The following is a 288,358-nucleotide window of genomic DNA, read 5'->3' as shown; positions in this document are numbered from 1 at the left end:
TAAGCTATCATTTAATATTCACTATCATCATCATCATCATCAGCCTGACTATACCCACTGCATGGCGAAGGCCTCTCCCATATTTCTCCACTTAACCCGGTTCTGTGCTAGCTGCATCCACTTGACCCCTGCGAACTTCTTAACCTCACCCGCCCACCTAACTTTCTGCCGTCCCCTGCTACGCTTTCCTTCCCTTGGAATCCAGTTTGTTACCCTAAGCGACCATCGGTTATCCTCTCTTCGCACTACATGTCCTGCCCATGCCCATTTCTTCTTCTTAATTTCCACTAGAATGTCGGTAACCTGAGTTATTTCTCTGACCCACTCTGCACGCTTTGTATCTCTTAATGTTACCCCTACCATTTTTCGTTCCATAGCCCTCTGGGTTGTCCTCAACTTAAGTAGAACTCTCTTGGTTAGCCTCCACGTTTCAGCCCCATAGGTGAGTACAGGTAAGATGCAAAATATTCACTATAGTTGCGCACTATATTCACTATAGTGCGCAACTAAAATTTCATGCCGTGAGCAGCGAAGAAAAAGTTGGACCGCCGCAGTGTACGAGCGCCAATTCTCTCCTGCATGCGGAGCGCCCGGTCGCGCCGGTTCAGTTTGGTGACCAAAATGGCGCCGTTAGCTCAACTGGTAACACTGGTTTTTAGCGGGTGGCGGCCCGTTCAAAGGCTGGCACGCTGGCACCATGGCACCACCCTACGCCGGTAGCCGCGTCGCAACGTGTAGGTTCCCTTACCAACTTCCAGCATGTGGCGCCATATATCGGCGTCAAAGGGATCTGGGCATGCGCAGTGGAACCACGGCTTAAGAAAATATTTAGTGTAATGCGCTGTGACCGATCTCGGTAAAGGATATTGATTTACCTATTGTAATGTCAAATGGCTTGTGTATAGCAACACTTTCGATACATATGGGATTGGCAGGCGATGAAGAAGGGCGTCCGGCGGCGTATCGGTGAAGCGTCGACGGGGTGTGGGAGGCCGACATGTGGTGTGGAGCGAGATGTTAGGGACGAAGACAGGCGGTGATGAGTCAGATGTCCATGGGAATGAGGAGCACTGTGGCGTGGCGCGTAGGAGACTGCTCGCGGAGGGGCACCAGACAGGAACGTGCGGCGTCGGCCGTGGGGAGCGATATGGCCAGAAATTCCGCAGGTGTAGCACACAGGGCGGCTGTCTGAAGTACTCCGGCCGGAGACGGCTGGGGATGATGGCGTGGCAGGAGTTACGGTAGAGGCGTCCTGCAGGCTGGTGAGTAGGAGGGAAAAAAATTTAGAGGAGATCAACGCTGCTGAACCGAATGTGGAAAAAAAAAAAAGCTTTGGCTGCAGCGACCGAGCATTGCATCGAACACAACCGCGTTCCGTTGAACGCATCAGTTCACCGGCTTTCTAGGCAAAATCCACTTTCATGTCCCGCTGAACGGAAGGAAGAAACAGTTCCGTTCAACATGAACCAACCAGCCCGACAAAACCCTCTTCTTGACTTCATGCCCCGCGCGGGCGTGCCGTCAGACGTTTCCTGCTCCACTCGGTCAGTTCCCCGCGGCGCGCGCATGCGCAGTGCGGAAGCTACCCTAGCTTATCCTCCTCTCTGCGCCGGCGCGTGAATCTGCTGGATTTCATTAACTTTATGACTGGGATGCCACTACCCTTCTCCTCCTCTCTGTAGCGAGCGCTGCGGCGGAACGCCTGTGAAACGGCTCAGATTGTTGCCATGATTACGGCGCGTGCGCAGTAGCGGTTTCGGCTCCGCACGGCGCTTAGAGTTTCTTAGAAGGAAAGCTGAAGGCGCTGCGCTTCAGCCACCATGGGCGCGCTACGAATCATGGGCCGGTGCCCTACTTGTTGCGGGGCAGTCGGTTTTTCTCGAGTGCACGGGGTGGCATTACTATGATATTGTCACGACTCAAGCCACAGGGAGCCGTCAAGGTACACGGTACCGTGAAGGTAAGACCCGAGAGTCAGGTTTGCGTCTAGCTCCGATGACAGTGTCCAGCACCAACGCGCCGCTCGTGCCAACAACCGCTTCGTCGTCGTCGGCATCAAGCACGGCTGTCGCGTGGCACTAGGCACGTGGCATTACCCCCTCCCCGTGAAAGAAAAACGTAACGCTGTTTAAGCGGCGCAGGACTTTATAGGGTCCGAAATAGCGGTGGAGCAGTTTCTCGCTCAAGCCTTTGTGGCGCACGGGGGTGCACACCCACACTTGGTCCCCTGGTTCGTAGTGGACTTCCCTGTGCCGAAGGTTATAGTGTCGAGCGTCGATGGCATGCTGCTCCTTGATGTGCAAGCGGGTCAGCTGACGGGCTTGCTCGGCCTGTTCTGCGAAATGGGCGGCATCGGGTTCGACCGCTTCGTCCCCACACGGGAGCATCGCGTCCAACATCGTGCGGGCCTCCCTGCAATATACGAGACGGAACGGCGTAAACTTCGTGGTTTCCTGCGGAGCCGTATTGTAGGCGAAGGTGACATACGGCAAGATCTCGTCCCACATTTTATGTTCAACGTCGATGTACATTGAGATCATGTCCGCCAAAGTTTTGTTTAGTCGTTCCGTTAATCCATTTGTCTGAGGGTGATACGCTGTTATTGTGCGATGCTCGGTATGGCTCGGCGCGTCCTGACTAGAACACAAAAAACCGCTTTTCGAAATTCCAATTAGAAGTATTTTTAAAAAGAAAAAGCAGAAAATCGAAACCAAAACTGCTTTCACGGCCAGAAACGACGTCCTGGGTGACGAAATGGTGACGTCACACTCAGTATTAGAAAAACACTCGTACGTGCGTTGGATGGTGAAAATAAAGTATGGAAATCATGAAGCATTGCATAAAATGTCTGAGGTAGTTCAATATAAGCCTCACAATTTCATAATCATGCGGGAAGTGGACAGTAACGCCGGTATACTGTTTGTGACGTCAGAAACTCAGTGTTGCCGGCAGAAATAGTCTCAACTTAAGCCATGAAAACAGCATATTTTAAAGCCGTGTTGCGCACGAACGGATTATCGTACGGCGCCCAAATTTTGTAAAATGCATCAGGACGGAGAGGAGAATCTACAGTAAAATTTTTATTAGAATATTCGAATGTCAAAAAACCCCGGAGTTGCCCTTTAAAGTGTCCCGCAGTAGCCGAGCTGTAAACGCCTTTCCTCGGCCAGTAATGATGGTCGACGGTGCACCGTGTCTGACCACAATGTCGTTCATAAAGAATCGAGCAACTTCGCCGGCAGTACCTCAGGCAAGGGCCTCCGTTTCAGCGTAGCGTGTTAAGTAGTCTGTGGCGACTACGATCCACTTTTGTCCGTTCGAGGATAAAGGAAATGGGCCTAAAAGGTCCATGCCCACTTGCTCGAAGGGTGTAAGGGGTGGTTCGATAGATTGTAACATGCCGGATGGCTTGAGCGCGGGTTTTTTTCGCCGCTGGCATTGTCGACAAGTCTGTATACGTAACGTCTAACGCTCGGAGAAAGATGTGGCCAGTAATAGTTCTGCCGGACTCGGTTTAGGATGCGTGTAAAGCCAAGATGCCCTGAAGTTGGTTCGTCGTGGCAGGCCAGGAGGATTTCGTGCCTTAGATCAGCCGGTATGACTAGCAGGTATGTTTTTGCACTCGACGTAGAATTCTTCTTATAAAGCACCCCACTGCGGAGGCAATACGACGACAACCCCCGAGCATACCGGGGTATTGTAGGATGCCCACCTTCAAGATGGTCAACAATCAGTCGCAGCTCGTCGTCGGCACGCTGTTTGGAAACGAGATTGGACGTAGTGACTGCTCCGAGGAAGCTATCGTCGTCGGTGGCATCTGACGAAGGAGGGCCGACGGGCGCACGGGACAGGCTATCAGCATCGGTGTGGTTCCGGCCAGACATAAATAACATCGAAATCGAACTCCTGCAGGCGCAATGCCTAACGTGCTAAGCGGCCACAAGGATCCTTTAAAGGGAAGCTGCACCGGTTTTAGAATTTGATGCGCTTCAGAGGGTCGAATCTGCAGGCTTTGTATGTTAAGTATACGAAATATTTTGGCTTTAGCTTTTGAAATAATGACGTAATCATCCATTAAAGTTGCTAGCGCGTTCAGGCTTCTCCGCAGTGCACAGCGCTGGAGGGGGGATGTCAGTAGCAGACGACAGGAGTACGACAGGCGGTAGTGACGTCAAGAACGGCGTCTACCTCTCTTCCGCTTCTATTGCCCGAGCAGGCCGTGCATCACCTGTCGCTTGCAGGCTACGCAGTGCAACCGTTTTCTTGTCTCGCGCTTGTTTTCTGCTTGCGAACGTTACCGCAAGCTTTTTCAGTGCATCTTGCACTGTTCTTCACGAAAAGAACGACCATGCCGTGGTTCTGCGCAGCCTATGGCTGCACGAACACTGGCGGCCGAGAGGATCCCGCGTTTCATAAATTCCCAAAGGAGCGCAAGCTATCGGCGCAGTGGGTTGCCGCGGTCAAGAGGAAGGATTTCAAGCCTACAAAATCGTCGGTGATCTGCTCAGATCATTTTCGCGACAGTGACTATCACCAAAGCTTGTCGTTGATGCGATCTTTTGGGATACCGATCAAATCTGCGCGATTGAAAACCGGTGCTGTGCCTTCTGTCTTCGCACACAGGCACCTCTCCGCCGCCAAGAACTGCTTTCGCAAAAAGAAGAAAACTCGAAGTAAGAGGCCCAATACATCATATTGCTCTTCTGTTCTGTTTAAGTTTTTGTTCTGTGGGGCAGATGGGTGGCCGGGCAGATGAAGGCACAGGTGAAAGTAAAACTATTCAGCATTGGCGCCCGCTGACGCGGCTGGAAAACTGTGAGAAGTAATGTCAGAGAGTAGGACTTTTTTTTTTTAAGAGGAGGGAGTGGGTAATTAGTGGAATGTGATGAGTGCCATACCCCACACAACCAGCAATATCCATAGGATCTTCACAAAAGGTCTCAATATCAAACGTCATTTTTGTACACCCATGCGATGTCCATGCGTCCATTATTAAAAGATCATCTTTTAGTGGATATCCTCATGACCTTACCTTTGTGTGGTCGTGAAGATATCAAACAGTGTACATAACTTCGATGTTATAATGTGACTTTCAGTGGACATGCATAGTTCAGCAGATTTCTGCTTTAAATTTTGATTCGGACTAAGTGGAAAGGCAAACAGTGTCTTCAAGTAAAGCCTCTCAATTTGATCTTCAAGACCCTGTTTTCCCTTCTCTGCCCCCCCCCCCCCCCCCCCCCCCCGCGAGCGAGAAGACGCGGTCCGCAGATGACTGCCCCGCCGGGGTGGTGCAGTGGTAAGACGCCCGACTACTGTGCCGGAGTTCCCGGGATCGAATCCCGGCCTCGGCGGCTGCGTTTCGATGGAGGCGAAACGAAGTGGCGTCCGTGTGCTGTGCGATGTCAGCGCACGTTAAAGATCCCCAGGTGGTCGAAATTACTCCGTAGCCCTCCACTACGGCCCCCCTTTCTCTCCTTTCACTTTCACTCCCACCTTCATCCCTTCCCTTACGGCGCGGTTCAGGTGTCCACAGAACAAGTGTGACAGATACTGCGCCTTTCCTTTCCTATGAACCAACCAACCAACCAACCAACCGCAGATGACTCATGCCGTAGTGCATGATAAAAACGTGGGCAACTCGTGTGCCGGAGAGGTTGAGGAGAACGTTGGAGAGACTCGCTGCCTACATTCGCGATCAAGAAATAGTGCATTCCTTGTGGCGAGCGAAAAATATTAAATGCTTTGCCTGCAGGCTTGTTGTAATAAACATTTGTTATGAACATCAATAATGCGTTTATTGGGCGACGCGCTGTCACTTTCATGATATCTTCGGCAACTCTACCACAAAATTAGCGCGGAGTAGCACGCCTTTTTTTTTTTTTTCTTTGATGGCGTCCGCGGCGTTCGTCTCGTTCCCTTCCCTGCCTCCGCTGCACAGCCACCACAACACAATAACACAATGCACGTGTTGTCCCTGTGAGCGAAAAGACGCGGTCAATTGACGTGTGTCCACAGATGACTCATGCCGTAGTACATGCCTATTTCAGTACACTCAGCGGTCGAGTGGCGTCGTCGTATTTTGGGAACGTCTGCTAATCTTGGCGCTTCCGAGTATTGCAGCTTGCGCTTGGTGTAATAGTTCTGCACCCTACCAGTACATTCCTGTGCAACCGGAAGCGATCCCCGGAAGCCGGAAGTGTCATTGTGCCTGGCATGCATATGTTGCATAGCTGACACAAGCTCACATCGCCTCAACCGCTCTCCGAGTTGCTGGCAGCCACATATCGTCGCACGCGCGTCACATGGATACATCTTCGCTGACGAAGTTGACAGCAGCAGTCATTTCAAGTTGTTAATCGCCCTGTGCATTGCCTTGTTCGTGGAGTACGTTTCTTCAAAGGTACGTACGTTTCAGCATCACCTAAGAGCACGACTTTTTCTGCTATGCCTAAGTTAAGCAAAAGCGAAGACATGAGCAGCACGCGCAGCTGCGAGGAATACTCGTGCCACGTTTTCTGCTCTTGGTGAACCCGACGAGTGTGCAGAAGTGCACAAACCAGAAATAGTAGTTGGAGAGCTAGCCCGCAATGACAGCCCGCAGCCCACCTCTGTCATGTTTGACCCAGAGTTTACTCCCGCCCAGCCCGGAGCCCACCTCTGTCATGTTTGACCCAGAGTTAATTCCCGCCGCGCAAGGATCACCTGCGTCATCGGAACCTCTAGCTTTTTCTTTAGGCGGCGAGCCATTTCGCGCGCGTCGCCTAGCAAATGTGCGAGCGAAATTGCTGATATTGACATAAAGTGCATTTTGCGGGAGTGGGTATAGAAGAGAACATGATGCAGAAGGCCGCGACCTCCCTGCTATATAATTTTTTTTAACATCACTTTTTGCATGCCTTCATCGCAGAATAGGTTGCTGCTTTGCCATTTTTTGTACAAGTTTTTTTTTTTTTTTGTGAAAAGCTAGGCTGGCTCTTATTAGATCACTTCAGAGAATAAGATTGTTGTCTTGCTATGCGTGCGGTGCCAGCTTGTTCCCACTGGATATTATGAAGAGTGTATGAAACTCTTTTCCATTCTTGCTGTCATTACGCTCTACTTGTCCTTGTTTTCCTCTCCCTGTTCCTTTAATTCCACTGGCTGCAGCTCAGTACTCAGGTGCTTAAGTTATTAAATAGCAACTGCAGCGGCTGGCAACAATTTTTCCTTCTTTTTGGTATTTTAATAATGAACCACAGCTACTATACTGCTGTATTTGTTTCAGTGCCTGCAAGGTCAAACATGCGGTATGTTGCAACAGTGGATGATGTGCAAGCAGTTATAAAGAAATGGCTCCAACATGCTCCATGCAGTCTTAAACAGCAACAGGAAAGGCTTGCAAAACAAGGTATGAAAATTTAGCCACTATTTTGTACAAAACTGTGTGTGTACATACCAGTTAGATGCCTGTTTAAGCATGGCTTGAACAAATTTAAATGAGCGAAAGCTCAAGCATGATTTTGCATGGTTTACCAAGGCTGTACACAGTTTGAATTAGGGGGGTGCTCAAGCTTCTCATTAAAAGTAGATGCGAGAGTGCCTTAACACCACCTTTTCATTCCGCTATTTTTTTTTTTAATTTTTAGTTGGTTTTTGGGGAAAGGAAGGCACAGTATGTCTCACTTTTTAGTGGACACCTATGCTTAATTAGGTTGAAGTCATTCAGTCCCAGCGAGGTGAAATCTGAAGTTGCAGCCTAAATAGTGCAGCTTACACTCTAAAACAATTTCCAACCTTAACTGAAAAAGAAGTGAACACAAATTATTAACTATCCTTGTTACAGAGACAACAGGTCGTGAAATTTTTACATTCCTTTACTACGGGCACGGTGGAACTACGGGCATGTTAATAGGTTTATTTTCTTCGCACGTAAAGGTTTTACATTCATTTTTTTTTTTTTTCACTGTTATATAGCTGTAAGTTCTGTTGCCAGCTTTCAGATAAGTTTGTTTTGTGCATGCGGCCTTTTTTTGTGACTATTTTCTGTTACCTGTCAATTTCTTAATGCCCCACTTTATTGTTCACTTCATCTTTCATATTTTCCAGGAGGCGCAAGCACGGACGCAAACTGAAACCCATGAAGAGGGGAAGGTGTTTGAAAGCTTGCAGTCTTCTTGTGAATAAAACTATAATTCACGCTATGTGTTTTGCTCAACAGCTATCCCTAGCTCTGCTAAAAGTGCATGCTTGTACATCTTGGCAATGTTCATGCAATGTCCAGAGACTGATTTGGCAACGTCCTCTAGACATCATAATGAATGTCCATGTGGACGTCCACTGTGAGGCAATAGGGACATCTCTGGAATATCCACTGGACCAATTGTGGGTATTTATGGAGATCCTCTGAATATTAAATATTTTGAGGGGTACATTTTATGGACATCTCCTGGATCTGATATGGTTGTCTGGGACCTTCTCCACGCGCTCATGCATAGCCAGGAACCCCAACGCCGCACCCAGTGCACGAAGTGCGCGCCGTGCTTCGTAACTTGAACCGGGAGAACGCGAACGACCGCGCTAGCCGTGCGCGTCGGACTGGGGCGCGTTATATATCTCTGTCAGTGGAACAAGGAAACACGCAAGACTTGCAACTGAATTTTACTCCGAAGAGGATGCGTTTAAGCATTTTTTTATCTTCCTTGGTTGCACCTGGATAAAGATAAAAAAAAATGCGTATAAACTCGTTCTTTCCGGAGTAAAATTCAGTCGCAAGTCTAGTGTGTGTCTTGTCCCCCTGCCTTCTGTGTTCATCTTTCTTTTGAGCTACCCACTGTCAGACTCATTTCAACAACTATCCCAATTAAGAAAAGAAATCGGGGCAGCTTGATGTCTGTGGTCGAAGTCGCGATGTTAAGCGCAGCTAAATGAAGTGCGCTAAACTCGCGACATGGCAGCGCGTGACTGCCGATAGCTGTCCTAGCATTTCGGTATTTTTACCGGTGTTCTAAATGGGATTACGCGCGCGCAGCAAGGCAGTGGCATGGCCTCTCGTCGATACCGCGCTCCCGCGTTAATTTGCTAAATCCCGCCAGAATAAAATGTATGCGTACTCGAGGTTACGGGAGCTGAGAGCATGACTTTTGCTGCTCTTGCTGACATATAAATGACTAAATTCACGCAACAAAACTGGGGCGACGGCTCGTCTGGATGAGTTCATTTGTTTACAATCGGATCATCAAGCCCATTGATGTGACACTGCTTCGTTCGAGTCAGGCAGGAGATTTAGGGCACGAGTAACGCTATGTTCAATTGAGAGCGGATCACAGGCGCATACAGCAGTGCAGCGCAGCGGTACGTATCAGTGTGAATTTCCCATGCGGGAAAAGGTTAGCGCTGTCTCCTCGCTCGTCATGTCGCTGCTGCCGCCAGTGTCACCTTGTTCCGAAGCCGCCGCTGGTTCGAACAAGTACGGCTCAATATCATATTCCCCTGAGCAGCGTGATCGTTGTATGTTCAGTGGCATACATCCGCAGAAAAGCACGTGCGTGCATGTACAATCGCTTGGACCGCCGCTACCACTCAATGGCACGCCGTCATTGACGTCACGGCGCGCTTGACCAATCAGAGGCAAGAGCGCCACTTTCAAAACGGTCCACGGCGTTGGTGCACGTTTTTCTGATTAAAAAGTAGTTTGCGGTCACTTATGACTAAATGACCTGATGCCAGTGAACACCTCCGGCAACGCACTCCCTCACCAGAACAGGAGTTGGCCACCCTGGTGCAGTAATTGGCCACAACCTCCTATGATAAGCTCCATAAAACCCCGGCCCTCAGTCACCAGCGGCTGCGGAACAACTGACCACGGCGGCGGTCAGACCTGTGACGCAGCAGGGGGTGCTAAGAAAGTCTGGCTCCGCTGGACAGGCCGCCATTGGAAACTGACCCTGGCAACGTTTAATGCTAGAACCCTAGCTAGTGAAGCTAGTTTAGCAGTGCTGTTAGAGGAACTAGAGGGCATGAAATGGGATGTCATAGGTCTTAGTGAGGTTAGGAGGCCGAATGAGGCATATACTGTACTGAAGGATGGGCATGTACTGTGTTATCGAGGTTTACCGGAGAGGCGACAACTAGGAGTAGGTTTCCTTGTCAATAAGTATATAGCGGGTAATATAGATGAATTCTATAGTATTAATGAGAGGGTTGCAGGCATCGTAATTAGGCTGAATAAGCGGTATAAATTGAAGGTTGTACAGGCCTATGCACCTACATGTAGTTATGATGACCAGGCAGTTGAAAGCTTCTATGAAGATGTAGAATCGGCAATGCGAAAAGTAAAAACGCAGTATACTGTTCTAATGGGCGACTTCAATGCCAAGGTAGGGAAAAAACAGGCAGGAGACAAGGCAGTAGGTGACTATGGCATTGGTTCTAGGAATAGCAGGGGGGAGTTACTAGTTGAGTTTGCAGAGCGCAATAACTTACGAATCATGAATACCTTCTTCAGCAAACGGAAGAACCGGAAATGGACATGGAAAAGTCCTAACAGAGAGACTAAAAATGAAATCGACTTCATAATGTGTTCAACCCCCGCCATTGTGCAGGATGTAGAGGTAATCGGGAAAGTGCGATGCAGTGACCACAGGATGGTGAGGTCCCGAATTAGCCTAAATCTGAAGAAGGAACGCAATAGATTAGTAAGAAAGAAACCCATCAACGAATTAGCGGTGAGGGGGAGGGCAGAAGAGTTCAGGATCTCGCTACAGAATAGGTATTCAGCTCTAACTGAGGATGGCGACATTACCCTAGAGGCAAGGAACAATAATTTCAGAAATATCATTACTGAGTGCGCGGTAGAAGTAGGCGGTAGGATAGTTAGAGAGGATACCGGTAAGCTGTCTAAGGAGACGAAAGATTTGATTAAGAAACGCCAGAGTATAAAAGCTTCCAATCCAACAGACCAGATCGAATTGGCCGAGATATCAAAGCTAATCAATAAGCGCAAGGTGGCCGATATAAGTAAGTATAACATGGACAAAATTGAGCATGCTGTAAAAAACGGGGGAAGCCTTAAAGCGGTAAAGAAGAAATTGGGCATAGGCAAAAACCAGATGTATGCGATAAGGGACAAGGCGGGCAACGTCATCACTAATATGGACAAGATAGTCAAAGTAGCCGAGGAGTTCTATACAGATCTCTACAGTAGCCAAAGTAGTCACGACCGGAATGAGATTGGCGGTAGGGAAAAACAGTCAGACGTTCCACCAGTGACGAAGGACGAGGTCAAGAAAGCACTAGAAACTATGAAAAGGGGGAAATCAGCTGGAGAGGATCAGATAACTGATGATTTGCTGAAGGACGGGGGGGATATCGTGCTAGAAAAACTGGCCACCCTGTATACGCAGTGCCTGGTGTCATCGACGGTACCGGAACCATGGAAGAATGCAAACATTATCCTCATTCACAAGAAAGGGGACTCTAAGGACCTTAAAAATTACAGACCAATCAGCTTACTGTCTGTTACGTATAAGGTATTTACTAAGGTAATCACTAATAGAATCAGGACAACCTTAGACAGCAATCAAGCAAAGGATCAAGCAGGGTTTCGGAAACGGTACTCTACTATCGATCATATCCATACCATCAATCAGGTGATAGAAAAATGCTCGGAATATAACCAGCCCTTATACATAGCATTCATTGATTACGAAAAAGCATTTGACTCAGTTGAAACCTCGGCGGTGATGCAGGCATTACGAAATCAGGGGGTAGATGAGCCGTACGTGAAAGTGCTGGAAGATATATATAGTGGCTGCACAGCAACCATAGTTCTGCATAAAGAAAGTAACAAAATTCCCATAAAGAAAGGTGTTAGGCAAGGAGACACAATCTCCCCAGTACTATTCACAGCTTGTTTAGAGGAAGTATTCAGAGACTTGGAATGGGAGCAGTTAGGGATAAGGGTAGATGGAGAATACCTCAGTAATCTGCGATTTGCTGATGACATTGCCTTGCTAAGCAACTCGGGGGATGAACTGCAAATAATGATTGATGACCTAGACAGAAAAAGTAGAAAGGTAGGCTTGAAAATCAATATGCAGAAGACTAAGGTAATGTTCAACAGCCTCGGGAAGGAACAGCAGTTTATATTAGGTAGCGAAATACTGGAAGTAGTAGGCGAATATGTCTACTTAGGACAGGTAGTAACGGCAGATCCGGACCATGAAAAGGAAATAACAAGAATAAGATTGGGATGGAGCGCATTTGGCAGGCACTCGCAGATTATGACTAGCAACTTACCGGTATCGCTCAAGAGGAAAGTATACAACAGTTGCATGTTGCCTGTACTCACCTATGGGGCTGAAACGTGGAGGCTAAACAAGAGAGTTCTACTTAAGTTGAGGACAACCCAGAGGGCTATGGAACGAAAAATGGTAGGGGTAACATTAAGAGATAGAAAGCGTGCAGAGTGGGTCAGAGAAATAACTCAAGTTACCGACATTCTAGTGGAAATTAAGAAGAAGAAATGGACATGGGCAGGACATGTAGTGCGTAGAGAGGATAACCGATGGTCGCTGAGGGTAACAAACTGGATTCCAAGGGAAGGAAAGCGTAGCAGGGGGCGGCAGAAAGTTAGGTGGGCGGATGAGATTAAGAAGTTCGCAGGGGTCAAGTGGATGCAGCTAGCACAGAACCGGGTTATGTGGAGAAATATGGGAGAGGCCTTCGCCCTGCAGTGGGTATAATCAGGCTGATGATGATGATGATGATGATGACTAAATTTAACGTCGTATTCGTGTTCAGGGGGTCGTAAACTATATATCTGTATTCCGAACTCTTTTTTTTTTAAGTGATGCAGCTGCCCTTTAAGTTTTTCAGCCAACACAACGAAAGATGGTCAGTGATGACACGAAACGGTCGGCCATAAAGGTACGGACAGAACTTGACAGCGGCCCATACCACCGCCAAACATTCTTTTTCAGTGGTGGAATAGTTGCACTCAACACGGGAAAGTGCGCGGCTGGCGTAGGCAATTACTTTCTCGACCCCGTCTTGGTGCTGAACTAGAACGGCACCAAGGCCGACGTTGCTCACATCCTTGTGTAACTGTGTCGGCATCATCGTCGAAATGTGCCAGGATCGGGGGTGACTGGAGCCGGCGTCGTAACTCGTCGAAAGCCATCTGCTTCTCGGCGCCCCAGGAAAATGATGCGTCATCTCGAGTCAGGAGAGTCAGAGGGCTGGCCATCTGTGCAAAGTTTTTGATAAAGCGACGATAATAGGAGCACAGCCCCCAAAACCGTCGAACTGCTTTTTTGTGGGCGGGGACGGGAAAGGCAGCAACGGCAGCAAGTTTCTCAGGGTCAGCTCGGATGCCATCAGCACTCACGCTGTGCCCAAGAAACTTCAATATCGGTGAACCCGAAGTGGCACTTTTGAGGCTTGAGAGAAAGGTTGGCAGACCGGACGGCTTCGAGAACAGTTCTCAGGCGGCGCAGGTGTTCCGTGAACGCCGGTGAAAAAATTATCACGTCGTAGAGATAAACAAGGCATGTCTGCCACTTAAGACCTGTGAGCACAGTGCCCATCATCCGCTGGAAGGTGGCAGGAGCACAGCAGAGCCCGAATGGGAGGACGCGGAATTCATACAGCCCATCTGGTGTTACGAAGGCAGTTTTCTCACGGTCCCTCTCATCAACTTCAATTTGCCAATAACCACTCCTGAAGTCAATGGAGGAGAAGTACTTGGCTCGGCGAAGTCGGTCGAGAGAGTCGTCAATCCGTGGCAGCGGATAGACGTCCTTCTTTGTCATACTGTTAAGTTTCCGATCGTCAACGCAGAAACGAAGTGTTCCGTCTTTCTTTTTAACGAGGTATACAGGCGACGACCATGGACTGCTTGAAGGTTGAATGACGCCATCGGCGAGCATCTCCGTGGCTTGCTGTTGGATAGCGTCTCTCTCCCGAGGAGACACACGATAGGGCTGCTGATGGATGGGTCGAGTGCCTTCATGCGTGATAATCCGGTGTTTAATGACCGACGTTTGCTGCACTTTAGACGAAGACGTGAAGCACACACGAAACTCCAGCAATAGATCCTGGAGTTGCCTCTTTTCAGCGGAGGAAAGGCCAGAATTGATGTCGACAGCGCGTACGGCATCATCCGGTTCAGTGCTAGGCGTAGCTTCCTCGGAAGCAAAACATTCGGCGACTTCCTGCAGATGGTCGACGTAAGCAATGACAGTGCCACGGAACAGATGTCTATGTTCATTGGAGAAATTGGTGACAAGCACCTCCGTCTCTCTGCCGCGAAGGAAACAAGACCTCTTGCCACAGAAACTCCCAAGGCGAGTGAGAGGGAGACATCAGGCTCAACAACCCGGAGGCCGTGATGTGGCTCGTCACAGATAACTCTGGCAAGGATGCTGGCGCGTGGTGGCACTGTGAGGCTATCATCGGCGACTCGCAGCGTGGAGTGGGACCCACGGTACTCATGCTTTTCAGTGGCCAGTTTGGCGGAAAACGTCACCAAGCGGTTCGGTAGATCTATAGTGGCACCGTGCTCACGAAGGACGTCGATGCTAAGAATATCATCACGAGAGCATTCGCGTAGAACAAGAAAAGTCGCAACAAATGTGCAGCCTCACACCGTAATCCGGGCTGTACACATACCCAGTGGTGCAACCACATGTCCGCCTGCCGTACGTATGTGTGGTCCGTTCCATGGCGTCATCACTTTTTTCAGTGTCCTTGTAAGCCGCCCGCTAAGGATAGAATAATCGGCTCCCGTTTCAACTAAAGCGCTGACCTCCTTTGTGTCGACGATAACAGGGATGTCCAGGGAGACCCGGCCAGGACCAGGGCCTGTCGACGTCGGTTCGGTGTGAAGTGAGCGGTGTGGCGGCGGAAGCGGCGGAAGTTGGGTGGTCGGCCTCGAGACAATTCAATGTCGACGGCAGGTCAGAGTGAAGCGAGCGGTGCGGCGGCGGAAGCTGGGCGGCAGTTGTGTGGTCTGCGTCGGGGCGATTTAAGCGACACGGCGGTGATAACTGGTCGGCGATGCGGACGACGTCGGGACGATCTGGTTTGTGCGGCGAAAACTGGACAGGAATTCGGCGTTCGACGTCAGGGCGAATCGAGCGGTGCGGCGGTGGAAGCTTTGCGGCGAATCGGTGTGCGGCGGCCTCGCCCCCAAAGGTCGCCGGAGCTAGTTTCCCGATGAGGGCTCGAGAAACCATGACGTCCAGCGGTATACCATGGTCCAGAGGGCGAAGAGCGACGAGGCGAAGGCGAGCGCGACTCGCGACGAGGAAAATGCGGCAAACTACGCTGGTGGTGGAGCGACTGTACTTATCGGTGGCGTGAGTGCGTTCTGGACCTCCTCACGGATGACACTGGCCAGGGAAGCCGCGCCAGGAGTAAATGACCCATGAAGTTGCTGGAGCTCCTCGCGAACCACGGTGCGAATGAGGTCGCGAAGGGAGCTCAGATCTGCCCCGGGATTGTAGTCGGTTCGGTCAGACGGCGGTAGTGTGGAGATGGAATTCAGTGGCTGAGCGTACTGGCTGCATCGCTGCTGTAGCAGTTTCTCCATGATCACAGCTTCAGAGAAACGTCGCGACGGTGGTGGGCGGGTTCCGCACGAGGCCGGAAAAAAGCTGATCTTTGACGCCGTGCATCAGGTGCCGCACCTTCTTCTCTTCACTCATGGACGGGTCGGCGCGATGGCAAAAGCGCATGACGTCTTCAACGTACATTGCGACCCCTTCGTTCTGACGCTGAACTTGAGAGGTCAGGGCACGCTCCGCGTTCTCCCTGCGGTCACTCTTGACGTACGTACCGAGGAGTTGGCTTTGGAAGGCCGGCCACGTAGAGAATGTGGTCTCACGGTTCTCGACCCACGTCCGAGCAGAGTCTTCAAGGCTGAAGTAGACGTTTCGCATTTTTGCAGCGTCGTCCCAGCCGTTAAATGTCGCGACCCTTTCGTAGTGAGCTAGCCAGTCCTCGGCATCTTCAAACTGCTCACCGTGAAATGGCTTAGGGGTACGTGGGGTCTGAAGGATGAGACAGGACGAAGGGGTGGAAGGGACAGTCGTGGTATGGACGGCCGGTGTCGTTGCCATAGCTAGGTTAGAAGCTAGGGGCTCTTCGTCAAGAGGGAAGGTTTCGGGGGGTAAGCCTCGGAGCCGCCGGCTTACACGATGAACTGGAGTGGTCACGAGAGGCGGCCACGTCGAGTCGTCCGCAGGAGAAGGGATCACCAATGGCACCTCCACCAGTGTCACAACTCAAGCCACAGGGAGCCGTCAAGGTACACGGTACCGTGAAGGTAAGACCCGAGAGTCAGATTTGCGTCTAGCTCCGATGACAGTGTCCAGCACCAGCGCGCCGTTCGTGCCAACAACCGCTTCGTCGTCGTCGGCACCAAGCACGGCTGTCGCGCGGCACTAGGCACGTGGCAATATCTCTTTTTTATCATCATCATCATCTCGAGGTGCGTACATTACATAGACCTCAAAAGCCATAGCAGCGAAGGCACAAAAGCAGACGTCGCCAATAAAAGGTTTCTGTTTCCCGAAATGCCACTATAAACTTCCTTAAGTGATTGCGCAACCACAAATATTTCCAAAATGTTTTTTTTTTCTTTCAAAGTGTGCCTATTAAGTGCGAAATATTAGTATTTGTGCTGCTCAAAACTAAGCCATTAGGAGAAAGAGCCATCGCTAATATTGAATAAATTTTACACTGACCATGCTGTTTCTATCTCTTTTTGCAATTCATAGTCTCAAAATTGAATGCTGGAGCATTGTTTACGGTAGAACAACATTTATATTTGCATTAGTTTTGGCCAAAAGTTGTCATTCTGCACTCGGTAATTCTCCGGCCCATGATGCTTTGGGCGCCCATAGGGGCTGATTCATTCATTCATGCATTCATTCATTCATAAACCTTTATTCATGAGGATGACCTGAGGTCTAGAGGGGAAGGGGTAGGGTTAGGAGAATTTGAGGGCGCCAGACTCCAACATGAAGTGTAGCAGGGCACTAAGCTTGCGCTTGGCGTTGGTATTTATATTGGGGGGCTCTCCAGTCTTCGTAACTCTGAATGTGGTGAGCAGATGTGTAGCGTGCGCGGAGGCCAGCCGTGCAAGGACAAGTCCAGATCAAGTGCTGCAGGTCAACGGAGTCAGCAGGGCAGTTGGGGCAGCTGATCTTGGTTCGGCGCCATTGACTCAGGATGTCCGGTGTGTGCGCTGCACCGGCTCGCACCTTGTAAGTTAAAACTTGGGCAGGACGAGAGAGGCTGGAAGGGATCGGAGGAGTAATATCGGGGACAAGGTCCCGCAACAAACCCCTCCGCTCATGTTTATTTAAACCGCGTGATGACAGAGTCCGGTATGATGAAGGAGAACTGTTCGTCTGCAAACTCCATGTAAACTCCCATAGATGGCAGCACAGCTTTCCCTCTAGGTAAGAGTAAGAAACTCTATGGCACGGCGACCTTGGCTTCACTGGCGTAGTGAAGCCGTGAATCTTTCGCTTCAAAGCTGCGAGCTTCGGCAACTTCATCCCGGATGACATGGCATATTGCAGGAACCAGCGTATCCAGAGAGCACGGCCGGGTCCAATGAAAGCTTTCGTGAAACCTCCTCACGCCCAAATTCTTCAATCTGGTGGAGTAGCTAAAATAAAAGTCGGTAGTCAGACTTGACAGGGGTTCACCTGTTCGCCACATCAGTGACAGGGCGAGGATCTTAAGCCAAAAGCATTTGAAATGCGCACTCATTAATTGCTTTGAGGATATGCCTAATTTTCTGTTTCAGCTGGCATCGATCGCATTGACATTGGTGACAAAGGTCAAATGTGTCCTCGATATAACTTGTAAATGTCTCTCCCGTGCTGCTCACATTCGCGCAAGCGGTGCTCGGTACGAAGCTTGAGTAGCTTGGCGACCGAACACAGCGTATTTTGGAGGTAGTATAGTTAGGTGCGCTTCGTGGTTTGTGAACCACAGCTTGGCAATTTGACTTAAATAAAATAACCTCCATCAAGTGTTAAGCGGGGATCCAGGCACTGGTAGCGGGCACTGGTAGCGAGCAGGACCGGAGCAGGGGTGGCTTAACTTGCAGTCAGCTAGTCCGCAAAATCACTTTCTCTTCCTCCTTCTCTGCCCAATTAATGGGAACCTCTTCTTTACAGTTCGTTTGTGTACGTCGCCTCATTTGTTAATTTGTTATATACTCACGCGCTCGTAGTATATGCAATCCAGTTTTCCACGGGATCTGTCAGGATATTGGTGGGTGGTTGGTCGGTCGGAACGCCGAAATTAGAATTATTCTAGCCAACCTGTCCACCGCTGCACTCTCGGCACGTTGGAGGAGGTGGAGCGACCAACTTCTCCCCCGCGTTCGAAAGAATAGATTCGGACTGCTGACCGGAGATAGCGGCCGTGCCAGATTGGCCGTTGGCCCGGGGTATGAAACGTACTCAAATTCACTGGCACCGCAATTTACATGCATGCACTCACAAAACGGGAAAGTTACAAAACACAACAGCAATAAAACAAAGGCGCGATGTAAGTGTATCAGACATAAAGATGACGCAGGCGAACTATCAACATGAAGCGGGAAATAACAGTGAGATGACTACGACTTTACATGCGGAGAGGATTACAACGCCGAAGAGCAAGACGAGAAACAGGAGAGAGCGTCGAGATAAAGAAAAGAGTTCTCGAGAGGGGCGGGAAACGGTGGCTTACCTGTGGCGGTCTGGTAAAGTCCGGTCGCAGGGAGCGTCGGGCTGCGAATGCTCGTTGCGGGAACGGGTGATGTCGTGGACACAGATGGTCTGGGGCCACGCGTCTTCGGGGCCGCCGTCACCGTGTTCACCGCGACAGACTCTCGCGGCTCGTTCGCCGACCCTGGCTTTCCCTCACACGCTCTGGCTGACCTCACACATCCGTCCGCACGTGTCAATTTCCCCAAGCCGACTGGCGCACGTTTCCGTCGCCGCCGCTTCCTCGAGGTAAAACCCGTATACCTGAGGCCGGATCGCGCAAACGCAAACACGTGCCCGACTCGAATGCTTTCAAGAAGCCAACTTTATGAAACAAAAATACAGAAATCACCCGGCGCCTAGCCTCTGCCGAAGTCGTCAAATTCGTCCTACCCCTGGCCCCTGGACAGCCCGAGAGGAGGAGGTCGTATACGGTATATTACCCCACCATGTAACCGGCAGTCGCAGTGGCAAGCATTTGAGACCGGACGGCCGAGTCCGAGTTTCTCTCCCTCAAGGCCGAACCATGTCGTCACTACAAAAATAAAGTGCCCAAGGCAAAAACAGGAAGGAACGGAGAAGAAACAATGCGAAAGCCCCATTCGCCGCAGGTGTCGAACTCGGCGCCGCAGCGCCTGGGTTCCCGCTGCCGCAGAAGAGAGGAAAGGGACGGGGCAAAAAAAGAGGAGTTCAATGCTGCTGAACTAAATATTGAGTGAAAGCATTAGCTGCGGGTGACCGAGCGATCTTCTTTTCTTCCTCAGCCCACATAAGCCAAGCTTTAACCAAGCTGTATGAACGTGCCTTAGTGGCCTATAGGGGTAATTAACATCCCAGACAACATGCCAACTCCCAGGGACGTCCCGTTTAAGTCCCTACATCCCACATCCTAACAGGGTAATCCGCAGGACGTCCCTCCGAGCTCCCTTCTGGGCTATGTTCGAACCTCCAAAGAAGGATCCCCGTGGGACGTTCCATTTACTTGTCCTTTAATACGACCATGCTAAATAGATTCCAGGGCAGTTGTAAGGAATTATGCACCCTGTTACACGGAAGCGAGTGAACAAGAACCACACAAATTCGCTTGAAATGTCAAAAACAAGACATACTGGTCATCACTATAACTAGAAATTGGCGCCGTCCCTGCTACGATACTCAACTAGCTGCTAACTAAATTTCACTTCCGCTTTTCCAAGAGTCTGTATTGGGGGTTGCAACTGATTGTTCATTGTGGTTTTTCAGAGCATACATAGCAGCGAATGTAAGCTCATAACTGCATTAGCTGATGCATGGGAATTTCATTTCATTTATTGAAGCCTTAAAGGCCCGAGGGCATTACATAAGGCGGGGGATGTTTAACAGCATACGAACACCAGTTCAAGAAACAAAACAAAGAAAATGAAACCAACAAAGAATCATTAACAAATTATACAAGAGTCAACTAGTGTGCATTATCAAGTAGAACACTGAATGTGACTCGTTAGTTTTACTCGGAAAATTTCATGATCTTTGCATGAAACAATAACGTCCGGGGTGAATGTCAGGGTCCTAGCAGGCTGATTCTGACATAACCGTCCCATCCCAGACAACACACATACGTCCCAGGGACATCCCAGGGATTCCGATTATGGGAGATTCGGATGTCCTAGGGAAGTCTGGAAAGTCCCACAAAAATCTCGAAAACATCCCAAATGAAACAAGAAGCGACTTCCTCAGGACGTCCCAAACAATACCGAGGTGGAACAGGTTTGGGGTACTTTAGGAGCTTTTTGTGACATTGTTTAAGAGATATTCCTCTGCTTGTTATTCTAGGCCCTGTCTTGCAGAGGCCTCGTAAGAAGCATGCAATTATATGAATCTCAGCTCATGGTGTTATGAGCAGACTCAAGTTGTCATCTTTAATTTGTATTGGGACAGTTAGGGCAGGAATGATTTGGGAAGAATTGGAGGCAGAGTTGAATTTCAACGGGAAAGACCACTATGCTAGAGGTGACCATTCCCAAATTTGTTATAATTATTTTGTGTTGAACTAACAATTCAAAACATATACAATATTTGGCTACAAAACATTTCACTTACTCGATGAACGCCCACGTGCAAAGCAATATTCGGGGGCATTGAACACTGCATGCTCCAACCTGTACTATACACATTTTCTGCATCTGCCTATATACTGGGTGTCGCATACTATGCATAACACAGCAGAAACTTTGCGGTGCTTGAGAAATTACACAGACAGAACTACGCGCATACTCACATTTTGCAAATAACAGAGGAATCACAATTTTGAGATTACCACATATCTCAAGCACTTCTATATATACTCGACATAAAGGTGTCCTGATATGTGCAAGCAATACACTGCACATGTGTAAAGCTATATAAAATAATCCCTTGGATAGTTATATATTTTGTTAGCAGTACAGTTAACCAAGGTCCCATGCCACATTCTGTTAATTGAGCCACTTCATTTCTTTGTCGACAATAAAAATAAAGATATTAGTTAGAGCTGGTTTATGTTCTTCGGAGAAGGTGGGCGCCACGTGCTAGTTGGGCGCCACGTCTAACTGTTGCAATTGGCATATGCCCTTTTTTGCGAACACGATTCATATTGAACATTACCTCTCATATCATGGTAGGCTGCATGTAATGCAGCCTATTTCTTCACCGCCTTGTATATATTTTCCAAAGGAACCAATTCCCATGCATCAGCTAATGTAGTTATGAGCTTACATTCACTGTTTATATGCTCTGAAAAACCACAATGTACAATCAGTGGCAACCACCCAACATAGACTCTTGGAAAAGCGCAACTGAAATTTAGTTAGCAACTGTTGAGTATCGTAGCACGGACGGCGCCAATTTCTAGTTATAGTGATGCCTTTTGTTTTTGACATTTCAAGCGAATTTGTGTGGTTGTTCACTCGCTTTCATGCGACAGGGTGCATGATCCCTTACAACTGCCCTGGAATGTATTAGCATGGTCTTATAAAAGGACAAGTAAACGGGACGTCCCACGGAGATTCTTCTTCGGAGGTTCGAACATAGCCCAGAAGGGAGCTCGCAGGGACGTCCTGCGGATTACCCTGTTAGGATGTGGGAGGTAATGATTTAAACGGGATGTCCCTGGGAGTTGATGTGTTGTCTGGGATGTGAAACCCAAGTTGATAGCTCCTGCCAACTGAGCCGCGGCTCCGCCGTGCCATGCCGACCGCTTGAGTTGAGAGCCCATCTCTCGCTTTTGTGTCACATGGGGCGTGACGTCACAGCGTCACGTGGGTAAGAAGTTGCTACCGCCGCGCTACGCTGAAGGCTTGAAACCTAAAGTAGTATTGCGGAGGGGTTTGTTGCCGGACCTTGCCCCCGATGTTACTCCTCCGATCCCTTCCGGCCTCTCTCGTCCTGCCCAAGTTCTAACTCACAAGGCGCGAGCCGGTGTAGCGTACACACCGGACATCCTGAGTCAATGGCGCCGAACCAAGATCAGCTACCCCAACTACTCTGCTGACTCCGTTGACCTGCAGCACTTGATCTGGACCTGTCCTGACACGGCTGGCTTCCGCGCACGCTACACATCTGCTCACCACATTCAGACGTACGAAGACTAGACGGCCCCCAATACCAACGCCAAGCGCAAGCTTAGTGCCCTCTAGACTTCATGTCGGAGTCTGGCGCCCTCAACCTCACCTAACCCACCCCTTCCCCTCTAGGCCACAGGTCATCCTCATGAATAAAGGTTTATGAATGAATGAATTCGCAATAAAACTTGACAAAATCACGTTGGCGTACGGCCCGGCACAGATGATGGAAGGCACCGGGGCCGCTGGCTGGCTTCTCGTGGTCATTGCCGAGGTCCCTGTCGCTGGCAACCTGCGGGTGCGAAGTTCCAGGTTGCTCTCGCGGGTTAGGTACCTCGCAACTCCCAAGCCCAACCTAGGCCCATGGCACTAAGCCCGGGCCCGCGCTATAAAGACTTGGCCCGGCCTAGGCCCGGCACTCAGTCTGCGCGGACTCCTTAAAAAAATGTACAGTTAAGTGAAAAAAAAACGCTTGCCGCTTTTATTCCATCACAAATGACCTTGTCCTGATTGACATGCCAACGGTACATAACAGAGGAGTTCACATCCAGAATAACGCGGAACGAAAATTCCAAGCTGATAGAATGGAAATATTTTCAAAAGACTGCATAAAGTATTCTTTTTTATCGAAAGAGCGCGAGACTGCTCTACCAATTGCTCTTATTTGGGCTTGTTCGTTGCTAGGATTGGATGTAGTGACTATCGCACAAGGAACTGTCCACCTACTTTCTGTATGTGTCTTCCACGTGTGTTAGCCGCTATGTCCGAAGCGAGACTGTAATAAACTTACCAATAATATTGTATATGCTAAGAGCCATGAGTAATTCTCTCTGTTGTCTCAATTGCTGGATTATAGCGATGGTAGGTATTCTGTTCACATCTGTTTTCCTTTGGTCATGATTGTATTTCATTTGTAATGCTTTCTTCTAATCTACTACTATGAGTGTGCTTTTGATCTCAGCAAAACACTCCTATCTTAGCCCATCCTGCATAGGACTGATAGTACTGTTAAACTAAATAATGCTGCTTAAGTGGTATATAATAACAGATCAAGATGGGAGAAAAATGTGACAAAATATTCTCCTGAGCTGAGGAGGGCACTGTTAAAGTACTGGCAGAAGCAAATGCTTGGTCAAGGAATTTCTGGCGTGCCATTTTAGCTAAAGCTATTGTGCTCATGCACGCTCAAGAGCTATGGATTACAGGGATTTTAGATATGGCTCCGTATTGTCAATTTAACCTATAGGCTGAGTGCATTATGAAGAAGGCCGGTCTGGACGAGTCTTCAGCTGGAGTGAAGATTGCTGGAAAACGGATCAACAACCTTAGATATGCGGATGATACCACTTTAATGACAGAAAGTGAAGGGGAACTCAAGAGACTTCTGTCGCGCGTGAAAGAAGAGAATGAGAAGTTTGGGCTTAAACTGAACATTAAAAAGGCAAAGATCATGGCATCTTGCCCTATCAAGTCCTGGATCATACAGGGACAAGAAGTGAAAGCCGTGACAGATTTTTTCTTCTCGGGCTCCAAGATTACCCTGGAAGGGGACTGCAGCCTTGAAATTAGGAGCCGCCTGCTTCTGGGATAGAGCGCCATGGCTAGCCTTGATCACCTAGTAAAGAGCAGAGACTGACCGTATAACTCGTGCTATGGTCTTTCCAGTTGTGATGTATGGATGCGAGAGTTGGACTGTGAAGAAGGCTGACCGCCAAAGAATTGACGCTTGTGAATTGTGGTGCTGGCGGAGACTCTTGAGAGTTCCTTTTACTGCCAGATCAAATCAGTCGATATTGTTGACCATAAACCCTGACTGCTCATTGGAGGATCAAATTCTAAAGTTAAAACTATACTTTGGTCATCTGATGAGAAGAGAGGAGTCGCTGGAGAAAACTTTGATGCTGGGAAAGATTGAGGGTCACAGGAGAAGGGGTAGGCAGCGAACGCGATGGTTAGATATGGCATCCTCGAGGCGCTGCAGATGAAGCTATGTGATATTAGGAAGACAGTGGGAGACCGGAAAGCTTGGCGTGATATGGTCCATAGCGTCACGAAGAGTCGGACAATACTGAACGACTGAACCGAACTGATTATCAATTAGCTCTTGAGGCAAGTGATTTGCTTAATCACACACAAAGAAACTGTCTCCAGCAACTATGTCACAGAAACCTGTGTCATCAAGGGTAGGAAGAAAAACAATCAACAGGATCTTGTGACAGCAGACAGACAGACAGACAGACAGACAGACAGACAGACAGACACAGACAGACAGACAGACAGACAGACACAGACAGACAGACACAGACAGACAGACACAGACAGACAGACAGACAGACAGTCAGACACACACACACACACACACACACACACACACACACACACACACACACACACACACACACACACACACACACACACACACACACACACACACACACACACACACACACACACACACACACACACACACACACACACACACACACACACACACACATCAGTTGGGTGATGACCTCTGAAATAGGGTGCCTCGATGCGCGCCCGCTCTCCGGGCGCACATCGAGACACCCTACACTGAAGAACATTGGTGTAACATAGGTTAGAGGGATATGGAGGAAGGGGCGCAATCTGCTCATGCGCAAAATAATATAGTGAACGGAAGAAGGGCGTGGCTAGCCATAGAGGAGGCTATGGGTATACTATGGGCTAGCCAAAGCTGGGCTAGCTCATGTTGACTCCCTTGTTACCCTTGTTGACTGTGAAGAATGGCTGTTGCTTTCTTTCTTTTTTTTTTTTTTTGTTGGCGGTGCATGGTTTAGGAGGATACTAAACGTCCGAAGGTTCTTATTTCAAAGTTCTTCTATGCCGAATCTGCGAAATGATTTGAGGCAAGAAAGCACGGCTGACGCGTAAGGCGTAAGTACTATGCGCTTTGAAGTAGGCCAACTGCTTTGTCGGCTTCCACAGAAGACGTTTTAGCGCTGTTTTTGGACTTTTTGTCTGCGTTGTCTTTAACTCTTTTAAATTTTGGCGGGAAGACTCCTGGACCGGGCGACTCGCGTGCGCGCGTTCACGCGTGTACTTTGGCCCTTTGGCTGCTTTGGCGGCCTTTCGTCCGTACTTTTCTCCTTTGGCTGTAGTCCAGCCAGTCCAGCCACTCCGCCCTTGCATCTGGCCACCATGGGTAGACCTCTCCGGGACAACGAAGGTAGTCATGGCATGCTGCAGGTTTGTCTCCAGGGCGTCTGCAAGTATGTTATTATGCGTATTTCTCTTTTCTTCCTTAGTGCTTCGCGAGGCAAGCCGTCTTTTGTTCACACCGGGTATTGCAGATGTGTTGGCTGCCTGGAGTTCAAGCGCTAGTTTTTCAAGGCATAGGACATTACGGGTACCCAACTCGTGGTGCGTAAAGCTGTGCACGCCGATTTCCGTAATTACGTAGCTGCTAGCTGCTTGCGCGTCAGTAATTTTGCCTTCAAGCATATTAACAGTGCAGAAAAGCACGTGCTTAGGAACACAAAATATGGGCGAAGACAAGCCGAAGTAAGACGACCGGACGTTCAGGGCAAATGTTGCTCTTTGGAGTGTCTGATGTTTCAAGTTACTTGCTGCTTTTATCGGCTTTTCACTCTCGGGTAGTTTTACTCGTTGCGTCATTATTGTAGGAGTGGTTGAGGTGGCCCAATGTGGTCATTAGATGTTCCCATCGATCGCACTCGTCAAGTAATGATACATTTGACCTCTTAGTGAAGTGGGTGCTACTGGGTTGTAAAACGAAAGAGAGCGCCAGGTTTATCGCTTCAAGATAAATTGTGACCTTTCACATGTATTCACCTTCAGTTGCATGAACTCTAGTGTTTAATGCACATATCTTGCGGTTTTAACCGGGTGTTAGCGTTTCTTTCCGTGCATCAAAACCTACTTGCTATGAGTGATTTCAAAAAGATAATCGCACTGTTTGAACTTGCGCTGCTCGACGTATTTACGAATGTTTTCTGTATTAGTTTTGGTAAACTTGGCATATTATGAGCTCAAGTATATATGGGGGGGAGGTAAATAATGGGTCATAGTGTCATAAAGGCAGGGCCTTCCTTTATATAATACATGACATTTCTTCTGTGGTGTTCACATTGCGGCCTTGTATAAAAATTTAAGCTCAGTTTGAAGCAGATTGTAGATTGCCATGCCTTTCTTCATATCATTAGCTCGTTAGGCCGCTTTGCGACATGTTTTCTATTAAATCCTGTTGTTATACTGAACAATTAAACAATAAAAAGTAGGTTCAAAATTTGTCCATGAGTCCTTTTACCACTTAAGATCAGTATTTGCACTGTGAAATTTCTGCAGTATTGATTGTACTGTGTGTTATTTTTATGCAGCTTTCCCCTTAGGTGTTCGAACTTGTTACACGAATACACGGAATGCCTTGAAAATTAATAAAGATACCAAGGTCATATGTCAGGGCTTCACTGGAAAACAGGTAAGTTTGGTCGGACTGGCATTCATTTTTAGTGTTAGTGTAGTAATTCATGACGTAACAGCAGGAACATGCTTGTGTATATATATATATAATATACAAAAGTGCCTGGAAGTGTTCCTGTAGCTTTGGCATCTGTTCTCTTCTGGGCATGCTCATGCATTTACACACACATCTTTGTTTGTAAAAAGCATGCATGTCTAGTTCCTCAGCTTCAGTCAGGCAGTTTTGATAACTTGGGAGAGGCAGCAAGTGCCCTGAGTATGTGTATTGTGAGTACACTACCAATAGCATCACTTATGCTGAAATTGCTATCACCAGTCAGGTAACATGCACAGATTGCCTAGTGTGACTGGCTTTTCCTTTATGAATTAAGTTAACATTGGATTATTGCAGCTGCTGCATAGTTATGCACCCAAGGTTCACTCCTCTGTAGTTTTATTGTTCGTTCTCGCAATGTTTTGTTCGGAAAGACTATTTAGCATGCGAGGTCAACTTATGTTGCAGTTTTGTGCTGTATTTATTACTAGAAAAACACTCTGGATACAGCCACATTTTGTCTGGTGATGAGCTTTCAAAAGTGTGCAAAAGGCTCTTCTCTACTGTGGCTGTGCTGTCACAGTTTAAATAAATAGCATGTGTCAGTAGTGTTTCTGTAGAGAGTTGTGGGTTGAATGCTGCAAAACACAACTTAGACCACAAAACTAAAAACCAAACAGCACAATAAACGATAAAGACAGCAGAAAGGCAAATGCACGCGCTGACTTCGACGTGCCTTTCTTCTGCCATCCTTGTTTCGTTAGCACTGCTTTGATTTTTCGTAAAAAACCAATGAGCCCAAATTGCTACTTTTATCAATTAAGCATCAAAACTATTTTTGAGACTTGCCTCTACCCATAAGCCGGAGAAGTGATTTGCATTCAAGTTTAAATTGTTCACCAGTATGTCCATTGAGGCATGCATTTTCTTTCTTCTTTTTTACAAATATGGCAAATAAGTGGACTCCAGGTTGTGCCCAAGCTGTTTCTAGCAGTGCATACTGTAGTTCGCATTGTAGTGTTCATATGCTGCCCCGAGAGTGAGATCATTGCAGGCTTGCTCTGCATTGCAGCACACTGCTTTAGATTGGTTGTCCAGTCCATGAATCAAAGATATTAGGAAGGCATGCTAAATAATAACATAATTTGATGTTTGTGTTTATTGTTGACTTGTCTCTGTATGAGATATTTGCATTCAAAAGTGCTTGAGGCGAGGTAGGCAACAGTAGACATCTAATAATTTTCACGAAGCACATGATTTCAAATCAAAGCAAGGTGAGAGTGCAGGAGTGTGTCTTGTGCTCCTTCAGTAGCCTCATTGTGTAGTTACATGAGCTTTGTCTGCACCTGAAATGATCCACCTAGCTTAACTGCAGTCGCTTGTTAATTATGCTGTTGGTAATATAGCAGGATAGTGAGTTCGGCATTATTTACTTGGTGATGAGTGCTCGTGCGTCGTCAATATTTGGAGCAACTTGTGGTTACTGGCGAGAGGACAGCACTTCTGAGCACAAGAATGCGAATTCGATCTTAGCTGTGGTAGTCATGTTTCAATGCAGGCTAAACGCAAGGCGCTTGTGTTATGTGCAATGTCAATGCACAGTCAAAGATCCTTGGCTGTCAGAATTACTGGAGCCCTTCACTACAGTCTCTCATAGCCATTTTTTCTTGGGGAAGCTAAACCCCCCAAGTACCATACCATATTGTATGTTGAGAAGAAGAAAAAATGCATAGTGAGATGCAGGTCCCAGCGCATGCGCTTCTAAAGCTTCTCCAGTGTGACTCTTGTCCTCACTATTGCAGGGTACATTCCATAGCAAGCAGGCGCTAGAATATGGCACTCGGCTTGTCGCTGGTGTGTCCCCTGGCAAAGGCGGCCAAACTCATTTGGGTCTCCCAGTCTTCAACAGTGTCAAAGAGGTAAATGTTGAGGCTCTTCTGTTCCAGTTTCAGAGGAACGCAGAACTTGTATTTGTGATACTGCTTGTGTAGCTTATTTCATGTGTGAGGGACATTCTGCAAAAGTGTGCACTGAATAGCAAGGACTCTTTAAATTAAAGAGAAGAAATCTTTCAATAGGGATGCTTTGGTAATTACGATGCATGTTTATTGTGTTCATAACAGTTATGTTTCCTTTTTGTTTTGTTTTTTAATATAACTCGAAAGAAAAAGCTTTTAAAAAGTTAGAGTGCATTTTACTTATCCCTCTAGCACACCTCTTTTATATTTTGCTTCATTTATGCACAGGGCATGCTTTGTAACAAATTCTGTTTTCTGTTGAGCACATATTTGGCAGTTGCAGCTGGAGAGAACTGTTGTGTAATTTGCATTATAAGTATGTTAACACTCAAGTTTAGCTTGACCACTCACGTTTTTTGACTTAACCGGCTTCACAGTCATTCTGTCAAAGTGCCAACATCAATCTTAGTCCTGTCTACTTAACTGATTATTTGCTGTAGCATGGGCATCATAAATAAATTTCATGCATGAACCTTCAACACTGCAGTTGATGTTGAAATAAATTTGTACCATGAAACAAAGGTTTACTGGTAAATCTGGTGGTGCAAATTGATGTCGCTGTTTCATGCATTATGACTAGAAGTTGTAAGTTTTGATTTTGATGTTTTAATTTGACTTTTCAGTGTTTTCTAAACTTAGCTTTCTTTTATGGCAAATATACACCTAGAAATTTTGATCAAATTCTGGGAAAGATTTCTGGGCTTAATTTTTTCATACAGCGTATAAGTACACCATAACATTCAATATATCTTCAGAGTCTCCCTCGGCGGGCTTGTTTTTTGCTGGTTATTATTAGGAATGCACCATACTATTTTTCTGTGGCAGTCTTAACTTCTTATTGTGAGAACAAGGCAAACTAGAAGCAACTTTTGCTATGCATTGAAAGCTTAGGCCATTTCTATGACTATATTCATAAAAGTATATTACAGTATTCAATATTCCACAGCTGCCTCAAAATTATTTTCAAAAATGCAGCCCATTGGTTTTCTCTAGCACATCTAACTATTTGATGCAAGTTCAGGAAAAACATTAAAAGCAAATTTGTGATTATGATCATCATTTTTATGGCAACAAGAGCAGCTTCAGCCAGAGCAATTGCTTTGCTGTTGAAACTGAAATCAGAACTGGTGAGAAGAGAAATTTGATTATATAGATATATATCAGTTATTTAGCATTCCTAGACAAATAGCATGTGGTAATCCATGTATAATAATCTCTTATGCATCATTGCAAAAAATCAAATATGCAACTTGAAATTTTCTGTGCTCCTTTAAAGGACTATAGACACCAAATTTTTGGACATTACTGTACATGGATCACCACGTGATATCTAGCTACGATCACTGAATAATTTATAAACGAGTTCCTTTCCTCACGTGTTTCAGTTTCAACAGCCGAGTGATGGCTGTGACGTCAAAGTCTAAGCCACATGAGGGACGGGAAAAAAAACAGCGGTGTAATCACTCCTCTGTCATTTGAATTCGCTACAGCGCTAAAGCCAGCCTGCCTAATGAAGAGGAATCGCAACAAGTGAAAAGTCGGCGATTATATTGCAGTCTTTTTATGCCACACGTGACCTAGACTGTCATACTACTTTTGGTCATTATTTAAGTGCTTTAGCTAGCAGATACTAGCGGTTCTAATTCATACTGTCATACTACTTTTGGTCGTTATTTAAGTGCTTTAGTTGCCAGACAAAAACCGGCATGTGGACAAAACTATGATATGTAAATAAACATAATTTTCTCTGTGCCATCATGCTTAGCTGTTTGGTGTTTTGCTACTTGGCTAGCATTTGCGGTGAAAGAGTCGCATACAGTAACTAGCCATTTATGTGATCTCGGTTGGGGATTGGTTGTGGTCTGCATGATGCAGGCTAGGGCACAGACTGGTGCAGATGCAAGTGTCATCTATGTGCCTGCTCCTGGGGCTGCCAAGGCCATCTTGGAAGCCATGGAAGCCGAGATCCCCTTGGTGGTCTGCATCACAGAGGGCATTCCACAACAAGACATGGTGCGCGTTAAGAATCAGCTCGTTAAGCAGAACAAGACGCGCCTTGTTGGCCCAAACTGTCCTGGCATCATAAAGGTGAGTGCGGCTACAAATTTTTTGCAAGCGCTGACATTATGTGACTAAAGACTTGTATGGAGGAGCTGCTACCAGAACCTAGTACACTGGGCGTTTAGTTTGGGGTGTGCTGTCATAAAATCGTTTCAGCTCAGTGTTGTGCTGTTAAATTGTGGGGTGTCATAAGGTTTTTGTGGTAGTGTTGTTTGCATTTGTCATTTGGTCTGAGATGTTACAGAATGCAAAACTTGTGAATGATATTTTTCTTGCAACTGTCTGCTTAACTTTTTTGTTACTATGGGAAAAATGTTATAGGTCTCAGACGTTTTTGTTGCAAAATATACGGCAGGTAAAAATGTGTAAAATGCACTGAAATGGTGGTAACAGATTGCACTTTCTAAAAGCATTTATATCAGTACAAATATTCAGTGTGGCGCCTCATAGCCTGAGTCACATCAGGGCGTTAAACCCCACAAACCAAACCAACCACAAATACTCTGTGTGAATACCAGGGCAGACATCGCCAAAAAAAGGTTAGACAGAAATAAAAGCTTTGGATTTGCAAGACAATAACTTGAAGAAAAGTTAACTTAATATCTGGAGCTTTCAAATTATTTGAAATCTTCTAAAACTTTGCCACTAAAGGTTTTGAAAGTCACTGCTCAAATGCTTTCTGAGCTGGAAATTTTTTCTTTTGTTGTCCAATTAAAAGGTTGATTTTATATAAAATATACACTCAGGGCAACAAATTTGACAAGAACCATTTTTTGACCTAACTAAAGCTTTGTAGCAGTATTTTCAGTCAATCAGTTTTGGCAAATAGGTTTTGTTAATGCTGGGAAAAATCGCTGCCCTAACGCTTGTGATAATCTCTTTATATGATTATGAAAGAGTCACTGCTGCTGGATGCATCAATAAAGATGCTCTCCAAAATGAGCACAATCGCATGCAACAGGTTTTCTGCAAGTGAGCGTAGTTTTGGTGGTTGTCGCTAGGTGCATTCCACACCACAACTTCAACGTCAAAGGCATATCAGAAATTGCCAACAGAAAAAATACTGACTGTGCGGAAAATAAGACTATAAATCCTGAACTACAAACTAGATGACACAGCAAAACCATAACAGTTCTGGTGGTGCTAAATATGAACTTTGAATCCATCGACCTCCGGCGATCACTGCCTAGTGGCATAGTAAGGGAGGAATTAACTGCTTGCATAATGCTCCTCTTATTCTGTTGAAGTCGCCTGGTTTTGAATTGTTGGCCCAGGGTTGTAAGCAAGACATGCCCTGTGTGTGGTGTGGTTAATGTTTGGCATGTTTCAGCCTGAGGAGTGCAAAATCGGCATCATGCCTGGACACATTCACCAAAAGGGCAAGATCGGCATCGTTTCACGGTCGGGCACCCTGACCTATGAGGCTGTGCACCAGACGACACAAGTGGGCCTGGGCCAGTCGCTGTGCGTGGGAATCGGCGGAGACCCTTTTAACGGGACCAATTTTATTGACTGCATCGACATCTTCTTGAATGACCCGGACACAAAGGGTCAGTGACAGTGTAGCAATACCTTCAGACAGAGTTTTCTGTGATGTTTTATTGATAAAATACTCACTTGAAAAAATATGCTATAATATATCGGACCTCAGGGTATATCACTGAGGTATATACCATGCCTTTGTATAAGTTGACCCGCAGTGCGCATCACTCGCTGACCAGGAGAAAAGTTCTGTCCATATAAAAGTTGGCACATACATCTGCCCTTGCCATGAAATAGCATCGCAGCATGCACAGCTCAAAGCAAGAAACGTAATGATGCAGTCATAAGGTCAGTTGAAAGCGATGGAGGTAAGGATTTGGTGTCCAGTCCTGCCTTCCATATTTCCATATATTCCATATATTCCAGAAAAATGCGGGCTTCGAAAGTTATTCGAAATTTGCTCTTGCGCTGTCTACCACTTGTCATGTGACTGCTATAATGAGTGAGCAGAGCAAATATGTAGAATTTGAATTGTCATAAAAGCACTGAGTTACACGTGAATTAATCTTCTTATATATATATATACACACATACACGAGGGTCATCCCAAAATTAAGGTCTCCCATTCTGTTAGAAATCCAAACAAATATTTATTTTAGGCAATTTACAAATCACTTAAAAGGCAGACCATTCTTCTACTTTTCCACATAATCGCCCTTGTATTCTGTGCATTTTTGCAGACGCTGGGGCAGTTTTTGTATGGTTATGTCATACCAGCTCGCCGCCATGCCGCTGAGGAAGCGTTTAACAGCACTTTCACTTCGTCATCAACGCTGGAGCGCCTTACAGCGAGATGTTCTTTTCCACTCACGTGATTCTTGATTGGTCTCAGGTGTAAAGTGGAATGCTCAGGTTTCGTCGCCTGTACCAATGGAATCCATAAAGGTCTCCTTTTCATCTCCATAACGCCGATGAAATTCGCGGGAGGAGTCAACGCGTTGTCGTCGATACTCGTTTGTCAGCATTCGCTGTACCCATCTTGCGCACACCTTCAAACATTTCAACTTTGCTGTCAAAATCATATGAGTAGTGCTTCTAGAAACGCCAGGAACCAAAATGCATAGTCGAGTGTGATTCTCCGATCTTGCGGCACCATTTCTTCGACCTTTGCTACCGTCTCATAAGTAATTGACGGTCTTCCGCCTCTTCGTCATGAATTTCAGTGCGACCAGCTGCGAACTTCCTACACCACTTGCGGATGTTTTTAACATCTATGCACGACTCTCCGTACACTTCTGTCAACTGGGGATGAATTTCGATTGGTTGAACGAGTTTTGCGTTCCAAAATCAAGCATCTGCGCGAACTTCGCACATGGCGGTAGCGACAAACAGGAACTCATTGCATATGGCTGCCATAACAAGACTGACAGTCCCTTTCGTGTTGAATCATGGCTTGTTTGGAAGACGGGGAACAATGAACACAGCAGTATAGCGTGCAGCCACGCAAATAATTTCCCTGTGGCCTCAGCCCATTGGAGACCTTACTTTTGGGATTACCCTCGTATATATAATATATATCCAGAGTTATTGCCCACCCCCACGTCACCTGAAGTTCATCGAAATAGTTGTGTGGGCAGTGTCTCGGGCATCAAAAAAAAACAATTTTTAATGAAAGCTTGGAATTGTGATTATTTTTTTCTGCATCTGTCGTGGCATGACAAAAGACGCACTCAGCTTTAACCACAGGGTGTGACCTTGCTCTTAGGACTCATAAAACAATCTTTTCCTGTCTGCAAACAAAATCCACTGCTTGCAGCCGCATGTTGAAATGGCATGCGCTTGCACTCGTGCAAACAATAAAATATTTCTGTTACCATGATCGTTCTTCTTCTGCATGACTGTCATTTGCCATTAGGGTCACAAAACTTCAGGAGGATGAGTGAACAAAACAGTTCTTCTTCTTCTCTCCCCCCCCCCCCCCCCCCCCTTTTTTTTTTTTTTGTCACTGCATTTGGGAGGGTATTTATTGTAAATGGGAGGCTCACGGTTTATGTTTTCTAAGAGTGGGGGTATTGACATAATTGATGTTTTGTTTACAGTGCAGGGTTTGCAATGACTCTATATTGCTATACGCATGCACTCATGCACGCATACACACGTAGAATGGACAGAGCTTTACTGACCTTGCAGATAGATCAGCTCTGCATATAGGTCAACCCCCTTACTTTCAGAGAGTTGTTTTTGTGAAAAACAGATTACACGCAGCAATATTGGTAACAAGGAAGTTGTTCAAATCAGACTTGTTAACATTTAAATTTTTCATGCTTTATTTTCAGTTCTTCCTGTCAGTGCCGTTGGATGCACCAGCATAAATGTTTGGCATTTTCCTGCCTCCTTTTCTCAGATCTGACTGTAAAGCTTTGTTCATGTTAAACAGTTCTGGGGCTACAACAGTTGGTATTGCATGTTGCCTTTCGTGAAAAACAATTGTCATCACTAAAACTTTAATGTGAGCTCATGGTCAACAGGAGTACATGGCTTGCAAATTTTTGCTATGCACTTAGTTCCATTTGGAGGACCGTGGGGCTTGATAACGCCTTATACTATCAAACACCTTGCCATTACTTTGCTTTTTGTGGTGCGTGATTGTTTGCATAGCTGCTATGCCATTGAAATAACGTTCACCATTGAAGAGTCATTTGTTTCTTTTGTCCTTCAACTTGTAGGTATTATACTTATTGGAGAAATTGGTGGGAATGCAGAGGAAAGTGCCGCTGAATTCCTTGAAAAGCACAACTTGGTGAGTAGAGATTTCTGCCAGATGCTGGGAACTTGTTTCTGGCTGTTTTTTTGCTGTTTTCATTTGGAAGTTTTAAGCATCCTATCGAGAACTACTTTGAATGGTCTGCTTTTCGCATGCAGTGAAATAGCTAGGGTGAATTTCATACGAGATGCTGACGCTTTTCTTACCAGTAGTTGGATTCTTGCATCCCACCCCGTAACAGTTTGGTTAAAGGTGCTCGCTAGTTCATTCTTCCTCTTCCTGGCCTGGAGCTTCGGCGCAGCACCTCTTCTTCCGCTGTCGACAGTGGATACCTGGGACGCATAGCTTGGCTCTTCCCCAGCCTGCCGGACCTGATGCGACCTCGCCGTTCCACCGTCCTGTACCCCGCACCTCCACCAAATTGTTACAGGGCGTCCCTGAGTAGCAGGAGTCTCACTTCAAAGTTAAGAACACCTTCGGAACACCAGTGCACACCAACACATCAGCTTTGCCATTCGACACAGCGCCCAAAAACATTCTTGTCGTCTTCTGGCATCTTGGCACATCGCAACAACATTATAGCTCATAAACTTCCTTCATGTTTGCATATGAATGAGATGTCACTGCAGTCGCTAGCGGACTTGCAGTAGGGAAGTGGCTCTGGATTGGCATTGTGTTGGGGGCTTCGGAGTGTTTTAAAAAGAATGAAGGGTGCATGCGGAGCATATGTGATATTGTTGGTTTGGTGCTCGCTAGTAAGATAGCCATGGTGCATAGCAATTTATGGTAGCTGTTCTTATAATTCAATGTCAGTCTCAGTAACCGCACTCTCTGGTAGCCTAATGCAGCAGGATTCTGTATGCAGGTTTTTGCTGATGAACCTCAAGGAACCTGTACGATTCCTCAAGCATATCTTGTACTGCTTCACTTAGCTGTGTCTGTTGGATCTTGTGAATCGGGCTCAGCCATTCAAGCAGTAGTTTAAACTGGGTGCAATGGGATTGCCACTTGGCAATTTGTTATGGATGCAAATGCCTCTTTCGTGTGGCAACCCGTTACTTAAAGCTTTACTGCAGAAATCTATTGCTTACAGTGGCCTTTGTCTGCAAGAAACCTACGGAAGCTTGCTGCTTTCTCTTGTGCCTTTTGACATATCTCGCAAAAACACAATTTGTCAGTGGTGCCTCTGCGTACAGACACTATTTTGTGGCAAGAGTTGTGAAGTTCTGACAAGAGCTGTGGTAGGCATAGGCAGGCCACAGGGAAGTCACTGCTCATAGCAGCATCACTGCACATTTATTTATTTATTTATTTATTTATTTATTTATTTATTTATTTATTTATTTATTTATTTATTTATTTATTTGTTTGTTTGTTTGTTTGTTTGTTTGTTTGTTTGTTTGTTTGTTTGTAACCTCAGGGCTTACAGGAAGCATTATAGAGGGTAGGGGCTTCTATATATGATTATATATATATAAAGTGCAGACAAGATGAAAATCATAACTGCATAGGAACAAATAGACAAATGAGTACAGTGGCAACGGAACAAAATAGATAAAATTACAGTAGCAAAAAACACCTTTTATATAAGGATAAAGTTGCTTTGTAATGTATTTGTTAGTGCTTTGCGAAAATAATCTGCGTTTGTGATTAGCAACTAATGATGCAGGCAGGTTGTTCCACTCGTGACAGCCTTGGTAGGAATAAATACGAGTAGGTGACTGTGCCTGGAACGTGCATGAACTTTGAAGCTTTGATGTCATGGGTTGCAGGAGTAGTTCACATGGCACTTCGACCAAAGACTGTCAGAAAACTTAAATGCATTAATCAGGACGAAACCTCTGCAGTATCTTGGCAGTATCAGGGGTTCCTGAATTGGTTCTGCAGTGTTCTTTGGGGGTTATGCTTACATTGAGGTCTTGACTGTCAGGAATTCATTATCATATCTGATACATGCAGACTTGATAACGCAGGCATGTATCAGATCTGTCTTGTGGTGTAGCCTTGATGCACTACTTCCTGCTGCCTGTGTGTTCACATTGGTTCACATAGCATTCTCATGTGGCACTTGCCAGCTGGCTCCTTTTTAGGTGTGGGCAGCTGTGAAGTTGTAACTGTGCTTTTTACAGGTAGCATTGTTATGTGGTGTTGTTTTTTCATGCACCGAACCCTTGTTTGCAGGGCACGAATGCCAAGCCTGTGGTGTCCTTCATTGCGGGTCTAACAGCACCGCCAGGCCGGCGAATGGGTCATGCTGGTGCCATCATAGCTGGTGGCAAAGGAGGTGCGAAGGAGAAGATAGAGGCCCTGAAGGCAGCTGGTGTCACTGTCACAAAGTCACCTGCCCAGATGGGGGCCGCTATGCTGCAGGTGTGCATGCTCTTTTGCCTTGTTCAGTACATCACCTACTGGTAGGTGCACACATTGAGGCAAACTATTGGTCTGTAAGCCACAGTGAGCTCCCCAATAAGAGTGAGTGTGATCTGGAGTGAATGTTTCATTGAAGAAAAGAAAAATTGTCTTCTATCTTTCCAGTTTGCTAAAGTTTGTACCTCAGGACAATCTGGATCTGACCTAGTTGGTTCATGTCAAAGGTGAAGCTAAAGCCTAACGGAAAAACACACACAAGGAAGAGAACAGGACATGAGGCCGAAGAATTATAGCTTTCCAAAGAGTATCTTTTGGGCTTGCATGGAATTGCCCAGGCCGAGATCCTTCCCAGGAGCTAAGTCCCACACAAAGGGCAGACTCCTATGCCGGGGACCGCTCTTGTAACCATTTACGTTGGGTCCTCGTCGAAGCTACGGCAGGGCCAATAACTCTCCCAGCGCACGTGGCAGGCTAGTCCACTACTTCCTCGTGTCCTGTTCTCTTCCTGGTGTGTGTGCATTTTTCGGTTAAGCTGTAGTTTCATGTTTTCATCTCTGTCCATTGGCTTGCAACCACTAGTGTGTTTCTGTACCTCAAGTGACTGCTGAAAGCATGTAGTCTCAGTGTTGCTGGTGATGCAGCCATTCTTTTGGGAAACTTTACTAAGGTTTTGCTTTTCATGTAGTATAAGGTATCACTACCGTATTTACTCGCATAATGCTCGCACTCGCATAATGCTCGCACCCCCCACATTGCCTATCGAAAATTGGAATTTTTTTTTTCCTCGCATAATCATCGCACCCCCAACATCACTGCCGCGAGAGTCGACATGTTGCACCGCGGCAGTCGACTACGCGTAGCGAGCGCCATCTTTCTAGTGCTACTGAAACTAGCTGGCCCCGTTAGGTGCGTGCGCTACCAGGAGGCGCTACCCGACCCAACCGACGATCATCATCACCAGCTCCGACCACTCCGAGCGCCTCGAGAAGGAAACGTCAAGGTGTTTCGTCAGTTTTGTTCCGCTGGTACCGCCGCACGTTCTCTCGAGTTCCGCGCATAGTTCTGCCATTTTGCGAAGACTTTCGTAGGCCTCGCTCAGTGCGTGCTACTTTTGTCACCGTGCTCTCTGTGCCACTTCGCCATGGGGCGATACGCAAGCTACACCGCTGCCTTTAAGCTAAAAGCTGTCGAGTACGCTTTGGAGCACGGCAACCGCACTGCCAGCAGACACTTCGGAGTCAACGAGTTTTGTGTCCGCTACTGGAAACGGCAGCACGACAAGCTCAAGGCAACCAGCAAGACTCGGCGTGCCTTCCGTGGTCCGAAGACGGGAAAGTTTCCTGGGGTTGAAACTGCACTCCTGGACTACATTAAGGCTCTACGGGCGGATGGTTGCGCCGTGTCAATAGAGCTGATGCGGAACCAGGCGCGCGTAATTGCAAGGAAAGAAGGCATCTCGGCGCAAGATTTCCAGGCAAGTAACGGGTGGGCCACGCGGTTCATGCGGCGCAATGGACTTTCGCTCAGGAGGCGGACGACGCTTTGCCAGCGGCTACCTGCAGCCTATGAAGACAAGATTGTGGACTTCCATCGCTTCGTGATACGAATTCGGCAGGAAAGAAACTTCTTGCTCTCCCAGATCGGAAACGCGGACCAAACGCCCCTCAATTTTGATATGCCGAGCAGCACTACAGTGGAGCAGACAGGTGCGCGGTCTGTGCACATAAGGACGACTGGTGCCGAAAAACAACGATGCACGGTCATGCTAGGCGTGACTGCGGACGGGCGGAAGCTGCCACCATATGTGATTTTTAAGCGGAAAACCCTGCCAAAAGGAAAGCTGCCCTCCGGAATACACGTGCGGGTGCAAGAGAAAGGTTGGATGACGGCAGAATTGATGATCGACTGGTTGAAGACGGTGTGGGCACGGCGACCGGGAGCACTTCTTTGTCCGTCGCTTCTCGTTCTTGATAGCTTCCGCGGTCACCTCATGGACTCTGTTCGCGCGAAGTTGACGGAATTACGTACGGACATCGCAGTAATACCAGGTGGCCTCACATCGATGCTGCAGCCTCTGGACGTGTCTTTGAACAAGCCGTTCAAAGATAACGTTCGGAGGCTGTATGCAGAATGGATGGCCGAAGGCCAACACGCTCTTACGCCGGGTGGCAAGATAAAGAGGCCATCTGTGGAGCTGCTGTGCAACTGGGTAGCAGATGCATGGAGCATGATTGGCGCTGACGTGGTCGTGAAGAGTTTCAAGAAAACTGGCATTTCCAACGCCCTGGACGCGACAGAAGACCACTTGGTGTGGGACGAAGATGAAGAGGGTGAAGCTGAGGAAGCCGACGAAGCAGCGACCAGCGATAGCGATGGCAATGTCGACGTGGACTCTGAGTGATGGTGATGTTGCGGGCGGCCAGCCTTCGCAAATAAAGTGTTTCTGCAGCTAGTGTTTGTCGTCTCTGTGGTTTTATTACAAACGTAAGTCCTGCTTGCAATTGAAGTTTTGGTTAAATTTACAATAGCTGGCTTGAGAACCCCGGTTCACAGCCTATTTACATTTGCTTTCAACACTCCAAAGCATTGTTCAAAAATTTTCCCCGCGTAATTATCGCACCCCCTAACTTCGCACCGATTTTCTGCGAAAAAAAGTGCGAGGATTATGCGAGTAAATCCGGTATTTGAGCAAATGTGGCACTGGCACCGTAATGCAAGGTAACTATACTTACCGTATCTACTCATGTATAACCTGCACCAACATTTGAAAAAATGCATTTAAAAAGTAGGGATGCAGGCTATCTGCGAATTTCTTATGTATCTGAGGGGGGGGGGGGGGGGGGGGTCGGCTTGCTTTACGGCAATGCGCGGGCTTCCCGTATAGTCCACTATCCCCATCGTCATTGACACTTGTCAAGCCAATAAGGAGCCAACAAAAGGCATAGCCAAATCCACATCCATAGCATAGTCTATTTTTTTCTCCACGCCATTAGTCACGCTTTGATTAGCCAGCCTTTTTCGGGCCTTTCGTCAGGTGCTGTTTCAACACCCAGACAACCCAATTTGCACTGTGTGTTTTGGCACCGTGAATGCGACTCGGCGGCAGTCTTTCACAGCAAAAGAGAAGCTAAAGATTATAGCCACTGCCAAAGAAATCGGCAACAGAGCTGCAGCAAAATAACATGACGTCGACGAGTGGTGAATTCGCGACTGGAGGAAAAAAAAAGTGTCTTGAAACAGCGAACTGGGACAGGCGAGCGTTTCGTGGTCTGAAGACTGGCTTGTGCCCCCATCTCAAGACGCAGACTGCCAAAGAAATCGGCAACAGAGCTGCAGCAAAATAACATGACGTCGACGAGTGGTGAATTCGCGACTGGAGGAAAAAAAAGTGCCTTGAAACGATGAACTGGGACAGGCGAGCATTTCGTGGTCTGAAGACTGGCTTGTGCCCCCACCTCAAGACGCAGCTTGCCAATTTCATTGAGGAGCAGGGGAGTCGTGGCCATGCTGTTTCGACAGAGATGGCTGAAATGGAAGCCATGAAGCTGGCTTGGGAAATGAACATTCCACGCAAGTTTTGTGCAAGCCGTGGATGAATTGCGCTTTATGACACAACATGGATTTTCAATGCGATGGCAGACAACAATGTGTCAGCAGTTTCCTGATGCGTATGAGCAAAAATTGTTGAGCTTTCAACGATATGTCATCGGACTTCGGAAGGAGCACAGCTATTTGATGGACAGTAATATATGTGCGCAAAAAGACGATACAAAAAGGAGAAGTGGACAACGACGGCGTAGATTGTGACGGCACCGTCGTTGTCCACTTCTCCTCTTTGTCTCGTCTTTTTGCGCACGTATATTACTGTCCATCATGGTTCACCAACTCGCCCAATCAGCCGTTCTTCTACAGCTATTTGCTGTCTCAGATGGGAAATGCCGATCAGACCCCAGTGTACTTTGAGATGCCGGTGGTCATTACTATGGAAAAAGAGGGTTCCAAATCAGTCAGCGTGCTGACCAGCGGAAATGCCAAGCTGTGCTGCACAGCGATGTTATGTGCTTTAGCTGACGGAACAAAACTGCACCTGTATGTAATATTCAAACGCTAGATACCTAGCACACCACTGCCCCCAGGAATTGTTGTGTGTGCGGAAGAAAATTTCTGGATGAACAGTGGCCTAGTCGGTGACTGGATCCGAGGTGCCTTGTTGGCATGCCGGTTGCTGCTCGTGCTGGAATTCTTGCGAGGCCACTGCACTGATGTGGTGAAGGCTTGCCTCGCTGAGACCAGCACTGACCTCGTTGTGAAACCTGGCGGCATGACGTCTATGCTACAGCTACCCGGTGTGTGCCTGAACAAGCCATTCAAGGCACACACATGAAGCTGCTATATGCCCAGTGGATGGCCGACGGCCTTTACGCCCTCACGCCAACGGGACGCGTGCGAAGCCCGATATTCCGCTGCTCTGCCAGTGGATCGTGGACGCATGGAAAGTGGTACTGGCCGAATTGGTGCGTAAGAGCCTCAAAAAAATGTGCCATCAGTAACAGCTTAGATGGTTCCGAGGACGACTACGTTTTTGAGAGTAGCAATGAAGCCTTGGATGGTGGCAGTGAGAGTGGCGACGGTTGAGAATCTGATAACTAGTGACGTGGAAGTCGTTTGAATAAATGTTCTGAAAATGAAATGATCGCCGAATGTGCAGTTGTATCTTTGTAGTGCTCTTTTTTTTTTTTTTTTTTTTTTTTTTCTTCTTTTCTGATAAACGTGCAGGTTATACGCGGGGACAATTTTTTTTTTTTCATGGAGTTCAAAGTTAGCGGTGCGAGTTTTATGCAGGGGCGGGTTATATGAGAGTAAATACGGTATTTCACGAGCTGTTCACAGCACTATGAAAGGTAAGGATGACCTGGGTGAATCGAGATGAAACAGCACAGTTGTGTTGCCTACCATACCGTTACAGCATGGTCTACATACATATAGGAGCACAACCATGTAGTGTGCCATCCTGATTCACCCAGGTCGCCCTTACCTTTTCGTAGTGCTGCAGATGGCTTGCAAAATGTAGCATAAAAGCTTGTCATGCTACCACTCTTAAAAATGTGTTTTATCTCGCTGTCTGTGGTGGCACTCAGCTATGAAGGAAGGCATTTTTCGTGAGTCCTCGTCAATGGTTTGTGCTAGTGATGGTGAAGCTGGGGTTGCAGTTCTCGGAACACTGCATATTGCCTTGAGTGCACAACCTCTTAGCCAGAGATTGAATGTGCAACATTTTTTTTTTTTCTTTTAGTGCTGATAATTCTGTTTCAGTGGATTCCCTTTGCATTCCAGGCACTAGTGCAAGAACATTTATTGAAAGCATGCAAATTAACGTTATTCATTTTACAACATCAAAATATCGAATTTCTTTTTCCAATCAAGATGATTTCGTCTACTATAAGGTTAGATGTCTCTAAGCGACTCGGGCTATGACAGACGCTGTAGTGGAGAGCTCCGGTAATTTCAGCCACCTGGAATTCCTTAACATGCACTTACTTCGCACATTACATGGGCGCCTTGCTTTTCGCCTCCATCAAAAAGCGTTCAAAATCTAATCCGACATCCTTGGGTTCAGCATTAAAGCACCTAGAAGATTGGGTGCTACTAGTTACAGTCGGTGACCGTTTTTCGGACTCTCTAGGGTCTGCGATGACGTGCAAAAATTCGGGCAGTCCGAAACATCAAATTTTGTAGAAAAACATCTTTTTACATAAACTTATGATTTCCATTATGGTGGAGAAAGGGGCCATTAGACCAGTCTGATGCTTGACGGTCTCACCATGCAGTATTTACACAGACAGCGGGCAGCAACCGGCATTCAGTGGCTATACTGCCGTTAGCTCTGGCTTAGATTAAGTCTAGACGCGAAAACGAACCTGCCATTGCGAGTTCGCTGAACCACCATGTTATAAAAATGCTTCTCCCCATAGTCTGCTTCTGCCATGCAGTGAAGCATCCTCGAAATGCGGCGGGGCCATATGCGCAGCTACTGCGTCCCACTGTGTACGGGGCCACATGTTTCTAGCTTAAAATTTGCTTTATGTAATCTCCTATATATAATTACCTTTTATTCTAGGACGATGATGTTTCAGAGCAATCCCCTTACCCTCTATTGTTCTCACGTTCTCCTGCGTATGTCAGATTCTTTTTAAGCTGTGTTATTTGCTTCGGTTATGAGGTGCTGGTCATTATGTCCTTGGTTGTCCTTATATATGTCCTCTCTGCTTGGCCCTCGGGCTGCTGTATATTCTAAATAAATAAAATAACATTTTTGACCCCTTTAAAGCTTAACATTCCAGAATACATGTTATTGGCAGTGGTGCCATGGCGAATGCAAATGAAGTCTGAAAAATGAAACTGTCAGTTGCGATGGGTCCGAAATTTTAGGAGGTCATATACATTAGTTCTATGGAGCATGTCGCAGTGTCTTGAAAAAGCACAAATAATCAAGCATGTCCGAAAATCACGTGTCTGAGTTTTCAGTCGTCAACTGTATCATGTTGTTATGTTTGTGGTTTATTGTACTAGACCTACGTGCAGTGTATGTGGGTACTTGTAATCGGCCTTATGATGCAGCCTCGTCTGCATTTGAGCCTGCTGTGGTAATAATAATTCCCGAGTTTTAAATATGTTATGGTGTTATGGGGTTTGAAAGCAGTATTAAGAAGCTGTGCTTACCTTAACTCTGGTATTTATTAGGGAAATGTGATCATTTATTGTGGAAAGACTATGGTTGTCATCAACAAAGTTTAACCCACAGTAGGACAAATGCCTTTCCCTATTATCTCTGATTATGCTAGTTTTGCGAAAGGCTATCAGCTCTAAATGAGGAGGAATGTGCGGAAAAAATGCTTATATATTGTTGTGGTAAAAAAGAAATGCAAACAGCGCTGTTCTATGTGCTCTACTGTTCGAATTTCTTGTCGTTATGCTTGTGCCTGAGTGATAACAAAAGCATTTTAGTTGTCTCTGATTGTGTCATGGATGGCTAGCATCGTTTTGCTGCCACCATGATTCAAGCGTGACAACAAGAAATATTTGAACAGCAGCACTTGTATGCGCCACACTATTCACAATTGTTCTGTACAGATTATGCCATAGTATGCTAAAGGCATCTTTCTATGCTTCAGCTGATTTGTACGCAGTAATGTTTAGTGCTTACCACAGCTCATTTTGGTAAGTTTGTTTACTAATACCATTGTATGATTTTGCTCTTTTGCAGGAGATGCAGAAGCGTGGTCTGGCGTAGTAAGCAATGAAAAGTACATAGATGTAGCTAGCACTGGTGTTAACATTTTACTGTACAGGTGGGCTGTGCCATTGTTTCTGCTGTGCGAAATAATAAAGGCTTGTTCCATGGATACTTAAGGGTGCACAGCTGTCTTTCACATTTAACTTTAACTCTTTGTTACTCAGATCATAATGCAGTGATGCCACCCTTGCAGCAAACTGGTTAGTTAGTCTGCGCCATCCCGATAAAAATTTAAAAATTATGCCAAACTGCTCCAATATTGCTGCTTTCTAATTGGCAGCACCATGAGCCAGCCTTCTAGGCAGACATAACCTTTGGTGGTTTTAATACCGAAGTTTGCCACAATTGGACTTGTAAACAAGATGTCCCAATGCGGATTCGTCCAACCGCAGTGGCTCAGTGGTTGTGGCACTCGACTGCTGATCCTGAGGACTTGTACAGTGTGCTCTTAAGCCATAACCGTAAGCCACCTTAACCCTGGTAATGTTGTGGCACATGTTTTTGAGCTGCTGCCAGTTTGTTTCTCACTGGCTAAACACTAGCATCACACATTTTGAGGTGGAGGCCGATTAATGTTTTAAGGCCTGTGCATCTTAGGTTACACCTTCATGATACTGACTGGCCAGCCAATTAGGCCTAGTGTGACTATCAAGGGCTCCGTTTAATTATGGCGCAACCATCACTTGATGGTACAGTTCACACTCGCAAACTTGCTGACTGCTGATGGGCGACAACTTGTGGAAAAAAGCTGGCACCCCTTGCCGACTGCGTGATATCTGCCCGTCCATTTCAGGTTAAGAGCCATACAGTTGCATAGGCTGGGCAGAAGCTCTTAGGTACGCAAAATTTTGTATGAATTAGGAGAAATTTTTGACCGGTGTATGCAGCACAAGTAATATCTATAGGTACTGACAAATGCACTCCAGTGCAGACTGATATCATGTCACTTTCCTTGGCTCGGTTGAGGTGCGAAGTCTTTTTTTACTCGCTGTGAAAACTGATAAGCGAAACACGACGATCCACAGAGAAGAGAATGCACAACGACAGTAGCGCCTGTGCTTGTGCTTTCTCTTCTCTGTGTATCATCTAGTGTTTGCACTTATCAGTTACATTAGAAATATGCACCAACTTGTCCCAACCGAAATTTTAATGAGGCATACGGAACCCAAGCTAAAGTTTGCAACGCAACAATAGGGCTTCCCTACGGGGAGACGTGACCTTACCTCGGAGCATTGTCGCAGCGTGTGTCCTCAGGGAAGAGGGATGTGCAGCCACATGTAAATGCAGGAATACAGTGGCTAGTTCATTTAGCCACTTTAACGGCGCTTTTCTTGTCAAACATGGGGTTTTCATGTCTGTATTCACCGATTGCTGGGTTTACAAACAGTCTAGTGGTGAACTTGCTTTATCAGTGCCCTAGAAGGTGAGAAAATTTTATAATTTACACTCCGTGACCTGTGTGTACAGCCACGGCCGGTCTCGAGGGAGGGCACGTTTCTCTTCTCTTACGGCCTCTCCAAAGGGGTCTGTTTCCACCTCCCGCCGCGCATCGGTGGGGTCGCCACTGCCCACTGCTGCTCCTTTGCTACCGCCGTTCACGCGCAAAGGAAACTCGCATTCGCTCTGCGCTCAGCCCGCGTCAGTTGCAACCGGCAGGTCCTGACATTTTACCCCTTATGGTTTATACAAAGATGCCATAATCGGCGTGTAAGATTTATCGTGTATGAGGAATAAAATACAGTCCACAATCCGCTCATGCGCGTGCGCGCCTTCGTCAGTGCGGTCGAGCACGGTCGAATGAAGCTGGTACACTTGCCTAACATTTTCTGCTGCTAAATTTTGTGCGGAAATAAATTTACCAGGCTATGCAATGTGCCTTTTGAAAGCTGTAAACAGGTGTAGCGCAACCTGACATGAGTGCATGGCAAACTGTTGGGTGGAGATTCTGTCAACCGCTGCCGCTTTCGTTTAGAGCAAAAGAGGCACCAGTGAAAATTCATGGCACGTCTCAGATTCAGAGTAAAGAACAAAATTTACGCATATAGTTATAATTTCAGTTGTCTAGGGGAGTGGACTGTTCTAGCTTCGTTCAAAACAAATCAGTCGGTTGAAAGACAAAATATGTATATGTAGTCTCGCGACTGACACTCATGTATAAAAGACGTAGTCTGTTTAATACATAGATAAACAACTTTTAATCAAGAAAACGGGCATGAACAGTTATGTATTGAAAAGAGCAGCAAACAATAAAAAAATGTCCTTCAAAATTATACACTACTACATATTCATTAATTCATCAAAATGTGACCTGCGGCTAGAAAATTCACAGTATCAATATCTTCCTGGACGGTTCGTGCATATAGGGAGCTGGTCTGTAATTCCTGTCTGTCACTCTCTTGGCATTATTCAAAAGAAGGATTCCGAGAAATTTTCCAGATATCAAAGAAGCGGACCTTATAGCATGGTTGTCAATTCCTTTCGGGCAACTCAGTGGTGAATTCTCAAGTGCTGGTTAAATCAGGATCTTAAGTACTTCGAGAGCATTTGTGTGTAGTAGGTGCACTTTTTTTTTTTTGAAAACCTTGTTAAATAGGGCAACAAATTCTGGTTTCGGATAATGCAGTCGATTAGAATTCCTGTCCTCGTAAAAGAGTGTACACGGGGCTGCTGCTTTCGCTAGTTTCGAGAAGGATTGTGCAAGCGTCACACCCGAAGTCACGCTGATTAACTTACCAATGCATTCAGCGATGTAAGCTAAACCGGAATATGTGACAGTGGGTGATGGGATGACAGGAGATGCCACCACAATTCCTACTTTCCTTGGTTACTGATTGCGGCAGAGCAGAAATATTTTCTTCAGCGACAACTGCCTTGATTTTGCTCCGAGATGAAACGTCCGTCTTGACAATGTGGTCAAGTGCCGCTGTTACTGCCCTCGCATCTAGCATGTCGTTCTCTCCGCACATTAGCCTTACTTTCCCAAAGAGAGCCTCAATGGAGTCTTTATTGTGTTTCCTGGTGAGGAGAGCCGACGCCTTTCCCCAGGAGGTATTCTACTACTTGTACAGTAGACTCGTGATGAACGTTTCCTGAAATGTTTCTTCAGTGAAAGTTTCCTTCTTTAATGCTTTAGAAGTTTCTTGGATGCTTTCAGTATAGCAAATGAACTCATTTGTCAGCCACTGCAATCAAGTATCGCCAGCTGCATCATTTATTGGCCTCTTTCTACCTCTTCCAACCCAATAGTGGTGTCATGAATATCAAACCATTTATTTATTGTTTTCATAATAGGCATAATATCGTGTAAAATTTCATTAAAACAACGTTTATTTGGAAAATTAAAATATAGTTTCTAATATAGCACATTTGCTAATGTATAATTTATAATAACATTGAAAACTCAACCTTACAGCATTTACTTTGTTATACTAATACTTTATATCATGCAAGCATTATGCAGCTTACATTAAATTTTATTTTAATCTTCGGTGCTACATATGGATAGTTTCACATCTAGCGCTGAAAGACTGCTTTGCTGTTGCAGACTAGTTGCTGTAATGTTGGCCTGGAAGAATCTTCGGTGTGATCACTGCTCACTCAGTCTTTTTTTTTTTTTTTTAATTCCTATTCTTGTACAGGCTTGGGGAAAATTCTGATTAAAGTGGACAAAAGTAGCTACCATGCCGCAATGTATGTCATATGCTTGTCGAACATTTACTGAGCGACAGTGTTTTTTATATAAAGACTCGGTTCACGTGTGTAGTACTCTGACGACATGCTGCTGCGGCATCTTCCTTCCATGTTCTTTCATTTCGGGGCTGCACTCACCACGAAACCCGCAAGCGACAACGTGAAATCAGGCAAAAGCCACCCGCCGCTGCTGAAGCAGACGCGGAGCGAACAGTGAGAAGGTCGCGCCACTCGCGGCGGCGGAGAGCGTAACTGAAGGAGAAAAGCTCCCATTGCTCTCGCGGCAATTGAGAAAGCTGTAAGAAAGAGTGCGCGCTCTCCCTCGAGACTGGCCGTGGTACAGCAATATAAGTGCGCAACAAAGAGGAGAAGTGAACAACGACGGCGCAGAACTGACAACTGATTTAATGGAAGAGCGGAAGAGCATATATACACACACTTGGTGTACCCACATGCGCATAGTCAAAATTTATAAAAATATATCAGCACATGTAAAACGCCCCCTGTTACACGCACGGGGTGAAACCTGCCGACGCACTATCGATTGTGCAGCATGGTCATCTCTTTTTCTGTCAATGCGACGGACGTTTTACTGACACAAACATTTTGCTTCCGGTTAATATGGAAAGCCTCGGCGATTTCTAGAGTAGTTTGGTCTTTATGAAGAAATAGCATATTAGTATCAACAAAGAAAGGTACACACTCACACACGTTACAATGTTTTGCTAAGTTTGTTCTTTTTTATAGACTGTGCATGGGGTTCGATCAGCCTAATGTTGATGCAATGGCCTGTCTGCCCAATTCCTAATCTGCCCAATACCCATTTTGCTTCATATTGCTTTATTCGCTGCACTTTTCCAACACAACAGGTGCAACCTAGAATCCTCTACAAGGCAGGCCGTCTTTCCAAAAACATATCGTACGTGCTATATGCCCACCAAGGGAGGGGAAGGAAAGGTGCAGCCTTTACTTGCAAACAATCCATTGACACCTGTGTATGCAACGATGATGAGTGGTCCGGTATTGCATGGGAGCGAACAAAAACTGAGAAGGCTGTGATGTCCTGTTGTCATGTGCATAGAGGGGGCCCACTTTATCATTTTTTGTCAAAAGTTTGGAGCTCAATAGGTCTACTATGTCATGCAGCTCATACTGCATCCCCTGTGTAGTAAATCTGAAGATAAGATTTTTGGTCCTTCCCCCGGCTTAGGGGCAGAGCTTCCACAATTGCTGCAGCTGCAACCACTAACTACATTGCTTTATTCAGTGTGTGTGGCACACTGAATAACTGTTGCATGTGCAGTGGGCCTTGACAAGCATGTTATCGCCGGCTACTATACCTGTTCAGTGCCAAAAACATAATGGTGAAGAAAATCGCACAGCATTCTCATTTTTATATTTCAATTCTTGGGCTGCGAAAAATTTTTATAAGCTTTTTTTTTTTTTTTTCTGTGCTTGAAAGCAAGAAATAATAGTCTGAAAAGTGCTCGCAGCGTCAGGCCCCGAAACCAAGCCGCGAACATGCTTTCAAACCATGGGTGCGTGGCCCTCAGGACCGGAATTGGAAAAAAATTTCCGGGGTACACTTTATTTTTATTTCATCATACTGTTAACCCTCTGATGAGGGTCATTGCTGGGAGGGAAGCACAAGTGCGATTCTCATGGCTAAAATATACCCAGTAAAACAAAATTGCATATTGGCACAGCAGTCATGCAAGAACATGTTTGCACCCATTTCAAATTTTTTTACATCTGTTTGGTTCACAACATTGCTTGACAATTGATTCCATATTTCTACTGTATCGGAAAGGAGTAGTACACGTCAGTACTTGGAATTATAGGTTGCAATACTTTACGGTGTTTTTTTCTCGGGCAATGTGTTAAAGGAGGTGTAACGTAGCACTGTTTATTAACTTTCATTTATCATTCATTCCCTATTTCTAATAATTCTAATTAACACTGTTTTAGCATTTCTGTGACCGAATTAGTGCGTCCATATTTAGCATATATAGAATGCGCTGAAAACCTTTGTAGTCTTTCCAGTTTCCGTTTCAAACCCTTCTGATGTGGACTCCACACTGCACTTGCATATTCTATAATTGACCGCACAAATGTCTTGTAGGCAATCAGTTTAATTTCTCTAGTTGCATTAGGCAACTTTCTTTGCAGAAAACAAAGTTTCTGATAGGCTATTAAATAGATATTTTCAATATGGTTGCACCAGTCAAGATTATGTGTTAGTGTCACTTCCAAGTATCTGAAACACTTCAGTTAGTATAAGAAATTCTCACTGATATTAAAACTGCATGACATTCTGCTTTCTTGATACATGCATGTAAGCGGATTTTTGGTAGTTTATTTCCGTGCCCCATTTCAGGCACCGTTTAGCAACTAAAGACACCTACTTTTAATCTAATCTGCCAGGCAAGCTACAGAAGAGTAAATTAAACAATCCGAAACGAATCCAAAGTCAACAGCTGTTAAAAAATGCCCTCCTTATTGATGGCAATATCATGCATCGAGTATGGCGAGGTGGAAACTGTATAATCACTCTCCATGTCATTCTTATATTCCCTGCTAAAGACCAACTGGAAGAAATTTAATATTAAACAGATTTGCGATATCATTTTTATTTGTCATCACTTCCTTGCCATCCTTTATTTGTTGATTGCATTGTTGCTATCGAAAAAATATTGCCAGGACGTTTGTGGCAAGCTCTTGAGATTAGCCAGTGTTCCATTGAACATTTCTTTTAATCCAGTAACACCATTTTGAGCCTCTTCTTGGTGTTTGAAGGTTCCGCCAGTTCTGCTGCCCTATTTTTTTCCTTTCGAAGCCTTTTTACCTTGTGTTTTAACTGAATGACGTCTCTAGTGATCCAAGGATTGAGCTGCTCTGAATTGTTTGAGCAAGTAGGAACAAATTTATCTATGCAATATTTTAATGTGCCCTTGAAACATGTCACAATATTTCGACGCTAATACATTTTCCAATTGATAGAAATTTGTTTCTAAAAAGTCAAGATGGATGTGCCATCTGCACGACTATAACCACGGTGTAAGAATGACTATAACCTTTGACCACGGTGTAAGAACAATGCCTTTGACACATATTAAAATGTGCTATTTTTTACGGACTTGTGTGTTCAACAGCACATTCAGGCAGATCATCTTGTGGTCAGAAAAACCCATCTCGACAGATACAGTGCAGTCTGCTACTTTGCTAGATAAGACAGCAATTAAAGTCCAAAAATGACTGCGACCTTGGTGTAAGACATTCTTCCAGCGCAAAAAAAACACACGGAAGAATGTCTCATAATTGTAGTAGAAACCAACTAGCCCAGCTTTTTATGCTTGATGTAATCCTTGTAAAATCATTTACTATAATTTACTTAAGGTTATGTGTCATAATCTCCAGCAGTTTATTCACACTGCTTATTTGTACATTACCTTTTGGCAAGGTTTCTCAATATGTGGAAAATTGAAGTCGCCAGCCATTATTAATCTGGTGTTCTTATTTATATGACAGTAAGGAACAAGGGCAATTCTATCAAAAATTCAGGAGATGTAGAAAGTGGCCTATACACAACACCTAAATGCACAGCACATTCCCATAGGAAATCTTTCACCACACCATTTCAGAAAGACTGCTATCAAGAGTGACTGCCGGTACAGCTCTTTTACGACAATACCCACACCCCCTCTTTTAGAATTTCTATCACACCTAAAGGCCTGTAGCCTGAGGAGAAAATGCTATCATTTATTCCCTCATGTAACCAAATCTCGGTTATTAACAATAAGTCAGAATTCTCGGTAATTAGCAAACACTCCAAATCAGTTATTTTGTTTGCTACACTGCAGGCGTTGAACAGAATAATTCTGAGCTATGTTTGCAACGATTAGCTACGAGTATCAGAATCTATCTGGCTGTGTCTGGTACAGGCAACGCTTGTTTTGTTTGTGATCCAACACGTAGACGGTAGTCTTAAAGGGACAGAACACTGGAATTTAGGTATCGACTTTTTTTCGCCGCAGTGGAAAGATTGATGCCTAAAATGTTCGATTCCATAACGGTTTTATTAGAAATGCTGTAGAAAATTTTTATTGAGAATTTTTCTATAAATGCGTGCGCCCGTTTTTATGTAGTCCGATGCTGGAAACCATGAGCAGCGACCGCGATGACGATGACGACTGGTGGTCGATAAAAAAGACGTACCGAAAACAGATATAACTTTCACTCGCCAGACAGTAATCGGACATTTTTTGCGTAGAGTAACGTCCTTTTCAGTTTCACACTCAATGCTGTTACGGCACAATAACGCATGCCCTCGTCGATGAACGTTTTAGTGGGCACTGTCATTGCTTCATTTGCGAAATTGCAAACACTTTGGTGCCATCTAGTGGCAAAACCTGAAAGCATACCTCTCGCGGTGCGAAAGCAGGGGTGGTTTTTATTTAAGGACGCACTGGAGAGAGCGAAAAATACAAAATTATGGCAAGCACCCCTAGAAGAAAAAAAGAACAATGTGCAGTTACGAAAATCAGCTATATTTTGCTGACATGTAGTTACGTGGGGGGGTACACTGAAAGTACTAGGGTTTCTCCGCTAGATAGCGCCTCGGTTGTTTTTGAGATTTTCAATGGGAAATTAAAATTGTAAAACCTCTTTTCTTTGATATTGTAGTGCTCGATCTGTACTATATGAGGCAAGATCTTTTCATCTTCACTGTAATCTCATGACATATTTTGGCCAGTGTTCGGTCCCTTTAAAGGAGTATAGACACCTAAGTTTTCGGTTCATGTTTTATCATTTTTAATTGACATTACTTACTGTACATGGATCACTACACGATATTCACCGACGAGCACTGAATAATTTATAATCAAATTTCCTTTTCCCCTGTTTCGGTTTCAACACCTCAGCGATGGCTGTGATGTCAAAGTCAAGTCTAGGCCATGTGATGGATGAAAAAGCAGCAATATAATCATTTCTCTCATTTGAATTTGCTACAACTCTAAAGCCAGCCTCCCTCAAGAACAGGAATCACAACAAGTGAAGAGTCAGTGATTATATCACTGTTTTTTTATGTCGCGCTCGACCTAGACTTATATCACAGTGATCTCTTGGCTGCTGAAACCGAAACAGAAGCTAGTAAGAAAAGAAAATTCAATAGAACTTTTATAGTACTCGTAGGTAAATACCACATGGTGATTCATATACAGGAATGTCTTACGCATCATTAGCAAAAAGAAAATGGCCACTAAAACATGGTGTCTATCTCCTTTAACTTTTTCGTGTAGCAGTTTTACCTTAGCTCCATTGTCTCTTTCCATTTTACTGCTTTGCCATATTATTTTTCGAACAGTTACTGTTCCCTTTGCATAGCCTTGGCTCACGCTTATCGGGCCACCTCTGCACTTTTACGCAGTTCTTAAACATCAGGTCTTTTTCTCTGGAGTTGAAAAGGTGCATAATGACAGGTCTATGGCTACCAGCATTTTTTCTTACCAATACACTGAATTCTAGCTGCAGTGTCACCTGAACGCCCGATTTTCCATTAAGTATCTTCTGAATCACGGCTTTTCTCGGATCAGAATCAGACTTGTTCTTTGCCTTCTTGACACCGAGAACCAAAAAATTATTGCCCTGCCTCTGTTCACACAGTCAACCTATATCTGCCTGTTCACGAACAATTAAGGGTCTCTAGAGTTTGTATTCATTTATTAATTTCTTCAATAACCTCAAGAAATCCAGTCATCCTATTCTATTCACTTCAGTCAGTTCCGTTCTCAGCGCATCTACTTTAGCATATGATGAAGTCTGGTTGTCTAGAATTAAATGCAACATTTCAGCAGTCTGCCTAGGTGCAGTAATGTGAAATCATTTCTGTTACTGCTGCCGACTATGTTTCTGCATGTTCATTTCTTTATGCCTTTGCCAATTCTGAGTGGTGTTCTCACTCTAAATTCGGTTCTACCACATTAACTAGAAGTGGGTGCCGTTGCTAGAGCATTAAGTACACCAAAGTTTCCTTTCTGAAACTTCTTTAATGATGCATCCAAAGTTCTTAGAATTCCACATTTTCAGCTTTTTCTGTGTATTCGTACACTGTCTTTTCAAATTCGCTGCAGTCTGTTGGCCGTATTTTCATTCGTCGTCTGATGGAACGGTCTTTTTCTGGAATGTGTTTGAGAAGAAGAGGTGGCTTTTCTGGGCCTATCTTGAGGATTGCTTAACGTGAAAAGTTGGGCGAGTTGGTAGGTATTCATGCTAAACAAGTGCGAAGAACAAACACGGAAGAAAAGACAGCACAACACAAGTGCTGCCTTGTGATCAGTGAAGTGAGAGGAAATGTACTTTAGTTTTTTGAGTCGTGTGTGTGTGGTGTCCAAGGAGGACGTATAATGTATAGAAGTTCTATGTATCCTCCTAGGTAGCACCCATGCTTGATGGGCGGCGTCAGGTGGAGATACAGCTGAACTGTCAACATTGGTCTTGTTCCGCGATATGTCTGGAAGTACAGTATACAAACTTTTTAGGAGGAAAAGGATGTCATGCAGTTGAATGTAATTAATTGAGCAATGAGCAGTTAATTTACCAAACTGATGAAATTGCCTATCAATTGCTAAAGTAATTTGCCTGACTGATTAACCAATTAGTATTCTGAATTATTCCCACCAATTACATAATTAATCAACTGTTAATTAGCTATGCAATGGGCAGTCCATATGGATGCGCTCTGATGACAGGCTCTCTTCACAGGTCCTGTCCACACCACTCGTGAGACACAGGAATGCTTTTGCATTAAAGTGCTACTCCAAGGCAAGAGTTAGGCAACATTAGAAATTCGAGGCCGCATTTCTTGCATTCTCAAGGGGGGCCAGTATTAATGCTAAAACCCAATGCTGTCTCTCCTTTGGCAGATACAACTCGCCACACCCGCACGGTTATATCTAATTCCGCCCCGCAATCCTTCACATCCTAAATGTCCTGCCCCTTCTGGCAACTTTTCCCACTGCCCATTTTCCCGCAGGACTGCATATATTGCATTTGGGTGTTTCCCGCCCCTTCCATAGTATCGGAACCTGGCTTCCTTTTTGAAAAATCGACCATGATCCTATGTTGGCCCAATGTTGACATACAGCGTAGCCGACTGTGGTCCAAGCTCTGTCAACAAAGTTGGGTCGAGGTCCTTTTAGTTGGCCCTAGACAGGCCATTCTAGTAGACCCACAATAATCACATGTAGGCTCGGTGGCAACAAGTGGCCTGGCCGATTTAGCCCAAGCATGGTTACCAAGGTTGGGCCAAAGTCGCAGGCCAGCCTTGCAGGTAATATCTCCAGCCTAGCAATGCGAAACATTGCCTAAATAGTTTCAAAGGGCAGTCCGTAACACCAACAAAACATGCACGTTCTCTGTGAAAAACATGGTAACCCTCAGAAAGCCGAAAGAAATCTTTTTCAGACAATAGATTACTAGGAGCAGATGTGCACATAGTTAACAAGCATTTCCATGTCAATTGTACAAGAGACACTGTGCCAAGGAAACACTACTAAACAGGACACCACAATGTGTGCACATACCTGAAAAACTTTCAGGGAGCTTATATACCCCCAACGTGAGGCGCTCAAAGCCAAAGACCCTCGCAAGTTGAGAGAAGTTATTTCAATTATTTTTAAGCTTGCAACAGCAAAAATAGGAAATAAAAGAGCATGTTCATGTTGCCGGTACTTTTTTATTTAAAACATTGCTCTGTCACCTTTGTGCGACCATTATGCAAATGAATTCGCTAAAACATGCATGCTAGTTGGCCAACCTCATTGGCAACCAACCACAGACCTACCTTCAGCCATGTTTAGTTGCCGAGCATTAAGTGTCGACCAATTCCCTACCATTTGCCGATTTGTGGTTGGCTCCAAGTACTTGGCCAATCTCGTGAGCAGTCGACCACGGCCCTATGTTGGGCCATGTTTGGCTATAGCATTGGGTGACAACTAATTCCCTACCATTTGCCGATAGTTGGTTGCCCCAGGGCCCACCTTAGGCTTGCCAAGAACCGGCTGCTGAGCTCTGCCGAGTTGTTTACCGAAGGTCGGCCAATTTCAGTTGGGGCCCACTGGCAAATCAACTGTGGCCCTATATCAACATACCGACGCCACCTGAAATTGGTCGACAGCCGATGGTAGGTCAACGACTGGGCAGAGCTCAGCAGCCGGTATTCTCGACCCTGGTTGGTTGTCAGTTACGCAGGTTAATAGTTGGCTAGATTCAGTCACCAATCAGCCAATGGAAGGGGATCCGTCTGCATCCAATGCTCGTGCAGCCAAACATGGCCCAAGGTAAAGCCGCGGTTGGCTTCCCACAAGACTGGCCAAGTTGAGCTAGTCACAAGTCGTGTGCAATAGGTGGACTGAGATTAGTAACAAAGTTGACGAGGCTAATATATTGCACCGGCAAAGTACAGTCTTGCAGTGCATGCAGTATAACTGGAGGATACTAAAGCAACACATGAATAGGCCTTGCGAAGGTGCATTCTTGAGAACTAGGATGTGTTTTTAGCGAATGCATAATATCTGCACAAAGACGCACAGCGGACTTTGTAAAATAAAAATAATTAGCAACAGAATCATGCTTTCTTTTACCTCTTATTTTTGCCGTCACAAGCTTAAAATTGACTGAAGTAACCTATCCCGACTAACAGTTGTCACTGGCTCTAAAATAAGGGCCTCATATGTGGGGGATAAGTTAGCTGAATGTTGCTGTTATGCGTGTGCTCAGCATGATGGTGCTTCCTGTTTGGTAGTGTTCCTTTAGTGCGGTGTATCTTGTACGATTGAGATGTTAAAGGGACACTAAAGACACCCAAATATGCTATCAAAATCTAATAAACGGCATTTGGTGACACTGTTGCCACATATCCGGCAGCAAAAAATCGAATAATTGCCGAGATATTGCGATAAGAAGTTGGGGCTTTTTTTTTGTTCCCGCTCGTCGAACTTAAACTGTTGTTGCCTACTACGTAGTAGGGTAGGATGACACACACTGTGACACATGAGCAGTCTCGATTGCTGGCGTGCGGGGGAGTGGAGAATACTTCGCAGGTGCGTGCAGAGTCATGATCTTCATTCGATACGCACTTAGGGTAGGCGCATCTGCTGCTCCGAGCTCGTATTTCAGGTGCCGCAGGCCCAAACCAAACTATCCAAGCATGCACGAAGTGCCTGAGCCGGAACATAACCAAAACTGAAGTGGACGCCTGTAGTGCCGTGTTAGCTGAGAGACTAGCGGCATCTACCGACAAGCGGACGAAATGAGTATATTTTTATATTTGCCTTGCAACATTTATGTTGTCTGTTCGCCGTCATTTACGTGTGATAAGAGCATGTCATTATATTCGAGACAAAACAGACTACCGCATTCAAACGGTCAACGTAATTCACATTTGTCAGCTTCCGGGATCCCTTGTGCGTCACGCGATTTGTAGTTGCGAACCTCGGCCGTTTCGGCTGTGGCGGCGTTACCTGTATTCCTGTTCTTCCTCTTTACTACCTTATAACAGCTCAGTTTTCAGTAAGATTGGCTTTTTTTGTAACCAGGAACTGGCATTCTATCGATGCAAGCCCACTTCATTTTTCTCTTTAGTGTCCCTTTAAGGGCTCTGTCACCATGGAAAAGTGTTATGTGGGCTGTCACACCTGCTTCTTGCAATCCGAGGACATTTCTTCACGTAAGAAGTCAGTGTGCCTTGCCGAATACTGCCAGAAATTAAGCAGTATTGTTGTTTTGTTCAATTTTCTCAATTAAATGACAGGATAATGTCATATCAGCACTACCCATCATCCCATCATACTAATGCTGTCACATGATAAAAGTGACAGCAACATTAGGTGGCGTTACGTACTGCCATCTAAAACTATTCAGGCAACATTTTGTGTTGCTTGGGTAGACAGTGTTTGCAAGGTCGGCCAGTGTAAGGACAATACCTAATGCCAACCTCAGCACAGCCTTTCCAATATAGCTTGGGCCAAGGTTGTCTATCAACGTTGAACCAACATAGGGCCAAAGTCAGTTTTGTGCATGCGTGGTCCTTGCCTAAAGGAGGACCTTTTTTTTCCCTATGCTTACAGGCTTGCCACTGTGCTCCCATATGCTTAGCTGCTTGATGCGTTTGCAAGAGAGACTGGTATGACTTTCTTGCACCGTAACTTGTGTATGTCATGACCTAAATTATGCTATGAAACGGCGGTGACATGGTTAACGCTCATGCTGAGACATAACTTCACGAAGCAAATTGGCCACATCCCTCATGGCATGTTTGCTACGACTGTGATGGCTTTCATTCATTCTGCTTTGGAGCGCTAAGGTCATGAGAGCAGTATTGACAAATATCAATGTTAAAATGTCGTAAGCTTTTTCATTTCAGTTGTAAAAATGCTACCTTTGCACAGAAAAGTTCACTCTAAAGTTATCAAAACATAATTTTGCTTATTTTAATCATACTAAAGAAATCTTGGCATATATTCTTTAACATAAGCAGAGCTGGCCAATTCTGCTGCCTATAAACCAGCACCACTCGAATCTCAATGTAGCACATTGTCATTTTTTAAACAGTGGCATTCTTTATTATATGGCTCCTACTACAAAACTTCATGAAAATGCTCTAAATTAAATTTTTGCCTGCTACAAAGCTTGTTCCAGAATGCACTTGGACACTCCCATTACTGTATTAGATAATGCAATATGTCTGCAAGAATGAAGGCTGGTGCTGTCTAGTAACTGCTCAGGAAAAAATATGGCTCACCCTTGAATGCTATAAGCAAATCAGTATGCACACCAAGCTAGATAAACTATTTGATCACTATACCCCTAACTCTCCACATCATCCATTCGTCTTCTATGCAAAATTTAACTTAACATCCTTTATATATATACTTTATATATATATGTACTCACCTATGGGGCTGAAACGTGGAGGCTAACCAAGAGAGTTCTACTTAAGTTGAGGACAACCCAGAGGGCTATGGAATGAAAAATGGTAGGGGTAACATTAAGAGATAGAAAGTGTGCAGAGTGGGTCAGAGAAATAACTCAAGTTACCGACATTCTAGTGGAAATTAAGAAGAAGAAATGGACATGGGCAGGACATGTAGTGCGAAGAGAGGATAACCGATGGTCGCTGAGGGTAACAAACTGGATTCCAAGGGAAGGAAAGCGTAGCAGGGGGCGGCAGAAAGTTAGGTGGGCGGATGAGATTAAGAAGCTAGCAGGGGTCAAGTGGATGCAGCTAGCACAGAACCGGGTTAAGTGGAGAAATATGGGAGAGGCCTTCGCCCTGCAGTGGGTATAATCAGGCTGATGATGATGATGATATATATACTGGCTAGGGCGTATCTATACTGCCATTGGGCCACACGTTTATATCCCAACTGCCCAGAGCACTACGCCAACCTCTCACTCCCTGTGTGAATGTCTATCAGCCATACAATCACCACATTTCTTTTCCCCATCCTCTATCATGAAGTGCTCGGCTCGTCTCAAACCACCTGGGAGACTAGCTGGTCCTTGTGCGGCAAGCCTGCTGCCAACTCAGTGGCTGAAAAACTGCAAAATAAAGTGTGTTCTCTCTCTCTACTACCTCTTTTTCAGGTATTATTCTCCACCTGGGACCAAAAAGTTTGGTGATGTTAGAGATTTCTTACATACCTCAAACAATTTCAAAATATCACTGAACAGGTACTTCTGTCCCCAACTCACTGCAACCAAAGTCAGGGCGTAGTTGTGCCGAATTGAAACACTTTGCTCCAGAAACAATTCGTCTCAAGTATTCTAGGCCTGTCAAGACGTAGGCACTGTAGAGGTTTTCTAGACAACCAGAAAATATGGACATGTCGTATCTTGCGATCAATGTTGTCCATTCATGCCCACTTCGTACTCTACCCAACTCATAACATGGAAGAGCTGGCACACTGCTGAACTGCACATAAAAGCCAGAGTCATAAAACGAGTAGGAAAGTGCCATTATGGTTTTCACTACCCTAGAAAAACTGGGTACTGAACATAATTCATTCCCTTGCCTAAACACCTTGTCAGATATGCATCTTAGTGAGGCAGCACTACCCAGTTTACTGCGATGGTGCATACATGATGTGAAAACAGCATTTTCATACAGCTAGGAGCATTGTTAAGAAAACTTGGCACTAGTGTGTCATTACATATACACCATGCCAAGAATATGTCATTTTTCCAATGAATAGAATAAGCAAATTGCTGCTCGTGTTTGATTCCGTTGCCTCTGAGCTTCGATTGTTATTTTTTGTCATTGATAAGGGCTAGAAATCATTCAACTTCGCTGACTCTCTTAGCCATGCTGGAAGCTTTTTGATCCCAGAGTTCCCCCTAACTCAACAGCGTCTACATGAGTTTAGACAAGCGGGTCAAGTGAGTTAACCTAGCCCCTGCAATTCATGACTGAAAAAAATGCAAACTGGAAACAAGGACGGAGAACGCCACGGACAACGCCACAGTAGTGCCTGTCCGTGTCGTTCTTTCTCCGTCCTTGTTTCCAGTTTGCACTTTTTTCAGTCATGAAGGTCAACCAAATTGCCCAACTTTCCGTTCTTCTAGCCCCTGGAAGCAAGTTAACTCGACCCGACTGCGTATACATGAACCCGACAACTGGTTTTTTACTCGACAGGCTTACTTGACCTGACTCTGTCGAGCGCTGTGGTACCCATGTTTAAGCAACAGCACTAGAAGACGAAGACAGGAGCAAGAAGGGACACACGACGGCGCTGAACTTACAACAGTTACAACTGAACTTCCGAGTTAGTTGAGTTGTAAGTTCAGCGCCGTCGTGTGTCCCTTCTTGCTCCCGTCTTCGTCCTCTAGCGCTGTCGCTTCAACATAAATGATCACCAACTAGCCTAAACCTCCGTTCTTCTGTGGTACACATACGCGAGAAATGCAAAGCTGACCTTCAGTTATGTGCAACCTCCGCATGACAGTAGTAATGAATATATTGATTCGTTCTGCAGGCTTCGTTCCACGGCGCTGCGGCACTTCTAAACGTAAATCGATGTCAAGGAAACCATGATCCTTATCCATGCCGCAGCCACAATACACAGCAGTACGATGCATTCCCCAAAGCTTAGCCGCTGTTCGAGGGCAGGCAGGCGATATCAAACACGCTAAGTCTAAAAATATAAAATACAACACAACTAAGGTTACAAATAAGCATGGCGCGCTAGCAGTCGTGAATTAGCGATTATACTGACAATTATAAGACCAAAAGCCGAGACAACGAAAGGAAGTTCCGTGCAAACACTACGCGGGTAACCCAAACCAATCAAAGGCTTCACATCCTGAATGGTATAATTCAGCTCGTAGACAAACGCCTTGCAAGACAGGCAAACGTAACTGCCACATTTCCCCCTTTTTCTTTATGAACTGCCTGGGCGACAGTGCTACGGTGCTACGCTGGCAAAGCTGTGACCAACTCAAACTAACCAAAGCGCCAATCGGACTGCCGCCACCACCGCCATGCCACTGTACCCGCGGGCAGCGCAGGACCCGACAGCCAAGCGGCGCCCACTGTTCAACCACCTGGTTACAGTGAACTCTGTAACCTGGTTCAACTTCCACTGGCTCGACCATCCTCAATGGGTTACACCATGGGTTGCACCGTCTGCTCCACAGTCTACGCACTTTCCACTTTCCACTCACCTCTCTCTCCGTCTTTCCCCTAGTCTTTCCGTTCTCGCCAAATCTCGCCGTAAGCGACATTCCAGCGCCACTGCGCGGGGAGCTGAAATCCAGTCTTTCACATCTTGTAATTTATAAAGTTATCGATTGAGAAGATTTTTGTTGGTGAGTGAATACAGTGTTGTTCGCTGTTTACAAGTAGACCACGCGCGCACCAAGAGCTCTTCGTGCAAGCGGCCACTGTTCTGCATTTTCTCGGCCCAAGACGGTCTAGTGGGAGCTGTCACCCTTCCCTCTTCGGTGTTGTGATGAATGAGAACATGCTTTCGGACTGCGATGTTCCGCAGCAAAACGGTGGTCTGCCCAGCAAGCGCGGACGTATTGGTCGCAGAGACTGGCTGTGGGGTCACGTTGCTTGAGATGCTAGCAAGCGGAGTACGCGAAGCGTTGCAGTTGGCGACGGACATGAGCCGCGAGGACTGTGCTCCATTGTAGCGACCGCATCGTAGTGGCCGCGCGCGCGCGCGCTTCCGCGCCCGCCTGTGCTGGTCGGCGTCATGATGGCTTGTCCGAAAGTGATCCTGGCCAAAAGCACGGCGGCTGTCGGCGGCCTGCCTGCTGGCGGACCGCTGGGACAGCCGGCGGCTATGGCATTGCACACATCTGCCTTCTGCCCCATCAACAACATCGACTTGAACAGAGTGGTCGCGCCGCCGCTGTCCAACTACACTATGTCTTATGTGCAGCCCACTTTATTCAGCAGTACACCTAGCTACCCAAGCAAGTACGACGTTTTCCAAGTCCCTGGGGGCACACTTGTGGTCCCAAGAAGCGCAGACCTCACGAGCTACTTGGCACCACCACCTCCGCCGCAGCAACTCTTCTACTCGCCGCTGTCGCTGCAACCGCAACCTTCGCACTATGCATTTTTAAGCAACACCGCTGTCCAGGCGCCGCCGTTGGTGCCGTTCAGCTTGCAGCCTCCTGAACAACCAACATTCCCCTCGTTCGTGAACAACGCTTTTGTGTCTACTGCGAGCTACGCAAGTCCACCAGAACCACTTCCATCATCATATGGTTCAGCGCCTTCGAACGATCTCTTTCTGACCAGTGGTACACACTTGTTACAGCAGTCGGATCCATTCCCCAAAACCTACCCGCTGCTCGAGGGCAAGCAGGAGCCGCTCGAGCAGACCATCTATGCAGCATCAGCAGGAGCGCCTTTTGAGAGCTTCCACAGGGACACCAGCACAAGCCCAGCGCCGTTCTCGACAAGCGGACCTTACACGAGCCCCAAGTCACTGCCGTTCCCCAAGACTGGCCTTCCTGCCCCCCGGCCTATCTTGGCCTGCCCGCGCGCCACAGAGGCCGCTACCCCCGTTGCCCCCGTGCCGTCGCTGCCGGCGACGGGGCTGCTGTCACCGCCTTGTCCGAGACCCTTGCAGAGGCCGTTCGAACCTGATGCCAGGTATTCACTAGGAACTCTTAGGGCAGAACCCGAGCTGCCGCTCTGTCACGGCGAGGAGACGCGACTGTGTTTCGGTTCCCCGCCGCTGTCAGCTTCCTCTTTGTCCAGCTTAGACAACGCCAGTAATGCGGACACTGTCAGAGTTACGCTTACAGATTCGTCAAGCACACTCGAGTTTCCCCCTGTGGAGTTGAAGGTATCTGAAGAGCCCATCGCACCCATCCTTCCAACACCACCTCCAGTGCCAGTTCTCGTGCCCACACCACCACCTTCAACACAGCTGCTAGAACATGTTGACAAAGTGCATGATATCTATGCCTTTGAAACTAACTCAGACGAAGAGAGTGGAGTGCCCAAATTCAAGTTTCAGAAGAGGCATGAGGTGGCAAAATACTGCTATGCAGGCAGTGCTCGCACACAGCCTTTTCGGCGCAGGGGGAGTTATGACATGTTTGACTTCTTGGCATCAGTGCATCGGAAAGCGCCAACATCAGAGCCCCCTTGCAAGGATGAAGAGACAGATGAGTGTGTTCAACGAAGGCGTAGCATCCAGGACAAAGAATTAGCCACAATAATCAGCTTCCACTGCCTCAAAGACAGTGCCAAGGCCACAGTGGGTGTTTATCGTTCATTAATCCATGGACGAGGGCTTTACTCCAAACGGGACATAGATGCCGGAGAAATGGTGATCGAATATGCAGGACAGGTAATTAGGTCAGTGTTGACAGACAAGCGGGAACGGCTGTATGAGAGCAGAGGCATTGGCTGTTATATGTTTCGCATTGATGAGGACCAAGTAGTGGATGCCACAACACATGGCAATGCTGCCCGTTTCATCAATCACTCTTGTGATCCCAACTGTTACTCCAAAGTGATAGCAGTGTTCGGACAGAAACACATCATCATATATGCACTCCGCAAAATCCACAAGGGTGAAGAACTGACTTATGACTACAAGTTTCCAAAGGAAGATGTCAAGATTCCCTGTTCATGTGGTGCCCGCCGTTGCCGCAAGTTCCTCAACTGACCAAGGTGCCTTCTCCCCTGTGACCATTCCTCTTGTATATATAGCTTCCATATGTCAGTAAAATGTTCTACAAACAAACCTAGTAGATGCTTTGTCTGGCTGTGGTGCCATGCGTAAGTATGGTCATGTGCTTAGACCAGAGAACAAGCTTTCTTTTTGGTTTCAGTTAATTTATATGCAGATGCAGCCCCCGACTTTTAGTGTGTGAAAATATGAATTGGGAAAATATTTTGAGAGCTTGCTGGTCCCACAATTTTGATCTAGGACGTTGGAACAAAGCAAGGCAATTATTTTTTGCTTTGTATGTTACACTTTTATTCGGACATTTTATTTTGTATCGTTACTTTCTTTTCGCGCAGAAATGAAGTTGCCACAGGCCGCGATCACATCCTCCAAATGTTTAAGCGGAGCAATGTCTGTTCTTGGTGAAGGAATATACTGTGGTTATGAGCTTGGCGTTAATGCTCTCCAGTTGGCCTAAGCACTGACTGGTGGTGACACGTTTTTCAGGCACTCTGCAGTCCGAAGTTGAGTTGCTCGGATCCTTGCTAACATTTTGACGGCCGCAAGTAACTCTTTCTCTCTCCCGCAGGGAGGAAGAAAAACATTTATTTAAACCCAATAACTGGGCACTGGTGAGTATGAGTAAGTGGTCGCAGCTCTAGCATAGCGCTCTAGCGCTTTAGCATAGAGTAACACACACACACACACATATATATATATATATATATATATATATATATATATATATATATATATATATATATATATATATGTGTGTTACTCTACGGCTCTAGTGGCTCTAGCAGCTCTAGTCCGAAGAACACCGGATCCGGAGCTACCGGAGCGCAACTAGGGACACTAGCGCAACCTACCGCGCGCGCACACGTTATATCCTACCCCGCATCACGCTCCGGTTTAGCGGTGTGTTGTGTAGCACGCCCATCATGTGCCATGGCTGCTGTTGACGATTTGAAAGCAGTCGGTGTTATTGGTAAGTCGTTTCTCAGACAACGTTGTTTCACTTGCGAAGGTGTTCACGGCCCTCTGGAAGTGTCAACTTATGGTCAACTTGCTCTAGCTGTGTCCGATGTAAGGATGGTGCCGTGCTCTCGATGTTTTTCAACTCATACAAGGAGGTTGGCGCGTAATCCGCCGTAGTTTTTTTGTGTGCAATCGTGTTGTTTCCCTTCATTATTTCTTTCACATTTATATTTTTCAGAGAAAGACACTAACAACGATGTACTGTGGACGTGGTCGTATCCGTCGTTCACTTCTCAAGATCGTTCTCTGCTCCTGGCAAAATGCGATCTGGAGAACGATAGCATGTCGAGCGAACGGCCAGTGTGGTTTCGCTACTGTCACCATCACAGGGACTGGTTTTATATGTACCAAACAGAAGTTTTTGACAGCGATAACCTAAGCCGAGTAAGTTGCGAACAGTTGCATTACTCGATGGATATATACGCTGTCTAAACGGGTTTTGCTTTTTTCGTAGGTTAAACTCTTCGTCCTCGTGCTGCACACTAAAGACTTCAGCCCCGACAAATATGAGACGTTATCGAGAATACTTAGCAAAGTGTATTGTAAGACTGCAGACCCCACGGCACTGCTGCGGCTTTTTCTGTCGGTGTCTGTCAAAGGATCATGCACAACTGAAGAGAACGGAACTTTCCTCTTGAGCAACTTTGATCGAAGACGCAGCATGATGCACGTGCCCATCAAAGGTGAGTTCTCTGTGTAGCGCATTCAAGAACAAACACGATTAGTTTTTCTGCCGCAGATATCATAAAGATGTTTGGTCTGGAGACGATTATTATCTACACTGCACTCATTCTGAAAAAGAGAGTGATTGTCTACCATCATAAACTGAACGTTTTGCTCAACTGTGTCAGGTAAGTAGAGCATTCCTGCCCGACTCCGTCAAAAAAGCATGCGCATGTTATGACCTAAAACTTCCACGAGTTGCGCTAAGGCTTGCCGCTTTCTGCGAACCCAAATTTCGGTATGAAACAGGATCTTACGCTTTACGAGCGCGGAAGCAGCTGACAACTATTTTATGGGGCTGATATGTCAGATTTTTTCGTTTTGCTTTGCATATGGTCAAAGTCCATCTTGTCCATATATGTGCTGTATTGCTTGTCTGCATATTGCAAGTTGTTGGAAAGTAAGGTTGGCCTAGCAGTTGTGCAGGTGATATATTTTAATTTTTGTTTTCAAAAGCTATTTGGTGAATATCATCCCTTTTTGTGAAATGGCGGCTTATAAAAGTGGGCGCCAGTATGTTTTTTTTCATACCCTTGTTAAGGATCTGTTAAGTTGTGGTTGGAAAGTTAGATCTTAATGCCTGGATATCTGTAGCAGCCACAAGTCATGTACAGTACACAAGTTCAAAGGCTGACCAAGACAGAATAATTCTGTTTCAATTTTCAGGGCCTTGACTGCTTTGAGCCAGCACAAACCAGAGTGGGAGCACTTTTACCCCTTTATGGAGCTGAGCCCCATTGAAGTGGCAGAGCTTTCCGAGATGACCCATTATTTGGCAGGATTCCGCGATGCCAGCATTGAAGGCCGCTTAGAACTGTATGATGTCTTCGTCAATTTGGCCGCCATTGAAATTACAGTGGCCCCCCACTCAAAAGGTATGCAAAGGCGGTAAGATGGCTCCTTGCTGCACCTAATTTGTCAGATTTTCGTTGCTGTAGTCGTCACATCTGTGAGGTGTTCTATATATTGGTTGTTATTGCTATTCCCATAGATGCCTTCCAGATGAGCAAGATGCACAAGGAAATTGCCATGTTCATGGTGCGGCAGGCAGATAACGATAACTTATCAGACCAAGATGTTGTGCAGGTATGTTTTGTTTGTATGCAGGCACATCATGCACTTGCTCAGGTGTGCCCTGTCGCGATGACGCAGTGGTTAGGGTGCTGAATTGCTGTATCCAAAGATGCAGGATTGAATCCCGGCCGCGGTGGCTGCTCTTCAATGAAGGCGAAAAGCAAAGTGCCCGTGTGCTGTGCACTGTCAGTATACGTTAAAAGGCCCCAGGTGGTCGAAATTATGCGCAGGCATTCGCTATAGCATCCCTCATAGTCAGAGTAGCTTTGGAACTTAAACCCTATAAACCAAACCAGTTTTGTATAATCAGTCTCTAAGCAGGGAAATTGGCGCATGCATTAAAAAAGGATTATTTGATATTGCTGGACCATGAGACATTGTGTAAGAATATGGGCAGGACAGGCACTACTAACACAAAAGAGCCACGGAGCTATCACTGCATGGTCACAATGAAGTTTGAAGGACATGGATATTGTCTGTGGTATTTCTTTATGTGCTTGTTTGCACTCTGTTGTGGCTGTGCACAACATCCAACACTTCTTTCTTAATCTGGCATTTTAGTTCATCATTTTGTCATTTTACATCAAGGCAACACTTGTGCAGGGTAAAATTTTAGCTACTAATATAGCTCAGCTCTGGTTGTTCTGTCTGAAAACATTCTCACCTGCCCAAGTTTGCAAGGTCATGAGCTAAAGTGACAATGTGCTGTTTTATATCTGCACCATGTTATATGCTGGTTTCTACTGCATGGCAGACATAGCACCATGCTTATACTGGTTTTGTTTAGATATTCACTCCGGTAACAAATAGTTGCAGCTTGGTTTGTGAATGCATGCAGCTGCCTGCTAATAATAGACATGTCATCCTTGCAGGACATTGCAGCAAAGACCGAAGAACTGCTGCACAACATGAAGAGCGCTATGGCTCCTGGTGTGAGTGGCAAGCCAGTGGTCAGCTTTGTAAAGCTTCAGGGACTAAAGCTAGCACCTGCCCTGGAAAACTTTTACTGGAATTTGGCAGTGGCTGAAGGACTAGTTGATGCCTAGATAGTACCGAGCAAAAATATAGTGCACAGAATGAAGTACATTTGTTCAGTGTTAAACGTTGAGCAGTGCAAGCTTCTCATATAATGAACATTACAGCAAATTGTTGCTATATGTGCCATAGCAGCAGTTGTACATATGAAAGGTACTGTTTTTACTAGTGTTATTTATTTTTGATCAGCTAGTTAGTAAACAATGTGCTTTCTTTTTGTTGGAGTTGTGCACATATTCTTGTGTAGCACTTCCTGGAACAAAACCTGGGGTGTGCTTATTCTCTTGTAGTTCTTGATAGTGTGAAGCCATGAATTGACCTCATGCTGTACAAAAGCAGTCATGTAAATTCCAAGAGGGAGAGAGAGAAGATGGGGGTAGGAAAAGTGGACACAACTAAAATGTTTTAACCTTTGAGCGACACTGAGACACTAACGCAAAAAACAAAAAACAAAGCAGCATTGAATACTGGGCAAGTTGGTGGTCGTTAGGCATTTTTGCACTGCACAAAGAATGAAAACCAGGGAAGGAACACTAAAACAAATGAAGTGCTGACTATCAACAATTTTTTAGTGAGAACTCGTGCTTAAAAAGGCTTGAAGTGTTGCCTTGCGCAGGTGCTGAAGGCATAAAAAAAAAATCTGAACAAGCCAAACCACACGTGTACATAAACTCATTGCATTGGTAGATTTCCATGAAGATAATCCACCTCTATGTGGTGTAATGGCACCGAAGGTTTAGCAACACGCGAGATGTTCGATGTGGCGATCAAATATGCCTCCACAATTTCCCGGCACACTTCATGTCCGTGTCTAAATACGACACAGTCACGCCCCAAATCCGCTGTGCATACAAATATATTCCTTTCTACAGTCACGACAATGAACTACGAGATTTTAAGAGGCAGCCGAGGTTTCCAACAACCTCTCTCGTGTTCCTTCAGGCGGACATTGAGGCTCCTTCCACTCTGCCCAATAAGCTTTCCCACACGAGACTGGTACTTTATACATGACCCAATGTTGCATGGCACGTACCTGTTGGCACACCTGCCTGGAATGTGCCTCGACTGATACAAATTTCTTCCCGACTGTGGCACACATCTTGCCGACCCTGTTCTTGGCAGTAAAGGCCACCGCTATGCCAAATTGGCCAGCAACTTTTTGAGGCAATGCGAGGTTAGGTGCAATCCTTTTCCTTAGTGCATCGGCATTTTTTGAGGCTTTCCGTCCAACCCCCTTTATTTTCACCAAGAGCCTCTCCAATACGCGGGCCAGGCTCTGTTCGAGAAACCCAGCCTCTATAAGGTTTTCCACCTGTGTGTAGAAGCTGTGTTATGAGACCAAATGTGGGCATGACGTGTTCTGTGACGACCCAAGGCATGAAATGGCTGTGCTATCTTTTACAAGCCTCGAGTGGCCAGAATTGTAGTTCAAAAGGCGCCTCTGCGATCTCTGTGCATATTTCCACCACCTTCTTATTTCACCCTATATTTTTCTTAAAAGAAGATCACATGTGTTGGAAATATGCAATGCGATCGCGAAGCCCCTTTTGAACCATAATTCCAGCCCCACTCTAGGCTTGTAAAAGATAGCATAACCATGTCATGCCTTAGGTCGTCACTGAACAAGTCATGCCCACACTTGGTCTTCGAATGCAGCTTCTATGCACATGTTAAAAAACTTATAGCCTGTGTTTCTTGAATGAAGCCTGGCCTGCCTATTGGAGAGGCTCTTGGTGAAAATAAAGAGGGTTGGATGGAAAGCCCCTAAAAATGCCGAAGCACTAACGAAAAGGATTGCACCTACCCTTAATATACATGGCCTCCCACATCGCCTCAAAAAAGTTGCTGGCAGATTTGGCAAGAGTTGTGCCGCGGTCGGGAAGAAATTTAGATCAGTTGAGGCCCATTCCAGGCAGGTGTGCCAACAGATAGTGCCATGCAACATAGGGTCATGTATGAAGTACCAGTCTCATGTGGGAAAGCTTATTGGGCAGACTGGAAGGTGCCTCAATGTCCGCCTGAAGGAACACGAGAGAGGTTGTTGGAAACCTCGGCTGCCTCTTAAAATCTCGTAGTTCATTGTCGTGACTGTAGAAAGGAATATATTTGTATGCACAGCGGATTTGGGGCGTGACTGTGTCGTATTTAGACACGGACATGAAGTGTGCCGGGAAATTGTGGAGGCATATTTGATCGCCACATCGAACATCTCGCGTGTTGCTAAACCTTCGGTGCCATTACACCACATAGAGGTGGATTATCTTCATGGAAATCTACCAATGCAATGAGTTTATGTACACGTGTGGGTTGGCTTGTTCAGATTTTTTTTTTATGCCTTCAGCACCTGCGCAAGGCAACACTTCAAGCCTTTTTAAGCACGAGTTCTCACTAAAAAATTAACGATAGTCAGAGCTTCATTTGTTTGTGTTTCTTCCCTGGTTTTCTTTGTGCAGTGCAAAAATGCTTTTAAAACAAAAAAACGGCTGCTCCCTATTTTTCACACTTAGCCTGGAATCAATGTATGCACTTCACAAGACTTAATCATGGGATCCATGATTTGCCCTACAGTGTATGCTAAGACAGTTCTAGCAAACAGATTTAAGGCTTAAACTACTCATTTTCTCTACAACTTCCTTAGGAATGCTTGATTTATGTAATGTTCTCTTGATACAGTTTCCTGAAAGGGATAAAAGTGTGCTTACGAAGACCAAATACTCGAGCTGCATTCCCGATATATCTATGTACAAGCAGGGGACTAATATTTTGCATAGGGCATGGCAGTCAGTTCTGCAGTTTGCCAGATGGTGCAGCCTGTCAAATTGGCTCATCTGCTCGCTGCGATGAAAAGTCGCGCCTGCCGCAGAAGACTGCAGTTTTTTGTCTATTACAGAAAATGTAGTCAAGTTCAAGCATGAAATTACATTATCAAGAAACTTCAACTATTGCAAGTTACTTTGTGGTTAGGATTTGAGCCCGATTAGTCTAGTATTTTGCCCAAGAGAATTTTTCAGAACACTGACAAATATGCATCACCCTGTATAAAACCAATCTCATGGTTTTGGTAATCTGCCAGAAAAAAAAAATCTCTCCCTTGTAACAATGAAGCTCTGTGTAATGCAGCCAGATGAGTTTTATTCAGAAGACAACGAAAACAATGCTGCTGAGGTGCTTGTCATCAAAGCATGCGAGTGGATGGTCATCAGCTCTCCTCTCAAACTGTCTCCCCACCCTGCAACAAATCGCATGTGGACGGGGCAATCTGTAATGAAGGACACACCACACTAGCTGCGGGTTCACTTCTAGAGGCTGTCCTTCAAAAATAGTCGACTAGAACACTTCACTGGTGGCTTGAGGGAGTCCATGAAGAACCCGTGAAGGACAGCATGTTGAGAGACCGATCAAGGGCCACATACATGTAACAAGGGTCGAATGCCAATGAGTAGGCCGGGCTGTTGCCTCTGCCAACGTAGTACATCTGCAAAAGACAAAGAACTGTGCTTCAGCAGCAGCAGCAGCACAAGACGGCCTAACAAGTAAATGCTAATCATGCCCGCACAATAAAGTGAATACATTATAAATGGCACACTTTCTTGCACAAAGCAACACACAAAAACTTTTACCACATGGCAGTGTTTCAGGTGAATGTGCCCTTTTCTGCAGTAGATTGCAATGTCCACTTGGTAACAATACACATTAATTTGTGAAGTCAAAATGCATCAAGCACATGCTATGCATGCAAGCATTCTTTATACAAAAAGTGCATTTCAAAGTAAAAAAAAATGAGGGCGGTCACTTAGATTAAAAAAATCTACAATACCCCCCCCCCCCCCTCCCCCCATATATTTTGACGAGACAAGAGCAAGAAAGAGATTTTATTTGGCAAATGCGTTTACAGTGCACTTGAAGTTCAAACTGGCGAAGTCATTCCGACATCCATTACTGCTGCCAAACAGCTGACACACACAAAAAAGGCAAAGTGGCCCACGATGCCCGTAAAACCTGTCGAGAAATAGCCCCAAATTCTACGTCCACGCAACACTACACGTTATCACAGCCACTTTCAGCCGGCATTTGGTGTTCTGTGCCGCCTGCTGTCGTAACATAGAAACATAAGGAGCTGGAGGTCGTGCCGTGGATGTGCACCACCTTGGGACTCCCGGTAGCTCTGGCTTGAGCAAAGCGCGTTGGTAGCCCTGTCTACGCACTCTTCCTAGCAAGGAATAGGGTGCTTAGTTTTGCATGCCAACATTTTCTTTCTTCTTTTTTTTTGTTTTTGCAAATTTAAGGGGGGGGGGGGGGTTGCTTAGAGATGAAAATACGAAGTTTAGAGCAAGGGAAGGAAGAGAGAAAGCAGTTCTCCTTGATGAAAATTTTGTGCAAGGAAACTGGGCCAACCTTTACTTTTTTTTCAAATAAAAAAATTCCCCTCTTCCCCAAACATATGCACACACACCCAGTATCTGCAAGAGCAAGGTGAAATTTAGAATTGTTCCTCCTTAGACAAGAAATTTTTTCTAAACAGTTAATTGGAATGAAACATATTAATCTGAGAGTGAGCGATGAGGGGCTAGTTGGTATGACATGATTACCAAACGAGCAGGGGACAAGACACCGGAGAGAAGCAAACAGGAAGAGCTCGCCCCGTTTGCTTCTCTCCTGTGTCTTGTCTCCTGCTCAGTTTTATGTTTGGTGATCTCGTTAATCTGTCTCTGCCTCTGCAGTTAGAGCGCTCTACTGCCGATTTCAGGGGCGTGGGCTCAATCCCTGCCACGGCAGCCACTTTTTGGTGAAGGCAGCAAATCAACTGTGCACCATGCAATGTCAGTGCACGCTAAAGGAAGAGGGCCCACTATGGTGACGCACACTCGGCTACTGAACTGGACTGCCCTGGTCTGAACCAGACTGTGGTAGCCGTGCTTTGATGGAGGAAAAACGCAAAAGGCCTCCATGTGCTGTGCTATGTCAGCGTACGTTAAAGATCCCTAGGTCGTTGAAATTATTCCGTAGCCTTCCACTATTTATGGTGTACCTCTTCCTTCTTTCACTCCCACCTTCCTTCTCTTACAGTGCGGTTCAGGTGTCCACTGAGATGTGTGAAGGATACTGTGCCTTTCCTATAAACAAACGTTTTTACACTAAAGGACTCCAGGTGGTTAAAATTTGCCAAGCCCTCCACTATGGCATCCCTCATAGCCTGAGTCACTCTGAGATGTTAAATGCATAAACGAAGCTAAACAAGCTAATCTGTGGCAACTTTTAGAAGTGACTTCACCACACACCTGCAGTGCACTACTAAGAGCAAACCATTGCTTTGAATGTTTTGTCACGTGAAAAGATAATATAAAAAAAAAAAATGCCTATATACACTTCATTTCCGCTTGCTTGTTCTTTAAACTGGCACAACAGATATTGGCATAACTGCATAGTGCTTGCCTACGTCTGCTTAACAATTTATAATTGAATTTCTTCCTCAATGTCATTTTTGATGTGTAGTTGATGTTTAGGTCACGTGAGGTATGAGAAAAAATTGAAGCATAACTGCTGATACACTGTTATCATTCCACCATCTGAAGGAGGGCAAGGCATATAGGATAAGGCAAGCACTCTACAAAGAATAGACACTGTTCCAGTAAGATGTGTTGTCGGCCTAGTTGGTGCAGAACTTCAGACATCTGTCTTGTGTGTTTTTTCGCGCTACTATAAGGTGTCTGAAATAGACACTGTGCACTTACAAAAACTAGTGTTAAGTGTAAATGAAACTATGTATCAGAGACTATATTGCAGTTTTTTTTTTTTCCTTGTCTCGCATGACCTATACAGCAGCTAAACATTACAGCAATAATTCAGTTGAAACACAAACCAAAACTGCATAGAGGAAAAAATCGCACCGCAGTAGCCAGTCTTTTGGTGCACAGCTACAATGTTAGCAGAAAGTTTTCACGATATCAAAATGCAGTAAATACCTGTGGTTAGATTATTAAGCACAATCAATCTCAGGTAGTAAACAGTCATCAGCTCCATAACATAATGCAGTGCTTTGCTTAATGGGGTCCGCCAGTTTACCACTTTAAAACGACAGAACACCGCACTTTAAGTGTCCAACTTTTTTCTTCGGCGCAATAGAGACCTTCCTATCTCCAGTGGCAGATTCTGTAGTGGTTTTGTCAGGAATGCTGAAACATTTTACCGAGAATTTTTCGATCTGTCCATGCACACAATTTTATTTAATCTGATGCTGGAAACCTCGAGTAGCAACTGAGATGACGACTGCACATTGACAAAAGTGATGTACCAAAAACTATTATAAATTTAGACATTTTTAGTACAAAGTAGCATCCGTTATAGGCAGAGGAATGTATGCCTCATTGACCTAGTGGGCCATGGTCACCACTTCATCAGAGGAATTCAAAGCACTGACACTATCTAGTGACAAATGGTAAAAGCAAATCATAAGCGATGCTAAAGGAGGCTGGTTTTTGCTGATGGGTACCCTGGAGGAAGTGCAATATATAGAACAAGGCAAGCACTCTACAAAGAACAGACATTGTGCACTTACGAAAACTAGTGACATTTTCCAGAGATGTACCAATACTGGTAATTAGTACAACATTTTGCCGCAAGAGCCCACTTCAGTCGTTTGCTTGCAAATTTCAGTGCTAAATTAAAATTATAAATCTTTGTTTCTTGAATATTGTAGTGCTCATTCTATACAATACGAGACAATAATTTTCACTTGCACCATAATCCCATTATATATTTTGGTTGGTGTTCTGCTGACAAGCAAGAGGATGCAAACTACATGCTGTGAAGTGGCTAGACATGCTCATAAATGCTCATTTCTGCTTGCTTTAAGGCAGAAAGCCAGTCTTGGCAAACAAAAGTAATGATGAAATCTTGAAAGTGCATGTACTGTTGTGGTTCCAAATATATCATTTAATTATACGCAAAAAAAGTCGCGCTGCACTTCCGTAATATGTAACTTTCTGCCGTAGGAAACTTCTTAAATTGCATGCCATTGGTTGTTCGTGAGGTCAAGGAATACAATAAGGGTACAATTATCATCCTGCATATCATAGGAGTTGAGCTATGCAGTTTGAAGTTGCCACTTTAGAATTGAGTCCTCCCCAGTACTATGGGAGCAGTTAGGGATAAGGGTGGATGGAGAATACCTCAGTAATCTGCGATTCGCTGATAACATTGCCTTGCTATTTAACTCAGGGGATGAACTGCAAAGTATGATTACCTAGACAGGGAAAGTAGAAAGGTAGGCTTGAAAATCAATACGAAGAAGACTAAGGTAATGTTCAACAGCCTAGGGAAAGAACAGCAGTTTGCAATAAGTAGCGAAACCCTGGAAGTGGTAGCCAAATATGCATAGTTAGGACAGTAATAACCGCAGATCCGGACCATGAAAGGGAAGTAAAGCAGCGCATGGAGCGCATTTGGCAAGTACTCACAGATTATGACTAGCAGCTTACTAGTATCACTCAAGAGGACGGTATAGACCAGCACCGTGTTTACAAACAAAGGGGGCACTCACGGCGTTGCAGCCGACGGGGCTTGAAAAATAGGGTTAGCGCCCATAGGAATACATGGAAGCAAAATATTTCTAAGCAGTTTTTTAATTTCACAAGACACCTATGATGTCCTTATTCGGTGCAGAATAACCGTGAACATCCTAGAACAGATCGTGAAAGTATGAAATCTCATTACGGAGGCGAAGTATTTTTTAAACACGGCGAAACGTAAGGCGGTGCAAGTTAGGAGGGCGACCCATAAAAACACAAGTAAACGCAACTTACCGCAACATTTTTCTCATTTCGCAGAGCACCAGAAGTGGCGGCCGGTTGTTAAACATTGGCCATCACTTTGAAGAAGTATGCTGCATCATTGCGGAGGCGGTCTACTTTTAAAACTCCGCAAATAATCTATGTTGTGAATCCGGACAACCCCAAAATGTTCATGTAGTGAAACACGCAGTTTTGTTTACAGTCTAATATGCTGCCGCATGGAGTAAGTTAGCTTGATAATACTGTCCCTCAAGTGATACATCCTAGACAGAGTTACATTTAAAAGGCAGTTGTGAAACGCCATACGACAATACGGACCGAACGAGAGTCGCGCATTGCAGCAAACGACAGCGCAGCTGGCGATATCCACCGCGGCCGCCTCCAGCTCCGGAGCATCTGCTAGCGACAGCACCGGTGGTGCATTTTCGTCTGCAACTGTGCGCGGTCAGTTTATCATGCTGTGAACGGTCCCACAAGTCGTCAGACTTGCAGTACTTGCAAGGGAATGTAGTGTGCTATGCAACATGACGTCGGGGCGTGATGCAAGGCGTTCACCAAAAAATGAGAAGGGTTCAACGCTGCTGAACAGAGTAAAATGTAGCGGTAAGTTGTGTTTACATGTGCTTCTATGACCGCCCTCCCAACTCGCACCCGCACACGTTTCGTGGTATTTTAAAAATACTTCGCCTCGTTAATGAGATTTCATACTTTCGTGATCTGTTCTAGGATGTTCATGGTTGCTCTGTACCGAATAACGAGATCATAGGTGCGCCGTGAAATTGGAAAATTGCTTCAAAATTTTTCAGGTCCATGTATTCCTATGGGCGCTAAGCCTAGTTTTCACCCCCAACCGGCTCAACCTGGCAACAGAAGCGCCACCGCATCGCGCTTACGTCACAGATCGGTGTTGGTCTATATAACAGTTGCATCTTACCTGTACTCACTTATGGAGCTGAAATGTGGACTAATGAAACGGGTACTACTTCAGCTGAGGACAACGCAGAGAGCTACTGAACGAAAAATGGTAGGTGTAATATTGAGAAATAGGAAGTGTGCAGAAAGGGTCAGAGAAAATGACATTCTAGTGGAAATCGAGAAGAAATGGACATTGGCAGGGCATGTAAGGCGAAGAAAGGACAATTGATGGCCGCAAAGGGTAACAAATTGTATTCCAAGGGAAGAAAAGCATAGCAGCGGGAGGCAGAAAGTCAGGTGTGCAGAAAAGGTTAAGGAGTTCACAGGGGTCAGATGGATGCAACTAGCGCAGGACAGGGTTAGTTGGAGTATAATATGGGAGAGGCCTTTGCCCGGCAGCGGGTATAATCTGTCCGAGATTATTATGGCTTTAGAAATGGGGGGGAAAGCTCGTATTGCTGTCTTAGTGACAACTTCAAAATGCTATAAATCAACAGCTATGATAGGCAGAATGATCATTTCACCCTTGTTGCATTCTTAATTTTGGAGATACCAATGGCATGCAAATTCTATGCAGCAAAAGGTTTGCGAAAAGGTACACAACCTAATAAAGTGCAGAATGACTTGCTTTACATAATATTAGATTACATACTTGGAACCAGCATGCAAAAATATGTGCTCCCTAAACATTCCATTAATGTGACTTCATTACTCAAAAAGTTTTAAGACCATTTTCCCCGTTAAGGATTCTATGCATACGACAGTTATGCAATGGCAAAAAAAAAAATGTATATACATATATAGTGTGTATTAGCAACTATCGGCACATGCCATTCACATGCCATACCACCTCATGAAGCAGTACCAGATGTTATCTCGCAATGAAACGAGCTAATGTGCTTTTGCTGCTTTTTGCACATGCTAAAATAGGATACAATTTAGCAGACATGGTTCCACTCTCTACTAAACCTACTACCAGGATAAATAATGCAAAGGAAACACAGTAAAATCTCGTTAATTTTACCCTCTGTCAATTTGGAAATCTGGATAATTCAAACTAGGAGCATGGTCCTGGATGACGCCTATATAAGTGGAGTCAGATGCTCGTTCCAAACATGGATGGGCTTACACTGGTTAATTCGGATGGGGGTTCACATTAAAGCATGGCCCTGGAAGCCAGTGATCATCTAAAAAAGACATGCCGAACCTGAATTTCACAGAACAGTGGTGCCCGTGGATCTAATGCGGCATTCACACAGTGGGGGGGAGGATATGGGGCACTGTCGGCCGGCAGGACCCCTTTCGACACTCTAGCATTCATTCACACGGACAGTGGAGTACGAGGGATGTCACTGTTGCCAAAACACAGGTGTTCAGTGTGCGTCACGGACAACGCATCTAAGCCCCCTGCCTTGTTCCTTCTTTGCAGCCGGGTTCAGTGTGCCTTGTTGCAACTTGGTATTCAGGTAATGTGGATGGGGCAGAGAAGGGACGAGGAAGCCGGAGACGGGTTTACGGTGCAGCAGTGAGGAAATATTTTATAAAATATCACATCACTTCCACGTCAAAATAAGGGCATAGAGACAAGGTAGGCGTTAAAGCCACGACAGTAACTTACTACAGAACTCACACCCTCGCTCTTTCTTCCCTTATCCATAGGACCCTAGACGTGGAGTGCGGTTACTTCACAAATGAAATCAAATCAAAGTATTTTATCTCGCTCAATATTAAAACGAACGAGAAAGAACAAAAGGCTGGTAGTCGCAGCTTGAAAAACTCCTTGTGCCCATGTTTCACATGGCGACTGGGTTTGGGCATTTGCGGGGTAGTACAAATTTAGTTGTTTGTATACAAAAAGCAATAGTATATTAGAACAGAATAATTACATACCGCACATTTCAAGTACATTTTACGAATCATGCACGCACTGAATTTGGCAGGAAAGAAAATGATACATGAAAATTGCTGCAAAAACAAAAGTTGAGTGCGAAACAACAGACATAAAAATGCCAAGAAAAATGTTATGTCAGAGAGGTAAGGTATCACAGCTAATTATTTTGCATGTTTTTCTAAGCTCTTGCTATGTTCCGCCAGAATGTTTATTTTATTTCTTTATTTATAGGTACTGCGATCTGGTACAGATCATAGCAGGGTGGGAAAAACAAAGAAATACAAGCATATAAACGCACTCAAATTCATAAAATTTGCAGGCACTTTTCAAACATTAGTAAAGAACTTTGAGTTACAGTCTCACTATTAAGTTTATTCCATTCCGTAATTGTCCTCGGAAAGAAAGAATATTTAAAACAGTTATTTCGCGCGTTCACAGGGGTTATTGTTAGTGCATGCCTTTGTCTCGTATTATAACCTGAAGAGTAAGTAATATAATTGGAAGTGTTAATATTATATTGACCTTTTACGAGCTGGAAAAGAAACTTTAATCGGCAGATACGATTGCGCTCAGTCACAGAAGGTAATCCACTACGCTTCACAAGCTCGCTGACAGACGCACGGCCATATGAATTAAATACAAACCTAACGACCTTATGCTGTATGCGCTCAAGTTTATGAATGTTAGTTAAGGTGAAAGGGTCCCATATAATTACGGCATATTCTAACAGTGGACGGATGAGGGAGTTGTAAGCTAATAGGCGGACACTGGACGGAGATGACTTCAGTGAGCGCCTCAAGAAAAAAAGTTTGCGCAGTGAATTAGCTACAACCGCATCTATGTGTTTTGTCCATGAAAGGTTGTTAGTAATCCATAAGCCCAAATATTTATATTCTGTTACCTCCAATAATGATGTGTTGTTAGTACCGTACACAAAATGAAGAGGACTTTTCTTGTGTGTAATTCTCATTGTAATGTTCAGTCATTTCGGAAAATTGCACCACAACAATTGCATATAATTAGTGGTGTCGCAGAGTGGAAAGGATCAAACGTGGTTTTTTCACTGCATAAGCAGGCGTGTATCAAAGTAAACGGAACATTTTTAAGCATACAGTCAATGTTATCTAAAAGAGCAGTTTTGTACATGCGTAAAAGTCTCAAGATGTGTAAAGTCGCTGACATGGCGAAGGCAAGTTTATCAAAGTATGCATCAGTGTGCACGTGTGATAGAGTGTTAGCAATCATTTGCACAATGCTTTTTGTCACAAATATTCCGACTACAGTCGAACCCGGATAATGAAAATTTTGGTTATATCAAAGTCGGGGAATATCCCCTTGAAAGGGAAGTAAAGCAGATGAAAGCAGATGATATATGAAAGCTGTGTCATATATCGAACTCCAATTTCACCGGTCGTTCAATATATCGAACTCCGCACCACGCATTGGAAGGTGCGCCTTCCCCAAACACGACTGCATCACCCTCGGCCTTTTGCCACATAGTTTTCAAGCCACTTGCGGAATGAGAGAGAACTGTGCGGTGGCGGGTCTAGAGCAGTGCCGCACCCTTCCCCCAAAGGAGCGCGCATCTGCGGTGATCATTTGCCGCGCACCAGCACATGACGTTTGCAAGCCACGTGCGTGAAGTAACGAGAGGGAACCAATTTGGCAATGGCTGGTACGAAGCAGACGCAGCCAATGCAGCCGTTGTGTTCGGGAGAGGGGAAACAACGCGATAGAGCGAAGTGCGAGGGTGTGCCCATTCTTCTGCTGAGCTTTCTCTGTCTGCCCTTCCTCTCTCTTTCCCGGTCTTTGTTCGCAACAGCATGCACTACGTATACACCGAAAAGCCAGCTCAGCCCGTGGCAGACAGAACGTCGGATGCTTTCTGCAGTGTGTGTTGTGAACCCTCTGTGCGGGGCGGGTGACGTGCGATGCGCGCGTCTTGCGTTGTCGTGCGGCACAGCTTAAGCTATGGCATCTGTGGCCGTTAAACAACATTTTTTTGTGTGTGAGAGTCGTCCATCTTTTTTGCCATGCCGAACGTGCGGCGTAGCGTAAGCTATGGTGGCTGCGGACGTTAAAAAGCTGCATTTGTTTTTGTAAGAGTCGTACATCCTCGCATCCATGAATCAGTGAAAGCACGCAGCTATCACACTTTTCAATGATTTTGTGGCAGTGGGCTCTGCCCGCCCCAAACGCGGCGTGATAAATCAAACCACCGCAGGAGCTAACATGAAAAATATAGTCAGGAGATAAACACGCCATGACGTTATCGCTGCGCAGCATCTTAGCACGCTGCCAATAACCCCTTTAGGCAGCAATTAAATTTTCTGAAAGGAAAACAAATTTTTTTTTGTACCATGCATGATCAGTAGGCCAGACAGAATTCATCATCATCATCAGCCTGACTACACCCACTGCAGGGCGAAGGTCTCTCCCATATTTCTCCACTTAGCCCGGTTCTGTGCCAGCTGCATCCACTTGACCCCTGCGAACTTCTTAACCTCATCCGCCCACCTAACTTTCTGCCGTCCCCTGCTACGCTTTCCTTCCCTTTGGAATCCAGTTTGTTACCCTAAGCGGCCATCGGTTATCCTGTCTTCGCACTACATGTCCTGCCCATGCCCATTTCTTCTTCTTAATTTCCACCAGAACGTCGGTAACGAGTTATTTCTCTGACCCACTCTGCACGCTTCCTATCTCTTAATGTTACCCCTACCAAGATACTTTGTTGGGCGAGTTGGTACTTATTCATTATTGATATAAACAGCGCGAACACGAAAACAAGGGACAAGAAACAAGAAAGCCACAGTACATGCGCTGTACTGTGGCATTCTTGTTTCTTGTCCCTTGTTTTCGTGTTCGCGCTGTTTATATCAATAATGAATAAGTACCCCTACCATTTTTCGTTCCATAGCCCTCTGGGTTGTCCTCAACTTAAGTAGAACTCTCTTGGTTAGCCTCCACGTTTCAGCACCATAGGTGAGTACAGGTAAGATGAAACTGTTGTATACTTTCCTCTTGAGCGATACCGGTAAGCTGCTAGTCATAATCTGAGAGTGCTTGACAAATGCGCTCCATCCCAATCTTATTCTTCGTTATTTCCTTTTCATGGTCTGGATCTGCGGTTACTACCTGTCCTAAGTAGACATATTCGCCTACTACTTCCAGTACTTCGCTACCTATTGTAAAATGCTGTTCCTTCCCGAGGCTGTTGAACATTACCTTAGCCTTCTGCATATTGATTTTCAAGCCTACTTTTCTACTTTTCCTGTCTAGGTCATCAATCATTATTTGCAGTTCATCCCCTGAGTTGCTAAGCAAGGCAATGTCATCAGCAAATCGCAAATTACCGAGGTATTCTCCATCTACCCTTATCCCTAACTGCTCCCATTCCAAGTCTCTGAATACTTCCTCTAAGCAAGCTGTGAATAGTACTGGGGAGATTGTGTCTCCTTGCCTAACACCTCTCTTTATGGGAATTTTGTTACAATCTTTATGCAGAACTATGGTTGCTGTGCAGCCAGTATATATATCTTCCAGGACTTTTACGTACGGCTCGTCTACCCCCCGATTTCGCAATGCCTGCATCACCGCCGAGGTTTCAATTGAGTCAAATGCTTTTTCGTAATCAATGAATGCTATGTATAAGGGCTGGTTATATTCCGAGCATTTTTCTATCACCTGATTGATGGTATGGATATGATCGATAGTAGAGTACCGTTTCCGAAAACCTGCTTGATCCTTTGCTTGATTGCAGTCTAAGGTTGTCCTGATTCTATTAACGATTACCTTAGTAAATACCTTGTACGTAACGGACAGTAAGCTGATTGGTCTGTAATTTTTAAGGTCCTTAGAGTCTCCTTTCTTATGAATGAGGATAATGTTTGCATTCTTCCATGGTTCCGGTACCGTCGATGACACCAGGCACTGCGTATAAAGGGTGGCCAGTTTTTCTAGCTAGATATCCCCCCCCCCCCCGTCCTTTAACAAATCTGTAGTTATCTGATCCTCTCCAGCTGATTTCCCCCTTTTCATAGTTTCTAATGCTTTCTTGACCTTGTCCTTCGTCACTGGTGGAGCATCTGACTGTTTTTCCCTACCGCCAATCTCGTTACGGTCCTGACTACTTTGGCTACTGTAGAGATTTGTATAGAACTCCTCGGCTACTTAGACTATCTTGTCCATATTCATGATGACATTGCCCGCCTTGTCCCTTATCGCATACATCTGATTTTTGCCTATGCCCAGTTTCTTCTTTACCGTTTTTCCCCATTCTTTACAGCATGCTCAATTGTCTCCATGTTATACTTCCTTATATCGGCCACCTTGCGCTTATTGATTAGCTTTAATATTTCGGCCAATTCGATCTGGTCTGTTGGCTTGGAAGCTTTCATACTCTGGCGTTTCTTAATCAAATCTTTCGTCTCCTTAGACAGCTTACCGGTATCCTCTCTAACTATCCTACCGCCTACTTCTACTGCACCCTCAGCAATGATATCCCTGAAATTATTGTCAATTGCTTGTAGGGTAATGTCGCCATCCTCGGTTAGAGCTGAATACCTATTCTGTAGAGAGATCCTGAACTCTTCTGCCCTCCCCCTCACCGCTAATTCGTTGATGGGTTTCTTTCTTACTAATCTGTTACGTTCCTTCTTCAGATTTAGGCTAATTCGGCATCTCACCATTCTGTGGTCACTGCATCGCACTTTCCAGATTACCTCTACATCTTGCACAATGGCGGGGGTTGAACACATTATGAAGTCAATTTCATTTTTAGTCTCCCCGTTAGGACTTTTCCATGTCCATTTCCGGTTCTTCCATTTGCTGAAGAAGGCATTCATGATTCTTAAGTTATTGCGCTCTGCAAACTCAACTAGTAGCTCTCCCCTGCTATTCCTAGAACCAATGCCATAGTCACCTACTGCCTGGTCTCCTGCCTGCTTTTTCCCTACCTTGGCATTGAAGTCGCCCATTAGTACAGTATACTGCGTCTTTACCTTCGCGTTGCCGACTCTACATCTTCGTAGAAGCTTTCAACTGCTTTGTCATCATAACTACATGGAGGTGCATAGGCCTGTACAACCTTCAGTTTATACCGCTTATTAAGCCTAATTACGATGCCTGTCACCCTCTCATTAATACTATAGAATTCATCTATATTGCCCGCTATATACTTATTGACAAGGAAACCTACTCCTAGTTCTCGCCTCTCCGGCAAACCTCGATAACACAGTACATGCCCATCCTTAAGTACAGTATATGCCTCATTCGGCCACCTAACCTCACTAAGCCCTATGACATCCCATTTCATACCCTCTAGTTCCTCTAACAGCACTGCTAAACTAGCTTCACTAGCTAGGGTTCTAGCGTTAAACGTTGCCAGGGTCAGTTTCCAATGGCGGCCTGTCCAGCGGAGCCAGGAATTCTTAGCACCCCCTGCTGCGTCACAGGTCTGACCGCCGCCGGGGTTTTATGGAGCTTATCATGAGAGGTTGCGGCCAATTACTGCACCAGGGTGGCCAACTCCTGTTCTGGTGAGGGAGTGCGTTGCCGAAGGTGTTCACCCGGCATCAGGTCGCACCTCAAAGCTTGTGCCGCTATTTCCTCCCATTGGGGCACGTCATTGGTTCCTCTCTGGAACCAGTGTCAAGTTGCCGCCAGCACCAGTCTTCTCTTGGCATCGCCACTCGAACCAGTGTTCGCGGGAGCCCAGATGTTGAAACGAAGACAGTCTTCGTTTCCCACCACTCCTGTGCCTGGGACCCACTGGGCGCACGGAGGGCTTGGCTTCATGGCATCGACAACCACGCATTCGTCGGACACGTTGAGAGGCACAGGATTAGAGAAGCGTCACTCGCCCATTGTGCTTAGGGCGTATGGCATGCCCAGCCACCGCGAGAGATTTACTCCGCCCACAGAGGTGTTGACAACGACAGCGTCGAGACCGAGGTTAGGAATAGCTTGACAATGAGGCTCTGGCCCTTTCGGCTTCGTCCTTCTCGATGTAGCAGTTTCTGCCGATGTAGCACGTCCTTCCGAGGTACCCCTTTCTGTCGAGGCCCCATAATGCCTGCCGACGTGGCCATTCCTGCCGAGGTAGCACTTCCTGCCGAGGTACAAATTGCTACAGATGTAGCCGTTCCTGCCGAGGTATCACTTCCGGTCGAGGTACCAATTACAGCTGAGGTAGCCGTTCCTGCCGAGGTAGCGCTCCCTGCCGAAGCAGAAGGCGGCGAGGTGGTCGTGCTTGCGGGTCCCTTCCAGAGCATGGAGCCGACCATGAGAGACACAATGAGGAGGACCACTCCAGCGACTATCAGGGCTGGTACGAGGACATTGGTTGGGCTTCTTTCTTCGGTAGCGGGAAGAGTGGAGTCTTCGTCAGGCACCGCTCGCCCTGGGTCTCGCTGTTTAGCGTCAGTAGGGGGAGGTGACTCCGAGCTTTCAGAAGATTCGACTTCCTCTCTGCCAGCCTGCGCTTTCTGGGAATCTGCCAAGCCGACGCCCTCTGTGCTGCCCGTAGGATTCGGTGTTTCGGCAGTGGTGTCTGGTTCCGGGGCGGGGTCCATGGCGGCGGGTGCTTCGTTCGTCGCTAGGGCAAGCTTGCTCACTGCGATCTCTTGATCGGAACACGTGCCGATAGGGTGCGATAGAATTCAAGATTATACAAAAATGTTTATATGTTATTCGTGTCCACTAATGTGGACATGGTGCCTCAAAGCTGATACATGAATGAAAACATTGCAACATTTTCTGCATTTTCTAACTAATCGTTAAGCATGAATAAATTTTTTCCTCTGAGGCACCTTGATGCCTTCAAGATTGAGACACCTGCACGCAATCAACGTATTACGTACTGCTCTTGCACAAAATAACGAAGTGCCGTGGACAGAATGTGCCACTTTAGCAATTTCGACATTAAGACGCCATGTCCACATTTGTGGACGCGAAACTCGGAAAGTCCGCTGAAACACTTTTTCTATGTATAAGATGATGAAATCTGGCATGCAACATCTACATTCCTTTATTGACATATTCATTACAGTAAATAGTATTATTAGGCATTGGTTTAGTAAGAGGCATGCAAAAATAAGAGCTACTGATTCATCCCGCCGTAATACGCTGCGACGTTCATCTTTACTTGCTGTTTGCAAACACATTTCGCTTTAGAAACAAGAGATGACGCCATGTACTCGACAGGGCGGGTCTAAATGTTACGGGTGCCCAATTCAAAGGCAAAAATTAGGACTCCATGCAAAGATATAACGAAATAGCGCCTGAAGGGGATAAATCAGCTGTGGATGCGGCCACTGACTAATGCTTTTTTTTTTTAATTCTCGGTGGCAAAAATGGAGGGTGGGTTCATTATGCAAGTGGGTCGATTACGCGACAAATACAATATCATTTTTCATGATTGCAAACGGTGTCTCAAGCCAATTTCTATACATCAAATTATCGATATATCAAACTATTTCGTGATCCCCTTCGAGTTCGATATATCCGGTTTTGACTGTATTCTATTTAGCTATCGCATCCCAGATGTGAAGGCAGTACTTGTTTTTTGATGAGGGTAGCAGAGTGGGCAAGTTTGTTGTTCATGATTAGGGTCGTTCGTTTTCGGGTAAAACTCTATTTTTCCTGGTTTCTGGAACAACTGTGCCCACGGAACTTGTTGAACGCTCGTATGAAAGCACCAAAGCAGAAGCTATTTGAGCGACACTTTCTGATAAAGAGGTTCTTTATGCGAAGGAAGTCTTAACCACAGCCCGATTTGTTGTTGTTGTGGCTGTAGGAAGAAGGAAAAGAAAATGCACGGGCCTGGTACTAGCTCTGTAGCTGGGCCACCTCCGCTGCCTCGTACAGACAGAAGAAAAAATAGAGAAGAAAAGGAAGAGGGAAAGAAAGATGAGCGCCGCAACAACAGCCGTTGTCCACCACCTTAAATGAGAGATGCACTCGAACCACAAGACGCTTGAAAGCAGAAAACGTCTGATGGCAAGCTTCGATCACCTAGTAAACGTCAAGCTACAGCAGGCTGTCAATGAGTTTTCCACGATGATCGGTAAAAGCCATCGATCAAAAGGTGTTTTGTCTATGTTGCCTAAGAGCAGTGCAACATTTGTAAAAACTTGAAGAGTTTTGCGTAAAAACCTCCACAAAATGGGGCTGCACTCTGCCACCGAACGTCTCAGACAAAGAAGAAAACCAGTTGACAATGTGAAATGGGTGCCTTACTCGATCCATTCCAGAATAATGGCAGCGTTTGGGCGAGTTGGTTAGACATGGTAAACCTGGAAAGCGCATAAAAAACACACACGGAGACAGACACACACGTGTGTCTGACGGACAACAGCAAGAGACAGACACACGTGTGTGTCTGTCTCCGTGTGTGTTTTTTATGCGCTTTCCAGGTTTACCATTCCAGAAGCGGCTGCTGAGTCAGTCTGATGACTACCGACCTCTATTTCCATGACGAGCAATGTGGCTCACTTCGCGGGGAGTTTAACCAGTACTTACTGGAAGCAAGCCCCACAAATGAAATTGTTGACCTGATGGACTATTGAAAAGACGCAACTGTGCGCTACCTCAGGCTAGCAAGTGCAGCGTGGGCATTGTTGTGTCTAGCTAATGGCAGCTGTGATGTTGAGTGAACATTCTCTCAGCTAAGATACCTCTAGAGGCCAGGCAGGTCTCGGATGGAATGTTGCGTATGTAGATGATTGTCTGTTAATAAGGGCGTGTAAAACGTCGATGACCAGCTCACGTGAATAAAGTATTTCTTGTCCAGAAACTGACCGTTGTACATCACTGAGAGTATTAATTACGACATAAAACCCCGAATTATGAAATACTTTCTTGAAAGCAACCCAAAACATAACCCTAATCTTTACCCAAGGTTAGGAAAAATTGAAGATATTATTAATTTGTAAATTTAACCCGATAAAACCCAAATTTCGGAGTGTTTCCATGAAAAACCCTATTTCTCTCCTATTATCAAGTCGAAAAATAACGCCCAATTTTTACCCCCCGCATTTGAAAAAAAAAAAACAAAAAAAAAAACGAATAATCCTCTTTATGATGAAGAGTGTAGCGCTCGAAAGACAAGGACAAGAATTGTGTTGTCCTTGCCTTTTGAGGGCTAATGTCTTAAACATTCCTTTTAAACTCTGTTTCTTTTTCTGTTCATAGCAAAGCTTGCAGTTCCTACATTTATGCTCTTTTTTGCAGCTTCTGGAGCATGCATTCTGTAGAGGTCAGTGGAGGAAGTGCAAGTTTGCATGGCATTATTAAGACTGAGAAGCTATTGAACGAATTCCTTAAAAGCTAGGTGGTCAAATCCAGCCTTTCTTCTCAGCTTAAGGATTGCTCGGTGCAACCAATGTAGTGAAAGAACAGGGGCTTCTGCCACCGAATGATTCTGACCAGAATGTTGTAATAGCTAATCATTTATCAGATTTATTAACTGCTAGCATTATTTTTAACTCCCAGCATTATGATCAAGAATCGAGAAACGCTTCGGCACAGATATCTTTAGCTCGGCGACTCATACAAAGGCATGGATCATGGCACAATACCAGACAAACTAACCTTGTATTAGGGTTAAGGTCTAGTCAATTTTCACAATATGAATTTGATAAACTGATACTAATTATATGCTGTGAATGCAAAAGCATTCACCTTAAAAACTTTTGACCTAAAGACTTTATTACTGAAGGCCTTTATCATTAATTAATGACCCACACTATTACTTAACAAGGTTCTATATCATTCTAACAGATTTCACCCTGAAAGCCTTTATGATCGTCACTAATTACCCTTATCATTATTTAATGTCTTTATTATTCCATTAATGCCCATTATAATTAACTCTTGTGTATGATTACCCACTGCGTACCTAACGACTACTGGCGGCGTCGCCAGATTCCTGCATGGCGCCTGGCTTCACTGCCGATGATTATTATAATGCTTCCACATTAAAAATTGCTAACTCTAGGCAGGACACATTCCAGCAAGTTCAGCACTTCAACCTGCTAGTAAAAAGCTGTGGAGGCCTCATGCAAACCACACCAACCTTCACTGGTGTGGTCATGCGCTTGTCCCAAAGCCGGACCACACCATAACGATTGGTGCCGCTCAGCACAGTCACATTGTGATCCGTGGCAAGGCAGTAAACAGCGGAGTCGTGGGGGTCTTCCCAAGCCGAAACACTGCAACATTACAGAGGTGTTTGTATTAGCAAACATATGCAGCCAGGAAAATTTGTGTTGCTGCTTCAGAAAAAAAAAAAAAAAAACCCACAATGAAGTGCTTTAAAACCCTGGCACCTTGAGTGCAGCAAAGTGCTCTAAACATCATCAGTACTTTCAGTATATCTCTGTCATTATGGAATAGCACCGAAGCAACAACACACCTTTCGATATTATGCAACTGTAAAATTGGATGTCATGCATGAGTGCTCATGACCGCCAGCCTTTCACAATGTTAGATACAAAGTTGACAAAGATTCTATTCTAGCCTGCAACTACAAGGTTAGTGAACTAGTCCATTTAAGTACCTTGGTGAACCTGACATGTAGTTCACATGCAGCTATGCTGGTGCCCAAATTTCAGCCTGAACAGAGTAAAATGTAAAATCACCATCTGGTTGGGCACCGCAAGTCCCAAAGACGGACGAATGTGTCGTATCCACAGGACAGCAGCTCTACTGGTGTCTCAGGGTAGACATGCAGCACACCAGCACCGTTGCGATAACTTGTCCCCAGGCTGGTAATTAGAGCTCCCCTATACAACACACAGAAAACATAAATAGAAGTGAGCTTGTATTCACAAACAGCTGCGCTACTTTCAGCAACAACTCTGAACTGTGGTCCTCCCAGAGAGCCGTAAGTGAGTTGATGAAAGTAAAAGGGCACCTGAAAGGGGTGAGAAGTGGCCGTTCTTAATCAAAAAATACCATACAACATAAAATTACCTGCACAAAGTTTACCATATGTCACCACCGGCAGCAATTAATATGTTCAGTGTACTTCATGAAAGATGCATGAGAGAGAGAGAGAGAGCGTAAGCATAGCAAGTGTCATGCTTATGCATTATACCTTCCATTTATCAAGGTTGTAAATATGCATTTGATTCAGTGCATTCAGGTCCTTCTAATCACAATGTTTTAGCAAAAGCAAGCCACCATGGAATGAAAATTGTTTTGTAAATACAATAAGGTCCATTCTAGGCTTATTCAGACTGCCTAAATTTTTTAACTCTGGAGCATTTTGAAACAGGTGGGTATAAGTTAAAGGAGAAGAGGGGGGAGGGGGGGGGGGGGGGGGGGGGAGGCTGGTATAAAGAGTGGTCACCCCACTTTCAAAAAGCAATTGCACATATAGCAAAATCTTGCTGAACCCCATTATTTTTAAATGAATAACGGCCCAAGAAATACCTTGTTAGCAAATGTCAGTGGGATGCGAGCAACACTTATGTACTGAAACTGCCGTCTTTTATACATTTATCTCCCTTTGTGAGCCAAGATGAGTTTTTCAAGTGAGCTCGACATAAGGAAAGACATTAGAGCGCATGCAGCGTCAATTTCTGACAAAGCTCGTACACAGAATTTTCCATACTACACTGAATGGTTCTGTCTCTTGACCAGACAATACTGAAACAGACCAATAAGAAAGATAAAAAAACTTGCGTGCTCAAGTCAAAAGCCTGTAGCGGTGCGACCCCATTACAGCCTGCTGAACCAGTGAGCAGAATCCCATTCGACTCCAGCAATGCCACTGACCACACACGATCGTCGATGGGGATAGTGTAACGCAGAGTTGATGATGAATCTGCATTCAGCCTCCACACCTGCACATGGGCAGCATAAACAAACTGTGTCAAGAGCTGAGCCTCTGTGAAATGCATTTGCATGCCACTCAACATAACTTCCAGATCCGAACCATCCAATTAAGACAGTGGTAACAAACGGCTTCATAAGAAATGCTAATCACTATAATGTACTAATTACGCATCTGCAGAAGTATTTAAATGTGCAGGTAAAATGGAGAACTACAATTCAAATCGACGGTTGCTGACTTTTGTGACCAGTGGTCACAGCCACAAAAAGTTAGTTTCAATTGTACGTGCCTTTTGTTCAAATGAAGCAGGTTTCTCAACATGGCAGTGCAGCAACATAGTGGCGGCACAGTCAACTCCAAAAGTAGTAGACAAACGAGCCATTCATAAAATTTAAAGTGCAAATATGATGACACCACATGCAATGGTCAAGTTTGAACACACAAGTTTAGCATTCCTCTTGCAATTATCATGGGAACCAAGCAACGTGTAGAAGCAGAGACTAACTAGAAGAAAGGTCTGTGACAACAGCAAATATTCTTGGCAATGTAAGCTGGCTGCAAAGCCCTCAAACTTTTACCTCAGGCAAAACTAAAAAATTGACTCATAATTCAACTACTATTAGCAAACCATAAGTAATTAGGCATGTCAAGTCATAATCACAGCTTCTCATCAAATATACACAGGCCATTGATTCTGTTTCTGATGTATGCAGTGAGATTCATTCTGTTCTGCCAATGTTCGAATTTTTCGGGGCCAGATGAATCATTATAACCCATTTGAAGGGGCACTGAAAAAGGACCTGGAAAGGTAAGAAAAGTTGTCGATACTGATAGACCTTTAAAGGGCCACTGACCACCCTCTGGTCAAAAATATTTTGTTCCCAGTGACTGTGAGGCTTCGCCCTCATAACGTAAGGTCAAAAAAATGTTTTTGAAAAGATCAACTAATAATGGAGTTACAGCCACCGCAATCACCCGATTCTGTCGTGTTTCTCTCCTCCCGTTTCCTCGAAGAGGTTTTTCACTCTTCTGCCCGGTCGTCTAGCCTCCGCAAGCCAAATTCCCCTTCCTCCTCTGCGTTTGGTGGAAGGTGGGGTGTGGCACTCTGCGTGCGCGAGAATGAAACGGGTGAGGGAGCGCGCGCCGCTACATTCATTGCATCATTCAGTCTAGCCGTGGCAAAGAAAAGCGCGCAGCGAGCAGCGCACACAATTAGTCGTGTACGCCCACCCTTCACCTGTCAGTGAGACAGACCAATGGATGTCATTGTGTTCTGACGTCAGCCGAGCGGCTCGTAGAGAATGGGGAAGCTGGTTTCTTGAAGGGGAGGATGAGAGAGCTTTGATTTGTATTTTTGCTGTTTTGCGGTACGCGTATCGCTGTAGCATTTTCCACCTGGTACCTGATCGAAGCATTGGGCTCCTTTGCTTAAAAAGTCATACCCTGGACAGTGAGTGGCCCTTTAAGCATAACATACTACGACCGATTCATCTAGATAGTTTTTGTTCTTTACATTGTTACGCTTGTGCTCTCAAAAGCAATCATTTAAACATCAATTGGTTTGCCCTACATACTGTTACCACAAGACAGGAATCTGGTACACCAAACCTCTATTGCATTCAAAAATAAAGTTGCTGGAAGTTAGCACTGTGCGTGTCCCCTCTTTCTCTGCCGTTGCTGTGTGTAGTGCTACAATGTTTACAGGTCAAAACAAAAAATTGTAAGTTTACACATTATCAAATACTGATAGATATTGAACTTCCTATCACCTCCCAGCAAACATTTTCGATCTAGCAGCAGAACTAAAAGCGACAGAAAATTGCTTCCACATTTTCCCTCTCAACTTACACACAAGGCCAAGTGAGAAAAACAAAGATTACGGACATTTACTGGGCTCTGCCCACATAAGCATCACCAATCAACCCGGCTTGGTTTACATTTGTTTTTTTTTTCACTGCTTTAAATGCAGACAGCAGAGTAGAGAGCGGAAATGGTCAGGCACCAAGTATCCAGCCAGACCAGGTGGGCACCCGCCTTCTTCGCTGAGGCGCTGGCAAACCAATGAAAGCACCCTGCTGCAGCTCACACCGCCTACGCACAACTATGCAATGCACAGGAATTCGAGTGAATGCCTGGCACTATGGGTTGCCGTAAGTCGCAGAAGTGAGAAATTTTAAAATATAACAAATCATCAGCTCGCTTTTGAGGACTTGTACGTGGCATGCATACTCAGTAGTATTTCCTCTATATAATGCATATATTTGACGGCCACTTTCTGAACCTCACTTTCAAAATGCTTTCAAGACTCATTACATGGCCCAAAGCACGAAGTAAGATAAGAGAGGAGCGCAGACTCTGGCACGCTGCAATGCATTCGACATAGGCCGATTTTGCTTACAACACTGACCCTGCGTCTGGCGCTCAGCTTTGCCGTGCACTCGCCCTCCACTCCCCTTTCCTCGCTGCCGCGGCTTTGGTCACGCTTTCTTCTTCTCCCTATCCTCCTTGCAGAAAGAGACAAATTGGTGCGCCATCTCTCGACAGTGCCGCGAAACGAAATGCCCTTGCGCTCGATCCAGGCGACCGTGCGAGCGCCGCAAACAATGGGTGGAGAGCAGATGGAGTGGTAGCTTTGTGCATCGTCTGCTAGCCGCAAAATGCACAAGTGGAGTCGTGGTCGTTGTGTGTACGCCAAACAATTTTTTTTATGACAAAAGTTTCAGATCCCCGCCGGGGTGGCGCAGTGGTTACGGCGCTCGACTACTGTTCCCAAGGATGCGGGATCGAATCCCGGCCTCGGCGGCCGCTTTTCGATGAAGGCGAAAAGCAAGGCGCCCGTGTGCTGTGCGATGTCAGTGCACGTTAAAGAACCCCAGGTGGTCGAAATTTCCGGAGTCCTCCACTACGGCGTCTCTCATAGCCTGAGTCGCTTTGGGACGTTAAACCCCACAAACCAAACCAAAAGTTTCAGATTAAGCTCCGCCCGTGACATTTTTTGTACCGGTTGCATGCGTCCATAAGAATGAATCGATAGGGACATGCAGACGACGAACCACGCAACGAGTTATATGTTTTTTGTCGTTGGCTGTGAATTATGGTATCGCAAAGGAAAAGAAAAACCAGGCAGTTTTTTGTAATCATAATACCGTACATAACACTCACAGATGGCTCTACATAGAGTGCAAGAGAAAAGACAAGAGCCGTGAAACGTATTGTCTGCTGGGAACCTGCGCATATATGAAGGAGCCAGGTGCGGCAAGTAAGCTGTATGAAGCTAACAAAAAATGCGATTGTGAGGGTTATATACTAGCAGTGACGCAGGCAAGGGACGACACGCCAGTGCAGTTCGACTATGCAAATGATGAACACATTTGCCAGAGATATATGCAAGCGACATGAAGCAGATGACAGACGCAGCGGCACCACTGAATCACCAGAGCAGAGGAGGAACACTTCACTAGCACCAGTGGTAAATCCGAGTGCTATCTATCGGAATCGCCACAAAGCTTTCTTCGGTGTAAAAAAATGTCACTCTTCCTAACAGCGGAGTCGGCGCTCCTGTATCTTGCTCAATGGCCCAAAGGCAAAATTGGTGGTCTGTACATTTTTGGCAAAGGCCTGTAGATTAACACCCAACATTACTCTAGGCTCTTCTTGGTATCGCCAGAGTCCTTTGTTCAGATGTACATCATAATGAGCCCCATATTTAAAAATAATAAACGGCATAAACTGTTTATTTTTTGTCCTTTTCCATCCTGGCCAGACGGGTTTCTGTCACTTTTGACTTTGAGCCCCTTATGTCCTTACCCAGTCTGCCCAATAATTTACCAAGAACCACACTTCTGGCAGTGTTGATGCCATAGGTAAAAAAAAAGGCAGAGCTGATGAACTATGGTTAGGCTACACACAAGATGAACACACTCAAAAGTAGAAGGTTGGACAACTGCCATAACTTCTTTCGCAGAGCATCACACAAAACATGAGGTGTTTGCTCAGATCCCAATGGTGGCAAGTGCTTTTCTTTCTAATCAATTACATTTCAGGTACAAAATAACTACTAATTTTTCATTTATCAACACAAAAAAAAAAAAAAAAAAAAACAAGATAAAGAAAGAATGTTGCTATTCTTTGCCGAGTTTTGGTTCAACTGTGAGAAGACAAAGTACATTTTGGCACACCTTCCCTACCAAAACAAAAAAAATTAAAAGTGGATGACCAGCTCAACATTCCCAAACTCTGAAACCAGATTAAACTTCTGTATTTTGAGAAGCAAAAAACCTAATGTACCTTTACAGTAGTATCTTGGGATCCAGTCACTACAATCGTATTGCTATAGTCCACACTATTGATAGCCTTGTCGGCGCAGTCCAAACGATTATGTACAAGCGATCCTTGAGCTGCATTCCAGATGAACAAAGATCCATCACTGAAAGAAATGCAAAAATGAAAAAAGACACCTTCCTTCAGTCATGGAAGCACACATTGCTAATGAAATCAGAGACTTAGCAACATGGTACAAGGTCTGCAAATGAGAGAAGCTGCTGGACCAGCACGGCACAGACTTTACTTACTTCCCTCCGCTGACTACCAGCCCATCTTTGCAAACAAAATGGCCAATGTCATCTGCGTGACCCTGAAGCTTCACCAATGCACTCTGTCCAAAGCCTCCGTCTTCCGTTCGTCTATATTTGAGAATAACAGCTCCTTTGCTGTACCACAGCACATCACGTTCCAGTTGGAGCCACGGAATGTAACTACAAGAAAAGCAAGGACACCAACGACTACAATTTATTTCACAAGACATGACAGCCTAGTAACAGTGATGTGACAAAGAACAATTAAATAAATTGACCTGATCTGTGGCATGCCAGATATATAATGTTCCGAAGCAGTGCGGTAGATTAACATTTCGACCACATAGGAATTTCTAACATGTTTTCTATCACATAGCATACAAACTTTTTCATTTTGCCCCAACTGAAATCACCACCACTGCCTGGGCTCGATCCAATGGGCTCATGATCGGGAGAACAATGGTTACACTGCAGCAAATGACTGGAATCTTATCATCAATGTGCTGAAATACATACGCAAACAGATTTGAATGATGTTTGTAGAATTTTACTGCAGTTTCCATCAAATTTTACCATTCACAGGCGTATCTTTTCCAAGTGGGTCAGGGGAACCATTCAAAACATCTTTCCATAAGACATGGTCACATATGCTGACAGCGAACTTTTCCCATTCTTCTCTACAATTATTCCCGAAAATAGAAAAGCGGAAAGTATTATTCTCACCACATTTTGCCGAAGTCCTTATGAAAGAACATGAATTGATAGTATAGAAATGAATTTAAATTAAAATAAAGCTTAGTTTAGTTTAGTTTAGTGGGGTTTAATGGCACATAGGCTACTAAGGCCATTATGTGCCAAGCGTGAGGTTTAGTCTGTTATGCGTGCGATGGGTCTAAAAGTTGGTTAAAAAATCTATAACTCATTTAAAAACTTGGCTTCTTTAAGGAATGAAACAATACATGATGTATTTACAAGTGAGTCATCTCCTAGAAGTAGGCAAGGATGAAAAGGAATGTGTTCATTGAAAAATTGTGGGAAGTGTTTCTTTCTCATCTTGTCCAGTTTTTTGTATGAGCATAAAATGTGTATTATTGTCATCTCTTTTCCACATAGTCCACATGTCGGTCTTTTCTATTTTGCGAGAATAAAGCTGTGTGTAAGGTATGTGTGTCCGATGTGCAGGCGACATACGATGACTCTGACTGCCAGTTTTCTTTCAATTTGTAGTGCAGCGAACTTTAAGCTGTCCTTGTAGAGAATGCATACTTTCTTAAGAAGAACGGAAATCTGAGCTAGTTGGTGCATTGCAAGATCAAAAAAACAGCGCGGCTACATGGGACAAACAGAAAGGAGAATAACGGACAAGCGCTTGTCCGTTATTCTCCTTTCTGTTTGTCCCATGTAGCCGCGCTGTTTTTTTGATCTTGCAATACTTTCTTAATTGTTTCGTGTTGTGCTTGTGCAGCGCACTCATCTGCTTTAGCCTTTAGATTGCTTACGACATAGTTGAAAAGATCTGCTGGTCTGTTCGATGCCACAAATGAAGGAAAACATCTACTGGCCAGGTTGATATTAGCCAATCAAAGCATGGGAAAAAATGGAACTGTAAATCAATTCTTTCTCATGAGAGGGCCAGCTGCATTTTTTTCTGCCAAGTTTCACAGAGATGACTTGAGATACCGATATGCTCCTGGTGAAGGAAAAATGTTTATCGCGAGCTGCTACCAACACGCAGAAGGTATGAAACATGCATCCCGCTGCCTATCAAGAAGAGGAGAAAGCATTTGGGTCTCTATATTGCTTTTTTTTTTTTTGCACGAGGTGATGCAACTCAGGTTTGTTTTTTTAGGTTTACAGAAATGGCAGGACATGTAGACACACCTGTGGCTGTAGAATGCTTATCATGAGCTTGCAACCAACCATAGCACCAACATACAAAATCTGGGTTCCCACTGCCTGGGAAGGAGCCATAACATTTGGCTCTGTAAATCATTTTTGTTTTTTTTACAAGGAACAACACGACTACAACTTTTTTTTGTTGAAGTTACGCAGGAATGAGACTAGTGGAAACACGCTTTTGTGAGTAAAAAACTGCTTACCACGAGTATACGACCAATATGTAAAAGGTGAGAAGAATAGCTCCCACTGCCCGTGAGAGGGTTAAGATAGTTATAGATCCAGCCTTGTATGCTTCAGATCAGGAAACACACAAAATCAAGAATATTTGCTAAATCTACACTGATCACTGCTCTAGAACAATACATATAATGTGTATGATGCCCTCAGAATGCGTAAACAAAATAAGTGTGAAATTCTGCTATAAAATATGGTCACTATTCTGTTCAGCCTGTGCTAAGAGCACTGCTCTGCAAGAGACAATTAAAAATTATTAATTTCCTGAAGTCGGCAAATTTGCAGACAGGTTTATAAGCAGCATTAAGAGGTCTTTTTGTAACTACCTTTCCTGTTTCTGTCATCCTGCGATCAACATGTAGCGATGACCTCACTTTGCTGCCGAAGAATACAACTTCATACACTCAGCTTAGCCTATTAGTGAAGTTTCACTGTAATATCAGTTGTCAACTGCTCGCCAAAATTTCAACCTTGCTCGGTTTAAAGCTAAGTGAAACAATGGTAATAGCGCAAAATTTGAGGGACCAGAAGAAGGGAGGGTCAAACGAGTGCCTAATGTTTTTCTTTTTCGTCCTTGGTTCTTATTCACTGTTAACTGTTGTTTCAATATGCACTACCAACCTACCCACTACGTTATGTTGATGCGGTTCAAAGCTACTGATGGAGCTGCACACCCCAAGATTTGGAGCCAGTTCAATGAACGATTCCAGCACTGCCCGAAAAAAAAGCTCACATTTCTCTGAAATTGACAGCAGAGTGCTAAACCGCAAAATGCAATCTAGGTACAGGTGCATCAAGAGAACCTGTAGCTAAGGCAGCTTTCAGCATGGTCCAGGGTGAGCTCTATGCTAACCAGCATCCAGCAGCTGCATCGGCGTAAATAGCTTACATTGTGTAGTGCTGGAGGAGTACCCTCTCCCTGTAACGGCCAGTTTGCCACAGGATCGACTGCCAACATTTCTCTGCTGGCTGAAGCACATGCCGAGACCTGGAAGTAATTTGAATAATTTATTATTATTTTGGCGACAAATAAGCGTGAAAAAAACAAAAAAAAAAAAAAAAGAAACAGACGGTTTAACTCCGTTAATCATGAAATATCGTGCAGCAGCAGGGTGTTTTGACAGGGTTGCGTTTGCTGTGTCTTAATTATTAAACGTTATTTTGCTGTATTAATCAGGCGGCCATGCTTCCAGACCACACATTGCATATGTGCTGCAGCACTAAAAGTTCCGAAACTGCAGAATGTGCAGCGGAGAAATGAGAAAGCCTTAGCGTTGCTGCTGCACATAGTACATCGCGCACCCCTAGTTGAACACAACCAGCGTTCCGGCGTCCTATAATTGGTTTAAAGGAAAGGTGCAGTATCTGTCACACTTGTTTCTGTAGGCACCTGAAGTGGCTCGGAAAGGTCAAATCGGCTTCAGACATAGGGGTTTTGCGAGAATGCGGGTAGCAGTGCTGCAGCACTAAAAGCATAAATTACGTAGCCAGACGCACTGACCGCAGCACACGATCACGAGCCCATTGCCCGATTTTAACAAATTATACAGCATTGCTTTATACGTGCGAGTTTACACAGCCACACGAAGCAAGAATATGAGGAGCTTATTACGCACACGGTAGAGGGTCCTCGCAGTTTCCGACTTACCGCTCGAGCATTCGGCTGTCGCTTTGGTTCGTAGCGACAATGTTCTTGCACCTTCGGCTCCAGATATAGTCTTGCTTCAGAAAAGCGTTAAATCGCTTACACACGCAGCTAAGCCGGCCCAACGTCTCTATATCGCAATAGGAGCATACAACGTAGAGTACATCAGGTGGTAGCTGTACGAACATCGCGTCCGAGCGAGACATTTCTGAGCGGCGTTCGAACTGTTCGAACGCAGAAGCACTCCAATGGAGCTAGTGTGCGAGACGTTGATTCGAAGTATGTTCCCGTAATTTTCATTTTCCTGATAACTTCAGTAAAAAAATACGTTGCACAAAAATGTTACATTTTCAAAACTCCGAATTTTCCGCATGCGTTCGCTCCGTAAGGAGCCTTCGGGAACTGGTCGGGACGACCACGACCTCTCGTGCACAGAAGTCCAAGTGCGCCAAGTTTCAAAAAATCATAAACGCCAACTTAATATAGTAAACCTCAATTACCCCATAATTTTAATTACACTAGGTCTATTTCTTGCAACATTTTAAAGCAATGCAAATTATTATCTTTTTTTTTTCTCAAACTCGTTGATGTTGATGATGGCGCGCTACATGACGCTACCATGCGACCAAGGCAAGAAAAAAAAAAAACTGCCTGTGGTACCTGCGGCCTGCGGCGTTGCTTATTTTAAAACAAATAACTTTGATTATTATTTTGATGCGATAGAGTGCCACCAAAGTTCCAGGCGGTGTTTAATTTTTAAAGTTTTAGTTTTGCGATGATGATGATGATCAAGAAAAGCTGTCCACGACCCATTCAAGATTGAAGTAATCGAAGCGATTGAAGGCCCTTGGCTACAGTGCCCTACCTTGGCCGCCTTGGCTCAGCCGGTGCCCGGTGCAGCCTTGGTGCCTTGGTACAGCCAGCTGTTTCCGCAAGCAGGCTCTAGCGGACCAGTCAAGATCGCAGCATGGCAAGCTTATGGAGAAGTAACGTTAGAAATCCTAGTAATAGCGCGAATACCGAAACTTCCTTGCTTCAGGAGCTCCTCAAGCTAGATCTTCGTGTGAAGTCCTGCGTACAGGTGTTGCATTTGTGTTCTCCAAAAGTCGCGCAATATTTGACGGCGACAGATAAGCGTTAAAGCGCATACTTGGACAGCCATACGCTTTACTGCACCAATGTTACTTTGTCTCTGTGATCTAGTTTTACTGAGCACCTTAACAGAAGAAACACGCTCAATTTAGCTGCTCTTGCATCAAGCGGTCCTTTGATTTCTTTGCCGTACAGTTTCCTCGTTTTATGTGCTGTCTGTATTTTGCATCACTATAAACATTTCTTTGCCATTGTTTAGGATATCCAAAATGACTGCGATAGCCGAGAACAGTTCAACGCCATTAATTTGGAAGCTGGGGAGAGCATGCGAAAATTCAAGAAGACGTTGGAGGTGAGCATAAATAATTACTTTCCAAACCTTACTGGTTTTTGTGCCAGCAGGTAACGGCCCCATGCTTATATTCTTGTTTCTTCCGATGTCATGTGACGAAATAGTAGTTGCAGTGCTGTCGTATTGGAATCGAAGCCAGCTGCATATAGAAAGAGAGGCTGCACTGTTACATATATGACATATCTGCATCGAGCTGAAGCAGTAGGATGAGCGAACGTCAGTGGAGAAATGGTATGGGAAGAGTGATGTACTGGTGCGGCCAAAATATTACGGAACATGCCTCTGTTCGAGATTTTCTCTCGCGTTCTGTAGAGAAGATATGGTGGTGATTTGGGCCCATACACAAGCAGCGGCATATGCTAACATTTGTAGAGTGTTCGTCAAAAGTTTAAAGCTTAGGGGTTTTGCTTCTGAGGCAGATCATTTGGCTCGTAATGCATTCTTAGTGTTTCAAATCTGCTGAAGATAAGAATATTTTTCGTCCTACCCTCTCCAAAGGGGAAAAGGAGCACCACCACACGGCTTAAAAGCAGACCCCTGGGCTCTAAACTTTTGACAAAGATGGCACAAAGAAGGTACTTCCTAATATTTGCTAGGTAATGCGTGACAAAAGTTTTTTTTATTGCCGAGGCATGCTCTGTATTATTGTGACCAAGAATGTACGAGGATGAGAATCAGAAAATGTACACATTTGTAATACACTATAGCGCAGCAAAAGACGAGGACATGAGACGAGAGACGAACACCACGAGCGCTAACTTCCAACAAGCGCTCGTGGTGTTCGTGTTTCGTCTCTTGTGTCCTCGTCTTTTGCTGCGCTATAGTGTATTGGAATCATGTACCAACAAGCCCAAAAGACCACGCTACACATTTGTAGACGCTTCATAGTTCAGTCTCTGGGCTCACTGCATGCTAAACTGTCTGCAGACATATTTCCAGCTATAGACAAGCGTCAAGTTTGTAAACAAAGGTGGCGATCAGCAGCAACATAAAGTCCCTTGATCCTCTTCAGATTTCGCTCCCCCTCGGCCGCTGAGCCTGCCTGCTCGCGAGTGGCTCCTTGCGTGAATCAATGACGGGGACATGTTGGGCTGGCTTTTTAAAGCATTATTTTAAAAACTACTATGCACAAGTATTACAATGAACTTGTAAATGTCACGTTGGGTTGTAGCGGCATGCATCCCTCACAACAAAAATGAAGCGAAAAAGAAGACACGTTCAAAAGGGCAAAAAAGTTTGGACTTCAGCATCGTGCTCGGGTACTTTGAAGCATCCGGAATGGAAAATAAAACAGAGCAGGAAATTATGCTGACATCGGCCCTGGGTATCAGATAGATGGCAATGAATGAGGACCGACGGCTATTTAAAAAATGTTTGAATCTATGTGTGAATGGTAAACACGCCGATTCTGACATACTATTTGGCTAATCTACGAAGCAAAAGCGTCTAGTATCGCGTGGTTTCATTCCCAACTCACGATCTGTAAGAAAAGGATGGACCACGGTAGAAGAATGGGATGGACCAAAGCTCCTACGGTGGCTAATCAGAAGTAGTGTATGACCAAAAAAGTCACTTTTGTTTCATCAAATAATTCATCAAGCAAAGTGACTCGGGTGAAACAGCGTCTTATTTCACTGGCACAATAGTGGTTTTCCTTGAAGGCCGTAAGGTATGGATCATGCGAAAATAAATACAAAACACCCAATTTCAAATAGAAAAGAAAGTGCCGATAAACACTGTTGCACATTTAGAGGACAATGCCGAGAACCCATAAAGGAATAAAAAGGTGTGAAAACGAAGAGTAAGAGAATACTTATTGCACGAACATTTTCAACACGTTTTAGTCAAATTTTAATTTCAGTCATAAAAAGCATCGGGGGTGCACTGGAACATTTAACTATGTATGTGGATATGGGCATATGTAATGGATTTTATAGAGGTATATTGATACCAGTACAGATATCTACAAATGTGTAGGTAGTTACAAGAAACTTGCAGGTATTTACAAGTGATGCATACGAGAGGCAAAATAATAACTCCACACAGATTTACAAACCACAGCTTTCACAAATATGTTTACAAATTCAGCATGAAATAATACATACATGCTCTCATCCAATTCAGGCTGCAGTCCAGTTATTATTTTTTGCATGGATCCTCTCCGAGCTTGCGTCAAATGTGTGCGAGCTTCGCATGCTTTCGCAGCAGGCTGTCGTTGCTTCGGCGGCAGCCCATATGAGAACAAGATTAGGATCGCGTTCGGTTACAGCTTCTTTCTTCCACATTTTTTTGTTTTGGAGTATTATCGGTTAACATTGCTTAGCAGTAAAATGGAGCGTTAAGTGTACCACCGGAAGAAATAATTATGCGTGACATGATTTTTACTTCATTCCCAATTTCCAAGCAATGAAAGTAACAAATTTTATAATTATGCTTGCGTTTGAGGCTGCAAGTACTCCGCACTGGAAAATTATCAGTGAAGAAAATGTAGGCGGCATCAAAGTCCAAAGAGCCAAAAAAAAGAAACAATATCTGACGCACCTGTCTGTATATTTGTATGGCGATTGTCTAAACATGAAGTAACTGGCCAAATACTCAAATTTATGTGCGTCGCTCAAGACAGCTTTCAAATGTAACTATGAGAGTTTTTGGTACCCAACTTAACATTAAACATTAGCAGACATTAATAACAGTACTGCATGCCATGTACTAAGATATTCCGCAAAAGGGTCACTTCCACAAAAAATAGTACAGAAGTCGGAAAGAAAGATGCATCCTATGTTTGAAATTAATTAAGATTGGCATTAGAGTTGCGAACGACAAAAATGTATAGCTTTGCTAGCACTGATTGCGAGCTAGTTCACCTGAGTTTGTTCTCAACCCACTTCCTGATGCACCGTGGAGATCATATTTTCTGAAAATGGTCGCGCAGTTATTTTCGTCATAAAAGAAACAAAAGCAAGCGCGACAAGACATAAATAACTTGGTTCCTTAAATTTGGCGAACGCTCCGTGCAGCTGCAGAAAACTTCGAAACAGACAGTGCCTCTCACAAAATAGTCTTTTTTGTCGTGAAAGAGCCATTGTTTTGTATGCAGCTCATCGCTCTTCCCTCGAGGAATGCAAAATAAAGTGATAAATTTTTCTGGCCTCCATGAATATTGAAAGGCGCTGCCACACGGTATCACGTACACGGAACTGTATGGGTGCGAGCCTAAGGAAACTCTGTGAGGCAGTCTAATGGCTACCGCGCAAAGATAAAAAACAAGGAAAACTAGTTTTTACCCCTGGTGGTGACGTATTGTGACATGGCGGCCACATTGAGGGGAATTCTGGTGCTCGGCAGCCAACGAGAGAGCACAAAAACCGGCTCCCCTTTCTGTTCGAGGGGGGAAGCGTAGGAGAGTGAGGAGGAAGACGCTGGGCAAGGGAGAAGGCAGCAAAGATCTCACATTTTCGCTACTTTTCAAGATAGAGGGGCTTTATAGCGACATGGGGTGTAGGCAAAAATGTAGTGTGCATACACTGCGCCAAGCGATGCTGCCTTCGAAGCCAGTTTGTGCGTGTGAATATTCTGAAGCGTAAGCTTTGCTTGTGCATAGAAATAGTTTGGCTTATGCCTGGAGAGTAGTTCAGCACTTTTGCAGCCAATTACTGCTGGAATTACCCGCCTAAAAGCTGCATTGGCTTCCCGCAAGGGCACCTTGTGTAAACTAGGTGTTGGTGCTTGGTGCCACCACGGACCCTGAGCCCCCATACCGAAGCTGTAATCCGTACCGTGGCGATAGGTTGAGAGGTGAAGGGAAGAAACCTTGAACGGTGGCGGTCGAGGCCATGGTCAAGCCTCGGCCGATGGGCTCCTCGCCTGTCCACCAGGCGAGGGGCTCCGGGACCTTCCTCTGCGTTAAAGGGTGAACCAGAGGCGACATATATTAGGACCCCTTAAAACAATCCATACCGCATGGAAAAACTACCTTTAAAAAAACCTGATCGACCCCCGAAAAGGAGTCGCACTGAAGTGACGCAAAAAATCAGTACACCAACTGAGAACTTTCCAAAATTTCTTGTCTTGCGCTCTGTAACCGAATCTCAACCAGTAAATGAACTGTCAGTCTTTCTGATTGCCAACTCTCTGAAGGCCATCATTGGGGCAAACTACAAAGCGAAAAAACTAGGATCTGGTGACCTGCTAATAGAGGTATCAGACAAAAGTCAATCTGACAACCTTCTCATAACAAAAACGTTTGCTCACCTTGACGTTTAGGTATCACCCCACCGCAGTCTTAACAGCTGCCAGGGAGTTGTCTCTGAGCGAGACCTCCTAAACGAAACAGAATCAGATCTCCTTGAGGGCCTACAGAATCAAGGTGTAACAGCAGTACGAAGAATAACAATCAGGCAAAAGAACAAAGAAATAAAAACGAAACATATTGTTCTCACCTTCAACCGGAGCACACTTCCTGAATTTGTCAATGTGGAATTTATCCGATGCAAAGTTAGCCCGTACATACCAAGCCCCCGCAGGTGCTTCAAGTGTCAGCGGTACGGACATGGTAGCCAGACATGTCGAGGACGCCTGACCTGTGCAAAATGCAGCGCACATGACCATGCAACCGATAAATGCAGTGCAACTGACTACAAATGTGTGAACTGTGAGGGCACCCACCCTGCATACTCACGGTCCTGTGCAGCCTTTCAGGCCGAAAAAGAAGTAATCAATATAGAGATAACTGAGAAGATAACATACGGAGAGGCCCGAAAAAAGCACAGAATGCTTTCCTCCGCTCCCTATGCTAACGCAGCCCGCAGAGGGGCCAGGCCGCGTCTAGCAACGGTGGGCACGCAGTGCAATGCTGCTGACGTGCTCCCACCACGGCTCCTCACTAAGCAGCCACCGGCTGCACCAATCTTTGCAATCTCGGAGGTCACTTTCTCCCAGACGTCCGGGACACCAAAGACATCTGAGAGGGACTTTGTTCCTCTTGAAAAACCTCCTGCCTCCATGCCTTCACCAGAGGCGATGGAGGTGAGCACGGACTCCGCAGCGTCAGCGGCGCCTAGGGAGTCCGCCAATGAGAGGCGGGGCCTGCTGGACCGCCTCAAATCAAAAAAACATACACCAGTTAAGCCTCCTGATAAGGGCGGCGAGTCCTAACCCTACTCTATATTCTTTCCACACCTACCAAAATGGCTACCGAGAGCATCATTTATTGGAACTGTCGAGGACTCCTAAAAAATCTGGATGACGTATATGAAATCCTCGCCGAACACCAACCAAACATAGTTTGTCTGCTAGAAACGCATCTGAAACCAACAGACACAAGTTTTCTCAAGCAGTATCATATATTCAGGAAAGATAGGCAAGGCAGTACTCACCCCTCTGGTGGCGTTGCCATTATAACACAAAAGTCAATCGCTTGTCGAAACATCCCGATTAACACAGACTTAGAGGCAGTGGCAATACAAGCATTAATATTCGGTAAAATAACAACGGTATGTTCACTGTATATTCCGCCAGATCATAGACTATGCAACAAAAATTTTGAAAAGCTGATTGACCAACTCCCAGAACCATGGCTGCTGGTCGGAGACTTTAATGCCCACCACCCATTATGGGGATGTACAAGAACGGACTTCCGAGGTGCACTAATTGAAAAGTTCTTGTTGTCCTCAGGATCATGTTTACTCAACTCAAAACAGCCAACATACTACAGCTCAGCTCATAATACGTACACAGCCATTGACTTAGCCATTGGCTCTCCGATGCTCTTGGCAGCCACAGAGTGGGTTGTTATTGACAATCTATATGGAAGCGACCATTTTCCCATCTCTGTGAAGTACACAGGTAATAAAAATGTAAATGCATCTAGTCCCAGGAAATTTAAAGAATATGTGGCCAACTGGGAGATGTTCAGGGAACACTCAGCTCTGCCCTGTTCATCAGTTACTGGCTTAGGCGTTGACGAATCTCAACTCTTGATCACGCTGCACATTATAGATGCCGCAGAAAAACACATTCCACAAACATCAAGTAAGCCACGAAACAAACGAAGGTCGTGGTGGAATGCAGAATGTAAAACTGCCCGTGAAACACAAAACAAGGCATGGTCGAAGTTACGCCGATACCCCACGGCTGAAAACCTAATAGAATTTAAGCGTGCAAAGGCAAATGGCAAATGTGTTCGATGCATCTCCAAGCGAGAAAGCTGGTCATCATTCCTTTCTTCTGTGAACTCTTATTCTGATGCTCACAAAGTATACAACAGAATAAGAGCACTCAAAGGAAATAACACTCTCCCAACACCCCTTGTCAGCACTAGTGGCGACTCTCTTGAACACCAAGCAGACACACTAGGGCAACACTTCGAATATGTATTCAGCTCAGCGCACTATACTGATTCTTTTCTGCGGCACAAGGTAACTGAGGAGAGGAAGCCTATATGTGATAAAAGACCATGCACAGGAGGGTACAATAGCCCTTTCACCATGCAGGAGCTGAAGATTGCACTTGGCACATGTGGGAACAGCACCAGGTCCTGACAGGGTCACATATGGAATGCTCAAACACCTGCATACGGCACGCTTGAAACCCTACTTTGCCTGTATAATAAAATATGGGCCACAGGACGCTTTCCTAAAGCATGGAAGGAAGCGATCATTATCCCAATATTAAAACCCGGAAAAGAACCCACTCTAGCTGCCAGTTATCGGCCTATTGCTCTAACCAGCTGCTTATGCAAGCTTTTTGAAAAAATGGTAAAACGCCGCCTCCTACATTTCCTTGAATACAATGATCTTCTTCATCCAAACCAAGCTGGTTTTAGAGCTGGGCGGTCAACTGCTGATCAGCTCATTGCATACGAGTCTTATGCAAGGGATGCTTTTGTACATAAACAGCATTGTTTATCTGTCTTTTTCGATCTTGAAAAAGCATATGATACCACTTGGCGCTATGGTATCATCCGCGACCTCTTCTCTCTTGGCATCACAGGGAACATGTTGAATACAATTCGAAGTTACTTGTCTGAGCGGGCCTTCAAAGTTCGTGTTGGCAATGCATACTCAAAGCAGTACATACAGGAAAATGGTGTCCCTCAAGGTGGTGTTCTCAGTTGCACACTTTTCATAGTCAAAATGAACTCTTTAAAAAGTGTGTTGCCAAAAACCATTTCTTACTCTGTATATGTTGATGATATCCAGATAAGCTTCAAATCTTGCAACTTGGCCATCTGTGAAAGAAAGATTCAGCTAGGTGTTAACAAACTGTCCAGGTGGGCTGATGACAATGGGTTTAAATTTAACTCTGAAAAAAGTGTTTGTGTACTTTTCTCTAAGCAGCGTGGCGTCAGACCTGACCCCAACATTACACTGAATGGTCAGAGCCTTGCCTTTAAAAAGGAACATAAATTTCTTGGCGTAGTTGTTGACGAAAAACTTTCCTTCATTGCCCACATAAAACAGTTGCGACTGAAGTGTCTCAAAGCAATAAATCTGCTAAAAATTCTCTCTCACCGGTCATGGGGTACAGATCGCGACTGCCTTCTGAGCCTTCTGAATAGTGTAGTTCTATCATGCATAGACTATGGCTCGATGGTCTATGGGTCAGCATCATCCTCTGCTCTAAAATTACTCGATCCCGTGCACCACCTCGGCCTTCGCCTCGCTACGGGCGCTTTTCGAACTAGCCCAATTGCTAGCCTTTATGTCGAGGCGAACCGATGGTCACTGCAACGAAGGAGAGAATTTACTTGTGTAACTTATGTCATGAAGGTACTATGCCAACTGAACCATCCATGTCGCCGGCTCCTGCTTGACAAAACTAGCACAGCACTCTTCTCAAGAAAATCATCTCTAACACCGCCATATCCAGTCAGAGTTGCCACGCATATTGAAGAACTGGACGTTCCGATTACCAGCCTTCATACAACTTCACCAAAAGACTTAATTGCCCCTTGGGAAATGCATGCTGTTAATTGTGACCTGTCGTTTCTTGCAGTGGGGAAGCACGCATCCTCTATTGCCATACAGCGGCACTTCATGTTACTTCAGGCGAAGTACACTTGTGATGAATATTACACCGATGCTTCGAAGTCTGCTCAAGTGTCCTGTGCAGCACATGGACCACACTTTTCACTTTCAAAAACACTGAACAGACATACAAGTATATTTACCGCTGAATGCCATGGAATCCTGCTAGCCGTGAGACACATCATAGAAAAGAAAATACAGACATCGATCATCTACACAGACTCCCTCAGTGTTTTAATGTCCCTATCCTTTCATCATCATCATCATCATCAGCCTGATTATACCCACTGCAGGGCGAAGGCCTCTCCCATATTTCTCCACTTAACCCGGTTCTGTGCTAGCTGCATCCACTTGACCCCTGCGAACTTCTTAATCTCATCCGCCCACCTAACTTTCTGCTGCCCCCTGCTACGCTTTCCTTCCCTTGGAATCCAGTTTGTTACCCTCAGCGACCATCGGTTATCCTCTCTTCGCACTACATCTCCTGCCCATGTCCATTTCTTCTTCTTAATTTCTACTAGAATGTCGGTAACTTGAGTTATTTCTCTGACCCACTCTGCACGCTTTCTATCTCTTAATGTTACCCCTAACATTTTTCGTTCCATAGCCCTCTGGGTTGTCCTCAACTTAAGTAGAACTCTCTTGGTTAGCCTCCACGTTTCAGCCCCATAGGTGAGTACAGGCAAGATGCAACTGTTGTATACTTTCCTCTTGAGCGATACCGGTAAGCTGCTGGTCATAATCTGCGAGTGCTTGCCAAATGCGCTCCATCCCAATCGTATTCTTCTTGTTATTTCCTTTTCGTGGTCCGGATCTGCGGTTACTACCTGTCCTAAGTAGACATATTCGCCTACTACTTCCAGTATTTCGCTACTTAATGTAAACTGCTGTTCCTTCCCGAGGCTGTTGAACATTACCTTAGTCTTCTGCATATTGATTTTCAAGAACATTACCTTAGTCTTCTGCATATTGATTTTCAAGCCTACCTTTCTACTTTTCCTGTCTAGGTCATCAATCATTATTTGCAGTTCATCCCCCGAGTTGCTTAGCAAGGCAATGTCATCCTTTCGAAAGTGGCATAATAAGAACCCAGTCCTGAATTCCCTTTATAACTCCCTTATGTCTGCCCATAAACTAGAACTTAATATTACACTGTGTTGGGTGCCAGGCCACCGCTGTATACCAGGAAATGAGGCAGCTGATAGGCTTGCTGCATCAGCTGCCCTTCGAAACACTACAGACACTGACAACGTATCATATCAGGATCTCAAGCCACACATCAAAAACACGATCAGACAACAATGGCAAGAGGAGTGGGACATGGCAACGGAGAATAAACTACACACAATAAAACCAAGGATAGGCAGATACACTACAGAAAAACAAAACAGATTCAAAGAAGTAGCTCTGTGCAGGATGAGAATAGGTGACACATACACAACACATTCATACCTTTTAACGAACTCTCCTGCACCACGTTGTTCGAGATGCGGTTGCCGGCTCACAGTACTTCATATTTTAATTGAATGTCAAAGACTTGAACAGCATAGGAGACGTCACTTTCCTGAATTATACACGAAACAAATACCGCCTCATCCATCCATCTTTCTTGGCGATCATCCAATGTTTCCTTTAGAAAGACTTTTTAAATATTTATTAAAAGTAGGCTTTTTATACGGAATGATTTATCAACATGGGCGTCAGACCATTTCTTTTAATTAAATGGCTTTCTTTTAAAGAAATTGTTGCTGAGGCAACTTATTCTTTTAACACGTACATCTCACCCTTTCATTTTTACTCAGACCACTAAACACCTTAACTCAATGTTTTTAGGCCCTATACACCACTGCTTTTAGTCTACACACTCCGGAAAAACTTTTAGGCCCTATACACCATCATATTTAAGTACTTCATTAAACACCTCACCTCGGACATTTTATTAAATTCAGTTGTCACTTCACCTTGTGTTTTGGCGCTCTTTGGCCAAAGATGCCCTTGCGCCATAAAAAATCAGTCCATCATCATCATCAAGCTGCATTGGCTTCCTTCTCCGTGGCCTCAACAGCACACAGCACTACGGTGAGCGGTATAGTGACTGATTAAGTTAAATGAAAACGAGCGTGCGCGATGTATAGAAAAACTAGTCAACATTGTTCAACTCCTGGGCCTATTGCTAGTGCATGAAAGGAGGACAACGATATGAATGCCTGGAAGTGTTTTCATGTGACGACTTTTTTGATGGGCTTTCTGCAGCTCCAAGCACCTTCACTCTAAGAACAGTATTACAGGCAACTATAGGGAACTAGAAATCATATTTCTAACTCACTGTACCTGCAACTTAAGAGACAGAATTTCATCGAATATGAAGAACTCAATCTTTTAGTTCTTTGTAACATTCGCCTATATAGTATGCTGCCAAATTGTTCTATCCTGCTCGATAAAAAAAGACATTTCACATCTGTTTCATCGTGCTGACATGTAAAGGTCATTCATAGGTTAATATATACATGAAAGCTTTTAAGAATGCTCTCATTTTGTTCTCTTTGGTGTACAGGAGAGGTGCATGAGCTCAAATGCAACATTCTCCATGATCGCTTGCAGCGAAATTTGAGCATCTGCTCACCTTTTTTAACATACTTGGAACATTTTTATTAAAATGCGCGTCATCTTATTCTGCTTATTTTGCACCCCTCATAGCCGAATCCACTTTGGGACATTAAACTCCATATGCCATATATACCATACTTAAATATCCTGCTCGATCAGAGCTAGGTTGTACATGGATATTTAATTTGTTTGTCAGGTTCTTAATAAGCTTCAAAAGAAAATTTAATAATCGGAGAAATAATGCTGCATGATTTTGCCAGGAATCTAACTATGTTTACTCGCTTCCTAGGCCCGGTGATGAAGAGTCACTCGTTAAAACTTGCGAAAGTGAAAACAGAGAAAAGCTACTTCATAAGTTCCAGCCGTTTCTGCAATATCGCGCTGGAGTGACCGCTCAAGGTAACTGCAGTTACGCGAAAGTGAAAACAGAGAAAAGCTACTTCACAAGTTCCGGCCGTTTCTGCAATATCGCTTTGGAGTGACCGCTCAAGGTGACTGCAGTTACCTTCTCAGCAGCTTTTATGTCCTTTTCTGTACGAACATATACATAGGCAGTTCTGCAGGTGAATGGGATGTGACAGTGTCACAGTGCGGCATTCCTGCCTTCAATTAAGATCATAGGCACATGGAATATCCGTCAAAATTTCTTATGATTATACAACAAAACATGCATGAGCTGCAGGCATTTGCTATTGCGCTTTTCGTCGTGTGGTGAAAAAGCAACCATGAAAATTAAAGTTGCAAACAATTTGGTCAAGTTTCAATGCACAAGTGCAACGCACGTTAGCCTCGAAGGCAATTCATCGCCGAAGGGTCTACTTGTCGCGCTTAACGCTGCTTCCTTTGGCTTTTATCATTATCTGACCACGAGTAACATCTGGAAACAAGTGCCAATTTCTTTTTTTGTGCCTCATGGTGCAACCAACCGCACCATAGCTTGCAGGAATATTAGGAATTATGCTCGAAGACACAGCAAGCGCCGCGCATCCAATGCAGATGGCGCGGGGTTTTGCCTACACCCCGAAAGTCACTGCTGTTGCCAGAGCCGCCGCATCTCCACTTACGTCACGGGCTGACGCTTGTCTATACCAGTCTTGCATGGTCCACATACTTATAGTGCTTGATATACAGCATTTTGTCATTTTCTGCTGCTGAGACCCACGCATATGAGCCTACAGTAATACTGAAGAAAAGTTAATAGCTGTAACTACATTAACCCATTAATGTTTTTCGGCCTCTTTATGGTCACTGACGTAAAAAAAAGAAATTGCTTAGTTATTTTCAAATGCAAAGAAAAGTGCATTCACTCTTTGTGTTTTGTGTTTTATATTCAAGGCATTGAAGGCATTTGCAATAGAACAGGACAAAACTGAGGACAAGGAGCGGTTGTTGCGCAAAGTTGATGACTGTGTGGTGGGAATGAAACTGTGAGCCCTTTTTTATTCCTTGCCTACATTTCTCATTGCCTTACAAGGGTAGCAGTTGGATCACACGATGCATTGTCTTTTCAGCAACATCAATGCACTGCGCAAGGCAAACCTTGTGGTTGAAAAGAGCATTGATGAGCAGTACAGGGAGCGCCTCCTTTCTGGAGGACATGTCAAGCAGAGGTAACGCGTCTCCACATTGTGTGCTAAAGAGCATTATTTGTGAGTCTACCTAGCTGATTGTAGTCATATTGTGTTGAACTCCTGATCCAAGAGTGACCAGTATAGGAGAAGATAGGTGTTATGCGTTATGGCGCATTTGCTACTCCTGCAGTGTGCTTGCACCAGTAAGTGTCAATGTAGAGATGAAGAGTGTTGATAAATTTAGTCTCTCCTCTAAGTACAGTGCGATAAAAGGAGGCGTGGCTACCATTGACCAGACGTAGTAATTTTAATCTACATTTCACTAACTTCAAATGTAGTGCACGTCTTTTTCGTCTTCGAATTCTTGGGGAATCTGACAGCTCGAAAGTTTTTGCATTAGGTGTCTCAAAATAGCTCTTTGCCATCTGCTGCATATCTTTTGTCCACTATCCCGACAGCCATCTTGGCTACGCTGAAAAACTCTGAATCAGCGTGTATGCAGGTCAGGTAATTTTCCTGTTTGTGTTCTTGTTTTATGCTGGTGCCTCTTCTTTTCTTGCCTCAGTTCTTTCTTTTATCATCATCATCATCATCATCATCATCATCAGCCTGATTATACCCACTGCAGGGCGAAGGCCTCTCCCATATTTCTCCACTTAACCCGGTTCTGTGCTAGCTGCATCCACTTGACCCCTGCGAACTTCTTAATCTTATCCGCCCACCTAACTTTCTGCCGCCCCCTGCTACGCTTTCCTTCCCTTGGAATCCAGTTTGTTACTCTCAGCAACCATCGGTTATCCTCTCTTCGCACTACATGTCCTGCCCATGTCCATTTCTTCTTCTTAATTTCTACTAGAATGTCGGTAACTTGAGTTATTTTTCTGACCCACTCTGCACGCTTTCTATCTCTTAATGTCACCCCTACCATTTTTCGTTCCATAGCCCTCTGGGTTGTCCTCAACTTAAGTAGAACTCTCTTGGTTAGCCTCCACGTTTCAGCCCCATAGGTGAGTACAGGCAAGATGCAACTGTTGTATACTTTCCTCTTGAGCGATACCGGTAAGCTGCTAGTCATAATCTGCGAGTGCTTGCCAAATGCGCTCCATCCCAATCGTATTCTTCTTGTTATTTCCTTTTCGTGGTTCGGATCTGCGGTTACTACCTGTCCTAAGTAGACATATTCGCTTACTACTTCCAGTATTTCGCTACCTAATGTAAACTGCTGTTCCTTCCTGAGGCTGTTGAACATTACCTTAGTCTTCTGCATATTGATTTTCAAGCCTATCTTTCTACTTTTCCTGTCTAGGTCATCAATCATTATTTGCAGTTCATCCCCCGAGTTGCTTAGCAAGGCAATGTCATCAGCAAATCGCAGATTACTGAGGTGTTTTCCATCTACCCTTATCCCTAACTGCTCCCATTCCAAGTCTCTGAATACTTCCTCTAAACAAGCTGTGAATAGTACTGGGGAGATTGTGTCTCCTTGCCTAACACCTTTCTTTATGGGAATTTTGTTACTTTCTTTATGCAGAACTATGGTTGCTGTGCAGCCACTATATATATCTTCCAGCACTTTCACGTACGGCTCGTCTACCCCCTGATTTCGCAATGCCTGCATCACCGCCGAGGTTTCAACTGAGTCGAATGCTTTTTCGTAATCAATGAATGCTATGTATAAGGGCTGGTTATATTCCGAGCATTTTTCTATCACCTGATTGATGGTATGGATATGATCGATAGTAGAGTACCGTTTCCGAAACCCTGCTTGATCCTTTGCTTGATTGCAGTCTAAGGTTGTCCTGATTCTATTAGCGATTACCTTAGTAAATACCTTATACGTAACAGACAGTAAGCTGATTGGTCTGTAATTTTTAAGGTCCTTAGAGTCCCCTTTCTTGTGAATGAGGATAATGTTTGCATTCTTCCATGGTTCCGGTACCGTCGATGACACCAGGCACTGCGTATACAGGGTGGCCAGTTTTTCTAGCACGATATCCCCCCCATCCTTCAGCAAATCTGTAGTTATCTGATCCTCTCCAGCTGATTTCCCCCTTTTCATAGTTTCTAGTGCTTTCTTGACCTCGTCCTTCGTCACTGGTGGAACGTCTGACTGTTTTTCCCTACCGGCAATCTCATTACGGTCCTGACTACTTTGGCTACTGTAGAGATCTGTATAGAACTCCTCGGCTACTTTGACTATCTTTTCCATATTAGTGATGACGTTGCCCGCCTTGTCCCTTATCGCATACATCTGGTTTTTGCCTATGCCCAATTTCTTCTTTACCGCTTTAAGGCTTCCCCCGTTCTTTACAGCATGCTCAATTTTCTCCATGTTATACTTCCTTATATCGGCCACCTTGCGCTTATTGATTAGCTTTGATATCTCGGCCAATTAGATCTGGTCTGTTGGATTGGAAGCTTTCATACTCTGGCGTTTCTTAATCAAATCTTTCGTCGCCTTAGACAGCTTGCCGGTATCCTCTCTAACTATCCTACCGCCTACTTCTACCGCGCACTCAGTAATGATAGCTCTGAAATTATTGTTCCTTGCCTCTAGGGTAATGTCGCCATCCTCAGTTAGAGCTGAAAACCTATTCTGTAGCGAGATCCTGAACTCTTCTGCCCTCCCCCTCACCGCTAATTTGTTGATGGGTTTCTTTCTTACTAATCTGCTGCGTTCCTTCTCCAGATTTAGGCTAATTCGGGACCTCACCATCCTTTCTTTTATTTGCTGCTCTAAAATATATCTTAAAGGTGCACTGAGGAGAATTTCAAGAGCATCTTTTAATTGCAGAAACTCGATCTGCATGCTCTGAGCATTCTTATAAACTTCAAATTATTACCCTGTGTGGTGGGCTTTTCTGTTGAAATCAGATAAAATCTCCTGACTACCACCTTTCTTTCTTTTTAATTCGCCACAGAAAGCAGGAGGAGTCACCCAACGCACAGCATTTGTTTCCGGCAATTGCATGGCAGCTTGCCGCTGTGTCATCGGCGGAGTAATACAATCTTGTAAACATAGTGCATAGTGCTCTTGCATTGGGCTTGTTTCGGTGACATGCTTTCTTAACCACGAGTATGTAGAGATTCTATCAAACTATTATATACGTCAGATCCAAAAACACCAATAAAGGTTACTTTGGATGTCTTCACAGATTAGAAGATTTTCATTGGCCCAGAGTGACCAGTAAGGGGAGGATTGGTATTATGGGTTATGGCATGTTTGCTATTCTCGCAGTGCACTTGCACTATTAAGGGGACAGGGTAACCCCTATGCTTCCCATGTGGTTTTTGGCATAACTAATACAGATATCGCCGAGGTCAGTAGTTTGTCGTCTGTTTGCTGAACCAAAAATATATTATTATGCAAAAAAGTGAATTATTATCGTTTCTTTTTTCGAAGACCTAATTTTTGATGACGTTTCAGACATTTTCTTATCATTAAACAAAAACTATTCACCCTGTCACTTTAATTTGGTTCAGTATATTGCCATATAGTCATTTAGTATGCACCAAAAAAACCAGCGCGGTATCTTTTGTAATATTGAAAATTATAGTACCGACGTAACGAAAACTCTTGTTTTGAGAAAAGTTAGTTTAAAGTAAACTAGCTTGAATCCCTAGTGTTTCACTCAGCCAACAATTTTTGACCCTTTATGCAGTAGGAGACAGCTGCATAGTCATCATCTTGCTCAGCTTTGCGCTTCTTTTCCTGTCGTTTAGCTTTCCAGGCCTGCTTTGAATATTTGGACCGCATCGGTTATGGCAATCTTCAATGTCTTCAGGCCCACAAAGACATTTTCTGGAGCACGCTTCCACACTACGCTATTGAACGACTCATTTGGGTTCTGGGTTCGTCCGTGCAGTTATTTCGACGGAAACTCTTGTTGTGAACCAAGATACTTTGTTGAGCGAGTTGGTACTTATTCATTATTAATTTAAACAGTGTGAAAGCTGCCGATAACACTGTTGCCAGATGGCGTTGTCTTTTAGCTAAAATCAGGGAATTTTATGTTTTGTGTACATTTAGGCTGTAAGAAAGTTAAGGGGAAAAAAACAGCATGCATAAAGAAGGGCATGTCACTGGTCACTTTGCTTTCAGGTCGCTTATTAATATTGGTAAAATTTGTGCAGGATGAAGTTTCATATTGGAAAAGATGCAGAAAAGAATGTAATTTCATATTTAGAAAAAAAAAAATATATATATATATATATATATATATATATATATATATATATATATATATATATATATATATATATATATTTTTTAGAATTTTCACTTACCCTGTCCACTTAAGTGCAACGTGGAGATTGAGGTGTGTGCCTCTTATGCTGATTCACAGTGGTTTCAGCATTACCAAGGTGGCTGTGTGGACAAAAGACATGCAGCAGATACTTAAGAGCTATTTAAGACATCTACTGGAAATCTTGAGCTGTCAGATCCCCCAGGTATTAGAAGACAAAAGACATGCACAATGTTTGCATTTAGTGAAATGTGAAGAATTTATGCATAAAATCACTGGCTATGAAAGCAAAGAGTACAAGTATATCTTTAATGTTATGATCTTGATTTATGACTGAAACTATTCATGGAAACCACAAAACAAAATTTTGCAGACCACTCTTTGTGCACCTTTAATGTGCTTTAGACTGCATAATCTAATCAGCTTTGTACAGCTGCATGGTGCCTTTATTCATCCCCTGATAAATGTGAAGATCTAAAAGCTAATAAAGCATCTTCATTGGGCTCACTTGTGCCTTCAGTTATCAAAGTTAATGTTATGTTTGAGATGTCAAGTAAACATCTTATCAGCTATGGAAGTAACCATAATCCGTCAACCGTGTAGCGAATACTGAATGCCATGTTTCGGCACTGCTGGATAGATAGCATAGCATCCATACAGTGACACGCCGTTACGCAAACACAAAGTTGCTTGGTGGAGGGCAGGTTCAAGACTGGAAATGGCAGCAGGATCTGTCCCTCCTGCTCTTAAAAGGCCATTGTTCAGTGTATGGCATCTTATACAAACAAGCCCAATGCTTCGATAAAGTATTGGAGATATTTTCACGAAATACTACAGTGATGCGTGCGCTGGAAGACAGTAAAAGTACAAATCAAAGCTCTCTCATGCTTCCATTCGAAAGCCAGGTTCCTTGCATTCTACTCTGGCCGCCGATCTTGGATGGTGACGTCAACAGCCAAGGCGGCATCTATGGTCTGTCTCTCTGACTGAGGGGTGACGGGTGCGCAGAGATCACTAATTGTGTTAGCTGCTCGCCGCGTGCTTCTCTCTTGCTCGTTTCGTTGTCATGCATGTGGAATCCCTACTCCGAGACCGTTCTTTGGGCTGTGTAGTTCCTACAGCCTTTCCTTTGCTTGCACAGCTGATCAGTACATACACTGCACTGTACGTCTCCTGCCAAACATCGGGTAGGAAGGGGAATTTGGCTTGCCAGACAGGAGAGTGAAAAATCTGAGAGGGAATGTGAGGTGCGAAATACTAAAGAATTTGTTGATTGCAGTGGCCGTAACTGCGGTACTAATAATTACTCTTTAAAAAAAAAAATTTTATGGCCTTGTGTTCTGGGGCGAAGCCTCACAGTCACAGTGGATGAAAATATTTTCAACCGGAGGTTGGACTGTGGCCCTTTAAAGGAAATAAAAAATTCGTCTGTGACTTTTCTAATGTTTCCCCTAATGGATATTTGTTGATACTAGCTGTTACTAATGCTTTAATTTTCTTACTGATCCTAACAGTATTGAATATCAACATTAGACGGCAACAACTTCATTATTGGGCAATTGATTTGTGCAAAAAACAAGGCCTTGTGAGTTTGAATTGGAAATAGTGGATTTTAGTGTTTATGGTAGGCTTAAAATAATGAGCGATTCTTTTTGATTGTTATTATTGAATAAAAATGGAGAATTGCTTTTCTTATTGGTAGATTTGTAGTCTATGTATCATACATGCTATTTTACCTTCGCAAGCTCATATTAATGTTTTTGCCAGTGCTGACAATCCTTGTTTTTGTTTTGCTTTGGAGAACAAAATTGTGTCAGAATACCTTGCCTGTTTATAATATTTAAGAAGTAAGGCAGGTGGGAGTACTGGCTGTGTTGGGGGAGGGAATTGTTGGTGTTACTGTGGTGTACTGATTCACAAGGAGCTCAAGAAATAGTGGCACAGAAGTAAAAAAAGAAAACACAGAAGTAAAAAAAAAAATACCAGAGTGCAGGGAAAAACTAAGCAGCTATGACCGATATGCAGTGTTTAAAAACTCATGTGGTCCCTCCGTTACTTGAGAACTTTAAACTGCTCTGAATTAAGGGGGGATGCAGGGCTAAACGGTCAAGTTTTGAACTGTTAAACCAATATCGATAAAATTTTTGGAATTGCTCATCTTCTTCTTATTAGAATATATTCTAAGTTTCATCAACTTAGCACAATATCAACTTAGCACAAATAGAAAAAAGTTGTAGCTGTCATAATGAGTAAGTGTGTCAGCTTAGGAAAACTGTAATTTCAAAAATTATGAAGGTGTACTAACCCTTTGTGCTTAGGTAACCTCTAGATAGCTTATTGTGCAGGATAGGGCTAACTGCGGGTTTTTTGTGGCACTTTTGTAATAATCTGAGCACTTTAAGAATGAACTTCATTTTTTTTTTTCTCCTTATATGTCACATATTCTATACTTTTTTCTTTGAGAATAATTAGGAATCTAAAAAGTACCTTGTCTTGTTGGCAACAAAATTTTAGTCCAGAAGCCACCTTGAAAGCAGCTTTTGGCGAAAGAGTTTGGAAATGGTAGTTTTCTTAACGGTTGTGCTCTTGCATAAAGTGCAAACTGAGAAAAACGAGTTCTGGGATTTCAGAACATGCTATTCACATTTAGGGCCTAAGTTAATAAATCAGTGGCTTAATGCATACCTTGGGCCATTCTTTTCAACATGACACTGCTGTGTGGCGATTGCTTCGAGTTGCCTCTTTTTCTTTTTTTTTTCCAGCACTCTTGTCTGCGCTCGTGAAATGCTTTCTGGGCGTGCCTCCTCGTCTCAGCCCCATAATCTATCTCCAGCTTGTTGAGTACATTGGTTAGCCAGGCTCCCAGGGGTGCGAAAACAGTGTTCAAAGTTACGTGCTGGGTTTTAGTGAATCCAAGCTTCATTTCGGTTTACCAGCTAATCTGCTTTTGCCACAGCCCAAAATTTGCCTCTCCTTTCGTTCTTTTTTTAGCTGTCTGGAGTTCCCTCGATAACAGGTCTTTTTAGGCTAGAGAACACAAAAAACAAGCATTCTAACTTGGGGATACACTCCGCTTTCAATTTCTTGCCTGTTGTGCGGTTGCATTTTCAAATCATAGGCACTTTCGGTGGTGAGTGCACTCCATCTCGCAAAAAAATTAATTTTAATTTTTTATTGTGCAGAGAACAACCAAACTTGGTGAGAAGTTTCTTTAATACATGTGCAATTCAAAACAACAATAATAATAATAAAAAAAAACACTTTTTTGTTTCTGCTGGAAAGTGTGATTTTAGTCCCACATACACATACCCCTTTAAAGGTCAACTCCGGAGGTTCTTTGACATTTGAATATTCTAGTAAAAATTTTACTGTAGGGTCTCCTCTCCGTCCTGATGCGTTCTACAAAATTTGGGCGCCATACGATAATCCTTTCGCGCGCAACACGACTTTAAAATATGCCGTTTTGATGGCTTAAATTGAGACTATTTCATCAGGCAACACTGAGTTTCTGACGTCACAAACAGTATACCGGCGTTACTGTCCACTTCCCGTGTGATTATGAAATTGTGAGGCTTATATTGAACTACCTCAGACATTTTATGCATTGCGTCATGATTTCCATGCTTTATGTTCCCCATCCAACGCACGTACGAGTGTTTTTCTCATACTGAGCGTGACGTCACCATTTCGTCAACTGGGACGTCGTTTCTGGCCGTGAAAGCAGTTTCAGTTTCGATTTGCTGTTTTTCCTTTTTAAAAATACTTCTAATTGGAATTTCAAAAAACGTTTTTTTATGTTAGAGTCAGGACGTGCCGAGGAATGTAATTCAACCAAAAACAAAAAATGATGAAAAACCCACCAGAGTTGCCCTTTAATGGGGCAGGAGTCATCTAAGAGAGTTCAGTGGCAAAAAAAGGGAAGTGAGTGTCGCACAACTTATGAAGGGCATTTTTTGCAAGTTGGAGCCCATTGGGTAATGGTCATTTGAAATGTATAATAAAAAAGAGCCTTTAACTAATTTTCTGCAGCTTTCATATGCGCAGAATACACATTAAAGAAGAATGCGTTATTGAAAATGTGTTTGCTAAATAAAAAGCCATTGTGTTGTAGAGGTCTAATGTAATATGCGGCGCGTTCATTGTGCTTGTTTGTCAAGTCGAAGGAAGTTGGGACGTCCAAGGTCACACTGCATTTGGCAGCAGTTGATTTAGTGGGACCCTTTCATTTTTTCCTGTGTTGGCACAATTTTGTCAAGCAGCTTTTTGTGGGCTCTTCTGTGGCATCGTGCCACAGTCTTGGTGCTACCCTATGAACCCCTGTCTGCTCCGTGCCATCTTACGTTGTTAACATAGTTGTAGGTTGGTGAGGTGTTTATTTATTTCTTATTGTTGTAGGATGGGTCTAGCAGAGACGGAACATAGCTGCGTACAGATTTTTACAGACATGACACGTGCCCAAATTTGTGAAAAACAGTTTACAAGCAGTAGAACAGGACAAAAGGTAGCTAAGGCAAAATAAAACACATACAATACACAAGAAACCAGCAAATTTGTGTGCACTGCATACGGCACTTGACCTTGTTACGAAAGTTGCAGTCTCATATGGTCTCAGTTATAATTCATTCCCCGTCATACATGGAAATACTAGGTTTAAAAGTGTGCTCTAAATGTTCATTGCAGTTGCAAACATTTCTTTAAGTTGCATTTAATCATTACGTTCAGTGCTTGCTTAAAATGCAAACTAGGGAGGCTATCTATTCCAAGCTTCAAGGCTTCCTTTACTGCGAGCTTTCTTAAATTCTCTTTGTTCTAGGACTGCTTTGTGATACCACGCATGTCTCTTTAAACATAAGGACCACCTTTTTTTTTAGTTTAAGGCAGTTCAATGTGGCCATGTGACAATTTGCCTGCTTGTTAGTGCTTTTACTTGCATGTCTCATTCAATTTCTTTGAGATACCCGCCTGTGGCAGTTTCATCACTGAGAATTTTTTTCTTATGCAGCACTTTTGTGAGAGAAGAAAGCTGCTTAAAACTGACCAATCTAAACTGGAAAGGCAAAAACACATTCCTCAATGCACATCCGCAGGGTTAGACAAAATTTAAATCAAGCTGATTAAAGAACTTGGTCCAAGAAGCAAATAAATGTTAAAAGCATTTGAAACAGTCATAAAGGATAAGCAAATTCTAGGCAGATGACCGCACAGTAAAATGAATTTGATTTATAGAGGGGAAGGAGAGAGGATGCATATAAAATCTGTCCAACCAATTACGATAACAATTGTTGCATACAGGCTGGCAATGCAGGTGGTGAAATTAAAAATGCAGTCAATGCAGTCATGGGTAGAAAATGATAAAATACTTTGAGAACTTCAGAACGGGTTTGAAAATGGTAGGTGCTTAGATGATAGCCTGTTCGTGCTTACCGAACGCATAGAAATAGCAAGGGTGGAATACTGGGGTGTGTGACAATGTAAGTAGGGAATTCTTATGAAACACACATTAAGGCGTCGGTCATAAATGATTTCCTGCACAAAACGTACAGAGATAATAAAGTTGAAATACTGCAGTTTTTGTATGCCTCACATAACCACAGCACATCTGTGATGTCACAGCTGTCTTTTGGCAGTTGAACCCAAAGCTACATGGGGGGAATATTTCATTTAAAAGTTATGTACTGCTTTTTTGTACAATCTACATGTGCGATGTATCATTCCATAGACAGAACGCACAGCGAAAATTTGGTGTCTCTTGTCCTTTTAGATATTCGTGTTACACACTTGTAACCATTCTGTGAATTTTAAAGCAACGGCATTAAAGGTGCCATTCTCCGGAAGATTTGTCAGCCTATTTTGAGAAAAGTCATTGGTTGAGAGAGGTCACATAATCTCGTGACATCACACATTTGCTGGCCACTCAGCGCTCGGCCAGGTCAAGCAGCCTTGTGATGTCATTTAACCTGGCCAATCAGGGAATGTCCTGGTTGAGGTGACGTGGCTGAGTGTTGATGGGGTCTGTGACAGTGTAGTCGAGTAGTTAGGTAGTCTGTCAGGGGGTTCTGCATGGTTGTGATGTCCTCCACAGGGTTGCAATTTCAGCTAAACAGCATTACGAAGTATGTGTGAAGTAATAAAAGCACTTTCATTGAAAGGAAAAAGAAAATTGATCAAAAAGAATTTAACCGCTGCCCTTTGAGTTGCAAGCCAGGTGCGCTCCCTTTGTATATTGAGAGGCATTTATTCAGTGCAATAGACTATATGCCTTATGTAAATTCCTCATTCTGTAGAGTTGGCAACCACCACACAATATATTTCAGTAATGCTTCATTAAAATTAAGGTGACTATTAGTATTCCTACTCAGTACTACTAATCAGCACTATTAATTGCCACTAATAATCAAGGCCATTACTTAGGAACAGGACATAATATTTATACGGTAATGTTGTTGCATCAGCATTTAAGGCTATTTAAAGGCTGGTTCACACGCTGGAGCGTCGGTCTAGGGGCTACACATTACACGCTCATGTGTCATTGCTATGTGAGGCATGCTGTTGGCCCGCAAACCAGTCAAGCGAGATATGTCAAATGCCTTTTCTCCAGCGGGGCTTAGCACCGGGCCTTGAAGCTACGCGCTAGGTGTAGCAACCAGGCCAGTGTTCTCATTGTCATTGCATCAATATTTTGGCTCTTGGAAATGGACTCCCTCACCACAGGCATGTAGCTTGCGACTTCCACAGTTATGGGACAATAGAAGGAGATGGGCCTTTGCACTCGCGCCCTGTGGTTCATTGGTTGTTCTAGATAGGGGTGTGGAGGGGTGAGTGGGGGAAGTTGGATAGGACGTGGTCAGTAGGCCAGAGCTCCTCGCGGACAAAATGTCATTTCTTCCCAATTTCTGCTTCCTGGCATTGCCAATCGCTTTAAAGTAGTCTGGCCACTTCAGTTCGTCCAGTGCGTCACCTGCTTTTTTGGTCCGCCGAGTCTGCTTGATGGCATTGGAGTGCAGATCAGTTTGCAGTGACGTGAACACATGATGCACGGTTCGTGGACTGACGGTCCTTCGTGTGAATCAGCCTTAAGCATCCCCGAAATTATTATTATTATTTTTCTTGTGCTGTATGAGTATCCTCTATTTCTTTATCTCTTTTTTTTTTTTTTTTCTGTTGTTGGGATATCACTATTGCAATTGATAAAATACATTTTCAGGGGCCGTGCAGACAAAGAGACACTACTGAGGAGTACGTCTGGAATGACAGAGAACTTGTTCTCCATCAGCAGGATGATGGCTGACCAAGTAAAGCACAGTGAGAATGCATTAGATTTGCTAGGTGAGTCACCTTTTTTATTGTGCTGTTTTATTATACTATAAAATAGGTTCAAATATTGATAAGTGACTATGCTTTTAAACCAACTCTTTGCCCCTGCTTGGAGATTGTTTTTTTATGTTATGCCGTTAGTGACTAAGGCTTTTTTTTTTCCCCGCCATTTTGTGTTTTCTGACCTGAAGCTGAACACAACTATATTGTCTTACTAATATATGCAGAAATAGAAGAAATGCGTTTGTATCAAAATCTATTGTTTCTCAGTTAAGCATGTTGTCTGGACTAAGCCTGAGCTTTACACTGAGAAGTGTATCACAGCCTGTGGTTAGTTCCGAACATTTCAGATTATCATGTTTTTCATGATGCCCAATGATTGAGTCTTACTAATGGTGTGCTGTCAAAATGTATGTTTTTGTGGTGTTAAGTGAACTGCTAGATGACAACTCTTTACATTACACATAATTTATGCTTTTCTATAATTTTAGGTATAAAAAAGAGCATATAGGTTCTAAACAATCAGGACAGCTCACTGTAACAGACTGTCCATGTCAAAATCTTATTATTAGGCTGTGTGAATAACAAATTTTGCAAGTGATTTTTGTGTAAATCTTTGATCAATAAAGTTGTAGTGAGCACAAGATACAGCATACATTAGAGGAAGTGTTTTGGACTGTACTAAGCTGTGCTTTGTTGATACAAATCTGGTATGTACCCACACATTGTTGGTGATGCCTATGGGCTGTAACTTCTGCAAATTATATATTGTACCAAAATAATTTTTGCCTTTGTTGTAGGGCATGAAGTTGTAATTGTAAAATTAAAGCACACAAGAAAAACGAGGACAAGTGAAGACACAGACAAGCACTAACTTCAGACTGTGGCTTTAGGGGAGGTTGTCCACTAGGCTCAATATTTCAAGAGATCTGTACTTATTGACAGCCGCTTTATATAAGTCACTCAGGATATAGTATTGGAGGCATTTAAAAGTAGATAGGACAGGCAGCTAATTTAAAAGTGCCATCAGTTGCACCTTCACAAGAGGAAATGTGTATCTGTGCCTTAACTCTGTGGCATGGCTTTGGTTTCGTGTTGTTGGGCATTTTTTGTTTGTATTCTTCATCCCCCATAACCCCCACCTAACTTTCTTTATTTGCACGTATATTTTGATTGTTCGTTTGAATAAAGCTTAGTTGGAAGTTAGCATTTGTATTTGTTTTCACTTGTCCTTAATTTCTCTGTGTGCTTCATGTTTACAGTGCATTATGAACCGCCCCAGACCCATACTTTTCAAAGCATGAAGTGGGTTGATCGTGGTGCCCATGTCGTGCAGAATAGTGCCTTGAGGTTAAGCACAGATATCTTTTTTTTTTATTTCACTGTGCAGAATACATGTTATGCTTCATTTTTGGTTGCATTTCATCTCTCTGTGTATTTGTATGGGGTAATTGCATAATGACCAAAAAGTGCTCTAATTCTGCACTTTTCTTGGGAACAGGATTTGGTTGGATGAGCTACTTTCTAAAATCAAGTTTTTGAAATTGACAGTTTAACAAATTCTAGGCATACAAGTGCTTTATACTGTAGTGTATGTCAAAAATAGAACTTTTTGCATGAACAGAGTGATTATTGTGAAGAAGCAAAGGGTGCTATAAATAGTCTTTGGCCATTGGTAGCACAAAGTTCTTGCCTAGAAGGAGACTGCACGGCATGGTGCTTTTTCAATAAAGTATGCATAAAGATTTGTTATATTAGCCCTAAAGAACAATTGTTCTTAGCAGAGGATGTATTATATGAATATACATGAAATCTAAAGCAGTGCATGGCTCCATGCATTTTCCAAAGTTCTCGGCTTCTAATGTGTTACTATCCTAGTTAATAGAAAATTGCTCTGCACTTTATTTGCTGCTGTAATAATGAAACTGTGTTGTTAGTTCTTTCGTGACCATGAAAAAACTGGTGATTCTGAGAGGTTTTGCGAAAAAAATGTTTTTATAAATGCAGCATTTAAACAACCCTGGTGTTAGCACATTCCAAAGTTTAGCTGTTAAAGAGCTCTTTCATACACGTGAATAATATATGCTTAGCACTACGCATAAAATGAAAAATCGCTCGCGGCTAATTCCCGGGTAAAAATATGACGAAGTGTTGAAACTCAATGAGTATAAAAATAAGAAACCGTCATAAAAATTTCAGAGTACGTATACAGAAGGTGATACAATGCCTCTTTCTTTACTTTTGAGAATCTTGGCCAATGTCTATGTTGTTGGGCACTCGTTAATTTAGACATGGTTGGACTCACACCAGTTAATTCAGACAGGGGCGGTGTCGCATCATGGTACAACCATAGAAGCCAGCGGTTGCCCAAGTAGACCTCCTCAATCTTTACTTGCATGGAACAGTGATGCCTATACGCCTCAAACGTCTCATTGCCAAGATGTAGTCCAGCAGCATAGTTTTTGTTTCCCTCATCTTAAATTCACGCCATCCTTTCGCTGCCATTGGGCATGCACGCTGGCCAGTCGTACCATTTTGAACACTGCTTTTCATGTCACTGGTTCGTTGGTTTGCATGTTCAAGCACCTGTGCATATTTGTCTCTCTTGCGACCTCTGCTCTTCAAGTACATACACTAAACCATCGCATTATGAGAATGCTTCACCGCACGGGTGGTGAAGCATCCTGGAAACATGGCGGGGCAATTTTTTAAAGGCACCACTGCTACTGGGTCACAAGGTGAAAAGGGCTGCGGAGGAACTTGATATTTAGAAGCAATTCTTAGACATTCCCGGCAGCTTACGCAAAGCAAAGCGCTTGATGAAACCGCAAAAAAATTGTTGTAGCTTTGGTTACATGCCATATGTGTAAACAACCATATTTCAGGCGTTCATTAGAGAAAATTACTGCGGTGCAAATGGTTTTCTAAAATCTTACTTGACTGCTGACACCGTGGCGAATGGAAATAAAATAGTGGGAACGCAGAGTGAACAGAGATTGAAAGTATGCTTTCCTTGGGCCACTAATTGAAGTTCCCGGCTGATATTGGACTGCTTAATCATTGAACTAAAGTTAGAGTTCGCGAGATCATCTTCGTTCTTTGCTACTGCTGTCATAAAAAAAATTCTCAGTAGAAGCAGCAGAGTCATGTGAAGGGTGTCGAATATTATTCTTACGCGAGCTCAACACCATTTTTGTTGACGTTTGAGACTACCCCACTCCGAATAATTATTTCTTGTATGTTGCCGCCTGCCGCAAGAGAAGTGAATCTCCATGAAACCAATGCTAAAGCTATCATACGATCTGCCTAAATGGAGGTACTTGTTACAAACACTGAAATTTGCATTTGGCAGCGCATTGAAAACTCTCATTCATATATGAACAATGTTCTGTGAGGAGGTCAGCTAAACTGGTTAAATTGTGCAAGCAACATCATTTGTTTGGCAAGGCATGTTTCTCAGACAGCATTCTGTATGATCCAACTTTCCGCCTCTGGCAGGATTTTGTTGCACAGCAGGAAATGAAATTGAACTAAAAAGTTGTTTCCAAGGTCTACAGTGGTTTATGCCGCTTATCCAGGTATAATGGATTCAATTTCTTGTTATGTACCAAAAATATCAGTGTACGATTAATGTCATCAGTGCAGTAAGGAAAGAAACAAGCACTGCCGCTCCTATTACAGCCTCAGTCTTGATAAGCTATAGTAATCAGCAGCAAACTGTCTGCAAACATTGTAACACTCACTGTTTAAGTGCACCTATCGCTTCTCTTGTAGGTCAGTATATAGCATTGATTTCTTTCGCATTGTACAGAACCAGCGGATTTCCCCTGTATTTTTCAGCATCAAGGATTCGTGTCACCAAATGGCATGGATGATGTAAGGGCTAAATTTATCTGATGCTGGTCAGAAAAGATTTTCTCCTTCATATTTTCATATTTGGAGCTGCATTGGGCTTTCACATACTGGTATTTATATAGTGCTACAGTTTCATGGCGCTGCTTTTGGGCACTGGCTACGAATGTATAGTGTTGCTCGCATGCTCAGTTTTCAGCACAGCAACAATGGTGCAATAAAATAAACTGTGTGTGTGGAATGGGTACAAAGCTAGTTCCCAGCAGCAACTGTGATAATAGTAGTGTACAGTAATGGTAAGCTGAAGCTCCTTATTGTAGGTGGACAACACTAGCGGCACTGGCATCTTTATTATTTATGATACTTGGTTCCTCATTTTAATGAGTAGCATTAAAGGCCCAATTCTCTAGAAAATCCAGCATCTGCGTTGTGAGCAAAAAGTCATAAGCATGCATCTGGCAGGTGGTCATGTGACATGACCATGCACTGACTGGTCATCAGGTGGCGTGAAGTCACATGGCCACATGGCGTATGCGTAGTTCAGCACTTACTGCTTATTTTTGGCTTTCTTTGAATATGTGTGCGTGCAAGTATGTTAGAAAGCCAACAGTAAATGAAACCAAAGAAAACGTGGTGAATGTTTTTTAAATTTCTGGTGTTGATAAGTGGGAAATCAGTAGCGTATTCATTATTCAAATACAGATGCTGTTTGCGTATTTGATGGCATACAAGGAGTTGACTTGAATTTGGCAATGATATCATGCACAGCAACACGATCTTTATTGTCCAGCGTGGGGAAAGCGAACTTTGTGAGCTTTGAAATGCTTATTTTTGTCATTCAGAATTTTTAATCACCTTGCTCATTGAAATACTTGTGAGCTGTGGAATGTAAATTTAAATTGAAGCTTCTTTCTGAAAGCTCGGTTGCACATGAAACAAATAAATACAAAAGACATGCGAAAGCAACAAGCAAGCTATGTGAATGTGCATTTCTCGTGCTTAAGCAACAAGAAATAGACATGTCTAGCTACTTTTCATCACATCTGAATCACTTTGTCCAGCTGCAACAAGTGCACGTCTAGCATTTCTCGCTTCCGACATTCTGCTCACTGCTTCACTCAAAAGGGGGCTATGAAGCAACAAACGCTTTGCAACAATGTTTCAGACTAATTAAGAATGAGCTAGATAGAGGGCCACCCTCTTAAGCATGTACCAACCAGCCCGTATTTGCCATCACAAAGTCCCAGTGATTGAACTGTAGCTGAACTGTCATGGAAGAAGAAACAAAACACTTATTCATGTCCCTTGTGCATGGATTTGCGATGATAGTGGCCTGTCAGGTTTTCTCAATGTCGCGTCCATACATGAAGTGCTAACACCTACATAAACTAAGCGAGGCCTGAGCATGTCATGACAGCCTATGAGCAGACGGCACTAGGCTGGCATCTATTGCCTCCTGGTCTGCAGTGGCAAAAATGTGTTGCCGCTTAATTCATCAAAATGCACAATCATGCTACATATTCATAGGATCCCAATGTTTTTCACACTTTCATTTTCTCTTGTGACCAAGTATAACACATACTTAATAGCCTGCTAGCTGTGTTGTGAATGTCAAGGGTACTGATTTCTTTTGGTAAATCCGAGCATCAAAAAATGAATGCGGCGTGCTTATATGAAACCCGCCGCAGTGGCACAGTGGTTAAGATGCTAGACTACTGTGCCAGAGTACCCGGGTTAGAACCCAACCAGCAGTGGCTGCATTTCGATGGAGGCAGAACGGGGAGGTGGATCAGTTTGCTGTGCGATGTCAGCGCACATTAAAGATCCCCAGGTGGTCGAAATTCCTTCGAAGCCCTCCACTATGGCATCTCTTTCTCACTACGCTTTCACTTCCACCTTCCTCCCTTCCTTTCCCTTATGGTGCGGTTCAGATGTCCACAGAGAAAAGCGCGACAGATATTGCGCCTTTCCTTTCCTGTAAACCAATTTTTTTACTTATATGGGTTCTTAATTTCTTTTTTTTGTTTACATCAAAACGTTCAACCTCTACTACTACTACTACTAATAATAATAATACTTCTACAACCTGTCGCAGTGAGTGATGCAAGGCATTAACTAGTTTTTGCGTGTGCTCATACCTGCTGTTGCAGCAGCAACGTTCCCTTGGGCTACATGGTAAACCACATAATGCTGCATCAGTTTGTCTAACATCACTTTTCTTTGTTATGGCCCTACTTTCTTGATGCATCTTGTGTGGACGTTAAGTGTACATATTGGTTACATTAGTTAAGGTCAAACTGCACTATCTAGATCAAGTCCTTTAAGTGTCGCTTTGTTGCAGAAATGAAGGGGTTTTTAAAAACTTTCGGTAAAATTGCAAGTTTCACAATTAAGAAAGAAGCTGCTTTAATATTGGTACAGTTAATAGCTATGGCAAGCTTTTACTTCCCTTCTTCAAGTTTCATCAATAATTACTGCTTTTTGCTGCCGTGTTGAAAATTTTCATTATCCACAGACACTGTTAAAGTGACCAAGTGTCGTACACATTTCATGTTGCTTGGAAGGCTGGGCAGTTGCTAGCCTAAGCTCAGCTGTCACGTGCTTGTTCATCTAGCCCAGGTGCTCAGGATGTGTGTGACTTGACCGTGTCAACATCTCGTGAACTCGCTTATATAGATTTAACGTAGTCTTGCTGTTTGCAGTGAACACATCAACGGTGATTACGGAAAGCCAAGAGGAGTCTCGGCAAATGAGCAGCGCGATTCTGCAGTCGAAGAAACTGCTTACCAAATATGGCCGCAGAGAGATGACTGACCGAGTGCTTATCATTTTAGCGTTGCTTTTTTTCTTTGCGTGTGTTCTTTATGTGCTGAAGCGAAGACTCTTCTGACTTGGCTGCTGCAAAGGAACAGGATGGAATGGCCTTTGTGGTGATACATTATTAGTGCTCTTTTCCCAAGCTGCATGTCTAGGACTGATGGCACATGGGCAGAATCACTCACATGCACTGCATTGCCGGCATTGAGTGCACAGTGTGTGTATATACGTGCTTGCATGCTAACAAGATAAAACATTTCTATGCACCGCACACTTCAAGTAATGGGCCTGGGCAAAAATCTCGCAACATATTTCTTTATTCATATGAAGAATAAACAAGCACTTTACATCCAGTATAAGCACTTCTCTGTACAATCTCATCACATTCATGGTACCATAAGGTTCCAATTCTTGAAGCCAGGAACTTGTGTAAAATGGAGCACATGCTTGCTCCTTCAAATTGCTTATGGAAACTAGACAGCAAGGGTGACAACAGTGTGCCGGTACAGAAATGTCATATACCAGGAAAAGACAAAGGTTATGAACAGCCAGAGTTGCAGAGTGGAACCAGCAATTCCATTCTAGATTTCTGTGGAATGAGGAACAGCAATAATTTTCTTCTTTTAAAACCTTTGGAGTGGTCAGTACAAATTAAGAAATGATTTGCAATGCCCTCATTAAAACCTTGTGAAGCCCAAATATTGCGAACCCAAGTTATAATGGGCTGGACGAAGCATGTGACTTTTTCACCTGTTTATAATTATGCTGAAATATACATATTTTGCCTTTCTACATATGCATATGTGACACTTGTATAGTGCTGAGTGCGACTGCTCAGCACAACTTGCAGCGTTAAGTCCATTTGTTTGCTGCATGGACATCGTCATAAAATGCCACAATTAGTTCACTTCTGTCTCTCATGATTTGCCAAGCTTATTTTGCTGAAAGCTTAAATATCTACACAGAGGCACTTTTATGTTTTAATTCCCAGCTGAAAGCTTTGTAGCAAATTACTGTTTTATGCCTAATTCAGCAGCTTTTGAGGTTAAATTATGAGCTGGGCATGCGAGCACAAATAACAAGCAGCTGTGCATATTTCCAACATTGTTAAAGAACTCAAAAGGTTGCCATTGAATATACAGCCTTTCGGACTTTTGGTAGAACAGTATCACTGAGCGGAAATCAGAAGAGGGAAAGAGCATCGAGTGCTTGGCTGTTCAGCTTCGTACGAAGCAATCCCCATGAATCGAAGTGCCACCGCCGTGTTCTAATGTAGCATTGTGTTTGTGTACCATCTGCTGCATGTTTATATAAGGCTCTCTATTAGAGCACATGCGCAACATTGCAAGCATGGCAGTTTGTGTTCGTGAGTGCCTCTAATGCATTTGTTTCAATATTAACTCCCTCATTATTTATCTGCTCCACCTTGCCGGATTCGGATAAACGTTGCAACACCATACCCACTTCGAATTCTTGATCAGTTCACTCTAATACCATCTGATCTTTTGGCTCTTCAGGTTAGCTCAGTTGGTAGAGTGACTGCCCCATATAGTTGTCTGTCCTGGGTTCAAGCCCCAAATCGGGACAGGTTTTTTTTAACTACAAAGTTTCAGAGAGAGTTGTATAGCTTTGCTTTTTAGATGTATCGCTTGGCTTGGGTGGACACGTTACTCTTTTATGACTAAATAAATGCATCGATACAGTATGTCTTTTACAATTAATGCTTAGTAAGTAACAACAGCAAGTGATTTATTTGGTACGCTAGGCTGTTTATCACAAAAGTGTGCTCTTTTCGGCATCGGCATCATATGCAGCAGATAAAAACAGTCACAGCTTTTTGGGGCTCTCACGTATAATGGTTAATGACAGGCAGGGGTTGCTTCTTATTAATCAGAACAGCCTACCAGATGACGCTACCCCTAGCAGCAGATATGGTGGGCATGCCTTTGTCATCGCAATTCACTTTCCTCTTTTCAGTCTACTGGTAGCAGCATCGAGCAGTCAACACTTGTGTGACATTGTTAAAAATCCGGAAGGCTGTACACAATTCTATGCATGTTATAGATTGCTTTGGTTTTTTTCTGTGTGTGCTTCTGTACTGATTAGCCTGCTTGCAAGCTGGGCTTACGATTCCAAGTACAATACTTGGTACAGCAATAACCTTGTTGCAGTACTCAGTAACATTTTTTGCACAAAACATGCCTGGGTAGCTCAATGGCTTCAGCAGTTATGTTTGACGACGGCGGCCGCACGTCGCTAAAGATGGAATACAAAGGTGCTCAGGTCTGAAGTGATGCCAGCAAAGGTTAAAGGCCGACTGTAATGAAAATTTTTGTTGCTTACGTCAAAAGAGAGTACTAAAACATTGAAGACGATTATGACATTCTCTAATGCGAAAGTTGAGCTCAGCTCTTTAGGTTTTTCTTTGCAAAGCGAAAGAGAATGCGAGGGGAGAGCGCAGTAGTGAGGAGCCAGAGAGAGAGAGAGCGTCTAGGGCACTTTGTTGATGCGGCCTTGGTGAGGCCCGCACTCAACTTGGCGGGCCGTATCGGGTCTGATGAGTGAGCAGCGCAGAGCTCGTGACTGTTTGTTCTCTTCCGAGAAATTCTTTTTGCTGAATTACACCGGCAGCGGCACTGATGGCTGAACGACTAAACGGGCACATAAAGCTGCGCTAAACAAAATATGGCATTTAATACAAGCGAGTGTGTCAAGAATTGCGCTCCCAAAGAGCCGTTTTTGAAACAAACTAGAGAAAAGGTAGCCATTACAAAGAGCCAGAAATGATGGACAAAAGGGTTCAATTGGATCCTCAGGCGCTGTAGTTGTGGCATTCTCGTGGCTTGCTGCGACTTGTAGAAACCTCAGCGATTAAGAACATGTTGCACTTGGGTACGGTGATCGACGTAAATGCCAAACATGTGAATTTAACAAATGCAAACCAACGTCCATCGATCTTTTCTACTAATTCTTGTTTTGCTTGATGTTCCCCGTCCTTCAGAAATGCATGCAACGTGCATATTCTTATTCTCCGTGTGTTCAAGGCCCCAGTGACTACACAGTGTTTCGGTATGGTGATTGCGTCTGAAACTATAAAAGCTTCACACTATTGCATTCCTAGTGCTACCAAGTTCAATTTCAGTCTTCACCCTTTTACTGCACGCTGTCCCTATTCCATTCACCTAATGTATGCTCTACAGCGCTCCTTTCCTACTGCATATCTGGTAAGCTGCCCAACTTAAGAGACACATTGCCAGCTGCATGAGCCATCTGCTAAACAACTTTTGAAACGCCTGTAATAACAAAATTGGTTTCCTAAGAAATATGAAACTTTATTACAATTGGTTTTACGACACACCAAGTGCATTGGGATGCATTGCTGCAAAAGTAAAATACTATTGCAGTTTGGGCCTTTAGAAGTATCCCAAGTATTATGAATTAATATGCAGCCCTCCACTACGGCCTCTCTCTTTCGGTTAAGTCATTTTGGTCATTAGGCCTGACAATTTAGCTTTTACACAAATAGATTGCGTAAAAGGTACTAGTTAATTTTTGGCTTTTATGTGGTGGAGAAATGCAGAGTTACCTAGGATGCCAAAGTGGAGAGCTCCAAATTTTATTGATTACCTGGAGCTCTTAATATGCTGTGCATGGGAAATTTTGCATCTACCATCACCGAAATATGGAGTGAATACACAAGCTTGTGCCAAGGAGGTGAATGCCATAGTCACTAAGTCACAGCAGCATGCCTCAATATGCATCAAAAAGGGCAAAAACCACATAGCTTAACTTGCTCTCGCTGCATAGAGAATTCATGTGACTGCTAAAAAAGCCCTCAATAATGTAGTGAAAGACGGAATGGTACACATCGCATAAACCTTCTTTTCAATGGTGAATTATTTTTGCATGGCTCAAAATTAGGGTGCTTTAATGCCAGCTTAGTGCTGGATATTGTGTATACCATTACTAGTAGATGTTACACTTTCATTTAGCTCATGCAGCAGTTCTATTGTTCCGTACCACGCCTCCCAAAAGCTGGATTGATATCAGAATCATTCCAGACTGAGAACTCTGCAACTCTGCTATAAACTGATCCATCACAGCAACTCCACTTATATCTTTGTCACATCTGCAGATGGACTTGTCAGCTTCAACACAGCTGGACACTAGCAGACTGCCATGCTAAAAATAAGTTCCAAGAGCATGTGTGAAGTGCTGTAGAGATAGCTAATGGTGGGCCCTGAAATTGCTTTGTGAAGATATTGAGAGTACCAAGGCACAGTCATAAAACCTCTCTTCTGTTCACATGCAGCTGGAATGCACAGCATTTATGGCAGCCGAGGTTGCACTGCCATCAGCTTAGCTGCCCCTTTTGCCACACAGAGTTTGCACATGCAAATGTCTGAGAAGACAGTATCGATACATAAAGCATTCCTGCACTGCAACACAGATATGCCTATGTAAACCATGCAATACATCTGAGAACAGTCTTGGAGCAGCGCACTAGCTCAATAAGACATGACCCAGTTTTTATTACTTTCTCCTATAGAACACACTTTTTCAACTCTGAAATGGACATCACATGGTCACATTTAATTAGTTTGATTTTGCTAGTACCCTGGTGTTCACATGCAGTGCGGCAAAAGGATACAGCCAAACTGATTTGTGCGGCACGCCATTTCAACCGCCTGCCTATGACCATTCACAGGAAACGTACCTCGCTTGTGCCCTGGGTATATAGAGATTTGCAGATGTGGAGCTATTAATATTGGCACCGGTACAGCATGACTACATAGGTGGCAACATCCTTTGATGCTCCAAAACCACACCTGGATTGAAGCACAAATCCCACAAGACTGAGAGGTCAGTGCTGCCATAACTATTAGCATCATGACTCAAAGAACAGCCATTGCATTCTATATTACATAGCGTGTGTCTGTATGTGTGTGCACACTCAACGTCTTGACTGGCTCTCATTGTTTGGCACACACGCACAACTGCAACAAACAATGCCCCGAACCCAACTTAATGCCACTGGTTTCACTAGATGGAGGGCACAGACAAAGCTTTTTGTCTTTGAGCACTGCAGCTTTAAGGAGCTTAAGCAACGCTACAAAATGACACAGAGTGACACAAGGAAAAACAGAGTAGGATGGGGCCAAACAGAATAGCCCACAGCTCCAACAATGGAATGAAAAAGCTGCCAAGTAATGCTTTCAGATCAGCTTAGATGGCAGATCTGCCAAGAAAACCTCAATACCACAAGGTGGTAACTGCTATGGTTGCACTGCAGGTACTGTAAAACAACTAGACAACACACACTCTTTACAAAAATATTTTGTACATCTCTCCACCCGAGGTGCATTCACCTGGCACAGGATTTAAGTGCAGGTGGCAACAATAGTCCAAAAAACAGCATTGCACATCTTTGCATCCTGCAGCTATAATAGCTACAGTGCTCACTTTGACATTTTTCCACCCATATCGCGAGCCGCCAACACGCAAGATTATAAACAACAGAACACATAGCGAGTGGCAACAACAGTAACAACGGAGATAAATCAAAGGGACGGCCATGAGGCCACATGCACAAGCTGCACTAAAACAACATTTGGGCCAACCTGAGGCCCACTCACTGCAAACAAGGAGGATTCAGGCATTGCCAATACTGCAGCAGGCAAGAAACTGCCAGCCTGCCTTAGGTGTGTAGTGTAGTGCACGGCAGCCACAGAAATCAATCATCAACACGTAAAAAGTGAAGACAAATCTCTTAAAAGCAATGGAACTGTTCTTGTATGCTACATTTTGGAAACAGCACCAAGGAGTACCCCACGCCTGCAAGCTGAAATGCCAACCCTGAAGACAAAAATCTCGAGCAATGTGTGTAAAGATGGGAAAGGAGGCTCGCATCGCCTTGAAATGTAGCAAGTTGTGTAGCAAGTTTCAAGGAAGTTCACCTATTCAGGCACAGCCCTATGGTCTGCTTCCTGTACAGCTGCAGATTACAAAAAGGCACTCAAATGACTAGTGTTTCACTGACTCGAATTTTCCAAAGGCCCACACCCTGCCCTTTGCTATAGCAGCATGACTTTGTAACAAGAGAAAAGCACATTGCCAATAGTAGACATTTTGTGCTATGGTATCTCATGCCCGGTTGTTCCCTTCAGGGTTTTGTATAGCTAGGTGTCATTACTACCTTGCACTTCTCACAGCCTGAGGCAACTTGAAAGTCTGAATGCCAAGAACAACACAATGGAGAAAAACATTTGGGCAACAGTGCATAAAAATCTTATTCATGCCTCCTACAAGTGAACGAGCCCTCAACAAAACATTTAAAATACTCATATTTACAACAGGCATATTTACATATGTATATATGTAACTATCACTCTGTGTCATGCAAAACAGTGCAACATTTTTTTTTTCAAAATCGACACACTATAAAACGCTAAAAATAAAGTCTTTTCTAAAAGCCTTCCTGCAACCTTTAAAACTGAAGCACTATCAATGACTACAATACAGCCAAGCAAAACACTGCTGCTGCAGCAAGGATAATAAGTTCTGTTGCAATTCATCCTCAAAAAAGAAAGGAGGCAAGCACAAGAGGGGGCCCCCTCTGATGGAGGCTCCCTCTTGCACAAGCACACATGCATGAGGGGTGTCAAAACAAGAAAGGCCTCCAGTGAGGCGGGTAGATACAAGACCAAGCATCAGAGCAGGATGACCCGTATAGTGTTGATGAAAAGCCTGAAACCGATGCCAGAACAGACTCTCGACGGGGGAATGCCCGCGATTCCTGTCACACAAGCTCACTTTGATATCACAGTACCGTTAACAACCAAAATGCGACGCTTAAAGTTCCCATTTTTAGGGGGAACACACTGCTGGAGCACCGGACTGGGCATTTTCACTCATAAAAATTTCCCCCTCTCTCTCTTTCCACCTTGGAGGAGAGGCTGCTCAGGATGGGTCGGCAGCTCACAGCTCAGATAGGCCTCCGTCGGGGTTGCCCGCTGCAACACTGTTCAGCACTCGGTTGACGAATTCAGTTGAGTGTCCAGCCACCTTCACTGAAACTGAAGAAAACAACCAATGCAAGGCTCTAAAACAGCAAGAGATTTTGCGGGCTAGTTGGCTTGAATCTTGTAATGCCATGAAGGGTTGTGCTCAAAACAGTGTCTCAAATTTGCAGTACACCATTCAATATGTATGCATGGAGCTCGGGTACATATTGTTATGCCAATTTGAGGTTCGCTCGATTCAGCACTGGCTCTCAGCCTCTGCATATGTTTTAACTGCTGCACACGACCAAGCTAGTCACACATGCACCAGTGAAACAGGCTGGGCAACATATACTTCTGAATCCCTTTTCATGAATCATGCTGCCGCTGCTTTGTGGCTGACGCAGCTCACAAGGGGTTTCAAAAGACTATTAAGCTCGATTGTGCATACTTTAAAATTCAAAGGAAATATGTTTCACGCATGGTGCTTGCTTCTGCTGCTGGCCTGTGCACCTCTTCCCCACTGTACACCATCTACAGTAAGTTTTTTGTGGCCTTAAATATTGGTGCCTTTATTCTTTTCAACATTGATAAGCTTTACACTCTGAATGCTTTGATAATATTTGGCACTTCACGTGAGCTGACAAAGGCAATTAAAATGCGAGATTTGGTAATGTGACAAGAGGTTCTCCCTGAAAAGATTAGTTGGTTGGTTTGTGGGGTTTAACGTCCCAAAGCAACTCAGGCTATGAGAGACGCCGTAGTGGAGGACTCCGGAAATTTCGACCACCTGGGGTTCTTTAACGTGCACATAGCAAAAGGAAGTCACGAGAAATCAGTTATGACACCGCACGTCTCCGGCAGGGCAAGTGCTGAAACAGCATTATGGCTGTTTTTTAACGTGACGGTGACAGTGCAGGTAGAATTGGTTTTCACAATACTTTTTCTTACAAACTCCATACACTGTACCTCTTCTGCATCAGGTACATAATTTATGGCTATTATACTGCAGGATGAAAATGTTTCTGTGAGCAGACAACACTTATGATAGCTAAACAGGACTCAAACGTAAGTCCTTTAAACCAATGCACACTTACCATGTCTGTTAACCAAAGCATCAAAATGGACAGATGAAGCTTCATGCCTATTTCCTTGGTGGCATTCAACTTGCTCACGCAACAGCTTCTTGGCTTCTTCAAAGAGGGTGATGAGCTTTCCTGCAGAGAGAAAAAAAAAAATGCATGAAAGAATTGTATTCTGCATAAGCAGCTCGGGCTATGAGGGACGTTGTAGTGGAGGACTCCAGAAATTTTGAACCACCTAGGTTTCTTTAATGTGCAATGACATGGGACAGTAAACAGGTGCCTTGCTTTTCACCCTCATTGAAAAGCAGCCACCGCAGCCTGTACTGAACCAGTGCCCTTGTGTTCAGCAGTCAAGTGCTCTAGACAGAGAGAGAGAGACGATAAACTTTATTTATACAAAGTAATTGCGCAGGTGGTTCACCCAGGTCTGGGAAACCATTGGCGAATACGGCCCTTCAGGCTTCACCGATCAGCTGGCGCTGAATGGGGAGCTCTGTGCGAGCCAGCTTTGCCTCCCACTGCTGATGGCTAATTTTCTGCAAACCGTATGACTTCAGTTGTTTTTGGGGCAGTTCCAAACCATGTGGAGGATGTCAGACATCTCTCCGCAGGCCAGACATGCATTTGTGGGATATTGCACGGGCCAAATCTTATTGTGTCGGGTTGGGTTTGGTAGTGACACTACCAAACCCTAGAAACTGAGCCATCGCAGCGGGATATGCTTGCATACTGGTATGCAGTATTTGCAAGGAATATATTCCTAATGTTAACCAAAACATCATGTAAAGAAAATTTTTGAAGCACTGCTAGGCCTGACCTAGGCAAAAAAGTTCACATAGGAAAGACTCCAACATTGAGGATCTAATCATGTGAAAGCCGGCTATGATCCTTAATTTCTATGGATGTATTTACTTGTATGCAAGCACATGAATTTGTGTCAAAATTATGGCTGTTTTATTTGTTTCTTAAATTGAAAACTCCGCACTGCACAACAAAATTCACTGCTACTAGCTACTTAGAATTTTTCGTTTACGTTGTGTGCCAGGAAAAGGATATCTGGCAGAGAAGACCAAGACCACAACTTTGCTTTGAGAGATTTTGCATGGCCCAGCCCTTGCATAATATGGCTTATCAATTCCCATTTGCTCTCTCCCTATAAAACACCTAGTGCCATCAAGTGACCTTGAGACTTTAAATTAGGTGATAGTGCACAACACAAAACAAAACAATGATTAAACTAGCAGCAACTGCACTAACACGACTTTCTAATAAGACTGTGTGCCACATGCTCCTTTTAAAAGAGTAACTTAGAGAATCTCCCACTGCCACAGCTCAGTGGTTACGGCACTCGACTGCTGAGGACTCTGGAGCAAATACTGGCTGCGGCGGCCGATGTCAGTGTGTGTTAATGAACTCAAGCAGTCAAAATTTCCAGAGCCCTCCACTACAGCATCTCTCATAGCCTGAGCCGCTTTGGGACCTTATAAACCAAATCAAATTAGAGCATCTATCAGCTAATCACAAAAGAGAAAAAGACCATAGTATCTGCTCTGCTCGAGTAAATCCCTTAGTTGATAGCCAGCGCTTGTCCTTGATCGTTTTTCTTTTTGCACTGTTTTCCAATCCTGCAATACCAACTTGCTCAACTTTCTATATTACTGTATCAGCAAACGTGTACTGCCAATTCCATATCAGTGTGCTGCTCTTGCTGCTGCAAAATTTACATATGTGTACCAGGCAGTAGTAGTAAGTGGTTTTATTATTGTAGAATAAATTAAAAAATAATTAAAAATAATAAAGGAAGGAAATTATTTTTTTGCCTACCCCGGTATCTGCTATCGAAAAGAGCTGCAGCACCTAACTGGGGCGGCGGAAATAAAGGGTTATCAAGGAGACAGGTAGGAGAAACCAAAGAGGTGAGCGAAAGGGAGAAAGCACAGTTTAGATTAAAAGGTAAAAGCGTATAATACGATATTGTACATTCCGCAGGGGGGGGGGGGGGGGGGGGGGTGCTCCGGAGAACGGTGGCCGGCAGTTTATCAAACCAGGACTCATTGTTAGAACTGCCCTAATCCTGAACCAAGTTGCACATTCCATGCTCCCATATGTGTAGTTAAGAACAAGTAGTTCCCGCATGGGTGCCGATGACAGTGAACGTCATTTCCGCTTTAAGCAATCTGTTTGTTCGGCGCATTCCAGCAAAAGAACTGTCAAAGCCAAACTTTGTCAGAGCAGTCAGCACTCTGTGCATGCGGCACGCGCGATGCCTGGAACGCGCCTTTTCGAACCGCGCGGCCACTCCGGGGGCCCAACTTGACAGGCGCGGAGGGTAGGAGGAGGAGCAAAATGGCGGCCAGACCGCGTCCAAGGAACATAGATGCGTACGTGCCAAGATGGCGGCCTTTGGCATCCACGCGCGCGCGTCTGACGAGTATAATAGGACTGATAAAAAGCTCCGACCAACAGCGCACCGCGCCACCACCAACAGGACGATCGATAATGCCGCCTTCTAATTTCAGTTAACGAAGGCGGGCCAATCCAGGCTGACAACGCGCGCGTGACGTCATCCATCCCCCCCCCCCCCCCCTTCATTGGTTGCGATTCCGCATGCAGAGGCGAGCAACCGATCGATGCGGTAAACAAAAGGCGCACTTACGGTGCTCCTGCTGCAAGCCATACAGCTTGAGCTTGTTGGCTTCGTGCTGGGCTTTCTTCTTGAGACGGCAGGCGCGCGAGGCCAGCTTGTTCTTCTCCTTGCGTGACTTGTGGCGCGCGTTGAAGGGCAACTCGCTGACGGGCGTCAGCTCGTTGATGACGCGTCCCAGCTTCTTGAGTTCCATGCCAATGTTGTAGAGCTTGCGAGGGTTGGGCGTCAGGTCGTTGCCGTCGCCGCGGCGCGCTTTGCCCGCGTGCTTGACGCCCTCCAAGTGGCATTCGGGGCTGAAGACAGGGTCGGTCACGTCGTGCAGCACGTGTGGGTCGGCAGAGTCGCGCGCCATGGACAGGCGCGGACCCTTGGGACCTTTAGCCTGGACGTTGTACTGCCAAAAGTAGCGCTTCTTCTTCTTCTGGCCGTCCGGCGAACCCGGTTCGGTGGCTTCCTGGCTCGCGTGCGATTCGGCATCTGACGTGAGCGCCTCGTCAGAGTCCTGGCTGCTGAAACCCTCGTCCATAGACAGCTGGCTCAGCTGGGACTCGGGGGCCGAGCACGACAGCCTCTCGGCTAGGATGCGCGAGCGCGGCTTGCCGCTCGCGGGCACATCGCTAGGCACCGACTGGGCCGCCGGGCTCGGCCTGCACGGCTCGGGGATCGCCAGTGCGGGCTGCTGTGGCTCGGCGGCCTGCGGCGGAGCGGCAAGGCACGCTGGCAGGCTCGACGATAGGGCTTCAGCTTTGGCAGGGCGCGCCAACAGGTCGGCCAGCTGCGAGGGTGCTGTGAAGTTGCTCCAGCTTGCCTGCTGCTGGAAGTCGCGCAGGATGTCGTTGACGTCCAGGCCGTCGAGGCCAGATTCGTCGGCGTTAAGCTCGGCCAGCGTAGGGTCCTTGAGCGGCGGCTGCTTGTCCGGCTTGAGCATGGCATCCAGTTTGCTCAATTCGAAGTCCATGCCCCAGAAGGAAGGGCTCTGGTCGCCTAGCTCATTCTTGTCAGGAACGCGCGAGCATGGGTCATCGGCCTCGAGCTCCCAAAATGCCTCGGCAAGGTCGGCCTTCTCTTCTTTAGGCTCCGGTGCGTACAGGGCCGGCTCGAAACTAAAACCCTCCACCGAGAGCCACTGGTCCGGGTCCGCGCTGCCCTCGAGCTCGGGCAGCCGCAGGGAGTCCTGGGCGGCGCGCGCTGCGGCAGGCGTCCAGCCACGCGCTGCCGCCCAGTCGGCCGAGCCCAACATAGCTGGCGGGCCCAGCCTGGGCACAGCAGAGTCACGGGGAACCTCCAAGGCTGCGGCCAGACCTGCGAGAGCCAAGAGCGGTGCTTAGACCCAAACTGCGTTCAGCCAGACTGCAAGCGACCAGTGCAGGCGCAGTGTAATATCACTCATGTGTAAAGAAGCATCGAAAGGTTCACGCTGAATTCAAAAAGCAATCTGCAACGTTGTAGGCTGCGACTGGGTTAGTAGAGCGATCCCATAAGAGAAACGGAGTTTTTTGCGCGTTGTCAGCTGCAAATGCACGCAATGCATTTGCTAGACGTTGAGAACCAAATCGGAAATTAATCAGCACCTGGATGCAACTAAATGGGACACCCCTCCCCCTTGTATCTCTCTTTGTCTAGACTGGCGAATTCAACGTCACAGCTGCTGGTAGAATAAGATTTTCTTTTTTCTTCAGCAGGCAGAATGCTTACCGCGCTGGTCATTGATCAGAACTAATTGGAAAACTGATTTTTATACGTTTCTTCTGCGGAACCCAGTCGACTGCACATCGGACGCGCGCAACGAAAGGCCCAAGCCGTGCTACGTGAACTAGGTCTAGATTATTTTTGGTCTCTCTCTCTCTGCTATCTCTACGTGCGCTTCGGCAGTGCGTTGGGCATCAGTGAATGAGTGAATAAATCTTTGCTAGCAGAAAACCCCTTCCCCTTTGGTATTGGAGGGAGAGTATTTTTATTGCCTTCTGGCTTGAATAAACGAGCAGCTGTGCGCGCAAACGCTTCTCTATCTTCTTCACTTTCACGTCCGCGTGCTGAGCCACAGTTGTCTAGACACGCCTTCTGTACCTGATCACGCATTTTTTGAACTTCGCCCATTTTCTGCTCAAAGCGATGGGTCATCACGCAGTAAGACCACAGTATTAAATTCACGCATTAATTCCACAATGTGCTCTGTATTTAAATTCACTATTCATTGATTTTCTTCCACATTAATTCCACAATGTGCTCTGTATTTAAATTCACCATTCATTGATTTTCTTTCAATTTACAACGACACCGTCCGATACCAGCGCGCGCGCGTGCGTGTGTGTGTGTGCGTGCGTGCACGCACGCACGCACTCGCTTTTCTTCCCTGTCTCATATTACTGGTGCTAGCTATCTTAGTTCGTGTGGCCAGTACTTGGTCTTTTGCTTATTACCTTCTTCCACTCCTGTACCGTTTCCTCGCTTCGCTCATTTTTCCAGTTCTGCTGCACTGCTTTTTGATTGCGTTCATTGCTTCGCGCGATTTTTTTTTTTCTTATTTTGCAACTTCTGCCTATCTCGTCGACGTTGTCTTCCATGTCTCATCTTTCCTGGAATTTTTAGTTTTTTTTGTGGCCTTTATCGCAAAACACCACGTCGCCACTATGCCGTCTTGTTCTTTGTTTACAAGCTTCTGTTATTTTTTATGTCCCTGTTTTCCCTTAAATTACGTTCTTTTCTTTTGGGCGTTTAACTTCTTTTCATTTATTTACATTGCATGGTTTAAGCCTGTAAAGCTCTGTTGGTCCGGGCTCCCTCTCTCTCTTTTATGTTTCCTGCCTCATGAATCCTGACTGTTCTGTGATGGCAGGAAATTTTAATGCACAGACCGCTATACAGTCAAAACTCGATTTAACGAAGATATCCCCCTCAGACGCTCATATGGTCCAATGCTTTGAATTAATCGAAATAACGAAACTAATTTCGCTATCCGTCCCGACTTAACGAATGAAGGCGAAAAGTCTATTTTTGATCTGTTCTGTACAAAAAACGCTTAAGAATGTATTGACTCCGAGCCAACGCTAACATCGTGCAGCAATTACGTACCGCTTTTGCCAAACTAGGGCGGTGTGAAACGCGAGTTTTTATTGATTTTAATTCACGAGATTTCGCCAGCGGCAGAAAGCCGGCCCGTCGACCCGGTGTCGGCAGCGGTGTCGCATACCAACACCTGGACAAGTTACGGTTGTTCTTAATCTGCTGAGACAGTTTGCCAGGACACATGAGAAAAGAACGCACAAGAAATCCCGGCAGATGTTGCTTACAAACTGCAAGCAAGCAAAGATCAGCGACGTCTTTGCTGGGAAAGAAATTTAGTCCCCTGGGATCCTTCTTGCCGAGGTAAAATTTTCGTTGCTTCTTTTCATAGGCGCTATAAGTGTCGGTGGTCGCGCGGGCCGCAATTTAACTGTAGCAACATAGCATAGTGGACAAGTTGGTATTGCATTTAAAGATGACGTAACAGTAGAGGTTCCCTGGGCCTTCGTTTAAGTCGGCTGTTACATCCTTTCACGATTTCATTTCGAAAAAGCATTTAAGCTTCACAAGTATGATGCCGCGGCACTTCCTTGGTACCGCGACACCGTATAATAATAATCTACTTTATCGGATTAAGTGACCGAGAAATGCCGTCCTCGATTTAACGAAGTTCCCGATTTAAAGAAATATTTCGCCACTACCCCCAATTTCGTTAAATCGAGTTTCAACTGTATAAAGAGTGCGGCACCGTTAACCTACCGTTTTCATCCTTGCTCAGAAATATATCAGGTGTTAGCGAAATCCCGCTAAATCGAGCTCAATGCGATTTTGCGGTTCATGCGAGATGTCTGGCGCGGTAGGTGCTATTAAGAGGCACCCCTTAATTCGAACAAAGTTTGGGCTGTCTTCGATATTTCGAATTGTCGAGAGTCGACTGCATGCATCATATCTTCTATCGACCTATTTACAGGGCCGCCCCATAGGCCGTGGATCACTTGTCAAACTCTAATTTCCGCGCGTTGGAGCACGTAGCCCCATCTAAGCAGACAATATACGATAACTGTAGTCTCAGTTCCCGTGTAGCTCTTTTTAGCGCTGTTCAAGACGAGCGACGAGTAGGTCCCCAAAGACACGTCTGGGACGGTAGGCAGGCAAGGGGCTTTCTAATGCTTGCAGTGCACTAGGCCAAGGACCAAAACAAACCCGAGCAGCGCCCGTGTCCCCGCTGCTTCAGCGGTCCTCTTCGTCTTCGCTGGCGCGGTGACGGCGCGAAAGGCTTAACAAACGCTAAACGAACTCTGCTGGGTCACTCTATGGTGTGCCTACATGACGCGTTGGCGCTAGAACAAGCGAACGGACGTGCGCGCTAGTTTCGTGGCGCAGAATTGAAAAGGCGCTGTCTCATTTGTCGGTGGATACCATATATCCAGCAGGACTTCAAATGACGTCACCATCAGAAATGGAGCCGCAATAAACCCATTTCATGCACTCTCGATGGCGACATTTTACTGCGAAAGCACTCGTACCATCGTCTGAGCAAAAAGCTTGCTTGTGCCTCGCCGGTTGCCATAACAACTGTGTCACCTCTAGCGGGTCATTTTCTCGCGCGGCATATGGCGCCAGATCTCCCATTAAAGTTGTCAAGCAACCGTTGTCCGCGCAGCGTTCAGGATGGTGTCATTTCGCTTCCTATTTAGCATCCATATGCTGGTCAAGTTAGAGGCTAGTTTATTGCGATATACTGTATTTACTCGACTCTAAGTACCCCATGTTTATCACAATCGCGGTGACCAAAATTGGGGGGGGGGGGGGGGGGGGGGGGGGGGGGGGGGGGGGGGGCTTAGTTCGAAAAATTTAAAATGAGCTTTTCCTCCCCTTCTTTTCGCGGCAATATCTCGACTAGACGGGCGCAAGAAATAACAATTTAATTGGCTAACAAAATTGGCAAACATTTTCGGCAAACGCAGTTACAGTTACTTCAAGCTGTAGGCAGTCCTCTACAAACTCTGACACCAAACCAAGCAACGCGCGCCCACGATGCGCATGAAATCTGCCGCCTCACCGCTGGAAGCAGGCCCACGTGACAACACACCATTATAGAGCTGTCTGTGTCGCTTTTGGTCGGTTTTCAGCGTTATGTGCCACCATAAGTTAGGTAGTATCGGAACAAAGCAAAGTAAGAAGCCGGAGATCAAGACGCCGCTCGAGCCTCTCTCGGTTCTGCGAATGAGTGAGAAAGCGTGCTCAGCGACCTTAGATACGAGCTCTATACTTGAAAAAAGAGTGCATAGATGCGCATGCAAACGTTTTTTTTTTTTTTTGTTTTTTTTTTTTTGCGAGATTGGAGGGGGGGGGGGGGATAAATTCGCGAAAATGCGGTATGTATACCTCCAATTCTATGCTAAGAATTTGTCAAACATTGCGCCAGTCTCTAAATGCTAAACCCACCAAGTAAAGTCATGTCAAGCAGTGACGTCTTAGTCGAATTCGGCTATTTTTTTTATGACAGCGGTAAGGAAAAGGATCACTGCCTTGTCGTGGCGGAGGGGCTTGCGAAACTCGATGAAGTCGTGAGCTCTGCTATGTAGGGCCACCCAAGATAGACAGGTCACGGCAGAGAGTTCTGACAAAATGTGATTCACTGGAGAAGGTAATGGCAACCCGCTCCAGTATTTCCTGCCAAGAAAACCCTATGGCCAGTCACAACACCATTGCGTGGCGTGACATGGTCCATATAGGGTCACGAAGAGTCGGACACGACTGAACGACTGAACTGAAGGAAAAGCCCGCGGAGACGACTTCACAAGCTCTGATTTCACCCCCGATTATGATTCAGGCAACCATTAGCCTGTAACTTTAACTAGCGGTCCTAAGTAAGAACATTTCAGCTCGCTCTCGAGCAATTACGCTCCGCCGTGGTGGTGCAGTGGTTACCGCGCTCGACAGCTGCGCCCAAGGATGCGGGATCGAATTCCGGCCGCTTTTCGATGGAGGCGAAAAGCAAGGCGCCCGTGTGCTGTGCGATGTCAGTGCACGTTAAAGAACTCCAGGTGGTCGAAACGGCGTCTCTCATATCCTGAGTCGTTGTGGAACGTAAAACCCCATAAACTATACCATCTTCAGAAATACCGTGTTCTCGCTGTTCTAACTTAATTTGCAAGAATTTCAACAACCAACGCAAAGGTGTGACAACAAGGATAACTTCAGTACGTGTGGTGACTACACCAGAACGTAGCCACATGCGACGTTCTTTCAGCCAGATCCAGTCAGGTGTGACCAGCAAGCTTTCAACTTAGAGCTCCTTGAGTAGATTTTTCCATTTTGATGGCAAACTAGACCGCACCCCGTCACCCGACCACGAACAGTACGTGTTATACGATACAGAAGGAAAATTCTATAGGGCACGTTGGACCACATGGCAAACTAGACCGCACCCCGTCACCCGACCACGAACAGTACGTGTTATACGATACAGAAGGAAAATTCTAGAGGGCACTTTGGACCACTAAAGTGCGATGAGGCGAAAGCCATTATAGCGCGGCGAATCGTAGCCCTCCAATACGGCACCTCTATCTCCTTCTCTTCTTTCACTTCCACCTTCCTCCTTCCCTTTACGGCGTGGTACCTGTGTCCGCGGAGAATTGTGACAGATACTGTGCTTTTTCTATCCAGTAAATCAATTTGAAGTGCCGCTGATGCCTGCTGTACTAACGCCTCCTATACATCTGGGTCTAGTTCTGTTCGCTGTCTGGTGCGGCGTTCGAGGAAGCGGCAAATGAAAGGCGCCGCACGGATGCCTGGCGGGGTCAGCTGCGTCTCTGCATAAATCGCCTGGTGACGTCATGACCAGTCGTGACGGTACAGGGCGCGCCCCCTTGTCGAACACAACCAGCATTCCATTGAAGGCATCAAGTTCACCAGCGTTCTAGAATTCGTATACAGGAAACTAAAAACGCAGTATCTGTCACTCGCGGAATCCCGTTATCCTCTCGGTAGACAAGGGGGAATTATGATGAACGTTTAACGATCCGAGACCTGGCAACCTATAAGCAAGCATAACTTCACGCAATGTCAAAGTCGGCAATAAAGGAAAAAAAAAAAAAGAAACGATCCGAGACCTGGCGCAGTTGGTAAAGCGCTCGGCAGGGGATCGAAAGGATGGAGGTTCGATTCCGGTGGCAACAAGGTTTATTTATTTATTTTTAACTATCCCTCGAGAGTGTGACACCCTCTGCCGACAGCTCCTGCTGACAACGATGAGGTATTAAAGGCTTTCGCCTTAATAAATAATAACCTCAGAAAAAGTAACTGAATAGTTACAGAGCAATTATCGATTACTAAATTGCGTTACTTCGAACTTTATTGAAGTAACACAAACTCACTCAAACTGAAGTAAACTAGTGCGCTAATTTTCAACAGGAGTTGTTTTTCAAAGCTTTGCGACGCTTCTTCGTGAAGACGAGAGCCACTACACTGAACTCTCTCAGCGCTAGAGGGCAGGCGGTGTTGTACCATATAGCATGTAGGCTCCCTATACACCACGAACTTGCGCAATGCTTCGATTCGAAGCTTTTGCATACTCTATATATGAAGCGCTTGTGAAGAGGCGCTGCAGGTAAGGCAGCTGAAAATGTTTTCTTTTTATTCTTTTTCCTGGAAGGGGCATCAAACACGGCGTCTACCGGTGTGGAAGCATAACAAGGGCGATTCAATTTTTCGGCCAAATTTGGCCAGGTGGGCTCTGAGCAGCGTTCCTACATGATTACAGGCCCCTTTCTAAATACTCGTTCCCGAGCTCACTTCGAGCCGCACTATTATGGCGGCGCTGCCAAAGCACGCACTTTTTTTTTTTTTTTTTTCCGTTCGGAATATAGCCCCCGCATGCAGTTATTAGTTTCCGCTTAAAGCATACTGTATTTTCAATGTTCCTAATTTTGCATATATATTTCTGACAAAACTGCCGACAAGAAACGTTTAAAATCAAGAAAAAAAGTTAAGTTACAATGCATTAGCATTACAAGAACCATCCATAAATGGCGCCCGCTATACCAAGAACAAATAGTGACGAGAGCACAACACGCGATCACAAAACTTGGCGCAATTACATCGTCACGGACGCCGTGCCCCTGTAGCGTATTTTGCAAACAATTAATTGATTACCGGTATTCAATACAGGAAAAAAAAAATACCCAAAAAGTTTATGTTTGGAAAAGTAATCAATTGAGCACGAAATTACATAAAATATAATTACAAGTATTCAATTACGTACAACTCTGATCACAAACTACAAAAAGTTTTCATAAACGCGAAATCTGTAAGCTGTATTATTAGCAAAGACCGAGCAGAAAACGAACGCTTTTAGCCATTTAGCAATATCGTTATGAGCACCTTCCAGTCCTTCAATATGAACTTTACCATACATAATATAGTAGTTCCCTAGTAATTTGCCTTTAGTGCATTTAATTGGTGTAGTTAGGAGTATGACTACGTCATACTCCAATTAATGGCGCGGAAACTGGACGGTGCCCAGTGCTTCTGGACAACACTACAAAAGAAGCTTGAATATAAGTGCGCCGAATTTTCACAACTAAGGCAGTATGCCATATTTTGTTTATTCTAAATCATTTTTGTTGCATTTTTTATTTTCATACTCATGCCTTTTTCAGCTTTGTGCTGCTTTTTCAGCAAGTTCGCAGAAAGAAACTTTTTTTCATGTAAGTGTGTAATGTTTAAACAAAACTTTTATGACCGCCTAACGGCCAATGCGGGATCATTTGAAAGTTTCATTATTAAATATTTTTTTCCCCCCGAAACCTTTCCGAGTTGCGTGTTTCACACACGGTCTCGAATTAATCTTATAAAAATGAACATACACGTGAGCCATATTTTTAACAGTAAAAAAGGAGGCATTGTGACGCATTTTTTTTATTTTGAAATTTATTACGGCTGCTTATTTTTATAACCTGCCTTAGTCAAGCCAACGAACCGTTCACGCTGATTTTTTTTTTTTTTTTGCGTGTGTGTGTGTGTTAATGTACGTTGCTTAAGTGAAATATTATTCGCTTGTATAAAATACCATTCAAATACATACATTTTGGTATATGTTACATCAGGGTTGTTTGAATACTTCATTTAATCAGAAAACTAACTGGTGGTTTAACTTCGGTTAACCCTGGAGGAAGCCTTCATGAACATGGCTACGTCCATTACCAAGCCTGGATTAAACACATTGTTCGTTTCTCCCAACGTAAAGCCCGTTCTTCATCGGTCTCACGCGCCCCGCCGGGGTGGTGCAGTGGGTAAGACGCCCGACTACTGTGCCGGAGTTCCCGGGTTCGAACCCGACCTCGGCGGGCTGCGTTTCGATGGAGGCGAAACGAAGTGGCGTCCGTGTGCTGTGCGATGTCAGCGCACGTTAAAGATCCCCAGGTGGTCGAAATTACTCCGTAGCCCTCCAATACGGCTCGTCTTTCTCTCTTTCCACTTTCATTCCCACCTTCCTCCCTTCCCTTACGGCGCGGTTCGGGTGTCCACAGAGCAAGTGTGACAGTTACTGCGCCTTTCCCTTCCTGTGAACCAATTTAATTAATTTAATTTAATCGGTCTCACGCCGCCTTTTCTGGACCTCATTCCGACATGCCTTCTTCGCATTCCGACGCGCTACTGTGGTTGGGTGTTCGCCCTCCTCGCGCAGTATTGTAACCTAGGCAGGAGCCACTTCTATTTATACACGTATCGGGGCTTTACACGTATCGCCCCTCTAGCGCCCTCTACTTCCACGTCAGACTGATTTCACCTCCCGTGACCCTGACAGTGGTCACGGGCCACATGGTGGCCTACGTGACTATGCCCCAAAGTCACATGCCGACCACCCAGGCTTAAAACAAAAGTTTGACCTCTAAATCTCCCTCAAGGTGAAAACCGTGCATACCCGATGGCTCGAATTACCTGGCGTAGTCAAAAACTTCCCCTCAGAGCTACCTGCTTTTCCACAGTCCCGAAAGAGCGAAAGTAGTCGCCGCTGCATTCTTGACCTCTCTTGAGCACGCCTGCGCTGTTCGCACGTACGTGAAACACGTCAGGTGGACCCCGCGAGAAGTAGCTTACTCGTACGTCCACTCGCTCACATTCATAGCCACTCACAACTATACTCATTTCACTACTCAGTTAAACTCACACTTATGTCCGCCCACGTCCGCTCACAGTCACTCACTGTGAAGTTGCAACACATGTTTAAACGGCGTGGTTTTTTTTTTCCTTTTTTTTTTTTTTTTTTTTTGCATAGCTATCTTAGGGACACTTTTTCTTGGCAATAGGCGCAAAGGTAGGGAGGCGGGGCGTCTTTATACGAGTCGCTCCGCCATGTAGTTCGACCGCGCAGCTTTCGGTCTGCATAGACGCTGTAGATCATTTCCTTCGTTTGCTTCGATAGCCAGCGACTCTTCACTCGAAGCTTTTCTAGTGAAAACGCTTCCAAAACATGCGGAGTGGACGAACCAGAACAACCGGAACTACCAGAACAAGCTGCTGCCGCCATCTTGTCTGCAAAGTCGTGCATCTCGAAAACCTTTCTTGTCGGCGACGCGTAGCTTCCATGAAATGTCTATACCTTCTTTATAACGGTGGAATCAAAATTGATACAGATCAGTACATCAAGGCATCATATCATCGTTCGAAGAGGTTAAATCATGGGAAGTGCATCAGGCCCATCGCAGCTCGATGCGACGCATACAAATTTTCATTTTTTCCTTCAGCTATGGAAGAATGGAATAGGCTGCCACATGAATTTATGGACGATATCTGCCTTGATATTTTTCTTTAAAACGTCGAGTCATATTTTGAGAAGCAAATGGTGTAAACAAAAAATCGTCCCTAAAATGTCTTTCGTTATTCACTGCGAGTGTTCAGTTTAAGATAGTACCTATTGTCTAACGTGTTCTTTTATTGTGTCGCTTCGCGGTTCTTTTCAGTGCTTCATATGCTACAAATTGAATGCCCGTTATAGTGTTGCAGTGCGTATGTTTTTCATTTTTTGTGTGTTTCTGATGTTTTTCATTTTGTATAACGGTCCCATCAGTTCACCCACTCCTGTAAGAGCCTAGCAAGGCTTACAGTATGCTTAAATAAAATTTAAAAAAAACCCGCGACAGACATCAGACGAGAAAACCCGGTGGAACCAAGAAAAGTGTTTTAGGCATGACAGCTTCATTTCGGAGAATCGGTTCCATGATGAAAAATATACCGTAAATTGATTTCAATTTGGTATTGCAGAAATTGCTCATGTAACTAGGGACTATATTCAGCTGCGTAGGAAGATGATGCGTTTCGGCTCCGTAGCTTTGGCTCTTCCTTCCTCCATGTTGCCAAGAAAAAGTGTCTCCGAAAGCCGCAATCACGGATTTCGCCAATGTCTCTCCGAAGCCGCTCCTTCACTCTCTCTTTCCGTGAACTTAAGCGCGAAGATGACAGGCGGCCTAGCCAAAGTGGAGGGGAGCGGCCGCACAGCTGCAGCCAATGGAGAGTGTCGCGTACAGAGGTGGGCAACCTCATGAGGTCAACCTCAAAATGACCTCAACCTCACGGAGGTCAGCAAATGAGAACTCAATCTCATGCGTGAGTTTGAGGTTGAGTGAGGTCGGCTTGTGAGGTCGAAATTATTGTTTCCCACAGCGATAAAATAGCCGGCAAAACACCTTTCATAATGCCTGTCGTGTACACTCTTTTGGCTACCAACGCGCACGTAACGAACGGTTTGCGTCTGTGTGTTTGCGTTCGACACGAAAAAAAAAAGGAAGGCGGGGGGGGGGGGGGGGGGGGCGTAAAGTGCAGCGCGGCAAACGAGTGGGGTCGGACGACGGCTGCAGACTCCAAAGCCTGTGAAACAAGATCCCGCCACCATTCCGAGCGAGTTTGGGAAGTAACAAAGTCTGCGCAAACTCGAAGGGTTTCCAGACCTACGCGGGTGTGTCGACTTCTCGGAAAAAAAAAAAAAAAAAAAAAAAAAAAAAAAAAAAAAAAAAAAACCTAGAATAGTAGAAAAGAGGGAAGCGCAAGATCCAGCAACCAAGGAATTGCTTGGGGAGGATGGCACGAGAGAGGAGGTTTCAGAGAGGCATACGGAAAGAACAAGGATGCAGAAGAGACGAGATAAATGGCTTGACGAGAAGTCACCCCACGAAGACTGTATTTTAGTAAATAAAATCTGCTTTTGCTGTTGTATATGGGACGAGTTAAAACGAAAGAAAGCAATAGGACGGATCGTAGTTGCATCAGTGCAATCCACTCTTTTATTATTATTATTATTATTATTATTATTATTATTATTATTATTATTATTATTATTATTATTATTATTATTATTATTATTATTATTATTATCAGTCATTAGACATTGAACTAACCCTTACATAAAATGATGAATTTAATGTGCACTTCTCGAAGAATCATTGAAGAACAGACAGGTGACTGACGACTGCTTGCAGTCATCCCTTTCTCATACCCTACGGGAGCTTGCGCCTTTTTCATTTACATGTTTGTTTATCGAGGGCCTCCCCTCCGTTTTATAGCTTGGAGCCAAACTGGCGGGCGCGCCTTTTGTTCGTAAGCTGGCTTGTGCTCGTTCGGCTCCGCAGCCGGTGTCCGATCTCAACTAGCGGACAAAGCGCGGACCTGGGAACCCTTCGGCATTTCTTGGAAAGTAAGCCACTGCACATACGCGCGCCTCAGTCTGTGTTTTGGGGTTCCTTCTGGGAGTTTGTGAGTTTTAGGTATTTTTAAGTGCGTTTCTGTCAACGGGGCTGAGAGTTACAAGGACAGTGGCAGTGTGGGCGAGAGAGCGAGATGTGTGCGCGATGCTCGAGCGTGTGAATGCGCGAATGAAGATCTGCGTCTCCTCTTCTCTTTAGTTTTTCAGTACACTTGCACCACCCCTATTTTTCCTCACTTCTTATTTTCCAGTGGGCGTGGTTCTCTCTTCGCGACTAGAAGCTGGTGTCTCAGCCCCACGTTCTCATAGACACCAATCGTTCCTGGAACGTCTGCTTGGAAGTCGCCCACAAACAGCGTCGATGAGCCGCCCGAAACGGAAAAAAAAAAAAAAAAGAAAAAAGGCAGCATCTAAACAACATGCTATGTTCTTCGCCATTTAGCGTGGCCGTCTTTTTCAAGCGAAGACACGCAGCCATGGCCGTGGTCGACGACTTGCTGTAATTTATGACGGAAGTTTCCGCCCTTTCCAGCCGAGGTTTGCCCTTTGAGGTCTATCGCATTGTTGCGTTCGGCGGCGTCGAGGGGGCATGACATGGTTGCGGTTATGGCAGGTGTGGTTATGGCAGATATAGCGAAAAAATCTAAACATGCCGATAATGATGTGTGCGCGCGCAGTTGTCGAATTACAAAGACATCGAAGGCCATTTCCGTTACAATAGCCACGCAAAAGAAACGAAAAGCACTGTAAACTCGGAATGCATTCACTGCGACAAGCTGTGCGGACAAGGGAACCAGCAGTTGAGCTTCTCTCGGCATCTCAAGGTAATGTACATCAAGGCCATTTCCGTTACAATAGCCACGCAAAAGAAACGAAAAGCACTGTAAACTCGGAATGCATTCACTGCGACAAGCTGTGCGGACAAGGGAACCAGCAGTTGAGCTTCTCTCGGCATCTCAAGGTAATGTGCGAATTATCTCTAATCCAACGTATTATTTCTTTAATTTACATCAATGATAAAAGGACTGTTTTGGGGCTGCAAATTCACCGTTAGTTATTATGAGTAGAAGGGAGGGCAATTTTTCCAATAATTTGTCACGGCGTTTGTTCCATTCAGCACAACCCACTAGTCAGGATTATAGCAAGTAGCGCAAAGTCAAAAGTCAAACACGTTTCACCTTTTCGTAACTAAGCGTCTCTGCATATGACAACATTTTGTTCCGTCCGCCTCTTGTGATAAGTCCCACGTCAGAAGTCAATTTGATAAAAGAATGTTATGATACTACAAATTCCATATATACGTAAGTGGTCTATATATTTTTTTTTTTGTAACAGAGACGTAACACTGAAGAAACATTAGATTGCTTGTGATTTTGTCATCAGATTCGATTTCAAATCGCAGGAAAATGTCTTCATCAAGAAATTATTACTTGCTTGTCATAGAGGAAACACTATTTGACGGTCACAGATATGTGCGGCGTTTCACTGCAGGCCTTCGGGGTTCGTATCCAGCAGCGCCAAGGACACACAAGCATTACAGCGGGAATTAGGTCAAAAGTCACCATATCAAAACAAATTATAAAAATAAAATTTGAAGAGTTGAAACTTACCAATTGTACTGCCGTTATTAGGTTATTCTGCTATGAATCAGTAGCTCTGCTGGCAAATGTTCCAGTTTTTTTACTTTACAAGTAAGCCTCATCATATTCAATGTTTAAAATTTATGTCGTCATTCTGGCGTGGCCGCGCGGCGACAACCGCCGGCAGCCGTCTCTCTCAGGGCAGGGGTAAAGGCAGGGGGATATCTCGACCGGCCGGCCGGTAAAAAAAGGCCCGCGACTCCCCGAGAGAGGAGAAAAAAAAAAAAAAAAAAGAGAGAGAGAGAAAAAAAAACGAAGAACAAAAAACGTGTGGCATGGTCGGTGCAGATAACATCATCTTGCCCCGGCTATTTGAGTTCGTTTTTTCTGCACGTCATCTCTCTTTTGAACAATTGGACAAGGTCAAAGTTCATTTACCCCCCCCCCCCCCCCCCCCATTTTTTTCTTTTCGCTCAACACGCTGTTTCATTGTTACTGTTACATGGGAAGGGGACTTGGCACCCGAAAACACCTTGCCCAGGAGTCAAACATAACTCATCGACCCATCATCATCATCATGGCATCAAACAGCCACATCGCTCGCCGACTGCACAGGGCCAGTTTACCCGGATGGTAGCGTGTCGCTCCCTCAACCTTTATCCCGTCGCCTCTGGACAGAAGACGTGTACGCGCTGTGCTCCCTAGATTCCGCACAGTTCGCCGCATTGTGAGGCAGGCCGAGGATGGATGTGGAAAGGAGGTGCACAACGTCACGGGCCGGGCAAACTCGCCCCGATTTCCAACTCACACACGGGCGATGGAGAACGACGTCGACTGTTTCAAGCCTCACGCAGCACGACAGGAACAAGACAGCCGTTTCTGAGTCACTAAAGTTTCTTTGTCAGTCAGGGGAAAAAAGCGCGCAAAATAAAATAAACAAACTCATTCGAAAAGGAAGGGGTGGGTCGAATACCCCCCTGAGCCCTGACTGTCTGCTAAGGTCATTCAGCGTCCACATGAAATGCAAAGTGCCTCGCAGCTGGTAACGCAAGCATAATACAAGAATGACAGCATAATAAAGGAACTTACAAGAGGAGTATTGAAGCAGCGCTCTGCGGCAACATTGAAAAATAAACGTAACCTCACCAAAAGCCTTTCTTGACAATGATGGCAACCAACTGCTGGTCTACGTACCTATTCTTAAAACGCGACTGCCGGTTCTACGCGCTCACTGCGCCGTACTTGCCAGGTAAAGCCAGGAATCGTTAGCGGCGTTATCATGGTTACGCAAAACTGCAGCGTATGCGAAAACTGCCGACAAACGTCGTCGAGCGTAATCTATAATTAACAGGAAATAAAAACACGAAGCACAAAATCACATCGAGGTACGACACTCGCACAGCGCCGAAAAAGTGTCGCTCTCTCCACCTTGTTTCGAGTTTTCGCACTGCTGATTCGAAATGGAGCAAAACAAAACGGCAAAGCTCTGCTTCGTGTTAACCTTTGTGGTAGGGTAATTTTCATTTAAATATATGTTTACTATTGACGTCTACTGTCTTCACACGCGTGAAAAAAAAAAAAAAAAAAAAAAAAAAGAAAGCAAGAAAGAAAGAAAGAAAGAAAGAAAGAAAGAAAGAAAGAAAGAAAGAAAGAAAGAAAGAAAGAAAGAAAGAAAGGAATAGAGCGATTCCGCGTCTTCTGCGAACGAGTCTTTCATGGACAACGCCAGCATTTGTGCAGTTTGTCGAACAGGTAGGCTTACGATAACTGATACTGTTACGCAAATTCTGATACATCTGCAAAACAAAGAGCAGACCCTGCGCACTGCAAGCGATTCACGTTTTCCGCTTCTTCATAAACTGCGCAGACTAACGTAACTTCAAGCTTTCTGCGAAAAGAAAGAAGTCGATGCCACTGCGAAACGTAGAATATCGCATTTGACACGAATAACCACGCTTCAGCAGGCTCTTTACAATTTCGCCTCTCGCCGCAAGAGAAACGGGGCGATTTGGAAGTAGCTGATCTTCAGCGTCCGTGCCGTCTTCTTTTTTCGGTCCTTCAGATGAACTACTTCCAACTCGCCCAATACAGCGTGCTGTTAAGAGAAACGCGGCGCTGTTGCCGCGCCAGCAATTAATATAGGGCGCGCCTCGATAGCAGCGCCGCCGTTTGAACGAAGGAACGCGGTACTGTCGAGCAGCCCAAACAGATGTAACGATGAGCCACCGGGTTTTTGTACGGATCTTCGGTCAATTTTCACTCTTTCGCTGCTTCAAAAGGAACTTAGAGGTCGCTTGTCGCGCGTCTTGGCCCGAATCAATGATAGACACGCGTACGTACACTGCGCTTACTGCTGAGATGATGAGCGCTTTTGCAGAGGTGTGCACATAAAAAAAAAAAAAAAAAAACATACTACATGGCACCTGTGCGAGGTGGCTATATGGAGGGTGTCTGAGCACCAATAATGAGTTTGCCTTGGCAACGACATGTCCGCTAGTTTGCATGCGTGAGCACACTGGACGCATGTAGCGACTATGAACATTTCTGGCAACGAGGGAAATGGGAAGGGGGGGGGGGGGGGGGGGCTTTTGAAGAAAATAAAAAAATATTGAGTGCGCCTGTCCACAGAAAGGGAAGTGGCTGGGTGGTTGGTTGGTTTATGGGGTTTTAGCAAAGTAGAACGTTGGGTCAATCGGTAGTGATCCCATATTAAAACGGCGCCCATAAAACACGCACAGAGAACGTACATACAGGACGGACAAGAGCACACAAGAAACGTCCCAAAGCGACTCAGGCCGTAGTGGAGGGCTCTGGAAATTTCCGCCACCTGGGGTTCTTTAACGTGCTCTGACATCGCACTGCACATAGGCTCGCGCCTTGCTTTTCGCATACATCGAAAAGCGGCCGCCGGGATTCGATCCCGCATCCTTGGACACAGTAGTCGAGCGCCCTAACCACTGCATCACAACGGCAGGGTAGAAATGGAATTCGCAAGTACAGACTTGTCGCACGGAAATGGGGAGAGAGGCTGAGTGCCCATTATCAATTCCTTTACAGCAGCTAAGGTTCTTGGGCTTACTTTATTGCAGGTCTGGCTTTCTAGGTAACCGCACGAAGTGTGCGCGACTGTGGCTGGACGCGCCTTGCTATGCAGTATACGGTTAAGAAATAAGCCACGAGTTCTAGCTTGGGATCGGATGCTTGCTCACGCATGTGCGCATTCGTAGCAAGTGCGAACACACCTAATTATCGTCCCGCAGTTTCTTTCGTGTACCGTACTTGCTCGGCTCGATCTCACTGCTTCCGCCGCGCACGTGTGCTGGTCGTACCGTTTGGGCGTATTTCGCGATGTCGGTGCTGAAACCAGACAGTTGAAATTGGAGAGCCCTAGCACGGCCGTATAGCTACTACTGCCAACAGGCAACGCGTTGCAGCTGCAATGCTAGCCTAACCGCTGGTGTCTTACGATCGTAATAGCACACGGAGCGTCCTGAAAAAAAAAAAAAAAAAAAAAAAAAAAATCTGTTAATCCGGAACCCTCCGACAGAGCGTTCTCTACGTGACGGGACGTTAACGGGAACCGCTTCTGCGCGGTGGCGCCAGTGCCTACAAAGTGCATGAGCTGTAACCTGCACTGCTACTGCATGTGTGCGACACAAGGCTAGTTTCTGTGTGGGATGGAGTCTGCCACCTGCGCAGTCGATTATCAAAGGCTTACTCTCCTGTTGCCGCAGATGGCGTATCGTTTTTATTATTATTTAATCTCAGCGCCCTGCCTCAGCGCACCGATATTTGACCCGCATTATACAGTTCCTGCCATCTGCGTACAGCTTCTATATACCAGGAAATACGTCACCTGAGGAAAGCCCGGAACCAGCAAGATGCTTCCGTGCCTTGCTGCGACGCCGCTTCAAACATCGCTAAAACTGTCCACCGATGAACATAATCGGCGTGCAGCTGTCGGGCATAGGGCGCCAGTACCGGCGTGCACGGCCAACTTTAGTCGTGCCATTGGTTGCTGGATGCAGCATTCCCGCTTTCCAAGGCGAGCGCAAGTGAAGCCAACGGAAGTTGAACCGCTTGTCCCGGAAGTCGGGTGTTTCGGCCTTTTGTTCGCAGTGTTTTGCGTCATCCTAGTGGAATACGAGGGAAATGGAATATCTGCTCTGTTATACGAAATGAATAAGCAAGCTGAACGCGAGAAATGTGAGCACCGTTTGGAGAAACATGCAATTACAGAAAAACCGAGGAAGACAGGCAGGCAGGTTTCACTCAGCGACGGTAGAGGCGCACGTAGCGTAGTACACAACGTTCTTGGCTAGTTCTAATCTCGCGTGTAGGAGCACTATAGTAGTGGTGCAAAATCATCGAATAATTGACTATCGCCAGTGCTATCAATAGTGCAATCGACAGTGCTGTTTGCTACGTGGCTGGTAAAGCGCGAAAGAAATTTAAACGCATATGGGCGCTGTGTAAACCAAACTTCAGTATATTTGGCTGTTAGCGAGTTTGAAATTTTGGCCGCATCGCTGGCTTTTCAAAGATAATCTAAAGTTGTTCTTTTGACTGTTTTGTGCGGGTGTCCGCGAGGAAGAGTGCCGCCTTTGTTTGATTGTTTGTTCCGTGTTTGGATTTTTTCATTCTCGCCTTCCTACTTATTCTCGAGTCTTACTCGAATAAGCTTCAGTTGCGAGTTAGCGCCTGTCCGTGTCGTTTTTTTTTTTTTTTTGTGTCGTCCGCGTTTCCTTTCGCGCCTCACCAACCATGAACCTCAACCAAGGCTATCGCTAGTATAATCGGTACTATTACTATACCGATTCGGCTGTGAATAATTATTCAGTTTTTGGCCACCGATATTACCAAAACATTTGCGATAACCTACTATCAGCAATGCTCAGGCTGTGTAATTTATGATAAATTTTTGGCAAATGCAATAAATTATTTAATTCCGCAATGAAAGTGCCGGATTATGTCCATCAATAAATTCATACGCGAAAGTAACCTGTTACACCTTACCAACAAATTTGGTTCATTTTTAAATCAACAAATGCAATATAAATTTGAAGCAGCGCAGTTGCACACCATTGTTATGACTTCCTTTCCGCTACAAGTGAACAGTTCAACTCAGTTATTTGTCAGCCAAGCATTCTGGTGAAGGCACACATGCATGTCAACTTCCTTGCCCTTCAGCTACTCCTCCTGTCTGTCTCTTCAGCCGCTGAGAATACGCGTTTTGCCGGCACCGATGTTGGAATACACAAGTACTTCAGAAAGCGGCGTTGTAGAGCATTACCAAGACCTCCAGAATTCTAAATGGTTGCTAATCCTTTCCTGCAGGTAATGGCGAACCATTCGCTCTGCGTTGGAGGTCGCGGTTGAGGGCTCATCTCGCTCTCCCTCAGGGGATTACCGCAGAATTCGGCATCCTACCGCAGCTTCGTCCTTTTGCAATCCGATGGTTCAACTGTATACGACCAGCCGAGCTTTCTGACAATTATTTCACCAATCAAACAAGCACTCGAGCGGTCTGCGTTTGCTCTGATAACGCTCGGTCCTTTTAACTTTTGACGTGCATATAATTTTATAGAGCATACGCAATTCCCTTGACGTTCCTTACACTAAAGAGAGATCTTTCTCTCAGAGATCTCATTATCCCCGAAAAAGATCTCACTAGGGCATAACGCCTTTACAGAAATAAAAAGAAAAAAATAAATAGCCTATCACGCACCGCTACTGTATCGTACCGAAATTTTCCTCGCAGTAACAGTAACACGCGCTAGCTTGCCGGCACCCACATCCAGCGAAAAAGTAATTCGAAACTGCATTCGGAATATCGATTACTTCTCTTTGAGGAATCTCGTAAGGTACTGAAACTCCCCAGAACAACGCAGGCATTTTAAAATGTCCGCTAAGAAACTACGAGTTCCGAAAAGTTGGCAATTATCCGACTACCGTATCGTCTGTGTCCTGACGATGAACGTTGTGCACAAGCTTTCCTGGCACAACCGGCTGTTACTAGTGTAACTATACAGAGAGCACGGATTTCGGCAAGTATACCCGCTAAACTGTCAATTCCAACGGATATCGGCTCAGAAGAAGACGAGCCAAACTGTGCGTCTCAGACCGCTGTTGCCGCGCAGACTGCGATACTTACCATCCACATCAACCAAGATTATGCTGCAATGAATTCGCGCGGTTGATTTTATACTGTACACATATAACGCTATTAAAATTACTACCGATAGTAATCTCGATAGCGTTATCGACAGACTAACGAAATTACTATCGACAGTACTATCGCATCACTAAGCCATACTGTGTATAGTTGAATGCAGATCGTCTGCAGTAACCATGCACCACATACAACTTCTCAGTGAGAGAGAACAGTTCGCTGTTACAGCTTTTCTAGTTACCTAAATAAAAGCTTATTATCAAACCAAAATAAAAGCTGTATTTCAATACTACTGGCTTGTATAGTCAAGTATCAAAAACTGGTACTTTAGCGGAGTAATACACAAGCCGCCTGCTACTACCCACAGTTTGCATTTGCAGTTTTTTTTTTTTTAAGTAATACAATATACGACAATGAGGCTAATTTTATTTTAAAACAAAATTTTTGCATGACAAACAAACAGCGAGCCATTGCGAAAATCCGGACACCCGTCCCTCGAACGGCCCCAGCGGCGCGAGGCAGCCGATACGTCTCGCCGCGTCGATAGTTGGTGAGTACGCTTAGTGCTTTATGACATCATTTACATGTCCGACGCGTGCTTTTAACATAACTCTATTTCCACAGTCATGCTTGCACAGCTGCACATACAGAAGAGCGCAAAATTCTCGGGCCGGTCGCATATCCCGAGATATAAAATGAGGAACAGAAATGCGCCGTGCCAAGTACGTTGCACCACGCATGACGGGTAAAAGCATGCACGGCCGATACGGGAGTCAGATACAGTACTTTGGTACAGTACAAAAGAGTATTTGATAGCCTCCATTGGAAAGAAAGTACAGCACCATTTGTCAGTGGCGTCTCGACGGGGTTGCGGGTGCTGCGGTCCGCACCGGGTGCAATGCTCAGGGAGGTACAGCTGGGCACTGAGAGGGAGGAAGGGGCAGGGGCGAAATGAATTATAAAGACGCGAAAAGGCGCGCATCGGTGCCACTGACTGGCAAGTGTGGTCTTCTCGTAGAACGAACTATTCTGTTGTGAGGAGTGCTTGAAAACACATGCCTTAGTTTATGCCAGAGACTCCTCGTCATTTTAACGTTGGACCGGGCCTGTGTACGTGCGCGCACCCTGGAAACACCAGCATTCACCCGATACCCGTCGAACCCAATACCTTGCGCCGGAGCTAGGCCTCTTTTTGTGTATGTGCAGTTCACTCGCGGAACGCTGACAGCATCTCGTCACAGTCTTTTGTCTTGTTCGTATATCTCCTGTGCCTTTCTCGCTCCTCGGACCAGTCACATATCCCCCTCACACTTTCAAAACGCCGAAGGCACGCAATGCCTGTTGCTCTGTGGAATAGCTGATCACTACGCGCTGACTAGAAGAAAAAAATGAGGTGGAGGGCACCTTTAGCAAGGCCAGGTGCTTTAAAAGAGGAATTGAGAGGAAATATCTAAGGTGCTCATGCGGTTCTTACCTTTTTTTCTCTGAAAATGGGAAATACGTTGTTAAAGTGAGAAAGGAAACTGAAAGCGTTAACAAAAATGAGCTTGGAGATGCCCACCGTCTCCCAGCTTCAAAAGGCCGCTTCGCGCTTAACATTTTCTGTTGGTACGGCATCAATGCGCGTTGGTAACCTTGCAGTCTGAATGCGGAAGTCAACTTAAATCTTTCGGAGGAAAGGAGAGGAGAACTAAATGTAGAGAATGCTTAGTAAAAGTATTTCACCTATGCATGTGGCACGTGCAAGGCTCTGCTTGTGATATAACTACAACGCGTGGCATTGGAAGTTTTGAGGACCGGGTTCAGTTACAGAGTGAGCTGGAAGTGTTTCTCGTGTGAACTCCTATTATGTGACCTCGCTGACAACCACCACCCTCTCGTTACTAACCAATGCAGCCGAACATCCCAAACAGTTAGCTGCAACATGATGAAGACTTCCGGTTGCAACGTTTCAGAGGCGCCTTCATTTTTGGAACGTGCTTGAAACATCCGCACCGCTGATCAAATGATTGTTGCGGTGGCACCTGGCAGTAAGATCCGTGTTTGCAAGAGTTGATCTTACGATCGCTTAGAGGCCCCAAACGACGCCTTGAGCAGGAGCAAGTGGGTTCCTTTTCAAGCTGCGACTGAGCACAAACGTGAGGGTGTATTAGTAGTTTTGTAGAAAATGATAGGGCCTCTGTGGACGACAAAAGTACGCGCGGTGCTAGCGCGAACACGTGATATCCAGCCACGAGGCGTGGGAAAACAACGCCGGCCACACCCGCTTTCACTCCGCGGTGCGTCTCGTCGGGCGTCAGGAGAGAGCGCCGCATCGTCGCCAGTAAGTCGATACCTCAAGCCGCGCTGCTTTTTCGTCCTTCATGTTCCTTCCCCATCCTCTTCTCCCTCTCATCTTCTATTTGTGCGCGTGCTATTGGCTGCGACGCGCACAAAGCAGGGGGGGGGGGGGGGGGGGGAGGGAGGGAAGGGGGGAGGGGGTCTGCGCCGCGCCTCCGCACCGGGTGCAGGTGACCCTAGCGACGCGACTGTCGTCGGCACAACCATTGATTATAGCCGTGTCCTCTCTTCTGCTGAATCAAAACATAACTCGATACAGCAATCACCTATACTTCGTCTCATAAGAAAGATATCTGCAGCACTGCGAAAGGCAGATGAGCCCTTGCAATTATGCTCCTAAGTGCATCTCGCCCCTGCGCACCATAATAGAGAATGATGCTCCTACTGTCACCCCCGCCAATTTAAGGAGCGAGAGGCGCGTAGGAGGACAATTGCCTCTTGTAGTGCGCGTGATCCCGATTGGACCGGGGTGCCTCAGCCTTTCGCAGTGCTGCAAACATCTTGTGAGACGAAGTATATCTGGAGAGTTTCCACCTACCTTAGAGCGCGAAAACGCGTATCACAATGAAGCCCAGCATTGGCGAGGCTATAGCGCAATGGAACAACGCGTAGCAGACGAGGCCCAGTGCGTGTCGTTTGCAGCCTGAGAAACTCCACATAGGGCCTCTTTATCAAAATACGGCGGTCTCGATTGGTTAAAATTAGAGCGTTTACAGATCAAAGCAAACTGTGCCCAAGCTGAAAACTTTGAGATGTTTGATAAATGCACACTCACATGGCAACGAAATCGGTTGGAAAGATATAGTAGCAAAAATTCTTATACGTAACAGCCATATGGGGTAATTAAGAGATAAAAGCAAAAAAGAAAATAACTCCTCGAAATGTAGTCATAACAATGGCAGATATAGCTTTTGTTGGCCGCTTCTAAACGGCGCTACAATACGTAAGAAATCAAAACGTGCATACTAAAACTATTCAGCACTCAAATGCAGAGAAAATGAGGGGCTTCGAACTTGTGACGCATATGAAGGGAGCCAACAGCCACTGTGCACAAAGGAAAGCATAGCGGATACCCTGTCACAACAAATGCCCGATCAACGCCGCGGAATTCTACCGCGAAGACAGGAGCGTATTTCCTTTGAAACGGAGCGGTGGCAGTTGCCACCGTGCTCGACTTATTTGCTTTATGCTTCTTTAACGGTGTTATAAATCGGTCCACAAATTCGACATTTTCTTTAAGTATACTCTTACTCCTACATTTGTAACCTTATGTCATCTCTCTGCTTTTGAGCCACCAATCTTGCAACTACTTTTTGCTAACTTCCACTGCAGATGCACCCACATGACTGTTGTTACCTCTAAACTTTAAAGCTCCATGAAGAGTTCATCGACATCTGGATGAATACCATCACATCAAACCAGTGCCCGCCGGTGCGTATTCGCAGCACTCTTCGCATCTGTGACCTCGGACAGCGACAAGCGCTCGTAGGCATGGCTGACGCTGCTCAGTGTCGCCCCTAAACCCCTTAGGCTGCAGCGGCGACAGGAACGGCGTTCTCGAAATTGTAAAAGAAAAATTATCCTGGGAAGGCATGGTTAGACAGGTGATATCGCGCAAAAAAAAAAAAAAAAAAAAAAAAAAAAAAAAAAAAACATTTTAATTACTCGTGCTAAGACACGTGAACTGTGACGTCACGATCTGGCGGGCCAATCAGGAGTCAGGCACACCATCGTTGACAAGATCGTTGCTCGGCTTTGGCGTCCGTATGAGTGTGTAGCGCACAGCGACAGCCGTCGAAAGAAGAAAATAAAGTTGAACGGCGCGTGCTCAGTGCGCACGCATGGCACGGGCTGTTCGGTTCGAGAAGCCTGCCACGCTGGTCCTCTTGTTCTGGTGCTCCGCTGCGACCCCGTAAATTCCCTACAGTGGTGACTCCGGCCTATGAGATGACCGATCCCAGCAACCTACCGCCTGACGCTGCCTTGCGCCCACAGGACGTCGCAGCTATCCAGCTCCGCCTGCCGACATTCTGGCCCAAGCATCCGCAGATCTGGTTCGCCCAGATGGAAGCCATCTTCCATCTGCAACACAGCACTTCGGATGCATCTCGGTTTCGTCACTTGCTTTCCAACCTGCCTCCTGAGGTGGCTCAAGAGGTCATCGTTAGACCCTTGGGCGACACTCCGTACTGGTGACTTAAGCAGTGCATTCTGGATCGCACCACGGCGTCTGAGACTGAGCGCCTCCAGCAGCTGCTCACCTGCGAAGAGCTTGGAGACCACCGCCCCTCTCAGCTACTCATTAGCATGCGGCAGCTCCTGGGCGAATAGTACGCCGACTCGAATGGCGCATTATTGAGAGAGCTCTTCCTGCAGCGCTCGCTGAGGAGGACTTGACCCTTGACCGCCTTGCCCAGCTAGCTGATCGAGTCCACGAAGCGACTTCTTCCGTCGCCGCCCTCTCCTCTCCATCAGAGTCCTCAGTTATTTCACGATTAGAGACCCGGATCGACCAGCTGGCCGCTTCTCTCGACGCCCTTTGGACGTCCTCTCATGTCCATTATGGCTTCTCCAAGTCATCGCCGCCGTTCGTCTTCGTCGAGAGGTTATCGCTCTTCCAGGCCTCGCAATCAGCGCATTTGCTGGTATCACCGCAATTTTCAACACCGTGCCCGCCAATGCACTCCACCATGCAAATGGTCGGGAAACGCGCTGCGAGGTCACTGACGGCGGCACATGATCTCGCCCTTCATCCTGACTACCTTTTCGTAGTCATGGACCGCATTTCCAGCCAGCGCTTTCTCGTCGACACTGGTGCCGAAGTCAGTGTACGTCCTCTAAGGCTCAGCGTACTTCAGTCACCTGGACTTACTCTCCCTGCGGCCAACTCAACCTCCATCGCCATGTATTGTCTCTGGTCCCTCACTCTGGACCTTGGCCTGCGGCGCACGTTTCGATGGATCTTCATCGTCACCGACGTCCATCAACTCATCCTCGGATCCGACTTCCTAACGCATTTTGATCTGGGCGTCAGCATGCGCCGCCATCGTCTCATCGACACCACGACGCGCCTTTCCATCACTGGCGTTACATCGGCTGTCGCTTCCACTGGCATCCGCACGCTGATCCCATCATGCCCGTACGCCCAGGTCCTCGCAGACTTTCCCGAGGTCACGAGGCCTTGTAATCTCCACCAGCCACCTAAGCTTGGTATAACCCACCACATTGTCAGGCGTGGTCCACCCGTCGCAGCTCGTCCGCGCCGCCTCTTCGGTGAGTGTCTGGCGATTGCTAAACAGGAATTTGACCCCATGCTCCAGCTGGGTATTATTCACCCGTCGTCCAGCACTTGGGACTCGTCGCTCCATCTATTGCCCAAGAAAGTACCGAGTGACTGGCGTCCGTGCGGCGACTACAGGGCTCTCAACGTACACCCGGTCCACGACAGCTATCTCCTTCCCCACATCCAAGACTTCACTGGACATCTGCAAGGATGCAAGATCTTTAGTGAAGTGGACCTTGTCAAAGCATACCATCAAATCCCCGTCGAACCGGCCGATATCCCGAAGACGCACCCTTCGCAATGTTTGACTACGTGCGCATGCCCTTTGGGCTACGCAACGCATCTCAAACTTTCCAAAGGTACTTTGCTGAAGTGACGCGAAGAATACAGGCTGTATTCGCCTACATCGACGACATCCTCGTCGCGAGTCGTACTCCACAAGATCACAGCATCACCTCCGGGAACTCTTTGAACGCCTCCACAAATTTGGTTTGGTCGTCAACGCACAGACATGTATTCGGCTCTTATGATCTCGAGTTCCTGGATCAGCACATCTCGGCGCAAGGAATTCGTCCATTGCCTTCTCAAGTCCAAGCACTTCCCAGCACCCCAACACACTACGCAAGCTCTGGGAGTTCCTAAGCCTAATGATTTTTTCACGGCGCTTTATCCCGCACTGCGCCGAGCTTTCATCTCCTGACCGACCTTCTTCGCAAAACCAAATGCTCCTCCTCCGCGATTTCCTGGTCCCCTGAAGCACAGGCTGCTTTCACGGCTGCAAAACAAGCCCTCGCCGACTCGACCCTTCTCATCAGACTTCCGCGCCCACTTGTATCGTGGTGGATGCTTTCCAGCGGGGCCATTGGTATTGTTCTCCAGCAGAAAATCTACTCCGAGCGGCAGCCATTGGGTTTCTTCTCAGAAGCTTTAACCTGCCGAGACTCGCTACATATTTGTCCGTGAGCTGCTCAACATCTACTTCACCATCCAGCATTACCACTACTTCTTGGAGGGTCAGCAATTTTACAACGGACCATAAGCTTCTGGTGTATGTATTCCGTATAAACTCTTCCAAGTACCTTCGTCGGCTGGCCTACATATCGGAGTTGACAACAGACATCCGGCACATCAAAGGCATCGACAATGAGGCAGCTGAAGCACTTTCACGCATTACCTCCATCGGCGTGTCTGCTGTAAACTGTCTGGCCCGGGCGCAGCTAAGACCCTGAATTTCAAGCCCTTCGTGACCACCCCGTGCCCTCCGTCTGCAGCTCATGCTTCATCTGCTTGTGCCCGGATTGCTCTGGTGCGACATGTCATCGGCTCTAACGCGTCCATTCATCCCGGTGGCCTTTCGTCGTGAGATTTTCACTTCACATCTGCTATCCCAGCATCAGAGCCACACAGCGCCTCGTTACCCAGCGGTACGTCTGGCCGAACATTAACACCGACGTTCGCCAGTGGGCCCCGCTCGTGCCTTGCTTGCCAGTCCGCCAAAGTTACACGCCATGCAAAGACTCCATCCCAGTCTTTCCTGTCACCTGGTTGTCGCTTTGATCATGTTTATTTTGACTTGGTTGGACCGCTACCTGCCTCTCATGGCTGCCGGTACATTCTGACGATGATCGACGACTTCACTCGTTGCCCAGAAGCAGTGCCCATTTCGGACATTAATGCGGAAACAGTTGCCAAAGCCTAGTTTCAGCATGGGTTTCCCGCTTCGGCTGCCCTGGCATTGTTACCACGGAGCGCGGCCGCCAGTTCGAATGCACCCTCTTCACTTCTCTAACCGGTCTGCTCGGCACTAACCACTGCCGCACCACAGCATATCATCCCTGTGTCAACGGCATGGTCGAGCGGCTCCATCGTCAGCTCAAGACCGCCCTCACTGCTCACCTGGATCGCGAGCACTGGGCTGCGACCACCTTCCTATGGTGCTTCTTGGCCTACGCGCCGTTCTTTGTCGTGACCTTGGCTGTTCGGAGGCCGAACTCTTCTTCGGTGCACCCCTGCGACTCCCGGAGACTTGTTCGTTCCTTCGGCTTCCTCGTCCCAGCCCCTGCAGTACTTTCAACGCCTTCAGGACTGCATTCAACACCTGCGCCCAGTCCCAACTCGCTCATCTGAACGTCAGGTCTTTGTGCACTCAGAACATTGCGTCCTCGACGCATGTTCTTCTAAAGTGAGACGCTGTAAAGGCGCCTTTACCCCCCTCATACGATGGCCCGTACCAGACGACAGAGTCGGCGACTAGCCTGGGGGATGATCGTCAAGAGCTAGTCTCCTTGGATCTCCTCAAACCCGCATACATGGAGACACCTCTCCACGAGTTCTCCTCGGATGTTGCTGGCTTATATGCCGACCTGCCTGCCGCCGAGGCACCCTCACCCCTGCCCCGTCGGCGCGTACATTTCGCCGTGCGTCTCGGTGGGGGCCCTGTAGCGCACAGTGATGCTATAAAGCGAAGGCGCCATGATCGGCGTTCCCAACCCGCGAAAGAAGAAAATAAAGAATGGCGCGTGCTTGGTACGCACGCACGGCACGTGCTGTTCGGTTCGAGAAGCCTGCCACGCTGGTCCTCTTGTTCTGGTGCTCCGCTGCGACCCCGTAATAGTGCTTAAAACTGCTCAGGATATTACTTACGCTGGGCTACAAGTCTATCAAAATTAGGGACGCCCCTCGGAGGCGGCTCTTCAGCCCTGCCCGTGTGCTGTGCGATGTCAGTGCACGTTAAAGAACCCCAGGTGGTCGAAATTTCCAGAGTCCTCCACTGCGGCGTCTCTCATAGCCTGCAGTTGCTTTGGGACGTTAAACCCCACAAACCAACCAACCATATGTCACACACTGGTTTGTCACGCTGTCAGTGGATTATTCACGGCGTCATGAGAGCCTCTCGTCGTCGTTTGACGGGCAAACGGCAATTTTTTTCTTGAGTTTATCCGAAAAAAAAAAAAAAAAAACTAACAGTTAAAAATGGACTTTAGAACGTCTTAGGTGTGCTGCGATGCACTATACCGTTGACAGTGCTATGCCGAAGCTCTTCCAACTCGAGCACCCCGTATACTCCACGACATAGGCTGGTGCATGTAGCTTCGAGAGATTCGAAAGCAGGCCTCTCTCGAGTTATGACCGCTGGCCACATTCAAGATTTTACGCTCACATAAAAACATCAATCGCGCTGGCTAGTGCACCCCGCGTGCCGTAGCTGAAAGGTTCGTCCGCGCTGATAATCCGAATAAGGCCTCTCGGCACGAACGACCCGCGCTGTTACGGACCGGTACACTCATGACTGCCACGTCACGGTCACGCCTGCTGACATAGAGATCGAGACAGTCCTTGTTACCACCTTGTCCAAATGAAACAAATTCAAATGTGACGTCAGTGGTGCTTTCCCGAACGAACTGCTTCCAAGCAGCTTTGATCGCAAAGAGCAAAACGCTCCTCGAAAATACGGGTAATAAAATGCACTAAAAAACATGTTTGCGACACTTTCATTATGCCATCTCTCAAACATCTTGCGTCATTTGATGTTGTTGTCCTCTAAACTGGTGGCTCATACCCACACAAGAGGATCGGGCGAGAATTGGGGTGCAGAGAGATTTTTCGACAGGTATATTTACAGCGCAAAAAATAAAATGATTGCTAGGGAAGCAACCATTCAGTCGACATAATTATAGCTAGAAGAAACGGTTACAATTTTATCTTTTTTTTTTCTTCACGGAACAATACGCTAAATACAGACCAATTAAATTAAACGTCAATGTTGCAATAAAAGCAACGGAAGTAGCGGATGGTCCTGGATATGGCAATGCCTCGAGCGAAAATGACCAAAGTTTAAAGAAATTTGCATCTCCCGGTTTGGCAGTCTTGTCAAACCGAGAGCTCTTCACGTATAGGAGGCCAACGACGGCTTTTCAGCGATGCAACGAACCTCGCGTGAGCCTACTAAAGGCTACAAAAAGAAAGGAAGAACACGGGAGAGCGATGTGGGTTTAGGGCGTTGCTTCAGCTTGTGCTGGTATATGAGGTTCAACGTCTCCGGTAATGATCCTACCACCTGTGGTATTTAACGTGCGCAGTACTTCCGCCCGTCTTTGGGAACAGCAATTCGAGCGCCCTAACCACCGAGGCGGGGCAGCTTATGTGCAAATGAACAAACGTCTCATTCGCCGTTTTCAAATATCGTCGACTCGATCGTTCCATAGGTTTAGCTTCTTGGGAGCCATTTCCATGAACTAACTCAATTTCACGACGAGCCACCGTGTCTCAATTTTCACGGGAAAATGACGTCTACAGCCCTGACCAAAGCGCGTGCCGCCATTTGTGCTTCAACTGTGTAGTTCTGTAACTTAGTAGGTCCATGAAAGGCACAGCAATGCGACGCAGACGCCAGTCCCGCGACCGTAAACAACCAAGCCTTGCAGCAGCACCAAGCCGACAGAGACGAGGCCAGAGGTCTGCAAGCCGTGACCGATGCAAGGCTACGGTCATTGCTGCGCTGCCGCTGTTATATTCAATCGTCGAAAAAAGATGCAGAAGTCACAGGGACCACAGTCCGCGAATAAGTGCGTCGGACAAAAACGAAGTGAAGCGCGCGTAAAGCAGTATAGTGGAATTTGGCTTCCCGCACGAAAAAACGATCACGAAGGAACAAACAACAACGAAAATGCTCATTCCTCGCTGCGGGGAACAGAGTCGCCTCGGCGCAGCACCTCGAGCTGACGTTACGTACGCTATGCACGTGCAACGAACAAACAACTGAAGAATAATCGTCGGCAAAATTTTCTCATTTAAGCCATCGTTAATAAGCCGCAGGAAACAATACCAATCTACCACGATCATGCATCAGCGTTTAGTGATCGCCAGTACTGATGCACCGCGACCTCGCCACTACAAAATAAACATAATTCATCTGCCTCACAGCACATTTAGGTCGGTTATTTCTAGCAATTTTTTTTTTTTATTTTTTGCTTCGCGTATTCGAATATCTGCTTCAGTGGACGATCTAGACTCGCTACACATATTGCTACTTCGCGGATTTTAAAAGCGCTCCGGATCAATGCGCCATAAGTGGACAGATTCATGCCAAACACTTGCGAGAACACGCGTACGACGCCTTGAAATGCTGCTGCTTTGATGACCGGTAGAACCAGAACAGTGTTTAAAGTTATGCTGATCCACCGGCAAAGCGCGTGGCACAGATATACCAAAAGCCAGCCATGCATGGGTGGCTCATCACTCTTGAAGGACTTGCCACACATCGTCCGCGGAACAAACAATGTGCGCCAGTAACATCTAACGAATACTAATCCAGGTATACCGAGCCATTGCCACCGACATTAGCACTGTCCGTGGCTCGTTCAGAATCTAAGCCACAGCTAATCGCCAATTGTTGAACTCCTTCGAGAGCGACCACTTCTATTCCCGCTGGACATCCCGCTGCCAGTCGTCTATACTTCCCGCCAGTTGTTTGCAGCATCGCGAAGCGATCTGCGTCTGGGCCAGTCAGGATGACGCGCACAAAATGATTGTGTCTCTGCCGCTGTGCTGAATCACGCAGTGAGTACAGTGCCAAGACGCCGAGTCAATATACTGTTTTTCGCTTTTATTTTTACATTTTATTCCGGTTCCAGTTTTTGCCGCGGTCACCTCCATCTCCTGAACTGAATAATAGAGGTATTTCCCCTCAAGCAATAAAGCAGGAAAACCGCGACTAACCCGGTTTTGTTGCGACAGCAGTGCCGGTGGCAAATGGAAATGCCAGCGGTGTCTGTGTGAAGTATATGTCGTATGGTTACGTATAGCCCTAGATTCGGTAAAAACAGCAATAATCTAGGGTAAATCCAAATTTTATCGCAGCTTTTTATGACCACGTTAATGAGCACCTTGTCAATTTCTATTTCGGCAAAAAAAAAAAAGAAAAAAGAAAAAAAGAAAGGAAGTCTAAAAATACACGGTTCAAATGGAACCTCCCCCGTCCAACAGTGATCCCAATTCCGTCACTGGTTGCGCTCTATTATTTACCTACTCTATTCCACACTTGTTATTTCCTTCTTTTTTTCTGCCTCTTTTTCAGAACCTGCTCTCTGCACTGAGAGCTATATGAACGAAATTAAATACAACGGCTTCTAAGGCAAAAATTGGCGCTGCAATGGTGGAAAAATGCTTCGAGCAAAACGGGAAAGGCTTCGATCCCAGCCACGGCCGCCGCTTTTCGATGGAGGCGAAACGTAAGGCGCCCGTGTACTTCGCCATGTTTGCACCCTGAAGAACCCCAGGTGGTCGAAATTATTCGGAGCCCTCCACTTTGGCGTCCCTTGCAGACGCTTCGGAATGCCAAAACGGGGAAGGGCGTCACCAGTGGCGTCGCTAGGGTCACCTGCGGAGTAGGGAGCCTACATGTTGTGCCCCCCCCCCCCACCCCCCTCCTCCTTTGCCTTGTGCGCGTCGCAGCCAATAGCCCACACAAAGAGAAGATGAAAGGGAGAAGATGAAGGGGAAGGAACATCGTGGAAGCAAAAGCAGCGCGGCTTGAGGTATCGACTTACTGGCGACGATGCGGCGCTCTCTCCAAAAGCCCGACTAGACGCACCGCGGAGTGAAAGCGGGTGACCGGCGTTGTTTTCCCACGCCTCGTGGCTGGATATCACGTATTCGCGCTAGCACGGCGCGTACTCTTTGTCGAGGCTCTCTATCATTTTCTACAAAGCTTCTAATACACCCTCACATTTGTGCTCAGTCGCAGCTTGAAAAAGAACCCACTTGATCCTGCATAAGGCGTCGTTGGGGGCCTCTAAGCGATCGTAAGATCAACTCTTGCAAACAAGAATCTTACTGCCAGGTGCCACTGCAACAATCCTTTGATCAGCGTTGCGGATGTTTCAAGTACGTTCCAAAAATGAAGGCGCCTCTGAAACGTTGCAACCGGAAGTCTTCATCATGTTGTAGCTAACTGTTTTGGGATGTTCGGCTGCATTGGTTAGTACCAAGAGGGTGATGATTGTCAGCGAGGTCACATAATGGGAGTTCACACGAGAAACACTTCCAGCTCACTCTGTAACTGAACCCGGTCCTCAACTTTCAATGCCACGCGTTGTAGTTATATCACAAGCAGAGCCTTGAACGTGCCACATGCATAGGTGAAATACTTTTACTAAGCATTCTCTACATTTAGTTCTCCTCTCCTTTCCTCCGAAAGACTCAGTTGACTTCCGCATCCAGACTGCAAGGTTACCAACGCGCATTGATGCCGTACCAACAGAAAATGTTAAACGTGAAGCGGCCTTTTGAAGCTGGGAGACGGTGGGCATCTCCAAGCTCATTTTTGTTAACGCTTTCAGTTTCCTTTCTCACTTTAACAATGTCTTTGCCATTTTCAGAGAAAAAAAGGTAAGAACCGCATGAGCACCTTAGATATTTCCTCTCAATTCCTCTTTTAAAGCACCTGGCCTTGCTAAAGGTGCCCTCCACCTCATTTTTTTCTTCTAGTCAGCGCGTAGTGATCAGACTATTCCACAGAGCAACAGGCATTGCGTTCCTTCGGCGTTCTGAAAGTGTGAGGGGGATATGTGACTGGTCCGAGGAGCGAGAAAGGCACAGGAGATATACGAACAAGACAAAAGACTGCGACGAGATACTGGAAAGGAAAGTGAACTGCACATACACAAAAAGAGGCCTAGCTTCGGCGCAGGGGTTTCGACGGGTATCGGGTGAATGCTAGTGTTTCCAGGGTACACGCACGTACCCAGGCCCGGTCCAACGTTAAAACGGCGAGGAGTCTCTGGCATAAACTAAGGCATGTGTTTTCAAACACTCCTCACAACAGAATAGTTAGTTCTACGAGAAGACCACACTTGCCAGTCAGTGGCACCGATGCGCGCCTTTTCGCGTCTTTATAATTAATTTCGACCCCCCCTCCCCCCGCACCTTCCTCCCTCTCAATACCCAGCTGCACCCCCCTGAGCATTGCACCCGGTGCGGACAGCACCCCCCTCGCGACGCCACTGGGCGTCACGATATCCCACGTTTGCGCTATCTACAGCAAGCATCCACTGAGAGGAGAGCCGTTCTCCACCGGGGTGGGAAGACATCAGGCGCGCTGCAGTGACGAAGCACTGCACATGCGAGCCGTGGCAAGGGCATCTGCTCAGCCGCGCGCTGAGGAGACACGGAAACAAAAGGGCTCCCTGCGAAGCACGTGCTCAGCGACCTCGGTCAGCCCGGCGCACTCTGGGACATGCGTCACCTGCGGGAGAAGTCGCGTGACGCAACCCGGCCTTCCACTTGCGAAGTCCGCCGGCTCAGGGCGGATCCGCCGTCGCCAGACCGGCGCGCGCGCGCAAACAACGCGGCTCCGTTATCGGCCGGATTCCTTTTTCGCCGCCCCGCAACAGCGACGCTTCCCTTGGGAGCGGCCGCGCGGAGGCGAAAGACATCGAGGCAGCCTAGCCGCGCACGCCACACGTCTGCGGACGAAAACAGCGCGCACGTGACCAGAAGAGGCAAGACGGCGCTTCCGAGGGGGCGATCGCGCACTGCCACCGGGGCAAAGCTCGCCTACCACCAGACTGCAAACCGAAGATTGAGCAGAACTATTCATGATTACTCTTCGGTTTGAAAGTAAACGCACATTCCAGTTCCTAGAACAAGATGCAACAATTGTCTTCACACACTGCCTCGCGCGATTCCAGAAAAAATACGGGTTTGAGAATCATCGACCAAAAGGTACGCAGAGGAAGACAAAAATATTATAAAACTCCAACCATGAATATTTACGCTTTTCCTTCTCCGATAAGACGTATGGCTTCTACCACTCAACACGACTGGAGAAGCTGAAGCGAATGACCTTGGCTCGCTTATTAACAACCACAGAGCGGAAAGCTCCGAAAGCGACCGTGTTGCTCGGAAAGAAAAAAAAAAAAATTGGAATGAGGAAGGACGGTCTCCAACGGGAGTTTCCCCGTCGGATGACGTCCGAGGCTCCTTGGCATATTACTCCAGCCTCAGTTCACCGCCCTCTCATTTTCCCTGCCCAGTGCGCTATCGCAGTCTTTTTTCATTGCTTAATGTGCAGCCCATACACGATAGAAAGCAGAAAGCGATGGTGCAAAGATGCAAACATCGAGCGAAGGCAGCGAAGAACCATCGCCAGGAAAAGGCAAACACGAGAGACGAATGAAGTACAGCAAAAGTATAAGGCGAAGCGCGAATACAAAGCAGGCGAGCATAGCAAACGAGCCATCAAAGGAAAAAAAAAAAAAAAAAAGCAGAAAAGAGAAGAATGAGCGTATGCGGGTTCCCCAAAGCCACAAGGAAAAGCCAAACGAGGGAGAAACGTGGGGAGAGTTAAAAAAAAAAAAAAAGTGAAAAGAAGCGAAACTGGGGGAAGACGAAAATACGAAAAAGAAGGACGAAAGAGAGTGCGAACTTCTCTTCTTTGTGTTACGGCATGTCTGAGCGACCTTCGTTCCATTTGTGTTCTGTTGGGCGCCCTTGGCATCTCTGGCGGAGGAAATTGGGCCGCTGCCTCGGTGGAGGGCTTCTGATACGAGGATCAGAAAGAAAGAAAAGAGAAACAAAAGAATGCAAGAAAGCGCTGTCCATCCACTCTCCATCGTCCTGCCTCCATGAAAGCACGAGAGAAAACATAAACGAGGAGTTACGGTCCAAAGGTTGCTGATATACCTTTGCAGCAGCTAAGAAAGATTAAAAGAAAATATGCCCCCCCCCCCCCCCCCCCCCCCCCCCTTGACTATAAGGGCCAGGACATGACTGGCAAGGACGGTGCTCCACTATCAGCGACGAAAGCTTGCACAAACGATTCCCTATTACACCACGTATCATTGTGTACAGACCAGGTGTCCGCACCGACTGGCGCTGCCACGGATAAACAGCATCGTGGGGGAAAGGGACAATACAGCCTCCCATTGTGCCTAGTTTTTTGTTTTTTTTTTTTTTATCTCCTTCCTTCAAAACATCTGGAACCTGGCAGCGATCAGGCGAGGAAAAAAAAAAAATGGTGACGGTGACATTTCGCGTCGCTCTTTCCTGGCAGACAAAGGTCAAGGATGATGAGCAAGCGTTATATAACACTAGAAAGTGAGTGCGCTGGAATGTAGGTCGAGAACCAAGCAGGAAGTGCACAGAAGAGCTTTGCATTGCGTAGCACTTTTTGAGCAGCACACTTGCCTGCAGAGCAAGTGCAATCGCAGCAAATATAATCTGGGAGCCTTTCTGGCCAGTTCTTTCGTAAGTCGGGACGGTGGAGGGGGACGAAATCAGACAGGGTGCTATTTCTTGTTTTCAAATTCGTGTACAGATCGGGTATCCGCGACTGTTCCATATTCCGAGTGTCTTTCTTTGCGTTTTTTTTTTTTTTTTTTTTTTTTTAAGATGGTTTGAGCACTCGTTTTGGTGCAATCCAGTATATACTCCAGTTTTGTTCCTTTTATAAATTATATTTATATGACAGGTAGCACCATGGATATGTTCACCACAGCAAGCGTATTTTTTAAATTATTATATTCTGTCACGTGCATCGCCATTTCTACCTATAGTATTCCGTGCCACAGCTATATCCGCATGCCTTGACACATGTGAAAACGTGTTCGCCGAACACACTTAACATCACAGCTGGCATTTAAAATAAAAGTGCTGAAGGCGTCTTTTAGTCTTTTAAGGCGAAGTTCGATTTGTATGAAATCTGCTAAGAGTGCTAAAGTAGGGGAAATTTTGGTTTTGAACCGAAAACGAAGTCCCGAAGTCGCCTCCCCCCCCCCCCCCCCTCCTCTCATATATATATATGAAAGAAAGAAAGAAGCCAACAGTCGGCGAGGCCAAGGAAAGCATTGGGGATTGCACTTTATGTCTTTTGTTGTTTTTCCTTCTACTTTGTGTTTATCTCTCCCTTAAACAGATTACATAACTAATTTATGTGATTACCAAAGTAAAAATAAAAAAAAAACAAACAAAACAAAACAAAAAGACATAAAGTACAATCCCCAACGCTTTTCTTGGCCTCGCCGACTGTTGGCTTCTTTCTTTCATGCATTATAACGAGTATCCTCATTTCCCCTTCATTTATCTGCTATATATATAGTGCACAACCGCGCCATTGCATCCGGGCACAACTCAAATTTTTGATGCGCTCGTGTGCGTGGCTCTAGAGCGATAAACGCAGACTTTGCAGATTGGTCGGCTCACTTAAGCGAATGTTTGATTAATATAACTTGGTCTTCAAAATAACATATAACACAGTATAAAAGCGAGCAAGCTACCACTGCTGGAGTGTACCGAGAAATGAGTAAAACTGTTATTTCTGTAAGACTCGATCTACACTTCACAAATAAACAGAAATGCAAAACTAACTTTAAAAAATATAGCCAGGTTATAATTGAGGCACTGCGGCGCGCGATTAAGTAATCTGACAAGAGCTGCATCATTTATCGACAAAAATAAGCTGCTCGCAAAGTATGCGTCTTTTGGCACACGCCAATGAAGTGGCACAAGACGTTACAATTTAACCTATTAACACGGTTAGCCATTGAGATATAACTCGACAATACTATTTCTTCTCAAAAGGTTTACTGGCGTATAACTAGATAGGTCGACGAGAACACTAACCTACAAGGGTTCGGTTTGGCAGGAATTTTTACCCACTTCAAACTAACCACGCGAGGGGCACTGAGCATGTCACTGACCTAAAGAAAACTGGAGCACGTGTAGTTTCGCATTCACTGTGCATCTCTCTGCGACGCCCAGCTGTGAATTCGGCCAAACGAGAACAAAATAAAACAACAAATTCTTAGCAAGTTATGAAAAAGTACACAACAAAGAAGAAAAAAATCGTCACACGCGCTCGCTCCAAGCGCACGCCATTCCAGCACCAGCCGGATTCTCGTTGCACAATCCGACCTTGAGCTACGCTTCTGTTTGGCGACGATTCTCTTCCGCTTTCTCGGGTACGACGGCATCCCCCAAGCTTGTACACACTAGCACTCCCGTGTATTAGGTGAAAAAAGAAGAAAGGGTCCGGGCTACTCCCAGCCTCTGCACTGAAGGCTGTCGTTACGGTGAAAGCCGAGCGATACCGCACTGGGCAGCACAGTACGGCCCAACGCGGTTCGCCCCGCCTTTCCCGCAGAGCTCTCCGACAATGCGGCGAGAGGGAGCAGACGGCATCATATCCACCGCGCGCCTTGGACATATCAAGTGCAGGGCCGAAGCCAAGGCCTACCCTGGGGACGCGCATAATCGTGCGCGCAGCCTTGGCAATCGGCGCCACCGGAATCCTCGGTGGCCGCAGTCTCCGCGTGCTCACTTGGCGCGCAGGGCAGCGCTAGGTAGGAGGAAATAAATGGGGCCGTCCTTGAAGAGCAGCTGACCTTCAAGGCGGATTGTGATGTAGGCAGAAAGGATGTTGATCCACGAGTCCTTAGGAAAAGCCCCTCGTGGACGCCATGCGTGGTTACCACACACGATAGTCAAACGTTGCAGCGTTCGGTCTATTGCAGGAAGTGCTACCAGCCATCGGTTAAGCCTCGAGAAAACGTGACGGCAGATCAGGATAAACAATAGAGCGAAAGAAGGCGAGGGGTGAGAAGAAAAGCAAAACAAGGGAAGCAGGAGAGCGGAAAGGAAAAAGCAAGGCAAGGGCGAACAAGCGCCCCATGCTCAAGGTGACTACACTGTACACATGCACAATGTTTTCAGCAGAATACAATTGCGCAATGGCGTTTATCGTTGAGGAGGGCGCAATGACGGACTCTCCGCGCGCCTAGTGTACTACCTAGCGACATGAGACAGCGCGTTCGAGAAACTTCCAGCGGAGGCTCAAACAGTGCGCTGCAATTTGTCATGCACTAACCACAAGGAAAACTAAGCCACACGCTTACACAAGCCATAATGAGGGTTCAATTACTGACATTACGAACTGTACGTGCAGCCAAGTCGAGCGTGAGTCACTTTACGCAACGTTCGTGCCGAGAGCACATTCTGCCAATGACGGTAAGCCTTTCGTTACAATCGCAGCAGACATGACAGAACCCATGGCAGCAACAGAAGATTGCAGCATCAAAAACAGTGGGGCAGTCAAAAATACGCTACAGCTTAGTCCAAGTCTTGTTGTGGAACATAAGCGATCGCATGACACATCGCAATAACGACGGCATGATGGAAAATACAAGCAGTGATATGCACAGGAACACTCACGGTAGTCCACCCAAGATCTTCAGATTTCCTTCACAAAAAATTCGTGGCAGTCAGTCGATTGCTCTCGGACGAACTTCGTGTAGCTTCTGGTCACTGTTGGTTCCACTAGATGCAGCAATTCGTTCAAAAAACACACCGTATTTCGAATTAGTTTCCACTCCGTCGAGATTTGTTTTGGTTCTGTAGCTCACAGCAATCACATGACTTCTTTCCAAATCGACGCAGCTCAGCCAATGAGAGCCCTTGGTTCCAGGAATTGCTCCACCTTTGCGGGAGAACCTTGAGAGAATATGGAGTCATCCGACGTGAGTTTTGGGCCTGCTGAGGCTTGTAATGCGCTGAGTACTAATTCATTTTGCTATCATATATTATTTAACTGCAAGTTTTATTTATTTGTAAAAGTTAAAAGTTGTAGGAACGTAACTTTAGCAAAATATTTGCCCGCAACTTTTGTAAACAATGCTCTACAGCAGTTGTGACGTCATCAAGTGACGTATTGTGTTTTGGTATGAACACGTGAGGTCACCTTCATGAGGTTAGAGTCATCTAGCGGCGCTTCTGGAAACCACTAAAAAATTCTTCGCCACCTGGTGAGGCGGGGCGGAAACGGGCAACAAAAGAAAATGCGTTACTCTAAGAACCCTACCCGTCAATAATAACCCTATTCATCTTGTTTCTGTTAAACATCCTCCCTCTTGGTTGACTCTTCACTCCGGAAAGGTGATTGATTTTTATTCGTCTTCTCAGTACTGTTTTGTCTCATGTTGACCGTGTAGAGCGAGTCGTTTCGCTTAATGAGCTCATTTGTAGACTTGCGTGCAGTAATTGAAAAGTAGAAATCATTTGACAAGTCCGTTTCGGTCGTCCATAAGTAAAATTTTCAGTATGGCTGATGGGGTTAGTTAGGCCTAATCCTCAAGAATTAACATCTTAACTCCGGAAAACCTGAGTCGCCTTGCGGGACGTTTGTGTCGGTGGTATTTGGCCTGAACATGTGGACTACGCGGGACTATGGAAATTAGTGAGCGTAGGGTTAAGGAAGCGTCTCATCGCCGCATTGGATAGGCGACCCGGTCTATTGATTGTCGCAAATAATCGACTTCTCTCGCTCTTCTTGCTCGTCCATGCGTTGATTTTTCCGTGTCATGGGCTTTGCTTCGGTTGCGATTGTATGGCCTGTTTGTGGTCAAGCGCTCGAGTGATCGCCGGTGCCCCGTCTGTGCTTTGACCCCTTCCCTTTCTGCTGTGCTCTAACGCGTCTATTGGGCATCGGTGGCCGATTCGTTGGCTTCCCGGCTTTCGGAAGCTCCTGCTGGTGATGTTAGGAGTCGATTTGTACCGCAAATCACATTGGGTACCCTCTGCACAACTTTTGCCACTTTGGCTTGTACGCAAAGGGGTAAAGAGCAGTTGCTGAAAGGGTTGGCTGGGACTGGAGCCACCGGAGCGCTTTTTTTTTTTTTTTTCCCTTTCTTCTCCGCGTCTCTCTTTTTTTTTTTTTTTCCTCTCCAGTCCGGTTGCTCTCTCCTCTTCCGCATCCTTTTGCCCGTTCGGAGGAGTTCGCACCGGCGGATGGACAGGAGAGATGCGGCCTAACATTGAGAAAAGTGGGGAAACGAATAAAAGGCATGTTGCGTTTGTAATTTCTGGTCGGAAATGAGCAACCACGCTAGAATATTTTGCTAAAGTTACGATTCGTCAGAGCGGCGATTTGCTTCGGATCCGTTGGGCCGGTACTGTTCCTTTGTTCTTTAAAAAGGTCGTCTGTGTAGCATTAACATGTGCTGCTGTTCTGTTAGCTGGTTTGATGGGGAGATTAGAATAACTGTGCACTTAGTGATCTCAGTGCGCTGCTTTTAGGTGCTGTAATGATATAACCGTGCGTTCGTGTGTGCGATTATAAGCCAGGTAGCATAAGAGCGCATGCGTTTGTGTCAGCACTAGTTAACTTAAGATCGTGGTACTTACGTCTGCTGTTGCATTAATGTGCTCCGGGTAGTTTGTTCGGCCTAAAGGGTGCCCTTGGCTCTCCATTTTACCTTAGTCATAATTTTTATAGGTACTTTATGGTTGGTAACTGAGGTAACTTAACGGCATCCTATTTTTTGCCTGTCTTAATTTAAACGGATCCAAAAATTTTTTTATCTCTAATCTTTGCTGCGCACAGCCAAAGCATTGCCTGCAGTAAGTAGTAGATTGCCCATTTATAATTCACTTTGGTAGATAGGGTGGCCTTGAGTACACTAAATGTTTTTTGTGTATGTGGAATTGTTTATTTTTATTATTATTTTTTTAAATTAGAGCTAAAGTGTCTTCGTTTTTTGGGTAGTGTATATAACTTACTGATGAAATCTGATGGAGTTAAAGTGGTTCAAAAGTTTTCTTCATTAACTGTTGCTCAGCACAGTCAAAGCACGACTTGCACTCAGTGGTGGATTGCCCCTTTATAATTCACTTTGATAAACGTGATGGCCTGAAGCGCACTAAACGCCTGTGTTGCAGTTCAGTCAAATATGATGGATTCATGTTCAAAAGAATGTGAAGAAAAAGGCAGTTGCATAGCCATATTGGGACAGAATATGTGTTAAGGAAGAGTAGTGACTGAGTCCTTCATTCAGATCATCACTTATGTTCAGCTGTTAGTCCTTTAACATCATACTTTGTGTGTCCTGTACGCCCAAGGTGGATTCCTAAAGCTTTTCGGATTGTAGAGCAATGAATAACAATGCGTAAATAACAAAAATAACATTGGAAACTGACCCTGGCACCATTTAATGCTAGAACCTTAGCTGGTGAGGCTAGTTTAACAGTGCAGTTATAGGAGCTAGAGGATATGAAATGGGACGTCATAGGGCTTAGTGAGGTTAGGAGGCCAAATGAGGCATGTATTCTACTAAAGGGCGGACATGCATTATGTTGTTGAGGTTTACCAGAGAAGCAAGAGCAAGGAGTAGGATTCCTTGTTAATAAGTATATAGCTGGTAATATAGATGAGTTCTATAGCAGTAATGAGAGGATGGCATGCATCGTAATTAAGCTTAATAAACAGTATAAACTGAAGGTTGTAAAGTTCTACGCGACATGTGGTCATGATGACCAGAGAGTCTAAAGCTTCAACGGGGATGTAGAATCTGCAGTGGGGAAAGTAAAAATACAGTATACTGTACTGATGGGCGACTTCAATGCCAAGGTAGGCAAAAAGCAAGCTGGAGACCAGGCAGTCAGTCAGGGTGAAAGATTAGCATGGGGGAGTTATTAGTTGATTTTGCTGGAATCATGAATACCTCCTTCAGCAAATGGCAGAAACAGAAGTGGACATGTAAAAGTCCTAATGTGGAGACTAAGAATGAAATTGACTTCATACGGTGTTCTGATCCTGGAATTGTGCAGGATGTAGAGGTAAGCAGAAAGATGTGATGCAGTGACCATAGGATGGTAAGGTCTTGAATTAATCTGGGTCTGAAGAGGGAACAGAACAGATTAGTGAGGAAGAAGTCAATCAACGAATTAGCAGTAAGAGGAGAAGTAGAATTCAGGATCTCGCTGTAGAATAGATATTAAGCGCTAACCAAGGAAGCCGTCCTTAGCCTAGCAGCAGTGAACAGTAATTTCAGAGATGTCGTTACTGAGTGCGCCGTAGAAGCAGGCGATAGGATAGTTAGAGAGGATACAGGTATAAGGAGACGAAAGGGTTGATTATCAAAGCTTATCAATAAGCATAAAGTGGCCGACATAAGGAAGTATAACATGGGGAAAATTAAGCAGGCTCTAAAGAACAGTTGTAGCTTGAAAATGATAAAGAGGAAATTGGGCATAGGCAAAAATCAGATGCACTAAGGGACAAGGCAGAGTTCTATACTGACCTATACAGTAGCCGAAGGTTTCAGGACAATAATGAGATTGGCAATAGTGAAGCGCAATAAGACGTTCTGCCAGTAACGAAGGACGAGATTAAGAAAGCTTTAGAAGCTATGAAAAGAGGGGAAAGCAGCTTGGGAGGATCAGGCAACTACAGCTTTGTTAAAGGACGGGGGGGATATAGGGCTATAAAAACTGGCCATCCTGTATACGTAGTGCCTGATGATATCAAAGGTGTTGGAATCATGGAAGAATGCTAACATCGTAATTCATAAGAAAGGGGACGCTACGGACTTGAAAAATTACAGACCAATCAGCTTACCATTCATTATTTACAGTGTATTTACTAAGGTAATCACTAATAAGTAAAATAAAGACTAAAGGCAAGAAGACGTTAGACTTCTGTCAGGCAGGCAGGTTTTCGGAAAGGGTACTCTACCATCGATTGCATCCGTACCATCAACCTCCCGCCGGGGTGGCGCAGTTGTTACGGCGCTCAACTACTGTTCCCAAGGACGCGGTATCGAATCCCGGCCTCGGCGGCAGCTTTTCGATGGCGGTGAAAAGCAAGGTGCCCGTGTGCTGTGCGTTGTCAGTGCACGTTAAAGAACCCCAGGTGGTCGAAATTTCCGGAGTCCTCCACTACAGCGTCTCTCATAGCCTAAGTTGCTTTGGGACGTTAAACCCCACAAAACAACCAACCAACCAACCACGTACCATCAACCAAGTGATAGGAAAGTGCTTGGTATATAACCAGCCCCTATACATGGCATTCATTGAATATGAGATAGCATTTGACTCAGTCAAAACCTCAGCAGTCATGCAGGCATTGCAAAATCAGGATTTAGGTGAGCCATATATGAAGGTACTGGGATCTCCCAGTACCTTTATATATGGCTCCTTTATATATATATATATAGTACCTTTATATATATATCTCCCAGTTCAGCATAAAAAAAAGGAATAAAATTCCAACTAATAAAGGTGTTAGGCAAGGAGACACAATCTCCCCAGTACTATTTACAGCGCACTTAGAGGACATATTCAGAGGCATGGAATGGGAGCAGTTAGGGGTCAAGGTTGATGGAGAATATCTCAGTAATCTGTGATTTGCTGATGACATCGCCTTGCTAAGTAACTTGGGAATAGTTGCGACGAATGATTAATGATCTAGAGAGGAGAAGCATCAAGGTAGGCCTAAAGAGTAATATACAGAAGACGGGTAACGTTGAACAGCCTGGGAAAGGAACAGCGGTTTAAATTAGGTGCTGGAAGTGGTAGGCGAATATGTCTGCTTAGGACAGGTAGTAACTGTAGATCCGGACCACGAAAGAGAAATAACTAGGAGAATAAGATTGGGATGGAGCACATTTGGAACATACTCGCATATGACTAGTAGCTTACCGGTATCGCTCAAGAGGAAAGTATATATAGTTGCATTGCACCGGTACTCATCTGTGGGGCTGAAACGTGGAGGCTGACGAAAACGGTTCTGCTCACGTTGAGGACGACGTAAAAAGCTATGGAACGAAAAATGGTGGGTTTAACGTTACGAGATAGGAAGTGTGCAGATTGTATCGGAGAACTAACTCAAGTTACTGATATTCTAATTGAAATGAAGAAGAAATGGGCATGGGCAGGACATGTAGTGTGAAGAGAGGATAACCGATGGTCGCAAAGGGTAGCAAATTGGATTCCAAGGGAAGGAAAGCGTAGCAGGGGGGTGACAGAAAATTAGGTGAGTGGATGAGGTTAAGGAGTTCGCAGGGGTCAGATGGATGCAGCTAGCACAGGACTGGGTTAATTGGAGAAAAATGGGAGAGGCCTTTGCCCTGCAGTGGGCATACTTCAGCTGATGATGATGAAATAACGTCACATCACTACAGTTAGAAACAAACTCTGCAGGGCAGAAAACTGGGTGAGTTTATCCTCTAGCTCTCAAAGCACGAGGTTGGTCCTCTCAATAGAAAGTGTCCATTGGAAACTGAGTCATGCAAGATGGCTGTGGTGCATTATTAGGGGGTAGGAGAGAGATCTCATATATGCCAAAGGGATTGGCACTTTACTCAGCTCACCTATCTGGGGCTGTGCTAATCACTGCTCAGTGTTAAGGCAGTTTTGAAGTTGGGCTTGCTTATTAGTGTTACTGCTGCTGCCATCTTCACTAATGTTGAACATACTAATATTATGCTGGAGGCTTGGTACTGAAAAGCGCTTGGTAACATGTGCTGCTTGGTCAAGAACTGAGGAGCAGCACTATCCTTGGGCAGGTCACAAGAGAAAGCGTAGGCACTAAAAAGTTGTTGCTTGTAACCATGTGTCACTGTGTGGGGCTTTGCTTGGGGTGGTGGTGGCACTGAGGTGGGGGCCCTTGCAGCATGGAGTGCCAGTACGTGGCCACCCAGCGGGGGGGCATAGCGCTGCTGTACGAGGGGCACCGCTACAACAAGGTGCGCGACGGCAAGGAGGGCACGGTGTACTGGCGCTGCGCTCGGGACCGGCAATGCCCCGGTCGGGCCGTCACTGTCTACAGCCGCATAAAGAAGGCCAACAACAAGCACAACCACCCTCCGGACGCCTGGCGGAACAAGGTGGACCAGGTGGTGTCGGACTTGAAACTGCGCGCCCAGGACGACGCCACCACCCTGCCCACCCTGTTCACGGAGACGCTCAAATACCTGGCCTCTAGCCACCAGGTGGCAGCCCTGGCCATGCCCACATTCCCCAGCTTTAAGGGCACCGTCTGCAAGCCCCGCCACCAGCTTGTGCCCTCCCTGCTCCAGCTTCGCGACTTCCGTCCAGAAGACAATTGGCTATACGCCAACAGTACGTCTGCTGCCGCCTGCTGCCTGCCCTAGTTGCATGCCGTGGAATGCCGCCGCTCCCCTAGTCGTCCTCGCCTGCCAGTGCTGCGCTGCTTGCACGCACGCTCTTGCCAGTGTCCTCCCCATAGGGCCTACAGTGCGGGTACGTGTGTGGGGCGCTGCTGTACACCGTCATTTATTGTTTCAATGTTGTCAAACACTGGTGGCCTGTGTGTGTATTCTGCATGCATTCAGAAAACTGTATACCTTGCCGAATTTGACCTTAAAGTAATAATTGATTTGGAACTCTTAGATGTGTGACAGATTGTTGCATGCCATCGCATTGTTTTTTTTTCCTTCAGTGAACACGTAGCAGTTACTTTTAAGGGCAAAATTTTGTAATTTTGCAGTTTATGTCTATTTTGCCTATTTCTAGCAGTGAAGTTTGTGATGATGATCTGTAAAAAGATCTGTTTGTTAGGTGATATATTCATGCCTGTTTTTTTTGGAGCTAGTTATGAGCTTGAAAATAGATGAATACGAAAATGCATTCTGGTGAGTATGTCTGGCCACTGCCCAGTAAAAAGGGGAATGCTCTGGCATTTGTTTGCTATGCTTCAGTATTTTACTTTCTTGGCAACAGGGAGGGGAGGTTATTTCTGGATGAGAACTTGCAAGCTGTGTGCTCGGAGGCTGAACGCTGTCTCTTTGTATGAGGGCGCTTCGTAAATATTAAAAACAAGCTAGCCAACTTTCAGGGAGGCTTAGAGATATCTCGGTATTGCTTGATGGTGGCAACAGACATGCTTTCATGAAAGTTGTTTTGGAAGCGTTTTTTGTAAAATAGGAATGTATACCATCAGACAAGTGTTTCCTGCAAAAAATTGGACCTAGATGGGAGTGAAGTGCAAAATTGTATAATGTTCTTCTTTAATGATATTGCAGTGTGTGCTCTCTTTTAAGTGCTGTAGAGCCTGAAGTTTCCTGAATAGTTAGTTATTCATTTTGATAAAGCTACGATTATGTACATCTGATTTTAGGTGCAAAGTTTTGCTTGCTATGTGGGGACATTGTGCTTGCCCTTTTATTTTGTTAGTTTCACATTGAGAGGTATGAATATGCCTGATTGTATTTCTGTACTTGTGACTTTATCTGTGCTGTGTTTTACCTCCTTTTTTTGGTACCTGTGCATGTTGCATCCATGTAGTTGATTTTAGTGCTGCAGTGCAAGAAGTGAATGCTTTTGAGTTCCTTTCTAGTGTGTGAGGAGCAGGTTTGAAAGCCTAGCATTCCAGTGTTTTGGGGCAGGCTGAAGTCCTAAACAGGGAAATATGTGCTGTCATGCAGTATTTTGTTAGGCTTCTTTATCTTCAACAACCTTTGCTGCACAATATTTTCTCTAATTACATGCTGCAAGCATGTTTTGAATTAGCTCTTAGTGCAGGCTATTGGGCAATGTGCTTGCTAGAAATAGGGTGTGAAAGTAGGTAGTGCGTTTGTGTGTATATATATATATATATACATATACATGTCTATAATTTATTTGCTCTAGAATATTCAGAAAGTTTGGTTTGGACTGATTAGAATTTTGTGATAGTGCTGGAATGTTCCTCTCAGTGCTTGCTTGTGTTTGTGTGCGTGTGCGTGCAGACATTATTTTCTCTCATTTTATTTCAACTTGGCTTCAGAGAGCAAGTCCACTTTGGTGTTTCAATTCTGGTGCACACATGTATGCGTGTGATCCCTGTCTCTATCTAGAATTTTGTGTTATGGTGCTTCTGTACATTGATGCACAAGTTTTGTCTCTTGGGGTGTGCTCTAGGTTTTAGGTCTCGTTCTTTATGTGATTGATTTTGCAGCAGCGGATGAGCCCTCCACCTCAGAACCACTAGACATGGCATTACGAAACACGGGAACCTTGCTCAAACGCCTGCGAGCGCTCATGAAAAATACGACTTACGTCAGCGAAACGATTCAGGCCTACATAGTACCATCTGGAGATGCCCATCAGGTTTGCTACCATAACATGCACGCTTTTGTAACATTTTCGAAGTGTGAATGTGTCATTGCAAGGTCAGAGACTGCAGCTACACATGTGCTAATTTCTAATGGAGCTTTCCAGTGCAGAAAACTAGTGTTGTTTTCAACTTTGCTATGCTAGTTTTTTGAAACCTAAAAGTTCAAGGTGTGCAGTAAAAGGGGCATGGATTCTCTTCAAGCAAGTTGCACTGTTCTTACAGTGCAGCTTGTCTTTTCGTTTGTTCGTCTGTTACTGAAATTTCTTGGCAATATTGCCCAATTTTAACTATTGCTGTTGGACTGTTCATTAACTGCCATTGCATTTGGCCACTCATGGCTTATGAGTGGTTTAGTGACAAGGCATCTTCTGTCTTTAAGCTCTATCACTTTTTGGTGTGACCAGTCCATGGAAAAGTATTCAACACAAATTTTACATTTTGCATGTTGCTTCACTTGACCATAGAGCCCTTGGTGGGCCTCGAAAACTGTTTGTCCGTCCAGCCACACAGGCCTAAAACTAAGAGCAGTCCTGCTGCTGTGGTGCTGCTCTTAGTTTGCGGCCCACACGTGATGGGACCTATACGAAGAGATAAGTGGTGTGTTAGGATAGAGAGCCCAAGCTCATTAACATAAATGACCGCAAGCTTCAGTGATGAATTATTGGTTGACTAGTTGTGTCATTATTGTGTGCTGTTGCTGGATTGAAGCTGGCAGGAACGTGGTATGTTTGAACAGAGGTTGAGACCAGGGTTGTGTGCACTATACTTGGAGTAGCTGTGAAATGTTTCTCTGGTGTTTGTATGTTTCTTGTGTGTAGTGGTGCATTGTTGTACTTGAGGTGCAAAGGAATTTTTGGTCTCTTCCAGTTTCTTGTCAATACCAAAAGCAGATAATGTTGAGGCTCAGTGAACAGATTAAAGCTAGATTGGTGACACATGTAACTTGCTTACAATGGCATTTAAGTGCAACTTCTGGCGCATCTTATTTAATAGTGGTGCTTTCTTTGTGAAGCTTCATGTGCTTTTTTTTTTTGTTGTGTTTCCAGAGTGAATACATTGCACCTTGTGATAAACGAAGAGCTTTTCTCACTGGATTTACTGGAAGTGCTGGTAGGTTGTTGCAGCCTATATTGTCTGGCATGGGGAGGGGGTTAGTTTTTTTTAATGCCACATGGTTAAGTAGCTAACCTGCTGTGTTTTAAGTGTAAAATGGTTCTGTACTTGGTGTACAGGCACAGCTATTGTAACCGAGGATCATGCCGCACTCTGGACCGACGGTCGATATTTCCTGCAAGCAGAACAGCAGCTGGACTCCAATTGGGTCCTCATGAAAGATGGTGGGTATGATGGTCTATTTCTGGGTGCGTGGTGCTTCTAAGAATTTCTGTGTTTTGTTGCTGCAGTGTTGTGCAGATTGGGTCGCATATTTGCAACAGACTGCTGGACCTGTTTGACATGGCTATACCTGTGTATTATTATTATGCACAGGTAGAACGAAAGGAAGAAGATGGTTTGCACGGTATAAAAAAGAAGAACCGAACAAGGGTAAATAGGGTAAGCCTCAGGTCGCAGATGAGCCAACGTTTCGACAAGTGGACTTTTCTTCGTCTGGGCAGATGAAGACGAAGACAAGTCCACTTGTCGAAACGTTGGCTCATCTGCGACCTGAGGCGTACCCTATTTACCCTTGTTCGGTTCTTTTTTATATTATGCACAGTCTGTTGTGCAGTATGCTTTTTTTCTTTTCAATACTCGCTTGCGGTTAATGGCAGGAATGAAGTGTGGCCAGTAGCTCCCATCTTTCCACTTTCACGTGTGAGCAGCATAAAAGACAGTCGGGGATGAGTGCAAGAAATCACTAGCAATCTTGGACTAGGGTTGCGGATCCTTGCTCATAAAACAGCTTTTTCGGGCCCAGATGTTCATTAGCTTATTTCATAAAGCCCGGTTCAGACTGCGGAAACATTTGATCGACTCTGTCTGGCGACAGCGTGTTCGCGTAATGTCGGCTACCCTGTCGCATTGATTCGACACGAACTGTCCGGAAGTACGGAAGGGAGCCAGGGCGGCTACACCACAGCTGGTTTCAATTGTGGCCCACTGCCCGATTGCGTTCAAGATGGGAGAAAACAAAGTGACGAAGGGGAGCCTATTTTTTTTTTTTCTTCCAAGTGCTGTTTGCGAGCTGGAAAACCATTAAACGATCAATCACACTTAAGGGCGGGGGTGGTGAGTCGTAGCCGGGATTTTCGCTCGGCCAGCGAACAAGTCAAACACTGCCGACGACTGCGGTTTGCATTTAGTTTTCGTTGCCTAAGTCTGTCACACTGACGTAACACCCCGGCAACCTGCCTTGTTTCTCAGCTGCTTGTTCAGTGTGACAAGCTGCTTGGAAACAAGTGTCTTAGGAAACAAGTCTCCGGCTTGACGGGCGGACATGTTTTATCCATGCCGCTGTTGTGTTCCCGCAGTGTGAACCGGGCTTAACAGTTTGGTGTATTTACTGACATACTTCCGAAATATCATTGCTCCTGTCAGTAAAGTGTGTTTGTTCCAGCTGACAAGAAAAGTACATTAAATGCTACACTCAGAATGGCAAAAGCTTAAGGGTGCTCAGTTTGCATAGCACCTAGTGATTGCCATGTGAGTAGTGAAATGGAAAGCGGTTGTGTTTCTGGTCAAATCTAACAGCACTATTGTTTTTTTTATTGCATTGCTAACATTTTTGAAGAATTTGGTTACAACATTAAATAAAAGCCATAAATACTTTTCTGATGTGTCTAGGGATCTCTGCTTCATTAAGAAGGGGGGCAGGTTTTTGGGCTTAACAAAACTAATTTTGTTAAGCCTTGCAATGTGTGGAAATCCGGTCTTTTTTCTTGCTCCAAAGCGAAACTGAGTGCATTAGGCTCCAGCATAATTTGTTGCTGTGACAGTAGCACCAAATTCAAGCTGGCCGCTCTACTTAGCCTTGTCACAAGTTTTTCTTGTTCTATTGCTCTCAAAAACGACCATGCATTTGGCAATGGCAGTTCTATTCCTTGCACAAAGTGGCGAAGCAAAAGAGTAGATGACGTTGCACAATAGGTGCACGTGTTTTGAATTCGACACTCGGTGGATGTTACATTTCCACCGAGCTTCCTGTGAGTTTAATGCACTTGGTTTGTCTTGTTGCTGTTTCCTCATGATGGGCTTTAGAAAGTGAGCTTTCCTTCATTTCAAAAACTGACGTGGCATCATTCTGTTCATGGCTTCGAACTCTTCTTTGGAACTAGCCCTCAACTGTGTTAGCTGGAAAGTTAGTGAGTTATCTGTATAGATATACATTTTTGCAGTAAATTATATTTACGATGATGCTGACAATTTCTCCCTGAAAATATTGTTTTCAACTCCCTGTATTTAGGAATTTTTAAAGTGTTTGCTGAAACAGCTTGTATGTTGAGAAATAATTGGTGCAGTGCAAAAATGGTTACATATTTGAAATTAGAGCAGGAAATTGAATCTGACACAGTTTCATTAATTAGGACACCAAATAACAGGAATAGTTTTAAAATTCCTGTACCGCTTAAAACTGGTGGCAGTGTATAAAGGTGCACTTAAATTTTCATTTTAAAAATTCCTTTCACTCACAAATGGTTTCGTGTTTGGGTGCTGGCAAACAGCTCATGCACTTGATGTTAATTTGGTCGTGGGTCCAGTATATATTTACTGAGGCCATAGTATATTTTGTTATTGAGTATATACCCTTCCCATAAGTGGTCATTGGGCATCTCTATATTGTTAGCTGCTAGCAGGGTGGAAGCAGCAACAGATCCACCTTTGCAGCAGGCTGCAGAGGAGGCGTTTCAACTTCCTCTTTACTAGTGGAAAGGTGTATAGTCCAGAGAAAGTGTCAATTGTGTTCCCATTAAAGTAGGTACATGTTTATGGAGAAGTGGTTTTTATATGCACTTGCAGAGTTGTTTTCAAGTAGGTATTTTACGCCGAAAGGCAGTTTTAATTTAGCTACAAAGTATTGTAAGGATTGCATAATTTTAAATGTTAAATTTGATTGTCGCTTTTAAAACGGATATCAGAATTCAGTGGATTACACTTACAGTTGTGTTTACAGGCGCAAAATTGAAGTCTTAAATTTAACCATTGCATTGAAGAAGACTTAGCACTCTCACATGTAAAGTGCAGCTTTTGACTTTTAAACCTTAGCAGTGCAGTTACTAATATACTGCCATGGTAGCTTTGTTATTCGGCTTCTTATCTGAAAGTGGTAGGTTTAATCATGGCCCTGGCATTTAATGGAGGCAAAAATACAGGAATGCCCAATGGGCATCAAAGAACCCCACGATGTAAATTAATCCAAGTGTAAATTAAGCCTGAAAGTACTGCACTGTTGTCAGCTAAGGGTCCTCTGAATTGTCACAAGCACATCCTTGCTGTCACTGGAAGCAGCCTATCATTTATAAGGGCAGTGAGATGTATGCTTATCATTTTTGCAGGCATACCAGGGACACCATCTCAAGGAGAGTGGCTCTGCAAGGTAAATTTGGTATAATTCTATTAATTTAGTTTTGGTTTATGACCTTACAGAGCTTGGTGCCACAGTGTTTCAGCCTTCCATGGTTGCCTTTACTATGTCCAAGGACGTGTACATAGTCAACATAAAGGAAAATGTGGAATGATTCGATGTGATGACGATTGTGCAAATATATGCCAGTATTCCAAGGGTCAGCATGTTAGTAAATCGGCGTACTAACTTTCAAAATGCCACTTTTGTGATGTGTGCATCGTTGCAGCAGCTACATGGATCCAGAATATTGTTTACGGTGGCTGGAACAGCGAAATACTATTATAACGTCTGCTTTATGCGTGAAACACATAGCCTGATATTCCGAGTCATAGGCCACCTCCTCTTAGGCAAAATATAGACCAAGTCAAAACCACAGTCAGTTTTAAATCGACCTTTTGCTTTTTGTTTTGTTTCTGTACTGCGTTCACTTTAGGTCACTGGCTGATTGCAATCATGGCTGGCTTCGAATTGGGCTCTTCTGGAGCTGTCCTCGCGCGTTGCAAGCTGTAAATTTCATGGACAGTAAAACATTGTTTTACGAGTCTTGCAAGCAAGCTAAGATCCTCTGATTAAGATTGTCAAGCTACATTTGATGCAGAAAAAGAAAATGCAAATTCTCTAGCTTTTTTCATGTTGTATTTGACCCCCGAAGTTTGCAAAAATGACTGGTTAAATGGCTCGTATTTTTTTATTGCAATACCGCACCTTGCAGTATACAATGCTTATTTACAAATAATGAGTGCAGGCCGGATTGCTAAAGGAAATCTACCAAGTGCCAGTGATAGGTGATCCTTGCTAGATTTCCTGTGGTTTTCATTGCTACAGTCAAATATTTATTTTGCCCTTTTTTTGTGTGTGTGTATGTGTGCCGAAGTAAAGTTTCTTCCTCATTAAACACCTCAGAAATTTGAATTTGTGCTCCAAAAGGCAGATTTGTGTGTGTGACCTCCAAAAATTGCTCTAAATCTTACTTCAGCTTTGCACCCCTGCTGTCCACAAACTGACACCGACTTTTCTTTAAAAAAAAAAAAAAAAAAAAAAAGTGGTTTACTTATTCAATTTAGTAGTCTGTAAAAAAGATGATGACCTGGCGCACCTCCACCAAGATTATAACGAGCTTTATTGTAAAGCGAGCTCGTTTGTTAGGGCTAGGTCGAGACTTGCGGATAGATGCTGGCGCGAACAGCTGGTGCTCGCGTATCGTGCTGGCGCATTGGCGCCAGGTGATCTTCTTTACAAGTCCTTTTTCTTTTCTTTTTTTTTTTTTTTTTGAAATGACGTTTGCAATCACAATCAGCAATTTGTAAACTGAGATGGCTGCACCTTTAAATGCACTTGTTGGCATCATGGAAGTGTGTGAAATATTGAAGGTGCAAAACACATGCCAGTGTTTTTTACTTTGCTGTTGTGGCTTACTCATGAAGAATACTGCTTCAGAGACCTTCATTGTAGTGGGACTGATGTCTGGCACAATTTCCTTTTTGAGAGAAATCTTGGACCTTATGAAAATTGGCTGGGGCTTCCTGAATATTTTGAACCATTGAAAAATTCATACTTGCAGTTTTCATTATTGCAGGGTTCACCAAACTGACGTGGTTTCACTGTATGGTGTTTCATCAGTTTGTTTTATGCAATTTTCAGTGCCATAATAAAATAACTATCTTTGTTACTGTTTCTATTCAAATTTTAGAGATCTTTTCATTTCAACCACAATTTCTGGGCATGTTTTTGTCAGTTGTACTGGTGTGCAGGGTCACTTTAATGTTGACTGATGTACAGTACATCTAAAACGGTTCAGGTGAATTCTTTTTTTTTTTTTTAACTTTGGCTCCTATCGGAAACTAAGCAAATGGTCTTACATTGTTCATTTTATTCAAAAACTCGTCTTGACAGAGTTCATCATGATGGGAGTTTACTGAATTTGAATGTATCTAACTCGTAGCCTATTTTAATTACTCACTCTGCAAACAAGAATTTGGTTCTTGCACGCACTAGCGTCTACCAAGAATAAAAAATGGGTTGAATTGTCCTCAGTGGCTTTTTAAAAGATCTGAGCTGAAGTTAAAAATGAGTAGGCTAGGGTAGGACATGGCTGCTGCTGGTTTCTTATGTGAAGTTGAGTAAGGTTCATTGTGAACTAGAGTAACCCTTTCAAAACTCGTGGAAGATCCCAGCTCACTATTGTCACCGAACCAGATGCGTTGCTAAAATCTTCTTGGCACTAAAAGTTATACAAATGTGAACTAAAAATAGGTACTGTTCATACTTTATGCCAAGAAATGCTATGACATTTTTATGAACATAAGCTTGAATAATTGCTATTCTACCTCATTCGAGAGTTATATATTTTAAAGTTGGGTGGTTTAGGTTTTTCCGGATAATATGTTTTTCCCCCCGCAATATTTAAAAAGCACATCAAAGAGGTTTTACTATGCCAAGTTGTTTTGCACTGGCATTTAATGAAGTGATGACGCAACTGTCGATTAAGGGGAGATGCTACTCGTAGACACTTTTTCTTTAATATTTGACTTAGAGGTATAAAACTTAGGGTATTAATTCAGTTTTTTATGCTGATTTCAAATCTGCAATTAGTTTTTTATTCTAAGTTGCATAGTTTTCTTTCTGTTCAGTGACAATGTGCAAAATACACACCCTTTTGCCCCCCCCCCCCCCCCCCCCCCCCGTTTTGTCATACTAAACTTCCATAAACACACATCATCGATGGCTCATTTTGATCCATATTATGCACTGTAGAGTGCCAAAAACTAATAATAATGTATATATAAAATATGCTAATGACGTCAAAAATTTTAATCTGGCAAGTCTACATCTTCAAGATACCACCATGTGGTAATTATTTTTTATTTGTAAATATTTGATCAGTATTTATTCCTGAAAGAGATAACAGCACTCCTCATACTTCAGAGAAAATGTGTGCAAAATTTCATTCAGATATGAGCATCAGAAGTACCAAAAACAAGAAGGGCAAACTCTGAAAATTGCCAAAAATTGCATTTTGAGAAAAACACATTTGAAGTTAAAATTGCATGTTTATTTAAAAAAGAGGGCTTCAATTCCTATCAAACTTTGAAACAAAAGAAGAAAATTGTCCATAAAGCAACTACTGGCACTAAAACTTCCTGCAGCATATGTCACTCCCTCACGACCCTTGCAAGTGAACTCTGACACTTGCTTTTTTTTTTCTTCAGTGTGCGGCGATTTGCTCTCTCTTCCGCAGTCAGCTTCAAGGACATTTGTTTCCGCCTTATTTCTCTGGATGTGCCAAGCTATGATGCACTGGCTTGTGGAGTCCAATAATTGAGGAAAATCGCACTAGCTGCTCGTATCCAATTCCTATAGAACGGGCTGCTACAGCAGCTTTGACGTTGACGATGAAGCTTTCACGCGAGCTCCCGCTGTCATAATCTCGGCTTGCATCCCTGCACGCCGCAACTTGCCACGATGAGTATGTTGTGGAAAGGACACTTTGTGGGCAGGTAGAGTTCTCACAGAGTAGTTCAAGGAACGAAGCGAGTCTACGCTTCGCGGCCGGTTTCCGGACACGGGAAGTCCTGAACGCTGCCAAGTTGGGCAAATCGCGCCGCTCGCAAGAACGTTCAGCGCTGTCAAATCAGTAATGACAGATGACACCTCATCGCAGGCTCTTTCCTCACCTTAGAAATGCCTAATTTTTTTTTTTTTCCGAGGCACTCGCATACTCTAACGCCGCTTCAAATTCCCCGGAGGCATTTGAAAAGCTAAAGGGATCAGCGTCGGTTCCGCTAGGCCTAACTGCTGGGGTCGAGTTGCCACTGGACGAGCCTTTGCCTTCGATTTTCGTCGACATTCTCTATATTTGTGAACAGAACGGTATTTCATTCCTCGATGACTGCGCTGGTTCGATTGTGCTTCATTCATGACGAAGACAAAGTTGCCGAACGATCGTCACTCTGAAACGCACCTCGACGTAGCATGGAGCCAGCAAGCGGACTTCACCACATGCATACACGCGGCGGCCAATGGCGATGCCCGATTCGTACCACGTGATTTAAAAACCAATCGCAGCGCTCGAAAAACGCGGCGTACGCATGCTTTTTTTTATTATTGCTTGCGTTTTAGACGCCGGGCAACTGTGGTGATTGGGAGGATGCGGCGTGGCTGATCTCCTCACGTGATCCGCAACGGTGATCAACTGCGCTATGCTGACCGCGGGACGCTCGAAGATAGCATACTTTCGGTCATTTAACCGCCACCGTGTGCTCTTTAAATGTAATTTCAGCCCATTTACTGTTTAAACTCTGCTTTGATTTTTATTTTCATGAAAGTAGAGATACTAAACTTGACAAAACAAGTAAAAACAAAAAATCAGTCGTTTTCGAAAAAACCTGTTTTTCGACCCGCATCTCCCCTTAAAGGTGTACCAACCTTCAGGCTTTGCATCTCAGCATTGGGACAGTGTTGAGAAACTAGACTGACATTATAGTTTTTTTTTGTTTTTTTTTCAAGTTTCCACTGCCTTTGCCCACATCCTGTCATATGTCTTTGAGCGTTGCCAAAGAAAGCTTCTCAAGAAGCCTTCATTGTCATTGAATTTCTTCCTGTGAGCAAATGCGTTAGTGTGGGAAATGAATTTTCACAGGGGCCTTTTCTATCTCAGCAGTACTTTACTCAGTTTGTCGTCGTCATTATCACCGCTGCTGTCTTTCTCGGGTGACGCGACGTGGTCCACAATTTCCTCATCTGCCAACTCGGGCACCACGGCCAACGTTTCAGTGGCCGAAATGAAGTCTTCGAACAAGATGCCTGGGAGCCTCAATTGCTCCCAAGTTTTGTCCAGCTCCATGGAGCAAACAATGTGCTGTGCTCTTTTTTTCATGATGACGATTGCTGGACAAGTGGCACAACCGTTTGTTGTCACATACAGTTGGCCATTTTTAGAGTTTACACAAACCAGTTGAATACATAATTTTTGCATCAGATGCTGAAAACTTCTGCAACATTTTTAAACTTAAAAAAAAAAAAATGTTCATGAATTGTTTTTCATTATCTGCATTGCTTTGCTTTATGCTACCTTTCCAGTTTTGAGCATCACACAAACGAAATATTTCAATGCAGGCGATATTGCGATGGATCTTGCATTTTCAGTAAAGCATGTTGCCGGGCTAGTTTGTTTAGCATCTTGTAAAATTGGGCAAGTTTCTTTATAAAAGAATGTCACTGAAATGGAGCGTGACCAACCAGTGTTTTGCATCGCTAAAACTGATATTTTGCTTAACAGTGTTTGTTATAACAAGGTTCAACATAGTAGAATTTCGTTGTGAAGGCTATACAATATAAGATAAAAATGACCTATTTGTCTTTTTCTGAAATTAGGGTCATACAGAATAGATATTCGATATTCGAAGACTCTTCACATTCATCTTAGATTTGTATTAAAAATTTAAGTATTCATACACCCCTACTTATTAGACATTGTCAATGTATTTTGCGGTTTAAGAAGGCTTTTGAAGTAGAGTGCCTGTCTTGGCCGGAAATTACCCCAAGCCAGTATGGCTGCACCACTTAAAAATAGAAGACAGACAACACGAAAACTATAAACACTGCGGACAGAGAGGTGCACTAGACCGCATAATCTAGCAATGCTCCTTTTTGCCTGGAGCAATGGCCAACATTCAAGATTGGGAAGCTTGGGAGTCCCTTCTATAAAGCGAAAATCTTGAGACACAAAAAGAAGTCGTCCACCTGGCAGCTGAGGCCGCGAAGAATCGGTGTATTTTTGCGCGCTTCTAGTCGCGGAGTCCCAGCCCCCTATTTGGGTATGCGTACCTGAGTGGGGGAGTTACTGCGTGGGGGGAGTACCTGAGTGGGGAAGTAGGGGAACCTCCTATATTGGTGGCAGTAAAGTTTTCAATCAATAAATCAATTCACCCACTGAGTTTTGTGCAGACAAGAAATGTTACTGCGTGCTCTGCGGCCCCTGGTACTTCACACTAAACTCGTGGTTTTCTCTTCTTTTTGTAATGAGTGAAAAGCAATAGAAATACTGTTTTGTACCTACAGTCTTTCTAAATGGTAAAAAAAAATGTCATTGCTTTTATTCGTATTTGAATCAATTTGAAAAACACTGTTCACGCACCCCTAATTTCAACTGTTTCTTTTTGATCAGGTGCTGTCAAGTGGTAGCAGAGTAGGCGTGGATCCATTTCTCATGCCTTATGGTAAGCTTTTGCTGCGTATGAAAAAATGGAGCAAGTATGCTAGTGGCAATGCTGGTCACTCTTCCAGATGCCTGGAAGCAGCTGAGCAATCAGCTGGATGTGTCAGGCCATTCCCTGGTGCCAGTTGCACAGAACCTGGTCGACTTGATTTGGGAGGAGCGGCCTTCGCCACCCAGCCGTCCTCTCGATTCACTATCCATCATCTACACTGGAAAGTTTTGGCAGGAGAAGATAGCAGACATCCGGCAGGACATGAGCCAGAAGTCTGCCTCTGTTCTGGTGCTCACAGCACTTGATGAGATAGCATGTATGTGTCCAGTGGCTGCTGTGATGTGCTGGCTTTGATGTCAGTGCAACCCCTCATTTCTTTTTGCAGGGCTCTTCAATCTAAGGGGTTCGGACATCGACTACAACCCTGTCTTTTTTGCCTATGCTGTGATCACCATGGACTCTGCATAGTAAGGTCTAGGCACTGTCGTTGCTCGTGTCTGGTTCCTCATACACGCCTTCTTTCAGTCTTTTCATAGATGAAAACAAGCTTAGTGCCACTCTCCAGCGTCACCTCTCAACTGACCGGAATGAGAAGAACCTCACTGTCGACATCAGACCGTATCGTGTGTTCAAGGATTTTCTTGCCCTGTTGATCAACCAGCAGTCTGGCAAATTTTGGGTCAGCAGTAGTTCAAGCTATGCAGTTGTCAGCCAAGTTCCCAAGGTAATAGGAAGTTACTGCTGCCGTTCTGACGCATGCGCATTAGTTCCCCTATTTTTGAAATAATTATCTGGCAGAATTGGTGGCATCAATGGTTTGCAGCCTCGTAGCTTTGAAAAATCATGAGCATGCCCGGCAGGTGGTAATTTGTAGATGACTGATTATTGTGTTGTGTGACATCACGAGACCACATGGCATGACCTAGTTGGAAAGAGCTGCTAACTTGGGCTATGCCTTTCATACAGAAGGGTGAGATGGGAATCTAATACCCCTGTCACACGGTCATTCTCAAAGGTGATTGAGTCGACAGCCTTCGAGATTCTCAATCACGATGAACTCGAAGAAGTTGTGCCGCTGCTACGCAGCAAAACTCGAAGGCTGTTAGAATAATTCTGGTGTTTGGCGACAAACTTTTGCGGCGCCGCTATCGTTGCTTTCAGTTTTGCTTAAAGAACTAAAATCTTTCTATAAATGCAAAATAAAACATACTCTTTTTAGTAACTGAAGATTTTTAGCTGTTATTAAAGAACAGCATTGTTTTTTTTTCCTCATTGAAATGCGTTGACATTCATATGGCTGTGCTTTTTATTGTTTTTGCTTTTCTCGGCGGCGCTGGTTACAGTGGTAGAGAGTACAAAAATAATGTGCCTTAAACAAGAACGATGCCATTTTTCAATTATTATGCACACTAATATTTTACTGTGTAAACTAAAGATATGAAATAATAACGCTTGTTCATGTTTTTGCATCGTAGACGCTCTGTACACGAGAGTGCGCGTGGCGCTCCTTGGGTCAACGTTAGCAACCTTGCGCAACGTTCAAAGGCTTTCGAGATCTCGATAGCGTTCTAAGCTGTTTTGTCGACTTGATAGATATAGACTCAATGGCCACTGAAAATGTCCGTATGGCAGCGTTCGAAGGCCTTCGAGTCTATAGACAATTGGTTCGAGGGCCTTTGAAATGCCTGTGTGGCAGTGTTATAAACCACCCTTTTAATACTGAGCCATGTTTGTATGGCTTGGTTAAAAGGGGCCTTTGCACTAAGTGGTCTGGCTGTGTTGGTGCAACGATGAGCGAATGTGCTGAAGCACAATAAATGATACTTCTCTCATTTGTTTTTTTTACATAGGCGATAACATAATCATTTAGCATGATATTGTGAGTTGTGAATTGTTAAAGAAAAGTGCAAGCATACTGGTATGTGCTTGATCATTGCTGGTTGTGTGCCATTAAAAAGCATCAGGAACTCTTGTTAGAAAGCTTCAGTAATGTCCTAATTCCATGTTTGCAGGAACGAAGAATCGAGTCCACTACACCTGTGATGCTTAGAAAAGCCATCAAGAATGAGACCGAGATAGAATGCATGCGACGTGCCCACGTGAGTATGTCGACTGTATAAAAAGATGGGAATGCAGATTAGTTAAAATAAATGTTGCAGGGCTGGGAAAGAGTGGCAGTAAAACTATCATTTGAATTTGGGTTACTCAGCTTAATCTGAAACAGTTGCGCATGAGAGATTGACCAAGAACAAATTGGCATAAGTAATGTTCTAGCTTATTGCTATTTCTTCAGGTGCACTGTCTGAGATCCTTATGAGCTTATTTCTTGTTTTTGATAACCCAGTAAAGCATCGTAGCTGCACATTTAGGCATGTCGGTAGTGGGTAGGAAGTGTGAAGCCTAATGTTTTGATTTTCTTTTTTTTTTTAAATTCATTTTGATGTGACAGATCAAAGATGCTGTGGCACTCTGCGAATTTTTTGTGTGGATGGAGTCTGAAGTCCCCAAGGGAGAAGTCACGGAAATGACAGCTGCTGCCAAATTGGAACACTTCCGAAGGTATACTTTGTACGATCTAAAGTGTGGAATTTATTTCTGTAAGCTAGAGGAAGGCGCCCTGGGAATTGGTAGAACTTTGTTAATTTGAAGTCGCCATGAGCACAAATGTCAAACTAACCGAGTTTTTGAATTAAACAAGTACAGAGAAAATGTGGGACCCAACAAAAATTTTGGTCTGGTAATATGGTAATTTTATTGGACAGTTTGTGATTGCTATATATTGCTGCATTAAATTCAATGTCATAACTCACAGTCCTCGCTGGCCATTGCCACTGCACTTTGTTATCTAGTTTCCCACAGGGTGCAGTCAAATAGTGAGTATGCAATCGCACGTGCATAGTAAAACCTCGTTACAACAAACACTCAAGGGACCCGAAAAAGATGTCTCTTGTAAGCAAGGTCTCTTGTAAACAAAAATTCTAAAAGCACTATGTTGATCAGTTTACTGCACATCAGCATATAAATGCATTCACACGCATTAACAGGAAATAGTTCAGGAAAGCTTAAAGTTGTTCATACTACAGTGAAAGCTCGTTAATTCACAACTCGTTAATTCGAAATTTTGGATAATTCGAAATAGTCATCGTGGTCCGGTCCGCAGTGCATAGAAGTCTATGCGCGTAACAGCTCGTTAATTCACTCAAAAATTGGCGCCGCCACCCATAATTCGAACTGCGCGCCGCCAAGCGGCGCTGTTAAAAACCATCGTTGGAAGCTTTCACGGCAGAACGATAGATGGCACAACCATCGGGGCGCCGCTAGGGTGCTGGAACAAGTACTAAACAGTCTTTCCTGCCGCGACTCCTTCGAGGAACGACGTTTTAGTGTTGTCGACCACGGTTTCGTGTTGCATTTCGTGAGCCCTCGTTTTGCACGCCGCTTGTTGTGAGCTTGTGTCCGCGAGATGTGTTCGCGTGGGAAATACTGTGCCAAGACGGTGAAGGAGAAAGTGGCTATTTTACGCGAGGTGGATGAACGGAAGGCCAGCAAAGTGGAAATCGCGAAAAAGCACGGGATTCCACCAAGCACGTTGTCGACGTACGTCCGAAATAGGAAGGCCATCGAGGATGCCTATGAAGCCGAAGATTTCGCCAGCAACAGAAAAAGGCTTCGGTTAGCCAAGTATCCGGAAATTGAGACCGCTGTGATCACGTGGGTGAAAGAAATGAGAAGCGCTGACATTCCACTGAGCGGCCCAATTATCATGGCGAAGGCGGCCGATTTCGCCCTGCGCTTGAATGTGGAAGATTTTGTCGCCTCCGAAGGATGGTTTCACCGCTTTAGAGACAGACATAATCTTGTCTTCCGGGTGTTGTCTGGAGAAGCCAAAGAAGTGGATGCAGAAACTTGTGCCACGTGGCGAAGCGGTGCTCTGCAGCAGTACTTAGAAAGCTACTCGGCACATGATATATTCAATGCTGATGAGACGGCTTTGTTTTATAAGCTCCAGCCCGACAGAACAGTAACATTTAAGGGGAGACACTGGTCTTGCAATGAAAATTTTTATTTTTAGAGATATAATAACGAAATTGGGTGTGTATATGTATTTCTTCCTCCTGTTTTCAAAAATGTAATTAGTTTTACTCTATCTCAATTAGTTCTAATGTTATTGGGAAATAACCAAAGCCTAATTTGGTGATTTCTTACGGGTCGTTAGGACAGTTTCCCTCTATATTTTTTCGTTCCGATTAAAATGTAGTTGTAGCCAAAGACCTGCCATGTGGAGCTATGCTATTTATATTATCATTGATGTACATCACAGTATAAAAATATTCAATTATGTAGATGCCCCACAATTCGAAAATATAATTAGCTGACATTATTGTTCAATAAATTTGATATGTTCAACTTAGCAATATAATAATAGCATAGCTCCACAGTTCAAACCTTTCTGAATTCAACGGTATAAGATTTATTAAAATTGCACCACAAAAACCCAATGAAAAGTTCCGTAAGGCTAGTCATGTCACCAAAAAACATGAAGCTGAGAAAAACTCATTTGAAGTTTTGACACTGAGTGCAGAAAATATTGGGAAGAATCTTCGACAACGGATGTGACTCAGATGTTCCCTATCAGTTTCCCTACAAAACAAAACAAAAAGTGTCTTATTCCATCCAAGGAAACATTAAAAAAAAAAAATGTCGAATGTGTAAGTGTGATGAAATTATAGAGGTTACTTTCGAGAAATTAGGGGTTGACTTTTTTTTTTTTTTTTTTTTTTTGAGGTGAAAGTGAGGACCGGAGCCAAGGCAAACAGTTGGGGAAGAGAACTGCTTCGCTTATTCTTTGGGGAAGAGAACTGCTTCTGTTCGAAATCGCAGTTTTCACAGACAAGCAGAGGCTTTACAGCAAGGCCGTACTCCTTATCTGTTGCCTTGCTCTAACGCAGACTTCCTGCGCCGCAGGTTCCGCACTTCGCTTGCGCGAAAAAATTGTTCAAAACCTTCAAGTCCACAATCACGAATTGGGTACCGGCATCAGCTGTCTGGTAATCCGCACTGACGCCAAGAAGATCAAACTTGCGCTGGGTTGCCGACTTTTCCGACAGAACGGACTTTGCTTGCACCGATCGCTCAACACGCTGCGCCTGCTCGGTCGACGAATAGTACACAGCATCAACACGAAGTGTACCACGATCCGAGATACGATTCGTGCTGCAACTTGGTCCCGCGGTGTCGTCATCGGGCAGCGTGATTGATGTACCCGGCGGATCCAACGAGTCCGGCACTGCAGGCCCCGGCGACGCACTGGTGGCCGCTGCCTGCTGTTTTTTGTTCCACGGACGTTTCTTCCGACTTCCAAAAGCTCGTTGCGTGCTCGGTTTCAATCGACTGTCTCCCGGCATCTCGATCGCAAAGAGAAACTCCCGGCACAAGGCGGAAACACGGCGTGTAGAGAAACACGAGCGCAAAAACAGACGCGCACGAAGCGACAGCCACAGCGGCGAACGCAAGAGAAAGAAAAAAAAAAATGACGTAGACGGTCACACCAGCCAATGGGAGGCGCAGAACGGCGCGCGCGCTTCGCGCGCGACCTAATCAGCGACCCGAAAACGGCCTTCGAGAAACCGGCCCGAACCGCCGCTCGGCTTGAGCGACGCCATTTTGAGATAGCTCAAATTGCGCACAAAGAAACCAGCTTCAAAACAAGCCCAAGATGGCGGCGATCGGCCGGCTGCAACGCCGGCGGCGCGCGCGGGAAGCTCGAACAAAGTCTCTCTTTTCGGGGCCATTTCGTCGCTGCCGTGGCGTTTTGAAAGCCGATTTTATCGCATTTCCCGACCGAATTCAGCGTTAATAATTTTACTGTAGATGCTCGAAAGGATACACCTTCCGAAAATGAGTTTTTCCCAAAATCGACTTTTTGACCATTTTCGACCGTTTTAAGACCCGCGTCTCCCCTTAAAGGGGACAGCTGCGCTGGCGGCAAGCGAAGCAAAGAGCGGATTACTGTTCTGGTCGCCGCTAATATGACCGGGACGGAGAAGGTCCCTCTTTTTGTTGTCGGCAAGGCACATAAGCCTAGATGTTTCAAGAACATTAGGACGCTGCCGACGGAATACTCCGCCAACAGCAAGGCGTGGATGACGGGCGAATTGTTTAAAAAATGGCTCTTGAAATTCGATCGGAGGATGGAGCTAGGGAAGCGTCAAGTTCTCCTCATTGTGGATAACTGCTCGGCACACAAAGTCGACGCCGAGCTGAAAGCCACAAGGCTCGTCTTTTTGCCCGCCAACACGACTGCGGCCTTGCAGCCGATGGATCAGGGGGTGATCAGAAACATCAAATGTTTCTATAGGCGCCACATGATCGAGCGCATGACTTTGTGCACTGGAAACCAGAAGACCAGCACCATCACATTGCTCACAGCAATGCACATGTTGGTGCGTGCATGGGAGCAGGTCACGCCGTCCACAATTGCAAACTGCTTCCACCACTCTGGCTTTGCTGCCGGAAGTATGAAAGAAAGTGGCGACGATGGGAGTCCGGAGCCTCTGCCTGCGGCTGTGCGTGCTGTGCTGCAGGACGTCAGTTTTGATGATTACGTTGGAGTAGACAGCGATGCAGCAGTGTGCGGTGCCCTAAGTGAAGAGGACATTGTCGCTGAAATTGTTGGGGAGCAGTCTGTCACAGAAGAGGCAGAAGACGAGGACGACGACGAGGAGCAAGAGCCCGTGCGTCCATCCGCGGCAGAAGTTATGGGAGCGCTGAATGTCGCGCGCCTTTTCTTCAGCTTTGAAGAGGGGGAAGAAGACTCCCTGCGTCGCATTCGCATGCTAGAAGACCGAGTGAGTACGGTAGCCCTCAGAGAGAAGAAGCAGAAGATGATAACAGACTTTTTTGCTAAATAAATGTTTTTCGTGCCCTCCGGGCATCAAACGCCTTCATTTTTGCTCACTTTCATTAGTTCGAATTTTGGTTAATTCGAACTGGCCTGGTGGCCCCGTGGAATTTGAATTAACGAGCTTTTACTGTAATATGTATTTTTGTGAGTGCAGAGTGTATTCCTTCCCAAATTCTGAAGGTAAAGCACTTCACTTTGCAAGCCATCCTGTTGCTCATAATACCTTTGAAGTGCTCTTATATCTTCTTCAGCCTCAGATGCTGACACCTTTTCCTCTGAAATGTCATCCTGCTTCTCTGGTTCATCCTCTATGGCGCATGTGCCATTTACTTGCGCGGTAATTGTACAGTCTGTAAGCTCTTCGGGAGCACACAAGATCCACATCTGCAGATACGAATTCCTCAAAAAATTCTGGTACCTCAGTAGTCTCTTGGGTGCTCGCTTAAGCTTCATCTTCAAGGAAGCTTTCCACAGTATCCATATATGGGCCCTCTTACATCATGTCACCACATTTAAAGCCTGCGTGTCTGAAACGGTTTTTCACAGCTTCACTTCTCAGGCCATTGCAGACACCTGAAATCACCTGAACAGCATACTTCACATCAATTACTATTGTACAGTCTTGCTGCCTGTCGAGCAACAGGCGTTCTTTTGTACAGCAACTTGACAGAGTGCATAGTCCCTTTGTCTATTGGTTGAAGGTAGGGTGTGGAGTTTGGAGGGAAAAAATAACTTTGGTTGCTTTGAGCACGAGAACTTTAGTGCTGCAAGAAGCTTAGTCCACAAAGAGAAAGACATCGTGATTCCGAGTTTTCATCTTATGATCAAATTTTAACAGCGAGGAGTTAAAAGTGCTGGATGTCATTCATGCATTTTGATTTGCTTCATAGGTGACAGTAATGTGATGCCAGTGGCTGAAACAACTGTGTCGTTTTGACTTTCCAATCATGGGGAAGCACTCCTTCTTAGTTCCTGACATATTGCAACAAAAAGGATGCTGATATGGAACAGAATTTAGCTAAGGGAATCTGAAGTGCATCATGTACGAGTTGGTACGCTTCAGCTGCATTTCATGAGCACACCTGGGTTGTGTCTCTTCTAAATAGTGAAGAATGTACTCCAGGGACCGAAGAAAGTTGTCCTTAGTAATTGAGTCTCTCTTGTAACCATGTCTCTTGTATGCAATGTTGTTAACACGGGAAACATGAGGAAAACCAACCAAACCATTTTCAAGTGTAGCAGTAAACATAACGATAAGAACACAAATCTGAAGCAGTAGAGGTCAAAAGCGAAAAACACAGCTCTCCAACCTGCCTTTCTCAGTCACTTGTAGCTTACTGACTAGTGGCAAGGCAAACTAGACAGTCCTATTCAGTTCCGTCTCACTAGATTTCTGTAAAAGGGTGGGCTACTTCATAGACCAACACATAAGACGCTAAAATGAAAAGAGTGTAGATGCAATGAGTGCTATGAAGTAATTCATCTTTAACCATTACTCATCTAGCTCAGTAAGCAAACACTGCTAAAATTTCTGTATAGACTCTGAATTTATGGGAGTCCAAAAACTACTCGCTGCAAGCGCTCATGGAATTGAATTGAGTAAGGCATGTTTTTTTCTTTTTTCATTTCTTAAATACTTAGTGCGCGGTTTAGTGGTTGGCGCTTAAATATGTTTGTATAATGTTGGCTTACAGTTCACACCAGCCAAAGTCCCTGCTTAGTGGTGTCGCTAAAAAATAACATTAATTAAGGTTGAAAGGTTCTAGGCAAACTTTTATAGCTTTGGTCAGAGGGTTTTCATTTAATGCTGCATGAAAAAAATGCGAATGACAAAGAAAGAACCGTTTGGACAGCTCCAGTGCTAGTTGAGGCTTTTCTTGTCCATCTTTGTTTCCTAGCCTTTCCCGCACTGGTTTGAATTTTCGGGATTAAAAACTGATCAGCCCACATTAAGATTAAAATTAAAAAGATCAGCCATCTCATTTCGTGCTTAAAATTTAGAGAGATTACATGCATGTAAATCTCATTTTTGATTGCACAGTTGAGCACTCTGGAGTGAGAGTGTACGGTATTTTTTTCTGCCTATATTGTGCACTTTACCTGTGCACACGGGTATTGTATTAACCATTTTTTCTTGCTATGTGCAAATTTTAACCCAATATAATAAGCTGAAAGTGGTGTGTGACAATGCACAGACCAAATGTTGAGTGGGAGGTGCCGGGCTACGCCGAAGGCTATTTGTTGGTATAACCTCTTTGGCAGCCACGTGGTGGTATCATAATCTGTGAAAGTTGTAGGTAGAATTATCAGATTTCTCTCGCTTAATGGGCTGCTTGTCCAAGCAAGCGACAGCTGGAGAACTGTATAAATGGTGTGCAATTTGAGGTTTCTTCAAGGGAACCAATGTGCATATCAATCAGCATTTTTGACACATGGAGCCTGGCCATAAACAGTCCTGCCATCATGAATGGTGCACATATTACTTTCCACTCATCCAAAACTACTTTAGACCCCACAGATAAATCTGTTTAACACGTTTTTTTGACCCCGCAATTTCGGATGGGCGTTGTTCTCAAGGAACAGCGACATGTACGGCAAGTACTTTTAGTAATTGGAGGTGCTGATCATCTCTGACCACGATCAACCAATCAAGGAAATGGCACAGGCCGGCGTAGTATGCAGTCAACTCATTGCAAGGGTGCGTCATGGAGCACACTGACTCTGCTAGAGGTGAGCGGTGCTTTAATGGTTGCGGCTCGGCTAGATGCCATGTCTAAGCTCAAGAGGATAAAGCCCCTCAACAAACTAAAAGTAGCGCCATCTCCTCTCTCCTCTTGCGGCACCGCCGCTCCTCCTCTCGCATTTCGATCGTTGCTCCACCTGCGCTGTGCACAGTTAGCGCGCGCTATCTGGAGCAGGCGCCGGTCAGGGCCGCCTTGATGGCGCACGCTGCGTTGTTTTGCACCAGTGGAAAGGAGGCAAAAGCGCGCGCAAACATGTGACGGCGCTCGGCCAATGGGAGGGTCGAACGTCGAAGCAGAGCGCCGGAGAGGAGGCGGGCGGCGATCTTCACAAGTTGGCACTACTTTTAGTTTATTGAGGGGCTTTAGAAGAGGAGACACGTTCGCGTGTCACTGCCTCGAGCCCGGCCAAGCCTGGACAAAGCACCGAGAGCACATGACATTGAAACCGGCATTCTCTGTTGCATTGCAGCGAGCTGTCTTCCCTTTTGCCGGTTTGCACGTAGGCACTCTGCAAGCCGTAGAACAGACTAGTTTCTGCTGGAAAATTGGGATTAGGCATTCTCACATAGCACCCCAGATCTTCAACATAAATAAGGATGATACAGGCCGTCATGTTAATTTCAAAATAATGAAAATTTGTGCTGTTTTGTGCTCATGCACTGGGTTATTTGCATGCAGGGAACAAGAAGACTACGTAGGACCAAGTTTCGAGACTATCTCGGCATCTGGCCCTAACGCGGCTATCATTCACTATCGACCCGAGGAAGAATCTGACCGGCGGGTAACAACTGAGGAAATCTATTTATGCGACTCAGGTGGCCAATACAGGTTAGCACTCATGGCTTTTGGGCTAAGGTGGCAACTTGCCTGATGACTGTCATGTGTATACAATACTTGGTTTGTCCAGGGATGGCACAACAGATGTGACCAGAACGTGGCATTTTGGCACTCCTAGCCAGTACGAAAAGGTAAGAGCCCGCTTCAGTTTTATGCAGAGTGCACATAATCATTTTGGTTTGCAGGAGTGCTTTACCCGGGTTGTGAAGGGCAACATAGCGCTTTCATCTGCAATCTTCCCACGTCTTGTGAAAGGTTTGTCCTTACTGATCAATGTTTATTCTGAGGAGCTCTAAACATTTACCTAAAACGTGCTGCTTTCTTTAGGGCAAATGCTTGACACGCTGGCAAGAAGGGCTCTCTGGGAAGTAGGCTTGGACTACCTTCACGGAACTGGCCACGGGGTGGGCGCCTTCCTCAATGTGCACGAAGGTGCGTGTCACCTGAGCTCTACTCTTTGCTAATGTACTTTATATGGTCTCCTCTTTCTAGCACAACCCAAACAGTGATAGATTAATGCTTTTGGAAGTTTTTCACTCTTCCTTGGCCATTTATCGATCATCTGTATTCAGCATTTTTTTCTGTTGACTACCGGGGAAAAAAATGTTTGGGTAGGAACAGAAAGCTACTAACACAGTAGCTTGACGAGGTTCCTAGCCCTGTTTGGCATGGACAACAAACGGTCACATTATTACTTATTTGCATGGAAAAATAAACAGAAGAGCAACCAAAGCAAAGGAGCATGCACTACAGACAGGTGCTGTGTCTGAAGAGTATCTATGTATTCACATTCACTTGCCATACAGACTCTTACTCATACATGCATTATGAATGTATTCTACTAGCAGATAATAGAGGAAACATATGCCACATACATTCGTATACAACCATGCACCAGCTAAGACATGTGGAGCTTTTCTTATTGCAAGGCACAACGAAGGTAGTCAGGTGCAAAACATGCAGCACATCAGTCATACAAAAGCAAGTGATGCTAGAAAAATATGATCAAAACCGTGTTTTCTTAAGGTATTTTTTTCATTTGCCTTTGTTAATCTTGTTTATGTCAGTATTTTTTTTTTGTAAGAAGTTCAAATAAGCAGGCATGTTCTAGTGCGGTATGTATAGGTACTGAATAACATATGTGATCTTCGTAAACAAGTTTTCGATGCTTAATAAATGCTATGGTAAGGATATGTTTGTATGCAGATTGTCCACTTAAAAAATAATAGTGCAATCCTCCAAGTTGACATTTGCTTGTTGCATTGTAGCTGCTACTAGGTCTATTTATTACAATTACTACATAGTATTTTTGCATGCAGGTATTGTTTGCAGAGCTTGTGATTTTATTTTTTAAGTTTTTATTCATTTTAATTTATAGAAACTTCTCTTCGCTGTCTCAATGGCAAAAGTCACTGTAACGAGTATCCTGAGCACCACCCATCTGTTTTGGAAGCGATCTTTAAGATAGTGATTTAATATAAACAAGTACTTTAAGATTAGTGCTGCATCTAGGGGCAGCAGCTGCATAGGCTGCGTAGGCACAGAAGCTTGTCACAAAGGTCTTTATGCATGCCAGCACTTTCTTTGATCTTGAGACAATGATGGAGGTCGTTGCACAGTCTAGAAAATCGCCCCTCTTTCTGGAAGTTTTCCAGAATCGTAGAGGATACAACGGATTCACATGCTACTCCATGCTACTCCATTCCTTGATCGAAATATTTGCAGTGTTGGTCGAAGAAATTTCTCTTGAATGTTTCTTCTCTATTAAGTGCTTCATTGTCCCCCTCATGTGTGGTTGCCATTCGACTATGCAGACACCGATGCATTTAGAGGGCCTTGGTGGTCACTGGAAAGTTTCTGTATCCGACATCTCAATAGGCTTTGCATGCTACACTCTCAGTGGGTGTAGGAAGCAGGCTTTAATGTAAGTCCTTGAACATTGTGTGCAGAAGTTTTGTGTCGCTGAACAGGGGCTGAAAACAACATATAAATACCTTGAAAATGCCAAAATGAGTGACAGATTCTTTTAAAGGGACAGTACACTGGCCAAAGTATGTCATGAGATTATGGTGGAGAAAAAAAGATTGTGCCTCATTTAGTACAAACCGAGCACTACAATATATATATATATATATATATATATATATATATATATATATATATATATAAATAAAAAAGAGGCTTTATAATTTTAATTTACCATTGAAAATCTCATAAAAACAACTGAGGCGCTATCTAGCGGAGAAACTCTATTACTCCCACGTGACTACGTCAGCAAAATACAGCTGATTTTCGTAAGTGCACACTGTCATTTTTTTATCTACGAGTGCTTGTCATTATTTATTATATTTTGCGCTCTCTACACTGTGTTCTAAAATAAAAACTAGCCCTCCTCTTTCACTGCGAGAGGGATGCTTCCAGGTTTTGCCACTAGGTGGCGCCAGTGTTTGGAATTCCGTGAATGAAGCGATGATAGTGCCCACAAAAAATTTCGTCGACGAGGTGTGCGTTATTGTGCCATAACAGCCTTGAGTGTGACACTGAAAAGGACGTTACTCTAAGCAGAAAAAAAAAATCTAATTACTGTCTGGCGAGTGAAATGGATATTTGTTTTCAGCAAGTCTTTTTTGTCGACCACCAGCCGCCATTGCAGTCGCTGCTCATGGTTTCCAGCATCTGACTACTTAAGAACGGGCGCATGCTCCGATCGAAAAATTCTCAGTAAAACGTTTTCGATATCAATCGTTACATTGCGCCAAAAAAAAATTTGCAACCTAACTTCCAGTGTTCTGTCCCTGACTCTGCAGCACTTCCAACAGCAAAATTCAGTGAATGGCATCTACATGGAACAAGAAATGCGCTGGAAGTAGGCTCGAGATGACATGCACCCTCCTACTTTTTTCTCCTCCTCTCCTGTTTGTGTCAGTGTCGTAGCCTTGGTCACAGCGGCCTTCAATTTTGATTCCCATCTCTTAAAGCACTGATAAAACTCTCAATAAGGCCCATTCCACTGGCACCTGTGACTAGTTTAACCCTGGTGAAAAGTCCATGGACATGGTCCTTGCCATTATTTGTATCCAAAAAATGAACGGTTTGGTTTGGTTTGTGGGGTTTAACTTCCCAAAGCAACTCAGGCTATGAGAGACGTCGTAGTGGAAGACTCCAGAAATTTCGACCACCTGGGGTTCTTTAAGTGCACTGACATCTCACAGCACACGGGTGCCTTGCTTTTCGCCTCCATCGAAAAGCGGCTGTCGTGGCGGAGATTCGATCCCGCGTCCTTGGGAACAGTAGTCGAGTGCCGTAACCACTGCGCCACCCCGGTGGGGTAAAAAATGAACGGTAATAAACATTAAATTCATGTGGCTAATGTTAAGCGTGTGGAATAGTACTTCACACCTTTGCACCTTCCTGAGACGTGCTTGATTCTTTGCCATCACATCAGTTACTTGATTCTGAATTGTTTTTCTCTAATGCTGACCTGCCGCATCATGGTGCTTCTTCATGACCTGATCACATCTATTAATAAGCTTGACTGCTCTTAGATAGTTTTTATTGTTTTCTCTGGAAACCCAATCTGAAGAGCCATTAACGGCCATGCTGTGCCTAGAGAGAAAAATAGCCATCTTGATCAGGCACTCTGGAATGCTCTTCAAGAGCTCTTTCTTGTGACCCATGACGAGTTCACATTCCTTGTGATTGTATTTGCTGTGCCTCATTCTGAGACTTTTTTCTGTTCGAGCTTGATATGGGGTGAAATTATTTGACTTCTCACGGCTTGCAAGAATCTGTGCCTGTGGCTCCAATCTTTGAATCCTCTGGTTGCCAATAATGACTGCAACACAATACTGAGCTGCAGATGTAAATAACAGAGCCACTTCAGAACCTTGCTGCCATCAAGGTGGCATTCGTGAAACTTGGTAAAAAGATTATGGTTATGCTCACCAAAGGGAAAAAGACGTTTGAGCAGGGATAGGGATGGACGGAAAATTTTACTTCGGAAAACCATGCCGAGCCCTATTTTTCGATGAAAAACCCAGGGCTGGACAAATCGGTGCCAACTTCTTGATGGCGCCGTGTGCAGCAACACTGGTTGCCCACCTCTAAAGCTAGCACTTGTACCAACCACTCGCTTCTATTACTACAAATAACAGCCAAAACTGGTCAGCATTGTTTCTATGGCAACTTTGTTGATGACATCATCATTGGTAGAGAGTACGGGAAATGTGTGTCATCCGGGCATTTGAGAGAAAATGTCTTGGGGCACGTTGGACATAATGAACACAAAGCAATGAAAAAATCTAGTTCTGTAGACGCATGTGGACAGTCATCTCTGAAGAAGTGCAAAACTTGAGTACAAGGGAAGAGAGACGACGAAAAGTACATTTATTTTGCCATTTCTGTTCTTGTACTTAAGACTATCGAATATTCTGAAAAAAATTTACCTCCAGTGTCGAATTTTTTGACACGCTAGCGCTCAGTGCAATACCCGAACGGCAAAAACAGTCAAAGGGTTAAATTCTACAGTTCGAAGATGACTGCAGTCTAATTTAATTTGCCTGTTTGTCCTTTGTATTACAAATGGACATTGCACAAAATTGCATTTAGAAGCTGCCACCCAGATCACTGAGTTTTGTATAATTGTTACATAATGTAGGTAGCTTATATGACAACTTTTTGCAAAGTTTTGTTTCCAGAGTTGGCTGTTAAATCAGGCTTTTTTCTTTTTTTTTTTAGGCCAGCAAGAACACTTGATGAGTTTGGCCAATTAGCTAACTTTTTACCAAGAAAGCTTTCTTTTTTAGCATTGAACTGGACTTTTTCAGTTTTTCAGTTTCGTGGAGATCGTAGTGAAATGCACCAGGTGTGAAATGCAGTTGAAATTTTGATTTGGTGCTTCATGCCAGTAATAAGGTGTTTTGCCCAGCTGCCCCACTACTTCCCCATTTCCAGGTTATTTAGGGCATTTTCTATGCAGTGACAGACATTTAAAAGTGTTACTTTTTGACTGCTCACAAGTGCCATTTATGGTTGTAAAAGTCAATGCAACGCCTTGCTTCCTTTATGCAGGACCAATGGGGATAAGCTGGATGCCACACCCCAATGACCCTGGCCTCCAAGAAGGAATGATTCTATCCATTGGTAAGTATGTACGTGATAATGGTAGAGGAATGCGTTGTACTTGAACAACTTTGGCATTTCTTGCAGAGCCTGGCTACTATGAAGATGGCCAATTTGGAATTCGTATAGAGAACTTAGCCCTTGTTCGCAAGGCTGCAACAAAGTACAACTTCAAAGACAGAGGATTTCTGGCATTTGATTCTCTGACATTGGTCCCCATTCAGACAAAGATGCTGAACCCACTAATGCTCACTGCCGAAGAGGTAAGCATTGCCATGCTAACATCAGGGTGTCTAGCAACCGGGAAAACAGAGAATTGTGAGGGAAATTTCATGCACCGGGAAAAAATCTGGGAAATGTCAGGGAAACCATGAAAAATTTCGTCAAGTCAGGGAAAATAGCACGATATATTCTGCAGTGCATTTTCATTTTAACATGGTGCACAGCAAGTACGTTATTCATGCAGTTTTTTTTTTTTTTCCCCTGCTGAGCGCGCTGCCGCACTTAACACTTCCATGTCCGCAATCACCAACTCGGTACTGACGTCGCATTCCGCGCTGATGGCGAGGTGAAACTAGTTGGGGCGCTGACTTATCTGACGGAATGGATTTTGCGCCGGCTCTGCATAGAGTAGTACGCGGCAGCGGTGTCAACTCGCAGTGTACCATGGTTCGGGATGCGATTCGCGCTGTAATTTGAACCCGCGGTGTCATCATCGGCAACGTGGTTGACGTTCCCTGCACATCTAACAAGTCTGGCATCGGCTGTAACGCTTGTGGGCGGTGTCTTCTGGTTTTTGTTCCACGCCCATTTCTTACGGCTTCCAAAGGCTCGTTGCGTGCATGGTTACAATCTACTGTTTTTCGGCATCTCGATCGCAAGGAAAAACTGCACAGAGCTGTGCATCGAGAAGAAACACTAGCGCCAACGCGAGACGCGATTGAAGCGGCAGCGACGGCGGCGAATGCAAAAGAGAAAAGAAAAAAAAATGACATGCCGATCATGCCGGCCAATGGGAGACTCTGAACGGCGTGCTTGAAAAGCGCACCGCATGAGAGCTAATCAGAGACCATAAACGGTCTTCGGAAAACAGCCGTGCACAGCCAGTCCACTTGAGCGAAGCCATTTTGAGATGGCAAAACTTCCGCACAAAGAAAACAGTTTCAAACCAAGCCTAAAAGCCCGTTCACATTTGCGACTAGCAGCGATTGCGCGACCGTTTTGTTCGAAAAGTGACAGTCGCAAATGGTCGCATCGGTCGAAAAGCGACTGCCGCGGGGTGATCGGGCACTGCTTGAATTTCCAGTCGCGCGACTACTAGTCGCAAACCATTTCACCAATCAGCGAGGTCCCGGAGTACTCGATTGAGTACCTTCTCAATGCAATTAAAGAATGCCCCTACCTTTTCAATAAACTGCACCCGGAATTCAAAGGCAGGGAGCAGGATTATGGCCTGGGAGGAGATTGGAAAGATATTTGGACTATCCGGTAAGTACGATGAACTTTGAGAAATCGGTTTTTCACGCAGGCGCAACATTTTATATTGACAGCACGGTGATTGACACCGTCTATTCATCGTCGGCATTCTCCTGGAAACACAAGAGCGCGGCATGCGCACGGGCTCGCCTGAAAAAGCTGAACTGTCTGGCAAGCGGCTGCTACCGACGTTCGCTGTCATCGCCCAGCAGCTCTCCTACTCCCAACTCGTTCGGAACCAGAACAGAACGAGAAGGCGACAGTCGCAAGTGTAAACATCGGTAGTGGCGAGCTCCTCTCTCCGGTCGCACAACCTCATCTAGTGTGAATAGACCTTAAGATGGCGGCGATCGGCCGGCTGCAACGCCCGCGGCGCGCGCGGGAATTTCGAACTAATTTCCTCTTTTCGGGGGGCATTTCGTGGCTGCCGTGACTGGTTTTGAAAGTCGATTTTATCGGATTTCCTGACCGAATTTAGCGTTAATAATTTGATCAAAATAGCTCTTTGGGCCATTTGGTTCATACTTAGCACATAAAAAGACCAGCACAAACGTGGACAATGGAACACAAAACGACAAGACTGCGCTCTCAGCGCTCGAAAGGATAAACATTCCGAAAATGAGTTATTCTCAAAATCGATTTTTGACCATTTTCGACAGTTGTAAGATTCGCTTCTCCCCTTAATTAACTCTACGACTGTTATATTTAAGAATTTTTGCTACTGCAAGTCTTCAACTAATTTTATTTTCCAGGTGATTACACATTTATCAACAATCTGAAAGTTTGCAACTTAGACGCAGTTTCTTTAAATGGCTGCGGGTGCCGCCACTATTATCCCCCTAGGGTGCCTCGTATCGAGGCACCCTATATATACACCCGAATTGTGACCAATCAAAATCTCCTTTCTTTGATACATTCGGACTATAGGAAGTTCGCAACTGGTAGTATCAAAGAGCTGTGCTGCTGAGGCTGGCATCAGTGCGCTTTTAATTTTCAGTAAACATTTGATGTTTTTACAGGCCATTAACACTAATAGCAACCTTTCAGTATTGTAAATTGTAGAATATGATTAATAAATAGCATTTTGTTGGAAATTATTCGTCTGTGCTCATTATCATCAGCAGCTACATTTTTGAGCCTCTTCACTCGTCAGGGAATTTGAACTGAAATAGTTGGGGGAAACCTGGAAAAGTCAGGGATTTTGAAAATAGTGATTTGCTAGACACCATGAACATAATCCTTGTACAGTAAAATCTTGTTAATTAGGATAATTCGAACTAGGATTGTGGTCTTAGCTGATGGCCATGTAAAGGCCGACCCACATGGAGCGATTTTCCCGTGGCAAACCTTGCGAACTGCCGCCCGGTGGCCGCGAACGGCCGCCGGCGGTCGTTCGCCGGCTATCAAGCCGGGCCAGATATTTTCGCCGGTGGCCGGGCGCGACCTCCGTGAGATGGCAGCACTTGCTGCCGCTCCACTCCGGCTGCAGCTCCGAGTCGTGCGCATCGACGATGCGCAAAACTTTACAAAAGTGTGCTAAAGTTTGTTGTACCCGTAAATAATAAGTGAAATGTCAACACTGAATCCTTCCTGAGGATCTCTGAGCCGTACCGAGTGGCTGATATAGAAGTGACAGCTGCGATGCAAGCAAGGTTCTGCTCACAACCAGCTGTCGCCACTGCGGCACGGCTGCTCCGGTCCGCTTGCACGCCACCTCCGATAAAAGGTGGAGCCGAAGTTAATCATATTTTGCTTTTATTGTTAGAGAATGGGGTTGAGAATTAGGCAGTTCTATGAGTAGACCATTTACTATATATAGCATGAAGGAATTTCATAGTACTGTTTCATGTACTGCACCATCGATGCGAAACAAAATATAGGCCTAGCGACGACTAGGGAGCAGCGCACGGCAGAGCACTGTCGTCCGCCGTGCCAGCGGGCGGCACTGCTTTGGTAAGGTCCCGCCATAAGGTGCTGTAAGCATTGCGATGTTGCCTACTCTGATGATACAGCTGAAGCGGGAGCTTTTTCGACATTCCGCTCAAGACTGGCTCAAACCCTGCTTCAGAGAGACGCGCCTGCAATACACGTTTGCTACGTGTCGGACGTACACTCGGAGGCAGTATACGAGCGCAGTCAGGCGCAATTTGAGACGCTGCCTATTTTATGCGTTGCTCTTGAAATGTCATTTAGTGTGAAAAGTGCGCGGTTGAATCGGACCCAGGTCGAGTGTTTTCTCAATCGGGCGCCGATGCGCCGATGCTGCTGATGCCGGCAGTTTTTCACTGCATGTGGTTCGGCACGGCGACAGTGCGTCGGCGTTAGCCGCGCCGCATGAAGTTCGCAGGGGAAAGTTCGCTCCATGTGGTTGGCCGTTAAGTCTGTGGTGCCGGGCGCTTGTTAAAGGGAAGCTGAAACAGTTTTCAAATTGCATAAAATTCAATGGTTGGAAAGAAGAGGATTTATTAATCATTTGTGTCAATTTTTCTGAATTCTGTCAATAAAAAAAGACTAAATCGTTTGTTAAAAATGCGCCGCGGGCACGCCCTCTTCACTGCCGGGAGCGGTGGTGGCGGGCTGGGGAACAGGCGGATGTGACGTCAATTGCAAAATGCAGGCCGGCGTCGCGTTTTGCACGCTTGCTTTGTTCTATCCCGCGCTTTAGTGATTGACGGATCAACGTAATCTGCTGCTGGTGCCATTTGTTTTCTCCAGTTCGGTCATTCTGTACCCCTGAAGGTTCTGCGTGTTAAAACATTACGCGAGGTCAACCAGCAGATATGCAGCTGTTGCGAAGTGATTTTCCGCACCCTTCGATGCCCTCCGACTGTGAAAAAAATTTTCTTCATGTCATTAAAAACAGTCTTGCGAGTGCGTGAAGCGACCAGTGGCTATCAGCACGGCTTTCCGTTGTGTAAACATTAGTGGTCCAGGCGACAGGGTGCTTATAGTTTCCCAGAGGATAAGAAACTTTCAGCGCAATGGGTCTCTGTCATGAAAAGGAAAACTTTCTTGCCTTTGGAATGTGCTTTGTTTTGCCCTGATAATTTTCGTGCGGATGACGATCATCGAATCTCGGCAGCGATTGCGGCCACTTGGGATCCCAATTAAATCAGTGCAATTGAAGCCCGGTGCTGTTCTCTCATTGTTCCCGCACCTAATTAGGTTAATACCATTGTTGCACGGCTGGCTTCACCGTCGTTACGCTGAGGATACCGAACTTAAAACGCGATTCGCTGCTCACTTGTTACACAACTCGCCGCCGTTATAGACTAGGTCAAGAATTACCAATCAGGTACAGCAAACAAAATGCATGATCGGTAGAATGAAGCTGCATTTGCAGTAGTCATTTATAACACAGTGTCAGCAATGCCGTGCTGCTCGTGCAACAATAGTGCGCTCAAGCATCGTCCGAAAGGCAGCACTGCCTCCATATGCCGCGCCGGCCGCGCCTTCCGCAGCTGTCCATGTATCCCTTGCGCTAACATTACGAAAGCTTGTTCAAATGTATTATCTTAAATAATGAGCCTAGGTGTAATGGAATGTCAAAAATTAACCCCTATTGAGGATAGCTGACCCTTACTGAGATGCTGGTAGGAGTGATAACTGTGATACAAGCAAGTTTCTCTTCACAGCTGTGTAGCGGTACAGTCAAATCTCTATATAACAAATCTCATGGGACCGCAAAAAATCATTCGTTATTTTGAAATATCGTTGTAATGAAAAACGTGCGATTATAAGCCAGTGGTCAAACCTACGTATGCAAATGACGTACCTGGCAGTGGGCTCGTGTGTAGAAAAGCTAAACCTCAAATGAAAATGTTGCACTAACTCCAAAGCTGATTTATTTGAAGAAATCAATTATTTTCTTCTGCCGCATGCAGCAAACACGACCTTGCACTACATTACACCACTACAGCATATACACATTCCACTTTGCGGAACACCTCGTCGCATGCGTGATTGCACCGAGCAATGAAATTACGGACTTTGTCCATGTGCAGAAAATAAGCAATAAAAAGATGAGTTCGATATGACCTCATCTTCAATGCCCCCTGAAGTTTGAAAATCTTGTCTCAGTCTTTCAAAATGATTGCGGCAGTCGATGGGGCAATGCTACCTGTCTGTAGAGGCTGAATCGCTTTTTCCCTGCATCGATTTCTTGCAGTGAAAGCGGTTGCGTTCATATCTTCTTGGCACTTCGCTGGCTAATATCATCGCTCTCGCACAAACTTCGCAATAAGTTAATCCGCGGCATAAAAAAAAATATATCTTCCAGCACGCTCAAACTACCGACCCTCGTTCGGCCTGCTGGCTACTGCGTAATAAACCATAGCTTCGTGGTGGCGCTAGGAGCTGGTACTAGATGTGCTGATGATGATAGCTACAGCCCACGGACCATACACACAGAAACGGCGGTTTCTGTTTCACGCGAGAGTTGCAAGCTGCGGCACTGTTAATTTTAGCTGAATTCGTAATACTGATGTTCCAAAATTATAGAAGAAATAAAATACGTTCGTTATTCTGAAAGATACGCTATTTTAAAATTCCTAATTCTGAAATATTTTTACATTGAAAACATAGCAAATCTGCCGGGGATTATTAAAAAATTCGTTAATGTGGTGCTCGTAGTAACAAGATTTCACTGTAGTGGCCGCGGTGCATTGCGGTTGATCCTATCTTACATTACATTAGCATACATTAGCTCCTCTGCTAAGGCGGCGCCGTAATGAATGATAGCTTCATTTCATTGTGAGACAAAGTGATATACAGTAGGGCAGTTCTATGAGTAGCTCGTTTACTACAGCGCTGCTCAATCCCCAAGCATTGTCTGCTGTTGCGTTGGTGCGAAATAATATAGGCCTAGTGACGACCAAGGAGTGCACTCTGCTAGAGAGCCCATTCCGGTAAGCTCGCTTCATCTGGCACTGCAGATGCTGCGAATCTGTCTGATTTCACAATGTGGCTGAAGCCGGACCATATTCGGTGTTGCGTTGAACGGCGCACCACGCCAACTAAGCTCCAAAGACTGGACGGGCTGCAGGTGCAGTACGCATGCGTTTGTCGTTGTGCCGTTGGGCGATACTCAGTTGTATAAACGCGCTGTGGATTAGGATTGCATCATATACAATGCCTATTCCTATTGTTGCTACTAAAACTAGCTTTAGTGTGTAAAGGGCAGTTGTTAAAGCGGGCCAGCTCTTGCGCTTTTTGACTCGCGCAAATGTGCTGACTTTGCTTTCGCTGTCGACGTACTTGAAAGAGTCTTTCGTAGCTCCGTTTCTTTTTTCTTTTTTCGGAACTGCTGGTTGCTCGAACGCTTACCGTAAATGTTCAAGGTGTTTTACGTTGTTCGAATAATCAATAACATCTTGAATCGAACTGTCAAGTCACCCGAAGCAATGCGCACGTAGCAACACCACCGGCACTGGCCTGGCATACCACGAATGATGTCATGATGGGCCTGGCCAATTCAGCAGCGTTTGCTTGGAGGGCGGACTCGCTGGTGCTCGTTTTCTTGTAAAAACTGCTGTTTGCGTTCATTTCTGCCATTTTTAAGTATGACAGTCAAAACCTACAAAATTTCGCACAGAACTCATTTTTTGGTGAGAAACTTTTCAACTTCCCTTTAAGTCATTCATGACCTGATTCGTACTGGCTAATTTCGGTGGGGGTGTCATAGACCTCTCCGAACCTGAATTGCATGGAACACTGGTGCCCACACACTTTTGTAGCAGGCGCAACAATGATTGGAAGCCCCTCATATCTCAAGTACAGCTCGGTTGCATAGTTTTGGTCTCACTTTCTTATTAATGCCACCCTGCGGTGGCGATCGGAATAGAGCACATTGGCCAGCCATGCCATTTCGAACGCTGCTTGGTGGGTCATTATTCTTTTATTTTTATTTTGGGACGGCATCATGCTGTCCTTACATCTACGCAGTGCCCTTGCTTGCATCTGTATGCAATGTTGTCGTAATTGAAGGAGGCCTAGTGACCGCGGGCGCCGCCTCTGTTTATTAAGAGGGTGGCAATTGGAAGGCACCTGCGGCTAATCAGCTGGTGAAGTGGACTGATGCAGAAGTGGAAGCACTGCTCCATCCTGCTCCAAAACAGAATATTGCTCCAAACGGCTGCCACGATGTAACACTTCTTGCGTTGTGCTTAATACAGATAAAATTTTTGAAACCTACGGGAGCGTGGAGCATAATAAATATCTGATTGCAAGTAAACTTACTATGGGCCAAAAGCAATTGAAGGGAATTGCAAGAAAATGCTCAGTGCATCTGACATAGCAACTTCTCCTAGCCCTTTGAATCACTAGTGGAGAGAGAAGCGAGAGCAGCAAGCGAAGCAGATAGTGTAAACGTGCTGTTAGGAAATTTGTCTGGCTGCAAAAAAAGTACACAAGTTGTTCTAATACTTTTACTGTGAAAACAAACTGGTACTTCAAATCGACCCCTTTGTCCATTACAAACATGCTTGAAACGTTACGGGGTGGTATGCCAAAGGTGCTGATCACTAGAAAAGTGAAGTAAAAGAAGTTGAAGGGTTAAAAGGCCACCCTTGATTGCCATCTATCCTTCCTGAGGCACTACCGACCAGCGCTTGGGAATTTGTCACCAGAGGCATAGGATCAGAAAGGATATCGCAAGATAGAGAGCAGGAATATGCTGCTAATCATCTAGTGGCACTGTGTGAGCGTGTAAAAGTAGTAGACTCTACGTTTGCATCTGTCAAGTCAAAATAGGCAAAACCTTTAGGTCAAACATGATGTTCAGTTATGGGGTAAAAAGAATTACAGTCACTGACTAAGTCAACTGGTCGGTGACTGCAATTCTTTCTACCCTACTACCATGCCTGACCCCCTACTACTATGCCTGACCAGACAAACCTTCGTCGAACGCCCCGCCGGGTTGGCGCAGTGGTTATGGCGCTCGACTACTGTGTCCAAGGAAGCGGGATCGAATTCCGGCCTCGGTCGCTGCGTTTCGATGGAGGTGTCCGTGTGCTGTGCGATGTCAGTGCACGTTAAAGAACCCCAGGTGGTCGAAATTTCCGGAGTCCTTAACTACGGCGTCTCTCATAGCCTGAGTCGCTTTGGGACGTTAAACCCCACAAACCAACCAACCAACCAACCAACCTTCGTCGAACTCTTGACTTAGTGTTCAGTTATAAAGTGCACAAGCAGGCATTCCATTCGCCGCTAGTTTATTGCTAATTGTTCCTTTGGCCTGCATCTATTATTTTAAACGTCTTTACATGTTTTGACCGTTTGCGTGCATTATTGGAAAAGCATTTAATGTTGCACAAAAAGGAATCATATTGTAGATTTTGTGTGTCAGGAATAGAAGACTACAATTATCAAAGGTGGTTGGCCTAAGAAATGTGCTCTAAAACAATCTTATTTCTCCAAGACTCTCCTTTCATTGCTCCAAAGCTGCTCCAAAACGGCAATATTACTGCTCCCTGAGCTGCTCCAAAATGCTCCAGCCTGTTTCCACCCCCGCTGGTGGCGTGATGCTGCCACCTGGATTCTGGGCCTGCTCGCAAATTAGCAACCATTTGAGCTTGTCCGCTCATGCTCCTCGCTTCGACCTTTTCGTCAACTGCGTTGTTGGCGATAGCAGTGGGGCTACACATTCACATCAGTTTGGGAAAAGACACCAGTGATACTACATCAGATTATGAAAAAGGTAGCGAGGCGTTTACGATTTTGGTGCAGTTCTTTGACGTTACCGACAGGGTCAGCAAATCGGAGCACTTGACTGGTGAAATCGGAAAAAACTATCGCTGTCACTTGGGTTTCATCTCATAAGCAGACAACCATCATACAATTAGATACAATAACTGTGATGCCAATGGTTTTTGGCAGCTTTATTTTGTTTTTTTTTTTTTGTGTGTGTGTGGCTATTTGATAATTCGAACATTTTTTCTGGTCTCTTGGAGACCAAATTACGAGATTTACTGAAAACGGGCACAATGAAAGTAACGTTGAGGGGGATGAATACAAAATTTAAAGCCAAAAGTCACAAGCCAGTCAACTTGCCCTGGTTCTGTTGGTTGAAATGTCAGCCAGTCAACCAATAGGAGCAGGGCTAATTGATCGGTTTGTGGCTGGTTTTGTGATGTGATCTTTGAGTAATTTGGCTTCAGGTATTGCTTGACGCACCTACACAAATCTTTCCATGCTATTTTTCTGACTCCAAAACTAAGCTGCTTCATTGTTGGAATTTCCGGATGCAGAGTCAGTCTGGGAATTGAGCACGAAGTGCAGACATAGGGAAACAAAAGAGGAGAAGGAACAGGCTTGACTGAGATTCTGTGATGTGTTCCAGGTGGAATGGCTCGACACATACCACCAGGCCTGTCGGGATGTCATTGGCCGAGCACTAGAAGAGCAGGGTCGTGACCTTGCGCTGCAGTGGTTGCTTCGGGAGACCCAGCCATTGGGCTAAGAAGAGGAATGCATGGGAGCATGTTGTCCCCACCTCTGTGTTCGGTATTGTGCCAAAGGGGTAGTCTTGGAGACAGGGTTTAAGTTTTCTTGTTCATGCGAATCGTCCATCACCCGCCATCCCCATTGCGTGCATTTAGCGAGTGGCCCACTTCTTGGGACAGTCTTGTTTCTGTATTCTCTTGCCAGCCCACCCTGTTTCTGAGGTGGAGGGGCATGTGCTGCTCAGCAGCCATTGCTGCTTTACATCTCCCTTGTGCACAAAAGGCACTGGTGTGTACTGGAAGAGTTGGGTACCATTTCCCGCGAACACCTGACCATATGTCAAAAAGCAACAGCGAGGGCGTACCAGAGCTTTTGGTGTTGGTCATGTTCTTTGGGAACGGGAGAGAAGTGACGCTTGACCAGTGTGTGCGCAGATTGCCTCTCTTTCTTTCCAAAGGTCTGTCGGGAGTAACATGTCTAGATGGGAGGATGTGATAACAGAACATTTTTTTTTTTCTGTCGGGTTTCCTAGAAACCCCAGGAGCATTCATTGTTAGTGATGTCCAGTAGGTCCCTGCAACAGGGCATCCGGGCACTGTTGAGCCTGGCTCGGCATTTGCACAAACTGCAGTCGTTTTGTATGTCCTGATTTTAGGATTTCTACATGTCTTGCCATTTTTGCTGACAAAACCCTGGGCTTGAAGGAATGCTGCTCATTTTGTTTTGGTCCTTTGGCAGGAATTCTTTTTTTTTTTCCCCAACAAGGCCAAAACAAAAATGGACAGATCCAGCAAAGCAAGTTTGTGTGCAGAATGTGGAACAAATCAAATGACATTGGTTCAATCCACTGGGTTATAACAGTGACCCAGAGCAATAAGGGGTCTGTCTGGTTCTTGGCCAGGCGGCAATAGCCAAGCTTATGGCCCTGAAGTCAGAAGCAAAGTGTGGACTTCCCTTGGGTTTTGCAATGCGTAATGGCATTAATGCAAAGCAGTACTATAAATACTGCCAAATGTTAGATGACATTGTTGACAAAGCACCGTAAAACGGGAATATTGCACTGTGGCATATATGCAGACTTGACACTTTTTTTTTTTTCTTCTTTTTAACTGCTGGGCTTGCATCAAAATGCATCCTGCTGTGTATTGGTCATATACAAGCTTCAGCTGTGGAGCCTTGTGCTGCATCTGTTATTTTCTTATTATTGTGGTGGATTGTGTGTTTCATTCTGCCAGTCATGCTACTTTCAGGTGCATGTCTCTTGCCGAGTCTGTCTGAGTGCAGACAAATTGTGGCTACGTGCATTTTTGAAACTTGTGCGTTTTGCTAGCTCGAAGCACACTGTGTGTGTGTGCTTTTCTCCATGCAATTTCACAAGGAGCCCATGAAAGTGCATGCATGTACAGTTACGTTGTCAGTTTGTGTGCCATGGTTATATTTTATAGGTGACAGGCCGAATTTATGTTGTTAGTCAAAAACACTGGCCTGTAGACTTGATTATACATGCATTAGACTTTGCACATTTTCACTGCACAGTGACATTTTGTGCTGTGAGCGTCTTTCCATACTTGGGCATTGCTTTTAGATATTTTTTTTTAATTTATTTAAGAACAGTCAGTGTATTTTATTTTTTTGTGAAGACATTCCATTCTGTATGGTTTTTTAGAAGTGTGCAGTCAGGCTACGTGGGTAGAAAATGCTTGACCATTGGCCTTTTTCTTTTTTGTGGTTTCTGGCCTGTATTCTGCAAGGTGATGTGGTTTTGTTGATCACTGTCGACCCTGAGACAGTTTGTCAGCAAGTAAGTCATTCAAGTGTGGCGTGATTGAGCTAGTCAGTGGTGCGCTAAAGGGAGCAGCTGTGTCACAAGAGTATTTTCACGGGTCACTTTGCCAAATATCCTGCAAGGTATGGGCCAAAAACTGCTGCGGAGGGAGGGCAGGCATACACAGCCGATTGGTGTGACATTAAGAGACGTTATTTTTTATACCTGCAAGGAGCTGCGTTTTCACATGGATAACCTGCCTGTGGTCGCTCTGGCCCTGCTTGTTTCAAACACACTACCTCTGATCTTCTTGTAGCAGTGCTGTCTGCCATTTGGGACAAGCTGTGTGGAAGGGTTCTTGGTTTCTCATCCCATCCCTTACGGGTACTAGCGGCCATTCAGAGCATCCTGAACCATGTGGAGGTAGGGTGAACACGCACAGCCCATCATGGGCTCTGGAATGGAGTGTGTCCTTTGGTGTTATGTGCATGACAGTGTGTTTCATGTGCATTCTCATTTGTTATCTAGCAATGTAGTGCCTTTTGTTTGCCAGCATTATCCTCGTGCAGTTCAACTGCCAACAGGTGCAGCAAAACTTTTAGAGCCTCAGATTAACAACTAAGGACCTCATTTGAGCTTTGAATCGCTACCTCGTCTAAGCAAGGCCTTTGCCTACTTTACCAGACTGTAGTGGTTTTTGTGAAACCATGCAGGGCAATATATGAGCCTCTATTTAAGGGCCATGTGGGCAGGACGCGTGTAATTTTTGACAACTGCTTCTTTTGAAACATTTACAGTTTGCTGGGTGACTGCAGCTCCCAAAATAAACACAGCGCTTCCTGCTGCATCTACCTCCAAATAGACTGACCGTCTGACTCCTCTGTGGAGTGTGGACGTGGTTCCTAGAAGCCTGGCTTTGGCCACTGCTTTCTGACAGATATACCTCGAGCAACGTAACTACCCTCATTTTGCGCGGACGCAGTCTTGCCAGATACCTCAGGCAGTTGGCGGCAGTCTTCTGAAATACCTCAGGCGTAGCCCATGTAATTTGTTGTGGGGTGGGTCATGGATGTTGTGGTACATAATGAGTACCCCCAGCAGCCATTAGCCACTGTGTGTGTGTGTGTGTGTGTGTGTCTCTCCCCCTGTGCCAATGATGCGGGCTGGGTACTTGTTAGCCTGTCGTGTTGTTTGAGGGGCCTTCCTGCTGGGAGCGCATGGGTGGGCCAAGCAACCGCACTACCTCTCTTCTCTCTCGGCGCATAGCTATTATATCCAGGGACGGAGACTGCAGTCACCCAGCAGTGTCCACGGTGTGCCCTCTGTGGTGTGATTTCTGCTGTGACCTTTTGAGTGTGCCCAGCTGTGTGCCGTCGACCGGGGTGGTTGGCTGGGCGTTTTCCCAGGGGCGGGGCCAAGCATCCGCTGCCTGGGGCATCGCTCCCGAGAGAAGGGCTGCTCATGCTCTCCTCTCTCTGTCCACCAAGCAGCTGACCATCAGTGTCTTCCAGCAGAAAAAACATGTTTCGTCTTGTTGCTGTTAGCGTGACGTAGAGACAAGGAAATCACCCGTAACGCATATCACACAGTGGAAAAGTGTACAAGACAGGAGCAATAATTGTGTTATCATTCAATGGAAATCAGTGTTGCGTGTTTGTTTGTATATTAAGAGCAGTCAAACTGCCGTAATTGTCGTCTTAGCTGAGCAGCCCCTGCAGACTGGGAGATGGAGCCCCCCCTCCCCCCCTTTCCTCGCCTTCCCTGCATCTTAATCCTGCAAAGCTGCCTCAGGCACTGTCCCTCTGGCCAGCCAGATCTGCTCCCCTTTTTGTAGTACGTCGGGTGGGACGTTAAAACCACATGCGACCAGCTTTTGTACGACTCTTCCCCTGCCACTTTTTCTGAAGGATGGTCCACGTGATGTATGCTCGTAAATGATGGAGCAAACATTTCGGCGCTTTGAGTTTGCCCTGCTCGTGACTCTCCCACTCTGTCAGTGGGTGGCCGTGTCGTAGTTTTTTGCTGTCGTCATGCTGTTGGTGTTGAGTGTGCGTTATTGCTCCAAATTGCTTCAGTTGTTCTTTCCACCCTGGTCACCAAAAGCCATCGGGCTGACTCTAGCTTTGTGGCTGTGCTGGGGCCCTGCCCCAAGTGCTGGTCCTTTGTTTCATTGTGCAGTGCAGCTTTGCACCATGGTGATTTTTTTCATGCTTGTGATCCACACCACCATTGGTAAACGGCAAAGGCTGTGTATGGGTTCTGTCATCAATGGATGTGAAAGACAATTGGTTGAGGGCAAATAAACCTTGCTACTGATAGCATGTGCTTTTGAAACATGCATGTATAAAGGCCAAATTTCTGAGTGTTTGAGCGCTAAAGAGGACTTTGTAAAAACATTGTGCCAAGATTTAGGCGCACTTGTATTGCAGGTTTATGTGCTCTGTTGCAGTGTTTGCCTGTTGCCACTGGAATGCTGGACAGAATTTGCAGCCACCTTGTACAGCTAACCATAGAAGGGCTTGAACTGTCAAACAGTTGCCCAAATAGCCACTGCTATGCTTCATGCAGTTTCAAAAAAACATGTTCCATTTGGCTTTTAAAGAACAAATTTGTTGCGTCTACATGATGGAGGGTTGCTTTGCCAGCCCTTACCAGTTTGCTGATCAGTGCTGTCACCATACTTTGGTGGTGCCCATTTTTGGTAGGGGCAAGGAAAAAAAGTCTATGCAGAGGTGATGGGTCTTCGCACAGCCAGTGACTCAAAGTCGTATTTAAAAAAAAAAAATTCATTTGCTGGATAAGCAATATTTCCTCCCCAGTGATGGAAATCTGTCATTTTGCTTTGTACAAATAACCAAGTGCTCTATGTTGAAATAAAGGATTTTATTGACGTAGCCAATGGCAATATCTGCATCATATTGTTTCTGCCACAAAAAAAGGATTTTGCAGACTGCTCAAGAGCAAACTTTATTGTAGATAGGAATGCACAGAATTTCCAGTAAAAGAACTTTTGGCACATTGAGAGGCACCTTGAGCCGCCTGCAGTAGGCACTCAGTTGTGTGTTCTAAAATTGCACTGCCAGAAAAGATGAAATAAAACTTGCACAGGGTAACATGCATGAAAATGAGTAGTACCTTATATACTTGCTGCTTTAACAGCTTGACATGTGCTGTAGAAAGGCCATTGTGTAGATAGGTAGACTAGCATAGCAGCCAAACATTAACATGATAACCTGGGTTGGACTAGAGCTCTCGGATGACTTGCATATGGTGCTTGTTACAGCTGCATTTATTTGCTCCCAAATTGGCACTTAAACACTTTCAAAAGCAGGCCTGAAAGGTTACTTCTGCAAGCAATGAAACTAGAAGATGGGCATAAGGCCTATTCTAGCAGACGAAAACCTCGGACACTGCAAGGCAGCGAAAGCTTGGCAACAATAAACCATGCTGTGGACAGCACTTGTATAATTTTGTGCAGTCCAGCAGCTACATTGTACATGAATCATAAATGGGTTAATCACTGCAGCAGGAAAGACAACATACAACGACAAGGTGCATGTATGTGTCTTTGCAAAGCAATACTACAATGCAACCTGTGCCATACATGTTGGTCCTGTGCACTGATTGTCAGAGGGTGAGGCATGCCATTGCTGAAGCCTTAGAGCTTTGGTTGTGCTTGTGATGACTCGAGGATGATGTCGTCCCGTTTTCTACTGACAAAAAAAAAAAAGTACAGAATTAGGGTGAAATCCTTTCATACAAGGGATGCCTGTAATAGTTTAGACCATGGTTAAATCAGGAAGGTGCAAAAATGTGGAAAATTTCAAAATGAACAGTAAAGTGCCAAGGTTTTAGTGCTAGTCATGCTTTGCAAGAATTTCTACACCACCTACTGAGCTTTGCTTCGCAGTGAACATTTTACGCCAAACACCCCCCATGGTGTGGCGGTTAAACAGATGCCACCAACAAAGATGATCGCAGTGATAACCAATGGCGGCACCATTCACTACCTTCTTTGCTGTAGCTCAAACTATCTTTGTGACTGTGTAGTGGGAATAGCTTGTCTGCACCCCTCTAGTTGGGGCACTGCTTGGAGCCAAAGGTCAAACAATGCTGCTACCCATAGTGAAAAGAGGAGGGTTAGCATACCTCCTCTCAAGCCTGCTTGGTCGTCGTTGCCCTGGGAAAGTGACCCTAGCTGCCCTCGCCTCGTGTCACCGGTGGCACCCACCATCAGCGCCCCAGTTACACGAAGTACAAATGAGATACACCGTGCAGACACGTGTTAGTTCATAATGTAACTTGAGGGCTGCGCGGACAGCTTGCTGATGGTATTTTGAATTTCAAAGTTCTCGGTGACAAGGTTATGAGATATCAGGATTTGGCGATATGCAATGCCAAATGTGCCTACTGCACAACATGAAAATTTTCTGCTTAACCAATATTTCGAGATATGAGAGCTCGAGTTCATAAGCGTTTACTGCATATGTTTGCTGTGCAAAATCTTCCAAAACTACACTGACAAATTTTGCATGCAGATTAATCTTGTTATAAAACATTTAGTACAAAAGCTTTGGTAGGTATGAATCACACACATTTTATAAAAGTGGGTCCTTTAAAGGTCATAGAACAAGTTTGGAGAGGCAATGAACACTGTGTTGTAGTACACGTAGCCACGGTGACTTAGTGTACTGCCACTAACAGAACCAACACTGGCATTACCAATGCCATTTAGTGTGATTTAACGTCCCAAAGCAACTTGGGCTACGAGGGACATCGTAGTGGAGGGCTCCTGATAATTCTGACCACCTGGGGCTCTTCACTTTGCATTTTGCCTTCATTGAAATATGGTTGCAGCAGCCAAGATCAAACATGGGTGACAGCATGTGATGTCAGTGCACATTAGGAATCCCAGGTGGTTGAAAGTATCCATAGCCTAAGGAATCCCTCACAGCCACAGTCTCTTCAGGACACTATATCATGCCCCGCTGGAATGGATCTGGATCAGTGTTTATGGTTCTTGACTGCTGAACTCGAGGATGCGAGATCAAATCCGGCCACGGCAGCTGCCGTTTGACGGAGGCAAAAAGCAAAGCAAGGCACCCGTGCACTGTGTGATGTCAGTGTACGTTAAATAACCCCAGATGGTCGAAATTTCCTGAGCCCTCCACTACAGTGTCTCTTATACACAGCCAGAGTCACTTTGGGACGTTCAACTCTATGAACTAAACAGACTTGAACAAGCCTGTGTACACAGTTCGACAGCAGGGGTCACAAATGGCACTGGTAACGCCAGTGCTGGTCCTGTGATGTCAACTCCAGACAAGCTACATTAGTGAGAAGAGCAAGTACAAGGAAATAAGAAAATTCAAGGTTTAAACTGGTCAAATCTAGTGGTGTGGCACAAAGAGCTTAAGTGCCTAATGCTTTTGTAACATATGTTGAACTCTCCACCAAAAGTTTAATTACACACGAAAATAGTTCAACAACAGAGCAGCATAATAAATGCTTGCATTCCAACTGCTACACAACTTGTATTTCCAGTTTTTCTGTGCCAAGTCAAAAGCTGTGAACTGTACAGCTAAGGGATGCCTTGCTGCTGTGCTAATATGCCATTCAGTTCACTTCAAACAGTCTCGCATAGGCATGTCTCAACAAGGAGGAAGCGAAATTTGCCCAATTGCACCACCAACTGTTGAATCCACCACTAGATAGGAAGAAATGGCCAAGTTCCATTAACTCGGAAGCCTGAAAACCTGCTATGTCCTTGCAAAGTGGAAACTACCAAGATGGGGCCCACTCAACTTGGTAGCAGAAGGTGGCAACATTTTTGTGCTCGGAATACTCTGAAGTTCAAAGAGGGTAAGCAAGTAAGGGTGACAGTTATCACAGTCTCCTCTCTAGTCTCAACATGAACAGAAGGCAAAGGAGAGTTTTAGTTAAAGCTCGTACCAGCAGTCGCACTCAAAGCACCTTTTCCTCAAATATCTATCACCCTCTGCAAGTGAGATATATCGAGCATCTTTTCTCTTGCTATTATTACCTTATACGCTAAACCTGAGGGTTTCATAGGGGACAAATAAAAGTGCTTGCTTTCCATTCACCAGGAAATATACGTACCCCACTTTATAAAACAACTTTGTGCATGCAAAAGTCCTGAGCACTCGTGAATTTGACCAACAGCAGCAATTGAATGGCAGTGCTTGAAGACTGACACTTGAAATGAGCACTGAGTTACTCAGCTGCAAAATAATACGAAGTTCAAACTTGTTGGCTTGGAACACAATGCTGACAAATTATGACAACTACATTACTGTAATGACATTGGAAGCCACACTTGGAAAAAAAGTGTCCAATCACAATTCCCAAGACCAGAAGCGACGTCATCAGATGGTAACAACTATAAGTTTCAATGCATTAAGATGTTGCTACCTCTAGACATTTTCATCTAACTACCAGCTAGATGACCCAAAGATGTGTCTGGCTGTGTGAAGACATACATGAACGGGTGCATAAACTACCATGCAAGAATAATACAAAACACTGCAAATGCATCAACAGCTTCTAATGCTATCATATTGCCAACATATGATGAATTAGATGTCCTAGCAATTTTGTTTTTTGCAACAATAAAGCATTAACGTTATGCAAATTAACTTTATGCAATCAGCACAGCACGACGATAGAGCCTCTTTCTTCTAAAAGCACCATTACAGCTGTGTCTTATGATCCTGTAACACTATTCTAATAATAAACATTATTTTTGTTGAATTATAAACATACTCCACATGCTTCTTTGCTATGAAAAGCCAAGTAAAACACTGCAAGGCAACGCACCTCCAGAAATTAATCAAACGGTCTGCTTCTCTGAATCCCGACCTCATAGCTCCATGGACAGTCGAGTAGAAATCTTTGTCAGTAGCTTCTCCAGCAAAAAGGACAAGTGGCCACTGTAAATAAGCAAAAATATTTTAGAACGCAAGATTACAACAAAACTTTGGTGTTCTAGTACCTCTACTTTGGATACTCTGTGCAGTGGTGCGTCTGCCATAAGTGGTTCGTAGAAGGTCTCAAGGAGGGCATCTGATGTGTCGTAGGGCAGTTGTTTGTTACTGTAGCTTCCTACAATGTAGGGATTGGTGAACCAATATGACCTGTGATAGATTAGAAAGAAATGTGGCACCAAGTTGTGATACTGGGCAATACTGATAATACAAGAACTTACCTCACTATGGATACAGGCGTAGGGATTTCTCTGTTCAAGAACTTGGACAGGACGCTGACACAGGCATCGAGTACTTCAGAGTCATCAAGAGACTCCATGTGCTCTGCTGCTTTGCCACCAATCCAACCAACAAGAACATTGGGGTTATCGTACACAAGATCAAATCCTGATATCCCTCGGACCCACCAGTCTGGCTTGGTTGTATCTACAGACTCGCCCTCAAGCCAGATTAGTTGAAAGCCTTCTGTACCAGGCTCCCAAAAGGGCTGCTCAAAGATGAGAAATATTTTGTTTATGGTGCCAAAACCAATGCCATGCAATGCTTGACATTTCTCCTTTGGAAGCTCTGGGTGGAACATGTCATCCAGATGACGTTTGAGGTAGCCTGCAGACATGGTTAAAAGCAGGTGCCTGCAGGACATAATTTCGCCATCCTCACATTCAATGAATGGAATGCTTTCCCAGATGGTCTCCTGCGAGTTGCTGATAGAGGAGCGAGGCATTTTAGTGTGTGCAGGGATGGCACTATTGTCCCAGTAGATTCGCTTAACGGCCTTGTTATATTGAATGTTGGCTTCGGGAATGTGCTCTAGGAGACTGTTAATTACGCTGGAAAAGCCATGTCTCAAGTTGATGTTCCAAACTCCAGGGCACTCCTCAAACTCTTCGTAACTTTTAAAAGAGAGCTCATCCAGACTATAGCAAGAGTTGTCAATGACCTCAAAGCGCCAGTACCAGTCATATATGGCCCACTTGATCTTGACCATGTCAGCTGTGTTGCTCTGCTGCTCAAGATGTTCGAGAAATCGTGAGCGCAAGTACTCCCCGACTGATATAGGTAGCTCACTGACCTCAAACACTTTCTGGTTTCCTTCAAGTCGAGGTCGCCGACCACCTAGCTCCTCTTTGATTTGGTTGAGTACAGTAATGACTTCATCTACCAAATCCTGTGGCAACTGAGTGCCTTGGTCAGTACAAAAGAAGCCACGACCTTCAAGGGAATGGTACCGCCGTGGGTCAGCCAGCAAGTCGTTTGACAATGCGTAGCCGTAGAGGGGATTGCCTTCTTCACCATGCACCCACTGGGCACCCAATTCCAGGACTTTGTTGTCTGCATGTAAGAAAAGGCAAAGAGTATGAGCACAAATGTCACACAACAGGTTACGCTCACTACCTAAAGGGAAGAGTCTCGTCTTCCCTCTCTAGCCCCTGTCTAGCTTGCGCTGTTCTGCCTTGTAGGTTATGCCCCTCGGCCAACCAGAACAGAGCACAAATTTATTAGTCCATCATTAGTACTTACAGTACACTGAGAAACATGCGCGTGAGCAAACAAATCACACACACTCACACAAAAAAATGCACTCCATGTTGATGCAATCTTGAATGGAGGTTTATAAACATGAAATTCTTTTGAGACATTCTATGAACCACTTGACTCTTTTGGCTTGCAGGCAAGACCAGACTAATCAAGGGCTTATACAATTCTATCATACTTTGGTGGTCTAGCAAAATGAATCAACCCAACATTTCATACTCTTTTTCTGCATAGACCTGAAACCCTGCCTATCAAATCTTTGGGGATTAAGAATTTTTTCATAAATACAGTGCACCAAGAGAATGCAAAGTTAGCTGCTTTTTCTGAACGTAGTCAGTCAACATCACCATGAGCCAGATGATACCTAATGCAGGGCAAAGGTCTCTCCAATATTACTCCAACTAACTCAGTCCTGTGCTAGCTGCACCCGCTTGACCCCTGCAAACTTCTTAACCTCATCAGCTCACCTAACTTTCTGCCTCACCCTGCTATGCTTTTCTCCCTTGGAATCTAATTTGTTACCCTTAGCGATCGGTTATCCTCTCTTCGCACTACATGCCCTGCCCCATGCCCATTTCTCCTCTTTCTTGATTTCCACTAAAATGTCATTAACGCGAGTTATTTTTCTGACCCACTCTGCACGCTTCCTATGCCTTAACAGTACATCTACTATTTTCCGATCTATAGCTCCTTGCGTTGTCCTCGGCTTAACATAGCCAAACACCTCTCTACTCTAGGTGTGACATTACTGGTCGATTATTGCGGGGGCAAGCCACAGGGCAATGATGACGAAACGCAAGAGGATGGTTAAAAAAATGAACGCAACAAAACCATCTTGCATGGTTCAGTTGTCATGAGAGGGAAAAAAAACCACCTGGCATGGTTTTGTTCCCCTTCGACGAGGGCCACAGTGTATCTCATGTGGTTACACAGAATGGCTTTGAGGTTTCCCTTGTAAGCTTTTTTTCATGTCCTCTGTGGCCAAACGTGCAGTTTCCACATTCTAACATACAGAAATTGTGAAGGATGAGAATGGTCGCAGGCAAGCAACTGCAATAATGCGTGACACAGCTTCGTTACCCATTTTAATTTCTCGCAGGCGTGTTCAGAGCCAGTCATTGACTGCATCATGGCACAGCGCTGCGCTTCATTTTCCGACCTTCAAGTGCACAGCGGCCGTCAGTGCATTGGTTTTATTCAATGATTATTACCACGTGCTGGCTATAGATTCTTTCAGGAAACAGCAAGGTATAGCCAATGCAGCAAGTGCGGGTTACTCTAAGCGTCGTTTAATACACGCCGTCGGATACGATGCGATGTTTGGCTGCAAGCTCAGATGAACAGCAATTTCGTGATTTTTAAGCGTTTCAGAAGTTCAGACACTTCGAATAGCTGAAGTGCGGTGTGGATTGAATAGCAAATACTATTTGTAAACTATTAGAAACTTTGCGTATTCGCACACCTGCAGTGAAAAGGCCCAATAGGCAATTGTGTGAATGACAGTTCAAAATAGCAAGAGGTTTTGAGCATGGCAGAAACCGTTGCAATATTTGTCATATTTAAGAAGTCCTCATGAAACTTCTTGCATAAGAATGCTGCAAAGCTGGGCCAGTGTGCAAGTGCTGCCTTATCATGCTTTCCAACGAGAGGTTAGGTGCTGCCATGGATCATGTACAGGGTTGTCCACTCATAGTGCGAACACGCAAACAGGTGCCTACTCTCTTCAGAGCGTCATTAAGCCTGAAGCGGCCACACAGAGGAATGTGGAGGTGGTGCTTTGCATGGCCTACTACTTGGCTGAATTGCATGGCTGGGTCGTACATACTGGCGCTTTAAGGGGAGATGCGGGGCTAAAATTACAATTTTCACACACACAAAAAAAAATATGTTTTTAAATTTTGGTTGTTTTGGAGTGTGCATGTATTAAAGAAACCTCTCACCAAGTTTGGTTGTCATCTGGGCATCCCCCTTAAAGACCACTTGCGTGCTCGCACTAACATGAAAATTGTTTTTCTAGTTGCTGGGAAAAACATTGAGAACTCGATGAGGTCCTGCCAGATGTCAGCTTGGTTGCTGTGCGAGCACCAATTTTAAGGCAAAGTTGTGGAAAATTCTTCAGAGCAAGTAACACTGTAATGATTGTTGAGAAAGGAAATTGTTACGTTACTGTACATGGATGACCCCACAGTATTCGCCTAGTATCGCTAAATAATTTATAATAAATTTTTTTTCTCTTGCTTTGGCTTCAACAGTCGAGCGATGGCTATGACGTCAAGTTGCATATAGGTCACAAGAGGGATGAAAAAACTCTCATATAGTAATGACGCCACCATTTTGGATCATTACAGTGGTAAAGCTAGCCTCCCTCAAAAGCCGGAATTACAGCTTGTGAGGTAGCAGCAATGATATCAGTTTTTTTTTTTTTTTCATTCCTCACGTGACGTACATGAACCTTTGATGTCATAGCCATCACTCAGCAGTTGAAATCGATACTAAAGCATACAAGAGAAAATAGAGAGTCATAGGCAAATGCCACATGGTGATCCGTGTATAGCAATGCATTACACATTATATTACAAAGAAGGATTTATACTCCTTTAACACCAAGGCAAAGCCTAGCCAGGTGGTGGTTCTCTGTTGACCCCATGAAGTCTGGTGGCACCCAGAATAGAGCTAGAGATGCCATAACTCTCCCGTTACTGTACGAGGCATACATTTAATGACACTGTTGACTGACTACTTAACTCTTTCGTTACTACGCCTATTCAGGTCGATCACCGGTGATCGATGCTTTAAATCACCGATTTCGACATGTTGGAATCATTTCTCGTGCACCTAGTGCCACCCAGTGGTTAGTCTAGGCACTGCACTTGTAGAACCAGTTTAAATTTTCTCGTTCTGGAGACGTTCTGATTTTTGATGGACCTTTTTGAGAACTAATGTGCATGTGTTGTTTCAAAGGAGGGCGTAGCAGCTGCGCTTGAAACAAAAAATGTCCCACTCATGGTAATGCAGCATTAGCATCAAATTTTTGTGATCAAAAGACTTCCAGCAAGTCAAATATCGAATCATATTGTAGGCTTTGTTATCTGACGGCGTTGAGTGGTGATAATTACCCAAAAATGGCGCCAGCTATTCTCTAGTGAGCTTTGACTAAGTCCGGGTGGTTTTATTCCTCAAAAACGCTTTCGTGAAGGTCCGCCACATGTCCAACATGCATACCCAGCCTTACGGGCTAGTTGGTGGTTCATCTTGGGGAAAAAAACAGCATACTCTTGAGACATGGACAAATAAAGAAATGACAACACAAACGACAAAAGAAAAAAATGAAAAATCAGTGCTGTGGTGTCGTTTCTTTCTTTGTCTATGTCTCAAGAGTGCGCTGTTTTTTTCCCAAGACTTTACAGCCAGTTTGCAGCAGTTTTGGTTTTGTGCCTCACGAAAACCAGGAACTGCTTCACCACATGGCATGAGAAATGAGGCTGTAGTTGTTTTATGTAGCTGAAGAACGGCACTGTACAGATAGTTTATTTTTTTACACAGTGTTCCCAGGTCATTGATCTTCAAAACGTATATTTCAAATTTTCTTTGTTAATAATGCATCTGTAGACATCGTGCCTTTTCTATCTTATTTTTATTAACTGGCCACAAAAATGGTACTTTTTTTTATTTCTTTGTGTGTTTCCTAATAAACTGTTTGATTTGTAACTTATGTTTTTGGAAAGAGCATTCCAATATGTTCATATTTGTATGCTGCCATGTGTGCTGCAGTATTATTTGTACTGGCAAAAAAATATATTCCGAGACCTATGGAAAACGGCCATTTTCTCGCGGTAACGAAAGAGTTGTGCATTTCGGTAGCATTCAGTAGGCTCCTTTATCAAGTAACTTTCTCCACTGAACAAAATTATGCTCAAAGAATTAACAGAGACTACTGCTACCACTACTACTACTACTACTACTACTACTACTACTACTACTACTACTACTACTACTGCTACTGCTACTGCTACTACTACTACTACTACTACTACTACTACTACTACTACTACTACTACTACTACAACTACAACTACAACTACAACTACAACTACTACTACTACTACTAGCACTGGTGAAAGAGAAAACTCTATGCTTAGTGTTAGTGGCTGCTGTCTCTCTTTGTATACATATTATGAAAAGGTCCTCAATTCCCTAAATTTGTTTGCTGACAGCAACAACAACAATGTGACATTCCCTCACTCCATTAATGCCAAGTAGGCATTACAGGTATAAAACTTTATGCTCATGATAGGTGAGAACAAAAATTGCAACAAACGTATTTTTATAGCTGCATTTTGTCAAAAACGCTTGTTTTTAGCTTAAACTACCTGCATTAACTTAACACACCACATACCTGTATTAACGCTCAAAGATATCAGAAACTATTGGAAAATATGCGATTTGGATCACACCTAACCTTTTTTACTCATTCAATTCAAAACTAAAAATTTAATGTTTGCGCACCTCTGCTTTTAGCACATCTCTTTTTGTTTTACAGACATCCTTCGTAAAATTGAATTCAGAAGTAAAATTTCATTTTGTAATTATGTTCATAAGGATATTATGCTCATGGTCAGAGGTGGGCAACCTCATGAGGCTGCCCACAAATCAAACCAACCATTTCACCACCTACAGCAATAAAACGACATCGGACATTTGTCAATAAGGAGCACCCCCCCCAACCATAGCCTTCAATAACAATAAAGAAACAATGAGCAACGTTTGCAGCTACACAGCATCAGGAACCCTGATATGGCAATGCACAGAGGTGGGCAATTTTATGGGGCTTCAACCCAACCCAAGTTGCCCACCTCTGCTCATGGCAGGTAATCAAGCTTCGTTAAATAGAAAAATTTGTGACTTTAGGTTTAAGGTAAAACTGCAAAACAAGTCCTATTCATGGTAGAAATTATTTGCACAAGTTATATCCTGTCTTCATATCAATTCTATTTGTATTCCTATGAGCTCTACAATTACTTACACTGGTGCTTAAGCCCACAGATGGCTAGAACAATTTCTGCCCATAATATCTGTGATTTGCTCCAAGTAAAATAATATTTTCTAAAGCTGCAGCTGCATGAAAACAACCATAACCTTTCACAGCCATGCAGAACATATCTCGCACGTGGCTCCAATGGTTGGTTCTGCATTTTGTTCAGCAAGCTATTTGCACTGCCTACCAGTTATGATTCAATACCTGAGGATTGGAAAATAAAAAATGGCTACTTTTGCTGCAAACAGGCATTACAAAAAGCTATAATAAATCATTATGAAGGCCAAATAGCGTGTGAAGAAAATAAAAAATAAACCCATCAATGAAGCTTATGTCCAAGCTTAAACCTGTACTGAATGAAACTGTAGAAAACAAAAATTAGAAAGTAATCATAATGGACTGGCTAGCTGCAGGCCAGGTGGTTATTGATGAAGTCTGAGCACCCTCAAAAGGAAGCTTGCAGTCCTCACCGCCATAGTAGTAAGACTGTATCCTTCCTCCAGCCATCTTCTGTGCCTCTAAGATAACAAAATTGGTGTAGCCTTTTTGGGAAAGTTTGTAGGCTGCAGACAAGCCAGCTGCTCCAGCGCCGACAATGATTATCCTGGGGTTTGACCCAGCAGATGATGCACTCAGTGCTGCAGAACTGAAGAGATCAGCTTTGACCAGAAGACTCTCTTCTTCATCCGGTATACAGCATGACTCTTGGCCTGATCCAGCTTTACTGCAGCAAGCAAGAACACCCAATAAGAGCCTTTGCACCCCTTATGCACGCACTTTCTCTCCCACTGCAAACATCAGCCTTGTCCTATTCCTATACCTGTACCTTCATGTTAACTTCATACAGCCTGAATTATAAGGAAATATGTTTTGCATATTTATTCAAAACAAATGCATCTGGAAATGATACTCATTGGTCAAATATAAATGAAAGTACTGCTATGTACTAAACATGATACATCATGCAGACAGCTGATGACATTTTTTACAATGCATAAGGAATAGCATTTCACAATAGGTTCTTTTTTTCTCACTGTGCATTATATGAAACAATAAAAAATAATGTTGCCTGCTGCATTAAGAAATCTGCGAGGCCATGGGCTTCATACTGGCCGCAGAGCACTCGACTTAAAGGGACACTGCAGCACTTTTTGCTAAAGTTGGGCTTTCAGCAGAAAGCCATAGTTTGTCATGCTGCGAACTCGAATATCAGATTAAAATTAGGCAGAAGAAAGCAGAAATAGCCTTTTTTCAGCAGAAATATGCAGCTCGCGCGACGGGGCTCATTGTGGGGCACGCCGCCGCCCGTGATTGGCCAAGACGTCTCGTGACGACATTCTGAGGACCGGGGAAGCTGTCGATGCGGCTCCTTCGCTGCGCTGGGTTGGTCGCAGCTCTCTGCGGCTTTGTGAATGTCATTATGGCATGCCATTTCCACACAAATGACCATCGGGATTTTTACCGCATGTATCCGTACCAGATTTGCCAACAAACGATGCAGCACTTCCGTTGTGGGGAGCGTAGATTTGGCATGAAAACTTGCTTTGGTTACAGTGAGGCATTTCGAAAAGTAGTGTGTGTCATTATTAGCAGGAACTACATGGCCCTCAGTGAAACCTCGGCCCGCATTTTCCTGGGAAGGAAGGGCAGCGAACAATGCTCTAGCTGACTACCTCCGTCTCAGGCCTCTCGCCCTGCCCGAGAGGTCATTGCTGTGAAAAATGAACCCAAAGCTTGGTGTACCAAATCCTGCTTTGAATGCCAGTCGTGGTACCTTGGGGAAACGAAGAATGCTATAGAAAGGGTGAAGCAGTACACAGCTACCACCGGACAAATGAACAATAAGCGAAGCGCGGTTGCAGAGCTCTGCAGTGCATACGAGGCATTGGCGGGGCCGTTCTGCTGGAGACCAAGTCAAATGCACGCAGAATGCTGCTTGAGTCATACGACATTTAGCAGACGTTGAAAGTATAGTTGAAAGCCTTTCCTTTTTATCGTACTGTCACAATACAAGTTTAGTGAATTGACGGCTGACGTATGTTGAAAGCCAAACTGCAGCTCCTCCGCACCCATACCTTCATGAGAAAACCGTGTTCCGAATGTGTTTTCTTACAAGAGCTTCGTCGTTTTCATTTCCAACTTAATGTGCATCCCCAAACAAGACAGGACTATGTAAAATGACGAGGCAGCAACGGGTGCAAAATCGCAAAGCCATGTATGAACAACTTCGATGATTGATTGCTTGGACACACAAAAGGAAACCTCGCTTTTTGCGCTCCTTACCTGAATGCGCCTATACCCAGCTGAGCAGTACACTCCTTATCTTCTAATAATGCTCCCGTAAGGGTTCCACGAACATATCAGGCACGTGCCGTACTGGAAAAGATCTCGCAGTCTTCACAACCTAGCTTCGACACAGCAGTGGACTATTCTTAATCATCTGCTAGTTCGCAGAACTCATCAGCGCGTGCTATTGATGAGTTGTCAATGTTTAGCACTAGAAGCCGTTGCGCGAAGCTTATGCGCAAAAACAAAACAAAACGAAAAAAAAAAAAAACAAAACAAAAAAAAAAAAAAACACGAGACACGCGAAAACAACCATGCGCCGATGCTGTCTGACCGTCCCATCATGAGATTGCAGTCCATGAATGGATCGCAGATGACTGTCCAGACTGTTTTGTACAAGGAAACAGAAGGAACCGCGTCATGGTTCAGCCATGCCTTTTTGTCAAAGCCCTATAGAAATCGCTTTAGAAACAAACTGCATGTAGTCACAGTTACGAAAATGCTTCGAGTAGAATGTTTCCTTTGGTCGGCTTGAATTTATCTCTCTTTTCAGCAACGCCGCATTGTGCCGCGAGCTTTTAATACAATGGAAGATTACATCGTCGCATCCACAGCTGTTCGTGCATCCGAACACATGCAGAGCTGTGTTGTATCAGGAGCACAACACTAAGTTGACGTGTTTTGTATGTCCGCAACGCACACAAAACGAGGAACAGCGCACGCTGAAAACCCCCTCCGTTGGCTCTGAATGCATCCGGCTCCTCACAGTGACGTCACGATGGACGGAGAAGCGAGATTTCTCCCTCCGCTTTCCTCCTCTGTAGCTGTCGCGCGGGGAGCGGGAAATTTGAATTGCGCGCTTTCAGTCGATGATTGCGCAGGTGTTTTATGCATAATCGACAAAATAACTTCACAGGCATGATCAACAAATAATCTACTTCAAAAGCCTATAGTATTGGTACATTTGAAAACCGCTGCAGTGTCCCTTTAAGGGCCCTGACTTCAAAACTAATATACTGCATTAGATTTCAAGAAGTCAGCAATGAAATTAACTTGAACATAAGGTTCTGTTGCAGCCTGATGTTTTCTGAGCCACCTCCTGGATTATGGCTGAGTATAAAGTGTTACCCAGTACAGTAGACACAGGCTTATCTATGCATGCGTGTAACACGATAATGTCCTCTGTGTGAAGTTGAGGAAGTATAGCAAACCAACAAACTTACAAGTAGAAGTTGGCAAGACGATCAGCTTCGCGGAGGCCGGACTCGTAGGCACCATGCACAGTGGAGTAGAAATGGGGATGCGTTGCCTCACCAGCGAAGAATATCACTGGATACTAGGAACAAGAACAAACCCATTTAGCATGCTTCCCAATTAGAACCAAGAATCATGTAGCAAATTGATATACGTAACTGCAAAATATATATATATATATATATAAATCTTCACATCACTGACAAATATACACAAGTGCGGCTTCAACAAGAAACCCAACCTGCAGCATGTTAGCAGCAGCATTTAGCACATAGCCAGCAAGCAGAGGACGCACATGCAGCCACCCCACAACGCCACATGCTACAGCATATCATGAGGCACGGGTACTTGTGCTGTGCAGATGCCAGAAATCATATCCGTAGCTATGCTCGAACCATGTGTACCCTACAATACAGAGTGTAAAAATGTGAGTAATTTCCATTGAAGGTAAATTCATGCACCTTAATGGTAAAGCAGTTTCAAATATCTTCAGTTCTAGTGCTTGCATTGGCAGGTGATGGAACAGGTTTTCGTTTCTGTTTAAGGGAGAGGTGGCCTTCAGCAAAAAATGTTTTATTCTTGTCCAATTTGCAGAAACCTTTTTGAACTTATTCAAAATATTATGACTACTCTTACAAAATTTGAGTTCTATATCCCGGGCACATTTCGTTCTACAATATACTTCTTTTCAAGTCCACAGCGTTAACAAAGTGTGGCAGACGACTGGTTCAATATTAGCAGCGTTTCTACTGGCATGCTACAAGTAAAAAGATGTTTAGAATTTGTTAGCGCATGATACAAAGTTTCAAATTTCTGTGATGCTGTTGACATAAATATGTGTAAACAGAGCAGAAAATTTCATAAAGCAAATTTGAAACAAAATATATGAGAAATTAAGTAGGATGGACAGTTGGGCGAGTTGGTACAATTGCATAGTGGGTGGAACAGCGCGAAAAGACTAAACACACAAGAAGAGACGCACAACAGACGAGCGCTGACTCGCAACTAATTTTTTATTAGGAAGAAAGTGGATTCTTATACAAACAAATATGTCACATGATGTTACAAAGAACGCAAACCTCGGTGCATAAATATTCGTCTGTGTGAACACCTCAATTCGCTGTCGGACACACGATATTCTCACTTGAAAGATCATTGTAGGGCTTGTGGGAAAGAAGGAAAGCAGAAAAACAAAAGTTGTCGCCCCTTGGTTTCAAAAACAAAGATTTTGTTTCGCCATAGGGACAAAACGACGAGAGAAATTACTGAGGCATATTACATCAGTAAGAAGCAGTCGCGGTGTGTCAGCCAGCCTTCATTGGTGCTTATCGAAAAAGAGGTTTCTTTTCTGGATAATGTTTGGTGATAATTTATAATTTGTAAAACGGGCCGTTGGGGAGAAGGGGAGGGGGGGCTTGTATGTTTGGTCTTGCTTGATAGGGTTTTCCACGTGGCTGATGAAGGAAGAAGATATCTCTTGAATTTGCCTGGTCAAGGGTTTCGTTCTTTGTAACATCATGTGACATATTTTTTGTATAAGAATCCGCTTTCTTCCTAATAAAAAAATTAGTTGCGAGTCAGCGCTCGTCTGTTCCGCGTCTCTTCTTGTGTGTTTCGACTTTTCGCGCTGTTCCACCCACTATGAGAAATTAAGCTTTGGTTTGGTTTGGTTTACAGGGTTTAGCATCCCAAAGCAACTCGGGCAATGAGGGACGCCATAGTCGGGAGATACAGAAATTTCAACCACCGGGAATTTTTTATGCGCACTGATATCATGCAGAACACAGGCGCCTTGATTTTCACGTCAATCAAAAAGTGGCCGCAACAGCTAGGATTGAACCCGCGACCCCGGGCTCAGCAGTTGAGTGCTCTAACCTCTTAGTTACCGCAGTGATGTGAGAAATGAAGAATTAAAGAATGTCTTGGAGCTGTAGTATGCTTCCAGGAGTGCAAAAAAAACAAATGGTGTCAAAATAGATCGAACATTCGCAAAGAAACCTGCTCCACAATGAGATCATCTATTCAGTAAACTGGAATGGAGAAAAACAGTTGTTTTAGTGTTTTCCTGATGTGTAGAGCCAAAGTGGGCTAAGAAAAAATTTTTTTTACAGTACTTATTGGTGAATTTCAATAATAAAGCACTCGGACAGCATAAAAAATAAGACATACACAAAGATACAAATACAGTAAAACCCCTTTATAGTAAAGTCACTGGGACCAGCAAAAATCTTTACTATATCGGTTGTTGGTGTTAACATGGTCCTGAAGATTAAATGGCCACTTATTGAACACGTCTTGTTGCTTAAAGAAAAAAAAAAAAAAACACTATGGAATAGCTTCCATCTCTCTCTTATCACCTCTTCATTCAATATTTTTTTTTTCAGTTACAAAATTTTTTTACATCTAGTGGAAGTACCTCTTAAGCATGAGGAGGTGGCTATGAATACAACCAAGTTTGACTTCATGTGAAAATCAAAGCCTTGCATGAACATGGTGTCACTTTTTGTTGTTTCTGTCTTTTAAAAGGCAACAAATGATAAATGCGCGTGGCAGTCAAGTGCTGCAAGACTGCACACGCTGCACCTCCACTTCTTGCCTTCGCTGCCTCATGCTTTGTGCTGCAGTGTTGGGAATGTTAGCCCATTTCTTCCCCTTCCCTATTTCTTGGTGCACATTTACTCTCCCTTACTTTCTGAACGAACCGCGCCGCCTCCTTTCCATGTTTGTAGACAGCGTTACTTTTTTTTTTTTTCCTACGCGCTGCGTGCTTTCTCTCACGGCTCCAAGGCCTTCGTAAAGTAGGCTTCTCCTGAATGCTGCTGAGCCTGGTGGTAAAGCACTTAAAAGGACACTCGGTGTTATTTTTGTTTTGAAATACCTTTTCCTCGCGATTCTACGTATTGCGCGGGCGGCGATGTCATATCGTGGGAGTCGTCGCCGCTGCCAGGCGCACTTTACTATAACCAATTTTTACCTAAAATATCTTAATTATAAAGGGGGGAAAATGTACAGTTGTCTATGGAAGATGAACTGAGACTTCAGTTTCACTTTACTATATCCGAGTTTACTATAGCGGTATTCTGCTGTATTCTCATAAAATTGAAGTTTTCAGCCATTTTTGGCGATTTGAAATTTGCATTGCCACATAATTTGCTGGGTGCACCTGTATATCTACACCACGCTTTAGCATTCATAGATATTCAGAGATTACCTAAAATTAGTCATGCTGTAATCAAGTTTTTCTTAATAAATATCCCAGTTTATTGTGTTGCACTGAAAGAAGAATTGTGATGAGTCCCTAGCAGTACTTAAATTACAGGGATAATATACAGAGAGAAAAAAAAAAACAGCACTAAAATGATAGGACAAGAAAAAGGACATAAAGCACTAACAACTAAGAAAGTGCTGTTTTCTATTTACATTGTTGCATTTATCAGTCGGTGTTTCATTCAATCTCTTTTTGTCCTATCGCTTTATTACTCCATCTCTACTGAATACTGTGATCCATACTCGTCTTTAGAACATGAATACAAAAGCACTGCTTCTTGCCATTTGCACAGAACATGCAGCAACCAGCAAACAACCTGCCGGTGTCAACATGCCATTGGTATGTATAGGAACGGGCCACATTGCAGGAAAAAAAAAATCAAAGAATGCCATGATTTAGGTGTATGCCTCTCAGAATGTAGAATGCATGCAATTTCATTTTCATCATAACACAAGGAGACACTGTCATTAACCTTTAGTTGTTCACGTGAACAGTCGCAGGGACATCTGGGCAGTGGAGGTTCCCAAATTGGTTTGCAATATGCATAGGCCGTTCCCATTTATAGAGAAGAACCTAAGTAGCTTTTTTCCATAAACCAGTGTGCCTCCAACAAAACTTTATCACTTATGCAGGCGGCTCAACATATTCACTGCACCATGGGGCATCATTCCGTCCCTTCATTTATTCATGCTGTGTGACTATGAGTATAGGGTCACATGATAAAGCTGAGTGAGAGATTTTAATTGTGAGTTCTAATAAGGAGGACCTCACATTACAGTCTGTCCCACTTATTTCCTGCGACTCAGTATTCCTGGCCACAAATCATAAATAAATGACATGACCCCCCAGTGGCCCACAATGCAGTAAACATATTAATGTGCACTCAGAGCTGGAAAAATACTGTTTATACATTGCCCTTTCTGGGTGCCTGAGTGTAGCAAGGCACTTCCCTTCATTAAACTTGTTACTTCTTGCCAGAATGTAAACGAGCTCTGGCAGAGGGTGGAGCAAGGTGTCATAAGACAGAATGTCTTGCATCTATGCAGCACTATGAGTATTGGAAAATCACTGGGAGCAAGGACGAATGCACAGATTTGAGAGCGGGAATTCTACTCTCTGGGTTGCAATGCCCAAATTTGCCAGGTGTCAGCGAACAACCTTGAGTGCTTGACGAGGCCCAACCTATTCTTCATTTTTTCCTTAAGCCTCTGAATGGAGCTATTTTCTTTGCAAGGCCCCACATCATCATATTCTCCTTAAAGCTCTGAGTGGGGATAACAATATTTGAGAGCAGAACTCCTGAATTCGCTGGTTGCAGGCGAATTACCTTCAAAGCTTCGCAAGGTCAAACTAGGACATAGCAGTTTTGGCGATGATTTAGCTAGTCCGCGTGTAGTGCTTTCGCACTAAAAAAAATGATCAGAGCAGAGTGGATTCGAACCGGTTGGGGTTGAAACTGGGCACTTGGGTTCAGTAGCTGAGTACTTTAACCAATGAGCCACCGCGACAGATGCTTTCACTCATTATAACAGGGCTTAAGTAGTTAAACATCCACCATTTTGTTTTTTGTTTTAAATACAGTGTAGCACTGCTTAATGCATGAACGTCTAGAGATTCCTGCAATGTGCCAAATTAAATGAGCAATATGTCTAAGAAATTTTGCCTGGTGAAGTAATTTAAATTAACAGTGTGATTATCACCAGCATCCACCCGAGAGCAGCCACATGGCTGCAGAGGAATGCTTTACAGCTTTTTCAATGGTCACTGCAGCTGAAACAAAATTTATTCTAATCTAGAGTTCAACTACACGAGTTCTAAAAAACGCTGTGCACCTTTCCTTCTCAGCCACATTATTACGCACAGGTGGAAACTACAAAATAATGGCGCCCTTAATTATGAAGTATTAAAGGCTGAATACTTTTGCAAAAAACAATGTGCACCAACCGATGACCTACATAATATGGCTAAGTACACCTTATTTTGTGTGTACAAATGTACATGAAGATCACCACAGCACTCCATCCACAAGCTGCCTAGAACAAAATGAGACAGTGCATTCATGTGCAACAGTGTTGCCAGTATAATAAAGAATAAAACATTCACAGCACTATCTCAAATTTTTGCAACCTTTCTGCATGAGCAAGGCTAGCTGCTGCATGAAAAATTACCAAAAGATGCAAAAATACTGCAGTTAGAGATTATAAATCACGTTTTAAGCATTACATGTTTTTATCACAGTCAAGAGTTGAGCACTGCACTATTGCCCGGTTTTCTTTTTAATGAAAAAGGGTGCTTTTTTGGGCCAAGAAAATTTCTGTTAAATATTACTTCATGTCAAAGTGGTTCGCCCTGCCGGGTTGGTGCAGTGGTAAGGCGCCCGACTACTGTCCGGAGTTCCCGGGTTTGAACCCGACCTCGGCAGCTGCGTTTCGATGGAGGCGAAACGAAGTGGCTTCCGTGTGCTGTGCGATGTCAGCGCACGTTAAAGATCCCCAGGTGGCTGAAATTACTCTGTAGCCCTCCACTACGGCTCCCCTTTCTCTCTTTCCACTTTCACTCCCCACCTTCATCCCTTCCCTTACGGCGCGGTTCAGGTGTCCACAGAGCAAGTGTGACAGATACTGCACCTTTCCCTTCCTGTGAACCAATTATTATTATTATTCATGTCAAAGTGGTTCCAATCATGGCTTCACAAATTTGTGCTCTACGCTTGGGCCAACCACATGTGTTGACTCTGATTGTTTTTATGCCTTTTGCACTTCATGTTATTTAGACACTGCCCTAAAATGCCCATGTTCTCACCTGCTACTGTTCACAAATGATAAGCACAAATCAGCCAATGACTTATCTCATTCAAATTTTCTTGTTCTTCTCATAGCGTGAGGGAAGTTTACAGCGAGTCACTGAAGGTGCTTGAAATTTATGAGATTTCCAGCATTGGTAAAACCTTCTTTCTTGGCTAAATCTATGTGAATGACATCCTTGAAGGCCAACCCATTGATCTAGATTGACTCATACTTTGGATTCACAGTCATAACTATAGCCAGCGCTCCGAAGCAATTTATGCAAGCACATACCGTAACCTCAGTTCCGCAGTGCACTACAGGCTCACAAATTGGCTCAGCCAGGTCACGAGGCAGTGAGCCCGTCGTGTCACATGACACTGAGATGTATGAGTATGAACCTCTTGCATAGGGATCAGTGAACCATTTGCTCCTGTCAACAAGAAATTGAATGTGCACAAGTTTCAGTATGGGCAGCATACATGAATCTGGTTTGGGCATAACAAAGACATCCAGTGAGCACTCTAAAATCACGCTCAAGCAGTTTGTAAGGACAAACAACTGCAGCTATATAGCCATCAGAGGAGCTAAACTCCATCATCCTATGCTATGTTTCGGCACAAAATAGAAAGGCTCGTTTGTATGAAGTGGCCATTTCATAAATGGTTTGCATTCTGAATTGCCAAATATTAAACCTTTGCGTATGCTACAAACAGGAAAAGCTTAGTTCACATCATCACAGACATGTGGCTGACAAAGCAGAGAGAAAGCTGGCTTCTTAAGACACAAACAATTTTTGCTTGCAGAGGAAAATAACATGTCAAGCAAAGGTTCATGCAATCACTGAGGCATCTGTGTGCAGAATATACATAGTTGTGCTCAGTACGATGTGGAATGTCATGACAGTGAGCACCACGTGTTGTGTTTCAGTGTTTCATAAAACAATATTACAATGACATGCTGCTTGGAATCGCAGAAACATGGAAGCGAGTAAGATGGATGACCCAAGCCATCCCTCTTAAAAGTGTAGAGACACCAAACGTTTTGTTGTAGGTTTTCTTACTTGTAATGATGTGTAAGACATTAGATTACATGGATCACCATGTGGTATTTGCCTAATAATGCTAAATAATATATATTTGAATTTCTTTTCACATCAGCTTTGGTTTAACCAACCAAAGCAATATCTGCGATGTCAAAGGACAGCGTAGGTCACATGAGGTATAAGAAACACTGTGACACGTCATTTTAGTTCACTACAGTGCTAAAGCCAGCCTGTTTTGAAAGCCAAAATCAGGACGCATGAAGAGGCTACAGTTGTACTGCAGTTTCCTTCATACCTCCATGGCCTATAATAACCTTTGGCATCATAGCCATTGCTCGGCCACGGCCACTCAATGGCTGCAGCTCGGCTGTTGAAACCCAAACAGGTGAGAGAAGAAATTCAATTATAACTTACTAAGTGATTCATGTATAGTAAAATCTTGCATATCATTATAATGAAAAAACATGCAGCTAAAATAATATTCAGTTCAGTTCAGTCGTTCAGTCGTGTCCGACTCTTCGTGACCCTATGGACCATTTCACGCCACGCTTTCCGGTCTCTCACTATCTTCCTAACATCACATAACTTCATCTGCAGTGCCTCGAGGATGCCATCTAACCATCGCGTTCGCTGCCTACCCTTTCTCCGGCGACCGTCAACCTTTCCCAACATCAAATCTTTCTCCAGCGACTCCTCTCTTCTCATCAGATGACCAAAGTAGCTGAGCTTTAACTTTAGAATTTGACCCTCCAATGAGCAGTCAGGGTTTATGGTCGACAATATCGACTGATTTGATCTTCTGGCAGTCCAAGGAACTCTTAAGAGTCTTCGCCAGCCCCACAATTCAAAAGCGTCAATTCTTCGGCGGTCAGCCTTTTTCACAGTCCAACTCTCGCATCCATACATCACAACTGGAAAGACCATAGCACGAGTTATACGGATCTTGGTTGGCAGACTAATGTCTCTGCTCTTTACTAGGCAGTCAAGGCTAACCATTGCTCTCTTTCCCAGAAGCAGGCGTCTCCTAATTTCATGGCTGCAGTCTCCTTCCGAGGTAATCTTGGAGCCCAAGAAGAGAAAATCTGTCACAGCTTCCACTTCTTGTCCATTGATGCTCCAGGACTTGATAGGGCAAGACGCCATGATCTTTGTCTTTTTGATGTTCAGTTTAAGCCCAAACTTCTCACTCTCTTCTTGTACGTGCATCAGAAGTCTCCTGAGTTCCACTTCACTTTCTGCCATTAAAGTGGTATCATCCGCATATCTAAGGTTGTTGATACGTTTTCCAGCAATCTTCACTCCATATGAAGACTCGTCCAGACCGGCCTTCCTCATGATGCACTCTGCATATAGGTTAAATAGGCAGGGCAACAGTATGCAGCCTTGCCTCACTCCTTTCTCAATCGGAAACCAATCGGTAAGACCATGCCCAGTTCTGACTGTGGCCTCTTGTCCTTCATACAGGTTCCTGAGGAGATAGATGAGGTGAATTGGAACTCCCATCTCTTGGAGAGCTTGCCACAATCTGCTGTGATCTACGCAGTCAAACGCTTTCGCATAATCAATAAAGCAGAAGTAGATGGGTTTCTGGAACTCTCTTGCTTTTTCCATGATCCAGCGGAGGTTGGCAATTTGGTCTCTAGTTCCTCTGCCCTTGCGAAACCCAGCTTGCACGTCCGGAAGCTCCCGATCCACATACTGCTGCAGCCTACCTTGGAGGATTTTCAACATCACCTTGCTAGCATGCGAAATAAGTGCGATCGTGCGGTAGTTGGAACAATCTTTGGCACTGCCTTTCTTTGGAATGGGGATGTAAACTGACCTCCTCCAATCCTGTGGCCACTGCAGAGTTGTCCAAATCTTCTGACATAATGTATGCAGAATGCTAACAGCGTCATGGTTGAGGTTTTGAAGCAACTCAGCTGGAATGCCATCACTTCCGCTGGCTTTCTTCTTAGCAAGACTGGCTAAGGCCCATTCAACTTCACTCTTCAGGATGCCCGGCTCGAGATCAGTAATCACAACCGTCTTATGTTGGGTTTGCACATTCGGGTCCTTCTTGTACAGTTTTTCTGTGTATTCCTGCCACCTCTTCTTTATCTCTGAGGCTTCAGTGAGGTCCTTGCCTCGTTTGTCCTTTATCACGCCCAGCTTAGCACAGAAGCTTCCTTTGATATCTTTGATTGTCTTGTACAGAGCTCTTGTGTTCCTTAATTGGCTGTTGTCCTCAACTGCTTGGCACTGTATGTTCAGGAAGGCATTCTTATCTCTCCTTGCTATTTTCTGAAAATCCGCATTGAGAACCTTGTATCTTTCTCTTTCCCCCATAACTTTTGCCATCCTCCTTTCCTCAGCTATTTGCAAAGCCTCTTCAGATAACCAGTTTGCTTTCTTGCATTTCTTTTGCTTTGGAGCTACCTTAGTAGCAACTTCTTGTATTATATCACGAACATCAGTCCACATCTCTTCGGGCTCTCTGTCTTCTAGATCTAATTCTTGAAATCGATTGCTCACTTCCACAGCATATTCTAATGGAATTTGATCCAGATCATACCTGAAAGGCCTTCTAGTTTTCTGAGTTTTCCTCAATCGAAGCTTAATTTTGGCAACAAGAAGCTGATGATCGGTGCCACAATCGGCCCCAGGCCTTGTTTTTACTGCTTGCATAGCGCTTCTCCATCTCTGCCGGCAAAGAATATAATCGATCTGATTCCTGTACAGACCGTCCGGTGAAGTCCATGTGTACAGGCGCCTCTTGTGCTGTTGAAAATGAGTATTCGCTATGGTCAGGTTGTTTTCTTGACAAAACTCTACTAGCCTCTGTCCAGCTTCATTCGACTCGCCAAGACCGAACAATTCCGGATATTTCTTCACTCCCGACCTTAGCATTCCAGTCTACTACGAGAAAAACGACGTCTGATGATGGGGTGCGGTCTAAAAGGCATTGTAGGTCCGCATAAAATCTCTCAACGTCAGCTTCTTCAGCAGTAGTGGTCGGTGCATAGACTTGGATAACTGTTATGTTGAGAGGGTGACCTTGGATCCGAAGTGAAATCATTCGGTCGTTTTTGGGGTTGTACCCTAGCACTGCTTTACCCATTCTTCTGTTTACTATGAGAGCGACCCCATTCCTTCTCTTGGATTCGTGCCCACAATAAAAGACATAATGGTCGCCGGAGTTAAATTCTCCCATCCCGGTCCACTTGAGCTCGCTGATACCCAAGATATCAATGTTCAATCGGTTCATTTCTCGCTTGACGACATCCAGTTTACCTTGCGTCATAGATCTTACATTCCATGTTGCTATGTGATATATCTTCTTGCAACATCGGACTTTCCGGTCGCTTCCCGACACATCCACAACTGAGCGTCCTTTTGGCTTTAGCCCAGCCGCTTCATTCGTCCTGGAGCTACTAGGAATCGCCCTTTGTTCATCCCCAGTAACATGTGGGACGCCTTCCAACCTGGGGGGCTCATCTTCCGGCGTCATATCATTAATGGTATTGTGACTGGCCATAGGGTTTTCTTGGCAGGAAATACTGGAGTGGGTTGCCATTACCTTCTCCAGTGAATCACATTTTGTCAGAACTCTCTGCCGTGACCTGTCTATCTTGGGTGGCCCTACACAGCAGAGCTCACGACTTCATCGAGTTTCGCAAGCCCCTCCGCCACGACAAGGCAGTGATCCATGAAGGGGAAAATAATATTACAAGTAGTAAAATAATATTACTACTTGTAATTCTGAGTGTACAAGTCATGGGAAATCATATGAACCAGGAACAGATCAATGAGGTTCTACTGCACTTCCTGCCAACTACTGGTCGCTTAACAATTAAACTGCAACATGAAAATTTTGTCTAGTTAGTATCAGTTAACTAGGAATATTCTGAGCAAACGTTTCATCTTTAATTACAATTCATATATTTAGGTTTTATAACAACAAACATAATAAGGCGATGCTCACACGAGAGGCATATAATGTAAGAAATGCATGCTCTCTGCTTGTAATGCACCATGAATAAATTAGAGCATTTGAGAAACTCAGACTAAAGAAGCATTTTCAACTCAACAAGTATTAAAAACCACAAGTACTTTTGCACTGGTTAGTAATAACACTCATGAACAGCAAACATTTCCATTAATTCTTCAATGCCCTCACACAATAACATAAGAACAGAAAAACAATTTTGCAATACTCCATGGCATTCCTATGACAAGACCATATGACACAGCTGTTGTGTAAATGTGACAGTGCTGAGATGTTAGCAGCTATAACATGCGCAAATAAGCATTAATACACGCCTTGAAGCACTCTCGAAAGCGACAGCTTTGTCAGCAAATATGTATGTTCCAATTTTTACATTTAAGAATGAGACATGACAAACAAACAAAATTAATAAAATGAATTCAAAAGCAGACCAGAAAATTGCTCGTAAGGTTGACAAATGGCAAATGGAATTTCACATGCCAAGGCAACACTGTTGTGCTATGAGGCATGCTGTAATAATGGACTCTCATTAATTTAAACACCTTTGATTCTTCAGAGTGCACTGATATTTCAGTACAAGGGTGTTTTTGCATCACTACCAGCATTCTCAGCCACCAGTGTACTGTCCATGCTTAATACACATACGAAATGCAGTTATACAAGTTAGCAGTCAGGCTGTTAACTGTGTCTCATGATGATGCCAGACAATGAACATACATTTTCAAATTTTATGACCTCTGCTCTCATCATAAATAAATTGTGAGGTTCGACATCCAAAATTGACATATGGGCTATGACGGGGTGCCACTGGTGGAAGGCTTTGAGTTCATTCACACCATCCGGGGTTTTAATGTGTGCTGGCAGTGTACAGCGCATGGGAGATTTTATATTTTGCACCAGTGGAATTATCGCCACAATGGCCAGAACTAAATCTATGAACTTGGGACAAGCAACTGAACGTTACAGCCACTATGCCACCAAGGCGGGTTCTGTGGTCTGATTGGGTTCGCAGAATATTGCAACCATTTGACAGAAAAAAAAAAAAAAAGAAAAAGCTATAAAAAGCAAGCTTTTTTAAACTTTACTACACACAAATTCTTGCTTAGCTACAAGATAAGATTAATGGGAGTATGAATTCACCAATGCATTGCATAAGCCTCAGCCTGATCGCATTCTGTAGTGGGTAACTCTTGCAATACTCCAAATCTCACAGTAATGCCATATCTTATGCACTCGGTGTTACGTACCGCTCAACTTCTGATGGCAAAGGCAGATTTTTGTCACCGAGGACATGAACAAGAACATTATGGCAGCCAATGCGCACGTCGTCATCACTCAGTGTTTCCATGTACTTGGCTCCTTCCCCAGTTATCCATGCACACAACAGGTTTGGCTGATGTCGCACAGCATTGAATCTCCCTATGTATCTGAACCAGGAGATATTGAGCTGGCTGTGCATTACCCATGCAGACATGTCCTGTAAAATATATGCATAAAAAATTCCTTGTATAAACAATGTGACAAAAACCCGTATTATGGCAGGCACAAAGGCCCAGGTTTGTGTGATACTGCATATTGCACTCGAGCAACAGTAGCAATTTATTTATTTATTGATACTTCAAAGCTGCTTGACTCCAACCAGTAGCGAGAAATAAAAAATTGCATTAGCGCTAAAACCAAAAGACATCACACAGGAACTTCGTTCAAGAACATGCTACATAAATATGAGTGTCATACATGCAATGCTCTCAAGTTAGCAAACAAACATATCCAAATTCAGGTTACACACAACACACTTCAATAATTTATTACATTCACCAAATGGTTCTAGCAAAAAACGAGACTCTGGATGTGTTGCCGTACGCTCATATTTTTTAATCATCCTTCCATTATTGTACTGAGTGCTAATGTGAAGCAAACTTTGCTTCCAGCTGAAACTTTTTTCTTTTTTCCGTTTCAAATGCTAGGAAACACAGCCTGGAAGTTAGATATGCAACTGAAGTACTTGATTTTTTTTTTAAATTTTATTGCATGCACTAAACACAAAGTTCAATAATTAAGTCTGCATAGAACGGTACTGAAGAAAGTGAGAGGCAAGCTTACATCGGCCTCCACCTTGTTTCCGCAGTGGTTGAAGCCATCAAGCCACAAGACTTGAAATATGTCTCCAGGCTTCCAGAAGGGCACATCATACTTGAGGAACACCTTGTTAACGGTGCCAAAGCCTAATGACCGGATAGCCAGCATTTTCTTCTCAGGAAGAGGTGGCTCAAACATGTGGGAGGCATTTGCTTTCAGGCAGCCGAGTGGCAGAGTGACAAATACATGATCAGCTTTAAAAACGGAGCCATCTTCACAAGTCACAGTAATCATTGGCTTGTTGCTACCCAAGGGGACAGCTGCAAAAGAAGTCTTCAGGTGGCTTTGTGACTTCTCAGTAACAATGCAGTTGTTCGACATAAGGGGTGCTACTGAGGTCGTCACATTTGTCACACATTTCTTGAGCTGCAGCCACTCAGAAGGAATACCTTGCAAAATAAGATCCACAAACCTTTCGTAGCCGTGCTTGAGCTCTGTCACAATGTTCCCATCACATTCACGGTACTGCCCAAAAAACAAGGCAGAGACATCTGTCAGGAAGCTAGAGCCCTGAATTTCTTGCTGCAAGCGCATAGCCCAGTCATAGCAGGCTTCAATTATCTTGACCTGATCTTCACTGAAACTGTTCTTGCTTATATAGTCAAGCAGGCTGTGACGTAAGAAGTGACCAACGGACTTTTGAAAGACACCTGGCATATTATCTCGTCTGCCACTCATTGACATCTTCTGGCACCTGTCTAGTGCCTCTAAAACAAGTGAGCTGACTTCTGTGGCCACATGCCCTTGCTCTTCAGTAAGTTGGGTCCAGTTGTAGAAGTGTTCCAAATAGTATGGGCAGTCATGATCAACCAATCCGTTTTCATTGGCAAGACGAAAAACTGTATTTCCGTCCTGTCCATGAATCCACTGGGCTCCATATTCAATGTAGCTGTCACCTTCACAGAGGAAAACAATTCGCTTAGCAGAGTGCATTCACAATGCGTCAAAGCTGGCATGAACATGACTTGGTAAGTAATAAAGGACACTTAGTTATGTAGCGTCAAATGGAGGTAGGAATGATTGAAGAAAGCAGTTTGAGTCAGAGATCATATATAAGTATATGAAAGGTCAGAAAAATCAAGCGATTAATTAAAGAAAAGAAGGCCGGTCAAGTACAGGTTTCTTTCGATTGCAACACGCTTTTGTCGGCGGCGTCGTGTTTGTAAACTCGCTACGGGCGTGGATGAAACGATCGCTGATGCGCCATGGAAGAGCATGTCACACGTCTCTAGTAGACAGCCAGTTACATCGCGATCGCTGCTCAGCAGCCCGACAAATATGCCTGTGCGGGCAGCTGATGACATCCATTTAAACTCATTCTCGCCTCTTGCGTTTCAGAGACAGAGGTTATTCCAAGACGCGGAAATGTAAACGTTTATTAAAGAACCACGTAGGAGCACATTAGTCACAACCTTGGCACTGCCTGAGTCTCAGCTTATGCACTCATTCAAACGATCAGTTCGCATATTAAAGGAACACACAAAGACTACTGCGTTCCAAGCTGAAGCGTTCCAAGAGAAAAGCTGAGATGAAAATGACGTTTACATGAAAAGACTCACCGAAAGGTTTTGAAAACGTCCTACCGCCTGGTCGATCTCTGGCTTCAAGAATCGTGACATTTCTAAATCCGTGCGCGAACAGGCGATTTGCCGCTGCCAGGCCAGCAACACCACCACCAATAATCAAAACTTTCGCACTGATTTCATTGCGACTGCCCACTTCAAACAGTTCTTCTGAAGAAGCCATCCCGGCCTCATCCTCCACGATTCATTTAGCTCAGCCGGCAGCCGCGGGTAGCTCGGCGCGGGATACTTTCGCAGGTCCTCGGCCACTGTACCTCGGCTCGGATCGGTGCGCAATCACGTGACGCACGAGTGACGTGGATTTTCCAAGGATTTTCCATGGATTCTCTAATGGCCCATACCAATTCTACCATGCCATACCCACACAGGGGGATCGGCCAAGAATTGGAGCGCAGAAATATTTGTTTTTCAGATGTATAATTACATCGCAAAAAAAAAAAAAAAAACGTTTGCTAGAGAATAGAGAAGGAAAGTAAAATATGAAAAACTAAAATAAACAGGAGAATTCATAACGCCCGCAGTAGGAGAACACTGAGATTTGTATTTACAGATTAAAAAATTCAAAGCATATTAGCAAGGTAGACGTTTTGATTCCATTAAAAAGTTTTGAATGACGTTAGAAACAAACCTGTGGCTGTGCCAACAATAATAAAATCTGACTGGTCAAATAAGGGGCCCCTGAAACGCCATTTACTGTCGTATTTTGATGCTGCATGTGTTTAGAGGTGGTCTCAGTGAGCATCGAGATCATATTCAAAAAGGTCTGCGTGTTAGTTATAATTTACGAATAATTTTTGAAAATTGCTGCTCGCAGCCGATTTGGGCGCCTCACCACGCGTGCGTTTTCAGCCGCCCAGCCCATGCGACGTCATTGGGGTTAGCGCTATTATTGGCCATAGCCATATGACGTCACGTGTAATTTTTGCAATTATAGATTTTAAAAGGAGCACTATTCTTCATTAAAGTAATATTTTATTCGTTAGTTATTATTGTATAATAAAGAAAGTGAAGAATTCTGCGCGCATCTTGATGGAAACGGAACACTTCTGGCCGAGAGAGATCCGTCTGCTCGCAAAAGCACGTGTTGTCCGGTTGTCAATCTTAAAATCTCGGGATCGTCCCAACTGCCGCTGCTTTTTTTCTGGTTTGCAATGGACCACATTGCTGTGTAGGTGGCTATGAAGCCGAGGACAGGAAAGATGTTACAATGCGACATCGTGTCCCTACAAAGCAAGGTGTCACGCGGGAAAGCTGGCTCCAACGCGTCGGGCTGTCATCGTAGCGCCAGGAGCTAAGAGTTTGTGGCCGCCACTTTTCCCCTGACGCATACCAGTATAATCCCAGTTTGGCGCAGCAAACTGGCCTCAACGTGAGACGTCAACGCCTCAAGTCCGACGCGTTGCCGACGCAGTTTCTCTCTGGAATGGTAAGTTTTCTGGGTTGCGAGTAGCATGGCTCGGAATCTCGATGGAAGTGCATGCATCCTAACGCAAGTTTTGCAGGTGCAGATTCCTTGCGCGCAAACCGCTCTTGCGAGAGGACCACAACTACAAGTTAAGGCGCTGAAAATGTATGAAAGGGAGCTCTCGCCCTGCGCGCGGATAAGGAAAGCGCATAAGGAAAAAAAAAAAAGAAAAAGAAGGCTAGCTGCGCACATGGAACCATGAATTAACATGCACTAACGTGTACACGATCACAACAATCGCAGTATAATTTGCTTGGGTGGTGCAGTGGGCTAGGGCGGTCGACTGCCGCTTTTCGACGGAAGCGCAAGCAAGGTGCCCGCGTACCGGTGCGGACAAAAGTAAACGGAGCACGCTCTAAATTTCTTCTACCATTTTTCACTCGGTGCATATTTGAAACTCGTAGTCGTGGTTTGTGTGGACCGGTAGTAGACGCAAGTGCCCTTTCACAGTGCGGAAGGCGTTATGTTAATTTGACTGAAAAAGCCTGCTCCGTTTACTTATGTCCGCACCTGTACATGTGCTGTGCGGCGCGCCTCGTCTTAGTCGAATTTGGGGCGTTGAACCCCATAAATCAAACCTGACTTATAATAAAAAATAACAGTACACTTATAACAATACACAACAACTGCACCCCCCCCCCCTCCCTTAACCACCTAAAAAAATGCTTATTTTACAGTGCGTCCAGTCTACTCTTGGTATTTGCTTTTTAACACCTGCATATGCATGTCTTTCGCATTCATGAAGCAGAAAATTGAAGGGGAAATTGGCTCGTTATGATACAATTAATGAAAGGAGCCATCAGTTGAGTCCAAGGTAAATGTAGGTTTCTTTTTTTTTAATACTTTTGTGGTTGATATTGATCAGAATTAGTCCTGTAATGATTATAGGGAGAAAGATAATTAAATACAAATTGGAAGGAAAAATGAAAATGGAAGGAGCCAGCGTTCTGGAAGTGCAACTTGCAGAATGCTGGCTCCTTTCATTCTCATTCATGTGCAGAATAATGAAACTGCCATTAACACAATGTTGATTACGCACAAATTTCTTTTCTTTTCCTAGCATGGCAGAACATCATTGCCAGGAAGCCCGAAAGACCTCAGCACTACATAGGTTTCTTCTGGACAGGTTAACACTGTGATCATGGTATTAACAACACATATATAATACACTTAAACTTAGGCTGCATATATAACTTTGGAATATGTTGCACACACATCATCATCATCATCATCATCAGCCTGACTATACCCACCGCAGGGCGAAGGCCTCCCACATTTCTCCACTTAACCCGGTTCTGTGCTAGCTGCATCCACTTGACCCCCGCGAACTTCTTAACCTCATCCGCCCACCTAACTTTCTGCCGCCCCCTGCTACGCTTTCCTTCCCTTGGAATCCAGTTTGTTACCCTAAGCGACCATCGGTTATCCTCTCTTCGCACTACATGTCCTGCCCAAGCCCATTTCTTCTTCTTAATTTCCACTAGAATGTCGGTAACTTGAGTTATTTCTCTGACCCACTCTGCACGCTTCCTATCTCTTAATGTTACCCCTACCATTTTTCGTTCTATAGCCCTCTGGGTTGTCCTCAACTTAAGTAGAACTCTCTTGGTTAGCCTCCACGTTTCAGCCCAATAGAGCCATATATGATGGCCCTATTGCTAGAAGCTATATAAACTAGTACAACTGTTGCTGTGTCTTTATGGTTTCATGCAGTTATGTGTTCAACCATTGCTTCAGGCACCTACAGGAGGTGATCCAAATACCACAGCTCTTCCTGTAGAGGTGAGAATATTTTGGATTGTTCATTTTGTCCAGTGGATGATGCAAGTCTTTTGGCATATGTACATGCTTAATTTTTAACTGTACTGAACAGCTTTGTATTATATTGCATATGATGGCTCTGTTGTCAGAGTAAGTATAAACTATGCAAATTAGTACAAATGCTATGTCTGCTTCCATGCAGAAGCTTGATCATCGCTTGAGGAACCTTCTTAAAGCAATTAAAATGTAGCTCTTCCTGTGGAGATGAGATTATTTTGGAGTTTAAATAGTTAATTTTGTTTAGTGGATGATGCAAGGCTTTGGTGTGCACTGGCGGACCGAAAAAAGAAACTTTGAGCACATATATTAACTGGATTAACATGTGAGACCCAACGTTCAAAAATAATGAGCTGCTGGATTGGTTCATGGAACAGTGTATTAGTCTACTGTCCTGCATTGTGTCTTTTGTTTGTGCTGCTAACATACCTCCAAATTTTTCAGAGCTCTTGAAACTCAACAAACTACAGCTTGTCTGTGCAAATTTTTTAGACATATCAGTTCTCCACTTTCAGAATATTTGTGTATGTGTAGCAAGTTGACAATGTTTGCATTTTGTTACGGGCAGTTCACTCTATACAGCACCTGAAAATGAAAGCATGAAAAATTTCAGATCTGCAACCATCATTATAATTATGAATATCTGTCTGCAGGAGGCATCGCAAGCGGGGCCTTCAACTACTCACACGTATAATGTGGCAACACAGACAACATGGGAGTGCCGTTCTGTTGGTAAGTCATTATTGATAAAACTGTTGTAGTGTTGCGAAAATGCATGAAAGAGAGCTATATGGTTGATTACATTAAACATAGATGGGGTGCTTGCCAATAATTCTAAATATATAAAATTTTTTCAGGTACACAGGTGTCTATTGGACTTAAATCTCTAGTCAGCACCAATTGGTTCAAACAGAGAATCCTGCCACCAGAGAAGCCGGGGTAGAGCTAGGCCGACCAGGGAGCCTTTACAGCAAGAAAAACACACCTAACTGCAACGGTACGTGATCTGCTACCACCTGTGCCAGGGCATTTTCAACCTCCTCGTGGCTGCACACCCATCCCAATGGAAGTAGATGACTCTGTGTGCACTGAAGATAACAATGAGCCGCTAAATGCAGACAGGGACATGAGTTATGTGCTGCCATCTGATGCCAGCTTCTGCAGGTATTGTTATTTCCACTTCAACAGAGTTTCATTGTTTAAAACTAAAAGCCCCAGCTGCAGACAGTCATGATATAGTGCATTACACTGCAACTGTAGATGGGCTGCATTTATTCAAGCTAGCTCAATGACATACAAAGAAATGTCTAATAGGAGCATACAAGTATTCAAAATTTCCTAATTTAGTTCATCAACAGCATAAAAGCGGATGTCAAACGAAGATAGAGAAGCATACTACATTTTTAGTGTGTGCTTAAATTTCCTTGTCGCTTTAACAGGAGCTGTTGGCGGGCTAGTTGGTGAATGTCTACTGTAGTCATGGTGAAATTGCGCAACAAACATGACACAAAAGTAAGAGGGACACGTAGCACGGGACGAGCTACGTGTCCCTGTTCGTGCTGTTTCTCCTTTGAAATGGATGTCACCTAACTTTTCATCTACTGCAGCAGGGCCAAGTAGTGCATGTTCACAATTATTTCAGCCAAATCAGATGCAGACTTGAACTTTCAAATACCATGCAGTTCCACGAATAATGTTGCAAAGTTCATCTAAAGCCCTCGCTAGCTTTGTTCTTGGAGTGTTTCAAAGACAGAATCAAGACTGCAATGCCCCACAGTGCATGGGATGGAGGGCTTGGCCGCAATATGGGAAATGTAGTTTTGCAAGTTGTGCACAAACAAGCACATAACATGGTGGTGACATAGCATCTATGTCATAGCCTCCTTCCTTGTTCTTAGGAGTGTGCATGTTGGGATGTGAAGAATATATGCAGGATGGCAGGAGCCATTAAGTCTGCTTCCCTGTAGTGTGCGGGATGCTCATGGTGGGGCCAAGAAGCAGAAAAGAGAGTTGAAATATATTGGAATTATGACATTACATACTCATCATGTTAAGGGGGGACACTGGTCTTAAAACTATTTTCTTTATTTTAAGTCCAATCCTTGTGAAACAGCAGAAACTCGTTCAGTTTTTTACACAGATTTCAAATATGCAAGCTGTTTTTTTCTAAGTCAATTAGTACCAAATATATATGATATTAATTAGTGATTAATTAGTGCCTCCATGCAATAAAACTGGCATGTTGAAAAATAATTTTTAATTCATGGGAGCTTAGTACACTGACCAAAGAGTGCAATGATCAAAACAGTTTTGCAATTTTACCCTTATTAGCAATATTACAGCACTTTGAACATCAATGTTCAATTTGTGCCTGTCATGCACCAATGAACATAGCAAAAGAAAACATTTTGAAGCTCAATTAGAGAATTCTGTTTTGATCATTGCACTGTGTTGGAGCTGTTTTGTGTTCTTCGGAGAAGTTGGCCACCGCGTGCTAGTTGGGCTGGGTGCCACCAAGGAGGTTATAAAAAACTCAGTGGGCTGGGGTGAAGCTAAAGCCCCTCCATGACATTTTCCGCCGTGCCAGCGAACAATAGAGGGGCTTTAGGTGAAGCCTGTGGCGGCCATCTTGAGGGGTGCAAGCAGTGGTCTCCCAAGCGTTTGGGAGCGCTGTTTGCGGCGTTGCCAATGTGTTTCGGATTTTAACTTCTGATGCAATACAGTGGGCTATCAGGTGAGCTATAATGGATGTCTCCGAATCGATTTGAACCACCTGGATTTTTTCGACGATATTCGAGTACGGGGGCATTTCTCACTACTCAGTGCAAAAGTCGCAGCTTGACATCAATGTCAAACATTTGAGTGAAGCCGTAGCAACACTAGTATTACATATTTGTGTAACTTATGTTGAGTATAATGGTATTAACCGCAAGTTTTAATTAAACATACAATTAACTGCTAATGAACTTCGGATATTATGCAGCATTATTGAGTGATATGTTATATTGTATATGACGAGTACAATTGCACTAGGCTAATTATAGGTCCTAATTACTCCTAATTAGATAATTGCGAATAAATATGAAAATACATGCTACAGCTACAAGTCTTATGTCGTTGAATAGGTTATGCCTAGTACAATTGCACTGGACTAACTGTAGTTCTTAATTAATTACTGCTAATTAGTCAATTGGGATTAAAACTGAAATGTACGCTATCCTTTCTAGTCATATCGTAGCGTAGCTTATATCGAGTACAGTTGTACTAAAGTAATATTCTTGCAATACACTGCTGATGAATAATCATGATTAAAATTTAACATTATGCTATAAAGCAGTCACATATTGCTGAAATTATCTCAATGAATAGAATCCAAAATCGAACGCTAAACAACGCAAAAGCCACGCAAAACATAAGCAATACTGCAAATTAGCGGTAATTAAGGCATGCAGCTAGTCTAGAGCTGTGTACTTGGCATAAGCTATTCAACAATAAACGACTGGTAACTATAGCATGTTTTTTAATATTTGTTAGCAGTAGCAGTTAGCAGTAATTAATTGTGACCTAAAATTAACCCAGTAAAATTACTCGACATATGCTATCTAACGACACATGACTCGATGTCGCATGAAATCCAAAGCTTAATAACAGTTAATTGATTCACTGTGTCTAATTAAGACTTGCAATTAATGCATTGCTATTATTCTCGACATAAGCTACGCAACTATGTAATACTAGCTTTGCTACGGCTTCACTGAAAGGTTTGACATTGATGTTGAGCTGCAACTTTCGCACTCAGTAGACCGAAAACGCACCATCTTGGACATCGTCGAGAGCTTTAAAAATCAGGTGGTTCAAATCGATTCGGAGACATCAAAGTATGGCTTACCGATAGCCCACAACATTGTTTTAGAACTTACAATCCTTTAAGCACCTGAAACACACTGGCAACGCCGGCGAAAAGAGCTCTAAGTACTTGGCAGGCCACTTGCCCATCTCAAGATGGCCGCCGCAGGCTTTATCTCAGCCCATTGATTTCCACTCCAGCAGTTTTTATAACCTCCTTGGCCTAGACCAGCAACGCTTCGTCCGAATGCACATTAAAAATGGCATGTTGAGCCTGCTCAGAACACACGGGCTCATAATTGTTTTGGTAACTGGAAAATACAGAGCCTAGAATAACAATAGGCAGGGGAAACCCTTGTAAACAATGTCCCGATAAGCGCCCAAAACACCACAAACATGTCCCATGTGGTATTGTTTGGAACGTGCTGAGAAAATAACTTGTTTTATTTAGGATTTTTTAGGGATTTTTGTGGGACTTTTCCCATAATCGGAAACCCAAGGATGTCCCGGGGATTGTCTCCCCAGTCTCCCATAATCGCAATCCCCGGGATGTCCCGGGGACGCCTGTGTAATGTCTAGCATTTTGTGTGACCTTTTATGTATTTTCCAAGGGAACCAATTACATCAACTATGCAATTGTGAGCTTGATTTGCTGATCACATGCTCTGAAAAACCACAATGAACAATTAGCTGCAACTCCCAACATAGACTGTTGGGGAAGCGCAACCGAAATTTTAGTTAGCAACCGTTGAGTATCGCAGCAGGGATGGCGTCTGTTTCTAGTTACAATTACGACCAGTACACTATTTGTTTTGGATATTACAAGCGAATTTGTGTGGCTCATTCACTCGCTTTCCTGGAATGACCGGGACCTTTCCTGGAATGACCAAACTGACCTGGAATGTATTTAGCATGGCCCTATGAAAGGGAAGTAAATGAAACAATCCACAGGGATCCTCCTCGAACATATCTCAGGAGGTAGCTCGCGCGGACGTCCTGCGGATTACCCTCTTAGGATGGGATGTAGGGACTTAAATGGGACCACGGTATTTCAGAGCACATGAACACTAAATGTAAGCTCATAATTGTATCAGCTGGTGTATGTCAATTGGTTCCTTTGGAAAATATATTAAAGACCCACGCAATATGCTGCATTATATGCAGCCTACCATAATTTGGGAGGTAAGATTCAATGAATCATATGTTCACAAAAAGGGCATATGTCATTTGCAACAGTTAAACGTGGCGCCCAACTATTGCGGGGTCCAACAATTTGTGGCGTCCAGTGAGGTTATAAAACACTGCTGGAGTGGAAGTCAGTGGGCAGGGGTGAAGCCTGCGGCGGCCATCTTGAGGGGAGCAAAAAGTGGCCTGCCAAACGCTTGGAGCTCTGTTCGCCGGCGTTGATAGTGTGGTTCAAGTGGTTAAAGGATTTTTAAGTTCTGATTCAATGCTATGGGCTATCAGGTGAGCCATACTAGACGTCTCCGAATCGATTTGAACCTACTGAATATTTAAAGATCTCGATGATGTCTGAGTACAGGGGCGTTTTTGCACTACTCAGTGCAAAGGTCGCAGCTCAACATCAATGTCAAACTTTTAAGTGAAACTGAAGCAACGCTAGTACAGTCGTGCCTCGTTAATATGGACACTATTTGGTTTCCGACCAAAACTGTCCATAAAACGAGTCATCCATAATAACGAGTCATAAATAAAAACAAAAAGGATTTTATTGAGAAAAAAGAATTGCAGTTAATGACTGCTTTTGTAGATAACGGTGTGCACTGGACTCAAAATGTGGCAAAACACCGGCAACTTTGAGTGCATTATCCGTGCCATTGTTTTCTTCGAAAAATTGTAGTGCAGTCTGAAGCGACTCGCGTACCATGACACGCGTGATGGTGAGCTTTGTGTTGGTCGAACTTTCGAGCACGAACTCCTTATTGGCCGATGAATCAGCGTCCGCGATTCTCTACTCACCGCCACTTCCAAAATGGCCTCGTCACTGAGCAAAGTAGACGCTAAGTAGCTGCTTGAGATTCTTCTGAGGCGATGAAACAGCCGAGCTGTCGATACTAGTTCCTCACGGCTTGGATTGACTGACATGGCTTTTGCCGCTTGTATTGCTTGTATTCACAGATTGCTTGCTTCGCGCCTATGCTCAGCTCTGTTCTTTTGCGTTTAACTCTCGCCATGCCAAAATCCAGACTCAAGTTAAGGGTTACAGGCTCCTGATGCTTTGCACTTTTTTGCCTAGTTAACCTTTCTGCCCTTCCGTTCTTCTGATTCTCTCTTTTTTGCCTTGTACTGTTTCCGTAAGAAAGCGAGGCAGTCAAGTTGGCAAGCTAGAGGGCTATCGAACATCCCGTATCTTCTTGGCACCGTTTCTACGTGTTCCTATAAAACAAACACTGCAAGCTGAAGTACAGTTTAGAACGACGGCTAGCCGACTACGAAGAGCTCAGACCTTGTCAAGGCCGCATTGTTGACTCAAAGCGAAGCCGACATGCCGAGCCTGGGGTGCAAAATGTGGCAGTTCGGCAGCGCAACAGGGACGAAAACCAGGAGCATGAGAGGGAAGCGCGCTCAGGACAGGACGCCCGGTCTCGGTTGCGTGCTCGTACGTCGCCTTTCTTTTGTCGCTATACTTTGTATGTCATAACTCACCGAAAAGCGTCAACGGCTTCATGGAACACATACTGTGCTTTGGGAAAGAAAACTTCAGTTCCCGCCGCCACTGTAGGCACTTGTCTTGTCTTCCTGTCATTTCTTTCTTACGCTTTTACCGGCCTTTCTGTTCACGTTCAGCAGAATTTATTGCAACCACATGTTGCTGTTTTCCAGACGGCGGCTGCACTGCCGCTGCACCCAGAAATCTCCTGGTTTCCTTCTTTCGGGGTCTTTCTTACGTTGACCCTCGGTTTGCTGTGTACGAATTCCTCTCCGCTCTTGCGCTCCCCCCCCCCCCCCCCCCTAAAACGGCGACACGCCCGCTTTGGTTCTTTCCAACCCCACATCACTCGTTCAGGCATCCAGCCTTATCGGCTGTCGCGTAGGTTCGCGGGCGGCCCTTCTTTAACTTGGGTTCGGACTCTTCTGCTTTTTTTCAAGCACTGTCCATATTAACGAGACAGAAATACATGGGCCCAAATGGGCCGTGTGCATTCTTCCCCTGTTGATTGTCCAGACAGCGAGTTTCCATTTTAACGAGGCATAAATACATTGAAAAAGTTTCGTCCCCAGAAAAACTGTCCATATAATTCGGGTCGTTCATATTAACGGGGGTCATATTAAGGGGGCACGACTGTATTACATAGTTGCGTAGCTTATGTCGAGTATAGTAGCACTGAATTATTTGCAAGTCTTAATTAAACATCATGAAATAATTACCTGCTATTAAACTGGAATTTATGCGACATCATCGAGCCAGCGTATTGCCGCGAACTATTCAAATCTTTTTTTGTTCTTTTTCGGCAGCCAGCGGCATGCGGCCTTATCACTGATTCAGCGCACGGATCGCTTCTGTATTCTTCGTTTGTTAATGCTCGTTATCGCGAGACGACGCTTTATTATTTTCTTTGTCGCGCAAGATGCATCGATATGTATGTCGAAGATTCCAACCATTCGCGTGTTTCTACTGAGTTCCAGGTTATGCTAGTCACCGTCTGCGGCTTTACCTAGATGTTTCTTAGCCGCCTTTAATTTGAGCGTTGACGTGCGCGATAGGTATCCCTAATTCGACGACCAACGAGCACGTTTGCTGCTTATCACCGCCGCCGAATTGTGCAGTTATTTTGAGGGCGCAAGCCAGCCCAATAAAGTATTTATTCAAGCGAAGTTAAAGCCTCCTCATTTGTTACCAGTGGCGTTGTCCCCACTACGTGACATCTGGTGGAGGGGCTGAATCCTCACACCGTGATGTACCCCTGAAGATGGCAGCAGTGGAGCAGAAAGCACCCTTGGTTTTTGTCCAACCCCGTGAGCCCCCCTGCTTCCAAGGACGACCGGACAAGAATGCGGAAGACCGGCTCGACCTGTTCGAACGCTTGGCAACGTTCAACGCCTGGAACGACGAAGCGAAACTAAGGCAAGTATACTTTGCTCTTCAACGATCTGCCCACATATGGTTCGAAAATCATGAGGCAGCTTTGAAGAATTTGGAGATTTTCAAGAAAGAGTATTTGACTGCCTTTGCAAGTGTCGTCCGGAAGGAAAGAGCCCAGGCCCTCCTTAAATCAAGATTTCAACTTCCTAATGAACCTGCCCTGGCTTACGTTGAGATGAAGCGCCTCTTTCGCCGCTCCGACCCTAACATGACCGAAGGGGAGAAAGTGAAATGTTTGATTTGAGGCGTTAAAGAGTTGCTCTTTACAGGACTTGTCAGAAATCCCCCCCCCCCCCCCCCCAAATCGTGACTGAATTTGAAAGCGAAGCATCCACAATCGAGAAGACAGTGGACACTCCAACCAGACTACTCAAGCCACTATACCAGCGCATCTTCGAGCGGAGACAGCCTTCGAGACCTCATCCGAGAGATCGTCCAAGAGGAACTCCGCCGATTGCTGCCATCATCCCAACAACCCCAGGCGGCGATACTCGCGGACACCATCCGTCAAGAAATCCAGCAGGCACTAGGCATTCCTCAAGCGATGGCTCCGACGGCTCCAGCACAAGAAACAGCAGCGATGCACTATGCTGTTGCATTACGTTGTTGTGCATCCCGACGTGACCTCCCAAGCCCTAGTCGCTACCGTCCTGCTCCCGAAAGCCGCCCCTTGGCCCCCGCCCGGCAACCCTACCAACAACCTTCAAGCCTCAGGAAGTGCGGCGCCTGGAGGACTACAAACAACCTACCACTTTGCTTGCTTCCATTGGGATGAGGCTGTACACACCCTCCGTCACTGTCCTTACAGGCGTATCGGCCTGTGTGGTTTGACCATCGATCCCCACGATCCCGTCCTGGCGAGCGACCACTGGAAATCGACGACTTCCTGCGGAGGAGAGAGCACGCGTCGCCAAATCGTCTGTCACGCTCACCATCGCCGTATATGACCCGCTTTGTGTCGCCAGGCCGCAACTATGATGAAAGTATGCGAGGAAGGTCCCATAGTCCGCGTAGGGGAATTGAAATGTAGCAACCTCTGGAGGTGAGGTTGATTCACAGCGAAATCACGAAGGTACTCCGCCACCGACGACAAGTGACGACGACATCGCTTTTACGCCATGACTTCAGCTTATCATCATTCATTCATTCATCATCAGCCTGATTATACCCACTGCAGGGCGAAGGCCTCTCCCATATTTCTCCACTTAACCCGGTTCTGTGCTAGCTGCATCCACTTGACCCCTGCGAACTTCTTAATCTCATCCGCCCACCTAACTTTCTGCCTCCCCCTGCTACGCTTTCCTTCCCTTGGAATCCAGTTTGTTACCCTAAGCGACCATCTGTTATTCTCTCTTCGCACTACATGTCCTGCTCATGCCCATTTCTTCTTCTTAATTTCCACTAGAATGTCAGTAACTTGAGTTATTTCTCTGACATAGCCCTCTGGGTTGTCCTCAACTTAAGTAGAACCCTCTTGGTTAGCCTCCACGTTTCAGCCCCATAGGTGAGTACAGGTAAGATGCAACTGTTGTATACTTTCCTCTTGAGCAATACCGGCAAGCTGATAGCCATAATCTGCGAGTGCTTGCCAAATGCGCTCCATCCCAATCTTATTATTCTTTTTATTTCCTTTTCGTGGTCCGGATATGCGGTTACTACCTGTCATAAGTAGACATACTCGCTTATTACTTCCAGTGCCTCGCTACCTAACCTAAACTGCTGTTCCTTCCCGAGGCTGTTGAACATTACCTTAGTCTTCTGCATATTGATTTTTAAGCCTACCTTTCTACTTTTTCTGTCTAGATCATCAATCATTATTTGCAGTTCATTCCCCGAATTACTTAGCAAGGCAATGCCATCAGCGAATCGCAGATTACTGAGGTATTCTCCATCTACCCTTATCCCTAACTGCTCCCATTCCAAGTCTCTGAATACTTCCTCTAAACAAGCTGTGAATAGTACTGGGGAGATTGTGTCTCCTTGCCTAACACCTTTCTTTATGGGAATTTTGTTACTTTCTTTATGCAGTACTATGGTTGCTGTGCAGCCACTATATATATCTCCCAGCACTTTCACGTACGGCTCGTCTACCCCCTGATTTCGCAATGCCTGCATCACCGCCGAGGTTTCAACTGAGTCAAATGCTTTTTCGTAATCAATGAATGCTATGTATAAGGGCTGGTTATATTCCGAGCATTTTTCTATCACCTGATTGATGGTATGGATATGATCGATAGTAGAGTACCGTTTCCGAAACCCTGCTTGATCCTTTGCTTGATTGCAGTCTAAGGTTGTCCTGATTCTATTAGCGATTACCTTAGTAAATACCTTATACGTAACAGACAGTAAGCTGATTGGTCTGTAATTTTTAAGGTCCTTAGAGTCCCCTTTCTTGTGAATGAGGATAATGTTTGCATTCTTCCATGGTTCCGGTACCGTCGATGACACCAGGCACTGCGTATACAGGGTGGCCAGTTTTTCTAGCACGATATCCCCCCCGTCCTTCAGCAAATCTGTAGTTATCTGATCCTCTCCAGCTGATTTCCCCCTTTTCATAGTTTCTAGTGCTTTCTTGACCTCGTCCTTCGTCACTGGTGGAACGTCTGATTGTTTTTCCCTACCGCCAATCTCATTATGGTCCTGACTACTTTGACTACTGTAGAGAGCTGTATAGAACTCCTTGGCTACTTTGACTATCTTTTCCATATTAGTGATGACGTTGCCCGCCTTGTCCCTTATCGCATACATCTGGTTTTTGCCTGTGCCCAATTTCTTCTTAACCGCTTTAAGGCTTCCCCCGTTCTTTACAGCATGCTCAATTTTCTCCATGTTATACTTCCTTATATCGGCCACCTTGCGCTTATTGATTAGCTTTGATATCTCGGCCAATTCGATCTGGTCTGTTGGATTGGAAGCTTTCATACTCTGGCGTTTCTTAATCAAATCTTTCGTCTCCTTAGACAGCTTGCCGGTATCCTCTCTAACTATCCTACCGCCTACTTCTACCGCGCACTCAGTAATAGCATCTCTAAAATTATTGTTCCTTGCCTCTAGGGTAATGTCGCCATCCTCAGTTAGAGCTGAAAACCTATTCTGTAGCGAGATCCTGAACTCTTCTGCCATCCCCCTCACCGCTAATTCGTTGATGGGTTTCTTTCTTACTAATCTGTTGCGTTCCTTCTTCAGATTTAGGCTAATTCGGGACCTCACCATCCTGTAGTCACTGCATCGCACTTTCCCGATTACCTCTACATCTTGCATAATGGCGGGGGTTGAACACATTATGAAGTCGATTTCATTTTTAGTCTCTCCGTTAGGACTTTTCCATGTCCATTTCCGGTTCTTCCGTTTGCTGAAGAAGGTATTCATGATTCGTAAGTTATTGCGCTCTGCAAACTCAACTAGTAACTCCCCCCTGCTATTCCTAGAACCAATGCCATAGTCACCTACTGCCTTGTCTCCTGCCTGTTTTTCCCTACCTTGGCAGCTTATGGTGGCGCCTAGATCGAATACCGAAGCCTACATGCAATACGAGGACACGAATCAGTGATCTTGAAGTTTCTGTCGATGGTCGCATGTTTACCGCCTTAGTGGACACCGGAGCGCTCTCCACACAGCTCAAGAAAGTGACGACCACTTGGGCCCGCTAATCCGCACCGCTGGTGGTAACTTTTTTACGCCGTCCGGATGATGTACCGCCCGAGTGACAGTAAATGGGTGCACTTAACCTACCAGCTTTGTGGTCCTGCCGCAGTGTTCCCGCGACGTGATTTTGGGCATGGATTTTCTGAGCAAAAATCGGGCAATCATCGACCTCCGACCCAAGCTCATCAAACTTTCGGCGGACAAAGCCATACCTTCTACGACGACTTCGACGCGACACATCGCTCTAAACGTCATGAACGAAGAATTGACCCTGCCGCCACAATCAAGCGTCGTAGTTTGCGTGGGTAGCACAGACATCGAAACCACCGAAGGCGTCGTAGAAGGAAACTCCCAATTGCGCTTAGAACGAGGTCTCGGCATCACAAGAGACATCGCCTATTTACGGACAGGACTAGCTCAGGTGCTGGTGACAACTTCACAGAATACAGGCATCTCAATAAGGGCACGATGGTCGTTTTCCTCGACGAGCTAGCGGACACCCGAGATGTCTTCGCCCTCCCCAGCCAACCTGAAGACGGTTCACCCAACCGAGCCAAGCAGTCCACGTTCGACATCAATGCAGCATTACCCCGAGACAGACAAAACAAGATTCGCACTCTTCTCGAAAGCTACAGCGAGTGCTTTTCTTCAGCGTCGAAGGTGCGGCAAACTCCGCTGGCAAAGCAGCGCATCATCATGGACGAACACGCTCGACCGCTTCGTCAAAGACCCTATCGTGTATCGCCGCGAGAACGTCAGGCCATACGCGATTAAGAACAAGCCCCTTAAACTAGAAAACCTGCACCCAATCTCGCTCACCTCGTGTCTCGGGAAACTTTTCGAGCACGTGGCACTTGTGAGATTGACACTTCACATGGCGGACAATGACATTCCCCCACACAGCATGGTGGGTTTCCGCCCCCATCTCTCCGCTCAGGACGCCATGCTGCAGCTCACTCACGACATCTTCGACCCGGCTATTCCGGGCCACACAGAGTCCTTGCTTTGGATCTGTCCAAAGCCTTAGATCGCGTCGAACATCAGGCGATCATGACTGCCCTCTCTCCCCTGAACATAGGTGTACGGATGTACACTTACATTCAGGCTTTTTTAACGGACCGCATGGCTGAGGTTCATTTTGGGCCCCTTGCCTCCCCACCCTACACCCTCAGGAGCGTCGGTACTCCACAGGGGTCCGTCCTCTCGCTCCTATTCAACGCCACCCTCATTCCCCTCGCCCAGAAACTGTCCACAATACCTCATCTCAGACATACCCTTTATGCGGACATCACACTGTGGACCACACACGGTAGCGATGGCGACATAGAGGATACCTTACAAAGCGCCACATCACTCATACAAGAACATGCCCAGAGCATCGGACTCTCATGCTCCCCAGAGAAGTCTGAGCTACTTATACTTCGCCCCACGACCCGCGGATGCCCCACCACACCCATTGTCATTGAACTCGATGGTCGTCCCATCCCAGAGGTGAATACGCTCCGGGCTCTGGGACTTCACATCCAGAACAATGGTAAGAACACCTTAACTCTCAAGAAACTAAAGCAGGTGACAGGCGCGATATGGCACCTCATCCGCAGAGTTTCGGGCCATCACAGAGGCATGAAGGAGAACGACCTATGTCATCTAATTCACGCCTTCGTCCTCAGCCGTTTCTTATACACAGTCCCCTATCTCCGACTCAACAGGCAGGAAACGGACGCCTTGGACGTCATGTTGCGCACGGCGTTCAAGACGGCCCTACATCTCCCAATCAACACTTCCACAGAACGCCTTCTACAGCTTGACCTCCACAACACAATTGGGGAGCTTGTGGAGGCTCATCGCCAAGCCAAATACTTGCGTCTCACCAAGACCTCCACCGGTTGCCATATCCTGGAAACTTTAGGCATTCGCGTCCCAGCGAATGACCCTACCTTCTTTCCTATACCTCGCCCCCTCCACCGAGACCTTTTCATCAAGCCTCTCCCTCGCAACATGCACCCCAAGTATAACGAGCAACGCCGCCGAGCCCGAGCTAAGTCACTCCACAAATACTACGGCTCCGAAACTCCGTATGGGTGGACGCCTCATGCACGAATGAGGGAGCGGTACTGGCCATTACCAATTCCTTCCTGCAACATCTTGCTACTGTCCCCCTCCCCTCCTTCACCTCCTCGGAGGCAGCCGAGGAAGCAGCCATCGCCTACGCACTTGCACACACGGAAGCACGCTACATAATTTCTGACTATAAAACTGCGATACTAAATTTTGCGCGTGGTAGAGTTCACGTTTCTGCGTTCAGCATACTGAGCTCGCCCGCCGCCAACCCGCCCCGCTATGTGAAGCTGATATGGGTGCCTGCGCATTCCGGGAATCCCGGTAACGAGGCCGCCAATGCGTTAGCCTGAGATTCTTTAAACCGGGCGCCGGCGGCCTCCGATCCAGGATTCACGCGTGATTGCATGCACTCCTTCAGTGAGCTAACTCAGGCCTATAGAGCAGAGCGACTTCTCTATCCCCCATATCACCCATCTCTAGATAACTACCACCAGACGCTCTGGCGACGACTCCAGACGCGCACCCTCCCGTCCCCTTATAGTGCGTCTCGCTACCACCACACCCTCACCGATCCCTCCTGCACCCTTTGCAACAACCCCACCCGCCTCCCTCGCCCACATCCTGTTCCAATACCCGGCGGATCCTACCCCGCGGGGTCTAGAGCACCTTACCACCTGGGAGGATTGGGAGACCCTGCTGCACTCTGAGGACCCGATTCGGCAGAAGATCGCCACTGTCTGGGCTGCCGACGTCATGAACCATAGGAACATGAACGTTTGAGTGTAGTTTATTAATAAAGTTATTACTACTACATGAGGAAATGCTTCGTGATGACATGATGCAGCCATCAAAGAGCCACTGGGCGGCACTATTCGTTTTGGTGAGGAAGAAAGACGGCACACTTCGCTTCTGCGTCGATTACCGCCGCTTGAACATTACGAAGAAGGATGTCTACCCGCTCCCTCGCATCGATGACACACTAGACCGTCTCTGCAACGCTATAGGTATTTCTCGTTCATGGAATTGAAGAACGGGTACTGGCAAATTGAGATTCACGAAAGAGACCGCGAGAAGACGGCGTTGATAACACCTGACGGGACGGCCTCTTCGAATTCAAGGTAATGACATTTAGCCTATGCTCCGCTCCAGCCACGTTCCAACGAGTAATGAACACTGTCCTGGCTGGCTTAAAGTGGCAGATTTGTCGTGTACTTAGACGACATCGTTGTCTTCTCTCCAACCTCTGAAGACTACCTTCAAAGGCTTTACATATAGTGCTTCACGCAATCAAGTCGTCAGGACTAACGCTGAAAGCAGAGAAGTGCCACTTCGCTTACGAGGAGCTGTTGTTCCTTGGACATATCGTAAGCAAGGACGATGTTCGTCCAGACCCAAACAAAACAGCTTCGATCGCAGTTTCCAAAGCCAGGCGACAAAGCTTTGCGGCGATTCCTTGGACTATGTGCATATTTCGCGCCTCGCCGAACCTTTGACGTTGCTTACAAAGGCAGACGTGCCATTTGAGTGGAAAGCACCGCAAGCAGAAGTCTTCGAAGAACTCAAACGCCGCTTACAGTCCCCACCTGTCCCCGGTCATTTTGATGATAACGCTGAGACTGAAATTCATACCCACGCAAGCAGCGTGGGCATAGGCGCCGTCCTTGTTCACAGGAATGCCGGAGTAGAAGACGTTATCGCTTGCGCTAGCAGGTCCCTCTCAAAAGCCGAAATTACTCGACGACTGAGAAGGAATGCCTGACAATCGTCTGGGCCACGTAGAAGTTTCGTCCGTACCTATACGGTCGACCTTTCAGGGTAGTAAGTGATCACCACGCACTCTGCTGGCTCGCCAGTTTGAAACACCCCACCGGCCCCCTTGCACAGTGGAGCTTATGCCTCCAAGAATTCGATATTACGGTGTTCTAAAAGTCTGGCGCCGCAATCATTCTGACGCAGACTGCTTGTCACAGGCCGCTGTTGACGTGCCTCCAAAGGAAGACTACGGCGACGCCTTCTTAGGACCAGTAAGCACCAGCAGTATTGTTGAGCAGCAGCGCTCGGACCCTGTGTTGAGAGAACTAGTTGATTACCTAGAAAGCAAGACCGCTTCTCCTCCTACTCTTGTTCAGGCGTCAGCTGTCGTCCATCGCATTGCACAACGACGTTCTTGTGAAGACATTTGCACCCAACAGGACTACATACCTCCTATTTGTGCCTAAAGAACTGCGGAAGGAAATTTTGCAGGCTTATCTCGTCGAGCCTACAGCAGGACATCTTGGGATGGCACGCACGTTGCATCGAGTGCGAGAGAAGTATTATTGACCACGGTTGTCTGCCGACGTCGCACAGTACGTGAAGACGCGCCGCGAGTGTCAGCGACGCAAGACGCCTCCGATCAGACCTGCTGGGCTACTAAGCCCCATACCAATCCCGACCAAGCCGTTTCAGCAAATTGGAATGGATATGCTCGGCTCCTTCGCGACTTCATCAACGGGTAACAAATGGGTCATCGTAGCCACTGATTACCTTACTCGCTACTCCGAAGCAAAAACAATGGTACCGCAGGAGAAGTCAAAATTTTTGTCGAGCGCATCTCCTGCGATACGGCGCCCCAGAAGTGCTCATTACGGACAGGGGCACATCATTTACGGCGGAGCTCACTCAAGCTATCTTAAAGCTCAGCCAGACAAGGCACCGGAGAACGACCGCTTACCACCCACAGACAAACGGACTTACAGAGCGTCTGAATAAAACTATCGCATATATTCTCGCCATGTACGTCGACACCGAACGCAGGACCTGGGACGCCATTCTTTCGTACGTGATCTTTGCGTCTTTGTCTTCCGTACGTGACATGGCCGTCCAGGAGACAACCAGAGCTACCCCGTTCCAGCTTGTGTACGGCAGCGAGCCCACGACCACTCTGGACGCGATGCTGCCGCACGTGACAGAAGACAACTTCGACGTCGCCGCCAACCTGCAGGGTGCAGAGGAAGCCCGACGACTCGCTCTTAAAAACCAGCAACGTATACCGACGCCCGACGATAGAACTTGCGACGACGCGGCGCAGAGTATAGGGGACCAGGTGTGGGTTTGGACGCCGATATGTTGCCGCGGGCTGAGTGAAAAGCTTTTGCGGTGGTACTTCGGCCCATACAAAGTCCTTCGGCGCATTGGATAGCTTAACACTGAAGTCATCCCCGACAGCACGACCACATACCAGCGGCGCCGGGCGCGGCCACAAATCGTCCATGTTGTGTGCCTAAAGCCCTATTACACGCGCTAAAGGCCTTAGTGTTTATTTTGTAAGCATCGTGGCGATGCCTTTTTAATTGGGGAGTAATGCCACGAACAGTTCAAATCTTTATTTGTTCTTTTTCGGCAGTCACTGGCATGCGGCCTTATCACTGTGATTCCAGTGCACGGGTCGCTTCTGTATTCTTCTCTTGTTAATGCGCGTTATCGCGAGATGACGCTTTATCATTTTCTTTGTTGCCCAAGATGCGTCGAGATGTATCTTGAAGATGCCAGCCACTCGCATGAGTTTCTACTGTGTTCCAGGATAGCACGGGCGTATTATTCTTTATTACTTTTGGGCAGCCTCACCATAATATATGTGCTCCAGGATATGCTAGTCATCATTTGTGGCTTTATCTAGTTGTTTCTTAGCCGCCTTTAAATTGAGCGCAGACGTGCGTGACAGGTATTCGTAATTCAATTCGACGACCAACGAGCACGTTTGCTGCTATCGTCGCCGCCGAGTTGTTCAGTTATTTTGAGGGCGCAAGTCAGCCCAAAAATAGTTTATTCAAGTGAAGTTAAAGCCTTCTCATTCGTTACCAGCGGCATTGTCACCACTACGTGACAATATGTCGAGTATAGTTGCACTGGGCTAATTTAGGTCCTAAATAATATCTGATAATATGATAATTGTGAATATATATTAAAATACATGCATAGTTATACAATTAGTTTATCGTTGGATAGCTTATGCCGAATACAACACTCGGCTAGCTGCACGTCTTAATTAATTACAGCTAATTTGCGGCGTTACCTATGTTTTGCGCGGCTTTTATATAGTTTATAGTTTGATTTTGGATTCTATTTGTCGAGAACATTTCAGCAATATGTGACCACTTTGTAGCATAAAGTTCAATTTTAATCATGATTACTAATCATCAGCGCAGTCATGCCCTTAGTGCATTGCAATGATATTAGTTCAGTACAACTGTAGTCGTAGTAAGCTACGCCACGATGACTTGAAATAATGGCATACATTTCAGGTATACATTTAAGCACAATTGACTAATTATCAGTAATTAATTAAGAGGTACAGTTAGTCCAGTGCAATTGTACTCGGCATAACCTATCCAACGACATACGACTTGTAGCTATAGCATGTATTTTGATATTTATTCGGAATTACCTAATTAGCAGTAATTAATTAGGACCTATAATTAGCCCAGTGCAATTGTACTCAACATATGCTATCTAACGACATATGAGTTTATGGTGCCGCGTAACATCCAAATTCATTAGCAGTTAATTAATTCACACATTTAATTAAGACTTGCAATTAGTGCAGTGCTATTATGCTCGACATAAGCTACGCAACTATGTAATGCTAGCGTTGCTACGGCTTCACTGAAATGTTTGACATTGATGTTGAGCTGCGACTTTTGCACTGAGTATATCTTCAGTTTGTAACATCCCTTGTGTGTCTAAAAGGCATGCAGATGATACTGAATAGCTTAAAGCAATGTCGAATATCGCGCAATTTGCTTCTGCACACCAGCTTTCATTTTGAGTGTTATTCAGCCGAATACATGTACTGAATCAGCCCATAATTTTCTCATGAGTTTAACACAAAAATTATTCACTAGAAATAATATTGAGAATGGTCACCTCCAGCATGGTGATCACTTTGCCGTTCAACTCTGCTTAAACAATCAGCCCAAACTAGCCCTGTTTGGTCTAGACACAAATTAAAGGTGGCATGTTGAGTCTGCTCAGAACACCAACCCAAGCTCAGAATGATTTATGTAAGGAAGAACTGGAAACAGAACGCACTTTTGGAGGACATCATAATTGCATATTTCTGCAAAAGGCAGGGCCTAGAATAAAGATATGTCGAGGAAAGCCTCCTAAACAATGTCCCGATAAGCTCCCAAAACACCCCAAGTGGGTCTCACAGCAGTATTATTTGGGACATCCTGGTGAAGTCTCTTTGTGTTTCATTTGGTATGCTTTTGGGATTTCTTTGAGAATTCCCTGGACAATTCCCAAGACATCACAATCACCCACAATCGGAATCGCCGGGGTGTCCCTCGGATGCCTGTGTGTTAGGGTTTGCTCATATGCAGTCCAGTACCTGTGTGATGTCCCGGTTATAGGGCTCTTTTCGGAGTGGAGAGCAGGAATCACACACGAAATAGGGCCAGTAACAGATTTAATCAGAACTGGATGCCCCCGCTCACCCGATGGACTTGAGGCTGCGTCTGAACGCCACTGCGGTGATCCGGTGCTTGAGGTGGGAGATGATGACCATAGCTACAGGCAGCGTTGATGATAACGGTGTACACAGCGAGCTCGTATACGCGCCGACAATAGCGAGACGTCTTCGTATTTTCAGGCAGTCGTCCCTCGTGAGGCGAGGTTGGGTCGACTTCCTCTAGCGCGTCTCTCGTTACTCTCTGGTCCGCCGTCCTTCTGCGGCTTTCCTTGTCACCTCGGGTCCTTCCTTCCCGTTCTCAAAAAATCTCGTCATCCTCACAACAGCGTCCGTGTAACCGTAATTAGCACGTCGTCCCCGCATTCCAGCGTTCGTTCAGCGACCCTTTTTCGCATCCGGTTTTCGGACAAAAGGTGACACGAGCAGGCAAAATTGTGGAGAGGTTGGTAGCTCCTGGCTCACCGCACAACCCGATTCCCAAGCTCAGACACAAGCAGTTAGCCATCACATTCACTCACCATAGTTTAAAAAAAAACTTTTTTTCGAAGTCTGTGCACCGCCACATCGATTCTTGTGTCCATACGTCGTTGACCCTGAGCTGTATGCGCACTGCCACGAAAGCACATCACAGGTGAGTTCAACCGCATCACCGTCCATATACAAGAAATCCGCATTTTACACACAACAGCGAGGTCATCCAGCTCCCTAACATCTGTTGACAATCAACTGGCTCGACTGGCGACTATTTTACAATTAACAAAAATGCGTGTACACTTTCTTCCCTTTAGCAAAACATTACAACGGATACACATTCTAAAAGGGGTCTAAAATGGTGTCATACAGGTTAATCATGATTAAACTGAGTTCATACCATTCATACAAGTAAAACTAAACAAAAGAGTACAAGAATAAAACTTAGACAACTCAAGAGTGTTCAGAAAATGGTATCATACCATGTTTTTGTATATGGATGAAACTTGACTCGCAGGCTCGCAGCGTTCAGCTCATGATCTGGCTCTGTCGGCAGCTAGGAATTTTCGTCCCTGTTCTCTTCTAGTGCCTGCGATCTTTCGGCCTGTGAATTATCCACGTCACCCTCGGCACTGCTGCTGGGTTGAATATCAACGTCTTCAGCATTTTGCGGCGGTAAATGTTGAGCATGTGTCAGGATGCCGTGAGCGATTTCGGGATCTATATAGCTGGTTGCCTCAAATAGGATTAAGTCATTGTAGTCATTGCAACTGTTCTGAGCCGGTGCGCTCTGTGTGCAAGCTTCGATTCTGTCCTGTTCTGAATCCCTTTGAGGGGCCCTTTCTTGGTAGCGCTTCAGTCTGTTCGCATGCACGGTGAAAGTTGGGTGCCTTCCCTCACAGCTCCTAACACGAAATGTTACAGGGCCTAGTTTTTCCAAGATGCGGTAGGGGCCCTTCCATTTCGGCGCCAGTTTATGCGACAACCCCCTTTCACTGTGCTCTACTTTGAGCAAGACCCGATCTACTGTCATGAACTCTGCTTCAGCGGCTTTAATGTCATGTCTCACTTTCCGGGCCGTGAAGGCGGAAGCCAAAGCTTTCTTCGCCATCTTGTGAGATAGCTGCAGTCGCAACGCCAGCTCTGCCCGATAATCTTCCATGACGGAGTACTTGCGACCCCCACACTCCTCAAATGCCTCTTGCAGCATGTTTGGGTCTCGGCCATACATTAGGAGAAACGGCGTCTCATGAGTACTCTCGCGGTCTACGGTGTTGTATGCGAAAATTACATACGGGATCCACAAATCCCAGTCACTCTGGTCGCGTGCCACAACGTGCGAGAGCAGCTGCTTAAGAGTCTGGTTCAGCCGCTTTACTGCCCCATTACAATCTAAGTGGTAGGCTGTTGTTTTCAGCTTTTTGACCTTTAGAAGCTCACACACTTCTGTCATAACCTTGGAAGTGAAATTGCTCCCTTGTTCAGTAAGCAGCTGTTTGGGCACACTGTGGCGCAAAACGACTCTCTCAACAAAACTCCTCGCCACTGATGGCGCCTTCTGGTCGCTCATTGGAATGGCTCCTGCGAATTTAGACAGGTGATCGGAGAACACTAGCAGGTACTTGTTACCATTAGGGGTTGTCGGTAAGGGTCCGATAACATCATGGCCGTTCTCTCAAAAGGTCCGCTAAACTCTTCAAACTCCTGAAGCGGAGCGCGTTTCCTATTTTTCGTAACTGGCAGGATTCCCACTGAGCGCAGTACTCAGTAATCGACTTTGTCATTTCTGGCCAGAAATACTTCAATTTAATTTTCTGTCTCATTGTCTTGGCCCCGAAATGACCGGAGTATGGTGCGTCATGGTATGCACGTAACACATCTCTAACCAGGCTGCGCGGTACAATTTAGCTTTCTCTGGTAGCCGCGCCTGGCCTTCGCGTCGGGTACGGGCACACCTTTAGGAGCAAGCCACATGCGCTCAATGAGTATCCGCTTGAAGACTACGGGTCGTCAACTAGTTTATCCCTAATTTCTTGAAGTTTTGTGTCCTTCTGCTGCTCTAGTTTCAGCTGTTCTTCATCAATAACCGGAATAAAAGCTGTGGTCCTTACTTCAGAGACTGGTTCCGAGCGCACCCGACTCAAGGCATCCACGTTTGCGTGCACTTTTCGTGCTCTATGCTCTATTTGCTCTATGCTCTATTTCAAAGTCATAGCCTTGAAGCTGAATGTTCCAGCGTGCCAGTCGCGAGCTAGGATCCCTGATGTTCATAAGCCATTTAAGCGATTGGCAGTCTGTCACTATTTTAAACTTGCGATCATACAAGTAACAGCGAAAGTGGCGGACCGCCCATACAACAGCCAAGCATTCTTTTTCTGTTGCGCTATAATTTTGTTCCGTCGTATTTAGCTGACGACTTGCGAAAACCACCGGATGTTCATTTTGTTCTAACCTTTGCGACAGGACTGCTCCAACCGTGCTCTGTGACGCATCGGTTTGAACGATAACCTCCTTCCTAAAGTCAGGGTACTTGAGTATTGACGCTTCAACGAGCTTTCTTTTCAGATTCTCGAAAGCAGCTTGTGCCTCGGCCGTCAATTCGAAATATGTGTGCTTTGCTGTTAGCAATGTCAGTGGCTTAGTCATTTGCGCAAAGTTTGCGATGTGACGTCGATAATACCCTACTAAGCCCAGAAACTCTCGCACCTGTCTGACACCGCTTGGGTTGGGAAGGCGAAGAACCGCCTTAACGTTTTCCTCATCTGGCTGCACGCCGTTGGCAGACAGCACATGCCCGAAGTACTTTACTTTCGCCTTCAAAAATTGGCACTTTCTCGGCTTCAACTTTAGCCCGGCGCCTTTCAGACTCCTCAGGCCTGGATATCTGTCATGAGCTGCTCGATCGTAGAGCTATAGATGATTATGTCGTCCTTGTACACGTGACATATGTGGCCAGTCAACCCTTCGAGCACAACGTCTGCGGTTTGCTGCCAGACAGCAGGCCTGTTTACTAATCCCATGGGCATTCTCGTTCACTGATAATGACCACTGGTCTTGTTAAACGCCGTTTTTTCCTTATCAAAATGATCCATCTCTATTTGCCAGAAGCCAGAGGCCAAGTCCACAGTCGAGAAGTACTTGACCGATCCCAACTATGACATGGTCTCTTGGATATCTAGCAGTGCACGAAGTTATAGGGCGTGCACAGCCGCCCTATACTTAGCCGTACGCCCACCACTGTATTGGCTTACGGCTAAGATATGGTTTGTAGTCGTCGTGTTCGTCGTGGAATCTGCATTATGCTTCAAGATCAAAACGATGCGATAGAAAGCTTTTGATTAAACACTTTTTTTACATTGTGCCGTGTTTCATCGCTCCATTCTTTTTCAATTTTTTTTTTTTTACGAAAAGTGAAATGCCCATGAAACATTTTTGTAATCACGATGATGCGGTAAAACTTTATAATTTGAGTAGAAGCAGCAAGCAGCAAGCTCAAAAAGAACGAAACTGAACCTCCTCAAAAAAATCTGAAATGATGCAATCCAATCTCCCTGACATGTTTTGTCATGGAGGATGCCTTCAGACCTCTGCTGCTTCTTCCATGGAGAAAGGATTCTTCTGCGTTCTGAATTTTCTGCGCAGTTACAGAGAACTCCTTCTTTTATGCCCCGTTAGCATTATTTTCGTTGTGGCTTGGTGAAGCAGGCACACTTTATTCACCTGTTGACCCCAAAGTATTTCACCGAACTTTTGCTTTTTTAGTGGAACTTTTTGATGCACTGACACATTGCAAAATTGCGCTGCTTAAACTTGTCACTTTCGAGTATAGAAGCGGTAAGAAAACAGCTCTGTACGGCAGCGGAACGGTCGAGTGTTTTAGGCGAGACTGAAAGGATGGCTCAGCGCCGGCTAGCGAAGTGCAGAGCCAGGGCCACTGCTCTCGGCATTGCTAGACGCCACGCCAGTAAGCTGCTCAAGTTCTCTGTCTCTGATAGAGAAGTGCCTGCCGGAGCTTTAAATCAGGAGTTATTTTTAAAGCATGCGCAGTGTGCCGAGTTCTACAGGGCGAAGCTTTTACACTCGGGTCTACCATGCGACGGGCCTACAGCGCGCGCTGTAAAATGCTTCTCCCAGCTGAACCGCGAAATCCTCGTGGCTCAAATTTCCCACAGAAATGGGATTTTGTCGTTAATATTTTTTAATGCTAAATTTCTTTGGGCATCTTGTCTGATTCGATTAGAAGTCGGATGTTCCCATCGTATGCGGCTGCGATGCGACGCGACACGATGCGATGAAAAAGAAGCCGTTGCCCCTGAGCTAACACCAGAGGCGCTATCTTGTGTTGTTTCCAGCAACTCTCTCACAGTGCAACGAGAGGCGATGGAAGGTTGTTGCACAAGATGGGGCCACCATGTGTTACCGGTAGGGCAGTGGTTTCTTTTGCTTCGCCGCCACCGCATACAAGAAGATCTGGCTTCTTATTGAATCAGGTAAGTACCTCAAACAAATTTGATATTAAAAGATATTAACGACAAGCTGCCATATCTGTGCCAAAGTTTAGATTCGAGAGTACCGCGGTTTAGCTATGAAAAGTATTCTACAGCGCGCCGGTAATTGTGCAAAGCGCTGAACACTTATGGAAGCGTCGCGAGGGTTGTTTTGTAATGACCAGCCGCTGATTTTTCTCTTGCGTTTTACTGCAACTACAGTTTGCAAAAGGAATGGCTTTAAGCACTATGCAGTAACTGCTAAATGACAAGATTTTAGTGATCTCCTTCAGCTTTGACAAACCAGGACAGCATGTTGAGCATGTTGGTTATGCATCTGTAACCGAACATCGCAGAACAACGTGACAAGAAAAAGACAAGCGCCAAAGAGACAAGACAAACTAACATCGCTTGGCTCTTTCTTGACCCGTTGTTGCGCGTTATTCTGACATAGATTTGACATACCGCCACTGTGGAACAGTTGGGCTGTGAACTTTGGTGCCTGCAGCGCCTTGTATTACTCGAAACAAGCATACTGACCGGGCATACCAGCCACAGGCTCTAAAAACATGTGAAGTAAGCTAAAGGAAGGTGAAAGCGAAGTTGTTGTGGTGTCCTTACAGATATTCGGAGCCTCCTCCAAACTTCACTGCATTAATGACAGCGACATAATGCCTAAGCTACGCCAGTGTCATGCAATACCTTGTAGTGGAAGATACTTAGCTTATGTCTCGCACTGGGAGCTCTTGTCATGATCCTAAATTATGATAATAAAGTAGTTGTAAACCCTTGCTCGTAATTACAGTGATAGCCATAAAATTAATCTATGGTATCATGCTCACATGCAAGGTTTCTGATAGCTGCTGTACACATCATGTGGGCTACAGCGAAAACCTGTACCTGGTCATCCTACAAGCAGTTGTGCAATTTGTACTTTTAGTGTGTTGTGAAAGTGTTTGTGTTCTGTTTCTGTTTTACAATGGTTTTCTCTTTGACAAACATTTGGCTTGCTACGGCAAACACCTGTACCTAGACATCCTACACACAGGTGCTTAG

At 45.0% G+C, this 288,358-nt stretch overlaps 8 protein-coding genes and 1 long non-coding RNA gene across 19 annotated transcripts; 6 read left to right on the top strand and 3 right to left on the bottom strand.

Moving 5' to 3' along the window:
* Positions 1 to 5,798: 5,798 nt before the first annotated feature.
* On the top strand, positions 5,799 to 8,418 carry LOC146206541 (uncharacterized). Its single transcript, XR_014703268.1, has 3 exons — positions 5,799 to 6,400; positions 7,265 to 7,387; positions 8,086 to 8,418. It is a non-coding gene; the product is annotated as an uncharacterized LOC146206541 (long non-coding RNA).
* A 17,009-nt stretch (positions 8,419 to 25,427) lies between these two features.
* Positions 25,428 to 44,946, top strand: Scsalpha1 (Succinyl-coenzyme A synthetase alpha subunit 1). 2 transcript variants are annotated; one of them, XM_084591275.1, is made up of 8 exons: positions 25,428 to 25,581; positions 26,710 to 26,810; positions 28,649 to 28,765; positions 30,740 to 30,952; positions 32,256 to 32,475; positions 35,134 to 35,207; positions 37,353 to 37,541; positions 44,806 to 44,946. In XM_084591275.1, the coding sequence occupies exons 1-8, from the start codon at positions 25,545 to 25,547 to the stop codon at positions 44,830 to 44,832; spliced, it is 978 nt and encodes a 325-aa protein (XP_084447401.1). In that variant the 5' UTR covers positions 25,428 to 25,544; the 3' UTR covers positions 44,833 to 44,946. The 2 variants fall into 2 exon arrangements, with proteins under 2 accessions (XP_084447401.1, XP_084447400.1); XM_084591274.1 differs by lacking the exon at positions 25,428 to 25,581 and adding an exon at positions 25,590 to 25,732.
* Positions 44,947 to 62,276: 17,330 nt separating this feature from the next.
* On the top strand, positions 62,277 to 64,799 carry LOC146206539 (uncharacterized). Its single transcript, XM_084591273.1, has one exon. The coding sequence runs from the start codon at positions 62,784 to 62,786 to the stop codon at positions 64,719 to 64,721; it is 1,938 nt and encodes a 645-aa protein (XP_084447399.1). The 5' UTR covers positions 62,277 to 62,783; the 3' UTR covers positions 64,722 to 64,799.
* Positions 64,800 to 65,557: 758 nt separating this feature from the next.
* Positions 65,558 to 68,821, top strand: LOC146206538 (DENN domain-containing protein 10-like). Of its 2 annotated transcripts, none has more exons than XM_084591271.1 (7): positions 65,558 to 65,715; positions 65,944 to 66,149; positions 66,220 to 66,448; positions 66,505 to 66,616; positions 67,155 to 67,363; positions 67,480 to 67,574; positions 68,435 to 68,821. In XM_084591271.1, exons 1-7 carry the CDS (start codon positions 65,676 to 65,678, stop codon positions 68,606 to 68,608), a joined length of 1,065 nt encoding a protein of 354 aa, XP_084447397.1. In that variant the 5' UTR covers positions 65,558 to 65,675; the 3' UTR covers positions 68,609 to 68,821. The 2 variants fall into 2 exon arrangements, with proteins under 2 accessions (XP_084447397.1, XP_084447398.1); XM_084591272.1 differs by having other exon boundaries at positions 67,155 to 67,376; positions 68,435 to 68,570.
* A 2,888-nt stretch (positions 68,822 to 71,709) lies between these two features.
* On the bottom strand, positions 71,710 to 99,808 carry LOC146206537 (F-box/WD repeat-containing protein 4). 2 transcript variants are annotated; one of them, XM_084591268.1, is made up of 8 exons: positions 99,388 to 99,807; positions 98,629 to 98,727; positions 95,604 to 95,786; positions 95,320 to 95,458; positions 90,882 to 91,042; positions 89,834 to 89,977; positions 89,269 to 89,404; positions 71,710 to 72,072 (listed from the first exon to the last, which is right to left on the bottom strand). In XM_084591268.1, the coding sequence occupies exons 1-8, from the start codon at positions 99,588 to 99,590 to the stop codon at positions 71,935 to 71,937; spliced, it is 1,203 nt and encodes a 400-aa protein (XP_084447394.1). In that variant the 5' UTR covers positions 99,591 to 99,807; the 3' UTR covers positions 71,710 to 71,934. The 2 variants fall into 2 exon arrangements, with proteins under 2 accessions (XP_084447394.1, XP_084447395.1); XM_084591269.1 differs by lacking the exon at positions 95,604 to 95,786 and having other exon boundaries at positions 99,388 to 99,808.
* Positions 99,809 to 100,171: 363 nt separating this feature from the next.
* On the top strand, positions 100,172 to 131,622 carry Sec20 (vesicle transport protein Sec20). Its single transcript, XM_084591267.1, has 6 exons — positions 100,172 to 100,465; positions 100,736 to 100,828; positions 112,798 to 112,889; positions 112,974 to 113,072; positions 124,485 to 124,606; positions 131,149 to 131,622. The coding sequence occupies exons 1-6, from the start codon at positions 100,352 to 100,354 to the stop codon at positions 131,334 to 131,336; spliced, it is 708 nt and encodes a 235-aa protein (XP_084447393.1). The 5' UTR covers positions 100,172 to 100,351; the 3' UTR covers positions 131,337 to 131,622.
* Positions 131,565 to 181,524, bottom strand: REPTOR (repressed by TOR). Of its 3 annotated transcripts, none has more exons than XM_084591264.1 (4): positions 181,290 to 181,524; positions 142,006 to 143,298; positions 139,362 to 139,481; positions 131,565 to 138,339 (listed from the first exon to the last, which is right to left on the bottom strand). In XM_084591264.1, the coding sequence occupies exons 2-4, from the start codon at positions 143,234 to 143,236 to the stop codon at positions 138,242 to 138,244; spliced, it is 1,449 nt and encodes a 482-aa protein (XP_084447390.1). In that variant the 5' UTR covers positions 143,237 to 143,298; positions 181,290 to 181,524; the 3' UTR covers positions 131,565 to 138,241. The 3 variants fall into 3 exon arrangements, with proteins under 3 accessions (XP_084447390.1, XP_084447392.1, XP_084447391.1); XM_084591266.1 differs by lacking the exon at positions 181,290 to 181,524 and adding an exon at positions 180,316 to 180,334; XM_084591265.1 differs by lacking the exon at positions 181,290 to 181,524 and adding an exon at positions 160,142 to 160,309.
* A 348-nt stretch (positions 181,525 to 181,872) lies between these two features.
* ApepP (Aminopeptidase P) lies at positions 181,873 to 227,375 on the top strand. Of its 5 annotated transcripts, XM_084591259.1 has the most exons (19): positions 181,887 to 182,009; positions 187,525 to 187,973; positions 189,811 to 189,962; positions 191,016 to 191,079; positions 191,202 to 191,306; positions 194,463 to 194,503; positions 200,700 to 200,751; positions 200,819 to 201,058; positions 201,128 to 201,209; positions 201,268 to 201,466; positions 202,755 to 202,841; positions 203,192 to 203,301; positions 211,069 to 211,218; positions 211,298 to 211,358; positions 211,413 to 211,482; positions 211,555 to 211,659; positions 216,298 to 216,369; positions 216,436 to 216,611; positions 226,163 to 227,375. In XM_084591259.1, exons 2-19 carry the CDS (start codon positions 187,526 to 187,528, stop codon positions 226,280 to 226,282), a joined length of 2,334 nt encoding a protein of 777 aa, XP_084447385.1. In that variant the 5' UTR covers positions 181,887 to 182,009; position 187,525; the 3' UTR covers positions 226,283 to 227,375. The 5 variants fall into 5 exon arrangements, with proteins under 5 accessions (XP_084447386.1, XP_084447385.1, XP_084447387.1 ...); XM_084591260.1 differs by lacking the exon at positions 187,525 to 187,973 and having other exon boundaries at positions 181,873 to 182,009; XM_084591261.1 differs by lacking the exon at positions 187,525 to 187,973 and having other exon boundaries at positions 181,909 to 182,009; positions 189,814 to 189,962.
* Positions 227,376 to 230,899: 3,524 nt separating this feature from the next.
* Positions 230,900 to 260,248, bottom strand: LOC146206533 (uncharacterized). Of its 2 annotated transcripts, none has more exons than XM_084591256.1 (10): positions 259,929 to 260,248; positions 258,334 to 259,265; positions 257,478 to 257,707; positions 251,492 to 251,630; positions 245,116 to 245,228; positions 242,077 to 242,330; positions 235,257 to 236,367; positions 235,044 to 235,185; positions 234,869 to 234,981; positions 230,900 to 231,744 (listed from the first exon to the last, which is right to left on the bottom strand). In XM_084591256.1, the coding sequence occupies exons 1-10, from the start codon at positions 260,113 to 260,115 to the stop codon at positions 231,690 to 231,692; spliced, it is 3,276 nt and encodes a 1,091-aa protein (XP_084447382.1). In that variant the 5' UTR covers positions 260,116 to 260,248; the 3' UTR covers positions 230,900 to 231,689. The 2 variants fall into 2 exon arrangements, with proteins under 2 accessions (XP_084447382.1, XP_084447384.1); XM_084591258.1 differs by having other exon boundaries at positions 230,900 to 231,741; positions 259,929 to 260,247.
* Positions 260,249 to 288,358: the final 28,110 nt, after the last annotated feature.

This window comes from Amblyomma maculatum, chromosome 1 (assembly GCF_055883805.1).
Source record: "Amblyomma maculatum isolate TAMU_Amacu chromosome 1, ASM5588380v1, whole genome shotgun sequence".
Taxonomy (NCBI): Eukaryota; Metazoa; Arthropoda; class Arachnida; order Ixodida; family Ixodidae; genus Amblyomma; species Amblyomma maculatum.
Note: the sequence above shows the minus strand (reverse complement) of the source record. Positions and strands in the feature narration are given on the sequence as shown.

Coding starts and splice junctions, on each gene's coding strand:
- Scsalpha1 (XM_084591274.1), top strand. CDS start 25,663: ATGTGTTGGCTGCCTGGAGTTCAAGCGCTAGTTTTTCAAGGCATAGGA. Junction 28,766..30,739: donor TCTTCAACAGTGTCAAAGAG/GTAAATGTTGAG, acceptor TGCATGATGCAG/GCTAGGGCACAGACTGGTGC. Junction 37,542..44,805: donor TGGGGGCCGCTATGCTGCAG/GTGTGCATGCTC, acceptor GCTCTTTTGCAG/GAGATGCAGAAGCGTGGTCT.
- LOC146206539 (XM_084591273.1), top strand. CDS start 62,784: ATGATGGCTTGTCCGAAAGTGATCCTGGCCAAAAGCACGGCGGCTGTC.
- LOC146206538 (XM_084591271.1), top strand. CDS start 65,676: ATGGCTGCTGTTGACGATTTGAAAGCAGTCGGTGTTATTG. Junction 65,716..65,943: donor GAAAGCAGTCGGTGTTATTG/GTAAGTCGTTTC, acceptor TATATTTTTCAG/AGAAAGACACTAACAACGAT. Junction 66,150..66,219: donor ACAGCGATAACCTAAGCCGA/GTAAGTTGCGAA, acceptor CTTTTTTCGTAG/GTTAAACTCTTCGTCCTCGT.
- LOC146206537 (XM_084591268.1), bottom strand. CDS start 99,590: ATGTCTCGCTCGGACGCGATGTTCGTACAGCTACCACCTGATGTACTC. Junction 98,728..99,387: donor GACAGCCGAATGCTCGAGCG/GTAAGTCGGAAA, acceptor AATTACTTCCAG/GTCTCGGCATGTGCTTCAGC. Junction 89,405..89,833: donor TTGCGGTGCCCAACCAGATG/GTGATTTTACAT, acceptor GTAATGTTGCAG/TGTTTCGGCTTGGGAAGACC.
- Sec20 (XM_084591267.1), top strand. CDS start 100,352: ATGGCAAGCTTATGGAGAAGTAACGTTAGAAATCCTAGTAATAGCGCG. Junction 100,466..100,735: donor GTGTGAAGTCCTGCGTACAG/GTGTTGCATTTG, acceptor GCCATTGTTTAG/GATATCCAAAATGACTGCGA. Junction 112,890..112,973: donor TGTGTGGTGGGAATGAAACT/GTGAGCCCTTTT, acceptor TTGTCTTTTCAG/CAACATCAATGCACTGCGCA.
- REPTOR (XM_084591264.1), bottom strand. CDS start 143,236: ATGTTGGGCTCGGCCGACTGGGCGGCAGCGCGTGGCTGGACGCCTGCC. Junction 139,482..142,005: donor TGGCTTGCAGCAGGAGCACC/GTAAGTGCGCCT, acceptor TTCTCTCTGCAG/GAAAGCTCATCACCCTCTTT. Junction 138,340..139,361: donor TGCTTTGGTTAACAGACATG/GTAAGTGTGCAT, acceptor TGTTTTCTTCAG/TTTCAGTGAAGGTGGCTGGA.
- ApepP (XM_084591259.1), top strand. CDS start 187,526: ATGGAGTGCCAGTACGTGGCCACCCAGCGGGGGGGCATAGCGCTGCTG. Junction 200,752..200,818: donor TCCATTTCTCATGCCTTATG/GTAAGCTTTTGC, acceptor TCACTCTTCCAG/ATGCCTGGAAGCAGCTGAGC. Junction 211,483..211,554: donor CTTCCCACGTCTTGTGAAAG/GTTTGTCCTTAC, acceptor TGCTTTCTTTAG/GGCAAATGCTTGACACGCTG.
- LOC146206533 (XM_084591256.1), bottom strand. CDS start 260,115: ATGGCTTCTTCAGAAGAACTGTTTGAAGTGGGCAGTCGCAATGAAATC. Junction 235,186..235,256: donor ACGCCTGTATCCATAGTGAG/GTAAGTTCTTGT, acceptor AATCTATCACAG/GTCATATTGGTTCACCAATC. Junction 234,982..235,043: donor ACAGAGTATCCAAAGTAGAG/GTACTAGAACAC, acceptor GCTTATTTACAG/TGGCCACTTGTCCTTTTTGC.